At 46.8% G+C, this 248099-nt stretch overlaps 3 protein-coding genes and 1 long non-coding RNA gene across 6 annotated transcripts; 3 read left to right on the forward strand and 1 right to left on the reverse strand.

Moving 5' to 3' along the window:
- Window positions 1-29380: 29380 nt before the first annotated feature.
- On the forward strand, window positions 29381-66646 carry LOC148539154 (uncharacterized). Its single transcript, XM_088451802.1, has 13 exons — window positions 29381-29486; window positions 50575-50710; window positions 51836-51967; window positions 52874-52985; window positions 54551-54669; window positions 55017-55058; window positions 56309-56347; window positions 57075-57176; window positions 58878-58903; window positions 59317-59442; window positions 60338-60493; window positions 61926-61965; window positions 62145-66646. Exons 1-13 carry the CDS (start codon window positions 29442-29444, stop codon window positions 62444-62446), a joined length of 1377 nt encoding a protein of 458 aa, XP_088307928.1. The 5' UTR covers window positions 29381-29441; the 3' UTR covers window positions 62447-66646.
- A 1393-nt stretch (window positions 66647-68039) lies between these two features.
- Window positions 68040-86626, reverse strand: LOC148539155 (uncharacterized). The gene is made up of 3 exons (XR_015871157.1): window positions 86560-86626; window positions 73939-74072; window positions 68040-68402 (listed from the first exon to the last, which is right to left on the reverse strand). It is a non-coding gene; the product is annotated as an uncharacterized LOC148539155 (long non-coding RNA).
- LOC148539156 (tumor necrosis factor receptor superfamily member 10B-like) lies at window positions 84263-133981 on the forward strand. Of its 2 annotated transcripts, XM_088451803.1 has the most exons (11): window positions 84263-84347; window positions 102302-102434; window positions 105058-105192; window positions 109657-109771; window positions 110306-110397; window positions 111277-111363; window positions 115002-115036; window positions 115628-115747; window positions 124292-124456; window positions 125740-125776; window positions 128311-133981. In XM_088451803.1, the coding sequence occupies exons 1-11, from the start codon at window positions 84297-84299 to the stop codon at window positions 128592-128594; spliced, it is 1254 nt and encodes a 417-aa protein (XP_088307929.1). In that variant the 5' UTR covers window positions 84263-84296; the 3' UTR covers window positions 128595-133981. The 2 variants fall into 2 exon arrangements, with proteins under 2 accessions (XP_088307929.1, XP_088307930.1); XM_088451804.1 differs by lacking the exon at window positions 105058-105192.
- Window positions 133982-144472: 10491 nt separating this feature from the next.
- On the forward strand, window positions 144473-211880 carry CARS1 (cysteinyl-tRNA synthetase 1). 2 transcript variants are annotated; one of them, XM_088451805.1, is made up of 23 exons: window positions 144473-144646; window positions 154042-154287; window positions 162503-162594; window positions 165408-165496; window positions 167772-167868; window positions 168594-168692; window positions 176748-176897; window positions 177171-177311; window positions 177593-177681; window positions 177784-177905; window positions 177994-178106; window positions 179886-180014; window positions 180106-180235; window positions 181928-182031; window positions 182124-182221; window positions 183642-183831; window positions 195204-195272; window positions 196825-196906; window positions 197356-197436; window positions 204521-204588; window positions 207559-207618; window positions 209171-209254; window positions 211466-211880. In XM_088451805.1, the coding sequence occupies exons 1-23, from the start codon at window positions 144622-144624 to the stop codon at window positions 211595-211597; spliced, it is 2490 nt and encodes an 829-aa protein (XP_088307931.1). In that variant the 5' UTR covers window positions 144473-144621; the 3' UTR covers window positions 211598-211880. The 2 variants fall into 2 exon arrangements, with proteins under 2 accessions (XP_088307931.1, XP_088307932.1); XM_088451806.1 differs by lacking the exon at window positions 154042-154287 and having other exon boundaries at window positions 144476-144646.
- The last annotated feature ends 36219 nt before the right edge of the window (window positions 211881-248099 follow it).

Raw genomic sequence — 248099 nt, forward strand, 5'->3', positions numbered from 1 at the left:
GTAACTGGACAATAGCAGCGGTACTGTGGAGGACAGCCATACATACAGAATAAGAGCAGGTGCTGGTCATTACATCCAGTATACAGTAACTGGACAATAGCAGTGGTACTGTGCAGGACAGCCATACATACAGAATAAGAGCAGGTACTGGTCATTACATCCAGTATACAGTAAAAATAAGAGCAGGTGCTGGTCATTACATCCAGTATCCAGTAACTGGACAATAGCAGCGGTACTGTGGAGGACAGCCATACATACAGAATAAGAGCAGGTGCTGGTCATTACATCCAGTATACCGTAACTGGACAATAGCAGTGGTACTGTGGAGGACAGCCATACATACAGAATAAGAACAGGTACTGGTCATTACATCCAGTATACAGTAACTGGATAATAGCAGTGGTACTGTGGAGGACAGCCATACATACAGAATAAGAGCAGGTACTGGTCATTACATCCAGTATACAGTAACAGGACAATAGCAGTGGTACTGTGGAGGACAGCCATACATACAGAATAAGAACAGGTACTGGTCATTACATCCAGTATCCAGTAACTGGACAATAGCAGTGGTACTGTGGAGGACAGCCATACATACAGAATAAGAGCAGGTACTGGTCATTACATCCAGTATACAGTAACAGGACAATAGCAGCGGTACTGTGCAGGACAGCCATACATACAGAATAAGAGCAGGTACTGGTCATTAGATCCAGTATACAGTAACTGGACAATAGCAGCGGTACTGTGGAGGACAGCCATACATACAGAATAAGAGCAGGTGCTGGTCATTACATCCAGTATACAGTAACAGGACAATAGCAGCGGTACTGTGCAGGACAGCCATACATACAGAATAAGAGCAGGTGCTGGTCATTACATCCAGTATACAGTAACTGGACAATAGCAGCGGTACTGTGGAGGACAGCCATACATACAGAATAAGAGCAGGTACTGGTCATTACATCCAGTATACAGTAACTGGACAATAGCAGTGGTACTGTGCAGGACAGCCATACATACAGAATAAGAGCAGGTGCATGTCATTACATACAGTATACAGTAACTGGACAATAGCAGTGGTACTGTGGAGGACAGCCATACATACAGAATAAGAGCAGGTACTGGTCATTACATCCAGTATACAGTAACTGGACAATAGCAGTGGTACTGTGCAGGACAGCCATACATACAGAATAAGAGCAGGTGCTGGTCATTACATCCAGTATACAGTAACAGGACAATAGCAGCGGTACTGTGCAGGACAGCCATACATACAGAATAAGAGCAGGTGCTGGTCATTACATCCAGTATACAGTAACTGGACAATAGCAGCGGTACTGTGGAGGACAGCCATACATACAGAATAAGAGCAGGTACTGGTCATTACATCCAGTATACAGTAACTGGACAATAGCAGTGGTACTGTGCAGGACAGCCATACATACAGAATAAGAGCAGGTGCATGTCATTACATACAGTATACAGTAACTGGACAATAGCAGTGGTACTGTGGAGGACAGCCATACATACAGAATAAGAGCAGGTACTGGTCATTACATCCAGTATACAGTAACTGGACAATAGCAGTGGTACTGTGCAGGACAGCCATACATACAGAATAAGAGCAGGTACTGGTCATTACATCCAGTATACAGTAACTGGACAATAGCAGTGGTACTGTGCAGGACAGCCATACATACAGAATAAGAGCAGGTACTGGTCATTACATCTAGTATACAGTAACTCTACAATAGCAGTGGTACTGTGCAGGACAGCCATACATACAGAATAAGAGCAGGTGCTGGTCATTACATCCAGTATACAGTAACTGGACAATAGCAGTGGTACTGTGCAGGACAGCCATACATACAGAATAAGAGCAGGTACTGGTCATTACAATTCTTTGGAATTGAACACAGGGATAAGTTCTCACCTGGCGAAATGACGTCACCGGCGAAAACGTTTCGCCGAAAACGGCTTATCGCGGCTAATTGAATTTGGCCCAAATAATTGAATTTATCTGTTTCTAGATAAAATGTAGCTGCACACACGAATATAATGAAAAAGATTTATAAACTAATCCTATTTTATGTACCAATCTAGAGAAAAAAAAAACATCTGGCATTTTTAAATAGGCTAAAAACTTTTATTATTTTAGCACTCAGGTTTTTTTTTTTTTTTTTTAGGAACCCCTCAAATCAGGTTTATCTCAGAAAACTTTGGTGGGACCACAGGCTGTGAGCTTTTATAGATGCAACCACCACAAATGTATCACATGTTCTCATGTTGTTAACAAGACACAGGATCTCATTCAGACCTGGTCGCAAGCACTGAGCGCTTGCAACCGGGTCGATGTTTAGGCCCTGCGCACGCGCAGCGGGCAGTGGCCACACTGCGCGTGCGCAAGCCCCGAAGCGAGAGAGAAATTCTCTCACTCCGGAGCTCACTACAAAAGGGGCGGCTGTCGATGTTGATCAACAGCTCAACCTGTTTTGTAGGCGTGGAAGGACGCTCCCTGGGGCTTGCGGTTGCCGAGACCCAACCTTAGGGTCTCGTCGCAAGCCCCGATAGTCGCAATGGTCAAGCTTAGCTAGTGACCAGGAGGTCGCACTTGAAAAGTCAAGCGGCCGCCCTCATTCAGCGCTTGCTTCTTGCGACCGCCTCTGAATGAGGGCCACAGTCCGTATTCTCCTCAACTTCAAAAAAATTATTCACCATTGATTCTTTAATTAATTGTAGCTTTCAGTACGTTATATATTTTGTACGTGTTGAGCTGTACATGTAACCTTCACTATATTGGTTGCACCATACATCCACTAAACTTTTATTCACTGCTATATGCAATAGGCTTCTGGGTATACTAGCATATACTGCATATAATGGAGCGTTGATTAAATTTTGTCACCTGCAAGTAATTAACACATTATGTTTTTACTTACTCCCTGTAGCCTATGGAGTCATTTCCGACTCCTGACAAAGCTGCCCTGTGCGGTGAAACGCGTTGAGGTTCGCGGAGGACTCACATACGGGACTGATATACCCAGGCTTCATGCAGATGCAAGTGGCTTTATTTACTCAGCTGGCTACTACCTACATGTGCTCCGGGCTGCGGCTGTGCTACACCATACGGCTGACACTGACTGACTACAGAGCCGCAGCAAGAATTAACATTGGTCCTGGCTGCTCACGTTTCTGTGTGAGCAGGAGCAGCGTTCCCAACCAGGGTTGTTGCTAGATCCAAGTTGGAGAAAGGACCTCTGACATCGCAACCATGTGACCACCACAGCAGGGCCAGTCAGCTACCAGGGTTACTACTCACGTGGGCATAGAGGGGGAATATAAACCTGTGCCCGAAGCGTGACGAGCTGACACTTTTGGTCCCCTGTTCTGAACCTTGCTCCTCCCCATGTTGTCCTGAGTCACATGGTTGTGAGGTCAGAGGTCCTGTAAAGCACTTCGCTTTAGACCTAACCTTCCCACCAGAGCCTTAATTATGTCTCTGAGCGCCCTGTGTCAGCCCCACCCCTTTTCCACGAGACTTCATGACCTCGCTCATAAGGGGGCGGGGACAGGACCACCGGCACCTGGAGCTGCAGCAGTGTGGGCTTCTGTAATTATGGCAGGGTGCCTGCTTACAGCGTCCAGTGGACGCTACAGGAAGCTCTGCCGCAGCGATGCCGTTCCAGACACCCTGCAGCCAGAAGCAAGGGCCGTGGGGTGACGAGTGTGCCGCTCACAGAGCCCTGCGCTAAGTGTGCTCCTAGTTACAGCCTTGGTTCCCAATGCACTGCTGTGCAGGTTTCGGTGTGCTTAGTTATAGGATCGCTCCACACTTCAGCAGTCAGTTGGAATATCCAAAGCACATGTGGGGATAATGTATCCAGTAGTGAATAGAGTGGAGAAGTTGCCCCTAGCAACTACTTAGCATCTGCCTATAATTTTATATGGTGTATCTGGAAAATGCTTCCTCAAAGCTGATTGGTTGGTATAGGCAACTTTTCCACTAGCTCACTTCTCTATTCTTTTCATTGCTTGTGTTACCTATCTTCAGGGCCGAATTAAGGCTTGTGGGGGCCCCAAGGCAACTAAGTTGTAGGGGCCCCCTTCAAGCCACATGGAGCCTCCCCCACAAGCCACACGTAGCCTACCCACCCTTCCCCTCAAGCCTACATACTCGCCTCACCTCCAATTTCTGGCAGAGCTGCTCCCGAGTCCCCTCATCGGCATCACAGACGTCATGTGACACTGAAGAAGGGTCTTGGGAACCGCTCTGCGCTGTATGCAGTAAAACAGAACCGTAGCAGCTGATCCCCCATCCGGGAGCTGCACACCTGCTCTCAGCAGGGTCACATCGACCTTGTGTTGGGACCCGGGGCGGCTGCCCCTGTCACCCCTCCTTAGTTCGTCCCTGCTCACCATCACAGCTACAGGACTGGGGAGGAGAACAGGAGGGTACCCAGCTACACGGGGGAAGTATTCTCCCCCCCATGTATTACACCCATTCTTCCTCCCTGGCTTGTGTGGAGTGTGTCCGTCCTTTGGAATATTGTGCTCTTTGTGGCCATTACATGGCTTTGCAGCATTGCCTGAATACGCTGCCATCGCCCTTATGTGCCTGAATAGGCCGCCATCGCCCTTATGTGCCTGAATAGACCGCCATCGCCCTTATGTGCCTGAATAGGCCGCCATCGTCCTTATGTGCCTGAATAGGCCGCCATCGTCTTTATGTGCCTGAATAGGCCGCCATCGCCCTTATGTGCCTGAATAGCCCGCCATCGCCCTTATGTGCCTGAATACGCTGCCATCGCACTTATGTGCCTGAATATGCTGCCATCGCCCTTATGTGCCTGAATACGCTGCCATCGCCCTTATGTGCCTGATTACGCTGCCATCGCCCTTATGTGCCTGAATAGGCCTCCATCGCCCTAATGTGCCTGAATACGCTGCCATTGCCCTTATGTGCCTGAATACGCTGCCATCACCCTTATGTGCCTGAAAGGCTGCCATCGCCCTTATGTGCCTGAATACGCCGCCATTGCCCTTATGTGCCTGAATAGCCCGCCATCGCCCTTATGTGCCTGAATAGGCCGCCATCGCCCTTATGTGCCTGAATAGGCTGCCATTGCCCTTATGTGCCTGAATACGCTGCCATCACCCTTATGTGCCTGAAAGGCTGCCATCGCCCTTATGTGCCTGAATATGCTGCCATCACCCTTATGTGCCTGAATAGCCCGCCATCGCCCTTATGTGCCTGAATAGGCCGCCATCGCCCTGATACGCCTGAATAGGCTGCCATCGCCCTTATGTGCCTGAATAGGCCGCCATCGCCCTTATGTGCCTGAATAGGCTGCAGTGCCCTTATGTGCCTGAATAGGCCGCCATCGCCCTTATGTGCCTGAATACGCTGCCATCGCCCTTATGTGCCTGAATACGCTGCAGTGCCCTTATGTGCCTGAATAGGCCGCCATGGCCTTATGTGCCTGAATACGCTGCCATCGCCCTTATGTGCCTGAATACGCTGCCATTGCCCTTATGTGCCTGAATAGGCCGCCATCGCCCTTATGTGCCTGAATAGGCCGCCATCGCCCTTATGTGCCTGAATATGCCGCCATCGCCCTTATGTGCCTGAATAGGCCTCCATCGCCCTAATGTGCCTGAATACGCCGCCATCGCCCTTATGTGCCTGAATACACCGCCATCGCCCTTATGTGCCTGAATACGCCGCCATGGCCTTATGTGCCTGAATACGCTGCCATCGCCCGTATGTGCCTGAATAGGCTGCAGTGCCCTTATGTGCCTGAATAGGCCGCCATCGCCCTTATGTGCCTGAATACGCCGCCATCGCCCTTATGTGCCTGAATAGGCCAGGAACATCGATGGTTGCCAAGCTCACTGTGGCCATGCTGTCCTGTTTTGTGGTGGTAGGAGTGGAGCTCGATATTGTCAGCAGCTCCGGTACTCCATCAGTAACCAGGCGCGAGTTGTGGCCCTATCACCACTCTTACACGTTACTGCTAACTGGGTGTAGCCCATATGTTACCCTGCAGACACATGGCCAGCCTACGTTAGCCTCATTCTTACATGGTCTGTTTGCAACCCAACGGCCGCCATTGGTTGACTGGTATTTGGCCTGGGGCCCAATGGCTCTGTACTGTGAGGACCCGGTGAGGTGATACTCGTCCTAGCAAGCCTGGTATGTTACCTTGCTACAGTACACAGAAAGTCCATTACATTTGTCCTCCTGAATGTATATGCAATCCCTTTATACCTTTCTACCCGCTCATTAAATAGTATTCCCAGCACATATGATGTGGTCACTGACTGAGCAGACCATTACCCCCGAATAGTATTCATTAGATTGGTAACTATATATTGTCATACTGCAGTGCTGCTTAATGATTGCCTATATTCCCCATAGGAAGCTCAGGGCAATACAGACCTACTGTAATGATGGGCGGGTTATGTCAGGCCACGCCCCCTGTCAGTCGCCCAATCCTGGAATTGCCATATAAATGTTGCATAATAATAAATTGAGAATAAGTACAGTGGCAATGATTTATATTGTGCAATGTGCCGTGGCCAGAAATCGGAGAGACGTGCTCTTATGTGTATTAGGGGAAACTCCGAAAGCATTTTAGCATTTCAGAATCTTTGGCAGCCGGTGTACGGAAATGTTTCCTAACAACATTCCATGTCACATTTCAATGTATCTCTAATAATTGTCTACTGATATTTACTCCACCCCAGCAGTTCTGGTTTCTCAACATTTTCTTTCTTAAAATTATTTTTGTTTTTTTCCACTTTGTATTATTGACCAGTACCTGCTCTTATTCTGTATGTATGGCTGTCCTGCACAGTCCCACTGCTATTGTCCAGTTACTGTATACTGGATGTAATGACCAGCACCTTCTCTTATTCTGTATGTATGGCTGTCCTGCACAGTACCACTGCTATTGTCCAGTTACTGTATACTGGATGTAATGACCAGCACCTGCTCTTATTCTGTATGTATGGCTGTCCTGCACAGTACCACTGCTATTGTCCAGTTACTGTATACTGGATGTAATGACCAGCACCTGCTCTTATTCTGTATGTATGGCTGTCCTGCACAGTACCACTGCTATTGTCCAGTTACTGTATACTGGATGTAATGACCAGCACCTGCTCTTATTCTGTATGTATGGCTGTCCTGCACAGTACCACTGCTATTGTCCAGTTACTGTATACTGGATGTAATGACCAGCACCTGCTCTTATTCTGTATGTATGGCTGTCCTGCACAGTACCACTGCTATTGTCCAGTTACTGTATACTGGATGTAGTGACCAGCACCTGCCCTTATTCTGTATGTATGGCTGTACTGCACAGTACCACTGCTATTGTCCAGTTACTGTATACTGGATGTAATGACCAGCACCTGCTCTTATTCTGTATGTATGGCTGTCCTGCACAGTACCACTGCTATTGTCCAGTTACTGTATACTGGATGTAGTGACCAGTACCTGCTCTTATTCTATATATATATGGCTGTCCTCCACAGTACCACTGCTATTGTCCAGTTACTGTATACTGGATGTAGTGACCAGCACCTGCTCTTATTCTGTATGTATGGCTGTCCTGCACAGTACCACGGCTATTGTCCAGTTACTGTATACTGGATGCAGTGACCAGCACCTGCTCTTATTCTGTATGTATGGCTGTCCTGCACAGTACCACGGCTATTGTCCAGTTACTGTATACTGGATGTAGTGACCAGCACCTGCTCTTATTTTGTATGTATGGCTGTCCTGCACAGTACCACGGCTATTGTCCAGTTACTGTATACTGGATGTAGTGACCAGCACCTGCTCTTATTCTGTATGTATGGCTGTCCTGCACAGTACCACGGCTATTGTCCAGTTACTGTATACTGGATGTAGTGACCAGCACCTGCTCTTATTCTGTATGTATGACTGTCCTGCACAGTACCACTGCTATTGTCCATTTACTGTATACTGGATGTAATGACCAGCACCTGCTCTTATTCTGTATGTATGGCTGTCCTGCACAGTACCACTGCTATTGTCCAGTTACTGTATACTGGATGTAATGACCAGCACCTGCTCTTATTCTGTATGTATGGCTGTCCTGCACAGTACCACTGCTATTGTCCAGTTACTGTATACTGGATGTAGTGACCAGCACCTGCCCTTATTCTGTATGTATGGCTGTCCTGCACAGTACCACTGCTATTGTCCAGTTACTGTATACTGGATGTAATGACCAGCACCTGCTCTTATTCTGTATGTATGGCTGTATTCTGTATGTATGGCTGTCCTGCACAGTACCACTGCTATTGTCCAGTTACTGTATACTGGATGTAGTGACCAGCACCTGCTCTTATTCTGTATGTATGGCTGTCCTGCACAGTACCACTGCTATTGTCCAGTTACTGTATACTGGATGTAGTGACCAGCACCTGCTCTTATTCTGTATGTATGGCTGTCCTGCACAGTACAACTGCTATTGTCCAGTTACTGTATACTGGATGTAGTGACCAGCACCTGCTCTTATTCTGTATGTATGGCTGTCCTGCACAGTACCACTGCTATTGTCCAGATACTGTATACTGGATGTAATGACCACTACCTGCTCTTATTCTGTATGTATGGCTGTCCTGCACAGTACCACTGCTATTGTCCAGTTACTGTATACTGGATGTAGTGACCAGCACCTGCTCTTATTCTGTATGTATGGCTGTCCTGCACAGTACCACTGCTATTGTCCGGTTACTGTATACTGGACGTAGTGACCAGCACCTGCTCTTATTCTGTATGTATGGCTGTCCTGCACAGTACCACTGCTATTGTCCGGTTACTGTATACTGGACGTAATGACCAGCACCTACTCTTATTCTGTATGTATGGCTGTCCTGCACAGTACCACTGCTATTGTCCGGTTACTGTATACTGGATGTAATGACCAGCACCTGCTCTTACTCTGTATGTATGGCTGTCCTGCACAGTACCACTGCTATTGTCCGGTTACTGTATACTGGATGTAATGACCAGTACCTGCTCTTATTCTGTATGTATGGCTGTCCTGCACAGTACCACTGCTATTGTCCAGTTACTGTATACTGGATGTAACTGGACTGTGGGAGACAGATGGAGAGAGACACTGGGGGGCTGGAGAGAGACACTGGGGGGGCTGGTGAGAGACACTGGGGGGGCTAGTGAGAGACACTGCGGGGGATGGAGAGAGACACTGCGGGGGATGGAGAGAGACACTGCGGGGGGCTGGAGAGAGACACTGCGGGGGGCTGGAGAGAGACACTGCGGGGGGCTGGAGAGAGACACTGCGGGGGGCTGGAGAGAGACACTGCGGGGGATGGAGAGAGACACTGCGGGGGATGGAGAGAGACACTGCGGGGGATGGAGAGAGACACTGTGGGGGATGGAGAGAGACACTGCGGGGGGCTGGAGAGAGACACTGCGGGGGGCTGGAGAGAGACACTGCGGGGGATGGAGAGAGACACTGCGGGGGATAGAGAGAGACACTGCGGGGGATGGAGAGAGACACTGCGGGGGCTGGAGAGAGACACTGCGGGGGCTGGAGAGAGACACTGCGGGGGCTGGAGACACTGCAGGGGCTGAAGAGAATCTTCTGGACCATGTGATCCCTAAAGTGAATACCCACTTAAGACACCATCTACAAAGGGAGGACCAATTCTTTCAGAGGTTTCCCATTGCAGAGAAACCACATATAGGTTAAGAAGACTCTCAAATGACTGGCCTGTACCTGCCAGGGACCCTGGGATGGGGGCTCCTAAAAAAAATAAGTGTACCAGGCCCCATGAATTTCTGTTGCCAGCCCTTTAGAGAAACAGCGGTATTTTATTCTTGCTTCTATTACTTTCATGTTACGTCATGGAACTTTATTATTTTATTATTTGATTGACCACTCCCACTACTTACAGATTCTTAGGACGGTGACTTGCTAAACGTTTTCATAGAGCGTGATTATCCACAAATGATTCTGCATGAAGCAGTTGACTACTCTACAGCATTCGATAGGCACAAAATGTTGAGTAAGACCAAGAAAAAGGATTGAATTTATCTGTTGTTTCTAGATATAGGGCCTAATTTAGACCCTCTCGCAAGCGGGTCGATGGCCGGGCAGTGCGCACACGCGGCGTGCGCGAACCCCGGAGCGAGTGAGAAATTAATTCGCTCCGGGGCTCGCTACAAACGGGGCGGCTGTCGATGTTGATCGACAGCTCACCCCGTTTTGTAGGCGGGGAAGGGGGGTGGCTGGTCAAATGGAGGCCTTCCTGAAGGAACGCCTGCCATTTGAGGGCAGCCCTACTGACATCACGAGTGATGTCAGTAGTGAGCGCTCACTGGTGCTTGCGGCAGACGAGACCCTACCACAAGGGTCTCGTTGCAAGCCCGATGGTCGCGACTATCACCTGGCCGCTCGCAAAAGCTGTGGGTGGTCACCCACAGCTTAGCAAGTGGCCAGAAGGCTGCACCCAAAAAAAAAAAAAAAGCCCGTCAGACCTGCGAGCGGGTCTGAATCAGGATCATAGTGTGGCAGCACACACGAATATAATGAAAAAGAATTATAAACTGTTAATAACAGATCCTATTTTATGTACCAACCTAGAGAAGAATCCATCTGTCATTTCTAAGAAGGCTAAAAACTTTGAAAAATATTTTAGCACCCAGATATTTTTTTAGGAACCCCTCTAGTCAGACTTAGGTCTGGTCAGGTCAGGTTTATTTTGGGCTTTTATAGATGCAACCACACCAAATGTATCACATGTTCTCTTGTTTTTAACAAGACAGTCAGTATTCTCTTCAACCTCTAAAAAATAAATCACCATCGATTCATTAATTGCAACTCTCAGTACGTAATATACGTGTTGTTGAAGTGCCTCAATCACAGTGTTCCCCGAAAGTTTCTAGAATTTCATGCAGGGATCCAACAGGTTAGTTGTGATAAGAGTCAAACACATCCCCGTTAGGAGCACGGGGGGGGGGGGGGGGGTCGGGGGGAGATCGGTACAGAACCTTGTGTAGACAAGAAGGAGCATGGATAAAATGCAATCACTTGGACCATTATGTGTGAATGAAAACATTGACCTTGAATTCGGGTAGCACTTACTGCAAGATATCTACATGTAGGAGATCTAAACAATGTTTATAGTGTCCTTGACATCCTCTGAGGTACAATATAAATGGTTCATCGAGTGCGCTCATGATGATAAGATTTGTATCAATGACCTTTCTTTGCAGTGAAATTACCTTTGTACAGATTTTAGTATAACAGATCATGTTCTGTTTTCTCATTTATATGAAATATTTACATATGTATCTATCAGATTGCAACACTGTTTTATTAGGTGATTTATTATGATACTTTGTACTTGGTTTTCACTACTATATGCAATAGACTTATGGGTGCATGTAATGGAGCGTCCATTGAATTTTGTCCCCTGCAAGTAATTAGCACATGGACTATTTCCGCCTCCTTCACAATGCTGACCTGTGCAGTGAAACGCGTCGTGCATCTCGGAGGAGTCACATACAGGACTTATATACCCAGCTCTGAGTATATTCTCTGACTCTCCGAGAGGGCTGTACTTCTGAAGAATACCCTGTACTGTATGCTGTGGAGTCATTGTTTTTTTTAAAGACTGAGCAATAAACAATAATGAGGTTATAATCTATATCATGTATAATGAGACATGGTATAGAGAGGATTTGTGTGCAAGTATTACTTTAGTAGTTACAGAACAGTAGTTCTTTAGTAGTTTTGAGATGCTGGGGCATAGACACTGAATCCGGTCAATCCCAGTAAATCCAAAACGTATAGCGTCCCTACCCTAATCCTGATCCTAGCACCCCTAACCCCAAACCTCACTATAACCCAAACCGCTAAACCAACCCTAAACTTCTATGTCTATGTCTCTCAGTTCAGCGTGATGTGCCAATAAGGGGTTCCCAGAGTTATTAAATTGCCCCCATCGTGCCAGGAGATGTCGGTCCTATATACTGTATATACATTACACAGTGACCCTCGGATGCTGATACTCTGTGCTGCCAGTGTCATATACTGTATATACATTACACAGTGACCCTCGGATGCTGATACTCTGTGCTGCCAGTGTCATATACTGTATATATATTACACAGTGACCCTAGGGTGCTGATACTCTGTGCTGCTAGTGTCATATACTGTATATATATTACACAGTGACCCTAGGGTGCTGATACTCTGTGCTCCCAGTGTCATACATACTGTATATACATAAGTGTCCCTAGGGTGCTGATACTCTGTGCTGCCAGTGTCATATACTGTATATACATAACACAGTGTCCCTAGGGTGCTGATACTCTGTACTGACAGTGCCATATACTGTATATACATAACACAGTGATCCAAGGGGGCTGATACTCTGTGCTGCCAGTGTCATATACTGTATATACATTACACAGTGACCATAGGGTGCTGATACTCTGTGCTGCCAGTGTCATATACTGTATATATATTACACAGTGACCCTAGGGTGCTGATACTCTGTACCATCAGTGTCATATACTGTATATACAGTACACAGTGACCCTAGGGTGCTGATACTCTGTGCTGCTAGTGTCATATACTGTATATACATTACACAGTGACCCTAGGGTGCTGATACTCTGTGCTGCTAGTGTCATATACTGTACATACATAACACAGTGACCCTAGGGTGCTGATACTCTGTGCTGCCAGTGTCATATACTGTATATATATTATACATTGACCCTAGGGTGCTGATACTCTGTGCTCCCAGTGTCATATACTGTATATACAGTACACAGTGTCCCTAGGGTGCTGATACTCTGTGCCGTCAGTGCCATATAATGTATATACAGTACACAGTGTCCCTAGGGTGCTGATACTCTGTGCTGCTAGTGTCATATACTGTATATACATTACACAGTGACCCTAGGGTCCTGATAGTCTGTGCTGCTAGTATCATACATACTGTATATATATTACACAGTGACCCTAGGGTGCTGATACTCTGTGCTGCCAGTGTCATATACTGTATATATATTACACATTGACCCTAGGGTGCTGATACTCTGTGCTCCCAGTTTCATATACTGTATATATATTACACATTGACCCTAGGGTGCTGATACTCTGTGCTGCCTGTACCATAAACTGTATATACATAATGCAGTCTCCATTTGGTGCTGATACTCTGTGCTGCTAGTGTCATATACTGTATATACCTTACACAGTGTCCCTAGGGTGCTGATACTCTGTGCCGTCAGGGCCATATACTGTATATACAGTACACAGTGTCCCTAGAGTGCTGATACTCTGTGCTGCTGGTGTCATATACTATATATATTACACAGTGACCATAGGGTGCTGATACTCTGTGCTGCCAGTGTCATATACTGTATATATATTACACAGTGACCCTAGGGTGCTGATACTCTGTGCTGCTAGTGTCATATACTGTATATACATAACACAGTGACCCTAGGGTGCTGATACTCTGTGCTCCCTGTACCATAAACTGTATATACATAATGCAGTCTCCATTTGGTGCTGATACTCTGTGCTGCTAGTGTCATATACTGTAAATATATAACACAGTGACCGTAGGGTGCTGATACTCTGTGCTCCCAGTGTCATATACTGTATATATATTACACAGTGACCCTAGGGTGCTGATACTCTGTGCTGCCAGTGTCATATACTGTATAAATATTACACAGTGACCCTAGGGTACTGATACTCTGTGCTGCTAGTGTCATATACTGTATATATATTACACAGTGAACCTAGGGTGCTGATACTCTGTGCTGCCTGTGTCATATACTGTATATACATAACACAGTGACCCACGATACTGATACTCTGTGCTGCCAGTGTCATATACTGTATATATATTACACAGTGACCCTAGGGTGCTGATACTCTGTGCTGCTAGTGTCATATACTGTATATACATTACACAGTGACCCTCGGATGCTGATACTCTGTGCTGCTAGTGTCATATACTGTATATACATTACACAGTGACCCTCGGATGCTGATACTCTGTGCTGCCAGTGTCATATACTGTATATATATTACACAGTGACCATAGGGTGCTGATACTCTGTGCTGCCAGTGTCATATACTGTATATATATTACACAGTGACCCTAGGGTGCTGATACTCTGTGCTGCCAGTGTCATATACTGTATATACATAACACAGTGACCCTCGGATACTGATACTCTGTGCTGCCAGTGTCATATACTGTATATATATTACACAGTGACCCTAGGGTGCTGATACTCTGTGCTGCTAGTGTCATATACTGTATATACATTACACAGTGACCCTCGGATGCTGATACTCTGTGCTGCTAGTGTCATATACTGTATATACATTACACAGTGACCCTCGGATGCTGATACTCTGTGCTGCCAGTGTCATATACTGTATATATATTACACAGTGACCATAGGGTGCTGATACTCTGTGCTGCCAGTGTCATATACTGTATATATATTACACAGTGACCCTAGGGTGCTGATACTCTGTGCTGCTAGTGTCATATACTGTATATACATAACACAGTGACCCTAGGGTGCTGATACTCTGTGCTGCCAGTGTCATATACTGTATATACATTACACAGTGACTCTAGGGTGCTGATACTCTGTGCTGCCAGTGTCATATATATATATATATATTACACAGTGACCCTAGGATGCTGATACTCTGTGCTGCCAGTGTCATATACTGTATATACATAACACAGTGACCCTCGGATGCTGATACTCTGTGCTGCCAGTGTCATATTCTGTATATACATAACACAGTGTCCCTAGGGTGCTGATACTCTGTGCTCCCAGTGTCATATACTGTATATATATTACACAGTGACCCTAGGGTGCTGATACTCTGTGCTGCCAGTGTCATATACTGTATATATATTACACAGTGACCCTAGGGTGCTGATACTCTGTGCTGCCAGTGTCATATACTGTATATACATTACACAGTGTCCCTAGGGTGCTGATACTCTGTACTGACAGTGCCATATACTGTATATACATAACACAGTGACCCTAGGGTGCTGATACTCTGTGCTGCCAGTGTCATATACTGTATATATATATATATATATTACACAGTGACCCTAGGGTGCTGATACTCTGTGCTGCCAGTGTCATATACTGTATATATATTACACAGTGACCATAGGGTGCTGATACTCTGTGCTGCCAGTGTCATATACTGTATATATATTACACAGTGACCCTAGGGTGCTGATACTCTGTGCTGCCAGTGTCATATACTGTATATATATTACACAGTGACCCTAGGGTGCTGATACTCTGTGCTGCCAGTACCATAAACTGTATATACATAACGCAGTCTCCATAGGGTGCTGATACTCTGTTCTGCCTGTACCATATACTGTATATACTGTACATAACGCAGTTTCCATTTGGTGCTGATACTCTGTGCCGTCAGTGCTATATACTGTATATACATTACACAGTGACCCTAGGGTGCTGATACTCTGTTCTGCTAGTATCATACATACTGTATATACATTACACAGTGACCCTAGTGTCCTGATACTCTGGTTGCTAGTGTCATATACTGTATATACATAACACAGTGACCCTAGGATGCTGATACTCTGTGCTGCCAGTGTCATATACTGTATATATATTACACATTGACCCTAGGGTGCTGATACTCTGTGCTCCCAGTGTCATATACTGTATATATATTACACAGTGACCCTAGGGTGCTGATACTCTGTGCTGCCTGTACCATAAACTGTATATACATAATGCAGTCTCCATTTGGTGCTGATACTCTGTGCTGCTAGTGTCATATACTGTAAATATATAACACAGTGACAGTAGGGTGCTGATACTCTGTGCTGCCAGTGTCATATACTGTATATACATTACACAGTGACCCTAGGGTGCTGATACTCTGTGCTGCCAGTGTCATATACTGTATATATATATTACACAGTGACCCTAGGGTGCTGATACTTTGTGCTGCCAGTGTCATATACTGTATATATATTACACAGTGACCCTAGGGTGCTGATACTCTGTACCGTCAGTGTCATATACTGTATATACAGTACACAGTGACCCTAGGGTGCTGATACTCTGTGCTGCTAGTGTCATATACTGTATATACATTACACAGTGACCCTAGGGTGCTGATACTCTGTACCGTCAGTGTCATATACTGTATATACAGTACACAGTGACCCTAGGGTGCTGATACTCTGTGCTGCTAGTGTCATATACTGTATATATATATTACACAGTGACCCTAGGGTGCTGATACTCTGTGCTGCCAGTGTCATATACTGTATAAATATTACACAGTGACCCTAGGGTACTGATACTCTGTGCTGCTAGTGTCATATACTGTATATATATTACACAGTGAACCTAGGGTGCTGATACTCTGTGCTGCCTGTGTCATATACTGTATATACATAACACAGTGACCCTCGGATACTGATACTCTGTGCTGCCAGTGTCATATACTGTATATATATTACACAGTGACCCTAGGGTGCTGATACTCTGTGCTGCTAGTGTCATATACTGTATATACATTACACAGTGACCCTCGGATGCTGATACTCTGTGCTGCTAGTGTCATATACTGTATATACATTACACAGTGACCCTCGGATGCTGATACTCTGTGCTGCCAGTGTCATATACTGTATATATATTACACAGTGACCATAGGGTGCTGATACTCTGTGCTGCCAGTGTCATATACTGTATATATATTACACAGTGACCCTAGGGTGCTGATACTCTGTGCTGCCAGTGTCATATACTGTATATACATAACACAGTGACCCTCGGATACTGATACTCTGTGCTGCCAGTGTCATATACTGTATATATATTACACAGTGACCCTAGGGTGCTGATACTCTGTGCTGCTAGTGTCATATACTGTATATACATTACACAGTGACCCTCGGATGCTGATACTCTGTGCTGCTAGTGTCATATACTGTATATACATTACACAGTGACCCTCGGATGCTGATACTCTGTGCTGCCAGTGTCATATACTGTATATATATTACACAGTGACCATAGGGTGCTGATACTCTGTGCTGCCAGTGTCATATACTGTATATATATTACACAGTGACCCTAGGGTGCTGATACTCTGTGCTGCCAGTGTCATATACTGTATATACATTACACAGTGACTCTAGGGTGCTGATACTCTGTGCTGCCAGTGTCATATATATATATATATTACACAGTGACCCTAGGATGCTGATACTCTGTGCTGCCAGTGTCATATACTGTATATACATAACACAGTGACCCTCGGATGCTGATACTCTGTGCTGCCAGTGTCATATTCTGTATATAGTACATAACACAGTGTCCCTAGGGTGCTGATACTCTGTGCTCCCAGTGTTATATACTGTATATATATTACACAGTGACCCTAGGGTGCTGATACTCTGTGCTGCCAGTGTCATATACTGTATATATATTACACAGTGACCCTAGGGTGCTGATACTCTGTGCTGCCAGTGTCATATACTGTATATACATTACACAGTGTCCCTAGGGTGCTGATACTCTGTACTGACAGTGCCATATACTGTATATACATAACACAGTGACCCTAGGGTGCTGATACTCTGTGCTGCCAGTGTCATATACTGTATATATATATATATATATTACACAGTGACCCTAGGGTGCTGATACTCTGTGCTGCCAGTGTCATATACTGTATATATATTACACAGTGACCATAGGGTGCTGATACTCTGTGCTGCCAGTGTCATATACTGTATATATATTACACAGTGACCCTAGGGTGCTGATACTCTGTGCTGCCAGTGTCATATACTGTATATATATTACACAGTGACCCTAGGGTGCTGATACTCTGTGCTGCCAGTACCATAAACTGTATATACATAACGCAGTCTCCATAGGGTGCTGATACTCTGTTCTGCCTGTACCATATACTGTATATACTGTACATAACGCAGTTTTCATTTGGTGCTGATACTCTGTGCCGTCAGTGCTATATACTGTATATACATTACACAGTGACCCTAGGGTGCTGATACTCTGTTCTGCTAGTATCATACATACTGTATATACATTACACAGTGACCCTAGGGTCCTGATACTCTGGTTGCTAGTGTCATATACTGTATATACATAACACAGTGACCCTAGGATGCTGATACTCTGTGCTGCCAGTGTCATATACTGTATATATATTACACATTGACCCTAGGGTGCTGATACTCTGTGCTCCCAGTGTCATATACTGTATATATATTACACAGTGACCCTAGGGTGCTGATACTCTGTGCTGCCTGTACCATAAACTGTATATACATAATGCAGTCTCCATTTGGTGCTGATACTCTGTGCTGCTAGTGTCATATACTGTAAATATATAACACAGTGACCGTAGGGTGCTGATACTCTGTGCTGCCAGTGTCATATACTGTATATACATTACACAGTGACCCTAGGGTGCTGATACTCTGTGCTGCCAGTGTCATATACTGTATATATATATTACACAGTGACCCTAGGGTGCTGATACTTTGTGCTGCCAGTGTCATATACTGTATATATATTACACAGTGACCCTAGGGTGCCGATACTCTGTACCGTCAGTGTCATATACTGTATATACAGTACACAGTGACCCTAGGGTGCTGATACTCTGTGCTGTTAGTGTCATATACTGTATATACATTACACAGTGACCCTAGGGTGCTGATACTCTGTACCGTCAGTGTCATATACTGTATATACAGTACACAGTGACCCTAGGGTGCTGATACTCTGTGCTGCTAGTGTCATATACTGTATATATATATTACACAGTGACCCTAGGGTGCTGATACTCTGTACCGTCAGTGTCATATACTGTATATACAGTACACAGTGACCCTAGGGTGCTGATACTCTGTGCTGCTAGTGTCATATACTGTATATGCATAACACAGTGACCCTAGGGTGCTGATACTCTGTGCTGCCAGTGTCATATACTGTATATATATTACACATTGACCCTAGGGTGCTGATACTCTGTGCTCCCAGTGTCATATACTGTATATACAGTGCACAGTGTCCCTAGGGTGCTGATACTCTGTGCCGTCAGTGCCATATAATGTATATACAGTACACAGTGTCCCTAGGGTGCTGATACTCTGTGCTGCTTGTGTCATATACTGTATATACATTACACAGTGACCCTAGGGTCCTGATAGTCTGTGCTGCTAGTATCATACATACTGTATATATATTACACATTGACCCTAGGGTGCTGATACTCTGTGCTGCCTGTAACATAAACTGTATATACATAATGCAGTCTCCATTTGGTGCTGATACTCTGTGCTGCTAGTGTCATATACTGTATATATATATTACACAGTGACCCTAGGGTGCTGATACTCTGTACCGTCAGTGTCATATACTGTATATACAGTACACAGTGACCCTAGGGTGCTGATACTCTGTGCTGCTAGTGTCATATACTGTATATGCATAACACAGTGACCCTAGGGTGCTGATACTCTGTGCTGCCAGTGTCATATACTGTATATATATTACACATTGACCCTAGGGTGCTGATACTCTGTGCTCCCAGTGTCATATACTGTATATACAGTGCACAGTGTCCCTAGGGTGCTGATACTCTGTGCCGTCAGTGCCATATAATGTATATACAGTACACAGTGTCCCTAGGGTGCTGATACTCTGTGCTGCTTGTGTCATATACTGTATATACATTACACAGTGACCCTAGGGTCCTGATAGTCTGTGCTGCTAGTATCATACATACTGTATATATATTACACATTGACCCTAGGGTGCTGATACTCTGTGCTGCCTGTACCATAAACTGTATATACATAATGCAGTCTCCATTTGGTGCTGATACTCTGTGCTGCTAGTGTCATATACTGTATATACCTTACACAGTGTCCCTAGGGTGCTGATACTCTGTGCCGTCAGGGCCATATACTGTATATACAGTACACAGTGTCCCTAGGGTGCTGATACTCTGTGCTGCTGGTGTCATATACTGTATATATATTACACAGTGACCATAGGGTGCTGATACTCTGTGCTGCCAGTGTCATATACTGTATATATATTACACAGTGACCCTAGGGTGCTGATACTCTGTGCTGCTAGTGTCATATACTGTATATACATAACACAGTGACCCATGGGTGCTGATACTCTGTGCTGCCAGTGTCATATACTGTATATATATTACACATTGACCCTAGGGTGCTGATACTCTGTGCTCCCAGTGTCATATACTGTATATATATTACACAGTGACCCTAGGGTGCTGATACTCTGTGCTGCCTGTACCATAAACTGTATATACATAATGCAGTCTCCATTTGGTGCTGATACTCTGTGCTGCTAGTGTCATATACTGTAAATATATAACACAGTGACCGTAGGGTGCTGATACTCTGTGCTCCCAGTGTCATATACTGTATATATATTACACAGTGACCCTAGGGTGCTGATACTCTGTGCTGCCAGTGTCATATACTGTATATATATTACACAGTGACCCTAGGGTACTGATACTCTGTGCTGCTAGTGTCATATACTGTATATATATTACACAGTGACCCTAGGGTGCTGATACTCTGTGCTGCTAGTGTCATATACTGTATATACATAACACAGTGACCCTCGGATGCTGATACTCTGTGCTGCCAGTGTCATATACTGTATATATATTACACAGTGACCCTAGGGTGCTGATACTCTGTGCTGCTAGTGTCATATACTGTATATACATTACACAGTGACCCTCGGATGCTGATACTCTGTGCTGCTAGTGTCATATACTGTATATACATTACACAGTGACCCTTGGATGCTGATACTCTGTGCTGCCAGTGTCATATACTATATATATATTACACAGTGACCATAGGGTGCTGATACTCTGTGCTGCCAGTGTCATATACTGTATATATATTACACAGTGACCCTAGGGTGCTTATTCTCTGTGCTGCTAGTGTCATATACTGTATATACATAACACAGTGACCCTAGGGTGCTGATACTCTGTGCTGCTAGTGTCATATACTGTATATATATTACACAGTGACCCTAGGGTGCTGATACTCTGTGCTTCCAGTGTCATATACTGTATATACATTACACAGTGACCCTAGGGTGCTGATACTCTGTGCTGCCAGTGTCATATACTGTATATATATAGATATATATTACACAGTGACCCTAGGGTGCTGATACTCTGTGCTGCCAGTGTCATATACTGTATATATATTACACAGTGACCATAGGGTGCTGATACTCTGTGCTGCCAGTGTCATATACTGTATATATATTACACAGTGACCCTAGGGTGCTGATACTCTGTGCTGCCAGTGTCATATACTGTATGTGCTGCCTGTACCATAAACTGTATATACATAACGCAGTCTCCATAGGGTGCTGATACTCTGTTCTGCCTGTACCATATACTGTATATACTGTACATAACGCAGTTTCCATTTGGTGCTGATACTCTGTGCCGTCAGTGCTATATACTGTATATACATTACACAGTGACCCTAGGGTGCTGATACTCTGTACTGCTAGTATCATACATACTGTATATACATTACACAGTGACCCTAGGGTCCTGATACTCTGTGCTGCTAGTGTCATATACTGTATATACATAACACAGTGTCCCTAGGGTGCAGATATTCTGTGCTCCCAGTGTCATATACTGTATATACATAACAGTGTCCCTAGGGTGCTGATATTCTGTGCTCCCAGTGTCATATACTGTATATACATAACACAGTGCCCCTAGGGTGCTGATACTCTGTGCTGCTAGTGTCATATTCTGTATATACATAACACAGTGACCCTAGGGTGCTGATATTCTGTGCTCCCAGTGTCATATACTGTATATACATAACACAGTGTCCCTAGGGTGCTAATACTCTGTGCTGCTAGTGTCATATTCTGTATATACATAACACAGTGACCCTAGGGTGCTGATATTCTGTGCTCCCAGTGTCATATACTGTATATACATAACACAGTGTCCCTAGGGTGCTAATACTCTGTGCTGCTAGTGTCATATACTGTATATACATTACACAGTGACCCTAGGGTGCTGATACTCTGTGCTGCTAGTGTCATATACTGTATATACATAACACAGTGACCCTAGGGTGCTGATACTCTGTGCTGCTAGTGTTATATACTGTATATACATAACACAGTGTCCCTAGGGTGCGGATACTCTGTGCTCCCAGTGTCATACATACTGTATATACATAACACAGTGTCCCTAGGGTGCTGATATTCTGTGCTCCCAGTGTCATATACTGTATATACATAACACAGTGTCCCTAGGGTGCTAATACTCTGTGCTGCTAGTGTCATATACTGTATATACATTACACAGTGACCCTAGGGTGCTGATACTCTGTGCTGCTAGTGTCATATACTGTATATACATAACACAGTGACCCTAGGGTGCTGATACTCTGTGCTCCCAGTGCCATATACTGTATATACATAACACAGTGTCCCTAGGGTGCAGTGCAGATATTCTGTGCTCCCAGTGTCATATACTGTATATACATAACACAGTGACCCTAGGGTGCAGATATTCTGTGCTCCCAGTGTCATGTACTGTATATACATAACACAGTGTCCCTAGGGTGCAGATACTCTGTGCTCCCAGTGCCATATACTGTATATACATAACACAGTGTCCCTTGGGTGCAGTGCAGATATTCTGTGCTCCCAGTGTCATATACTGTATATACATAACACAGTGTCCCTAGGGTGCTGATATTCTGTGCTCCCAGTGTCATATACTGTATATACATAACACAGTGTCCCTTGGGTGCAGTGCAGATATTCTGTGCTCCCAGTGTCATATACTGTATATACATAACACAGTGACCCTAGGGTGCTGATACGCTGTGCTGGTAGTGTCATATACTGTATATACATAACACAGTGACCCTAGGGTGCTGATACTCTGTGCTGCTAGTGTCATATACTGTATATACATAACACAGTGTCCCTAGGGTGCTGATACTCTGTGCTCCCAGTGTCATACATACTGTATATACATAAGTGTCCCTAGGGTGCTGATATTCTGTTGTCCCAGTATCATATACTGTATATACATAACACAGTGTCCCTAGGGTGCTGATACTCTGTGCTCCCAGTGTCATATACTGTATATTCATAACAGTGTCCCTAGGGTGCTGATACTCTGTACTGCTAGTGTCATATACTGTATATACATAACACAATGTCCCTAGGGTGCTGATACCCTGTGCTCCCAGTGTCATATACTGTATATACATAACACAGTGTCCCTAGGGTGCTGATACTCTGTGCTCCCAGTGTCATATACTGTATATACATAACACAGTGTCCCTAGGGTGCTGATACTCTGTGCTCCCAGTGTCATATACTGTATATACATAACATAGTGTCCCTAGGGTGCTGATACTCTGTGCTCCCAGTGTCATACATACTGTATATACATAAGTGTCCCTAGGGTGCTGATATTCTGTGGTCCCAGTATCATAAACTGTATATACATAACACAGTGTCCCTAGGGTGCTGATACTCTGTGCTCCCAGTGTCATATACTGTATATACATAACAGTGTCCATAGGGTGCTGATACCCTGTGCTCCCAGTGTCATATACTGTATATACATAACACAGTGTCCCTAGGGTGCTGATACTCTGTGCTCCCAGTGTCATATACTGTATATACATAACACAGTGTCCCTTTGGTGCTGATACTCTGTGCTCCCAGTGTCATATACTGTATATACATAACATAGTGTCCCTAGGGTGCTGATACTCTGTGCTCCCAGTGTCATACATACTGTATATACATAAGTGTCCCTAGGGTGCTGATACTCTGTGCTCCCAGTGTCATATACTGTATATACATAACAGTGTCCCTAGGGTGCTGATACTCTGTACTGCTAGTGTCATATACTGTATATACATAACACAATGTCCCTAGGGTGCTGATACCCTGTGCTCCCAGTGTCATATACTGTATATACATAACACAGTGTCCCTAGGGTGCTGATACTCTGTGCTCCCAGTGTCATATACTGTATATACATAACACAGTGTCCCTAGGGTGCTGATACTCTGTGCTCCCAGTGTCATATACTGTATATACATAACACAGTGTCCCTTTGGTGCTGATACTCTGTGCTCCCAGTGTCATATACTGTATATACATAACATAGTGTCCCTAGGGTGCTGATACTCTGTGCTCCCAGTGTCATATACTGTATATACATAACACAGTGTCCCTAGGGTGCTGATACCCTGTGCTCCCAGTGTCATATACTGTATATACATAACACAGTGACCCTAGGGTGCTGATACGCTGTGCTGGTAGTGTCATATACTGTATATACATAACACAGTGACCCTAGGGTGCTGATACTCTGTGCTGCTAGTGTCATATACTGTATATACATAACACAGTGTCCCTAGGGTGCTGATACCCTGTGCTCCCAGTGTCATATACTGTATATACATAACACAGTGTCCCTAGGGTGCTAATACTCTGTGCTGCTAGTGTCATATACTGTATATACATTACACAGTGACCCTAGGGTGCTGATACTCTGTGCTGCTAGTGTCATATACTGTATATACATAACACAGTGACCCTAGGGTGCTGATACTCTGTGCTGCTAGTGTCATATACTGTATATACATAACACAGTGTCCCTAGGGTGCGGATACTCTGTGCTCCCAGTGTCATACATACTGTATATACATAACACAGTGTCCCTAGGGTGCTGATATTCTGTGCTCCCAGTGTCATATACTGTATATACATAACACAGTGTCCCTAGGGTGCTAATATTCTGTGCTGCTAGTGTCATATACTGTATATACATTACACAGTGACCCTAGGGTGCTGATACTCTGTGCTGCTAGTGTCATATACTGTATATACATAACACAGTGACCCTAGGGTGCTGATACTCTGTGCTCCCAGTGCCATATACTGTATATACATAACACAGTGTCCCTAGGGTGCAGTGCAGATATTCTGTGCTCCCAGTGTCATATACTGTATATACATAACACAGTGACCCTAGGGTGCAGATATTCTGTGCTCCCAGTGTCATGTACTGTATATACATAACACAGTGTCCCTAGGGTGCAGATACTCTGTGCTCCCAGTGCCATATACTGTATATACATAACACAGTGTCCCTTGGGTGCAGTGCAGATATTCTGTGCTCCCAGTGTCATATACTGTATATACATAACAGTGTCCATAGGGTGCTGATACCCTGTGCTCCCAGTGTCATATACTGTATATACATAACACAGTGTCCCTAGGGTGCTGATATTCTGTGCTCCCAGTGTCATATACTGTATATACATAACACAGTGTCCCTTGGGTGCAGTGCAGATATTCTGTGCTCCCAGTGTCATATACTGTATATACATAACACAGTGTCCCTAGGGTGCTGATATTCTGTGCTCCCAGTGTCATATACTGTATATACATAACACAGTGACCCTAGGGTGCTGATACGCTGTGCTGGTAGTGTCATATACTGTATATACATAACACAGTGACCCTAGGGTGCTGATACTCTGTGCTGCTAGTGTCATATACTGTATATACATAACACAGTGTCCCTAGGGTGCTGATACTCTGTGCTCCCAGTGTCATACATACTGTATATACATAAGTGTCCCTAGGGTGCTGATATTCTGTTGTCCCAGTATCATATACTGTATATACATAACACAGTGTCCCTAGGGTGCTGATACTCTGTGCTCCCAGTGTCATATACTGTATATTCATAACAGTGTCCCTAGGGTGCTGATACTCTGTACTGCTAGTGTCATATACTGTATATACATAACACAATGTCCCTAGGGTGCTGATACCCTGTGCTCCCAGTGTCATATACTGTATATACATAACACAGTGTCCCTAGGGTGCTGATACTCTGTGCTCCCAGTGTCATATACTGTATATACATAACACAGTGTCCCTAGGGTGCTGATACTCTGTGCTCCCAGTGTCATATACTGTATATACATAACATAGTGTCCCTAGGGTGCTGATACTCTGTGCTCCCAGTGTCATACATACTGTATATACATAAGTGTCCCTAGGGTGCTGATATTCTGTGGTCCCAGTATCATAAACTGTATATACATAACACAGTGTCCCTAGGGTGCTGATACTCTGTGCTCCCAGTGTCATATACTGTATATACATAACAGTGTCCATAGGGTGCTGATACCCTGTGCTCCCAGTGTCATATACTGTATATACATAACACAGTGTCCCTAGGGTGCTGATACTCTGTGCTCCCAGTGTCATATACTGTATATACATAACACAGTGTCCCTTTGGTGCTGATACTCTGTGCTCCCAGTGTCATATACTGTATATACATAACATAGTGTCCCTAGGGTGCTGATACTCTGTGCTCCCAGTGTCATACATACTGTATATACATAAGTGTCCCTAGGGTGCTGATACTCTGTGCTCCCAGTGTCATATACTGTATATACATAACAGTGTCCCTAGGGTGCTGATACTCTGTACTGCTAGTGTCATATACTGTATATACATAACACAATGTCCCTAGGGTGCTGATACCCTGTGCTCCCAGTGTCATATACTGTATATACATAACACAGTGTCCCTAGGGTGCTGATACTCTGTGCTCCCAGTGTCATATACTGTATATACATAACACAGTGTCCCTAGGGTGCTGATACTCTGTGCTCCCAGTGTCATATACTGTATATACATAACACAGTGTCCCTTTGGTGCTGATACTCTGTGCTCCCAGTGTCATATACTGTATATACATAACACAGTGTCCCTTTGGTGCTGATACCCTGTGCTCCCAGTGTCATATACTGTATATACATAACACAGTGTCCCTAGGGTGCTGATACCCTGTGCTCCCAGTGTCATATACTGTATATACATAACACAGTGACCCTAGGGTGCTGATACGCTGTGCTGGTAGTGTCATATACTGTATATACATAACACAGTGACCCTAGGGTGCTGATACTCTGTGCTGCTAGTGTCATATACTGTATATACATAACACAGTGTCCCTAGGGTGCTGATACCCTGTGCTCCCAGTGTCATATACTGTATATACATAACACAGTGACCCTAGGGTGCTGATACGCTGTGCTGGTAGTGTCATATACTGTATATACATAACACAGTGACCCTAGGGTGCTGATACTCTGTGCTGCTAGTGTCATATACTGTATATACATAACACAGTGTCCCTTTGGTGCTGATACTCTGTGCTCCCAGTGTCATATACTGTATATACATAACATAGTGTCCCTAGGGTGCTGATACTCTGTGCTCCCAGTGTCATACATACTGTATATACATAAGTGTCCCTAGGGTGCTGATACTCTGTGCTCCCAGTGTCATATACTGTATATACATAACAGTGTTCCTAGGGTGCTGATACTCTGTACTGCTAGTGTCATATACTGTATATACATAACACAATGTCCCTAGGGTGCTGATACCCTGTGCTCCCAGTGTCATATACTGTATATACATAACACAGTGTCCCTAGGGTGCTGATACTCTGTGCTCCCAGTGTCATATACTGTATATACATAACACAGTGTCCCTAGGGTGCTGATACTCTGTGCTCCCAGTGTCATATACTGTATATACATAACACAGTGTCCCTTTGGTGCTGATACTCTGTGCTCCCAGTGTCATATACTGTATATACATAACACAGTGTCCCTTTGGTGCTGATACCCTGTGCTCCCAGTGTCATATACTGTATATACATAACACAGTGTCCCTAGGGTGCTGATACCCTGTGCTCCCAGTGTCATATACTGTATATACATAACACAGTGACCCTAGGGTGCTGATACGCTGTGCTGGTAGTGTCATATACTGTATATACATAACACAGTGACCCTAGGGTGCTGATACTCTGTGCTGCTAGTGTCATATACTGTATATACATAACACAGTGTCCCTAGGGTGCTGATACCCTGTGCTCCCAGTGTCATATACTGTATATACATAACACAGTGACCCTAGGGTGCTGATACGCTGTGCTGGTAGTGTCATATACTGTATATACATAACACAGTGACCCTAGGGTGCTGATACTCTGTGCTGCTAGTGTCATATACTGTATATACATAACACAGTGTCCCTTTGGTGCTGATACTCTGTGCTCCCAGTGTCATATACTGTATATACATAACATAGTGTCCCTAGGGTGCTGATACTCTGTGCTCCCAGTGTCATACATACTGTATATACATAAGTGTCCATAGGGTGCTGATACTCTGTGCTCCCAGTGATATATATTGTATATACATAACAGTGTTCCTAGGGTGCTGATACTCTGTACTGCTAGTGTCATATACTGTATATACATAACACAGTGTCCCTAGGGTGCTGATACCCTGTGCTCCCAGTGTCATATACTGTATATACATAACACAGTGACCCTAGGGTGCTGATACGCTGTGCTGGTAGTGTCATATACTGTATATACATAACACAGTGACCCTAGGGTGCTGATACTCTGTGCTGCTAGTGTCATATACTGTATATACATAACACAGTGTCCCTAGGGTGCTGATACCCTGTGCTCCCAGTGTCATATACTGTATATACATAACACAGTGACCCTAGGGTGCTGATACGCTGTGCTGGTAGTGTCATATACTGTATATACATAACACAGTGACCCTAGGGTGCTGATACTCTGTGCTGCTAGTGTCATATACTGTATATACATAACACAGTGTCCCTTTGGTGCTGATACTCTGTGCTCCCAGTGTCATATACTGTATATACATAACATAGTGTCCCTAGGGTGCTGATACTCTGTGCTCCCAGTGTCATACATACTGTATATACATAAGTGTCCATAGGGTGCTGATACTCTGTGCTCCCAGTGATATATATTGTATATACATAACAGTGTTCCTAGGGTGCTGATACCCTGTGCTCCCAGTGTCATATACTGTATATACATAACACAGTGTCCCTAGGGTGCTGATAATCAGTGCTCTGAGCTGCTATGACAATGTACCAGCTAGGGGGCGCAGCGCCGGTCACAGTGGTTAGAAGGTGCAGAGTGTAGTATTGGGCTGTACGCCCGGACACCCCGTGATGATGCTCCACCTGCTGCCATCACATGAGGTTCCGCCTCCCGGGGACGAGGGTGTGAGAAGCCGGCGGACATCGCGCATCAGTTCGCTATTATCCCCGGTGCAGAAGCATCGTGCATGGAATATCCCAGAACCTGGTTGTAACACCGAGTATGCAGACTGCGCTGCGGCGGTATGTGTTCGCGCTGGCGGTAACGGTGAGTGATATATAATACTGTATACAATGTAACACCTGTATATAATGTAACACCTGTATAATACTGTATATAATGTAACACCTGTATATAATGTAACACCTGTATAATACTGTATATAATGTAACACATGTACAATACTGTATATAATGTAACACCTGTACAGTACATGTAACACCTGTATAATACTGTATATAATGTAACACCTGTACAGTACTTTATATAACACATGTACAGTACTGTATATAATGTAACACCTGTACAATACTGTATATAATGTAACACCTGTACAGTACTGTATATAATGTAACACCTGTACAGTACATGTAACACCTGTATAATACTGTATATAATGTAACACCTGTATAATACTGTATATAATGTAACACCTGTACAGTACTGTATATAATGTAACACCTGTACAGTACATGTAACACCTGTATAATACTGTATATAATGTAACACCTGTACAGTACTGTATATAATGTAACACCTGTACAGTACTGTATACAGTGTAACAACTAGCCGTACCTGTCATGTGCACACTGCATGTTCTGCGCTGGTAGTGCAAGGACAGGACGCAATAAACTTTCTTAAACTGGTCAGGAGACACAATCTACAGGATACCCAAATGTTTAACCCTCCTCCCATAAGAGCATGTGCGTATCCCAGACAGACTGTAAGCCAGAGTGTCTGGGCAATGGGACAGGGTTAATCCATTCTGCACCCCAGGGGTACATGGAGAGGTACAAGATTTGGGATTGGGATCTAGTGTGACAGAGAAGAGCCAGCATGGAGTGTTTTATGTTTTCAATGGGTTCATATAGATATAGATCATTGGTCATGAACTTGTAACTCTCAATCTATTGTGTAACCACAAGTCCCAGCAGACCTGTAATTCCACGATAACTGTCTAACCATAAAAGATTAAAGTTGCATGAACCATTTGCCTGGTAATGTACATATGAAGGCTGAGTGTTATATGTTACATTCTGTACATGGAGACTGATTGCTATGTGCAGTCCAGAGATGCTGGGAGAGAATCAGGTGGTGCCAGTATGGGGCTATACACCCACATGGGGCTATACTGGTTTATGGTCTGTAGCTCAACTCTTGGAAACAAATTTGTTAGTAAATACGTTTTCTCAAATCTGCCTAGCCAAGGACACATTGTGTTGGTGGAGAGATTGTGTATCTTTAATTATGAAATGTGAGTGTCATAGATGACGTCATATTGCACCATGACGTCCTTATCAGGGTAAGATTACAAAGACACCTTGAATGAAAAATGTTTTACCAGGTGGAGCAGTTTTTGTCCATTCCTATGGTAGGTGTTGGCAGGCACCGGATAGCTGTGTATTGCACCTGCCACCAAAGTGTGCCATGTGTCAGTGAGTTAAGTAACCCGTTCTGCGCTAAGAAGATCCACAATGACTGATTTGGGCACAGCATGAATTAAGGAGGGGGCAATGCAGGTTTATTCTGACATTTAGCGGATTATTTTCCAAGATACGATTCATTGTCCGTTGAGCAAAGGTGAGCAACCTGCGACTGTCAAGTGATTGTGGAACCACAAGTCCCAGCAGCATTGTAGTTTCGCTATATCTTGATAGCCACTGGTCACTTACTCATAAAATGACTGAACTTGCAATAATTCTTCACACGTTATTTGTCTTCTAATGTAAAATATTGGATTATAGTTGGAGAGTTTATTCATTACAGCTACACGACTCCATGCAGAAGATATGTTGTGGGGCGGAGGGGGGGAGGGAGGGGAGGGAGGGGAGCGACTGTGTCCGGAGTTGTGAAATCTGGATGATGTAAGAGACCATACAGAAGACGTGCTGAATGTTACATTTCTAGGTCCCATTTTTTAGATGCCCAGGAGTTGTTGCAGAAGTAAAATGGACGGGCCGCCAGAAAGCCATTGAGCTCATTTTAGTAATAGCTTTTTATTTTGTTTCTAGTTGAGAGGGGTCAGAAATTTATTAAAATATATTTTGTTTATTAAACAAGTTTCTTATTAAATGGACAAGAGATTAAAGAGATTTAAAATGTCAGTCAGAATAGTTTTGCCCTCTAGTCCCAGAACATGTGACATCTGTTGTCTTGCAGCCTCTTATGGGCTAAACCAGTGGTCGGGGAACAGGGGTAATTTATCCCGCATGGGGTAAAAATTAAATTCCTGGGGGTAATGGACGGATAGCCGGGCATGCATATGAATCATTCTATAATATGCATGCCCGGCTGTGCTGCAGGGAGGCTCTAAGCCGGGCACCCGCTGAGATGTTATTACCAGCAGGCGCCCGGCTCCTTCCCTGCAGCGCCGCGTTAGCCGGAGGCTGGAGTTCTCTTCTGAACTCCAGCTTCCGCCTCTCTCCATGTGCACTATGGGAGAGATGTCATGACGTCTCTCCCATAGGTCCCAAGGAGCAGCCGGGCGGACAGGACGGCGGCGGATGCAGGAGCGGGGATTAAGGTAAGTGGTTTTTTTTTACAAGCGGCACTACAGGGGCATTATATGGGGGCACTACTACAGGGGCATAACTATGGGGGCACTACTACAGGGGCATTATATGGGGGCACTACTACAGGGTCATTATATGGGGGCACTGCTACAGGGGCATTACATGGGGGCACTGCTACAGCAGCATAACTATGGGGGCACTACTACAGGGGCATAGCTATGGGGGCACTACTACAGGAGCATTATATGGGGACACTACTACAGGGGCATAACTATGGGGGCACTACTACAAGGGCATTATATGGGGCACTACTACAGGGGCATAACTATGGGGGCACTACTACAGGGGCATTATATGGAGCACTACTACAGGGGCATAACTATGGGGGCACTACTACAGCGGCATTATATGGGGGCACTGCTACAGGGGCATTATATGGGGGCACTGCTACAGGGGCATAGCTATGGGGGCACTACTACAGGGGCATTATATGGGGGCACTACTACAGGGGCATAACTATGGGGGCACTACTACAGGGGCATTATATGGGGCACTACTACAGGGGCATAACTATGGGGGCACTACTACAGGGGCATTATATGGAGCACTACTACAGGGGCATTATATGGGGCACTACTACAGCGGCATAACTATGGGTGCGCTACTACAGGGGCACTATATGGGGGCGCTACTATAGGGGCACTATATGGGGGCACTACTACAGGGGCATAACTATAGGGGCACTACTACAGGGGCATTATATGGGGGCACTACTACAGGGGCACTACTATATGATTTCCTTCCTTTCAAATCAAGGGGGTAACGTCGGCGTATCTAAATATATTTTGGGGTAAAAGGTAAAAAAGTTCCCTGACCCCTGGGCTAAACTAATGCTCAGCCTATCAACTCACTAACTTTTACACCTCAGCAATGAACTAGTTCCTGGTGAAATGATAACAGACAATGCCTTATGCCTCGGTGACGGACTAGTTCCCATTGAATCGATAGGCTAAAAATTGGTCTACTAACCAAAAATGCCTCATGCCTCACTGATGGACTAGTACCCTGTGAATTGATAAGCAGAAAATAGATTGAGCCCAAAGACTATGCCTCATACCTCAGTGATGGACTAATTCCTGGTGAAGTGAAATGCTGAATATTGGTTTAACTACAGACAATGCCTTATGCCTCAGTGATGGACTTGTTCCCTGTAAATTGTTTGGCTGAATATTGTGCTAACAACAGACAATGCCTCATGCTTCGGTGATGGACTAGTTCCTGGTGAATTGATAGGCTGAATATTGGTTCAATCATAGACAGTGGCTCATGCCTCACTGATGGACTAGTTCCTGGTGCATAGATAGGCTGAATATTGGTCCAGTCATAGACAGTGGCTCATGCCTCACTGATGGACTAGTTCCTGGTGAATTGATAGGCTGAATATTGGGCCAGTCATAGTCAGTGGCTCATGCCTCAGTAATGGACTAGTTCCTGGTGAATCGATAGGCTGAATATTGGTTCAGTCATAGTCAGTGGCTCATGCCAGTAATGGACTAGTTCCTGGTGAATCGATAGGCTGAATATTGGTTCAGTCATAGTCAGTGGCTCATGCCTCAGTGATGGACTAGTTCCTGGTGAATCGATAGGCTGAATATTGGGCCAGTCATAGTCAGTGGCTCATGCCTCAGTGATGGACTAGTTCCTGGTGAATCGATAGGCTGAATATTGGTCCAGTCATAGTCAGTGGCTCATGCCAGTGATGGACTAGTTCCTGGTGCATAGATAGGCTGAATATTGGTACAGTCATAGTCAGTGGCTCATGCCTCAGTGATGGACTAGTTCCTGGTGAATCGATAGGCTGAATATTGGGCCAGTCATAGTCAGTGGCTCATGCCTCAGTAATGGACTAGTTCCTGGTGAATCGATAGGCTGAATATTGGGCCAGTCATAGTCAGTGGCTCATGCCTCAGTGATGGACTAGTTCCTGGTGAATCGATAGGCTGAATATTGGTCCAGTCATAGTCAGTGGCTCATGCCAGTGATGGACTAGTTCCTGGTGCATAGATAGGCTGAATATTGGTTCAGTCATAGTCAGTGGCTCATGCCTCAGTGATGGACTAGTTCCTGGTGAATCGATAGGCTGAATATTGGGCCAGTCATAGTCAGTGGCTCATGCCTCAGTAATGGACTAGTTCCTGGTGAATCGATAGGCTGAATATTGGTTCAGTCATAGTCAGTGGCTCATGCCAGTAATGGACTAGTTCCTGGTGAATTGATAGGCTGAATATTGGGCCAGTCATAGTCAGTGGCTCATGCCTCAGTGATGGACTAGTTCCTGGTGAATCGATAGGCTGAATATTGGTCCAGTCATAGTCAGTGGCTCATGCCAGTGATGGACTAGTTCCTGGTGCATAGATAGGCTGAATATTGGTTCAGTCATAGTCAGTGGCTCATGCCTCAGTGATGGACTAGTTCCTGGTGAATCGATAGGCTGAATATTGGGCCAGTCATAGTCAGTGGCTCATGCCTCAGTGATGGACTAGTTCCTGGTGAATCGATAGGCTGAATATTGGTCCAGTCATAGACAGTGGCTCATGCCTCAGTGATGGACTAGTTCCTGGTGAATCGATAGGCTGATGGCGAATTTGTCTTGTTCCACTTCTCTGATAATTACCTACTCCTATTGAATATTATTGCCTTTGTGTTATAAGATAAATATTGTACATGTGATTAAAAAAAAAACAAAAAAAAAAACTGTGAAATATAATTTTTAGAAATTGAGGTGTACAGATAATAGGCCTCCATTGCTGGTCCCTATATACACAATAGCATATTAATGAGTTATGTATGACTGAAAAGCCTGGCTGCCAGATAATAACTAATGTGGCGGTTTTACGTTCCAAGGCCATTGAGCTAATGGATTGGACTGTACCCTTCAGTTCTTTGTGAAGATGCCTGATACTCATAGGCAGAGCCACCTCATTTATTGGACTGTTAATGTCCATTAACGCATTGGAGGCAGCCATTTTAAAGACAGCAGCAATAGTCATGATGTATCCACCTGCCGAAGAAGCCATGATATCACTGAGGCCCCGAAATCTTATACTCTAAACATTTCCCTCACCCTGCTCTCTACCAAATGTACAAAATAAAAGAAATCCCCCTCCTCACAGATACTTTTATTTATTTTTTGCCCATTGAAATGTGGGTGCGTGCTGTTTTTGACAGGCTGTATTGACCTGCTGGCTTTATCTGCTTTGGAATTCTGTGTTGATATACTGCCCACATTTGGGACATCGTACAGTAGTTTTTGGGGATAAGTAAGTTTTTAATCCCTTGTGGGACACGCACACTATTGGGATCTATACCAAGAGGCCACTAATGTCTTCAAACAGGTCCGGGAGACACCCAGGAATCAGGCGACTGATGTTAGTAGAAGAAAACTGCAGCAAGTGCCTTATTGTTGCTGACCTGCAGGAATCTTCTTAGTTTCTGTCTGCAGATATTGGTCATAAAAAAATTCTCAAGTGTTGTTTTTGCAATTTATATTGATCATTAACCATATGACGCCATACTAATCATAGTTCAAGGCACAAAAAGTTATAAAATGTTATAAAAATAGATATTCAAAGACTACGCTTCCCTTGTACCAGTTACCCCACCTCCCTGCTGCGTCACACTAGACAGATTACAGCTCGTCTGTTTCTGCGCCAACTACAGGCACAAACCGCACAGAGTTTAAAGTTAAAACATTGCAAACGTATTTAGAAGCATGTATCTTCTTCTTTACTGGCAAGAGGATCCATGGATTGCAAAGAGGAGGCCTTATTTACAAAGGGTACAACAGCCGAGACACAGCGCACAAATTGTCTGCGTTCACGTTGTGCAAGTAATCAATTCACTTTTAAGTTAGTTTTAGGAACACACTTATCAAAGAACTACTGTATTGGTAACAAACATTTTAGTTGGTAGCTGGGTTGGTTGAAATATTGCAATTGTTTATGTACAGTAAACATGTTACATTTAATTTACATAGCAAGCAAAGCCAATATTACTAAGCCATAACATAAGGTTGTATATACATTGCTATAAATGTCTGCTATGTGCTCTCACTCATTTGGATTCGGGAAGTAGGTGCTCTAGCAGAGTGGACAGGGAGAGACTGACAATCTTGCTATCTTGCTTTGCAGTAGGGATGGCCATCGACCATCGATAGACAACAACCATCAATAGTTAACTAACAACCATCGATAGTTAACTACTAATGGCTTTGCAACATGCTAAGCCCCACCCCCTTCTCTGATTGGGCCGCGTCCCTCTGTGCCCACTAGCAGTGGTGACCAATGATGTGTGCAAGCCATATATGGCTCACTATAGATGGTTTTGTGCCATCGACGATAATCGCCTATGGTAACCATTGAGAGACAGCCCACCGATAGCCATCCCTACTGCAGAAAATACATTGGGTCCGATTCGGAGCTGGGAGTGAAGCAGAGAAGAGCCAGTAACTTTGCACCTGGGTAACACCGGGCTGCGCTGCTGGTGGAACAGATGGGAATGGTGCGTAATGTTCCCCTGTCCTATTTACCCCCTAACCCTCTTTTCCTGCACCCTTATACGAAAACCTACTATGCCTGCGGCTGTGCTTCTAGGAATGCAGCCGCTGGCATTGAGACGCCTGGGACACTGCCATAACGCGCCCATTGAGCGGACCATTGTAGCGTGCACTACTAGCCACGCCGTAGAGACACTCACCGCTCTTCCTCTACCTTTCTGATACCGTCCCGCATGCATCAGCTCCTTAGTGCGCACATTCTGTGTGACGCATTCGCCATAGGAGATTTCACCTGTTTTTTTTTTTTCATGAGCAGTTACAACGAAGCGCTCAACTGCGCGAACATCGGGATTGGGTGCGACTCAGCATCAGGCCGTTGTGCGCGTTGGTGGATAGCGCAGAATATTAATCCAATACTGGACTATAGATTTTACCTCTGCAATCACTTTACTTGTACTGATTGCAGGAACGGGCTCCAATCAGGGCTCTTGACCCAGCAACCCAGTAATAATACATCTAGGTGAATAAGGATTCCTCATTTTTGGGGGGCTGTCTGCAGCTATTAATAAATATGCCCCTTTATGAGATAGAAAAGGTCACAATACAAATACAGAAGGTTTGCAAAGTTTATTATGTCAAACCCAGAAGAAGTTCATCTGGATCCTGTCACGTCACCACCACATTAAAAAGTCACCTCTGTCACCGCCGTAGAGCGTCACTATCATGATGCTGAATGCTGACCACGTAACCACATCTCCCCAAGCCTTGCTCACCCATGTCCCAGGTGACAGCAGCACAGGGTGACGAGGGGTTAATGCAAACCGTAATACACTTCCTGTGACGCAACTAAGTGGATTCTACGTGAACTTTTGCCACCTAAGTGTTGTTAGATTTTTTAAAGGTTTGTAACCTGACAAACCTGTATCACAATGTTCCTCTTTTGATACATCACACAAACGTCCTCAGCAATCAGCCAGCGCGGCTTTAGCGAGCGTTATGCCGGTTAAAAAAATGACAACAAATATTTGATTTATCGCTGTGGCTTATGCACAATTTCCTCAATGTGTACATTACGCTGTTGTTGCTTAATCTAACGTAGCATTTACATTATACAGGCAGAATTGTTCCTTTGCTCTATATAGGGGCTTTCAATCTGATCTTTGTATTTTTAGAAAGTGCTTCTTAAAAAGCAGACAAATCCCTGGAAGTCAGCTACACACCCCTACAGTACTGTATGGCACGCCCCGCCACGCACAAGTACAACATACGTGCAGCGAAGAAAAACAGTTGCGTGTTATACATGGCGCAGGTGGATGGAACAGTGGGCCTAATTCAGACCCGCTCGCGAGCGCTGAGCGCTCGCAAGTGGGTCGATGGTGCCCAAGTGGGTCGATGGTGCCCAAGTGGGTCGATGGTGCCCAAGTGCGCATGCGCTCGACGGAGGGAGCTCAGTCGTGCGCATGCTCGAGACCCGAATAACGACGGCCAAGCCGTCGTTATGGGTCTCGCACCAAAGGGGGCGTGCTGTCGATGGTGAGTGACAGCACGCCCCCTTTGGTGGGCGTGCCGGGGGCGTGGCTGCCCAGACGGAGGCGTTCCCATGGGAACGCCTACCGTCTGGGGTCGGCCCCGCTGACATCACTAGTGATGTCAGTGGGAGTGTTTTTGGTTCTGATAGAGCCAAAAGCACTCCGGGCTTGCGGCAGACGAGACCCTACCGCAAGGGTCTCGTCGCAAGCCCGATGGTCGCGATGGTCTTGACCATCGCGACCATCTTTTTGGCCGCTCGCATAAGCTGTGGGTGGTCACCCACAGCTATGCGAGTGGCCAGGAGGCCGCTCCAATTTTAGCTAGGACGGCCCTGATTCAGAGCGAGCGCTCTTGTCAGAGCGTCCAGCTCTGAATCAGGCCCAGTGTCCAACACTTAATGATAATTTGCGTTCTAATTAGCCAACTGACGTAGCCCTGGGTTCTATCTGATGTACCCCATGGGGTGCAGGAGCCACATGTTGGGAAACTGGGTTCTAACGCCGTATACTCACCAGCGATGTAAATGGGACAGAATTGGGTGAAGGCTTTGTAAGAGAATGCAAGAACCATGAATTGGGTTCTGAAGGGAAGGGGAGCCAGTGTAGGGCTTGTAGGAGAGGGGAGGCAGATGTAGAATGTTTGCAGCAATGAGGGCAGATTGGAGTGGGGAGAACTGGGAGTCAGGGAGGCCAGATAGGAGAAGGTTACAGTAGACCAGTCTGGAGATGACCAGTGAGTGTATGAGGGTCTTAGTAGCATCCTGGGTGAAAAAGGGTCTGATCCTGGAGATACGTCTGAGATGAAATGACAGGACTGGGAGAGGAGCTAAATGTGAGATGTGAAGGAGAGGGAGGAGTCCAGGTTATCTCCAAGACAGCGCACTTGGGGACTAGAGGAGACGGTTGTGCTGCCAATAGATAATGACATTGTGAGGTTATGCGGGAGGTGGGAAGATGATCAGCTGAGTCATAGACATGTTTAGTTTAAGAAAGTTTTATCAAGCTTTATAAAGGGCTCTGTGTAGCCTAAAACGTTGATACAATTTTGGCAACTACGCTGTAAACCTTAGTAAGGGATATATTCATGATCACGTAATGCCTACAAAAGTGGGTGAAAATTAACACTCACCTACTTTTGTAGAAATTAAGTATCGGAGCCATTCATTATAAAGCTAAATGTGGTTGACCGTTCTTGACCATTCCTGTGGTCTAAATAAAAAATATATATTCAAAGGACTGCGCTGTGTAAAATGGCAGAAAGTATATATAGCAGTCAATGCTCCGTTAATTATAAAGCATATTATTATATTTAATCACAAATAGATTATTAAATCATATATATCTCTTACAATGGAGCTCAATCAGACCCGGTCGCAAGCGGCTGCTCGCTCATATGCGGCCGATGTTAAGCGATCGCACATGCGTACTCATCGTACTGCACGTGCGCAAACTACTCAGAATCCGATCGCTCGCCAAGAAAAGACAGCCCAGTGTAATGAGTGACAGGAGAGGCCGTTTGTGGGTGGTAACAGGGGCAGGACACTGATAACAGGGGAGTGGAGGTGCGAACACAGGCGTGCCTGAGTGTTGCAACGCCGTTTCTAAGGCGTGCATAATTAACAGGCAGCGTCATAGTACACGTCACCAGCCTTTTTTTTTTTTTACACAGAAATTCTCGCAGTGCTTGCGGTAAGGTAAGGCAACCACAAGCGCTACGAGCTCTTCCGATGGTCCTCGATGTACCAATGTTTTAATACACTTTCTGGAGATGACGTGTTCTAGTGGGCGTCTCTACATACGGTAATGGGTGTCTGCATACACAAAGTGATCGCTCGCCCAGACAAAGTGGGCGTGCTTATGCCTTTCCGTCTGAGCGCCTGCCATGCCGTCACTTTGCCGAATTTGCATATGCTGGGGGCGAGCGATCGCATCTAGCGAGCGGCTCTGAATCAGGTCCAATGTATGTGAATACACAATCAGTACAAAAATAATCAAAAGTAATAAAATGATGAAAAAGAAAAAAATAATAAATAAAAATCACTAAAAGTTTCTTGTTGCAATATTGAATTGGATATAAGTATTTCCAGAATCGTGATGTTTGATCCGGTTTAAAAGTTCCACAATGATGTCCAAAGTGACAATTATAAGTTGAGAAGCTGAAATGTCACGATGAAATAAATCCAAAGTACCTGCGGTTATCTATTAGCAAGCGTAACCTTTACACTGTTGCAGCGAATGGTAATCTGGCTTCTCGTGTCTCTTAGGCAGCCGCCGAAGCTGGGCTGACGCTGCACCAGCAATTCCTCCGTCTCCCGTGCTCACCAGCTAAGCATGCCGTGATGGTCGGACCAAAACCTATTCACAATCCCGCAGGCTTATTAGGTGCTCGCGTTAGTAATTCCGTTTGGTATTTCAGGTGAATTCCTGCAGGAAAGCTCGTCACTCTTTAAGGTGCTATCAGCCAGGCGGTCCCTCTGATGCGTTTCACCCCTAGAGAACGGGGGCTTTTTCAAGATTTATATTAGCGCAGTCCTTTGAATATATTTTTTTATTTAGCGTGTTTAATGGATATTCACAAATCCTAAGTTATGGGACATGCAGCTGTAATTTAATATATCAATTAATTATATATTGGAATTATAGGGATGTAATTGATGTGCTAGATGAGCGCCGAGATCATAGATTTGTTTAGGGTTTAATTCCTCTAGTCTACCCACATCCTCATTCATTTGTCTTACCCCTCCTGGTGTGTCTACCCTGTTGCATATTTTTGTGTCATCTGCAAAAAGGCATAGTTTCCCTTTAATACCATTTGCAATGTCACCGACAAAGATATTAAAAAGCACTGGTCCAAGTACAGATTCCTGAGGTACGCCCCTGGTCACATTTCCCTCCTGCGAATTTACTACATCCCAGTTTTCTATCCTGCAGCCAAGATCTTATCCATTTAACGGTCTTAGAATCCAATCCCACGATTTCAAGTGCATTTAGCAGTCTGCGATGTGGGACAGAAAGCCTTACTAAAGTCTAGATAAGCTATATCTACGGCCCAGTCAAAAAAGTCAATAAGATTTGTTTGGCATGATCTCCCCCCAGTACATCCATGCTGTTTAGGATCCTGTAAATTGCTGTATTTGAGATTTTCCACTACGCTTTCTTTTAGTAGTGTTTCCATCAGTTTCCCACTACTGATGTAAGGATCACTGGTTGGTAGTTACTCATTACTACATCCCACTACTGATGTAGGATCACTGGTCGGTAGTCACTTGCCTCTTCCTTGCTTCCACTTTTGTGCACAGTGGGACAACATTAGCTCCTTCCCAGTCCTCTGGAATTACTCCTGTAGCCGGGGGCGTAACAAAACCTATGGGGGTCCCATAGGAAAATGTCCAAAGACCCCCCCCCCTGTGCAAATTATTTAGTAATTTATCCATTTTGATAGTGCAAATATTAGATTATTTACAATTTGCCTAGTTAGCTGACATGCATGAATGGTGATTAGCATATAGTAAGTAATATAAATGAAAGAGAATATATATTTTTAAAATATATAGGGGGAGATGTATCATCGGCGACATCGCCGATGCGGTACATCCCCCTTGACTTCGCGTACATACCGCGGTTAATTACCGCGGTATGTACCAAGAATATTGCAAAGAACAGCTCTCTCGATGAGAGCTGTCCTTTGCGATGCTGCCGGGCAGAGGGACTTCCGGGTTTAATGCGCAGAAGGACGCGGGGGCTCATGGGAGGATCCGTTCGGATCCCTCCCAGCCCCAAGCGTCGCGCTAAGAAGCCCATAGGCTTCTAATGGGTAACGCCACCTGAAGGTGGCGTTACCTAGCGACGCGAAGCTGCATTCTGCTGCTTAATACATACGGGGAATGCGGTAAAACCCCCGAAAACTGCATTTTCGGGGGTTTTACCGCATTTTCGCCAATGATACATCTCCCCCATACTCTCCCTAATCCAAATTGTTTATCATATAACATGATATATAAGAAGGCTATGATTCACTAACAAATCAGTCAGTGAGGAGAGAAGTAGGAGGAGCCAGCCGGGCCAGTGACAGCAGATGCCTTACAGCAGCACACAGAGAGAATAGAACAGCCTGGGCTCAGGAGATGGCAGTGTACCTCTTGGTGCAGGAAGAGGTCTGAGCCCCAGAGGAGGCCCTCCCTGCACCTGGTGTAGCTACGCCCTTCCCTGTGAGTGGCAGCTGGTCTGCCAGAGATTGGAAGAGTGTGTACAGTGACACAATCCTTTCAGCAGATTGTTACAGCAGATGCAGATCTGAGATCTGCTGCAAAATTGGACAGGTGTGGGGCATGTACTGGTGTTGAAAAAGTAAATTAAGTTGAATACACATCAAAAGGGGCGCTCGTAAATTAATACAAAACACTATAATATATTATTTAATAACATAAAATAGTTAATAAAACACAAATTAGTATAAAACTAGTTCTCATTCACAGGTAGATCACATCCACTTCAGGGATTGATAGATCTATTATACAGAAAGAAAATATAAACTGAGTATATGAAACATGAATGGTTTTCTGTTATACAGTATATATATATATATGCATGTAATTTAGACAGTCAGTATGCTAATGTCTGTTTTTCATTGGGAACACATACTATTTTTATTGATGATTGGACACGTGTGTTTTTTGTTTAACAATCATTAGGCCAGCCTGGGATAGAAAAGGACTATATAAGGCCTTGTTGAGTGCTAGCTCCTCTATACTCACCTTGTGATGAAACCGTCAGATTACAGTGACGGAGAAACGCGTCGAGGGATTTTCACTTTACGGACCCATCACCCACCACCTCTGCTTATATACGGCAGTGAAGTTCCCTGTAATTAAGCACAGAACCAAGAGACGTGGAGCAAGTGCTGTTTAGTGCTCACCGGTTGGGACAAGTGCAGCTGCTATTAGCGCTGTCTGTGGATCCTGTAGTCGCAGCCGCAGTGTGGAAAGACCGGGCCAGCAATACCCTAAGGAAACGCATGTTGGGAGACAGCGGGGTAACTATACCGGGACTTCTAATGCTCAGTATTCTGCTGCTGGCGGTATACCTGTATCAGGACATGAAATCCTTTGCTACACTAACACGCTCCTGTTTATTACGTCTGGATGTGGGTTTATTACGTCTCCAGCTCAATCGGAGGAGACTTTGCATAATATTGATTTTCACCTGGGAACTTCAAGTAATGGATTAAATCTGTGTATCTACACTGATGGACTAATTCTGATCTTTTATACAAATGTGATAGAACTTGGTATTTATATGCAAGTTGTTTCAATTAAATGTATACTTGTGTTAGATCAAGAATACATATAAGTGGATGTGATCTACCGGTGAATAAGAGCTAGTTTTATACCAATTTGTGTATTATGAACTGTTTTATGGTATTAAATATTCTTAGATTATAGTATGTGTTTTTGGATCAATTTATGAGCGCCCCCTATGATGTGTATTCGGTCACTGAATTATACAAATTGATAGTTGTTTAGATTGTTGCGCCTAGTTCTAACTATTTTTAATATATTGGGTGTTGAATCTGCATCCAGCTCTCCAGTAAGATTGTGTCACCAGTCTGGTCTGGAGTTGGATTCCCGGAGGATTGGACAAGTGTGTACCCATCTTATGTCATGCAGCGTCATATCGGATAAATAATTTGCTTTCTCCATGGTTATTAAATTAAAAACTGCAGATAAAATGGAGGTAGGCATTTGAAGGGGTGAGGGTGACAGGACAAAACTTGTTATATAGTCCTTACCTGAAGATGTTATTCAGATTCTTTTTCTGAAGATGTTGCTGTTCCAAACCTTATTGGAAGATATAATCCAAAGTCCTCATCAGTAGTCATTATCTAAAGTTGATTAAATAAAGCAGGAACTGCTCAGAGAGCATCAATGTAGGCCAAAATGTCACCACAAAATGGCTGCCAGTAGCTGGGCATCCATTATATAGGGCTGTGACCTGCACTGTGACATCACAATACATGCAGGCAGCAGCTAGAGATGTCTATAGCCACAACATGGCTGCCAGTCGCTGGGCATTCTTTATATAGGGCTGTGACCTGCACTGTGACATCACAATACATGCAGGCAGCAGCTAGAGATGTCTATAGCCACAACATGGCTGCCAGTCGCTGGGCATTCTTTATATAGGGCTGTGACCTGCACTGTGACATCACAATACATGCAGGCAGCAGCTAGAGATGGCTGTATTATTATTATTATTATTATTATTATCATCATTTATTTATATGGCGCCGCAAGTGTTCCGCAGCGCCTTACAAAGTACATAGACAAAAAAGTAACCATTGACTTACAATACAATACAATACAATACATGGATAAACATTGCTATATTAGCGACCTTAACGCCCGCATAAGCAGCCAAGTGTTAGTTGCCCTATTGGGCAGTAAGAGATAAATTAAATTACAGTAGGGTGAAGCACAAGAGGGTAGAGGGCCCTGCTCGAAAGAGCTTACATTCTTTAAGGGAGGTGAAGACAAACAGGAGTGACACAGAATGGGGTAGGCTCGGAGAAAGGAAGATGTAGCAGCAAGATAGGATGAGAGCTGGAAGGCTTTGATGAAGTAGTGGGTCTTAAGAGCTCGTTTGAAAGATGGTAGAGAGGTGCAGAGTCTGATAGGGAGAGGGAGGGAGTTCCAAAGGTAGGGAGCAGCACGGGCAAAATCTTGGAGGCGGGAGTGGGAGGAAGTAATCAATTGGCATGAAAGGCGGCGTGTATTAAGTGAACGAAGAGGGCGGACAGAAGAGTGAAGGGAGATGAGATCAGAGATGTAAATGGGAGAGGAATGGGTGAGGGCTTTGTAAGTGAGTGTGAGAGCCTTGAATTGGGTTCTGAAAGGGAAGGGGAGCCAGTGGAGGGCTTGCAAAAGAGGGGAGGTAGATGTAGAGTGTTTGGAGAGGAAGATGAGCAGAGCAGCAGCATTGTAGCCACAAAATGGCTGCCAGTAGCTGGATATCCTTTATATAGGGCTGTGACATCACAATACATGCAGGCAGCTGCTAGAGATGGCTGCAGCTTAGATCAGCTCTGCGCACTACCTGCCGCATTTATATAACATCAGTAAATGTTAGTGAAGGCTGGTGCTTCCTTGGTGAATTTCTGATCTTCACCATTGAACCCTGCATGGGGACTGTGCTTTGCAGATGGGAGGCTGTGGACCTCATTCAGAGTCGGTCGTTGCGGCCACACGGTCGTAGGGCAAAGGGGACGGATATGCAAATGAAGCGATCACAAGTTGCGGTCCTAAGATGAGATCGTTAGCTGAACGACCGAGGGTAAGAAGCGGCCGTAAGACTAAAGCACGCCCCCTTCTCGTTCACAACACACGTCATCTCCTGGGATATAAGGATTAATCGCGAGCATCGGGAACCATCGGAGCTGGTCGTAGAGCTTAAGGTTGACCATACCCTCTCTTAAGCACTACGATCAAGTCAGTGTACAAACCTCCCATGTCACGTGTGCCATGACACTACTTTGTTAATTATGCACTCCCATTAAACGCCGTTCGCATAATTAGGCACGCCTGCGTTCGGATCTCCTCTCCCCCGTTTTCAAGCACCTTCCCCTGTTAACACCCACAAACGGTTCAATCTGTCACTCAAACTAACGACCTGGCTGTGTTCAAGGAGAGAGAAATTTCTGATCATAACAGCTAGTTTGCGCCAACATCGGTGGCGTACGACCGTGCGGCCGCAACGACAGACTCTGAATGAGGTCCAGTATCCCTGTGCCCCGTGCCTCCAGACATGGCGTGCTGGTGCAGGTACAATGGATGATCATCAAGCTGTGACTGGTACACAAATGTATTGCAGAAGGGAAAATCACATACAGATAATACTGGATTCTGTAAGAGATGATTAGTTTCCCATGAGAGGTGGTATAGATTGAAAAAGAGCAGAGTAGCTAGGACTGGGCCTTGTGGTTCTCCGAATGACAGAGGAAGCAGAGAGTTTGTGGATCGAGAGAGCTCTGAGAGAGCGATGTGATAAGTAGAATGAGTATCAGGATAAGACCGTGTACTGGAGACGTAGGGATTGTAGCTTTTGTATACGAAGAGAGTGGTCACCACTCACCAGTTGGTTTGCGTACAACTGTGAATCAGGTCCTAAAGCCTGAAAATCCTGACCGGCCTTTTCCCCATTATTTAATGTGATCTTGCAATCAACAAAATTCAAGTAAAAACCACACGATTTTTTTAGGAAGAAAATAAAAAAAACTACGAATAACTTCTGAGCACTTATGTAGCCAGTGTATTGTAGGTTCGTGTAATTCACTTATTTTTCTTAAATGTCTGTTTTTGTTTCTCTTGAACCGACAGGATTTACTCTTAATTCAGGCTGTAAATCACAAAAACCTACAATGGCAATAAGGGTGTGTAAACAATGTATACATACAACAAACAATAGACGAATTTGCCGGTTGATGAGCACAAAAAGTTAACAGTTCAGTAATATTTTTCTTCTTCATCATCTCCAGTATTTTTTTTTTTTTATTATTATTCTTCAATGTTATTATCGGAGAGCAGAGGAGTTTCATCTCATGGAGGATGACCTTGGGGTTATCAATTATTCTCCCAATTCATCCCTGTGAGCAGGGGCGTAGCAAGACCTACGGGGGCCCCATAGCAAGATTTCCATAGGGCTTCGCCTGTGTAAATTATTTAGCTGTTTATCTATTTTGATTGTAAATGATCTAATATTTGCGCTACTTAGGTGACATGCAGGAATAAATGAATGGTGATTGGCAGATAGTAAGTACACTGTATTATAAATGAAAAAAAAAAAGAAAAAGTTTTTAAAAATTCACACAGTCTCCCTAATCCTAATTGTGTTGTGTGCTATAAGAAGGCTATGATTCACAAAAAAAAAATCAGTCAGTCAGGAGAGACGGAGGCAGCTCGGCCAGTGACAGCACATGCCCCTGGCAGGAAGCCGTCTGGTGCAGGGCTCAGGAGATGGCAGTGTACTCGGTGCAGGGTGAGGCCTGGGCCCCATAGCAGTCGCACTCCCTGCAGCTAGTATAGCTACGCCTTTGCCTGTAGCTAGTGACTGGTTGAATAATAATTCTGTTAATGGTGTTATCAGCATCCCTTTAAGCTCTTTTAAGACTCACAGGCCAAATAAAGAACGAAAAACAAACACCAAAAAGACGCACAACAATAAAGAAGAAGTAGACAAACACACACTAATTCCAGCTGATGTCATTATTATAATATACAACTGTTAATTACTACAGTAACAGCAGAAGCAAACAAACAAAATGAGAGACTTTGGCTTCTGGCTTTTCCACCCGGCCCTTGTAATACTGTAGATCTTATACTGTGTTAAGCTGGGTACACACTGACAGATATATTGGGTGATCAATTGATCGGCCGATATATCTGCTGCCCGACGGCCAGTTTGTACACACGATATGTCTGTGACCTGCGTTGCTCACAGACATATCGCATTGGCTGCGCTGCACAGCCGATGGACAGATATGTCTGCAGACTGCCCGTACACACACAGCGGTAGCCGTGGGGAGGGGGGGGGCGGTACACGCCCCCCGGCCGCCGGGACCACAAGCAGATGATGGCCATTCAGTGTGTATGAACGACCATCATCTGCAGATATATCTGTCAGGTGTGTACCTACCATTGGACTATGAGGCTCCTAGTAGGTTACAGTAGGACTCATCCTAAGCACTGCGGGGGTACAAATGGAGGGGAGCTTAACAAACACATTCCCCCCATCCTTGACAAAGTATGTATGGTACGAAACGCGTTGGACATGGAAACAAAGTTTGCAGGCTGCTCGATTGATCTCTCCACCCCATTAAAAGCAAGACATGGACTGACCGCCGTGCAAGGAGGCACAGCACGCCAAAGTTGAAAGGGACGGAGGGAACATTGCGCACCGCACTGTTAAAGGAATACCGGAGGGACGGCAACCATAGGGTAAGAGTAGGGGCACTGTGCTATTTTTACAAACACCTATGCTCCCGCATTCACCGGACCACCTTTAAGACATTAGGGGGGAAGATGTATTAACGGCAAAATGTGGTAAAACCCCCGAAAATGCAGTTTTCGGGGGCTTTACCGCATTCCCCGTATGTATTAAGCAGCAGAATGCGCTGCATTCTGCTGCTTCGCGTCGCTAGGTAACGCCACCTTCAGGAGGCGTTACCCAATAGAAGCCTATGGGCTTCTTAGCGCGACGCTCGGGGCCGGATCCCTCCCATGAGCCCCCGCGGCCCGCGGCCTTCTGCGCATGCGCAGAAGGACTTCTGGGTGTTCAACCCGGAAGTCCCTCTGCCCGGCCACATCGCAAAGGACAGCTCTCATCGAGAGGGCTGTCCTTTGCAAAATCCTTGGTACATATCGCGGTAATGAACCGCGGTATGTACTCGAAGTCGGGGGGGATGTACCGCAATGGCGATGTCGCCGTTAATACATCTCCCCCTCTACTCCATACCACTCCATCATAGAAAGAGCTATAAACAGCGAGTGCGTATAGGAGGTTTTCTGTATGATTTTTAATTGAATCGTAGTTTATGCATTAAATTATATGTCACTAAATAAATAAACAATACATGTTCAAGCGCTCATTTTTAACAATAAATTTCCCCCATCCTGTTGGATGTTGCTCGGAGCCGGGAGGAGGGGAGACTTGGACGCAATGATGTCATTAGGCTCTGCCCCGCCCCCTTCTAAGCAAAACTGCAGAAGTTTCTAAAAGCTCAGAGATATCCTGGCACAGACTCACCGTTGTTTGTAATGATGTGTCCCACTGAGAAGTTATTCTCCGATGATCATGTGTGATCACCAGGGAACACCCCTACACTGCAGAAATTGTTAAGAAGTCCAGGGATAGGGGTATATACTTCCTCACTCTTTCCGGGGGCAGGAAGGGAGGGGGGAGAGGGGAGGGTTGGTAATGCCGAAAAACAAACGATTTCTTGGTGATGGTTACCAAAAAATAAAATAAAAACTCTCTTCTTACTATCGCTTTTACTTTACTTTTCTTTTAAGTTTAATAAGAAATAAATGTTTGGGCCACTCGTGGGTCTTTGTGTGAGGGGAAATGAGCAAACTAATGTTATTTTCTGGGAATTCAGAGACTTCTAATAAAAAAAAAGAACAACAACAAGGGGCGTGCGTGCGTGCGTGAAAAACATTCCCGATATTGACGTTGGGATGTGACCAGACCACAAAGTGCCAAAATAGACTCAGCAGCCAAGGGGTTAAAGCCCTGAGTAGAAGCCACACCTAGTGCCAGCCTGTGACAAGCCCTGGTCCGACATCTGCGTTTTACCGTCATTCCACGCAGATGAGCCAGGAGGAACGGGAAACGATTGCTGCGTTATAAAGGAACGCGCTCTTTACATACTGTATAATCCTTATCTCAGCACAGCCCAGTGCTGCCAATCCTTATTACTGAAAACTCTGAATCCATAATATTATATATAATAGACTATTAAACACTTAACGTTCAGCAGATCACCCCTAATTTCTGCCACATTCCTGTAATGCCACGGACAAAACCTGTTCATATGGAATCCGGTACCAGTTACAGTTACTAATTCATTACATGGCCCCTCTCCCTCCCTATTACTCTGATTTACTAAACTGACATAGTGGCTGCTGCAGAGTGCGTACTGTGCCTTTGATTGGTGCATCTAGCGCTATTTTGCTCTGCGCACGCTCAGGAAGCGACCACAGGGCCTGGGTAAATTATACACCGATAACTGTTGGACACTAGGCCCATCGCGAATGCTACAGATGTGTACGAGTCTTGAGATGTATAATACGCTATTTCTAAGTGCACTTTTTTTGGGGGGGGAGGGGGTCATTAACACTCCCCACAGGGGTTTTATTATAAAAATGTACAGAAGAACATGCGTGTATTGCACAGAGGACCTGAATGTGTAACTTCATGTGCAATGGTTTTGTTGGAACCCATTAAACGGTTACTACAGAAAATCCCCTGGTCACACAATGGGCGGAATTCAATTGTTTTCGCGGCCCGCATTTCCCGTCTAAAGTGACAGGAGATCGCGGGCCGCTATGCAATTGTTCCAGATTTTCGTGCTGATCGCGCCCAAAGTGGTCGGGTTTAGCCGCGTAAAGCAGCTAAACCCGACCAAAGTGCTGGGCGCGATCGCAAAAAGTGATGTTTGGGCGCCCAACAGGTCACTTTTCACACATTTCAGCTCTCATCCCCCTGGGGCTGCGAGCTGAAATGTAGCGCTGTCAGCTGATCGTGCCCGACAGGAGCAAGAATTGAATAGCTCCGTCGGGCACGATGGGGGCAGGAATCAATTGAATTCCGCCCAATGTGTCCTGACGCCAGCGGTAAGGAGTATAAAGAAGCAGCCAACACTTAAAGTTTTGTATTTATAGAGCCGCGTACATACCGTGGGGTACAGAGGTCACATGGGCGGAGATACAGCCGGGCCTGGCATGTGTTAGCATTCATGTAAATCTCTCTTCTCCGCTCTATCGCAGGTTGCAGTTGGTTATGTACTAGTGAATCCGGAGGAGCCAGATAACGGTATCGCCCACAACCGGACGCTAAGGCATACAGAGTGCTATGAGGACGAGTACCCTTTAACAGGGAAATGCTGCAGGCACTGTCCCGCAGGTGAGCGGTTTACATCGTTTTCTGTTTCTACATTTTGGCTCTGATTCGGAGTCGCCCGTTATGCGGTCGCAATCGCTAGTATCAGCGTTTGCACCCGCCGCGGCCTTGATGCAGGAGATCCGACTGATTCTGACGGAAGTCTGCATACGCCCAGAATAGGACGCAGCTTTGTGTACACACCTACGACACCCCCACAGCAAATGTATTCCATGTCCGTACGCCCCGCCGCCACCCGGTGACGCCTACCCACCTGCAGGTGAGAAGGGACTGAGATCCATCTGCTTTCGGAACCGCGTGCGTCTGAGGAACAGGCCTGGTGACAATTATAGTCCGCTTTCCAGATGTCTATAGATCACACCACATCTTTGTATTTATCTAGTAATCACAGATACGGTTGCTGGCCGCCACCCAATGATCACAGCCGGGAGTCACTGGCAGCCAATCACTAGCAGTTCCCTAGCTTCGCTGCCGCCAAAGGGGTGTCACCCTCTAATCATGTAATGGCGGCCGTTCTGTGTGTGTAAGTAGGTTTCCTACACTATCAGGTAGTATTTAGTCAAAGTAAACTGTTTTTGCATATTAAGGGGTCTAGTTACTAAGCAGTGTTAGGAGACAGAGTGAAAAGTGATAAGAAAGTGATAAGGTACCAGCCAATCAGCTCCCAACTGCAATCTCAAAGGCTGTGTTTGAAAAATGACATTTGGGAGCTGATTGGCTGGCACCTTATCACTTTCTTTTCACTCTGTCTCCTAACACTGCTTAGTAACTAGACCCCCAAATACTCTACTGAATGGGAAAATGTACTTCTTACTCTATACTATAGGGGTATTATAAGTTGAAGAGAATTTCCATGATCATATAAAGGAACGAGGCTGCACGCCAAGTTATTTTTATCGAAGCCAAGGAAATCCATAATATATATTATATATATATATATATATATATATATATACACACACATACATACTGTATATATGTGTGTATATTATATATATCATCATGTTTGTACTATAATATGTTCTATTCAGTTCCCGTAAGAAAATTAACTGAAATAGCCAGAAAGAGTAGCCAGTGACCTTGTGATCAGTTCTTTATTTATTGAATAATTATTGATTCTGTTCCCAGGAACACGCGTGTCTGAACACTGCGCTGTGAACCACGCCCGTGGAACTTGTCAGCCCTGCACTCTGGGGAAGGATTACACCGCTGCACCCAATGGGATGGTGCACTGTCTCACCTGCGACATGTGCAGGAAAGGTACGGTATATCAATTCCTCCAACAGAGCCCAGCGCTGCATAGACTTCTCACAGGACGCCATTTCCAACTCTGACAATTATATTGAACTGAGGTAGCCTGGTGCTTTTTATTTCAGTGTAATAACCAGTGCAACCAACCAGACGCTTTCATAGACCAGCTGCACCAATGAAAGGTTGTTGCCGATTGGCTGCTGTGACTTACTGCAATCTGCACTTAGGAATTTGCCACCATTGTAATGCAGCTAAAATACTCAACACGTATTGCGCTGCGCACTTACGTAGTGAAATCTGATCATTATATCTGGCTGGGAACACATTTAATGCAAGAACTTATCTGGTCTTTCAAATGGCGCGATGGCAGCTTTTCAGGGTTATTTTTCCGCAAACGTTGATGGGTGGGTCACATTTCACTTCTGTCATGTCTGGGGCCCATGCAACAGAAACAGAACACATACAAACATACAAGCACCCAGGGCCTGATTAAGGCTTCCGGATGCCCCAGGTAATTCCCTTGTAGCGTTCCCCGCAAATATAGGTGTAAAATAAAGGGTGGAGGGGGTGCTATGGTAAGCCCAGATACATTAGTGTACTAGGTCCCAACATTTCTGTTGCTGGCCCTGGCCGCCAGAATGCAATTAATTAGGTCTTCATTCTATTCCCCTGCTTGGTGCCCCCCAAGTCCTGGCGCCCTAGGCTGCCGCCTAATCAGCCTAACAGTAGATCAGGCACTGCAGGCGCCATGCGGTCTCTGTCACACTCCTATACATTGCGGACATTATATTGTGCAGGTTGTGTGGTAATATTATCAGTCTTTGCAGCGGGGCATCTCAGGCTCTCATAATAAGAGTTATAGGAAAATGATCGTCTCTCCAACAGTTTTAATCCACCTTATTTTTCATATTACAGACCAAGTCCTAGTAAAAGAATGTACACAGAAAACCAACGCAGAGTGTCAGTGCAGACCTGGCTTTTACTGTCTGCCCGAGGAGCCCTGTGAGGCCTGTAGTCCTTGTTCAAGGTATATAGAGTTTGCTGCGGTCCTTGTACAGTCTATAGACAATCACAGACATAATGATTTAGATTTACTATGTCATACTCAAGAAATGTTCTATTCTCAAAATGATTACAGGTGAAATCCCACACGGAAGCTTTTGTGGCTTTATCTATAACCATCCAGTTTTCTACATCTCCGTCAGGAAGCGGAAAGCGGGGGCTGTTATTCATGAGGATTCTTCTTTTACGGGAGATGTACAAAGCCTTGGAGAGAGATACAGTGGAATCAGCATCTAACTGTCATTTCAAAGACTGTGCTGGATAAATGATAGAAGCTGATTAGTTTTTTTTAGGCAACTTCTTCACTTTATCTCTCTCCAAGGATTGGTTCATCTCCCCCTTTAATTTCATGCTTCCTTTGTGAAATTGAGCTAGCCAGTCAGAAAACTCACCAGTGATCATGTGAGGGCAGAGGAAAGAAAGGCTGGGGTTTTATGAAATTTCTTCTGCTCGCTATGTTTTATGTCATGCGACTGTGGTTGCCATGGCAATTAAGTTCTTCCGCTCACTATGTTTTATGTCATACGACTGTGGTTGCCATGGCAATTTCTTGACACTTAGAAAAAGTGTTATGCTGCGTACACACGGGACGACTTGCTCGATCATCGATATCAAAGAACGATTTTCTCTATTTAAAATTGAACGATATCGTTGAACGATTTCATCAATGATCATGAACAATTTTATGAACGATGAACGATTTCTGACAGTATTTAAATGACGAAGAGTTCATAGATATGGAGCAAGTTGGCCAGCCTGTACGGCCGACCTCAGATATCGTTATCGTCCATACGGCCACGTGCATCGTTGGTCATTCAGTGAAAAAAAAAAAAAGTAAACGATATGAATGATCTAATGATAAACGATATCGTTCTCGTTCATATCATTGAAAAAAGTTGTCCCGTGTGTACGCAGCTTAACTCATTCATAGCGAATTAGGTGGTAAAAAAAAAAAATAAATCCATAAAATCTAATGTTCTGATGTTGTATAACATGATTGGTGGGTGGTAGATGGCTGTGGAACTACACAATATAGAGGGTCCAGGACCTAGACAGAGGTGTTTATTATAAAGTAATGTAATTGTAGAGATATTATAGTGCAACATAAGAGTTGATTTAGTATCATGAACAATCCAAAGACTATAATGAGACTAGAGGCCTTTGTACAAGCATTACAGGAAGGGTTCACCTAACATAATTTACATTTCATACAGCCGTTATATAACAGTATTTCCAATCACCATTACACTGTTGTGTCCGGCAGATTATAGACGCTCTGTAGGTTTTTCCTTGACTGTCCCGTTTTTTCCCCACCAAAAATCTTGTGACTCTCAATACTTAATATCCCATCATTTTTTACCCCCAACAAAAGCTAAATTAATAGGGCAGGTTGGTACAGGTTCAAATAATTCTAAGAAGAAGTACAGGACGGTGTTTATGGCCTGAGCCTTCGTCAGATTCCATGGGGTGACCTCTTTTTCATTCCAAGATGGTGGGAGCCCGATATATCACAGATGTGTTTCTTTTCAGCTGCCCCGAAGGACAACGCATTAGAGAGGACTGTACGGCCATTAAAGACACAGTGTGTGAAGCCGTCCCCAGAACGGAGACGACCTTTGCTAAAGGCTACGAGAGTACTCGGCCGTTAGGTATATAACCTGCATTTTATCTAATGCTTTTTATATTTAGGGCTCTCGTCGCCATAGTAGAGTCACGGGTTTTCATTGAAATCATTTACTCGCAATGTTCCTGTTCCTAGGATCCGGTCTTGTGATTCTCTTAAATAAACTCTTCGTGAGTGTTCTGTGCGGCAGATGTTTCCTGTCTTTGTCTCTCTAAGAGTTTGCGTAAGGGTAGGGGGGAGGGTTCTATGGTCTCTGTAAACGCCATATCACCCTTATGTTTTACTTTACTGCTATAGGAAATGGGAGCTCAGGGCATTAGTAGCCTTTATATGTACCTGCAGCCTGCCTCTAATACCTTTTATTGTCCTTAGCCCCACCAGGCTCCCTGGATCCTGAAGCTGGAACCCAAGCAGGTGAGAGAGGAAGAATGTTGAGGTCGCTGCGAGCATATTAGTGTAACAGGAAATCCATTCTGACACCAGTATACACACTATACAGGGGAAAGGAACGGCCGCTTCCAAAAACAACATACACGCATTTTGTACTTCGCTCTTATTTTATTGTTTTGGCGATACGGCATTGCTTATATCCTATGTAATACACTGTGGAACCCCAGGAACCACATAAAACAGATTAAGGAACTGTAAGAACTGGATTGGTATTTGAACTTCTCAGCCGTGGGCCCCAAATTGATTTTAAATTTAAAACTGCATCCACCAATGTCCGTGAGGTTTTTTTTTTTTTATTGTACTGCCCCTAATTACATGCTGGATACAGGAAACGCAGAACATAAAGACATAGGGGGCCAGATGTACTAAGCCGTGAACAGTGATATAATAAAGTGGTTGGAGAATCAGCCAATCAGCTCCTGTAATTTTCCAAACACAAAGTGTAAAATGACAGTTAGGAGCTGATTGCCTGGTACATTATAATTCCTCAAGGCTTAGTACATCTCCCCCCATGGCCTGATGAAAAGCTTACAGAGCTCTTCTTGTGCGTCATTGCACTGCGCATACAGGTGACGCAGATTCTCACGCATTTCTATCGCACCACCACTTGTACTTGTAACCGGCTGTAACGGGGCATTCTCGCACAGTCAGAGCTCCGTGAGGGCGTGCAGACAGAACTGCGGGCTATGCAGATTTGGGCAGAAGTGTAAATACGCCGGTTTTCTGGATGTATCTTTTGTACATAGCAATATTTTTACTTACAAATACCAGAGACAAATGCTATGCATGGTTGTAGACTTTAGTCCAAATCCATCTTTTAGGGTTCTACTAAACTAAATCCATTCCCTAATTTGCATGTGACAATGAAGCTGGATAAACCTAGGTTACTAAATTGTGTCTGTAATTGGATGAATTCCTAACTTAGGGGCAGGTTAAGTTTGTCTGAGCGACGTGTGTGTGTGTGCGCATTAGCGTTGGGGTAGGTAAAACCGCGCTTATATTTCTTGTCATGGCGCATCGGCTCCTATATTTGGGATGGCCCAAGGGCCCTTCATAACAAAGTATAATGCCAGCCCCTCCTAAAGCAAAACATTCAGCCACTTACATTAAGGGAACATTCAGGACCATATTGCCCCAGAAATCTGTATATAGATCATGTACGTAGCCCGTTTTACCTGACCTGTAATATAATGTATGTCTCTGTTATCCCTTAGATCTTGACACAAGGGATCCTAAGACTGGATCCGGAAGAGGTAAGCTAAAGAACGTGAGAATTATTATTACTGTGTATCAGAGGCACTGAGGCACAGTGACGTGCCAATCAGACGTGTGCTTTCATTCTCTAACTCGCACCAGACTGATCAATGCTAATTCCTTATTGCTTCATTGGGTCGCTGTACATTTCTTCTGTGTTAGTTAATGAGGCTGATTGTGTTATTATTACACCTTTATTTGCTAATACTGAAGCTCTAGTGACACCGGGGATGTATAATAAGTAGACAAATCACTCACAATAATACCCCTTTTACACCAGAGCAAAAACCTGGGTTTTTGCTGGGTCTACCCGGGTCGCAGCTCAGTGTAAAAGGGTCCCTGAAAAATAACCCAGGTCAAGTGACCCAGCAATCCAACCAAGGTAGCTACCAGGGTTGGACCCAGGATGGACCTGGGTAATGGTGCAGTGTAAACGGTTCAACCCGAGTTATCTGACCTGGGTCATGCCTAAAATGAGCTGATTGGTGGTTGTGGGGCATTCACCTCCCACTTTTTATGACCTCACAGGTTTAGCAGGGCAGACCTGAGTTCAGTGTGAACAAGGCTGACCTGGGAGTAACCCAGATCGAAGCTGCAGTGTAAATGGGTCTGACCTGGGTCTGACCAGGGTTGGAACCATGTCCAAAAACCCAGGTCGGACCTGTGTTTTTGGTGGAAAAGAGGTATAAATCTCCAGCCCTATTTGTCTGTATTTTTCACTGACAGATCGTTATTTGGAATTTGAAGTTGGAATTGGAACTGCAGCCATTTGTGTCTTTCTGCTGGTGTTTTTGGCGTTTGTTTTATACCGCAGTCGCTGGTGCCGAGGTAAGAAAATACTACCATGTATTTATACAATAAATCAGTTCTATCCTTGGCAATTTGGCTTAGGTCTATTATATATGTTACAACTTATATTTAGGCTAATGTACAGCCACACTCACCCTGTATTTTCATTTAATATGAAGAGATGAATGTAGAAATATATTCATGTGGTAAGATTTTTTTCTAGCAGTTGTTACTGTGCCTAATGGCAACGGTCAGCGCTCACTAGAGCGCCATTGTCCTGCTCTGACACATGGTCCCCTCAGCTTGTCCCACATCACTTCTGTCAGCCTCATTCCCGTGTTGTAATACAGTCACGGTATAACGGGCTGGGAGCATAAGGTTGGATCGGGGTTTGGTATGTAATTCGGAGGTTTCAGAAAAAGTGTCAGAAATCAGGGGGCGAGATTCATACTAGTAGGGAGCAAGGTTATAATATAATAAAGGAGCAACTTTGTACCTGGAACAAACCATATTGCCATAGGCTATGGTAATGACTGTGGGTACAGGGGTGGGACAATTATTGTTATCCTATGGAGCTCCAGTCTACAGCCCTTTTATTTACACCATTTTGTCTTTAGGTTTAGCTGCCCTTCAAATAAAGTTCCTGAATTAGTAGCGTACGCAATGGCGATTATGCGCGCAGATCGAGAGATGGTTTGCCATCGCGCATGCGGATAAGCTGCACTGCGCTTTCGCATTGATCACACTGCGATTACGGACGCACAGAGGAATCCATTGCAAAGTGAGTGACAGGCTGTCAGCCACTGGTGTCACAAGGGGGCTGCGGGCCGCACCCAGGTGTCACCAGCAGAGGGGTGACACCAAACTGCTGGCTCCCCCTTAGTGACACGAGCCGGATGCTGCATTACGTGCAGCACTCGGCTCCTAGCACAGTGAGGAAGCCGGCACTTCACACAGGCTGGTCCCCGAGGCCAGCCTGCACCTCCCGCACCCACGGTGAGAATAAAAAAAGCGGGTGTTCGGGCCAGGCCGCGTGGCCACACCCCACCCATGTGGCCACACCCCCACCCACATGGCCATGCCCCCACCCACGAGGCCACACTCCCTAATTTATTGCAGCGCGGACAAGCCTGGCGCGCCGAGTGCACAGACAGGTAGGGACGCCACTGCTGTCAGCGTTTGTGGGTGGTGACGGGTTGGTCATAAAAACGCAGGCGTGTCTGTCCGTTTGAACCCCCATTGGCGGGCATAAATTAGCCCCTGTGGTCGTATACGCGGCATGAACGCTCTCTGCGTGCCAGGAGACTTGCAGTGTCTGCTGCTGATCAGAACTGGTGTAAATGCTGCGTTCCTAGCCGACGTGCGTCGATGGTACCGATATTTATTCAGAACAGCGACATTGGACGGATGTGAGAAAGCAGCAGTGGGCGTCTCTATGCCAGCTGAGCTGTGGCAGGCATTAGCATATTCTCACAGCTGCATTCAGCGCGAAAGCGCAGCTGTGATCGCTTTTGCGCTCGTTGCTAAGTCAGGCCCAGAGGTCACAGCATTTAATAGAGGAGTTCGGGATATACATTCATAAACAGCCCTCTGATCCGCTCCTAGCAGATAAACACTAGGAGGTTTTATATTAATGTGATAGACACATGAGCACCAACTGGCCGCTCTCTCTGCACAACTGCACTCAGTACCGCTTTATACTCTGCATTAATTATGATTTTTATGGTTTTCTTTTTGTAGAGAGAAGACTTCACAATGGGAGTAAGGTGAGAAATGTGCTCATTCTTATGTAACAGCTGTAATTTTTGTTCCCCCATTTTAGTCTAGGACACCTCTCATACACCGATTACATAGAGACGGAGGTGCTCAGCCTCCAGGTCAGGGATACAAGTGTTGCTGTAGAATATACTGGGGAAAGTAAACTTGGGGGCCGCCAAACAAATAAATATAAGCTGTGCACCACCGGAGCATAGTATCTCCTGGATTATACACTATGACGATGCTAGAATTCTGCCACCAGTACCGTCACCATGCAAAAGGAATAAGCCAAAGACCAAGGCGTCTCATGTATAGACTTGGGATATCCTTCCAGGATTGCCGCATTGGGTCTTCATAAGGGTTATGGTTTCTGGTTAGGTGGGTGTAACTATATGATGTTTTTGTTTTTATTATAACACAGAGTTCACTCGTTTATCAGAGTGCAGACCCCAGTGCAAACTCTTCTTTACGCTCTACGCCACAACTTGAAAGAAACAGGACGGGAGAGCAAGACCCGGAGGAAGTAGCGCCACTGGCACACGGACATGTAAGATTTCTGTGTAATACATAGGACGGTCCCGATTTTATGACACTGTCCGTTCTCCTGTCTGCCAGGACTGCTGGAGGTCTATCCTGGTCAGTGGCGCACGAGGGTACCTAGCCCACCTGCCACAGGTGCATACAGCAGTGCTGGGGGGTTTTCAGTGTAGGGAAAGACGGTTGGCGTTGGCCCACCACTTCGGAATACCTGGGAACAAACCCCAGGATACGTCCCAGTGTGTCACTGCCACACCCGAAATCAGTGTACAGGCTCTTATGTCACCTATTTATGACAAGCTGGGGACTCTATGGCATCGGGGTCTATAGCTGATATTTATTTTAATTCACTGGATCTGGAACGAATGTTAACTAATTCAAATAGGGAAATGGGAAGTATTAGAACTAGTAGGAAAGGAATACGTATAAATAGGATGTATAGACCAGGATGGTACAGCTTTTACCTTTCATATACAGTGGGGAGGGCAGCCATTTTGTGGATCAATAGTCACAAGATGGCAGGCTATTAAAGGAACAAGCAATATAGTTGAGATACTAATGAATTTATAGGCTACAATTCATTCAGCCCACAAAATACCGGATTCCACTTTGTTTAGGTGAAAGGTCAGGTTTTTAATAGTGTCCCTGATTGGCATATTTTATAATGTCGGAGTGGTGCGGTTTTTAACCCTTAATAGCCCAGCAATAATAATGCTAATATGATGTAGCCTGTAACCAATCAGATATTTTCTTGATTAGTCTACAATACAACTGATGGAAGCTGACCTTTGGTTGGTTGCTATGGGCTGTGCGGCAATGTGCACGCCACTGCACTACACCTGACACGAGCAGCAGTTACCCAGCGTTAAATGTAGATCTGTCATATGGTCGCTCTTCTTCCTCAGGAACCTGTTCAAACAGAAACTGTAACTGCGCAGACGGCAGAATCTACTACACCGGGAACTGCGAGTAATCCTGGGGGTTATAAAGACCCCGAACCAGTCGGGGACCATGTGGATTTTGAAGATGAAAAATGTGAAGAGAGCGAGCAGGGTGTCAGGGTGAGTAACATGGACACCTGTCTGACGGTCTCGCTTATGTCACAGCGGTCATTACTATCCCACCCCTGCGCTCCTGCCTATGTATCATCCCAAGCACTACGTATTACATTTTATTATATAAACTATCTCATTTATAGCCATTCACACCTCATCTCTGACTTTACACTGGTTATTTCATTTGTCTACAGTCTTTGCGTCTTCACTTGTGGCGATTGTGCGACAGCCCCTTTGTACAACTGAAATGGCAAAACTATAGAGAGAAAGGAGAGCAGGTATTCAGGGACATGTGTGGTCAGGAGACCGGGCATGTGGTGGGGACTCGATAGAGGAGTGAGGAGACCCCTGAGAATTATAATTTATAAATATTCCCCACAGTGGCGTAACTTCATCCCAGGTGCCCAGAGGCAAGATAAATGTTCGTGCCCCCCCCCCCCCAGATTAAAATGTACCACCCCCCAGCACCTATGCCAGCCCCAGCTGCCGCCCCCCTATGCAGTTCCCCCAGTAGTGGTCCTCCTCTGCAGTGCCCTCTGTAGAGGTCACCCTGTGCAGTGCCGCCTATGTAGTGCCCCCCAGTAATGGTCCCCCTATGCAGTACCTCCAGTAGTGGTCCACCTTTGCAGTGCCCCAGTAGTAAGGGCCCCTGTAGTGCCCCCAGTAGTAAGCCCCCAGTAGTAAACTCCCTGTAGTGCCCGCAGTAGTAAGCCCCCAGTAATGCCCCCTGTAGATAGCTCCCAGTAATGTCCCCTGTAGAAAGCCCCCAGTAGAAAGCCCCCAGTAATGCCCCCTGTAGAAAGCCCCCTGTAATGTCCGATGTAGTAAGAACCTGTAATGCCCCCTCTAGTGCTCCCAGTAATGCTTCCTGTAGTAAGCCCCCAGCAATACCCCCTGTAGTGAGCCCCCAATATTGAGCCCCTAGTAATGAGCCCCCCCCCTGCGAGCGCACACACATACAAAAAAACAATACTTACCTGAAACCCCGCTCCAGTCCTGCTGCCTTCCGTCCCCGCCGTCACTCCCATAGTGCATTGCGGGAACCGGAACTCAGGAGTGAGCTCCGTTTCTCCGGCTACCACCGGGGGGAAAGAAGGAGCTGGGCGCCCGCTGGTAATACACTCAGCAGGCGCCCGGCAAATAGGGGGTGCAACAGCACCCCCCGTATTGACACCGCTGGAGGTGGAGCCCCGATCAGCGGCGCTCCATATCCGTAGCAGGGCCCGGAACGGCCCAGGGGACAATGGAGCCAGGTGCCCCCTTAAGGGCTGGAGCCCGGCGGCAAATGACTCCATTGTCACCGGGAGTTCCGCCACGGATTCCCCATGTAATTGTATGTTATTAGTAACTATATAATTTATAACTATGTAAATGACAAAAATATTAGATTATTTTTTATGATTCAAGAGATTTATATATGGTTTTGTTTCTTTCACAGCTTTGCAGAGAATGTGGTCAAACCCCTTTCTGTGATTGCCGTAAGTATGAGACTATAAGCTTCGTATATCTGACTGCATGTAAATCATATGGCCTATTGTACATAACCCTAACATCACTGCAAGACAGAAGAGGTTTTACAGACATACTAGGCTTTGCTACACTAATATATATATATAAACAGGATTTGTGAAGCGTGCATTATCGTTGTCTTTTTCAGAATGGACAGATTTCATGTACACGGTCAATGACAACGTGCGTACAGGTGACTTTGTCCGGCTAATGAGACAGCTGCGTTTGAACGAGAACAAGATACAACAAGTAATTATGGACAATCCCAAAAATTCTGCTGAACAGAATTACAAACTGTTAGACTGTTGGAGGATCCAAAATGGCAAACATGCCAACATGGAGACGGTGCTACGTGTCCTAAATAACATGGGGCTGGGGGGTTGCTGCGAAAATATTGTAAATTGCTTAAGTAAAGAGATCCCTATTAGTTCTTCTTGGAAGAATTGCTGATGTATGGGAAAAGGGCCCTAGTCTGCACACCCTGAATATAATATATATATATATATATATATACATATATACATACATACATACACAATGGGAGGTGCTACCTGTCCAGACTGTCATTTCACTTTTCTACTCTATACATGTAGCCACAGCTGCTCTTATCTATCTTACTCTTCACTTCACCTTTCTCATTAGAGCGATGCCCTGGGGTGGGGCGGCTTGGCTGAGCTGGTTTGCTGGCGTCCTGCGCCCTGCATTTCAACCCCTGTATGTTAGGGACCTACCTTTACAGAGGTTACCTGGATATGGTGGGTAGGCCCATAACCTTGGCCATGATTATGCTAAAAACCTCTATTGCAAAATGTGTATAATATATAATTAGTAATTTGGAGTTGTGCATCTGTGATTTGTCTTTTAAGAATTGCTGATGGTCAGTTTTTAAGCAGGTTTTCTAGGGTATGTATTAAAGCCTCGGTGTCTATTTACTAAGCTGTGTTAGGAGATAAAGTGAACGGTTAGAAAGTACCAGCCAATCAGCTCCCAACTGGCTGGTAACTTATAACCGTTCACTAATACAGCATAGTAAATACACCCCTTGAGAGAGAGATAAAGTACTAACCAATCAGCTTCTAACGGTCATTTTTCAAACAGCCCGTAAAATATAAGATAGCAGCTGATTGGCTGGTACTTTATCTCTCACAATATTAGCTCTCTCCAAGCTTTGATAAATACCAGAATGTGATATTCCTGACACATGGCATTTGGTGCAATGAAGGGTTACATTTTATGAGGGCAATACGTTGTCTCAAGTGGCTTATATGCACAGAAACTGATGAAATTATTTGACGCATCTCTTTTTCCGACAATTAGCATGGACGGGATGCATGACGCGTCGTATTCGGGATGCGATACATCCCGCCAATCTTTGCATACATGACTGTTAATTTTGCCGGCATGCATGAAGGAAAACGCAAAAGGACAGCTCTCTCGGTAAGAGCCATCCTTTGCGAATGACCTAGAAGTCCCCCAGACGTCCGCAGAAGGATGCGCGCCAACTGGGGTGCTGGGAGGAATCAGATTGGGGCATCTGCAAATAGAAGCCCATAGCTCGCATTCCGGGGCTTGATGCATAAAGAGAAATGCAGTCAGACTCCTCTCGTCATGCCAGGTCCCGCGTGACACGGTCGCGCTTATCGTCTTTTTCACGCGAAATGTGCATTTTATTTGCATAAAAAAAGCAGCCGCGGTTTTCCTCACAACAAGTTCTGTTGTGTTCACATTGGGACTTTGTATGTGTGCAGGGCCGGATCTTGGGCCGTTCGACCAGTGAGGTCGAACATGGGCGCCACCCCATAGAGGGTGCACCCCTCCCAATATACAGCGTTTTTTAGGCACTGTTCCTCCCATTGGCCAAAGTGTCTTGTGGGTATCCAGGAGGTTGGGGACGCACACCACCGCAGCTCTACCTTGCGGCGATGTCGGTGACCCTGAATGGATACCGCGCACATCCATCCATTCAGTGCAGGGAGATGACTGGGGGCAGCTTAGCTGCTAACGGGACGTCCCCAAGTAACGTCATATAGGGAGTGTGGTCTATGAAATAGGACCCGTCCTTTTCCGGGGGAGGTTAATAGGCGCTGTCCCTGTCTTGCACATGGTGCTGCGCCTCCTGGAGCCGGCCCTATACGTGTGTAAAGCCAATTCCTGTGGGGATAAAGTCAGAGCTGAGAGACTCTGGAACAGTGAGTGGCGTTACACTGCGTCTGCAATGCGAAAAAGGGGGGTATGTACTAAGCATGGCATTAGCGATGAGGTACATCCCCCCTGTCTTCGGGTACATACCCTGGGTCATTACTGCGGTATGTATCAAACATATCGTAAAGGACAGATCTCCCGATAAGAGCGGTCCTTTGCGATGCTGCCAGGCAAAGAGACTTCCGGGTTTAACACCCAGAATTCCCTCTGGTGTCCTTCTGCGCAGGAGGACACAGGCTGCGGGGGCTCATGGGAGGGATCTGATCCAATCCCTCCCAAGGGGGAGCATCCCGAAAAGAAGGCCATAGGCTTCTATTGGGTAACGCCACCTGAAGGCGTTACCCAATAGAAGGTGGCGTTACCCATCAGGACGCATTCCGGTGCTTAGTACATTTGCGGAAAGCAGTTAAGCCCTCGAAAACCTAATTTTTGGGGGATTTTAGGGCTTTTTCACGTTTAGTACATCCCGCCCTAAGATTCACAAATGAAAGAAAAATACGGTACGCTGCTCCAGTCTAGCGTCTCAGACTCGCGCCGAATAGCGTATGGACACATCCGTAGAAAGAACAGAAATATCCAGCTTAGACAGTCAGAGGCTGCTTGAATGTGTTGCTGGCAACCATTTGACATCTGTGTATTATGAGATTTATAATGGAGAAGACTGAATAACAAATCATCTTTTAGTATTTGGGTTTTTTTTGGCCAAGAATGAAATTTGTTTAAAAAGAAAACAAAAAGAAAATGTATATCTGATACAACTGAAGAAATGTCTAAAAATAGTGAGTGCAATGAAAGACAAAATATAAAGCAGCAGAAGTAGTTAATAAATGTACCCATAGAAGACTGGCTGGATATGGTCACGTGTAATATATAAAAATAATATAGCTCCCTTGATTATAAAGAAAAAGGGAAAAAGCTCTTCAATGAGTTACTACTGTATGAAAGTGGAGTTATAAAGAACAAATTCTAGTCAAATATAGCAACACACAAGTGCCAAATTGTGTGTAAATGAACAAAGTGGGTGCGGGGTTTAAAAAAACCAACAACTGATTTTTGTAAATAGGTGCTAGTGCTAACACAAGATATGCAGACACAAAAACTAGCGCAAATGAAGAGAAAATAAATTATGGAGGGGAAATTGATATTACAACATTTTACCTCAGACATTTCTGTGCTAGAATTTGGCCTGTTTGGTGTAATGTGCGGCCATTTATCTCTACTGTCTGTCTGTCAAGGAGTAAAATATGAGGATCTCCTAATCCTCCAGCTGCTGGTAGATGTATATTTGATTATTTATAATATACACACACAAATGCCAAAATTATATATCACACACACACACAGACTAGTGTTAATGTATATAGTATTGAGTGCATGTATTCAGTGCCTTCACTTTTTACTTTTATATAACGGAGCTGCATTTTAGGAGCAATGGAAAACTTGGTGAAAGGGGGTGACGCCATTGGCACAGTACGCACCTCTTCTGATGTTTCTTCAAACCTTGCTGCTTGAAGTACATTCGTTGGACCATCTAGGCGCAAGGCCGTTTAGCATTGCATGATTTGAAAAATCATGTACTTGACGAGGGTGTCCTTTAAAAGTGAAATATAAAATTACATAATGCTGCCACATTGTCAGGCCACAGTGTGGAAATGTGCTGGAGGTATACGCAGTTTATATTTATTATATATCATAATATAAGAATGATGCTGCGTAAACTAAAAATATTTATTTCATTTGTGATACTTAATTCACAAAATGGATTAATGTTCCTACGTGCAGATGATACGAGTTACTTAATGAATCATTCAAATGAAAATGTGAACCATTATTTTTCTTATCAAGCACCGAGTAGGTCACAATTAGAGCCAGAGTGATTTTTTTTACTGTATTTTAAGTGCTTGGTGATCCATGCTAGGATTTTGGACATAGATTTACACAGTGAAGACGGCCATTTTGTGTACAGAACAGATATTTGTGATACAGCTGCATTGTTCACTAGGAACCAGTTATTTTACTAGACTAGAAACTAAAATGAATTGATGATCTGCAGTTCCATAAAATATTGTTTCAGCCCACAAAATGGCTTCTTCGTTCTACAAAATGGCTTCCTCACAAAGTGCCTCAGTAATGTAATAGTAACAAATCCTGCCACGGATATAAATTATTGCATTTCTATTTTTATGGAGTGCTCTTATTTAAAGTTAAGTAACTTATTTATTTATGAGTCTATAGTATTGCGCATCCCACAAGGGCCCGAATATCTGGTGTAATGAAATTTTTTTTATATATATTAAATATATATTTGTGGGTTATTTTTCTTTATGCTCGGCAAGAACAATACCTGTTGTATCTGTCATTGACCAATTCGGTTTGTATTTGTTTCAATGTAATTGTAAGTGTGTTTCTTTGTATTTTTTCTTAAATAAACAATGCTATTTTCATTAATGTTGAATTTTTGTCTTGTTTTCTGTCCCATGATTTAAGTGGGGAGTCACACCCCAGAACATATTCAGCGAGATCACCCGTGTACATGGGTAACACGTGTGCGCTGTATTTGCTGGTTGGACTTTAACATTACACTAAAGTCATGTAGTGCATTTGGCTTTCAGGTAATATATTCGATACCTGGTTTTCAGTGTCCCATCATTGTGAAGGTTCTGCCGCGTCACAAGATTAGGTACACCCCAAAAAAACGAGATAAGGGTCTATTTATCGTGGTCCCTCTGTTTGCAGCGGTAGTTAATATTCAGTGCTGCTGTAATTGGAGGGCATACCGTTTGCTAAGGGGACGACCCCAGTACTGTGGAAGTTTGATCTGCACCAGTGACCCAGGACTTACTGGTTTATCTGACATGCATGTAAAGGTGCATACACACTAGACGATATGCTCCCTGAGCGATATCGTCTAGTGTGTCCCCGGCAGGCTGTGCTCAATGTCGTTCATGACATTGAGCACAGCCACTGAACGATATCATTAGCGATATCGTTCAGCGCCGGGCTCTCTCCCCCATTCCCTGACATGCAGCAACCTGACGAGGTCGTCAGGTTGGCCTGCATGTCAGCCCGATGAACGAGGATGACGAACGACCCACGGGAACGCGCGTCGTCGTCATCGTTTATCTTCCATTTTTAACACAAAAAAGATGAAGTGGACGACTGAACGATAACGATATCGTTATCGTTCAGTCGTCCACTTTAATCGCCCAGTGTGTACGCACCATTAGAGATCTGCAGACTCTGGGGATAGTGCATGATATATTTCCCTATTCCAGACGGTATCAGACTTGTCTAGATCTATGTTATGGCTGAGTGTGTATTATATACAATAGTCTCACGTCCCACTCCAAGAACAAGGCGGCACTCCCAAATGAGTACCGCCTCGTTCTTGGAGTGGGACGTGAGACGATTGCATGTGCTTAGGAAGGCACCCCTCCGTTGGTCTATTCATCCAGACTGCCAGGCTTCCATGGGAAGTGTGTATATATATATATATATATATATATATATTTATTATATTTTTTTTTAATAAATGGAGTCACATTTTTAAGAGAATATGTTGCCAGGTCGGTGTAACGGTCAGTTCTTTTCCATGTGGTATTTTCCATCTATTACCATCAGAGGAAAGAGGCAACAGCAGAGGCTCACCCACCCCATGCTACTGTATTTCTCCAGCATACGGGAACATTGGAGCCAGCTCTGGGGGTAAAGGGACCTCCTGGTCCCTTTACCCCCAGCAACTGAACAGCAACTGAACCTCTTGACCATGCCTGCAGATATTTAATGCATTGAGTTGCAGCCACAGGGTTGTCTGATATGATCATTTTTATTAGCGAGCAGGTGTACCAAATAAAGTGACCTCTAAGGATATACAATTTTTAGCATTCAGGAGCTTTATCGTAGATACATTTATTAGTTTCAGATCTGCAGTGGACCTTATTGTAATTGGATTCACAGGTGGAGCAACGTACACAGCCAGAGTAACAATGGGGCGGATGGGACTATAGCTCCAGGCCTCCACATGAAAATAGGCCCATCGTCATCACAACATGATGGAGGACCAGCCAACCACATTGTTGGCCATAAAGCATAAGTTACAATAAATGCAATATTATAATGGTATTTCCTCACAACATTCTTTTACGATTAGGTCATTAGGGAGTCTTAGGAGCTGGTAAGGTAGTCACACCCAGTGTTGCCAACTCTGAAATGAGAAACAAGCAATGAAGTAAAAAAAAGAAGCCCAAAACAATCCTAAAAAGGCCAATAAAAAAGCCTGGATTTATGGGGACGTCTTTGTCCTCACTCTCTACCTGCCCAACTTCCTTTACTCCCCGTCTTCTCTAATCTAAATACCTTAGTGTGTGCACGGCCTTATTATCTGCCTATATTGCTTTCTCCCTCTACACCAGCCTCCATATTTATACCTCCTCCCTCTTTTCATACCTCATTCCGTTACCAGTCTTCAGCTGGGTACGCAGTAACCGATGTGTGCACCCAGCGTTATATATTGGGTGGTCGATACACATACTGCACGATGCAGTGACCGAACGCACGATATGTCGGGCACCGGCTCCATCCACTATGCCAGCGTCGATATCTGGGTCGTTCAATCTCCCCTACATGCACTCTGAGACCCCGACAAGTGTGCTGGGTCGCGCATAGTGGGTGCTCAGTGGCTGATGTAGACGATATATGTCGGCTCGATCTTCAGGATCGGGCGGCATATCGTCTAGTGTGTACCTACCTTTCCTTTACCTGACTCTACTTTTTTTCTCTCACCCCTCTTCTTTACCTCCTTCATTCCTGTCACCTGTCTAATTCCATTATCCCCGCTCTATAACAGCCTCAGGGGGTCTATTTACTAAGCAGTGTTAGGGGACAGAGTGAAAAGTAGACAGTTGGGAGCTGATTGGCTGGTACCTTATCACTTTTCACTGTCTCCTAAAGCTGGCCACAACACATAGCGATTTTTTTACCCAATTTCGCCGAATCCTGAGGAGGACTAAGGCCAAATCGTGAGTGTCCACTCACGATCACGATGCCAATGCGCGTCCCCGCTCGTCGTACATCGCATCTTCAGATCTGCCGCGCTGTAGGGCAGATTTACCAATCTGGGACACGATGCAATAGATCTTAAGTCAGATTGGACATTTTTTACTCCAAATCGACTGCTCCGACTGCCGGGGGAGAGTTCAGGGGAAATCGTTCACATCGTGGGATTGAGAACACATCGCTATGTGTGTGGGCACCTTAACACTGCTTAGTAAATAGACCCCTCAGTAATTTTAACTTGCCCCCATGTACCTGCCTCATTTCCATCATCTATTCGACCTCTCCCTCTTGCCTGCCCCCTCCAACTTCACCCTGTTCTCCAGCTACTGCTCTCTACTCCCCAGACACGGATTCAGTATGAAACTCCAGCCCTGCGATTCATATCCCGACTCCTGCAGGCTGATGGTTCTAAATCAAGACAGCGCAGGCAAGTCTGCTATCCCTACCCCTCTTCCCCCCCCCCACCCCCTAACCTTCTCTTAGGGATGCCTAACCTCCCCCTCTAGTGCCTAACCCTAACCTCCCCCCACTAGTACCTAACCCCCCCCCCCTCTCCGCACCCTGAACCTAACCCACTCATCTCGGGCAGGGGGGGGTGGGGGGGTAATGCCTAACCCCCCCCCTCTCCGCACCCTGAACCTAACCCTGTCATCTCGGGGGGGGGGGGGGGGGCTAGGGGGGTAAATGCCTAAAAGTGCCAAAACCTAACCCCCCTTTCATCTAGCTTAATCGTCCCCAGGGGGTTGTGCCTAGCCCTAAGACCCCCCACCCCCAGTGGCTCCCTAAACCAACCTAACCCCCTCATCCATGGCTAAGTGTATAATTACCTCGGCTGAGGACAATCGGTCCGGCGCCAGGGATTAATATAGGCGTTGGTATTTCAACGCATATGTTAAATCCCTTGCCGGGATTTCCTTGTCAGGACTGAGACCGGTGGCCGCATCATAACTACATCCCCCCCCCCAGACACAACCTTCCCCCTCCCTCAGTCACTACCAGTGTTACCTCCAGGGGTGCCTCGGCAATGCACACCAAAAAAAAAAAAAAAATTATTAAAAAAAAAGCCCAATTCCGCTTGCTATAAGCCGAATTGCCAACTATGGTCACACCCATACAGTGCTGGTCACAGCTCCACTGCTTCTCCCAATAGCTCGGCTTCATTTCCTGCCCCAGGCCTGCGCTACCCTTGATCTGGCCCTGTCTAGCACTATACACACGACCCAGTCTTACAACTTTCCCTGCAGTACTGCGGTGTCATGGCAACGGAGGTGAAAATAAACACACAACAGTGAATGGGTCCGGGATTTTGCACATTCCTTGTCATGTATGCAGTAAACGCGGAGCTGTGATTGGTTGACAAGATGAGGAGAGAAAACGCCAGAGCTTGTGACTCAGCCCTATATACAGCCTGTGAGAGTTTATTATCGCAGGAGAGAAGCTGAAATTTGTTTCTATTATTGTTAGGATGTTGAATTGTTTGAAGAGTGATTTGGATAAACAACAGTTATGTAATTAGTGGAATAATCAGGACTGACGGTCTGAGAACGCTTTGCTGATAAAGTCCTGTTGCGCCACGGATTGTATAATCAGGGAGGTGAAGTCTGCGGAGCCTGCGCTGGTCCTGTTGTACGTTCACAGGCTGTACTGTAACCACATCCCCTCACCTACTCATTGCTGTACCACATGTGGCCATGGCCTGTGCCATTCCTAGACAGTCACACAGGGCGACACGTGGTTCAGATTAAAGTTGGCATCATCAGCGCACACACCCTGTGCTGTAACAGCTTTAATGAATAAATAACATTTATCTCAGCAGACGGTGTTTTGATGTCCGGATTTATAGCCATTAAGTTTTGTAGCGGTGTCACTGTAATTAGAGTAACACTCGTTCAGATGCTTGTCCACAGAATTTGTGCACAATGTGTTGCGAGCACGTGTAAAATGTACACATCTACTAGCGTGGACAGAGGACTGCACCAATGATCTTCAGCACTCTGTGCGCCCCTCTCTGAGCCCCGGGCTCTGTACATAGTACCGGCTGTAGCCCCTGATGGCGGCCCTGGTGGAAGGACAGCAGGCAGGGAGGGAGGGGTGGACATCAGAAGCCCACCATCATATGATGGCAGTGCTTCCACCATTGAATCTTTTGATGCGATGGTAACTAACCATCACATCAAAAGCATTTAATGGTGAAAATTATTCATATGAATAGTAGAGGGGCGGGGTTAGGGGAGGGGCTCAGACACAAAGTTAAAAAAAAAAAACCCAGGCAAGCAGAGCTGATTTAGGATGAGGAGGAGGAGGAGGAGGAGGAGGAGAACGGGGAACACTTCCATGCTGCTGCTGCTGTGGGCACTTAAACAAGCAACAAGAAAGTGAAGTGTAAAAACATTAATAAAATATACTTATAACACACAGAAAACAAACCTCTTATAGCACCAGGAGAGAAATCACTCCCCATCTCTACTGGTATAAACGTTATTAGCTGTCCCTCTGTGTGTGTCTGTGAGTGACAGCAGCTGCAGGGCCAGGGCTGCACACTGATTGCTAGCTCTTCGAGACAGTGAGAGCCAGAGAGGGGTGGGAGGGCCAGGTCTGAGGCAGTGAGAGCCAATCAGAGCTAGCAGAGAGGGGTGGGAGGGCCAGGTCTGAGACAGTGAGAGACAGCCTCCAAGGATCCCAGCAACATGAGCCAGGAAGGTTATCAGAGGCAGAGACACAGCACACAGCAGTCAGAGCTTTTAGTTTTTAAAGAAAGTAAGCCACCATCGCAACACCATTGAATGATTACTATTCGATGGCAGCAAACATCGGAATGCTGCCATCGAATGGTTAAAACACTACCATCGAAATAAAAACATCGATGGTCGGCAAACATTGTCCATCCCTAGTCTCAGCTTCATTCTGCCAGCTGCTGCTCGCTGGTGTTAGCGGCTGGTAGCTTGGCACTGCATGGCGAAGACACAGCACTGCGCCACACTCCCAGCCTATCACACAGAGGAACAGCTGCTGGCAGCATCACGCCAGTGCCCCTCTCTGACGTTAAGGATAGACCATGCTCAGAAACACAGCCCCTTCCTCATTGTGGGGCCCATTTACCAATAATCAAATCTGCAGTGCGATCTGGGTGCCATATTAGTGCCCAAAATGGCATTGCAGAATGTGATAATACCGCCCGAATGTATCACTGTTCACCGTCCCTGTGATATGTTCGGAGTGAAGAGACCGCATCAGTTTTGCGTGGTAAATCTGACAGCAGCGCATCCCCCATAGACCCCTATGGGGGCTGCGGCTGCCGACAGAAATGGGAGGGACTGCAGCAGGTATCGGAGATTTCTGCGGTGGTCCATCCATCATACAGTGAGGTGATACTTAATATTTGCGGGTGTCCCCCAAAAATGTGTGCTGTCGGGAAATATGCTGCAAATATTTCAACTATAGAATAGGCCCCTGTGAATCATTTCATCCAACTCCCTGGTATGGCCGGTGCTCAGGAGAGGGGGCACTAGTGCGGGTAACATAGAAACTGCCCCTGTCAAACAGATAATACAAGGAATGGTGTAAAATTGCTTTTATCTGCTTAAGCGACTCCTCATGCGCAGGAACACAAGCATCACCTACTTCAGCACCTGACTGCGTCATCCGCGCCGCCATGCTCCCGGTGGTCTGGGATGACCCAGAGGCTCAGTAATGTAACACAGCCAACAATTTAGTCAGTGGTGATGTCACTGTCTGTAGGCCTAACAGAGGCTAACGATCAATCTGCAATTTCAGAGAACCCAGGAGGACATGAGGTGACAGCTGCACAAGCAGACGGTCCATAGGCTCAGCCTGCGCAGTCTCCCTCTCCGTACACACCTGCACTGGGCTCCTGCGCTGTTGCTTACTTCAGCTGCGCCAGAGTGAGACATGATGGGAGAGATGATAGTATGGTGGCGGCTAGATCCCCTTCAGCTACAGTACCCTGACGTCATCAGTTACTATCCATGTGGACATACAGTGGGATTAGCAATCTGTGGCGAGTGTCCCCAGTGTGTCCCCAGTCTGACTCTGTTATTATGAAACATTAGCTTTTATTTGTAGGGTGTCACAAATGGTCCTCAGCGTCATACTGTACATACATGGGTAACAGTGTACAACAATATTGCAGTACGCCTGGCAGGTATTTATAAGATGACACAGTCAGAGTGGTGGACTGGATTAATGAATAGACAAAATGAAAAATACATAATTACACAATACCAAAAAATACAATGAACAGTAAACAACAGATTGACGGAGAATAAACAGAAAATAGAGTTGCAGATCCAGCTACTGACGAGAAAAGAATAATTAGTGATAAGTAGCACCCAGGTGAGGTATGTCAGTGCCCTGGGGCATGGGCTGGAGAAACCACGCTGGGGAGACAGGTGGGTGCAGTGCAAGACTCTAGTGATACTGTAGCTTACGCCACTGGAGGGGCCATGGCCGCAGTTACTGTGGTAGTGCGGCTAGCCTCTTACTGGCGCTATCAAGCACTCTCCTACCCCCTCCCTCCACAGACCCTGTCCAATCTACAGGATGTGATATTTATCCTTGTGCAATAAGCCCCTCAGGGAGGTACAGCAGCGTCAAGGGGTTGTTTTTTTTGCAATACAACGTTATTGACATTATTTTTAAATAATTTATCTGAGAGTCTGACTTACCGAACGTCTCTCGTGATGGGCCGACAAAATAATGAGCAGTTTGTCCACTGTGCGCTGATATAGATCTGGTGGGGGGGTTTACGTCTTCTTCCAAAATGAACTTCAGTATGGGAGTGTATAGAAGCATACGTACTCTGAGTGGGGAAAAACAAAATTCTCATGATCTGTGCTAATGCTCCTAGTGTAAGGCATAACAGGACAATATTACAAGCCAGGGGGACTGCTTATAAAAGCAGCATGGGCAGGGGCGACTGATGGCACATAAGGGATCATGCACAGGGGGGACTGATGGCACATAAGGGGACTTATTTTAGAGGACTATCAGATATGTATGTAATCCCAATTGTTTCTGTACATACAGTATATGACGGTGGGGAGTCTGTGCATGTGCATAACGGGTCCTGCGAACACTGAGCCTTAGCCTGCTGTTTGGGGATGAATAGGGGGTAGCACCTGGCTGCGTTCCTGGAAACAGAGGTGCATCGCCCCGGTTTCCAGCGAGTGCCGGGGCCCAGGGCCTGCGTCGTAGAATGCAGATTTCCTAGCCTGATCGAAGCGGCAACCGATGGACTTGCTGGAGTTCCGAGGCAGTGACTAGAGACGCACTGGGATCGCAGATGCAACAAGGTGGTGTCTATACCCTACAGGAACCTTATGCTGTATCTATTGTCATTTCCACTGCTCCAAACCACCCTATGTAATTTCTTACTAATTGTGAGACTTATACTGTATGACTTTAACCTCTGCTCATACATTACATTTGTGTCTTTTATTGCTGTGATATTAGCTCTACTCCACAGTACCATATATTTTTACTTATTTGGGCTTTTTATCTCCTGCACTTGGCCCCTGCGTATATATTTTGATAGTAAATTGGTACCATATTCTTAATATCCTGATTCCAGTTCTCAGTACACCCTGATAGCACCTTACCCATAATATATATCTATCTCTCTACTATATAAAAATGAAATTTGTCCTACTGTCTTTCTATACAAATCCACAGTTTACAAGCCAAGATCATGAAATTTTACATCCGAGCGTATTAAAACACAGCAGAGGCAACTAAAAAAATAAATAATTTGAATTACTGTTAATTTTTAAATAATGAAAAAACACAATTTTTGCATAGCATTCGCCCTCTACAGGTCAGGTACGGAATTAGAAAAAGGATTTAGGGTCTGATTCAGAGCCGGACGCCATTTGCTCGCTCGTTCAGAAAAAGGGGTTGGCTATTCAAATTAACCGTTTGCTCTTTGCGGTCTGTTGATGCCTCGATGTCTGAACGAGCGAACAAAACTTGCGGTCGTAATTTTGGAAAAAATGCCCCCTGGCCGCTCGCATCATACGTCATGTCCGCTATTAGATTAATCGAGTACATCGAACGGCGTCTGAACTGCTCGCTATTCTTGTGGTTGGTTTTTCCTACCGCAATCTTGCGAGCAGTTCTGACTATAAAATTAGCAAATGACGTGGTCAATGACGTTGCTGTATTAATTATGCACACCCTTAAAACGCCCATTTTGACCTTTAGGCACGCCTGCGTTCTGATCTCCTCTCCCCATTTTCAAGCACCTTCCCCTGTTACCACCCACAAACGCCTCATTCTGTCACTCAAATTAGCAGGCATTCGCCATTTAGCGAGCACACGATTTTCGGCCGCACTGACTGGTTCGCGCATGCGTATTACAATCCGTACGCATGCGCAGATGTGCGAACATCGCTCGGAACGTACGAGCGGCCGCTTACGAGTGGCTCTGAATGAAGCCCATAGCCCACAGTTTACAAGCCAAGATCTCTCATGGTTCTACACCTAAAACACCAAAGAAGAATAAAAGCACTGTCCTGTTTGGATTATTGTTAGATGCAGATTTGGACACCATTCTTCTTGGGCCATCTGCAAGGTCAATAATAAAAATATTAAAATTTTATTTTTGTTTCATTTCATAATTTGATTTTAGAACATGCATTTTGCTACATACTAAGGAATTATGGAATTTTATTCTGTAGCATATAATCGAAGTCTCTGAACATCATTTACTATGGCTCTCGCGTGGAGTTTACAGTACCTTTTAAATGCTGTATGAATTTATTAGGGATGAGCGGGTTCGGTTCTCAGAGAACCGAACCCACCCGAATTTCGGGGATCCGGGGCGATCCAAGCCAAGCTCGGATCTCCCTGCCTGCCCTGGATCACTCGCCTGAGGCAAAACCTTGCGATGCCGCTGTCGGGTCGCGAGGTTTTGTATTGAGCGGGCTTAATGCCAATTGGCTGAGAGAGCTGTCTGTCACGGCTCTCAGCCAATCAGCGTTAAGCCCATTTAATTTGCACACAGGAAGCAAAAGCAGATGGCGCCCGCCATCCCTCGCTGCCCAACACCGCCGGCACCCACCGCTGCCGACACCGCCGGCACCTCCACTGGCAGCATCCCCCGCTGCCGACACTGCCGGCACCCCTGCAATGCTGCCCCACATACTCAGGACATCCTTAGCGACCCCCACACTGCCGACACTCCCACACGGAGGACACCACCAGCACCCCTGCACTGCCGACACTGTCAGCACACATGCCCTGAGGAACCACTATTGATATTAAGCCAGCTTATTAGGAGTCTGAATATGGTAAAAATTTATATCTGCATCCATGAGGAGAGATCCGTCTGATTTATCGTCAGGCCCATAAAGATGGCAACTATACTGGGATGCAAAAACGCAGCTCTGCAGCACAAATTTTTATTTATACTTGCTCATGCATCAGCTTACACAACTAGATGGTGTCAAGAGTGGTGACCAAACTTTTTTTGTCTGCTGGACCACACTATGGAACACACTCTCAGACTGTGTGACAAGGAAGCAGTGAAGCTGCAGGCTGAGGAAGCCAGGGCCTAAATCTGTAGGATAAAGGGAAGGCCACCCAGACTGTATTTGTGTAGCTGTGGCAGCCAAGCCAAGCCAGGCTGGAGCCGGCGATAGACCTGCAAGAAGCAGGCAGAGACTTTGTTGGCAGACTAGCGTCACCATGACAGAGAGGGCTCAAGAAGTGAGTTAGACGCCCTAAACAGGGGCTAGGTTGTTTATTGTTTTCTGTTCCTTTGTGTTATACCTGTTTTTCCCTGCTGGAAGTAAAGCACCATCTCATTTATTTTACTTGAAAGCAGTGTGTGGCCCCTCATTAAACACCTAAACACTGCACCAATCCACCCTCTGCCTAGCTAATTACCCCCAAGAGAAATATATATATATATATATATATATATATATTATATATATATTCATTCTCTCTCTCCCCCTCTCTCTCTCTCTCTCTCTCTCCATATACACACACACTATTATATATACCCCCAAGATATCACATATGGTGGAGAATGCAGGCAGAAGATTCTACGCATAAAAAGGTCTACACAAGACAGCTCAGCAAAAAGAAAAAAAAAGTGGATTACAGCAAGTAAATGGACATGAGTAGGCTAAGTGCACCGGCATGGTGGAATGCTAGTCAAGGTGGTGAGTGAAGAGAAGTCTGTATTCAAGTGTTTTGCAGAAGTGAAAAGTGCAAGTTTATTGTCTGTGAAGAGAAATGTGCACTTCCTCAGCATTGGAAGGGTTAAAAGAAATTGTGTGGTTTATTCTGGTGAATTGAAAAGCTATCGAGACTGTTTGATACATGCTGGTAACTGTAGTGCCACATGAAGAAAAAGGTTTTGCTGTGTTAAAAATACTTTTGAAGAGTGTGATATAGTGAAAACAAAACCAAGGATGTACCTGTGTATATTGTGCAAAGAATCATGGGAAATAAAAAGAAAAAAATTCTAAAGGCAGAATTCTTCCTACAAAGGTTCATTCTCAGTCTAGAGAGATCAAAAACCCAGGATGGAGTTTACAGTCTGAATGTGAAGAAGGTCGGTTACATGGAAGGGATTTAAAGCTGTTTGAAAAGCCTCTGTGGTGAATCCTTTCAAATTGATGGGGTAAACAGTGTTATTACATTGAAAGAGACATTTACAAAGCAGAATAAAGATGTCAGTGTGTGGTCAGTGTATGGTGCAAGGTCCATCCAGAAAGGACTATATCAGCCTGGACAAATTTAACAGTATGCGTAAAGTTTTGAATGAAAGTAATACGTATTATGCTGGGAAGGTTGATGACTTAATGGAACAATTGGCTGATGAGAGAAATGTTCATGAACAAGCTGAAAAGAAATTATAGAGGGAATTGTCCTCTTTGAAAATGGCATTTGAGCTGGAGGAAATAAAAAAAAAAAATGTGAAGTTCTTAAAGAGACAGACCTCAAATTGGCAGCTATGTCTGAACACCTTGAGGAAGCTAAACTTTTCCAATGTGTTACAAAGTATGAGAATGATGTGCTCCTAGCAAAGAATGATTTATTAGAGCAAGATATTGTTGAGTTGCAGCAAAAGTGTGAGGTACTTCAGCAGGAAGTGGAGGAATTGAAAGAAGGGGTTCAGAGGCATCGGAGTGATGCAGAGCGCACACAAATCAAAGTGGCAAATCTAGTTCTGCTGTGAAAAGAAAAATACTCTTTAATTGTGTCCACACAAGTAAAGCTTAAAGCTTGTGAATTGGAAAAAAAAGTTCTTTGGTTGAAAAGTTTTGTGAAGTGAAAGAAAAGTAACTCCAGATGCTGCAAACTCGCGCTCAGTGGGAAACTGACCGTGAAGGAAGAGATGGAGATGGTCCGTCTTAAAGTCAGCTGTAAGGAGGAAGTAGAAACTCTCCAATCCAATTTAGCTGCAGCTAGAGCAGTTTCAGAATGTCTGACACAAACAAATGTATTCCTGGAGGAAAGTCTGCATAAAGCCGCCAAGCAAAGTGAATCTTTGGAGAGAGAGCTTAACCTTGCCCATGGCAGGGCTTGCAAGAACAGAGTGAGGACCTTGAGAGGTGTCTGCTAAGTACAAAGGACCAGTTGCAAAGATTCCAAGTGGAGAGGAATACCAAAGAAATGGAGTTGCAATGTGAATTAAACATGGCAGAGGGGCCTATTCATTAAACCTAAAAATTCTCTAGAGATAATTAGGTTTAGAACTCGCATGGAGTTCTACCTAATTATAGGTGGAATTCATCTCCACCTCTCCATAAGTATCTATTCCAAAAGCTGTCATTTTTTGCAATGACAGCTTTTCGGGAAATAGATACTTTTCCCTGCCTACACTACCTTATCGCATCTGGAAACAGTGCTGCGCATGCGCTGTTACATCTGTAAAACCAGCGCATGCGCAGCACTGCCTACAGATGCGTTGTTTGTGTACCCCCCCCCCCCCGACTTACCAGTCCGCGCAGCAGCCTCCAGCTCCGTTCTGCTAGTCTGTCATGTGGTTTCCCAGCAGACCACATGACAGATTAGAAAAGGAAAAAAAAAAGTTTTTTTTTTTTTTCTAAACTTTCTTGTGCTCTGCTGGGGAGCACACCTGTCCGACCAGCCTCCGGACGGAGCAGAGCGCCGGAGGGACTCGTCGGGGGGACCTGCACATGCGGATACAGGTAAATCAATTCTGCTATTCGCCACCTCACAGTGGCGAATAGTAACTGCATCAAATTCCGAAAATTCATAATTTTCGGAATTTGATCAATACCACAATTTCCACATTAGTATGGGGAGTGTGGAAATTAACGCAGGGGAACTTAGCAAGGAGATATCTGTGATATCTCCTGTGCTAAGTCTGTTCATGAATACCAAAATAACGTTATTTAAGGAAAATGTCCTTAAAAACGTTATTTTAGTGTTGATGAATAGGCCCCAGAGTCTGAAATAGCTGTACAAAAGTTGAGACTTGCTGAATATGAAGTTGTGGAGAGAAAAGTTAAATAACACTCTGAAGTTGGATTCAGGACCTAAAATGGCGTCCAATGTCTTCGATGAACCCAGTGTGGCAGAAGTACATAAACACAAGCAGCAATTGTTACAGGTTAATCCTGAAAAGGCTGGCACGCAGAGTGATATGCTACCGGTGCAGAGTGTCTTGTGTGATGAGCAGCGGACAAACAGTGAATTGCGGGAACTAAGTAAGATGTTCCAGAATGTTGTCTTTCAGCAGCAATGGGACCATAGAGATGTCCTCATTAACGATACCGATGTACAAGGGGGGACAGAAGTATGGGAGTTGGGAAATTCCCTAAAGGTCAGTCTTGGAAAAGTGGATGAGAGTCCTTGCAGTGACTTTCAGCTTACAGTGATAGCTGAGGGTATGGAGTCCTCCCAAAGGGGCACATGTCCAATTGCAAAACTGAGTCTGAAGTTGATAATAAAGAATTGGACGTATACAGATGGTGATCGCATGACCTGTGAAGTAAAGGTGCAGGATGTACAAAATTCTACGAAGATAGTGATGGCTACAAAGGATGAGACTCTTGTTGCGGGGTGTTCAGAGTGATGGGAATGTGACTCAATCACACAGTTTTGCAGGGCAAAGCAGAACCTTGGAGAAAGTTAATTCTGAGAGTCTTGTGAAGAATCATACTCATGTATGTGAAACAACGCCTTCATGCAAGCAGGATGGAATTTACAATGCTGCTGGATTTGTCTATGAGGAAGTGAAGTGGTCTCGAATTACAAAGCTTCAAGCAAAATGTCCAGCTAAAGTGAATTGGAAAATAAAGACCTCTGTGGAAAGTGAACTTCAGCCTGTGCTGGTGGAACATGTGGAAGTTCATTATATTTTCAAGGTTCAAAAATCGGGAGCACAAGAAAATCCAAGAGATCTATGCCTTAATGAAGTGGCAGATAGCCATCAAAGCCGTGAGATAAATTATGTGGATCAATGGAGTAAATATTCAAGTATCCTATGTGGACACGGGAGTCCGGAATCTGAGGGTGACTGTGCCAGTACGTTGTCTGTTGACATAAAGCCAAGGTCCAGAATTTGTGATGCTGATGACTCTCAAAATACTGATGGCCCTTTGAAAGAAGAGGAGCTATCAGAGAAGTATGCCAGTAGCCAAGACAGGGCTTTAAGGCTGAAGATTAAAGATGTGACAAGTAGAAGTTGGCCAAAAGATATGCCTTTAATAGGTTTAAGTGGCAAGAGTAAAGATGAAGTATGTCGCTTTGGGAAAAGTAACTTCAAGTTCTTGATGCCTAACGTGGTACCCCAGGGATGACCCTCAAGTACTGCATAAAGAAAGCAAGAAGTACCATTGCTACCATAAAGTGAGGAAAAAAGTTCAGAGGAAAATAAATTCTGGAATCTGGAGGGTGAGACCCCCCAGAGATCGCAAGAGTCTGTATGACCGTGGATACAGTTGATTTCCCTCATGAGGACAGTGAAGAGGGACATCGTCATGAGAATGCCTCGTCCCATGTCACTGAACCTAGGGGTTTCAAGCTGGGAAGGGGGATATGTGGCAGTATCACCAGAGATGGCACTGGTGAGCAGCAGATTCTGTGTGGGGCAGGGGAGATCCGCCCACACAGAGAAGAAAAGGATTCTGGGAAGATGCCTAAGGGCTGCCTTGTGGAGAGAGCTCAGGTGTGGGCTGATGAGAAGGCAGACCAGGCAGGCCGCTATTGGAAACAGGCTATATGGGACTGTGGCAGCCAGAGAGCCCAGTGAACCTAAGCAAGCCATTGGGGGCCAGGAGGCCTGTGTCTGGAGCTTGCAGGAGGCAAGGGGGGACCACAAACTCTCAGACTGTGTGACAAGGAAGCAGTGAAGCTGCAGGCTGAGGAAGCCAGGGCCTAAATCTGTAGAATACAGGGAAGGCCATCCAGACTGTATTTGTGTAGCTGTGGCAGCCAAGCCAAGCTGGAGTCGGCGATAGACCTGCAAGAAGCAGGCAGAGATTTGTTGGCAGACGAGCTGCACCACGACAGAGAGGGCTCAAGAAGTGAGTTAGACGCCCTAAACAGGGGCTAGGTTGTTATATATATATTACAGTAATAGCAGTGGTGTAATTAGGACAGGGTAATGCGAGTCTCTCGTGCTCTGGGTGCCGTGGGACCGGCGGCGTGAGGGGGGAGCCGCCGGCCATGGTACCGGCCCGTTCTAGTTACCCAGTGTAGTGCAGACCGCAGTGAGTGCGGTCACATTTACACATACATCACTGCCAGTGCAGCGGTGATGTGTGTTTCAGCAGCCAATGAGAGTCAGACAGACTCTCATTGGCTGCTGCTGCGCCCACTGCAAGAGCTGGGCTGGAGCTCACTCATGAGCTCCACCTTCCGGCTCCTGCAGTGGGTGATGGGAGAGACATGAAGTCTCTCCCATAATGCAGAGCGTGCCAGCCAGGGAGGACTGAGGTGCAGACAGCAGCGGGAGCAGAAGCCGGAGCGGGGATTCAGGTAAGTGTTTTTTCCCCCCCCCCTTTCTTTTTTTAAATTGTTTGTCTTTGTCTGCACTATTGGGGGCACTGCATGGAGGGGGGGGGGGGGGGACCTCTATGGTAGCACTGCATCGGGAGGCCACTACTGGGGGCACTGCATAGGGGGGAACCACTACTGGGGGCACTATATTAGGGGCATACTACTGGGGGCACAAGGGGACCATTACTGGGGGCACTGAATAGGGAGGATCACTACAGGGGCCATTGTATAAGAGGCCCTGGGGATAGGGGGATCACTACTGGGGGCAACGCATAGGGGGGACTGTGTGAGGTTCACTGCGTTAAGGTGCATATGGAATGGAAGGGAGTGTTCAGAGTGATGAGAATGTGTCATGTTGTGCGCGCACATAGGGGGGGGGGTTAAATTTTTCAATTTGCCCTGGGCTCCAAATACCCTAGTTACGCCACTGAGTAATAGGGGCCTATTCATAAAACGATAAATAGCCCGGTAACCATGCGGAAACGCATATTTAGGTTACTGGGCTATTCATCATTTGGGGTCCGATAGGACCCCCCCAGTATTCAGTAAAATCCGAAACCGTAAAGTTTTCGGAGTTTGCTGCCGAGAACAAGTGCCATCTTCAGACGCCGCTTGTTCTCGGATGGGAAGGAGTTCCGGGGATGCGCCGCCTCCTCACTCCCTCCCGGCGGCTTTGCGCATGCGTGACCCAAGGTCACGCATGCATAGCCGGGACGACGGGGAGCAGGTAACAGAAGTACAGAAGTAGCGGTGATACTTTCCATGGGGACAACTGCTTTTCAGAGCAATTATAAATTGCTCCGGTGTCACGCTACCCCCGCTGCGAGTTGGATACTTAACGGCCTTCGATGATGAATAGGCCCCACAGCCACACTACGGCTGTACGGTATAGGCCCCACAGCCACACTACGGCTGTACGGTATAGGCCCCACAGCCACACTACGGCTGTACGGTATAGGCCCCACAGCCACAGTATAGGCCATCAGAGCCGTAACTAGACATTTTGGTGCCCTGTGCCAGAAAGAGCATTGGCGCTCCCCTCATTTTTCAAAGGGACATAATGCACCCAAAAAAGGGCCATGGCTTCATGGGGAAGGGCCAGGGAAGAGATAGGAGAGGCCAAGAGATGCTGGGGATAAAAAAAAAAAAAAAAAAAAAAAAGGGAAAGAAAGAAGGGGGAGGAAGCTACAAGCAAGAATGATAAACAGAAATGTGACAGGCCCAAACAGCACCCCCTGACCTGTGGTGCCCTGTGCGATGGCACCGGCCGCACTACCCTAGCTACGGCCCTGTAGGCCCCACAGTCACAGTACGGCTGTACAGTATAGGCCCCACAGTCACAGTACGGCTGTACAGTATAGGCCCCACAGTCACAGTACGGCTGTACAGTATAGGCCCCACAGTCACAGTACGGCTGTACAGTATAGGCCCCACAGTCACAGTACGGCTGTACAGTATAGGCCCCACAGTCACAGTACGGCTGTACAGTATAGGCCCCACAGTCACAGTACGGCTGTACAGAATAGGCCCCACAGTCACAGTACTGCTGTACAGAATAGGCCATACAGTCACAGTACTGCTGTACAGTATAGGCCCCACAGTCACAGTACTGCTGTACAGAATAGGCCCCACAATCACAGTACTGCTGTACAGAATAGGCCCCACAATCACAGTACTGCTGTACAGAATAGGCCTCACAGTCACAGTACTGCTGTACAGAATAGGCCCCACAATCACAGTACGGCTGTACAGAATAGGCCCCACAATCACAGTACGGCTGTACAGTTGGTAAATTTGTGTCTTCAAAGTAAGCAAGACAGACAGATATTTGCGACACTCAGCACTTGCCAGGATGTGGTGCTATAATATAATAAAGACACTACAGGATTCTCCATGTATGGCAGAGATAGGTGTGTCAGGGACATTGGGGGAGAGAAGAAGGGGAGGGTACATTCCCTGCACAGGACTTTCCAACAGGACTTGATCATTCTCACCAGTTACCACAGGAAGAGAAGTCAGACAGACAGTACTACCTGGGGTAATGAACAAACAAGCACTTGCAGTAGTGGTCGTGATGGATGTGTTTGCAACCGTAAGTCCCTGTTATAATATAATATAATATATTACATATATACACTGTACACACACAGACTCAGTAGTAGAAACCTTTGTGTGACTGCACATTGCTATAATGATGAGGCGCAGAGATCAGAGATTAATAAGTAATTATACGGTGGGACATCTTCCAATGCAGTGAGTGCCCCATCCTGGAGAAGTACTAGAGGTGCCAGCATGCCCTGCCATCAGTGCATGCACAGAGGAGAGGGACAATTCATGGTGATTTATCTGATGTGAGTCTCTGGATGGCCGGGCATGCTGGTCTCTGTAGTTACACAAAAGCTGGAGCGTTACTGACCTGTGTATTAGTGGTGTCCGGGCAGCTATGATAGGAGACCCCGTCCAGCCCTCTGTATATGACAGATTACCTGTTCTCACCTGGTCAGGGCAGCTATGATTGGAGACCCCATCCAGACCTCTGTATATGACAGGTTACCTGTTCTCACCTGGTCAGGGCAGCTATGATTGGAGACCCCATCCAGACCTCTGTATATGACAGGTTACCTGTTCTCACCTGGTCAGGGCAGCTATGATTGGAGACCCCATCCAGACCTCTGTATATGACAGGTTACCTGTTCTCACCTGGTCAGGGCAGCTATGATTGGAGACCCCATCCAGACCTCTGTATATGACAGGTTACCTGTTCTCACCTGGTCAGGGCAGCTATGATAGGAGACCCCGTCCAGACCTCTGTATATGACAGATTACCTGTTCTCAGGCAGCTATGATAGGAGACCCTGTCCAGCCCTCTGTATATGACAGGTCACCTGGTCCGGGCAGCTATGATAGAAGACCCCGTCCAGCCCTCTGTATATGACAGATTACCTGTTCTCACCTGGTCAGGGCAGCTATGATAGGAGACCCCGTCCAGCCCTCTGTATATGACAGGTCACCTGTTCTCACCTGGTCCGGGCAGCTATGATAGGAGACCCCATCCAGCCCTCTGTATATGACAGGTCACCTGTTCCGGGCATCTATGATAGAAGACCCCGTCCAGCCCTCTGTATATGACAGGTTACCTGTTCTCACCTGGTCAGGGCAGCTATGATAGGAGACCCCGTCCAGCCCTCTGTATATGACAGGTTACCTGTTCTCACCTGGTCAGGGCAGCTATGATAGGAGACCCCGTCCAGCCCTCTGTATATGACAGGTTACCTGTTCTCACCTGGTCAGGGCAGCTATGATAGGAGACCCCGTCCAGCCCTCTGTATATGACAGATTACCTGTTCTCACCTGGTCAGGGCAGGTGGATAATCACAGCTCTCCCTGAGCTCTCTCATTAACCTCTGAGCTGCTGTGTGGTTGGTGGAAGCTAATAACCCAGCAATTGTAGAAATGGATACATTTGGGTGTCTAATAACAGATGGAAGTTGTGCTGGGGGTAATTTGTTAGCTAAGAGTTTGCTCTCATTTAATGCATACAGTGTGTCCTGTAATGTGGTTATTGAATGGTGAAACACTGGTTATTTCTTGATGTTAATTATATATCAGTAAGTCAACCCAGTCCTCAGGGACCCCTAACAGTGCAGTATTTACAGATATCCTCAGTATCACAAGATAAATAATTAGCTCCACCTGTGGATCAGTAAAGATTATACATGTGTGCCAGCGAGGAGATTTGGAAAACATGAACTGTCTGTTAGGGAGGTTCCCGGGGACTGGAGTTGGAGAGCTCTGCAGTTGGTTAATGAGTAATTTTTTCCTTGTGTGGATTGTTCTGTACAACATAAAAGGGGCAATCTGGATTATTTGCCTATGTGGTTATACTTGTTGTTTTACAGTGTACTTCTTGCTTTGTACTACTGACCCACAAAATGGCTGCCCCCATGGTGTGGGTGTGCGTAGACTGTAATGAAAACAAACATCTCAGGCCAGAAACCTGTTATCGGGTAACCTGCAATAAATGTATTTTTTTTGCTGTAAACTCATTTTTGTGATATTTAGATAGCAAATGAAAAGTTAGTTTTTATAGGACTTTAATGAGTTATATTTCACGTTTCTGGATTACAGCGCTTCTTTTTGTCAGTAATGTTTATCAGAATCTTTTTTTTTTTTTTTTTTCCCCACATGGAAAAAAAAAAAAAAATTACACATGTTCCAATTAAAATAAATTGGGGTTCATGTTTTGCTCCTCTCAGCTACAAATCCAACCCCTATTTATGACTATAATCCTGACTGCTACTTACCTGGGGACTACTGCTCCTATCCCGCAGGTATCCCAACGCTCATCCCCCTCATGAACTTGCATTTTATTCAGTCTGGATGGAATGGAAATCCAGTTCTCCATTTTAAATACACATCCTGAGTGGGCGTTTTCTTTTTGTGTTGTGTGTGTGACTCCTAAAACGAAAGTATTCTCACAGGATTCCTTTTCCGGTGTAAATAAGCTGCAAAGCTCAGACTGCAGTGTCCTTTATTACACCTTATACATTATGGGGGGTATTCAATAAGGCTGCGATAACGTCATTTTCGCCTGTTTCAAAGATCCTCGTATTCAATTTCAAAGACTTTTCGCAGGTGCGAAAAGTCTTTGTTAAAAAACGGGGATAAGTTTTCACCATGGCAAAAAAAAAGTGCAGAATTGGGGTTTAGGGGTGTAGAATAAAATAAAATAGCCTGCAGCCTTTTTAATGTCCCCTAAAAGTAATCTGTGTAAAAAAAAAATAAAAAAAAAAATCCTCTGGACACCCCAAACAATTTACTTTAATTTTGGGGGCAGAAAAAAATATAATGGGAACAAAGTTTTTAACTAGAGAAATTGATTCCAGGTGGGGTCCCCAAGTATGCGGCAGGTGTTTTCTAGAATGCAGCTGGTAACGGCATTTTTGAAGAATTTAAAAATATAACTTTAGGGACTTAAAAATATGCTTGCACTCATTTTCATGTACCCCAAATTTGATGGGACTAGTTATTTAAAAAAAAACAAAAAAAAAAACCTAACTGCTATTCTTCACCACTTCTACCAAAGCCGCATTTATGCACCTGCCGCGGCTATTTAAAAACCCCAACTACCTTCAGCAGGCCAAATCGGAGTTATCTGACATAGTGATCCCCTATGTCAGACCATCTTTAGGGGGGTGCCAGGATGATTTCCCGAAAATTCCCAGGACATTGATATTTACTTTTCCGCCGGATCGCGTTTTCGCCGAATCCTAATTGAATGCAGGTATAAGCGGGCACGCGCCCGATACTTTATCTCCAAAAAACGGCGATGAGGGTGAAAAGTCTGACCTTTGACTTTTCGCCCCATATTGCATATGGCCCTATGTATTATCTATAGAGAAGAGTAAGGGAGCCCATTTTAGGCAGATTTAAAGTGAGTTTTGCGCCTGCATTTTATTTAATATATTAGCACATGTTGGAGTTTGTCCCTGGCAGCTAACGCCATCTGAAGCTGGCGTTAGCCGCTGTATCCTATGGGCTATATCCGGTAATAATGACTGGGAACCCTTCCTGACAGTCGCACATGTGTCGTCTGCGGAGCACACATGCGCAATAGCACTGCGGAGACAAAAAAAGTGACGTGACCGCTAATGCGATCACCTTGCTTCTAACACATTGCATTGTTTCTGTGTGTGTGTGTATTTTGATACATTTGCATATATATTATACATACATAGCCCAGCATCTCCAGGAGAGCCTGACATGCCCCCAGGGTGACAAAACCGCAGAGGGGCATGCTCTTTCCCAGCGAGATGGGGGACAAAGGCGCACTCAGGGACTCGGTTGTGCGCACCAAATGTCACCAACCCATTGCCACTAATGACTGGACTGACAACCCCCCCCCCCCCCCCATTCAGATCATAATAGACACAATACAAATATAATTACTAGCTGAAGTACCCGGCATGGCCCGGGTTTACATTTTCAAGTTATCAATGAGTTGGATGTAACTATCAACATTTTAAAAATAATTAGCGCTCTTCCAAAACACCTTTGATGTCCGACTGGAACCCCAACCGCTCCATTAGGCATCCCAGACCAGTTGCCTCCCCTCTGTGAAGTTTTCATCCAAATGTATCTAGTCGAAGGTCCAGAACAGGCTCTCGGGCTCTAAGTTCTGCCCAGCGTACACCAACCAGTGGCAAACGTAGGATTTTTAGAGGGGGATTTCTAAATCCTTTTTTAACGAACCAATGACAAAACATTTGGGGGCCTATACATCATCACTTATTTATCACAAAAGCATGTGAAATTTAACATTTTCACATACGATACTTTTGTAAAAATAAGTGTCGGGACCATTCATCAAGTTCAGAAAAAGCATTTTTTTTGGAACTTGATGATGTTACTGAACGCCACTTTGAGATGGCGTACAGCCCCCGGTAATCTTCACAGGCTGCTGTTTACTTGGCAGTCTGTGAAGATTTACACGGCAGCCACACAGCACAGGGATCTATTCTGATTCCTCCCTTCTATGTCTGCACTGCCGAGCCCCGAAGCTCAGCTCCGGAGCACTGCAGACATGTGGCCCAGCTCACCGAAAGAAGACAGGTGAGCCAGGCTAAGGAGATGCGGCAGCACGAAGGAGGCATGTCAGGCACCGGGGAGGGAGGGGGGTTGCACACTCTCGTTGGAGAGGGGGCCGGATCATACACCCAATGAGGGGGGGGGATTGTACACCCGCGGGGGGCAGTGAAGTCCGCAGTCCGTCTTCAAACAGCTTGAAGAGTGGCAGCGAAAAAACTGCTTCGTAGAAACAGCAGGAGGCATGAGGAATGAGGCACGATGAATGAGGCATGATGAATGCCTCCCGAACTGTGGCCCTGATTCAGACCCACTCGCGAGCGGCTGTCCACTCGCAAGTGGGTCGATGTTCTGCACTGAGCATGCGCACGACGGAGGGAGCTCCGTCGTGCGCATGCGCCAGACGCGACGAGCGAAGGAAAGTCCTTCGCTTGTTGTGTCTGATCAAAGGGGGCGTGCTGTCGATGTTGATTGACAGCACGCCCCCTTTGGTGGGCGTGCCGGGGGCGTGCCTCCCTGACGGGGGCGTTCCCACGGGAACGCCTCCCGTCAGAAGCCGGCCCACTGACATTACTAGTGATGTCAGTGGGAGTGATTTTGGCTCTGATAGAGCCAAAATCACTCCGGAGCTTGCGGTTGAAAACCTCAACCGCAGACTCCGGCTCGCAGTTTCGATGGTCGCGATGGTCAAGACCATCGCGGCCATCAAACTGCACGCTCGTATAGGCTGTGGGTGGTGACCCACAGCTATACGAGCGTCCAGGAGGACGCTCCATTTTTTAGGAGGGCGGCCCTCATTCAGAGCGTGCGCTCTGCTCAGAGCGTACGGCTCTGAATGAGGGCCTGTGTTTGAACTCGCAGCGAGTTCAAACCATAATTATCACATGTGATCATTTATGTTTTGATGAATAGCCACACAAAAAAAATATATATATCTTTTAGAATGTAAGCTCTTTCGAGCAGGGCCCTCTACCCTCTTGTACTTTTCTTTAGTCTACTTTCATCTACTTCTTACTCCCCGCTAGGGCACCTAACACTTGGTTACTTTGTTCTGTTGCTTATCTGGGTGTTATAGTCGCTAATATAGCAATGTATATTATCCATTGTTCCATTGCCCTGTATTGTACTGTAAGGGGCCCATCCACTTAAAGATTTGAAAACGACTGCACGATTATGACATTGTAATCGTGCAGTCGTTTGTCAGTCTGTGATGAGCCTGCACTGAAGACACAGTCATCTGCAAACATGCTGAACCTGACGTTATCGTCAGGTTGTCCAGCATGTTTGCCCGATGATAGATGTCTAAACAACCAGCGAGAGCGCGCATTACTGGTCGTTTTTTTGCAAACGATTTGCAAGCTATTTGCAAACGATTTATGAACGATATAACGATATCGTTCAATCGCTCACATAAATCATCTAGTGGATGGGCACCTTAAGTCACTGGTCAACCTATTTGTTTATGTACTTTGTAAGGCGCTGCGGAACACTTGTGGTGCCATATAAATAAATTATATATATATATATATATATATATATATAATTTATTTATTTTAGAGTGGGTGAAATATGTATTGAACACATCAACTTTTTTCTCAGTAAATATATTTGTAATGAACTTTTCACCAAATGTCAGCAACAACCCATGCAATCCACACATGCCAAGAAATCAAACCATTGATGTTCATAAACACACCGCCGCCGGGTAGTACAAGTGACCCTAAACCCCCTAAATCCCAGAATGCAGCAAGGCATCGTTAGAGACATCTGACCTCTGGCTGATTCACAGGAAAGCGAATGGAAGCAGAATTAAACATGACAATTATCTTGATGCTAAAGTGAAAGTTACTTTGTTGAAAGAATTAGGTTAAAAATTACAAAATTTGCTAAGACACAGAATACCTATAAATTATCCTCTAAAGTGCACACACCACCTACACAAATCCTAATGGTCACCTGTGCACACACCACCTACACAAATCCTAATGGTCGCCTGTGCACACACCACCTACACAAATCCTAATGGTCGCCTGTGCACACACCACCTACACAAATCCTAATGGTCACCTGTGCACACACCACCTACACAAATCCTAATGGTCGCCTGTGCACACACCACCTACACAAATCCTAATGGTCGCCTGTGCACACACCACCTACACAAATCCTAATGGTCGCCTGTGCACACACCACCTACACAAATCCTAATGGTAGCCTGTGCACACACCACCTACACAAATCCTAATGGTCGCCTGTGCACACACCACCTACACAAATCCTAATGGTCGTCTGTGCACACACCACCTACACAAATCCTAATGGTAGCCTGTGCACACACCACCTACACAAATCCTAATGGTAGCCTGTGCACACACCACCTACACAAATCCTAATGGTCGCCTGTGCACACACCACCTACACAAATCCTAATGGTCGCCTGTGCACACACCACCTACACCAATCTTAATGGTCGCCTGTGCACACACCACCTACATCAATCCTAATGGTCGCCTGTGCACACACCACCTACACCAATCCTAATGGTCGCCTGTGCACACACCACCTACACCAATCCTAATGGTCGCCTGTGCACACACCACCTACACAAATCCTAATGGTAGCCTGTGCACACACCACCTACACAAATCCTAATGTTAGCCTGTGCACACACCACCTACACAAATCCTAATGGTCGCCTGTGCACACACCACCTACACAAATCCTAATGGTCGCCTGTGCACACACCACCTACACAAATCCTAATGGTAGCCTGTGCACACACCACCTACACAAATCCTAATGGTCGCCTGTGCACACACCACCTACACCAATCCTAATGGTCGCCTGTGCACACACCACCTACACAAATCCTAATGGTCGCCTGTGCACACACCACCTACACCAATCCTAATGGTCGCCTGTGCACACACCACCTACACAAATCCTAATGGTAGCCTGTGCACACACCACCTACACAAATCCTAATGGTAGCCTGTGCACACACCACCTACACAAATCCTAATGGTCGCCTGTGCACACACCACCTACACAAATCCTAATGGTAGCCTGTGCACACACCACCTACACCAATCCTAATGGTCGCCTGTGCACACACCACCTACACCAATCCTAATGGTCGCCTGTGCACACACCACCTACACAAATCCTAATGGTCGCCTGTGCACACACCACCTACACAAATCCTAATGGTAGCCTGTGCACACACCACCTACACAAATCCTAATGGTCGCCTGTGCACACACCACCTACACAAATCCTAATGGTCGCCTGTGCACACACCACCTACACCAATCCTAATGGTCGCCTGTGCACACACCACCTACACAAATCCTAATGGTCGCCTGTGCACACACCACCTACACCAATCCTAATGGTCGCCTGTGCACACACCACCTACACAAATCCTAATGGTAGCCTGTGCACACACCACCTACACAAATCCTAATGGTCGCCTGTGCACACACCACCTACACAAATCCTAATGGTCGCCTGTGCACACACCACCTACACCAATCCTAATGGTCGCCTGTGCACACACCACCTACACAAATCCTAATGGTCGCCTGTGCACACACCACCTACACCAATCCTAATGGTCGCCTGTGCACACACCACCTACACAAATCCTAATGGTAGCCTGTGCATACACCACCTACACAAATCCTAATGGTCGCCTGTGCACACACCACCTACACAAATCCTAATGGTCGCCTGTGCACACACCACCTACACAAATCCTAATGGTCGTCTGTGCACACACCACCTACACAAATCCTAATGGTAGCCTGTGCACACACCACCTACACAAATCCTAATGGTCGCCTGTGCACACACCACCTACACAAATCCTAATGGTAGCCTGTGCACACACCACCTACACAAATTCTAATGGTCGCCTGTGCACACACCACCTACACAAATCCTAATGGTCGCCTGTGCACACACCACCTACACAAATCCTAAATGGTCGCCTGTGCACACACCACCTACACAAATCCTAATGGTAGCCTGTGCACACACCACCTACACAAATCCTAATGGTCGTCTGTGCACACACCACCTACACAAATCCTAATGGTCGCCTGTGCACACACCACCTACACCAATCTTAATGGTCGCCTGTGCACACACCACCTACATCAATCCTAATGGTCGCCTGTGCACACACCACCTACACCAATCCTAATGGTCACCTGTGCACACACCACCTACACCAATCCTAATGGTCGCCTGTGCACACACCACCTACACAAATCCTAATGGTAGCCTGTGCACACACCACCTACACAAATCCTAATGGTAGCCTGTGCACACACCACCTACACAAATCCTAATGGTCGCCTGTGCACACACCACCTACACCAATCCTAATGGTCGCCTGTGCACACACCACCTACACAAATCCTAATGGTCGCCTGTGCACACACCACCTACACAAATCCTAATGGTCGCCTGTGCACACACCACCTACACCAATCTTAATGGTCGCCTGTGCACACACCACCTACACCAATCCTAATGGTCGCCTGTGCACACACCACCTACACCAATCCTAATGGTCGCCTGTGCACACACCACCTACACAAATCCTAATGGTCGCCTGTGCACACACCACCTACACAAATCCTAATGGTAGCCTGTGCACACACCACCTACACAAATCCTAATGGTCGCCTGTGCACACACCACCTACACCAATCCTAATGGTCGCCTGTGCACACACCACCTACACCAATCCTAATGGTCGCCTGTGCACACACCACCTACACAAATCCTAATGGTCGCCTGTGCACACACCACCTACACCAATCCTAATGGTCGCCTGTGCACACACCACCTACACCAATCCTAATGGTAGCCTGTGCACACACCACCTACACAAATCCTAATGGTCGCCTGTGCACACACCACCTACACAAATCCTAATGGTCGCCTGTGCACACACCACCTACACCAATCCTAATGGTCGCCTGTGCACACACCACCTACACAAATCCTAATGGTCGCCTGTGCACACACCACCTACACAAATCCTAATGGTCGCCTGTGCACACACCACCTACACAAATCCTAATGGTAGCCTGTGCATACACCACCTACACAAATCCTAATGGTCGCCTGTGCACACACCACCTACACAAATCCTAATGGTCGCCTGTGCACACACCACCTACACAAATCCTAATGGTCGTCTGTGCACACACCACCTACACAAATCCTAATGGTAGCCTGTGCACACACCACCTACACAAATCCTAATGGTCGCCTGTGCACACACCACCTACACAAATCCTAATGGTAGCCTGTGCACACACCACCTACACAAATTCTAATGGTCGCCTGTGCACACACCACCTACACAAATCCTAATGGTCGCCTGTGCACACACCACCTACACAAATCCTAATGGTCGCCTGTGCACACACCACCTACACAAATCCTAATGGTAGCCTGTGCACACACCACCTACACAAATCCTAATGGTCGCCTGTGCACACACCACCTACACAAATCCTAATGGTCGCCTGTGCACACACCACCTACACCAATCTTAATGGTCGCCTGTGCACACACCACCTACATCAATCCTAATGGTCGCCTGTGCACACACCACCTACACCAATCCTAATGGTCGCCTGTGCACACACCACCTACACCAATCCTAATGGTCGCCTGTGCACACACCACCTACACCAATCCTAATGGTCGCCTGTGCACACACCACCTACACAAATCCTAATGGTAGCCTGTGCACACACCACCTACACAAATCCTAATGGTAGCCTGTGCACACACCACCTACACAAATCCTAATGGTCGCCTGTGCACACACCACCTACACCAATCCTAATGGTAGCCTGTGCACACACCACCTACACAAATCCTAATGGTCGCCTGTGCACACACCACCTACACAAATCCTAATGGTCGCCTGTGCACACACCACCTACACCAATCTTAATGGTCGCCTGTGCACACACCACCTACACCAATCCTAATGGTCGCCTGTGCACACACCACCTACACCAATCCTAATGGTCGCCTGTGTACACACCACCTACACAAATCCTAATGGTCGCCTGTGCACACACCACCTACACAATTCCTAATGGTCGCCTGTGCACACACCACCTACACAAATCCTAATGGTCGCCTGTGTACACACCACCTACACAAATCCTAATGGTCGCCTGTGCACACACCACCTACACAAATCCTAATGGTCGCCTGTGCACAGGATGGGAAAGACCCCATCAATATTATTGATAACTTTTTTTATATATTATTTACTTAATAACGTTTTGGTACAATGTTATAAAATGTTATTTTTAGTAAAAGATTAGACTGTAAACATGCTCAGGATACATCCAGGTAATCTCGGGATTTAATAAAAAAGAATAATTAGACAAAATTAAAAGAGGCTGAGCCAACCCCACACCAGCCCAAATAATAAGATTTCGGAGCTCATTCAGACCCACTCGCTAGATGTGTACGCTTGCACCCAGCGTATGTAAATTCGGCTAAGTGACAGCACAGCAGGCGATCGCATGGCAAGACATAAACACGCTCACTATGTCTTGGCGTGCGATCGCTCTGTGTATGCAGACACCCACCAGCCTGTCTTAAGACGACCACCTGCACACGCCATCTCCAGGAAGTGTATGCAACCATCGGTACATCGGGTACCATCGTATCGAACGCAGCATTTGAGGTTGACTATATCCTGCCGCAAGCACTGCGATCACTTCAGTGTGAAATACAACCAGGTGACATGTACAATGACTATGCCTGTTTATTATGCACGCCTCTACGTTGAGACGCTCAAGGCACACCTGCGTTCACACCTCCACTCCCCCGTTTATAGTGGCAGCCCCTGTCACCACCCACAAACGTCTTGTTCTGTCACTCACTCTGCTGGGCAGTCTATGCGCGACGAGCGACCGCTTCCCAATCTCTCGCATTGATACGCGCACTGCGATGCGTATGCATGCGTAGATTGCGACAATCGGCCAGCTACAAGCGAACGCATCCTAGCGAGCCTCCGTTCCTATAGGTATAAGACAATCCCTAGCATCTGATGCCCCACAGGCCTGCCCCCAGCTCCCGAGCATTAACCCTTTCCATTCCTATCCAGTCATTCCGATATACGAACATATTAATTAGTAAAATGTGCAGACTACATGGTTTGTTGCAACCCTTGTCTACATCCTGTAAATCTGTATATTTCTGTTTATCACATGGCACTTGTGATCAGGGAGCTGGGGCACGAGCGTGTGATCGGGGAGCTGGGGCACCAGCGTGTGATCGGGGAGCTGGGGCACCAGCGTGTGATCGGGGAGCTGGGGCACCAGCGTGTGATCGGGGAGCTGGGGCACCAGCGTGTGATCGGGGAGCTGGGGCACCAGCGTGTGATCGGGGAGCTGGGGCACGAGCGTGTGATCGGGGAGCTGGGACACCAACGTGTGATCGGGGAGCTGGGACACCAGCGTGTGATCGGGGAGCTGGGACACCAGCGTGTGATCGGGGAGCTGGGGCACCAGCGTGTGATCGGGGAGCTGGGGCACCAGCGTGTGATCGGGGAGCTGGGGCACCAGCGTGTGATTGGGGAGCTGGGGCACAAGGGTGTTGTCAGTGCAATGTTCATAGCTGTGGACGGAAGTGAAGAATCAGCAAATTCCGGTAATTTACAGTCTGGTTCCCCCTAGAGGACTCCTGATAATGCTCATTATTAATTAGTGATGACAATCAACGGCTCTACCATCAAAGGTCGCTGGTTTACACCATCGTCCATTGACCATCGGAGCCCCGCACATGTGCACAGTGGGGCCTGCAGTCACAATCGAGGGACAGGCACTGCTGTATTATCATAGGTGGCCTCCCATTGATAGTAAAAGCACGCGCTATAAGACCATCGATGGTCGCCCCTATTATTAATACATTTATGTTTGCATGCCCGACTGTTTATGACAGTGGCCTGAACCAGTTTGAGGCGGGTTTGCCATGCAAAGATGCAACTATCATAGCGGCAGGCAGTGCTGGATTAAGCCTTCGAGGGGCCTGCCCCTTTTGTCAGCACTACCCCCAGTGATCGTCGGGCCCGCCCTCACTCGCCTGGCCCTTAGAAAATGCACAGTACCGGGAGGCCCCTGAGAGAGGAGGGCCTGGGGCACCGTTTCCCCCCTGCCTACATAGCTACATTACCAATGTGGGGTGCACTGTGGAATAATGTGAACTGGGGTTTCTATGTGGCATAATGTGAACTGGGGGCACTACAGTGTATATACACATTTGTGGTGTTATTGGTAAATACTCCTAAGACTTTATAATAACCTCTCCAGCATATATGGCCAGTATTATTGGCGGAATCAGTTAAATTTACCGCCGGCTGCATGGATGGCGGTTCAAATCCCGACAGCAGTACCCGGCAGGGGTGAAGATCACGAAGCTAAAAAAGGGAAGTACAACTAATCCTATTTTACCCCCTAACCCTCCCTTAGGGGTGCCTAACTCTAACCTCCCCCCCCCAGTGCCTAAACCTAAACCCCCTTCCCCGCAGCCTAAACCTAAGTCTCCCAGGGGGGTGCCTAACCAGAACCTCCCCCCGGGGGTACCTAACCGACGTAGGTCTAACGACAGGCGTCGGGATTTCGACGCCTGTCATTAGTACCTTGCCGGGATTTGACAGTCGTGAAGCTGGCGGTCGGCATTGCGACCACCGGCTTCCTGGCTGCAACTCATTATTGGCAGGGACTCACAACCCTTAATTCGGCTCCGGACCCGCAGTTGGTGGCTCCACCTCCCATGTCAAAGCCTTTCGTGTGTATGTACTATTCTACCATTGGGCAATACTGTACATAGGGTTACAAATGCCCGATTACTCCCCCGTTGGCCTGTCATCCATAAATAACATGGTGCGTTTTTGGCTGTAAATAACAATCGCCTGCTCTACTTTTTCTATTTTTTTGCGCATATTGCTAGTAAATGCTTTGGAAAGCCGACGGTCATCTTAAACAATCAGGTAAATTGCTGGTGGATATGAAGCCTTACAATATTCCGTGATCACATCATGTTGGCCGCACCCCCTCAACATGGACCTTCATATTGCCACATTATGCCACAAAGGGGCAAGGCCTAATGATGACAAGCCCCTGGCCCCGCCCCCACAATGATCATTCATATTTCTACCAGAGAGGAACATGAATGAATATGGATGAACTAATCTGTGTATACCACCCAGTGATGTACTGAATCTGCCAACTTGTTTGCTCCACCTACCAGTCAGTGCTTCCCTAACTTGCATTAGCTCCACCCACTGTGGCAGGCTCCTCCTGCTGTGACTCAGCCTACCATGTTCATTGGTCTTACCAGTACTGTGACTAGGGCTAATGGGTTGCTAATTCCGCCTACTTTTGTGTTGGGCCCCGCCTACAGTTGGCTTGGTCCCGTCTACATGAGGCAACTTTCTGAATTTTTGCCAGGGCCACTGTAAGAGGGCGATTCAAATGTTCTGCCGGCGGCTTTTTTTTTTTAAGACGCCCGACAGAGCAATTCAATTGTTGCTCTGTCAGGGCGCGATAGACGCCGGCGCCGGCATTTCCGCAAGAGGGTGCGAGCAGAAATGTGTGTGAAACCCCCTGGATAGGGCGCGCTAACAGCAGTTAGCGTGCCCTAACCAGAATTTTAGATGGGTTTAGCCGTTTTACACGGCTAAACCTTGTCTCATCGGCGGCGAAGAGGGCGATAATTAATGAGCGCCCAGAACAATTGAATAGCAAACTGGGCGCTCATTAATTATCACGACCTAAAAAACATTTGAATCGCCCCTTGTTCCCAGTCCGCCCTTGCTGACTGTCTATAAAATTGGTGACCTGTTGCATTCACAGATCTACAGAGGGTCACATTGTAAACCGCATTAAATGAACTGGCAAACACAATTGCACATTGATTTGTCTTGGGTTTAGAGGAAAAAAACAGTATATATTAATGAGGAATATGAAATATTAAGATTGGAGCTTTAATCATGTAGCATTGTGACTGTAATAATAATTCAAAGGCATTGTGCCAGCCTGCTCAGCATCGCCCCCTTGTGTTAGCCTGGAGAATTGTCTCAGCAGTGGACGGACGGCAGCTTGTGTGCAGGCTGGTCACCTCTGCTAGGTGATGATGCACATTGGGCACTAAAAATGTAGAAAATAATCAATCTGTCATTATTTCCAGATATAGGCCCTCATTCAGAGCCGGACGCAATTAGCGCTCGCTCGTTCAGAAAAAGGGGGTGGCTATTCAAATGAACCGTTCGCTCCTTGCGGTCTGTTGCCGCCTCCATGTCTGAACGAGCGAACAAAACATGCGCTCGTTTATTTGATAAAAACGCCCCCTTGCCGCTCGCATCCTACGTCATGTCCGCTATTTATTAGATTAATCGAGTACATCGAACAGCGTATGAACTGCTCGCTATTCTTGTGGTTGGTTTTTCCTACCACTATATTGCGAGCAGTTCTGGCTATAAAACAACCAAGTGACGTGGTCAATGACGCTGCTGTATTAATTATGCACACCCATAAAACGCCCGCTTTGACCTTTAAGCATGCCTGCGTTCTGATCTCCACTCCCCGTTTTCAAGCATCTTCCCCTGTTACCACCCACATACGCCTCATACTGTCACTCAAAATAGCAGGCACTCGCTATATAGCGAACAAATGATTTTCGGCCACACTGACTGGTTCGCGCATGCATACTAAAAACCGTGCGCATGCGCAGATGTGCGAACATCGCTCGGAACGAGCGTACTGCCGCTTACGAGTGGCTCTGAATGAGGGCCATAATCCCTTTATACAGAAAAGTCACTTTAGGGCATCCTAGTGCTCATGGTAAAGTGGTTACATTAGGACTAGTGTGATATCCAGAATGTTTATGGTAGGTGAAAATTTTACTTTTTGTTGACTGCAGAACATTTTGCCAGAGTAAGTGGCGTCGCTGCTAACCAGGGCTGTGCAAGAATGGAAAGTGAGCTACGTGACGTGAGCTGTATTAGCTGTAGACATTGTCCCATCCTGTACATTGCCAAATATAGAGCTATTGTGCTGCTGCCAGGGTCAGTAGTGAATTATCACTACTAACACTCAGGTGAGTCATCACAATAAACAATAAACCCATAGAATATACAGTGTATATAATATTTATTTACAACCTGCACAGAAGATATCTCCTGTACAGGTAATATTGAGCAGTGTGGCTTCCTTGGGTATGGTCGTGTGAATGTTATTATATTAATAAATGTGGTATGAGGGTGCTGGCATGGGTGAGTGGGGCTGTAGGTCACGCACTCTGTCTGGGTGTAATAGGAAAGACATTATTCCTAGCTCCTGTATGTTCCTGTCACCAGAATGATGACTTACTAGGCTGGGGCACACAGTATGGCTGGGGCACGCATTCAAGGTAACCGAGGGTCTGATTCTCACCCGGACGCAAAGTCCATGTTTTATGCAAAATCAGCAATTCTCCGCCATTATGCTTCAGTATAGAGCTTTCATGTACCCTCTGCACTGAGTCACTGAACAGGCATCCCCGGAATCTGGGTGTAGCCACCTGTTAGATGATAAGGAGGAAGTTTACCTGTTCTATTGTATCATGTTTGTTACTTGTAGAGTAAGTGACATATTTATCATTAAATATTTGTGTTTTCCGGGGATACCTGCAAGTATTAAGTATCCCAAGTATGTACCATAGAGGAGCCATTTTTTTTTAATGCAGCCCCCAAAGCTTCTATGTGAGGCTGTCATATTTACTAAGCTTTGCATTTTGGAGTTTGGCTCCTGCAGTTTACACCATATGAAGACCCCTCCCTGTCAATGGCCACCGCTCATGTGTGGTCAGTAGGGATGTAGTGATGAGACAGGCGGGATGCCGTTGTCGGTATTTTGACAGGAGGCATCCCGACAGCTGGCGTTACAGCGTCATTCCGGTCACTTTCCTCCAAGCATTTGCAGGGACATTCCAGCAGTATTACAACACACTGCAGTGCGAATTTGGGGTACCAATATCGCGCCCAAATCGCATTGAGTATGTGATTATTGATAAATGGGCTACAAACAGGAACATATTGAAACAGCGATCAGAGGCCGGAAGGCGCGCTACCCTAACTCATGCACTGTTTTATAATACACAGAGTGCAGTGTACATGAATAAATGGATCTGCTGTAGCAGTGTTTGTCAAGCGTCCTCAAGGCCCACTAACAGGCCAGGTTTTAAGGATATCCATGCTGGCGTACAGATGGTTGCATCAAAATGACTGAGGTGCTAATTAATTCACCTGTGCTCAAGCATGAATATCCTTAAAACCTGGACTATTTGTGTGTCTTGAGGGCCGAGATTGAGAAGCGCTGTCCTATCTGACAGGTGAAACCCCTACATTAGATATTTGGGAAGAGGGTCAGAGATTTGAACTATAATGAGGTGAGAGGCGTTCATCGCTGTATGTAAGAGCGCAGCGCCATTTCCACTCCGCACCAGCTCCAGGAGATCAGGTCTCGCCCCAGACGTCTAATGGGACGCAATTTGTACCTTCCACTTTCACTTCAGCAGAGAATTACCCATTAGGTGCAGTTTGCCCAATAATATAAATAAATAAAAGCTTTGAAGCCGCATGTAATAAATCCTCTCACTCTCATGATTACTGTCAGACATAAATGAGTCTATAAATACCAGTATGTATGAGAAGAGGTGACACTATTTACATAAGGAAATGGCTGTAGATGGGTGGGACGTGAGTCTCTGGTGTAGCTGCACTTTGCCCAGTGAAAGTATTCTCAACATTTTCCACCTTCCTGAAAACTAGTAGTTGCAACTCTGTTCTAGATTAAGCCGGTGTTTCGTAGACTTTAAACTGGGTGCAGCACTGAAGCTTTCTGGTCAGACTTTAGGTGCTCCGGGGCAAACACAGAGCCATGTGTACTGTACTCCCAGCATGCTCAGCAAATGGGGCCCATTGTGTTCCCTGCAGATGTACGGAATCATTACCAGCCTGGCGGCACTAAGATGTATGGAGCAGCACAACAGTTGTTGTCGGCGCTTATCCCCACTGCAAATCTGTGTCTGTCTAGCAGAGTGAAGTATGAGGAATTAATTAATGGGCAGATGTACTAAACTATAGAACGTGATATATTGGAGAGTGATAAACTACCAACCAATCAGCTCCCAACTGTCATTTTTCAAACACAGCCTGTATCATGACAGTTGCGCGCTATGTGGCTGGTAATTTATCACTCTCCCATTTAGCACTTTCCAGGGCTTAGTACATCCCTCATAATAGTGTGATAAAAACATGTAAGCTCGCAGGCCAACGAACTGTGTATACTGTAGGTATAACCGAGCCTGGCATAACCAAGCCTGGCATATCTCTTCTAAGTTTTATTTCCTGACTCTCTGTATCTCTTACAGATGATGGCTGAAAAGACTGAGATGAAGGGACATATTCTTGACAAGATAATGGCCAATAGGACGGCGAGGAGCATTGCCTGTAACAGCAATGAATACCGGTATAAGGGAATGTGCTGCCAGTTCTGCCCAGCAGGTAAGTCATCCTTTTCCTGAGATGTTACTTCCCAAACCTGTATCATAGTGTACGGCTGGGTACACACTTAGCAACACGCCAAAGCCATGCCCAATGGTGCCGATGAACGATATATCGGGCGGTCGGTACACACTGCACGATCCAGTCAAGACCGGCCGATGTATCGTTCGCTGGCACCATTGACCTTGCCGGTGCTTGCAGCTGGTTCGCTCCATCGACCGTGCATGCAGGCCGATGGAACGACCCCAATGAACGTCCCGCGGGGAGCATGCAAAGTGGGAACACACTAGGTGATGTGCCCGATATGTCAGCCCGATTCGCGGGATCGGACGTCATATCGTCTAGTGTGTACCCAGCTTAACTACGCTTCCTTATGGAACCAATGCCGGGTTTCTATGAGTAGTATCAGAGTTATATAAATTGCACTACTCCTGTGAAGCCTTCGCTGCTCCTGACATAGACTCCATGTTGTTTGCTGGACCAGAGGTCGCCTGGCACCAGTTCCAGTAGTGTACTCACAGGAGGTCATTGTAGAAACCGGGTAGGGCTTACAGAGCAGAGCAATTAGCAGAGAGTGTCTTCTCTGCTAATTGCAGTCCTGATTGGCGGTGTCAGCAGGAGAAAGCACCTTCCCCTGGGCTGCCTGCCTGGCTGTGATTATCAAATAGTGCTTCTAATAGGAAGTCACTGCCAGAAGACTCTCTGGGGTCTATTTACTAAGCAATGTTAGGAGACAGAGTGAAAAGTGATAAGGTACCAGCCAATCAGCTCCCAACTGTCATTTTTCAAACACAGCCTGTGAGATGGCAGTTGGGAGCTGATTGGTTGGCACCTTATCACTTTCTTATCACTTTTCACTCTGGGTCTGATTCAGAGCCACTCGTAAGCGGCCGCTCCGAGTGATGTTCGCACATATGCGCATACGTATGGGTCGTAATGCGCATGCTCCAACCAGTCAGTGCGGTCGGAAATCGTGCGCTCGCAAAACAGCGAGTGCCTGCTAATTTGAGTGACAGGATGAGGCATTTGTGGGTGGTAACAGGGGAAGGTGCTTCAAAACGGGGAGTGGAGATCCGAGCGCAGGCGTGCCAAACGGTCAAAACGGGCGTTTTAAGGGTGTGCATAATTAACAAAGCAGCGTCATCGACCACGTCACTTGGTTGTTTCTTAGCCTGAACTGTTCGCATGATTGCGGTAGGAAAATCCAACCACAAGCACTGCGAGCAGTTCAGACGCCTTTTGATGTACTCGATTAATCTAATAAATAGCGGAGATGATGTATGGTGCGAGCGGCCAGGGGGCGTCTTTACAAAATAGCAAGCGCATGTTTCGTTCGCTCGCTCAGACATAGAGGCGTCAACAGACCGCAAAGAGCGAGCGCTCAATTTAAATAGCCGGCCCCTTTTTCTGAACGAGCGAGCGCAAATAGCGTCCGGCTCTGAATCAGGCCCTCTGTCTCCTAAGACTGCTTAGTAAATAGACCCCTCTGTGTCATTGGGGGGAGGGCCGAAACCCCTAGGTAAAATCCACCACTGATATATTTTGAAGGTATTGTTTCAACCATGGGGCCACGTTACAGCCATTTATCTCCCTAAAACCAGATTGGGTCGCTCTCTATACTTACTGCGTCATGCTGGGACATATTATACATACCTGTGGTGCTTTGTCTGCCAGCTGCCCTGTCCCCTTATTGCCAGCAGCATTTACATGAAGTGTGAATGAATTAAAAACAAGCATAACCTGAGGACTACACCATTAGTAGCCTTGAATGATGGGGACCGTGAATGGTGATAGTGGTTGGTAGCCAGTGGTGACGTCATTTGTGGGCTCATTTCAGTTCATGACTCCACAAGTCAGCAGTGATCACACAAATCCGCTGTATAAATAAGTCACTGATATATAAATGAATGTATGTACGGACCTGCAGAGATATACGCATGTGTACCTAAGATCTGCTGGGCCGCATAAATCTTCCCTCATACATGACCCGTGTGTTTTTTGTTTTCTTTTATGCTGTATTAGTTACAGTTTAATTCTATGTATACGCAGACCGGCAGCCTGTGCTCACAGAGCCTGATTCAGACCCGCTCGCGAGCGCTATCCGCTCGCAAGCGGGTCGATGGTGGCCCAGTGCGCATACGCACGACGGAGCATGCTCCGTCGTGCGCATACGTGAGACCCGGATAGCGACGGGCAAACCGTCGCTCCGGGTCTCGTACCAAAGGGGGCGTGCTGTCGATGTTGAGTGACAGCACGCCCCCTTTGGTGGGCGGGCCGGGGGCGTGGCTGCCCAGACAGAGGCGTTCCCATGGGAATGCCTACCGTCTGGGGCCGGCCCCACTGACATCACAAGTGATGTCAGTGGGAGTGCTTTCGGCTCTGTTAGAGCCGAAAGCACTCTTGGGCTTGCGGCAACGAGACCCTACCACAAGGGTCTCGTCGCAAGCCCGATGGTTGCGATGGTCTTGACCATCGCGACCATCTTCCTGGCCGCTCGCTATAGCTGTGGGTGGTCACCCACAGCGAGGCCGCTCTAAAAAAACAGAAGGCCGGCCCTGATTCAGGCCCACAGTCAGCTGCAGGAGAAGATCATTGTATAATACTTGTCCGGTCTCTCTCTCAGGCACACATGTCTCTGAGCATTGCACCAAGAACCACAGACAAGGAACCTGTAACCTTTGTACGCCGGGGATGAAGTTCACCGCTCACCCAAACGGAATGGATGCCTGCTTGAGCTGCCGGACCTGCAGACCGGATGGTACTGATTACACCTGTATTCTGCCTTTTTTTTTTTTCAATTATTCATTTTATTGAAACACTGTATACAACATACAGAGATAAAAAACAAGGGCCCTCATTCAAAGCCGTTCGCTATTTGCGGTCGTTCGTTCAAAAACAAGGGGTGGCTATTCAAATGATCCGTTCGCAAATTGCAGTCTGTTCACACCTCTAAGTCTGAACGAGCGAGCAAAACATACGCTCGTTTATTTGATAAAAACGCCCCCTAGCCGCTCGCACCATACGTCATGTCCGCTATTTATTTGATTAATCGAGTACATCGTACAGCGTATGAACTGCTCGCTATTCTTGTGGTTGGTTTTTTCAACCGCTATTTTGCGAGCAGTTCTGAGTTTAAAATAACCCAGTGACGTGGTCAATGACGCTGCTGGATTAATTATGCACACCCTTAAAACGCCCGTTTTGACCTTTAAGCACGCCTGCGTTCGAATTCCACTCCCCCGTTTTCAAGCACCTTCCCCTGTTACCACCCACATACGCTTCATTCTGTCATTCAAAATAGCAGGCACTCGCTATATAGCGTACAAACGATTTTTGGCCGCACTGACTGGTTCGCGCATGCGTACTAAAAACCGTACGCATGCGCAGATGTGCGAACATCGCTCGGAACGAGCGTACTGCCGCTTACGAGCGGCTCTGAATGAGGGCCAAGGACAATAATTGTTACATGTCAGTTCAATAACTGAGAGCAGAATCTAAAACAAAATAGTTTAAATTCATCACAACAATAGCACATATTCATATCATTGAGCTCAATATAAATGATTGAATCATTCTGACATACTGAGATAATAGCGCACCCCCCCCCAGAATAAAATAATAAATGGATACCAATATATCCTCCTATTCTGATGATGATATATCACAAACACTTATTGAATACAAGAGTGCTTTAATATTTCTCTACTATAACCTGGTATTAGGATTCCCGAGTAATTGGGGGGTCATTGGATATTTCACGGAGATTATACCATTGAGTATTTTTAAATGATGCATAGATGTTTCCGAATACCAATAGGCAGAATTGAGATATAACTTTCCCATATATGAAAAATTTAGAGACCCGATCTTTTCTAATGTTGTTTCTATCCATTCCATGTTAAACACATGGAAAAGTTTTTCCTTAAATAATATTAGAGTAAGAGGGGAAATACTTATCCAGGCCTGTAAGATAGACTCACGCGCTCCCGCACTAATTATCAGTAATAGTTGTTTACAGCCGTTTGTGACCCTCTGACCTTCCGGTAATATCCCAAACAGCGGCCAATCATTGGTAAAAGGCAGATAATTCACCAAATCATCTAAAGCATATTTACGCACCTGTAACCAAAATATTCTAAAAAGAGGCATTTCCCAAAATAGTGATATGAGTCAGCTAATGGAGAATGACAGCAAGGATATGAGGGCGATGCCACCGTTCCTGCCCTAAATTGTCTATGGGGAGAAAAGTATGCCCTGTGAAATAAATTCAAAAACATCTCTCTATTGCACCATGGGAAGTACTTTCCTAGAGGTGGCCAGCATTGTACTTAATGTTTCACAAGAGAGAGAGGGAATATCTATTATCCATTTACTCATGCCAGTACGTATTTGGGCATGATCAATTTGTGTTCTCAAAAAAGAGTAATAGGTTGATAAACCATGTTTAGATGCTTGGGGGGGGGGGGGGGGGGCTGGGGTTTGATGTAGTTCATCTAAAGGGGTTATCCCACATGCATAATAATGTGCAGATGCAGCAGACTATAGTGTACATTCTGCAGTCTACTTGTCCCAGCTACAGTCCAGTTACTGACCTCAGATGCAGGTAGTGCACACATCCCAGCTACAGATTAGGTACTGACCTCAGATGCAGCAGACTATAGTGCAGATGTCCCAGCTACAGACCAGTTACTGACCTCAGATGCAGCAGACTGTAGTGCACATGTCCCAGCTACAGACCAGTTACTGACCTCAGATGCAGCAGACTGTAGTGCAGATGTCCCAGCTACAGACCAGTTACTGACTGCACATGAAGCAGACTGTAGTGCACACATCCCAGCTACAGATCAGGTACTGACCTCAGATGCAGCAGACTATAGTGCAGATGTCCCAGCTACAGACCAGTTACTGACCTCAGATGCAGCAGACTGTAGTGCACATGTCCCAGCTACAGACCAGTTACTGACCTCAGATGCAGCAGACTGTAGTGCACACATCCCAGCTACAGACCAGTTACTGACCTCAGATGCAGCAGACTGTAGTGCACATGTCCTAGCTACAGACCAGTTACTGACCTCAGATGCAGCAGACTGTAGTGCAGATGTCCCAGCTACAGATCAGGTACTGACCTCAGATGCAGCAGACTGTAGTGCACATGTCCCAGCTACAGATCAGGTACTGACCTCAGATGCAGCAGACTGTAGTGCACATGTCCCAGCTACAGACCAGTTACTGACCTCAGATGCAGCAGACTGTAGTGCACACGTCCCAGCTACAGATCAGTTACTGACCTCAGATGCAGCAGACTATAGTGCAGATGTCCCAGCTACAGACCAGTTACTGACCTCAGATGCAGCAGACTGTAGTGCACATGTCCCAGCTACAGACCAGTTACTGACCTCAGATGCAGCAGACTGTAGTGCAGATGTCCCAGCTACAGACCAGTTACTGACTGCACATGAAGCAGACTGTAGTGCACACATCCCAGCTACAGATCAGGTACTGACCTCAGATGCAGCAGACTGTAGTGCACATGTCCCAGCTACAGACCAGTTACTGACCTCAGATGCAGCAGACTGTAGTGCATACTTCCCTGTGTTTAGCTGTCAGTAACCTGTCCCTGAAGCCTCTCACAGACATCATGGTGCCTTTGTTTTATTCATCAAGAAGAGCACTAGGAATCTTACTTAATTAAACGGTGCCAGGAGAATGGATGTGCTGTATCCCATAGCAACCGATGTCCCCATAAGCTCTTCTCAGTCTAACTATTGATGGCTGACTATATCAAGTACGGTGGAGGTGGGGTCATTCTGTGCCATACTGACTCTGTGGTATGGGGGAGGTGGGGTCATTCTTTGCCATACTGACTCTCAGGCATGGTGGAGGTGGGGTCATTCTGTGCCATACTGACTCTAGGCATGGGGGAGGTGGGGTCATTCTGTGCCATACTGACTGTCCGGTATGGGAGAGGTGGGGTCATTCTGTGCCATACTGACTGTCAGGTATGGGAGAGGTGGGGTCATTCTGTGCCAGGTATGGGGCAGGTGGGGTCATTCTGTGCCATACTGACTCTCAGGTATGGGAGAGGTGGGGTCATTCTGTGCCAGGTATGGGGCAGGTGGGGTCATTCTGTGCCATACTGACTCTCAGGTATGGAGGAGGTGGGGTCATTCTGTGCCATACTGACTCTCGGGTATGGGGGAGGTGGGGTCATTCTGTGCCATACTGACTCTCGGGTATGGAGGAGGTGGTGTGGTTATTATGGTTCCATTCTGTGCCATACGGACTGTCAGCGTCAGGTATGGAGAGGTAGGGTCATTCTGTGCCATACTGACTCTCAGGTATGGGGGGTTGGGGTCATTCTGTGCCATACTGACTCTCAGGTATGGGAGAGGTGGGGTCATTCTGTGCCAGGTATGGGGGAGGTGGGGTCATTCTGTGTCAGGTATGGAGGAGGTGGAGTCATTCTGTGCCAGGTATGGGGGAGGTGAGGTCATTCTGTGCCAGGTATGAGGGAGGTGGGGTCATTCTGTGCCATACTGACTGTCGGGTATGGGGGAGGCGGGGTCATTCTGTGCCATACTGACTGCCAGGTATGGGAGAGGTGGGGTCATTCTGTGCCATACTGACTCTCAGGTATGGGGGAGGTGGAGTCATTCTGTGCCATACTGACTCTCAGGTATGGGAGAGGTGGGGTCATTCTGTGCCATACTGACTGTCAGGTATGGGAGAGGTGGGGTCATTCTGTGCCAGGTATGGGGCAGGTGGGGTCATTCTGTGCCATACTGACTCTCATGTATGGGAGAGGTGGGGTCATTCTGTGCCAGGTATGGGGGAGGTGGGGTCATTCTGTGCCATACTGACTGTCAGGTATGGGGAGGTGGGGTCATTCTGTGCCAGGTATGGGGGAGGTGGGGTCATTCTGTGTCAGGTATGGAGGAGGTGGAGTCATTCTGTGCCAGGTATGGGGGAGGTGGGGTCATTCTGTGCCATACTGACTCTCAGGTATGGGAGAGGTGGGGTCATTCTGTGCCATACTGACTGTAAGGTATGGGGGAAGTGGGGTCATTCTGTGCCATACTGACTGTCAGGTATGGGGAAGTGGGGTCATTCTGTGCCATACTGACTATAAGACCAGTTGCAGGCAGTATGTGTATCCAGTAGAAGTGACTGACGTAATAACATCCTATAGCGTTTCTTGACTTTATCTCTCCTTCTGTTTCAGATGAAGTTCAGGTGGCTGCGTGTACACAGACGGCAGATACCAAGTGTCAGTGCAAAGAGGGGACATACTGTATTCCAAATGACACCTGCGACCTCTACTGTACACCGTGCCAGAGGTAACCGTGCCCAGATCATAGAGCTTGTGTAAAGCCCAACAATGCAAATGTGTACAGTAAGTTTATTGCAGCAGTAATTAGGTACTGGACAAATATGCGCTGTGGGAAATGCTATGGCGTGTTTTGGCAAAAGAGATATATATTTCCCTTTTGTATTTGTCTAATGAAGAAATAGGTCTTTACCTGGTTTTTATGATGATTCTGCTGACCAGGAGAGGTGCCATCAGTTACCTTCTCTTCCCCATAGTCCCTTTATCTCCTCCCGGAGGTCTTCAGTCACTGTCACTGAGGTGTGATGCTTTCCTCTCAGTATAACAGCTATTAGCAAGGGATTGAAATAGAACAGGCATAGAGGAAGCACTGACCACCCTAAATTCTGCCATAGACCTCTCCTTGTGCTAGATGCATGTAAGGACATAACGTTTCTGTGGGTACAGTCTGTCTGGTGGGATTTTGTTTTTAGAAGCCCATCTTTCTGAATGTTTTTCTTTTCACCGCACATCATATGATGAAGCTTCTATTGTCTCGTTTTAGCTGCGCTAAGGGTCAACATGTGAAGCACGCGTGCACCGCCACCGCCGACGCTGTATGTGAAGACATTAATCCTGCCGATGCATCCTCCACTGGTGCGTACTCTGTGCCTTATTATTTATACGCTTCGTTCCCCATTGCCATCAATGGGGACCGCATCACTCTCACCATCTAAAGATGGCGAGAACAATACTGTGACAAACAGCGGTAATCTCAGAAAAGATCACATAACCCAATAAGCGAGCACTAAAGGGGTTATGCTTCATTAATAACTGGGGCCCTGAGAATGTTAGCTGTGGTTTTCTCCTGTCCTATAGGATTGTTAGGGGAGGAGTTTGTGGATTCTTAGCTGATGCTTAGCAAATTTAATACCTCTCTGATGTGGTTCACCCTCCCTATATCAATGCTGTGTGTGAATTTACTGTATTGGTTCAGCTAGGCAGATTTAATACCTCTCTAATGTGGTTCACCCACCCTATCTCAATGTTGTGTGTGAATTTACTGTATTGGTTCAGCTCACTCAAATGAAGACCGCAAACATCAATAATGTGGAATAATACCAGGGCGAGTGCCTTATAATACGCTTTTTTAAGAAGTCACGGCGCCGTGTCTGTAGTTACAGCATAAACATTTTTTTTAAATATTTGGTTTAAACCAGCCAGCCCTGCTTAAAATAATAAAACAAAGTGGGGGATTCAATTCTGTTTGATGCCCACGAAGTGCCGTCTTAACATCATGTGGGCGTGTGTTGGGCAACCGCACAATGCAGAGAATTTAATCCGCATCCTCCCCAACTATTTTTTAAATCTAAAATCTTTGTAGTCCGGACATTTGTGTTACAATATCTGGATATATCGGTTCCAGAATTTAATTTATCTACAAGAAGTCAGTCAGAAATAGGTGTAATATTTCTTCTGTATAACATAAAGTGGTAATACATAAGGTCATGCCTTGTAATTGTCATTCCTTTGCAGTGCTGTATGTGGTAGTGCCCTTGTTACTCGTCGCTGTCATCGCTGCCATCGTTATGGGCATTGCACTTTGGAGGAAAAAATCGAAAGGTAAAATTGTCTGTAACAAGGGAAATGTTTCACCTGTACACAGCAGCCATTTTGTGGGATAAGCCAATATTCTTGGCAGGGTCGTTTTAAGAGAGGAGGGGGCCTGTTTTCATGCCCCGTCCGGGGGCCCCCTCCTCACTCCCCGGCGGCCGGCAGCAGACTGACACGTCTGACCGCCGACCGCAGTATCAGTAGATTGTGGGCTTTAGAGGTGGACTGCTGCAGAGATAGTTGTCCTTCTGGAAGGTTCTCCTCTCTCCACAGAGGAATGCTGTAGCTCTGACAGAGTGACCCATCAGGTTCTTGGTCATCTCCCTGACTATGCCCTTCTCCCCCGATCGCTCAGTTTAAGCTGTAGGAACATCTCAAGGATGATCAGTGGAAACAGGATGCACCGGATCTCAATTTTGAGCTTCGTGGCAAAGGCCGTGAATACTTATGTACATGTGATTTCTTAATGTGGTGTTTTTGTTTTTGTTTTTTTTATCAAATTTGCAAAAATCTCAAAAAAACTTTTTACACGTTGTCATTATGGGGTATTGTGTGTAGAATTTTGAGGACAAAAATTAATTTATTCCATTTTGGAATAAGACTGTAACATAACAAAATGTTGAAAAAGTGAAGCGTTGTGAATACTTTCCGGATGCACTGTACATGGTGAAAGCAGCCATTTTGCGAGGTAAATCAGTGTCCATTTTGTCAGATAATTCTAAAGATGAAGGGCCACATTAGGTCGTTTACTGGTGTATAAAGGACCATGTCAGGCTGTTTACTGGTATATAAAGAGCCACATCAGGTTGTTTACTGGTGTATAAAGAGCCATATCGAGTTGTTTACTGGTGTATAAAGAGCCACATCAGGTTTTTTACTGGTGTATAAAGAGCTACATCAGGTTTCTTACTGGTGTATAAAGAGCCATATCTGATTTTTTACTGGTGTATAAAGAGCCATATCGAGTTGTTTACTGGTGTATAAAGAGCCACATCAGGTTTTTTACTGGTGTATAAAGAGCTATATCGAGTTGTTTACTGGTGTATAAAGAGCCACATCTGGTGTTTTACTGGTGTATAAAAAGCCACATCAGGTGTTTTACTGGTGTATAAAGAGCCACATCAGGTGTTTTACTGGTGTATAAAGAGCCATATCAGGTTTTTTACTGGTGTATAAAGGACCACGTCAGGCTGTTTACTGGTATATAAAGAGCCACATCAGGTTTTTTACTGGTGTATAAAGAGCCACATCAGGTTTTTTACTGGTGTCTAAAGAGCCACATCAGGTTTTTTACAGGTGCATAAAGAGCCATATCAGGTTTTTTACTGGTGTATAAAGAGCCACATCAGGTTTTTTACTGGTGTATAAAGAGCCACATCAGGTTTTTTACTGGTGTATAAAGAGACACATCAGGTTTTTTACTGGTGTATAAAGAGACACATCAGGTTTTTTACTGGTGTATAAAGAGCCATATCAGGTTGTTTACTGGTGTATAAAGAGCCATATCGGGTTGTTTACTGGTGTCTAAAGAGCCATATCGGGTTGTTTACTGGTGTCTAAAGAGCCATATCGGGTTGTTTACTGGTGTATAAAGAGCCATATCGGGTTGTTTACTGGTGTATAAAGAGCCACATTGGGATGTTTACTGGATGATAAAGGGCCACATCAGGTTGTTGACTGGAGTTGGGTACGGGATCCCAGCGGTCAGAATCCCAACGCCGGCATCCTGACCAGGGCACCATCCCGATGACTATAAGAAGTATATGAACCTAACCCAACCTCCATCCCCGGTGCCTAAACCTAACATCCCCCTTAGTGCCTAACCCCTAACCCAGGTACTTACCTTCGGGATACTGGCACCGGTATTCCGATAAGTGTCGGGATTCCGGCGTGGGCATTGTGAACGATGGAATACCTGGTGTCGGGACCGTGAACGTATCCCGCTTACTGGTGTATAAAGGGCCACATCGGGTTATATACTGGGTGATACAGGGCCACATCGGGTTATATACTGGATGATAAAGGGCCACATCGGGTTATATACTGGGTGATAAAGGGCCACATCGGGTTATATACTGAGTGATACAGGGCCACATCGGGTTATATACTGGGTGGTACAGGGCCACATCGGGTTATATACTGGGTGATAAAGGGCCACATCGGGTTATATACTGGGTGATAAAGGGCCACATCGGCTTATATACTGGGTGATACAGGGCCACGTCGGGTTATATACTGGGTGATACAGGGCCACATCGGGTTATATACTGGGTGATACAGGGCCACATCGGCTTATATACTGGTTGATAAGGGCCACATCGGGTTATATACTGGGTGATACAGGGCCACATCGGGTTATATACTGGGTGATACAGGGTCACATCGGGTTATTAACTGGGTGATAAAGGGCCACATCGGCTTATATACTGGGTGATAAAGGGCCACATCGGGTTATTAACTGAGTAATACAGGGCCACATCGGGTTATTAACAGTGATACAGGGCCACATCGGGTTATATACTGGGTGATGAAGGGCCACATCGGCTTATATACTGGGTGATACAGGGCCACATCGGGTTATATACTGGGTGATACAGGGCCACATCGGGTTATATACTGGGTGATACAGGGTCACATCGGGTTATTAACTGGGTGATAAAGGGCCACATCGGCTTATATACTGGGTGATAAAGGGCCACATCGGGTTATATACTGGGTGATACAGGGCCACATCGGGTTATATACTGGGTGATACAGGGCCACATCGGGTTATATACTGGGTGATAAAGGGCCACATCGGCTTATATACTGGGTGATACAGGGCCACATCGGGTTATATACTGGGTGATACAGGGCCACATCGGGTTATATACTGGGTGATGAAGGGCCACATCGGCTTATATACTGGGTGATACAGGGCCACATCGGGTTATATACTGGGTGATACAGGGCCACATCGGGTTATATACTGGGTAATACAGGGCCACATCAGGTTATATACTGGGTGATACAGGGCCACATCGGATTATATACTGGGTGATAAAGGGCAACATCGGGTTATTAACTGGGTAATACAGGGCCACATCGTGTTACATACTGGATCATACAGGGCTACATACAGAAGAAACGTTGGGAATGCCCAATCCAGGGGCATCTTAAGAGAGGAGGGGGCCCATGTGCATTCCCCGTGTGGGTCCCACTCCCCTCTCCCTGGCAGCCGACTGACGCGGCTGGCCGGCCACCGCAGAAGCAGTAGACTCTAGGCACTAGAGTGTGCCCAGAGTCTACTACGCACGCGCAGAACGGCGTAAAAGTGGCTGCGGCAACCATTTTCCGGTGTTCTGTTGAGTGCTGATACCCAACACGGGACCACGGACAGGTTAGTTTTAGATAACATGGGTGCACGGTGTGCAGCTCGGGGCCCCCCTGGACCCACACACCCGGCTGCACCCATTATAGATATGCCCCTGGCCCAATCCATATACCTGCACTGGGTTGTATCTTGCCCTCTTTAGCACAGATTGCGGATATTATTGTTATATCGCCACTTGATAACTTCCCAGCTAAACAATACAGTGGTGCTCATAGAATGTGTATGAACATATTATCTATATATTCGTGTACCTGATCGGTTTCCCTGTTTGCAGATACAGAGAAGCAACGTGGAACAGGCGATACAAGGGTAAGAATGAATCCTTTCTGGCTGCATTAGGACTATGAACAATAATGACCCTTCCATTCGCTAATCCTAAACACCAGAAGCCGGCTGCGCGTAAAGCTGATGGGTCATTTTACCTCGGTACATGAATGCATATTAATGTTCATGAATTACCTCCACCATGAAGTTTCTGGTTGAAAATGTGACAGGTCGAGAGTGCACTTCTGTTCATACAAATGTGCCCAGCTGTCAGTCACTCACTGATTTCTCAGTGACAGAAGCCCCTTCATCCTCACATGCCAGCCTGCTGCAGGAGAGGAGAGAGCCTGACGGATGTAGTTACTTAGATATAAACCTAGATTTATTTTATACGTATATTATACAGCTGAGTAATGTGCATTCGCTGTTAGACCATATTATATTGCCCGCAGTGACTTTACATCCTCTTTACACAATTTTCTGTTAATACATAGATAAATAGATAAGAAATGACTGTAAAAAGTGGCACATATATGTTTACATATTTAAATAACTTAAAACGTGGTTCACTATAGATGTTATGTTGCTGCCCTAAAACATTTCTCTTATAATTTAAACTATATTTTTTTTCTGCAGCAACAACTGTTAGGTAACGGGTCAGTAACCAGTAACTCCAACGTTCTACCTCCAGATACTGTGATCAGGATTTTACAAGTTTCCAATCAGCCTGAGCCGGAGGACCTGTATGCTGGGGATGTAAGTTACCTGCATAATGGCGAATACAGGCTTGCTTACTATCTGTGTGCAATGTATGTTTAGCAATGGGGGAGTGTTTCTGTATATCGTATGTATACATAATATTCTAAACTGAAATGCCAATAGTCATGGGATAGATGCCTAGTATCGTGTAGGTCCCCCTCTAGCCCGGCGAAGTGCAGCAACTCAACGTGGCATCGGTTCCACAAGTGGACGAAAGACCTCTGGAGTGATCTGACCTATGCCGGCTGGATAACTTCCCACAGCTCCAAGATATTTGTAGGTGCTGGATCTTGGGTGCAAATAGAGCTCTCCACCACGTCCCATAAATGCTCAATTGGGTGCATGTCAGGCGAACGTGGTGGCCACACCATTCATCGGAGCTCTCCAGAATGCTCCTCAAACCAATTCTCGACAACTTGGGACCGATGACACGATGCATTATCCTCCTGGAATATTCCATTGTTGTGAGGGTACGTGAAGTCTACAAAGGGCTGCAAATGGTCATCAAGCAATGCAACATAGTGGTGACCTTGTTGATAACGGGGATGCATGGCCTCATAGGGTTTGTGCCATACTCGAACCCTACCATCAGCCAAAAACAACTGGAGCTGTGACTCATCGGACCTCGCCACATTTTGCCAGTCCTCCAGGGTCCAATTAGCGGCGTCACGAGTCCGGACGAGGTGCTGTGTTAGGTGATGTTGGGTGAATAGGGGCACTCTGTTGAGTCTTCTGCTCCCATATCCCATGGAAGCTAAAGAACGCTCACTGACCTGCTGGATATGCCTGGTACCTCCTGCATTGAATGTGGGTGTGACTTGAGCCAGTGTTGCTTGTCTGTTACCACGGACAATTCTGGGCAGATGCTGCTGGTCACAATCATTATGCTGTCCACGGTGGGTGGTAATCCCTTCCATGAGGTCAACCAAGTACACACGTGACACCAAGGAATGTTGAATGTCCCATCCGTCGGGCACCCACTATCATGCCCCTTTGAACACCGATAATTCACATCGCCTTGCCCTGAGCAGTCTAGCCGGTGTTCAAACTTACTCAGGAGATGTCAGATTACAACTGATGCAGGTCTGGGCATTTCCAAGACATCACAGTAAGGTCACACCACCTACAGTTACCTTTACATACTGCTATCCCATGACTTATGGCACTTCAGTGTATATATAGCTGGTAGTGGGGGTTTCTCTATAATATATGACTGATAATGGGGGGATGTGCCCTATGTACACATTATTAGAAGATAAATGATCATATACCTAGGCTAGGATGATTATTTTATGTATGCAGAAAGCAATGATACTGGTTGTGTGCTGTGTAGGAGTATGGCGATCATTGGCTGTGTGTGGTAATGGAGGCCACTGTGGTAATTGTAACTATTGGCTACAGTATGTGTGTTATTGATGACCATTAGTTGTGTAGAAGTATGGCGATCATTGGCTGTGTGTGGTTATGGCGACCATCGGTTACATGTAGTGATACTGTAATAGCAACCATTTGGATAATTGTGACCATTGGCTACAGTATGTGTGGTAATGATGACAATTTGTTTTGTAGAAGTATGGTGACCATTGGCTATGTGTTGTAATGGTGACCATTGGCTATGTGTAGTAATGGCGACCATTGGCTATGTGTGATAATGGCGACCATTGATTGTGTAGTAGTGGCGACCATTGGTTATGAGCGTTAATGGCGACCATTGGCTATGTGTGGTAATGGCGACCATTGATTATGTGTAGTAATGGCGACCATTGACTATGTGTGGTAATGGCGACCATTGGCTATGTGTGGTAATGGCGACCATTGACTATGTGTGGTAATGGCGATCATTGGTTATGAGCGTTAATGGCGACCATTGTGGTAATGGTGACCATTGGCTATGTGCAGTAATGGCGCCATTGGCTATGTGTGGTAATGGCGACCATTGATTATGTGTAGTAATGGCGACCATTGGTTATGAGCGTTAATGGCGACCATTGGCTATGTGTGGTAATGGCGACCATTGATTATGTGTAGTAATGGCGACCACTGACTATGTGTGGTAATGGCGACCATTGGCTATGTGTGGTAATGGCGACCATTGACTATGTGTGGTAATGGCGATCATTGGTTATGAGCGTTAATGGCGACCATTGTAGTAATGGTGATCATTGGCTATGTGTGGCAATAGCAACCATTGGCTATGTGTAGTAATGGTGACCATTGGCTACTTGTGGTCATGGTGACTATTGTGGTAATGGCAACTATTGGCTATGTGTCGTAATGCCAACCAATTGCTGTGTAGGAGTATGGCGTACATTGGCTATGTGTGGTAATGGCGACTATTGGCTATGTGAGAACATGGCGGCCATTTTGCTGTGTGATAAGGCGGCCATTACATATATGTATCCTTTGTATTGACAATATAGTGAGTTTGGCTTCATTTGGTACACGGGTGTATACTTATGTTTACGAAATTCTTTACATTTGTACCCCAATTCACTGCTAGACGCTTGTTTTCTGCCTGCTGATAGCAGCCGCCTCCTTTTATTATAAGTCTTATTATTTGTTGTTTTTGGACATGATCCCCAGCATCCATCAGCCGCAGATGGGATTGCCTGAGGTGTGACTGCAGAGTGCCGCAATCGGCACCAGCTTCTGTCGACTGCCCAATCTTGGAGTGGAGCATCCTCTGTTGGGAACCCTGCTACTACCGCCATAGATAGTGACTGGGGGTGGGGGAACATATACAGGTTGAGTCTCCCATATCCAAATATTCCGAAATACGGAATATTCTGAATTACGGAATATTTTTAGGATGACTGAGAAAGTGAAACCTTTGCTTTCTGATGGTTCAATGTACACAAACTTTTAAAGCACAAAATCATTAAAGTACAGTATACAATAACTTTCAGGCTGTGTGTATAAGGTGTATATGAAACATAAATGAATTTCATGTATGTACACAAACTTTTTTGGATGCTCAAAATTATTACAAATATTGTATAAAATGACCTGCAGGCTGTGTGTGTATAAGGTGTATAGAATTACCTGCAGGCTGTGTGTATAAGGTGTATATAATGACCTGCAGGCTGTGTGTGTATAAGGTGTATATAATGACCTGCAGGCTGTGTGTATAAGGTGTATATAATGAGCTGCAGGCTGTGTGTGTATAAGGTGTATAGAATGAGATGCAGGCTGTGTGTATAAGGTGTGTAGAATGACCTGCTGGCTGAGTGTGTGTATAACGTGTATAGAATGAGCTGCAGGCTGTGTGTGTGTATAAGGTGTATAGAATGAGCTGCAGGCTGTGTGTATAAGGTGTATATAATGAGATGCAGGCTGTGTGTATAAGGTGTATAGAATGAGCTGCAGGCTGTGTGTATAAGGTGTATATAATGAGATGCAGGCTGTGTGTATAAGGTGTATAGAATTACCTGCAGGCTGTGTGTGTATAAGGTGTATATAATGAGATGCAGGCTGTGTGTATAAGGTGTATAGAATTACCTGCAGGCTGTGTGTGTATAAGGTGTATAGAATGAGCTGCAGGCTGTGTGAATAAGGTGTATATAATGACCTGCAGGCTGTGTGTGTGTGTGTGTGTGTGTGTGTGTATAAGGTGTATAGAATGACCTGCAGGCTGTGTGTATAAGGTGTATATAATGAGATGCAGGCTGTGTGTATAAGGTGTATAGAATGACCTGCAGGCTGTGTGTGTATAAGGTGTATAGAATTACCTGCAGGCTGTGTGTGTATAAGGTGTATAGAATGACCTGCAGGCTGTGTGTGTGTATAAGGTGTATAGAATGACCTGCAGGCTGTGTGTATAAGGTGTATAGAATGAGCTGCAGGCTGTGTGTGTGTATAAGGTGTATATAATGAGCTGCAGGCTGTGTGTGTGTATAAGGTGTATATAATGATCTGCAGGCTGTGTGTATAAGGTGTATATAATGATCTGCAGGCTGTGTGTGTATAAGGTGTATATAATGACCTGCAGGCTGTTGTGTATAAGGTGTATATAATGACCTGCAGGCTGTGTGTGTGTATAAGGTGTATATAATGACCTGCAGGCTGTGTGTGTGTATAAGGTGTATAGAATGACCTGCAGGCTGTGTGTATAAGGTGTATAGAATGACCTGCAGGCTGTGTGTGTATAAGGTGTATAGAATGACCTGCAGGCTGTGTGTGTGTATAAGGTGTATAGAATGAGCTGCAGGCTGTGTGTGTATAAGGTGTATAGAATGAGCTGCAGGCTGTGTGTGTGTATAAGGTGTATAGAATGAGCTGCAGGCTGTGTGTGTGTATAAGGTGTATAGAATGAGCTGCAGGCTGTGTGTGTATAAGGTGTATAGAATGACCTGCAGGCTGTGTGTATAAGGTGTATAGAATGACCTGCAGGCTGTGTGTGTGTATAAGGTGTATAGAATGACCTGCAGGCTGTGTGTATAAGGTGTATAGAATGACCTGCAGGCTGTGTGTGTGTATAAGGTGTATATAATGACCTGCAGGCTGTGTGTGTGTATAAGGTGTATATAATGACCTGCAGGCTGTGTGTGTGTAAGGTGTATAGAATGAGCTGCAGGCTGTGTGTATAAGGGGTATATACTGACCTGCAGGCTGTGTATGTATAAGGTGTGTATATAATGACCTGCAGGCTGTGTGTATAAGGTGTATATAATGACCTGCAGGCTGTGTGTGTATAAGGTGTATAGAATGACCTGCAGGCTGTGTGTGTATAAGGTGTATAGAATGACCTGCAGGCTGTGTGTATAAGGTGTATAGAATGACCTGCAGGCTGTGTGTATAAGGTGTATAGAATGAGCTGCAGGCTGTGTGTATAAGGTGTATAGAATGAGATGCAGGCTGTGTGTATAAGGTGTATAGAATGACCTGCAGGCTGTGTGTATAAGGTGTATAGAATGACCTGCAGGCTGTGTGTATAAGGTGTATATAATGAGCTGCAGGCTGTGTGTATAAGATGTATATAATGACCTGCAGGCTGTGTGTGTGTATAAGGTGTATATAATGATCTGCAGGCTGTGTGTATAAGGTGTATATAATGACCTGCAGGCTGTGTGTATGTATAAGGTGTATAAAATGACCTGCAGGCTGTGTGTATAAGGTGTATAGAATGACCTGCAGGCTGTGTGTGTATAAGGTGTATATAATGACCTGCAGGCTGTGTGTGTATAAGGTGTATAGAATGACCTGCAGGCTGTGTGTATATAAGGTGTATATAATGACCTGCAGGCTGTGTGTGTATATAAGGTGTATAGAATGAGCTGCAGGCTGTGTGTATAAGGTGTATAGAATGACCTGCAGGCTGTGTATATAAGGTGTATATAATGACCTGCAGGCTGTGTGTGTGTATAAGGTGTATATAATGACCTGCAGGCTGTGTATATAAGGTGTATATAATGACCTGCAGGCTGTGTGTATAAGGTGTATATAATGAGCTGCAGGCTGTGTGTATAAGGTGTATATAATGAGCTGCAGGCTGTGTGTATAAGGTGTATAGAATGACCTGCAGGCTGTGTGTGTGTATAAGGTGTATAGAATGAGCTGCAGGCTGTGTGTGTGTATAAGGTGTATAGAATGACCTGCAGGCTGTGTGTGTATAAGGTGTATATAATGACCTGCAGGCTGTGTGTGTGTATAAGGTGTATATAATGAGCTGCAGGCTGTGTGTGTATAAGGTGTATATAATGACCTGCAGGCTGTGTGTATAAGGTGTATATATTGACCTGCAGGCTGTGTGTGTGTATAAGGTGTATATAATGATCTGCAGGCTGTGTGTATAAGGTGTATATAATGACCTGCAGGCTGTGTGTGTATAAGGTGTATATAATGACCTGCAGGCTGTGTGTATAAGGTGTATAGAATGACCTGCAGGCTGTGTGTGTGTATAAGGTGTATAGAATGAGCTGCAGGCTGTGTGTGTGTATAAGGTGTATAGAATGACCTGCAGGCTGTGTGTGTATAAGGTGTATATAATGAGCTGCAGGCTGTGTGTGTGTATAAGGTGTATAGAATGAGCTGCAGGCTGTGTGTGTGTATAAGGTGTATAGAATGAGCTGCAGGCTGTGTGTGTGTATAAGGTGTATAGAATGATCTGCAGGCTGTGTGTATAAGGTGTATAGAATGACCTGCAGGCTGTGTGTATAAGGTGTATAGAATGACCTGCAGGCTGTGTGTGTGAATAAGGTGTATAGAATGACCTGCAGGCTGTGTGTATAAGGTGTATAGAATGACCTGCAGGCTGTGTGTGTGTATAAGGTGTATAGAATGAGCTGCAGGCTGTGTGTGTGTATAAGGTGTATATAATGACCTGCAGGCTGTGTGTATAAGGTGTATAGAATGAGCTGCAGGCTGTGTGTGTATATAATGACCTGCAGGCTGTGTGTATAAGGTGTATAGAATGAGCTGCAGGCTGTGTGTGTGTATAAGGTGTATAGAATGAGCTGCAGGCTGTGTGTGTATAAGGTGTATAGAATGACCTGCAGGCTGTGTGTGTGTATAAGGTGTATATAATGAGCTGCAGGCTGTGTGTGTGTATAAGGTGTATATAATGAGCTGCAGGCTGTGTGTGTATAAGGTGTATAGAATGATCTGCAGGCTGTGTGTGTATAAGGTGTATAGAATGACCTGCAGGCTGTGTGTGTATAAGGTGTATATAATGACCTGCAGGCTGTGTGTGTATAAGGTGTATAGAATGAGCTGCAGGCTGTGTGTATAAGGTGTATAGAATGACCTGCAGGCTGTGTGTGTATAAGGTGTATAGAATGACCTGCAGGCTGTGTGTATAAGGTGTATATAATGACCTGCAGGCTGTGTGTATAAGGTGTATATAGAACATAAATGCATTCTGTGTTTAGATTTGGGTCCCATACCCAAGATATTTCATTATAGTATGCAAATATTCCAAAATACAGAATATTCCGATATCCAAAATACCCCTGGTCCCAAGCATTTTGGATATGGGAGACTCAACCTGTATCAAGCTTTGTAGTGAAATAAGTGGAGATAAAGTACCAACCAATCAGCTCCTAACTGTCATTTTACAGGCTGTGTTTTAAAAATGACAGAAGCTGATTGGTTGGTACTTTATATCTCTCCAAGACTTAGTACATCTACCCCAAGGATCCTTGTGCCCCTGTGGGCATCAGGCTGGGACTAGCACCAGCATGGTCATGGTTATGTCCCGTGTGCAGAGTCCTGCATGAGGGAGGGAGGTGCATGGGGAGAGGGCAGGTGACAGGCAGCCCATAAGTGTTAGGCCGTCCTTTGTTACTCCTGTGCTGCTCCCTGAGGAGAGCCCCGTGCAGCTAGGCAAACCCACCAGTAGGGGGAACAGCGGCCTTTTCTGGGAGCAGCTCCTTTCCTCTCGTGCTAAGTGTGACTGTTTTGCACCAAGAATCACGTATACACCATGCAGGTACACTAACGTGTGTCCTCATTACACAGCTGTGTTCCGGTGATCAGTCACTGACACGCAGAGCTGGCACACGGCCACCGGTCCTATGACCACGTTACTGGATACAGCCGCAGCTTCTGTTTCCTCTTTTAAGCTAAAGATATATTTAGTTCTTGAGCTTCTTATTACTCCATGTTTTAATAAATCTGGAAGGACCAGCGTTATCTATTCGCCATGTATACAAAACTCACAAACCGCGCCTGAGATTGGGAACATTCGTTACGGTCTCTCATTGGCTAAGTCATCAGCTGAGTAAGGCCAGGGCCAGGTAACACACAATCATCTCGCTAAGTGCAATGATTATATAGTAGTCATTTACATGTAAAGGTAGCTGAAGGCAGCATATGCCTGATGCTACATAAGACTCTGATTATGGGGGTTAGAGAATTTCAGTGGACGTTTTTGTTGTCAATCTGCCTTGTGATTGACAGGTCTAGGCTGGTTTAAACAGCCTATCACAGGTTTTGGTAAGGGAGGGTCCCATACTTAAAGAGAGGAAGCAGGGCTCACTTCCTTTTTTGTGACTTGGAAATTCCCACCCGTCCCTTCCCAATGGTTTGATGTACTGTTTTGTTAATTAACTTCTTTTTCAGTTATATTGTGAGGCGGAAGAGCATTGATTCTCAGCGCCCCAACAGGGCGCAAGTGGTAGTTGCGGGGCGCCTTCCTTTCCCAGGGCAAGTTGTCTCTGCCCGTAAGGGGGGACCTGGGCTTCTTCCTAGAGGTGGGGCTCAGTAGTACTAAGCCAAATAAAGGGGGGTGTAGCCTATCGTAACTCAGGTTGCGTCAGAGGCCTTCAGGTAGCCTCATTAACTAGTTTATCGTGGGCTAGAGCTTGGGAGGCAATGCTTTTTTCTTCGCCACCAAAGAGATTGTAATTTAATAAATCTTTGTTCAAATTTGATTCCACTTCAGTTGTCTGTGTCTTCATTCAAGTTAGCAATCAACATCTGTGTAAGGATCTAACTCATCAGGGCATAGAGGGCTTATGATGGCGTGTTATATGTAATGATGGCGTGTTCTATGTGATGCGTTGCAGATTGCCTAATAGTTTGTTGTTTCTTTCTTTATCTCAGGAGTCCATTCCCCTGAGCCAGGAAGACAAAGGACACGTTGTCACAGATCGCCATCTTTGTGGCGAAAACCTTCCAGAACACGGAGTTGAAGAAGACCACAGGCTGGGCGCTGCAGGCTGTGCTGAGGAAGGGGCTCGTACGGTGGGCGGGTGCAGCTGCGGCAGAGTAAGTCTCTCTGTGTAAGGGTCTTCTGTCTGTGTAAGGGTCCCTCCGTCTGTGCTGAATGTAAATGTAACTACACAATGTTGTTCATTCTATCGTCCCATCTGCCGGATCAGGTGTCCTCCCTTATACGATGTGTACAATATATAGCTCCCACCCGCATCGGAATTATTTATTATATGATGCATCGTAATAGTGTGTACCCAGCTGAAGACCCTCTGTCTGTATAAGGTCCCCTCTGTCTGTATAAGGTCCCCTCTGTCTGTGTAAGGTCCCCTCTATCTGTGTGAGGTCCCCTCTATCTGTGTGAGGTCCCCCTCTGTCTGTGTGAGGTCCCCCTCTGTCTGTGTGAGGTCCCCCTCTGTCTGTGTGAGGTCCCCCTCTGTCTGTGTAAGGTCCCCCTCTGTCTGTGTAAGGTCCCCCTCTGTCTGTGTAAGGTCCCCCTCTGTCTGTGTAAGGTCCCCCTCTGTCTGTGTAAGGTCCCCCTCTGTCTGTGTAAGGTCCCCCTCTGTCTGTGTAAGGTCCCCCTCTGTCTGTGTAAGGTCCCCCTCTGTCTGTGTAAGGTCCCCCTCTGTCTGTGTAAGGTCCCCCTCTGTCTGTGTAAAGTCCCCCTCTGTCTGTGTAAGGTCCCCCTCTGTCTGTGTAAGGTCCCCCTCTGTCTGTGTCAGGCCCCCCTCTGTCTGTGTCAGGCCCCCTCTGTCTGTGTCAGGCCCCCCTCTGTCTGTGTCAGGTCCCCCTCTGTCTGTGTCAGGTCCCCCTCTGTCTGTGTAAGGTCCCCCTCTGTCTGTGTAAGGTCCCCCTCTGTCTGTGTAAGGTCCCCCTCTGTCTGTGTAAGGTCCCCCTCTGTCTGTGTAAGGTCCCCCTCTGTCTGTGTAAGGTCCCCCTCTGTCTGTGTAAGGTCCCCCTCTGTCTGTGTCAGGCCCCCTCTGGCTGTATAAGGCCCCTCTGGCTGTATAAGACCCTCTCTCACTGTACACTGCCCGTACTTGCATACACTCGTCTCTGGAGTAGGCGCAGTGTGAAGACACGCAGGATACGCTCTGTAGACCGCCTTGCGTCAATTCTGCATCAGTCCCTTTTAGGTATGAAAATGGGGACTGCCTGGTTTTTGTTACATAACAGCCGTGGTCATGGAATATCCTCATACGTTGCCAATGTCTAACTGAGAAGAGAGTGTTGGGAATCTGCGGATACAAAATCCTAGTCACCCCCTGATCACTGCCAGATTCAGGGACATCAGGCAAAGACTCAGCTGCTTTATTAATTGTCCTTTTTTCCCATTACAGTCTGATGCCCGATGCAGAGAGGCCCTGACTGACCAGGGTAAGTGCTGCATGTAGTGCCACATACACAATACTCACCATCTTACTACCGCGCCTTCCTTCATAGGCATGAATCCCGGCTACTCACTCAGCAACGTCTAACTGACATCTTTTAGCATAAAGGGCGGGATGTACTAAACGGAAAATGTGTTAAAAACCTAGTTTTCTGGGTTTTAGTTCATTTTCTGTATGTATCATCACCTGGCCGCCGGGTCTCCGATGCGGAGGGTAACAACGCCAGCTTTTGTTGGCATTACCCTATAGAAGCCTGTGGGCTTCTTCCGCATCTCGCTGTTATGAGGGATCCGAGCGGATCCCTCCCAGCATGCCCTGCGGCCGCCGCATCACTCTGCGCATGCGCAGGTGGGCTCCCGGGTCATAAACCCGGAAATCCGCGGCACAGCGCACATCGCAAAAGACAGCGCTTATCAGAAGAGCTGTCCTTTGTGCTACTGATCGCATATGTTAGTACATATGTAATCAGTAGGGTTGCGATGTATGGTGGGATGTACTCCGCAAGGTTAATACAAAAGTCATTAAGCTGAATTCTCCAACACTGCCATCAATGTATAGGATATGATCTGACTGTATAAAAATAATGATTGAGTCCCCATAGGAACCCAAGGAAAGATACTGGATCCAGCACCCATTTACCATCACCATTTGCTTAAAAAACTAAAATACACAGCAACGTGAGAAGTAGTATCCCGGCTGCCCCCCGGGCCCTAGATCAGTGTTTCCCAACCTCGTGCCTCAAAGCACACGAACAGTCCAGTTTTTAGTGTGATCTACGCTTGAGCACAGATGGTTAAATCAAAATTACTGGGGTACTAAGTAAGACACAAAAAGAAGAAATACAAGTGCACAACTCCAAATTAACTGATTTTATATATATATATATACACAATTTTGCAATCAATAGAGGTTTTTAGCATATCATGGCCAAGGTTATGGGCCTACCCACCATATCCAGGTAACCTCTTTAGAGTAGGTCCCTAACACACTAGGGTTCAAATCAAGAGCGCAGGACACCCCCAATCTAGCCCAGCTAAGCCACCCCAGGGCACCGCCGCCATAGTAAGAAAAGTGCAGTGTAAGGAGATAGTTAAGAGCAGCCGCAGCTGCATATAAAGAATAAAAATAAAAAAGTGAAATACATGTATAATAAACAGACAGTGAAGCATTAAAATGTGTTATAAAGGAAAAATATGTTATAATGTGGTGCCATGAAGATCAACCAAAGCAATCCAGGGGGACCCACGCCCCAAAAATTAACTAAAGCTGCCTCTGACTGGTGACGCTTATAACAATGCCAGACTCCATGCTCTAAACCAATGGTTCTCAAACTCGGTCCTCAGAACCCCACACAGTTCACATTTTCCAGACACAGGTGTATTCATTACTCACTGACACATTTGAAAAGTCTACAGGTGGAGATGATTATATCACTTTTAATTCTATGAGGAGACATGGAAAACATGCACTGTTTGGGGTCCTGAGGACCGAGTTTGAGAACCTGTGCTCTAAACCAATGTGGTAGGAGTGCTAGTCTGAGTAGAAAGTGTCTGAAGCTTTCAGGTGTGCAAAGCAATGCACTGATTAGGTTACATAGAAAATGGACCTCAGACTGCACACCCTGAATATATATTTGATATAATATATAAAAATTGGAGGTGCTATCTGTGGAGACCATTGATATATACACAAAAAGAAGAAATACAAGTGCACAACTCCAAATTAACTGATTATATATAAATAAATAAATTTTGCAGTAAATAGAGGTTTTTGGCATAATCTTGGCCAAGGTTATGGGCCTACCCACCACATCCAGGTAACCTATGTAGGGTAGGTCCCTAACATACTAGGGTTCAAATCCAGAGCGCAGGACACCCCCAAACTAGCCCAGCTAAGCCGCCCCAGGAACAATATAGGTAAGTCCTGCAATTATTTAGACTGTGTAGTGCAGCTTTGCTTCATTTTTGGGGCATGGGTCCCCCTGGATTGCTTTGGTTGATCTGGTTCAGGGCACCACATTTTAACACATTTTTCCTTTATAACACATTTTAACGCTTCACTGTCTGTTTTTTATATATGTATTTCCCTTTTTTTTTTTTTATAAAAAACAAACAAAAACCTGCCCTAGACAGTAGCCTTGGATGATCCTTGCTAGCAGTGGGGTGATGTGAGGAGGGGAATGGAGGCAGCAGGAAGCTACAGACTGAGACTTATATAGTGTGAGGAGCAGGGTCCCCAGCAGCACAGAGTGTTTCAGGATATGAGTGATGTGTTAGTGAGGACAGGGCTGCATGTGACAGGGGCAGTGACATGATGTGAGGAGGGGAATGGAGGCAGCAGGAAGCCACAGACTGAGAATTATATAGTGTGAGGAGCAGGGTCCCCAGCAGCACAGAGTATATCAGGAGATGTGATCGGTCAGTTCCTTGCAGGAACATTGTGAGATTAAAGACATTTCTAGATGTAGCAAAATCCGTACATCCAACTATCATGTAATTTTCCGGGTTTCCCTCCTTACAGAATGGCTGCAATGTTACAACTCCCTGAAGGATAATATCCCACCATATAGATGGAAAGAGCTGATGCGATTGATTGGTCTGATGGACATTGATATAGAACACATCGATCTGGATCACAGTGATTCACGAGAAAAACACTATCAGATGTTCCTCATGTGGCGCAATCAAACAGGGCGACGAGCTTCCATGGGTGCCGTGTTCCGTGCGCTGGATGAGATGAAGTTGGGGGGCAGTAGAGAGAATATTGTAAATGACATAATGAGCAAAGGAATACGTATTGTATAAGACCCTCCCTGCACATGAACAACTCCGTCTGCTCATCCTATTGTGCCAGATAGAAACATGGCAGCCGCACGACCAGCTTTTCATCTTTACTTGAATAATACATTTCCGTTTGTACCTATTGCTATTATAGATGTACATTTAATATGTAAAGTATGTTCAGTGAACACCCTATTCTGCATTGTACTGTGAATGTTGGGTGATTAGCGCTGCTGATCCTCTCCGTGTGTGTCAGAAGTGGTAGTGACAATATTTCACTTTAAAGGTGCTGTGCCAGTAACTATGACACGTCTGTGTGTAGTACATATGACTCTAACCCTGCTGCCCCCTAGAGGTCATTTGTGGGCCTGCTCTATGCCGAGCTTAAGATTCAGGACAATCTGCAGTGTGACCCCCAGCAAGCTCTGCAAGGTCCGGAGAATAGCCTCAGAGGATCAGTGTTACAAGATTGTGTTGCACAAAGAAAATACCGTCCAGGGTTTGTAGAGACCCTGGGGGGTGGGAGAGATGTGTCGTACACTTTTTTTTTTTTTGACACGTGGAGCAGGTTGTGCTTAATTAGCAACTCGTTTGATTTTTTTCTTTTAATGCTAAAACTATCATTTGTAAATTATTTTCATACATTTCTGCTTTTTAATTATTGAGTTATTTTTTATTGTGTATGTCTTAAGATATTTATGTAATCTCTGTATGTAAAGTTCAGACATACAGTGAAGTGTGTACATTGGGCCTGATTCAGAGCCGCTCGTAAGCGGCCGCTCGTTTGCTCCAAGCGATGTTCGCACATCTGCGCATGCGTATGGGTTGTAATGCGCATGCGCCAACCAGTTATTGCGGTCGGAAATCGTGTGTTCGCAAAATAACAAGTGCCTGCTAATTTGAGTGACAGGATGAGGCGTTTGTGGGTGGTAACGGGAAGGTGCTTGAAAACGGGGAGTGGAGATCGGAACGCAGGCGTGCCAAACGGTCAAAATGGGCGTTTTAAGGGTGTGCATAATTAACAAAGCAGCGTCATCGACCACGTCACTTGGTTGTCTTTTAGCCTGAACTGCTCGCATGATTGCGGTAGGAAAATGCTACCACAAGAATAGCGAGCAGTTCATACGCCTTTCGATGTACTCGATTAATCAAATAAATAGCGGAGATGACGTATGATGCGAGCGGCCAGGGGGCGTCTTTACAAAATAGCGAGCACATGTTTCGTTCGCTCGCTCAGACATAGAGGCGTCAACAGACCGCAAAGAGCGAGCGCTCAATTTAAATAGCCGGCCCCTTTTTCTGAACGAGTGTCCGCAAATAGCGTCCGGCTCTGAATCAGGCCCATTGTTCCCAACCATGCAGCCCTCCTGTAGTACACACTAACCCTTGTGCTGCTCCACAGATGAGTTCTGGTACTTGCTGAGGTTATGTAGCTGCTGAGATGTCTCAGAGATTGCAGTGGTACAAGGCTGTCACCTCATTCTCTTCACTGATTGGCTGTAAGTTATATGTGGGGCTTTATTTATCAAAGCATTCTAAGCCCTATTTCCTATTTTATTCCTATTTATTAAAGGATTGCAGCGGCTTTCACTGGCCGTACTCATTACGGGGGCACTCGTCTGAATGCCTCCCCATGCTTTGCAAGTCCCTCCACTCTCCTGTGATCATTGTCCCCATCTAAGGAGGGCGGCAAGTGGGGATCAGGACAGGAAAAAATGTTTTGTTACTAAAGTAAAGCATTTTCTCCTATACATAGGATATATAGATATATACATTTTATTTCGAGAAAGTGTGTGTGTGTCTGTTCTTTATTCACAGAGTTTTGTACCTAGCTCCACTAAACTTGGCATGGTGGTGTAGTTTGATCAGGATTTGGGCTATGTTTGAAGTTAGTCAGGGCCATGGAGGTCTATATGGTGCCCACCGAGTAGGCTGTGGAGTCTCTGGTTTGACATTTTTGTTTAAGCAGGTTCGCTCAGGATGTCTCCCAGTGCCTAAACCTGTCCTGATTTGAAGGCCCAGGCTGGTATGTATCAGTGGGGGCTGGCAGGGCTCCAAGCACATTTCCATAGACCATGGTCTCCAGTGTCGGTCTGCAATGTAAAAAATGAAGGCTGCAGATGTACTTTCTTTCCATGCTTTAACCCTGGCAACACCAAGTATCCCAGCTCATACATATATATCAGGACAGGCCGTGGAAGCGGGATGAGCCCCCTTATTACCGCTGTCCGCCATTATTGCCGCCTCATTCAGCTGCGATATTTGCCAGAAGATGTGCGTTAGTGCGTCTCCATGTGCATAAATTATATTGTTAGCTACTAATATTAGAGCAGAACATTAATGCCTGCGTTTGAGCCATACGAAATATCTGTATTGAAAAGGGGACCGGTATGTATTACCGCCGGCCGCATTTCCGGCGGTTCAAATCCCGCCAGCGGTGAAGATCCCGACTGCTGCTAAAGGTAAGTAACCCTAATCTTCCCCCCCCCCCCCGACACTTCGTTATTGGTGCCTAACGCCCTGCCCAGTGCCTAAACCTAACCCCCCCCTTCCCCGCAGCTTAACCCTAAGTCTCCCGGGGGGGTGCCTAACCCTAACCCCCATTTCCCTAGCCTAAACCTAACCCTCCTGGGGGATGCCTAACCCTAAGTCCCCCCAGGATCCCTAAACCTAACACCCCCCCCACGGCTGTCCGCGCCCGGCTTACCTTTAATTGGGATGCCGAGCTCCCAGCGTAGGTAAAATGACAGGCATCCCGACGCCTGTCATTTGTACCTTGCCGCGATTAGATAGTCGGGAATGCGTGCGTCGGCTTCCCTTGAAAAGCAATGCACTATTTTGATACAACTCCTGAACAAACTCCTGACATGAACTATAGGTGCAAATGTAACACGAAATTATGCCCCCCTCCCCCCCGTCCCCAACAATATTCCAAATTGCATTAGCAGGCGGTCATGTCTGCCCCCATCCTCGACGCTATCCCACCTTACTACTACTGTAATGGCGCATACACACGGTCAGATTTGTTGTCAGATAGGAACAATAACGATTATAAAAATCGTTCAATCGTTATATCTGAAAGAAAATCTGACATGTGAGCCTGCAGCGATGAACGATGCGTGTCCCCCCCGCACGTCCGATAACGATATCTGACATCGACTGCGTTTGCAGTCAGAGTTTGGCGATTTCATTCATTTTAATGCTGTCTGAAATCGTTCAAATCGTTGGTAAAATCGTTCATCTGACAGATCTGGCCGTGTGTATGCAGCATTAGGATGAGTTCCTGTAGGTGCCAGTGAATGGTGACAGTATAGCGCGAGAAAACGCAGTCCTGTGTCTTCCAGCCCTATAAACAGCGCTGGACCCGCATTCATGGCGTCCCTATGATCGGAAGGACTATCTGACATTTTGGGATAAATAATTGGGGTAGCAGTAGAATAATCCTGGGAGATGAATGTTTCCTATTTTTTTTTTTTAATTATGATGCCCCTAAATCAGCGGTTTGCAACCGGTGTGCCGCGGCACACTAGTGTGCCGTGGCCAGTTGTGAAGTGTGCCGCGGGGCTGTCCGAGCCACCGGGCACATTTTACTATACTTCAGCATCCCGGGCCGCTGAGCTCCTCTGGGAGACTCAGGAGCGACCGGGTAGTGACCTGCAAAGATGCGGCGGCGTGACATCACAGGTCACACACGCCGCGTTGTCCACTGCCCTCCAGCCTGCTCTGCCAGCCAACGTCCTGCGCCAATCAGCCAGTCCGCGCTCTGTCCAGGCAGGCTCTGCAGCCTGCCTGGAAGCCCGCCCGCACGCGATCCTGCTGCAGTGTGAGTGACAAGGGGGGAAGAAATGTGGGTTTTGTGGGGACCAGACATTTTTTTCTTCTTCGTGGGTACCAGCCATAGTTTATTTTTTCGTAGGAACCAGTCATGTCATTTTTTTTAGTGAGAAACCAGCCATATGTTATCCAGCCATATATTTGCCTATTTAGTGGGGAACAATGGGCCTGATTCAGAGCCGTTCGCTATTTGCAGTCTGTTCACACCTCTAAGTCTGAACGAGCGAGCAAAACATACGCTTGTTTTTTTGTTAAAAACACCCCCTGGCCGCTCACACCATACGTCATGTCCGCTATTTATTAGATTAATCGAGTACATCGACCAGCGTATGAACTGCTCACTATTCTTGTGGTTGGTTTTTGCTACCACAATCTTGCGAGCAGTTCTGGCTATAAAATAACCCAGTGACGTGAACAATGACGCTGCTGTATTAATTATGCACACCCATAAAACGCCCGTTTTGACCTTTAAGCACGCCTGCGTTCGGATCTCCACTCCACATTTTCAAGCACCTTCCCCTGTAACCACCCACATACGCCTCTTTCTGTCACTCAAAATAGCAGGCATTCGCTATATTGCGAGCACATGAATTTCGGCCGCACTGACTGGTTCGCGCATGCGTATAACGATCCGTACGCATGCGCAGATGTGCGAACATCGCTCGGAACGAGCGTACTGCCGCTAGCGAGTGGCTCTGAATGAGGGCCAATGTGTTTTGTTTTGTTTTTTGTTTCTGTGGGGCCAGCCATAGGTTTCTTTTTCTGTGGGGAGCAATTCTGTGGGGCGCAATGTGGTATGGTTGTTTTTTTTGTGGGGAGCAATGTGTTTTTTTTTTTCTGTTAGGCCAGCCAATGGGATTGTTTTATTCTTGTGGGGGCCAATGTAGTGTGTTTTGTTCCTGTGGGAACTAATGTAGTGTATTTTTTCATAGTCCGCGCACACCGCATCGCCGGATAGTGTGCCTTGGCAATTTTAAAATCTTGTGTAGTTTGCCGCGAGTTGAAAAAGGTTGAAAATCACTGCGCTAAATACTGTAACTAGAATAAGATCAATATTCTTAACTATTCTATAGGTAAATTGCCTAAGTGTGAAAATTAGTATGATCATAAAAGAAAAGAAACATGAAGTGGTTAACGCGCCCCTCACATGTATACAGTGGAGGCATTTGTGGGCAGAACCATGTCTGAATGATGGCACTAGTTGCTAGTGAGTTGAAAGACTAAGCCAACAACAAAATGGCTGCCTCCACTCCATGGGTATGCTGAAGTAAAGAATCGAGAATGTGGTGTTTGTCATGCATCATAGCAAATCGGCGTGAGACATTTGGCAACCATGTGCGATGCCAAGCATTGGCGGATTCTGGTGACATAGCGTCACCGCGTTAACTGACGTTAGTTAGTCTGTTTAGTAAAACCGGTTGGGAAATTGTACTAAGCGGTGATAATGATGAAGAGGAGACCGTCATGTACCCAGATATAGCTGCCATTCAGCAGGCACGTGCTATGTTGGTGTAAGACAAATGACCAATATTGCAAGCTGAACCTTAAAACAGCTAATATCTGTAATAAAATTCAAATTTGCCCAAGAAACGTGTCTGTGGTTTTTGTTTTTATTGTTTTGCCCTGTGAACTTCAACTTCCTTATCTGTGGGACGTAAGCTAGCTTGAAGAAGGCAGAACCCCTGCCGAAACGCGTTGGAGACCCCATACGCCCACATTCCAGACCCACGGCCTACTCCCACCGAAGCTCCTCATCCCCATGGGGACCTCCGGTTGGCCTCAGTCGTCCCATTTGCATCGCCCCCGCATTTGCTGCAAGCGCCTCCACCCTAACCATACAGACCACAGATCGTCACACATCAAGCCCGTCCCGGGCAGTCCATCTACCTGCCAGAAGGGTGACTCACACCGCACCCCCGGCTCTCACAGGGGGACCCACCCCAGTGACCCGGCACCAGTGTCAGTTCCCACAAGCAACTTAGCCCCACTGCTGCATTCACAACCACCAGCACCACCCGGTCGCTGACCGCTGCAAAATAGAAGATCCTCTTGAACAACAGCTACTCATCTTTACCACCGCAGCAGCTTCAATCAGTCAACAAGGAACTGCAGCAACGCAACACCCCTACAGCCTACCGACCTCAGGCCTTACCTACCGGTAAGTATAAGACTTCGAGACTTGTCATTCTAACGCGGGACGCCGCCAGGTGTACTACACCCACCACACCATACCCCTCTCGCTCTCCCTCACCCACCGAGACTCCCAAGACTGTCGACCATAGTGTCCAGCAGGGGTAACGTGCCGGTCTATTGAACTGCACGGAAAGGAGCCCCCTGAAAGGGTCGACCCACCTTCCCAGTTTCTCCCCCCCACCTCTCTCACCCACCTTGTTGCCCGGGACTATAAAGGAGAAGCACTGTGACTACTCCAATAAAACCATTTACTCCCACCTTGTGCCCGCCTCTGTCATTCCAGTGGTCCACCCCTCCCCACTCATTCACACCACACACACTAGCAACCACATACACAGTCCAACACTCCCCCATCATCATTGCACCCACAGGGTGAGCGCACCTTCCGTACCCCACTGTCTCCATCAGGCAGAGGGTTTGTCGTCCGGCTTAGAAGCTGGACGTCTGGCCGACCAGGACCTCTTAGTTTGCTGCTTGGTTGTCCTGCGAGAACTAGATGGTCTAGAGGAAGACTGTCCTTTTGCTCCTCCCTGAAGGCGAAAGGACTGAAAAGAAGACTGCCTAGACTTCAACGTAGCATATGATGGCAGACCTGCAGATTTGGAAGCTTCCGGAGTAGCTATTAGCTTATCTAACTCTGCTCCAAAAAAAATGGGATTTTGGTACCTACCGGTAAATCCTTTTCTCTGATTCCACAGGGGACACTGGAGGTGCTTACGCTAGGGTATACAGGCGTCTGAAGCTCCTCCCCCTCTATGCCCCATCAGCCGTCAGTTTAGAAAATGAAGACCGAGAGGAGATGGGAGAACAAGCGGAGTGAAAGGGAGAGAAGAACACACAATAATCAAAACATACAACATACGGAACAAACCGAACAGGCAGGCGAAGAGCGCTGAGGTGGGCGTCCAGTGTCCCCTGTGGAATCAGAGAAAAGGATTTACCGGTAGGTACCAAAATTACATTTTCTCTTTCATCCACTAGGGGACACTGGAGGTGCTTACGCTGGCGATGTCCCAAAGTTTTCCCCACGGGCGGGAGCGCTCTGCGGCATCTGCAGAACTAGGCGGCCAAAATGGGATGCCAAAATAGCGAACGTATCAAATTTGTAAAACTTGACAAACGTGTGAACTGAAGACCAAGTGGCAGCGCGGCACAATTGTGACGTGGAGGCTCCCCTACCGGCCGCCCATGACGCACCCACAGAATGTGTGGAATGAACCAATATGGACGAAGGAGGCCAACGTTCGGCACTAACATAAGCCTGCTGAATAGTCAGCCGGATCCAACGTGCCAAAGTCTGCTTAGACGCTGGCCAACCCCTCTGAACCCCATGACAGAGGACAAAAAGCGACTCAGACTTACGGAGGGAAGCAGTCCTGTCAACATAGATGTGGAGAGCTCTCACCACATCCAAGGTAGAAGAACCACCAGAGTCCTCCACCAAAGACGGTACCACAATAGGCTGATTAACATGAAAAAGCCGACACTACCTTGGGAAGGAAGGCAGCTACCGTCCGGAGTTCCGCCCTATCAGCATGAAACACAAGGTAAGGTGGCTTATAGGACAGAGCACTCAATTCTGAAACTCTATGAGCCGATGCTAGAGCCAGGAGGAGGACCGTCTTCCAAGACAAGTACTTAATATCAACCTCTTCCAAATGTTCAAACATGGTCGACTGAAGAAACAGAAGCACCAAGTTCAAGTCCCAGGGCGCTATCGGAGGTACAAAAGTCGGCTGGACACGCAAGACCCCCTGAAGAAACGTCTGCACCTCAGGAATGAGGGCCAATTTCTGTTGAAAGAAAATGGAAAGGGCAGAAACCTGCACCTTTAAAGTTCCAAGACGAAGGCCAGAATCCAGACCCGTCTCAAGAAAAAGCAGAAACCGGGACAACCGAAAAGTCCTAGAGGGAAGATCCCGACTGGAACACCATAAGATATAAGAACGCCAGATGCGATGATAATGCGCAGCCGAAACTGGTTTCCTGGCGCGTAGCATGGTGGGAATAACAGAGTCTGGGATTCCTCTGTGTCTTAGACACGTATACCGGAAGCTGACGATTCAATCGTGATGCCATGAGGTCCACCTGAGGACATCCCCATCGACGTATCAGCGCAATGAATACGTCTGGATGAAGCTTCCATTCCCCGGGATGGATATCCTGGCGGCTTAGGTAATCCGCTTCCCAGTTGTCCACACCCGGGATGAATACCGCTGACAGGATTACTGACTGGCTCTTGGCCCACCGGAGGATCTGAGTTACTTCTCGCATGGCCATGCGACTCCGAGTCCCTCCTTGGCGGTTGATGTACGCGACGGCCGTCGCGTTGTCAGACTGAACTCTCACGGACGAGTCCTTAGAAACTCTGTTGCTTCTATCAGAGCATTGTAAATCACTCTGAGTTCCAACACATTTATTGGCCACTTTTGTTCTAGAGGGGACCATCGACCCTGAAAGTGATAATCGAGGACTACTGCTCCCCATCCTCGAAGGCTGGCATCCGTTGTTACGATGATCCAGTCCCACACTCCGAATCTTCGGCCCGCTAAAAGATTGCTGGATTGTCTCCACCAGAGAAGGGCCACTCTGGTAGCTGGGCTCAGACGGATCTGTCGATGTAGAAGCAGATGAGACCCTAATCCCTGTGATAGCAGGTCCAGCTGAAACACCCTTGAGTGGAACCGCCCGAACTGTAGTGCCTCGAAAGCAGCTACCATCTTCCCCAGGAGACGCAGACAAAGTAGTATGGACACCTTCCTTGGTCTGAGTACAAGCCGAACTAACAACCGGATATCCCAGGCTTTGTCTATTGGAAGAAAGATCCTCTGTGATGCCGTATCTAAGATCATGTCCAGAAGCAGGCGCTTCTGGGAGGGATTGAGATTTGATTTCTTGAAGTTGATTATCCAACAGTGTTGGATTAGAGTCTGATATGTCAGTAAGGCATGACTTGTTAGAAGAGATACCGATTGCGCCTTGAGTAACAGGTCGTCCAAATAAGGGACTATGGCCCTCATTCAGAGCCGTACGCTCTGAGCAGAGCACACGCTCTGAATGAGGGCCGGCCTCCATGAAAATGGAGCATCCTCCTGGACGCTCGTATAGCTGTGGGTCACCACCCACAGGCTATACGAGTGTGCAGTTTGATGGCCGCGATGGTCTTGACCATCGCGACCATCGAAACTGCGAGCCGGAGCCTGCGGTTGAGGTTTTCAACCGCAAGCTCCGGAGTGATTTTGGCTCTATCAGAGCCAAAATCACTCCCACTGACATCACTAGTGATGTCAGTGGGCCGGCTTCTGACGGGAGGCGTTCCCGTGGGAACGCCCCCGTCAGGGAGGCACGCCCCCGGCATGCCTACCAAAGGGGGCGTGCTGTCAATCAACATCGACAGCACGCCCCCTTTGATCAGACACAACGAGCGAAGGACTTTCCTTCGCTCGTCGCGTCTGGCGCATGCGCACGACGGAGCTCCCTCCGTCGTGCGCATGCTCAGTCCAGAACATCGACCCACTTGCGAGCGGACAGCCGCTCGCGAGTGGGTCTGAATCAGGCCCTATGTTCACTCCCGATGACTGAAGGAGAGCAATCATGAGTGACATGAGTTTGGTGAAGATGCGGGGAGCCGAGGATAACCCGAACGGCAATACCCGAAACTGATAATGATCTTTCAATATGGCGAAACACAGAAAGGCTTGGTGTGGTTCCCAGATGGGAACATGGAGATAGGCATCCTTGATATCCATAGATAATAGGAACTCTCCTGGTTCCAAGCTCGCAATAACAGACTGCAGAGACTCCATTTTGAACCGATACATCTTCAGATACAGGTTCAATGACTTGAAGTTCAAGATGGGCCTCACCGATCCATCCTGTTTGGGTACTACAAATAGATTTGAGTAAAACTCCATACCTCGTTGATGTTCTGGAACCGGAACTAGCACAGATGATATTACTAGAGACTGGATAGCCTCCTGTAGAACCATGGCCTTGTCTGCAGGTATTGGCAGACTTGTAGTAAAGAACCGAGGTGGAGGGGGGACCTCAAAGTCTAATCGGTACCTCAAGGAAATTAGTCTGCGGATCCACGGTTCTGGAGAGGTCTGGTTCCAAACCTGTCGAAATCCTTGCAGGCGGGCACCCACTGTAGGTGGTCCCAGGTGGGACGGAAGACCGTCATGCCACCTGTTTCTCAGTTGGTTTAGACTCCTTTCTACGTGCAACCGTGTGTGGGCGACCTCTACCTCTGCCGCCTCTTGCTTGTGAGTGAGCACCTCTGGCTCTACCACGAAAGGAATTTGGCGCACAAAAGGAATGAAACGAAGGTCCAGTGTTAGATCTTCTGGGAGCCGATGCAGTTGACGGGAGAAAGGAAGACTTACCCCCCGTGGCCTGGGATATCCATTTGTCTAATTCCGGGCCAAACAGCATGTCACCATTGAATGGTAAACCCTCCACCGCACGCTTGGATTCTGTGTCCGCATGCCAGGCGCGTAACCAGAGGGCTCTGCGGCCCGAAATAGCAGAAGCAGATATGCGAGCACTAATCTGATATCTTTTGACGCTTCTCCCAGGTAAACTGCAGACTCACGGATGTGTTCTGCTAGTAGGCGTAACTGCTCTGGAACTACCACAGTCCAAACCTGTAATCAACTGGTCAGCCCAGCAAACCATCGCCTTGTTAACCCAAGCAGTAACAAGGGTTGGCCTAAGCTGAGCACCCACTGCGGTATAAATAGATCTTAGCGTTGTCTAAAATTTACGATCCGAAGGATCTTTTAGTACTGTAGCTCCCGGTACTGGGAGAGCTGTTTTCTTAGAGAGATGGGAGACGGACGCATCTATTGGAGGGGGTGTTTCCCACTTTTCCATCATGGATGATGGAAAAGGGTAGCTAGAAGGAAACCGGCGCGGAATTTGGAACCGTTTATCCGGTTGTTTCCAGGCCACTGAGAGCTGCTGTTGAAGATGCAGTGAGAATGGAAACACCGCCGAGCTCTTTGGTTGTTCACAAAATAATTCACACTCCTGGGATGCAGGAATTACATCCTCAGGTAAGTTAAGGATTTTTCTGACCGCCAAAATTAGAGATCTCCACCCCAGGAGAGGTGGACTCTAACTCTAGAGGGGTATCGTCCTGTAATGCTTCCTCCAATTCCCCTTCCTCAGTATCCTCTGTAGCGAGGAATTCCTCGTCAGACTCTTCTGACTGGAGAACAGTCGATAAAGGACGCTTTTGTGTCGGTCCTTGTAAGGAAGTGGAGGGTGCGGACACAGCTGTACCCATTACCTGTACCAGGGTGTCTAGAGACTTGGTTAGCCCAGCACCACAGGGAGGCTGAGACTTACGTGCCTCAGCTAACTCTGACGTTAAATCTGCCATTACGCCTACCATGTCAGCAGCTCATGTAGGCGCAGGTGAGGCAGTAATAGCCATAGGTGGATCAATTGCTATACAAGCATCACATAACGTGGACCCAGCGGCATGCGGTTTGGTTAGGTTGCTGTTACACCTAGAACAGACAAACATCTCCTGTTTGATATGGATACACACAGTCACCACACACAGAGGGACAGAGTATAAACAGAAGTAATGAAAACAGAAGGCTGGCTTCTGTGCCTAATTTGTATCTGCACACTGTAGCCAGGTTGGGGAGCAAGAGAATCCAGCCTCTGTAGCTCTGCTGCACACTTCCTGAATAAGGGAGAGATGCAGTGTATTAGTTAAAAACGGCAGCCACGCTGTTTAACACAGCCGCTTGCCGCGTATAGAAGAGAGCCCGCGCTGATTAGGCTCCGCCCCCTTCTTCATGCCCAAAGGGCTCCAATTATGGCTGCTATGTAGCCATTACCTCCCCCTCCGCGCTACACCGCGTGTATCAGCGGGGAGAAGCAGGGAGCCGCGTGTAGCGCTGTGTACACGCAGCTTCCCTAACACAGCGCAGGGCAGCGCCTGCAGCGGGACAGGAGCCACGTGTAGCGATTGTTAAACTGCGCTATGTACAGACTAGCACAGCGCAGACATGCTGTGTTAGGGCTGTTGGCAGCGGGGCAGGAGCCGGGGGATGCGCAGCATGTTACTCACTGCGTGTCCCCGGAGGTCTCTCTCGGCAGGTCAGCAGAGTCTTCTCTTCTTGTGTGTGTGTGAAGACTCTGTTGTGGCGATACGGAGCTGTCAGGAGCTCTTTTGGAATGAGCCCTGCGCACTCCTTCCTGATGTTCTAAAACACCAGGGCGCCAGGTACCCGGACCCCACCTTTTAGATAGGTGGCGAAGGGTACCTATAGGAATGTAAGAGATGTATAAAATAAAAAATAAAGAAATAGATAAGTGTATTGCTGGAGCACAGCATAATGTGACCAGCTCCTAGAGGCACATTTTCTAAACTGAGGGCTGATGGGGCATAGAGGGGGAGGAGCTTCACACTTCTAAATTATTTAAAGTGCCGGCTCCAGTTATCCACGCCTCTATAACCCAGCGTAAGCACCTCCAGTGTCCCCTTCTTTGACCCTGTATCTGTTTTCTAGGACCTTAACCAAAGGACTCTACGAGCCACCACTGAGACTGCCGATGCCTTAGAAGCTTGGAGCCCTGCATCTATCGCAGCTTCTCCCAAATAGGTGGCCGCTTCCTGTATGTAGGAGATATATGTCAGCTGTCCTCTGGTAGCATTTGGTAGAGCTTCTTCCAATGCCCCCGTCCATTCTTCAACAGCCTTGAAGGGGTTAAAGGAAGTGCTTAGGGTTACTATAGCAGTTGTTTGTAAAGTATAAAGGGTGATCGATTAAATATTACAATAATTTATTGTATGGTACTCAATATTAGCAATCTACACAGCAAAAATACATAAAAAACAATTCTAAACATTTATAATAATAGATATCAGCTGGTAAAATTAGGGATCTCTTTCATTCAATGCTTTAATTGGGGCTTGTAACAAGCCGATTACATAAAAAGCAACTTTGTTGCTGCTTTAGTTAAAACAATCCTTAATATAGTGGATTAAAGTAGAAATAGTTAATGTAGCTTCAGTGAGAATGACACATTTGTTACAGTGCGCTGTGAAAAGTGCGTATAAGGAATGATCTCACCGCTTGTATGATCTCCGTATACGGTCTGATGTCGATTCGTATAGTCCATATCCCATTGGCAAAAGTGATTAATTTCAGGGATCCTCTGTAACAAGAGTCCCTTTTGCGGAATCTAGGTATGCTGGATGGATTCTGTAGCCAAATATTGTTAGCCAGGTTTATAGCCGGGCTGTAAAAATTAGGGCAGTGTCAGCCAGTTGATCCAGGCGTTAGTAACTGCAGGTAAGGCTTAGTTACATCCATGATGAGCCGTTTGCAGTATTTATCCGCAGGTCTGTTTCCTCCGACATGGGACTTCCTTGCAGCGGATGGCTGTATATATGGCTAGTAACAGTGGCGAGTCGTCGGCAAGGTTTTATCCATATGTCAGGGCCGCTTCCGGCAGGCAGGTTCCTGGCGGCGGACGGATATATGTGTAGCTCGCTGTATGTGTAGCTCACTTTATTGCCGGGCAGCCTGATAATATCCACAGAGAGCCGGGACGTCTTCCGGCAGTCTTTAAAGAAGAGTAATTGGCCGCTAGTTTCTGGGGGGTACCCCCGTATCACTTAGTCACAGTGCCGATGCCTTGACACGTTTCTCTACCTTACAGACCAGCAGTTTCCTCAGAAGGATCAAAGCTAGCATTTGGTAGTCTCTTCCAATGGCCCCGTCCATTCTTCAACAGGCTTGGCTACCCAAGCCCCAGCAATAGCTGGTCGAGTAACAGCTCCAGATGATGAAAACACTGCTGTAAGACATGTTTAAATTTTTCTATCTGTAGAATCTTTAAGAGAAGATGCTGACGGAATAGGCAACGTAGCATTCCTGACTAAATGTGTGACATGAGCATCGCAGTAGGAGGGATTTCCCATTTCTTACATTCAGAAGCTGAGAAAGGATACAACGATGCTAATCTTTGCAGAACATGGAACCGTTTATCTGGGTTACACCATGCCTCTTCCATAAGCTCAGTGAGCTGCTCAGATTTAGGAAACTCAGCTTTTGCCACCTTCTGGTGTTTAAACACTGGAGCCTTATTTCTAGGAGCTGGTTCATCATCCTGTTTATTTAGGATTCATTTGACCGCCGTCACTAAAGAAGTAACATCCACTGTAGAAGGATGGTCCTCCTCTTCCGAACTAGACCCTGGAGAAGAACCTGGTGCATCATCTGATTCTTTTGATGATGCGTCTGAATCTACATGCTGAGCAGACTGATAAAAAGATAACCTCTGCTTAATTGCCTTAGTGACTACCGGTCTGTTAGCAACAGCTGACTGAGCCATACTCTGACTTGAGTGGGCATAAACATCCACCAAGGAAGGATGTATAGGAGGGGCAAGCATAGCATGGGTGTGCTACGTTTCCCAGCATCGCTGCTAGCAAGCTCTGCTGTGACCCACCAAAATCACCAGAGACGTTAGTGGTGTTGTGGCCCGGCGGAGGTAGACGGAATCGCAGTGCATGCATCTTAATACAGACGCTCTGCACTGCTCACTCAAAAACATAGAGATAAAACATAAAATAAAAGCTTAGGACTGCCTGAGCAGTCCCCTGCTGCACCAAACGAACAACTGAAGGCCTGTGGTCTATGTGGAGGTGGACCAGAGGCATCCTGGGAGCTGAACGCTTTTAACTGTTTGGTGCCTCGATCTCTCCAATCACATTATCCCCATGGTATCCCTGTGGATCCCTATGGACCCTGAAGAAGAAATGACAGTTAGGAGCTGATTGGTTGGTACTATCTCCATCCACTTTCTCTCTCCAAGGCTTAGTACATAGACCCCTGTGTCCATCCCTAGATAGCAGTGGCCCCTTGCTGGGATGAGGATGAAAATCACAGTACACCAAGTACATATAACGGTGGGATGGAGGTACTGTATACAGAGAGTACGGTATGTAATGGGGGGGGGTTACTGTATACAGAGTACTGTATGTAATGGGGGGTACTGTATACAGAGAGTACTGTATGTAATGGGGGCACTGTATACAAAGAGTACTGTATGTAATGGGGGGTACTGTATACAGAGAGTACTATATGAAATGGGGGGTACTGTATACAGAGAGTACGGTATGTAATGGGGGGTACTGTATACAGAGAGTACGGTATGTAATGGGGGTACTGTATACAGAGAGTACTGTATGTAATGGGGGGTACTGTATACAGAGTACGGTATGGAATGGGGGGTACTGTATACAGAGAGTACGGTATGGAATGGGGGGTACTGTATACAGAGAGTACTATATGGAATGGGGGGTACTGTATACAGAGAGTACTATATGGAATGGGGGGTACTGTATACAGAGAGTACGGTATGGAATGGGGGGTACTGTATACAGAGAGTACGGTATGTAATGGGGGGTACTGTATACAGAGAGTACTGTATGTAATGGGGGGTACTGTATACAGAGTACGGTATGTAATGGGGGGTACTGTATACAGAGAGTACGGTATGTAATGGGGGGTACTGTATACAGAGAGTACGGTATGTAATGGGGGGTACTGTATACAGAGTACTGTATGTAATGGGGGGTACTGTATACAGAGAGTACTGTATGTAATGGGGGGTACTGTATACAGAGAGTACGGTATGTAATGGGGGGTACTGTATACAGAGAGTACGGTATGTAATGGGGGTACTGTATACAGAGTACGGTATGTAATGGGGGTACTGTATACAGAGAGTACTATATGGAATGAGGGGATTGGGATTACAGACTGCCAGTGCCCCGGGGTGACACTCAGGGAGGAGGCTGTGCTGAGTAAGACGCCACGGGAGGAGCAGAGAGCCGGTCACCGCCTGCCCTGGCCCGCCCTGTACTACCAGGCCGCAGCGTCCCTGTTGCCGGGTAACCGACTCCGCCGGAAGTGGGGCAGACAGCGGCTTCCGGACACGTTATGTTGATAGTTGCATCAGCGGCTGAGGAGCAGCAACATAAAGCAGCAGGATGGCGGCAGCTGCCGGGGAGCAGGGTGAGTGTGTGCCCCATGAGCCGGCTCAGGGCCCAGCTGGCACATCTGTACTGTGTGTGGGTGCATTGGTGCCAGTAATCCAGGGGGAATGCCACCCCACAGATAGTCAGCTCTTCTGCCAAATCCCAATGTCAGATTACAGGTAATGCAGGTGACAGCACAGGAGCTTAGCAAGAGGGGAACCCTTTCTGGAAGAGGCTGTGTATACAGAGTATATAGATACATACAGTATATAGATACATACATATACATACACATATACACACACACACATACATACCTCTTTCCAGAAGGGAGACATCTATCTATATATATATATAGGGTAAGGGGCGATCACCATTTCTCTGGCTGTAGATGGTCTGTTAGCAGAACTCTCCACGAGAATGTACATTTGTAGGGTATGTTAGATACCTTGCTGACAGACGGGATGCCGGCTGTGGAAATCCCGGCATCAGAATCCCGACCTGGCACTAAAGGTAGGCGCCTAAATCCCGACGCCAGTTTAGATACGGACGCCGGAATCCCGACAGCCGGCATCCCGAACGTAGTCGGGGGGGTTAAGGCTAGACACCAATGGGGGTGGGATAGGTTTAGGCACTAACAGGGTGGGGAGGGTAAGGGTGCAAGAAGGGAGGGTTAGAGACAGAAGGGGGGAGGGTTAGTGAGAGAAGGGGGGAGGGTTAGTGAGAGAAGGGGGGAGGGTTAGCATAGTTATGGACCCCTGTCGGGATACTGACCCTTGGGATGTCGCTGTCGGTATTTTGACAGCTGGCATCCCGACTGCTGGGATTTCATTCCCAACGCCATTTGCAGATATAGGATAATATCCTTCTAGAAGTGCTCATTTTCCTTTCGTTGCCATGTACCAGGGTGTGCGCTTCTTCTGTCGTCCGTATGTAACTGAGTTACAAGCGGGTGAGGCTAGAACAGTGTATGCAGGACAAAAATAATATCACCACATACATATTGCCCGTAGTGTCATGGCTGCTAGAGGAGGTCGTCTAAGTACATAATGGCTAAGGCGCAGAAGTATTTTTGTGGTCCGACCGTGCTTCTCCATTTGACGCACATGCACCCAGATTTATGAGAAATGCGCACTGGTTTACGGTACCTGCCCGTGGTTTTTGTGGTGGAGCAGACGTAAGCACAGGGGGAGCGGAGATGATGGACAGAATGAGGCCATCCCCGGCTATTTGGTAGTATGCACTGCGGTGTGCCTCGCATGCGGAGCTGTACAATAAGAACATCTACAAAGTAAATGCATGACAGCAGAGTTTATGCAGCCATTATGCGTTACAGTATAGACAGAAGCCGGTCTGCAGGCACCATATCCTGCACGGAATCTCTGCATCTTGATGTACTAACCAAAGTAGGTTGTGTAGAGGCTGATCCACACAGATGTACTGAATTCATATAAGCGTTCTATCGCCTCTGTTCTCGTGTAAAGAGAACACATTGGGTGGGAAGAATTTGATTGTAGCAGTGTAAAGCTGCATACATACACACGTAACGATTCTGTTAATGAACGATTTTCGTTCAGCTTTTCCCTTGAAAAAGTGAAGATTTTTTGAAGTGTAATGAACCATTTATTGAACGTTTTTTTTCAACGATAAACGAAAAATGTTCCTTCCCTTAATGAAAATTGTTAAGCTGGTCAGTCTGAAATGGACGATGAACTACAAACCAGGAACGCGCATGAACGATTATCGTTCATCGTTATAACGCAGAAAGTGAATGATTTTTTTGAACGATAATGACGTCGTTATAGTTAAATCATTCACAAAATCGTTCCGTGTGTATGCACCTTTAATCATGAGGTTCCTTAATACTCGCTGTGGAGGAAAACATTCAGAATAAACCCACGCGTTTCCTAGGAATGTCGGTGGAACCTTTTTGTGCGCCTCCCTTACACAAGCTGTACTGACAATCCTGCTGGAAATCCCATCTACATGAAAGATGGGGATCAGTGAATCCCTCCCTACCTCACCCCTGTGCGCTCTCCAAGATCCTTCTCATTAGCAACCAAGACGCATTCCGCCATTCATGCTCAGGAGCCAGGCAGCGACTGTCCCAAGTGTACCCATCTGTCACTTTCAGATGCAGTCACAGTTGTCAGTCCGGGTATAAATTAAATGCTAAACTAGCCCCTCGCTTACTCTATCCCATGGGTCTCATTCTCACCATTGCGTCAAAACATTTTAAGGCACATCACATTTCTCATCTGCTAACGCCGGCTAATAATCCAGCAGATTGTATTGGAGAAAGCGTATTCCGTTTAAAGCACGTGGAATGTTATTGACACATCACTAAAAAGTGCCAAAGCGTATGTTTTTTATTTTCTTTCCCCACTTTCCCAGAGTATATGAGACATTAGTGTGACGTTGACCATTACACCTTTCCAAAGTAATGTGACCATCAGGTCTGTGAGCGCATGCAAGTACGGATCCCATCCTTCATGTAATCGCTGTAAACGCCTGTCAGGCCAATGGTGTGTGATCATTATTATTTTACTGTGTGATTAGCAAGAACGCTGACTTGGGGTGGGGGCTTTGTGCTTTCTGCTACTTATACCCCTTTCAGATATACGACCCGGGAAATTTCCTCCTCAGACCCGGGAATTTCTCCTGTGCAAAATCCCAGGTATTTGGTCAAGACCCCCCCTTTCACACTACAGTGTCTACCCGGGAAATTCCCGGGTAGCACCATTCAGACAAGAGCAGGGTTTTTCAGAGTTTTACACAGAAAATCACAGTTTTGTCATTTTAAGTGGACGTTATGCTGGCACACATTAATGAGGTCATGCAAAGGTGGGCGCTTGGTATAAAGGGACTGGGAGGGGCACCCATAAGGCATTGCTGTATTGATTAGAAAGAACCATTTCAATAAACATTAATTTGGTGTTATTGTAATAAATACAAAGACATAATATTTGAATTGTTCAAAAAAATCTTTTATTTTAATAAAGTCCTTTTGTTTAAGTTGCATACAAAGTTTGAAAGCCTTACTTCCATATTTCTTACATAGGAAGTAATGTTGCACAAAATACAACACAATTCAAAACCAAACAATAGTATAAAAATAAATAAAAGTGCACATTTACTTCAGAACCCAAAGTACTCCATATGTATGTATGTATGTATGGATTGATATTGTCGAAGCGTAGACAATGTGAACATTGTTAAGTGCGCATATAGCTGTGAGGCATTAAACAAGCTTTTAAAATGGAACAAATAGGACCAGAATTTTTGGGTTGATCCTTGTTTACACAACTCAATATCCTTAAAAAAATAAAATGACAAAAGCAGTAACCATAACATTTTCAACATCATCCTATGGGATATGCCTAGTTAACATCACTAGATATATATGATTACCACAATTTACATATTTCTGTAAACTGTAAACTTTGGGTTTTTGTCAGGAGTAAGGGCCTGATTCAGACCCGGTCGCGAGTGCTGAGCGCTCGCAACCGGGTCGATGGTGGCCCACTGGGCATGCGCATGACAGAGCTGGCTCCGTCGTGCGCATGCGCGAGACCCGGATAGCGACGGGCACTCCGTCGCTCCGGGTCTTGCAACACAGGGGGCGAGCTGTCGATGGTGAGTGACAGCTCGCCCCCTTTGGTAGGCGGGCCGGGGGCGTGGCCGGCCAAACGGAGGCGTTCCCGAAGGAACGCCTACCGTTTGGGGACGGCCCCACTGACATCACAAGTGATGTCAGTGGGAGAGCTTCCGGCTCAATTTGAGCCGAAAGCTCTCTGGGGCTTGTGGCCACGAGACCCTGCCACAAGGGTCTTGTCGAAAGCCCGATGGTCGTGATGGTCTTGACCATCGCGACCATCTTCCTGGTCACTCGCTTTAGCTGTGGGTGGTCACCCACAGCTATGCGAGCGGCCAGTAGACCGTTCTATAAAAACAAAAGCCGGCCCTGATTCAGGCCTCAGTTCCTGTGACAGAGTATTAGCTGGCAAAGTATCTTTAAATTGACCTTCGGGTACATAATCTAATGTACTATCTGTAAATGTTGGGGATGACTGAGGTGTTTGCGGATGCTTGGATATATGGGATGTAGTTTGGCCAAATGCTGGGGGGGCTTTGCTTGTCGAGCATACTTGTATGTAGTTTGCCCATATGCTGTGGGGAAATTAGCTTGCTGACCATACTGTGATGTATGCTCAAATGAGGTGGGAGACTGAGGTTGCTGCACATACTGGGATGGTTCCCCAAATGAGTTTGGATATTTAGCTTGTTGCCCAAAATGGGTGGTTGGTGGAACATGTGTTTTGTAGTGGATTGTGCTCAAGATTTGAGAAAAAAAATTAGCGGTTATCGCGACTAAGCCTTTCCTGCATAGCCATCATTTCCTTTAGCAAATGACTCTGCATTTCTCTCTCATTGGCCATGAACCGCTGCAGTCTGGCGTCCTCTTGTGTCTGCCATTCCTAATCTAGGTCGCATAGTTGTCCACAAAGAATATTTGTCATGGCTTTGGTAGCAACATCAAGTTTGCTCTTCTTCTTTTTACGTGTTAGCACTGTGAAAACTGAAAGAAAAAGAGAGAAAACATTGAGCAACAGATGTAAAAAAAATTTGAAACACAAAACAATAATGGTCCAAATTCAAAAAGCAGTATGCGGTGCCCGTCCTCCACTACAAGATGAACGCAGAAACAATACGGTTTCTACTATATACTAGACATTGAACTAAAACATTATATAGATTAATGCAGCAGAACATAAGTTATTTGATTTAAACTTACTGTTACCGCGTAGGGTGGGCTTGTCTCCCTGGGTCTGTGGCTCAGACTCAGAATCTCGCCTTTGCGTTGGAGAGATCACATCTGTGCCAGTGTTTGGTTCAATGATGATGGTACTAAGATGAGTCATCATCTGGGTCATGAAATAGGACCTGCGATAATGCTGGGCTCTGCTGGCTGCTCTCAGGAGTTGTTGAAGGCGTGCATGTCGTTGTTGCAGACAGTGTGCCAGCATCACTTGAAGAAGATAGAGCAATGGGGTTGCATAGTGCTGTATGCCCAAAAGCGGAAGTGCATAAATCGTATAAGGGCCACTCCATCCTTCCCACACCACTGCGATTACGATTGTGGTCATGGACCTTTGTGTATTGTTTCTTTAGGCTCTTTAGCTTATTAAGGACTTGCTGCTGTGTCTTCACAATACCCCGGCTGGCCAGGATTTTGGCAATGTTGCAATAGATCATGGCATCCTTAGCAGTGCCTGTGATTTGAGCTTTTATTTCCTCCTCTCCCCTCACATGTAAGAGCTCACGGACCTCCTCGTCCTTCCAATGTGACATGATCTGCAACCACCTGTACACACCTGGCACCACTCTCCAAACACCTGGTACTGCACTCTCCTCTGTCAGCACCAAGTTCACCTCGTAGAGTTGCGGGCCTCTCTGCAGCTGTTTCGGCACCTATATCCGCCTTGTAGCACTGCACTGCCTTTTTAACGCTATGTGTGGCGTCTGCCCTCCACTGTCCGGCTGCTGCTGATGATCTCATCAACAGGCAGCCGCGTCCGGCCAATCAGGAGCTGTTTGGTGAAGCCCGGGAGTAAATTCCCGGGTAGCACCATTCAGACAGAAGCAGGGTAATTTCCCGGGACTTAAGTCCCGGGGAAAAACCCTGGTCGATTGAAGGGGTGGCTACCCGGGAACGTGTTCCCGGGTAGGTACCTTTCAGACAGACGCGGCTACCCGGGAATTTGGCTGAGGCAGGCCAAATTCCCGGGAATCTCGAGATGTCTGAAAGGGGTATAAGTAACCTCTAAGTGATCGGATACATTGTAGCTTTGTGACCATATTAGCTATGTGCCGGTAATGTTAGCTACACAAGAGAACTTTTTCCATTGAACTGGCAAACAGCACAATTTTTCTGCCAGTGGAAGATCCCGATAACGGCGGTACACACTATACAATTTTTTTTTTTTTTTTAAACATGGCGATTTTCATGCAACAATAATTTGCATATTTCTGAGGAGGACGAGATAAACAGAAAAAAATCGTGGGATATTTGGTCTGAATATCGTGAATGCTCACATGTGGTTTTTTAAAAGTTAAAAATGCTTATACTCTTCTGCAGAATGTAAGCTCTTACGAGCAGGGCCCTCTACCCTCTTGTGCTTCTCCTTACTTTACTTTTGTCTATTTCTTACTCCCCATTAGGGCACCTACCACTTGGTGCTTATGCTCTGTTGCTTATCTGGTTGCTATGGTCGCTAATGTAGCAATATATATTATCCATGTCCTCGTCCTGAATTGTATTGTTCTGTAAGTCACTGGTCAACCTATTTGTTTATGTACTGTGTAAGGCGCTGCGGAACACTTGTGACGTCATATAGATGAATGATGATTATGATAATATGTTAATTCAGTATTCTCCCCACGCCTTACTACTTCAGTATTCCTCTGCCGCCCAACCGAAACAAAAGTTGCGCTGCACTGACGTTACTATTCCTAAATCCAAAAATGGCAGGTTTAGGCGTAAGGTGCTGCGCACCACACAGGAGTTCACCCACCATTAGGGACCACGGACCACTATGGCGATTCGCCGTTGTTTCAATTTTCCCAAAGGATGAAGGAGAAACTGCGATTTTCGTTGCTTTGTTCGTAGTGTAACAACAAAGATTGTGGGCAGGTAATAGGGGCCCTGACTGAGGGCAGGAGCCTGCGCTAAATCGGTAGATATGAAAGTTGTACATTTATTTTCATGTAAATGCCCCTCAGATGGTAATACACTTTGTATGGGCAGCAAGTACAGTTTTATTTTTTCAACAGTTGTTTGCTCTAAGTGGGCTATTCAATTGTATTGGGTCCCCATCTAAAGTGATGGGAGCTATTCAATCGTTGTGACGGGTGCGTTCGCACACCCAAAGTGCACGGTATTAGCAGCGTAAAGCGACTTCTCCCATGCGAAGTGTCAGTTAAGGCGTTCAAAGTGGGGCGCGCTGCAGTTAAGGCACCCGATCACCCTACTTTGGGGGATTTCTGCTCGCACCTCAAGTCACTTTAGACTGGAGCTACACTCCCTAAAACTATCACTTTAGTAAATTTACCCCTTATTGTGCTAATCTGCTAAATGAAACAGGTCATCAATATAATGACTGCTCAGTGCTAACCAAACGTATTCTGCGCCTCGCATCCCCACTGCAGAATATGCGCGGTTCCTGTCTTGCTGATTAGCCAGAGGAAATGTGCAGGACGTAGTTTCCTGATGGAGGAAATTCCCTTTGAGTGAAGGTCTATTGTAGAGCCTAGTGCTGGATCTCTCCGCCAGCTGCTATAAGGGTGATCAGGCAGGGGTAGGGGGGTTTGCTGTATGATTATGGCCCATGGTTAGTTAGGCATGTGATAAGCTCATTAGGGAGCAGTTATTTAGCGGAAGGCAGGTAATTGGTCTGCAGGAAGCGGTGATTGCCGTCTGCAGGTGCCCGGAGTCCTTTAACACCTCTGTATAGTTTACAGTTCTTTTATTGTGTGTGACGTCCAGTGACCAGTAAGGGCAGACTCCAGTGCTGGGTGGGTTATTCATATGAAGATAATGACATGTCAGTTGGTACATTTCCTAAATGTGGCTATGTGCCCAATGGCTGGAAGGGGCAACGACAAGATCTCTGGAGTTTAATGTAAAATTGTGACTCTTGCAAACATGCACTCATAGACTTTCCTCTCCGGCTGTACTGTGAGTTCTACATTCCGTAATAAGTGCAAATTTAAATATATCACATACCTTGGATACCAGCGTGGAATGAAGAGCACCTGCGCCTTTGAAATAAGTAATGAATGACTCAACGAGGGGTGTGGGGGAAATATATATATATATTTTTTTGTTTAAATAAAGGACCTTTATATTCAGTGTGTGTACATATAAATATCTTAAAAATTTTTTTTACAGTTGCCAGCGGGCCCTTGATACCAGGGCATGCTGCCACTTGTGGTTCTCCCTACACTTTTTTTTTTTTTTTCTGGAGGCAGAATTATTTGTGGCAGGGTCCGGTGAGTTTAGGTGTATCCGCATTGTATGATATAGGGAAATATGTCGGCTGCGCGCAACCTCTTCACACTCGCACCCTGTTACATTTCATCCATAGCGCATGATTCAGAACCGCACACAATACCGATGTTCACATGCGCAAAAAAGTCAGGAAAACCTCTACGACGCCTGCGTTACACAGAGCGTTCACGCAGAGGTGCTGCTGTGATCAGAAGAGACGGTATCGGACATGGCGCGGCAAAGTGACGGGCATTCCTGGGCGGTGGCCTGAAGTGAACGTATTTAAAGTCCGTCTCAGGGGCGTGTTATGGGAGTGTCGGGGTCGTGTCTTAGAAAGTGGCTGCGTTCTCAGACACGTCGCCACAGAGGCCACAGTCAGACTGAGAAACTGCACCTTCTATAGGCCTCGTGTTCATGTCATTGGTGCGCGCAATAGTGTCATCTGAAGAATAACCGGCGGCGTTACAGCACCGCAGTGATGCAAAAAGTGGGCGTCTCAGTGATTGCGCAGTCAGACGCAGGCTACTACACCAGGGGAAGGATGATACCAGCATGTGCATATTATCCCTGCCTCGATGACGGCAACAGACGCACGAGCGGATGCAGCTGCGTCCACCCTCGGAGTCGCGCATCATGTTCACAGTTCCCGGTGGACCCTCAGGATAAATAATCCTTGCACTGAGGATCTTTCTCCCACTTAGATATTTAATCTCATCAAGTTACAGATCATTGATTCACCAGCAGCAGCTGAATGCCCTGTCATACTGTATATTACGCTGCCCCGTCATACTGTATATTACGCTGCCCCGTCATATTGTATATTACGCTGCCCCGTCGTACTGCATATTACGCTGCCCCGTCGTACTGCATATTACGCTGCCCCGTCGTACTGCATATTACGCTGCCCCGTCGTACTGCATATTACGCTGCCCCGTCGTACTGCATATTACGCTGCTCCTTCATATACTCCACAGCAAATGCATCTGCTTCAGGCAAAGTAGGTGAAAAGCGTTTCAGGATCAAAAATACTTATTGACATCAGAATCACAAGTTTTTATAACTTCCTTTTTTTAAATACAGGTTCCATAGCAAATAACGTTGGGATGTTTTTTATTTTTTGCCCCTCGTTTCTTGTGTTTTAGAAATGGCAGTGACATTTGTGCAATGTGTGGTGTGTCGGTGTAGTTTGCGTCACGCGTAGAATGTGCGAGAGAAGCTCTGTACATTATAGGATGGTCTCTGTAATGTTTTTCCTTGGCTGTCGCACCCAGTCGCAGCCTGGCTCTGTCTGTTTCTTGCCTTTGGGGTTTCGTGTGATGGACCCGCTTGCCCCCCGATGCATCGCTGCCCTGCATACTGAATGTCCTGTACCTCTCTTACAGCTCTCAGCTACCGATCTGTTGTGAGCATTAGTGACGAGAAGGCCCGGCTCTCTGCCTTACACCAGTTCCTCAGCACTCGCAGTTACATCGAGGGCTACACTTTTTCTCAGGCCGATGTAGAGGTGTTCAGGCGGCTGACGGGACCCCCACCTGACCATTACTTCCATGTGGTCCGATGGTACAGGCACATAGCGTCCATATCATCCGACACCGCGGTGCAGAGCGACCCAAGTAGTGCGCAGTCATGTGAGTAATGTGTTTGAGCATATCCGTGATTGTGTGCTGTGATGTCCTTAGCTGTTCGCAGGATAGCAGCTTCAGGAATAAGGTCTACCTTTTATGTATATTTTATTTTGGGTTACAGATGCAGAATAGACTATGGGCCTGATTCAGAGCCGCTTGTAAGCGGCCGCTCGTTCGCTCCAAGCAATGTTTGCCCAACTGCGCATGCGTACGGATCGTTATACGCATGCGCGAACCAGTCTGTGCTTGCAAAATAGCGAATGCCTGATAATTTGAGTGACAGGATGAGGCGTATGTGGGTGGTAACAGGGGAAGGTGCTTGAAAACGGGGAGTGGAGATCCGATCGCAGGCGTGCTTAAAGGTCAAAACGGGCGTTTTATGGGTGTGCATAATTAATACAGCAGCGTCATTGACCACGTCACTGGGTTATTTTATAGCCAGAACTGCTCGCAAAATTGTGGTAGCAAAAACCAACCCCAAGAATAGCGAGCAGCTCATACCCTGGTCGATGTACTCGATTAATCTAATAAATAGCGGACATGACGTAGGATGCGAGCGGCCAGGGGGCATATTTTCCCAAAAAACGACCGCAAGTTTCCCAAAAAACGACCGCTCGTTCAGACCTAGAGGCGTGAACAGACCGCAAAGAGCGAACGGTTCATTTGAATGGCCACCCCTTTTTTTTTGGAACGAACGACTGCAAATAGCGACCGGCTCTGAATCAGGCCCTATATTCCTTAGGCATTATTATATGTAACCAGTGGATGGATATATTTAACTGTATAGAACATTATAAATTTTTTTTGGTAGGCATGTGTGCCTATACATCCCTGAAAATCTGTACTTGTTTGATAGTCTTCTAGAACATGTATCTAATTAAACATTAGCTATAGATTGAGGTTATATTTGTGAAACTGCAGCTTACACAGTGGCGAGATTGTGATAAGGAGTATATGCTTATACACTGACGTGCCAAAAGTCATGGATGCCTAGTATCGTGTAGGACCCCCTATAGCTGGGCGAAGTGCAGCAACTCAACGTGGCATCAATTCCACACGTGGACGGAGGACCTCTGGAGAGATCTGACCCATTCCGGCTAGATAACGTCCCACAGCTCCCTGATTTTTGTAGGTACAGGATCTTAGGTGCCAATGGACCTCTCCACCACATCCCATAAATGCTCAATTGGATGCATGTCGAACGTGGGGGCCACAGCATTCGTCAGAACTGTCCAGAATGCTCCCCGGACCAATTCTGGACAACTTACGACTAATGACACTGTGCATTATCCTGCTTTAATATTCCATCATTGCGGGTGTACATTAAGTGCATGAAGGGCTGCAAATAGTCATCAAGCAATTCAACGTAACGGTTACCAGTCAATGACGTGTTCAGGTGGACCAGCGAAACCAACCCATGCTACGTGTACACACCCCATACCAGCCTGCACGGTGCCTTGTTGACAACTGGGGTCCATGCCAAACTCTACCATCAGCCTGAAACAACTGGAACCATAACTCATTGGACCACGCCACATGTTACCAGTCTTCCAGGCTCTAATTAGCAACGTCACGAGCCCAGGTTGAGGTTCTGTGTCTGGTGTTATAGTATTAACAGGGGCACTCTGTTGGGTCTTCTGCTCCCATATCCCACTGAAGCTATAGAACGCTGCACTGACCTGCTGGATATGCGTCTGGTACCTCCTGCACTGAATGTGGATGGGATTTGAGTCAGTGTCGCTTGTCTGTTACCGCGGACAATTCTGTCTTTATCACTTGGGGACGTATCTTTGTAGCTTGCTGAGTGGTCGGTTGCTGTTGTGCTTTTAGCCATAAGCGTTTTCTTCTGCGTTATGAGATTACTGGCTGCCTGAGGCTGGCTGGTCCTTATTTATTTCCCCTTATGCCTTTACTAGACGAAGTCAGGAATTTTAGGGTAGCAAACGAAAAAAGGTCATTTGCGGAACAGGTAACGAACTTACAATAAATTAAGAAACAAAAGTGTCTTTTCTCAGGCCTGAGTTTAGTTTGTGTGCGATTTTTAACTGTATTAAGAGCTATATCTATTAAGCAATGGTTTCGTCCACTGAATTTACAGAGGCAATTATATTCAAATCAAAACAGGCCTGATTTGCTATTGATTGGTTATTGCCCCTTTAAATCCAGAGTCTGAAACCGCTGAAAACTTTAAAAAGAAGTATTGCTTAATAATTGCTTAATAATTGTACTCCCACGTTCCTTTCATTAGTAGCCCTATGAAAAGTGCAATTTCAGTTGGATTAGTGTGTATTGGCGGTGGCTCACTATTATTTGCGGATGGCAGTTTGTGCCACATGACTTGCACCAGTATTGCCACTAGGGTGTAATAATCCAGAAGAATAATAATACAATTCAATCCAATGCGCTGTCAGCAGCCGGAATGGGGTTGTCGGGCGCAATAAAGCAAAAAGCTACAAATATACAGATAACCGGCCCTTATATTTGTCAGTTCAAAATTATAGTAGTTGGACGGATATAGTATAGAACGTTAATCAAACTTATTAACATGAATTATATGGGGGAAAAAAGGACAATAAATCCTGTATCTGGAACAGAATTTACAATTCGCCACCTGAATGAACCCTGAAGATGAACCTTTCAAACTCAGGACGATGACTCCAGCAACCAAATAGGCAGCAAGGTATTACCCAGATATGGGGGAAAGATGTCCAAAGCAGTCCCTTTATAGCGAGAAGGGGCAGAGGTAGCCGGGCTGTGAAGGTGATCCTCTGGGTGCTGCAGGTGTACGGTGCAGAGGTAGCCACGCTGTGAAGGTGATCCTCTGGGTGCTGCAGGTGTACGGTGCAGAGGTAGCCGGGCTGTGAAGGTGATCCTCTGGGTGCTGCAGGTGTACGGTGCAGAGGTAGCCGGGCTGTGAAGGTGATCCTCTGGGTGCTGCAGGTGTACGGTGCAGAGGTAGCCGGGCTGTGAAGGTGATCCTCTGGGTGCTGCAGGTGTAAGGTGCAGAGCTAGCCGGGCTGTGAAGGTGATCCTCTGGGTGGTGCCGGTGTACGGTGCAGAGGTAGCTGGGCTGTGAAGGTGATCCTCTGGGTGGTGCCGGTGTACGGTGCAGAGGTAGCCGGGCTGTGAAGGTGATCCTCTGGGTGGTGCCGGTGTACGGTGCAGAGGTAGCCGGGCTGTGAAGGTGATCCTCTGGGTGCTGCAGGTGTACGGTGCAGAGGTAGCCGGGCTGTGAAGGTGATCCTCTGGGTGGTGCTGGTGTACGGTGCAGAGGTAGCCGGGCTGTGAAGGTGATCCTCTGGGTGGTGCTGGTGTACGGTACAGAGGTAGCCGGGCTGTGAAGGTGATCCTCTGGGTGGTGCCGGTGTACGGTGCAGAGGTAGCCGGGCTGTGAAGGTGATCCTCTGGGTGGTGTAGGTGTACGGTGCAGAGGTAGCTGGGCTGTGAAGGTGATCCTCTGGGTGCTGCCGGTGTATGGTGCAGAGGTAGCCGGGCTGTGAAGGTGATCCTCTGGGTGCTGCCGGTGTACGGTGCAGAGGTAGCCGGGCTGTGAAGGTGATCCTCTGGGTGCTGCCGGTGTACGGTGCAGAGGTAGCCGGGCTGTGAAGGTGATCCTCTGGGTGCTGCAGGTGTACGGTGCAGAGGTAGCCGGGCTGTGAAGGTGATCCTCTGGGTGGTGCTGGTGTACGGTGCAGAGGTAGCCGGGCTGTGAAGGCGATCCTCTGGGTGGTGCTGGTGTACGGTGCAGAGGTAGCCGGGCTGTGAAGGTGATCCTCTGGGTGGTGCTGGTGTACGGTGGAGAGGTAGCCGGGCTGTGAAGGTGATCCTCTGGGTGGTGCTGGTGTACGGTGGAGAGGTAGCTGGGCTGTGAAGGTGATCCTCTGGGTGGTGCCGGTGTACGGTGCAGAGGTAGCCGGGCTGTGAAGGTGATCCTCTGGGTGGTACCGGTGTACGGTGCAGAGGTAGCCGGGCTGTGAAGGTGATCCTCTGGGTGGTGCCGGTGTACGGTGCAGAGGTAGCCGGGCTGTGAAGGTGATCCTCTGGGTGGTGCCGGTGTACGGTGCAGAGGTAGCTGGGCTGTGAAGGTGATCCTCTGGGTGGTGCCGGTGTACGGTGCAGAGGTAGCTGGGCTGTGAAGGTGATCCTCTGGGTGGTGCCGGTGTACGGTGCAGAGGTAGCCGGGCTGTGAAGGTGATCCTCTGGGTGGTGCTGGTGTACGGTGCAGAGGTAGCCGGGCTGTGAAGGTGATCCTCTGGGTGGTACCGGTGTACGGTGCAGAGGTAGCCGGGCTGTAAAGGTGATCCTCTGGGTTTCCATATGCTGCAGGTGTACGGTGCAGATGGATCGAGAAATCCGTCCAATAGTTTGTAGAAATGGAGCTCAGTCTTTTGCAGGAATCTAAATATTCAGAAGGTGAGCGGCATAAATCCAGATATAATGTGGGACTTGACACCTTCCCTGGGCAAAGTCACCCAGCTTCATCAGACGTAACCACAAACCATTAGACTGATTTCATGTTCCACCTGCACCTTACATCTGTAGCATATGGAAACCTGCCATCCCATCCAGCCTCAGGCAGCCAGTAATCCCTTCTTACTGGGGGCCACAACGTCCTAACGCAGCAGAAGACGCTGCAAGAGATTGCAAGACATTTGCCTAGACCCCCAACCCTGCCACCTATCCTACCAATCCTACCTTCATTACAAGGTACTCCTGCCCTTCATTGCAAGACCTTTGCCTAAACCCCTAACCCTGCCCTCTATCCTACCCATCCTACCTTCATTACAAGGTACTCCTGCCCTTCATTGCAAGACCTTTGCCTAAACCCCAACCCTGCCCCCTATCCTACCAATCCTACCTTCATACCAAGGTACTCCTGCCCTTCATTGCAAGACCTTTGCCTAAACCCCAACCCTGCCCCCTATCCTACCCATCCTACCTTCATTACAAGGTACTCCTGCCCTTCATTGCAAGACCTTTGCCTAAACCCCCAACCCTGCCACCTATCCTACCCATCCTACCTTCATTACAAGGTACTCCTGCCCTTCATTACAAGACCTTTGCCTAAACCCCAACCCTGCCCCCTATCCTACCCATCCTACCTTCATTACAAGGTACTCCTGCCCTTCATTGCAAGACCTTTGCCTAAACCTCAACCCTGCCCCCTATCCTACCTTCATTACAAGGTACTCCTGCCCTTCATTGCAAGACCTTTGCCTAGACCCCCAACCCTGCCACCTATCCTACCAATCCTACCTTCATTACAAGGCACTCCTGCCCTTCATTACAAGACCTTTGCCTAAACCCCCAACCCTGCCCCCTATCCTACCAATCCTACCTTCATTACAAGGTACTCCTGCCCTTCATTGCAAGACCTTTGCCTAAACCCCAACCCTGCCCCCTATCCTACCCATCCTACCTTCATTACAAGGTACTCCTGCCCTTCATTGCAAGACCTTTGCCTAAACCCCCAACCCCGCCACCTATCCTACCCATCCTACCTTCATTACAAGGTACTCCTGCCCTTCATTACAAGACCTTTGCCTAAACCCCAAACCTGCCCCCTATCCTACCCATCCTACCTTCATTACAAGGTACTCCTGCCCTTCATTGCAAGACCTTTGCCTAAACCCCAACCCTGCCCCCTATCCTACCCATCCTACCTTCATTACAAGGTTCTCCTGCCCTTCATTGCAAGACCTTTGCCTAAACCCCAACCCTGCCCCCTATCCTACCGATCCTACCTTCATTACAAGGTACTCCTGCCCTTCATTGCAAGACCTTTGCCTAGACCCCAACCCTGCCCCCTATCCTACCCATCCTACCTTCATTACAAGGTACTCCTGCCCTTCATTGCAAGACCATTGCCTAAACCCCTAACCCTGTCCCCTATCCTACCAATCCTACCTTCATTGCAAGGTACTCCTGCCCTTCATTGCAAGACATTTGCCTAAACCCCTAACCCTGCCCCCTATCCTACCAATCCTACCTTCATTACAAGGTACTCCTGCCCTTCATTGCAAGACATTTGCCTAAACTCCAAACCCAGCCCCCTATCCTACCTTCATTACAAGGTACTCCTGCCCTTCATTGCAAGACATTTGCCTAAACCCCAAACCCAGCCCCCTATCCTACCATCCCAAGCTGAAACATCTTGCCATGCAGGTGGTGGATTCCCCTGTGACACCCAGACGGGGCTAAGAACTGGATGTCGGGTAGAGGCTTAATTTCTAAGGAACGTCTTTATTCACCCATCTGTATATTGTCATAACGAGGAATTCAGTTAGAGGCGAAAAGCCATTTTCACCCTTTTTTTTTTTTTTTTTGCGAAAATTTTGCCTAAAAAAAATTTGCCAAATTCAATTCCAGGACAACTTCGCCTAAGCGGAAACAATTCTCCAAAAAAGATTCTCCAATCAATAGCAGGTGAAAAGAAATGCAAAATCTTTATTTTGGGGTGCAAACGTGGGGAAACGTCCCAGACCCCTTGGGACAGCCCCCCAAAGGACAAATCTGCAAAAAAAAACAGAAACAAAAACCTAAGAACAGCCCAAAAAAGACATGTCATTTTTGGGGTGAAAATTTAAAAAGTGGGGGGATAAACAAACATAAAAAGTAGCAAAATAGACTTTTTGGGGGTCGCCAAGGATGGGTCAGGTGTTTTTGGGATTGCAGGTGCATGCAGCAGGTGGATTTTTCAAGTTTTTTAAAAGTTCACTTTAGAGACAAAATAATATGCTAGCACCCATTTTCTTGTACCCCAAACTTGCCCGGACTACTTATTATCACCAAAAAATACAGCTTTATGCCATTTTTCACCACTTTTACAAAGACGCTAATAGCAAGCAATTTACACAACTTACGTACCCAAAATAGTTTTATTAGGGCTATTAATGCACATCTATATTGATTTCCTATGTTAGTGCATCTTTTTCTGGGGTACAGACTAATTTCCCCACTTCTTTCAGTACTTTTCGCCTGTTCCGCATTCGCCTATTTCCGTTTTCGCCTGTTTTGCAATTGAATTAGGCGAAAAGCGGGGACGCGCACGGAATAACAGACGAATGAAGCGAAAAGTCGGACAGGCGAAAACTTCGCCTCTAATTGAATATGGCCCTTAGTGTGAAAATATCACTTTATAGACACACATATTATATGATTTACTATTGAAATGCACCTAAACATGTGTACACACATGCCCTCTAGTGTCACAACATGGTGGTGCAGAGCAGATTAGGCAGCACAGATGGAGTAATGGTTAGCACTACTGCCTGAGGTCTTGAGTTTGTTTCATAACAAGTCCCTGATTGTATGGAGTTTGTATATTTTCTACAAAAAAACCTACCGGTAGGTTATTTGGCTCCTGACAGTAATGTACCCGTGTGTGTATGTATTTGTGTGTGTGTATGTATTTGTGTGTGAGCATGTGATAGGGAATATAGATTTTAAGCTCCACTGGGGCAGGGTCTGATATGAATGGCCAAACTCAGTCCTTCCAAGTCTCTCTCCCCCTCCCCACGTGTGTCTGTATATATACTACACAGGAATCGCATCTTACTTATGCCCCTAAATATAACCTATTATAGGCAAAGTCATCGCAGAGGAAGTAGTTATATAATGTATCTCTTCACAATGAATGATGCAGAGCCTAACGTGTGCTTGTTTGCAGAGCGTATCTTGTTTGTTTCTGCTCCAGAGCAGAATGTGCGGGCGATGCAGAGCTGTATGCATTTCAGTTGCATGATGGTGTAATGGGGCGTATTGCCATAGCGACGGCGAGTCAGCTGCGTCAGCATACGTACGTCACATTTCTGATGTAACCCTTGTGCCTGGCATAGGGCTGGTGTCAGCGTGTAGTGATAACTAGCGTACGGATAGGGGGCAGGTGCTCCGCAAGGTGCATACAGGCGAATATGCGCATTGTGCTCCCGCGCACGGCTGTATACTGCACTGCAGTGACTATGAATAGCAGAGGATGGTGTAAGTAAATACGTGGGTCAGACCTGCCCATTGCTGTAATGTATGGTCAGCCTGCAGTAATGTGCGTCATGTCTCACAAGTATAAGAGGCTGACTGAGCGCTCTCCGGGCTTACGGTGCTCTCTGATTATCCTCCATACTTAGGGTAGGTTCTATGGAAGTGTCATATAGTACAGTACTTCTCCTCAGTAATCTGCTGTAATATACTCATGCTGTACTGCTCATTTGATATTTTGCAGGCAAGGGGAGACGCACACAGCCTCGGTGGTCCCCCCCAGCGGGAAGAGAACAACCCAAACTGCGCCTGTACAACAGTCTAACTCGCAACAAGGTACTTACAGTGTAAATGTGACAGACACCATCAGACCACCAGGGACCTGCGGTGTGTGTGATGCTGTACAGTAACCATCAGACCACCAGGGACCAGCAGTGTGAGTGATGCTGTACAGTAACAATCAGACCACCAAGGACCTGCAGTGTGTGTGATGCTGTACAGTAACAATCAGACAACCAGGGACCTGCGGTGTGAGTGATGCTGTACAGTAGCCGTTAGACCACCAGGGACCTGCAGTGTGAGTGATGCTATACAGTAGCCATTAGACCGACAGGGACCTGCAGTGTGAGTGATGCTGTACAGTAACAATCAGACCACCAGGGACCTGCAGTGTGTGTGATGCTGTACAATAACAATCAGACCACCAGGGACCTGCAGTGTGAGTGATGCTGTACAGTAGCCGTTAGACCGACAGGGACCTGCAGTGTGTGTGATGCTGTACAGTAACAATCAGACCACCAGGGACCTGCAGTGTGAGTGATGCTGTACAGTAGCCGTTAGACCGACAGGGACCTGCAGTGTGTGTGATGCTGTACAGTAACAATCAGACCACCAGGGACCTGCAGTGTGAGTGATGCTGTACAGTAGCCGTTAGACCGACAGGGACCTCTAGTGTGAGTGATGCTGTACAGTAGCCGTTAGACCGACAGGGACCCGCGGTGTGAGTGATGATGTACAGTAGCCGTTAGACCACCAGGGACCTGCAGTGTGAGTGATGCTGTACAGTAGCCATTAGACCGACAGGGACCTGCAGTGTGAGTGATGCTGTACAGTAACAATCAGACCACCAGGGTCCTGCAGTGTGAGTGATGCTGTACAGTAGCCGTTAGACCAACAGGGACCTGCAGTGTGTGTGATGCTGTACAGTAACAATCAGACAACCAGGGACCTGCGGTGTGAGTGATGCTGTACAGTAGCCGTTAGACCACCAGGGACCTGCAGTGTGAGTGATGCTATACAGTAGCCATTAGACCGACAGGGACCTGCAGTGTGAGTGATGCTGTACAGTAACAATCAGACCACCAGGGACCTGCAGTGTGAGTGATGCTGTACAGTAGCCGTTAGACCGACAGGGACCTGCAGTGTGAGTGATGCTGTACAGTAGCCATTAGACCGACAGGGACCTGCGGTGTGAGTGATGCTGTACAGTAGCCGTTAGACCACCAGGGACCTGCAGTGTGAGTGATGCTGTACAGTAGCCATTAGACCACCAGGGACCTGCAGTGTGAGTGATGCTGTACAGTAGCCATTAGACCGACAGGGACCTGCAGTGTGAGTGATGCTGTACAGTAACAATCAGACCACCAGGGACCAGCAGTGTGAGTGATGCTGTACAGTAACAATCAGACCACCAGGGACCTGCAGTGTGAGTGATGCTGTACAGTAGCCATTAGACCACCAGGGAGGGACCTGCAGTGTGAGTGATGCTGTACAGTAACAATCAGACCACCAGGGACCTGCAGTGTGAGTGATGCTGTACAGTAACAATCAGACCACCAGGGACCTGCAGTGTGAGTGATGCTGTACAGTAGCCAATAGACCACCAGGGACCTGCAGTGTGAGTGATGCTGTACAGTAGCCATTAGACCACCAGGGAGGGACCTGCAGTGTGAGTGATGCTGTACAGTAACTATCAGACCACCAGGGACCTGCAGTGTGAGTGATGCTGTACAGTAACAATCAGACCACCAGGGACCTGCAGTGTGAGTGATGCTGTACAGTAGCCATTAGACCACCTGGGACCTGCAGTGTGAGTGATGCTGTACAGTAGCCGTTAGACCACCAGGGACCTGCAGTGTGAGTGATGCTGTACAGTAGCCGTTAGACCACCAGGGACCTGCAGTGTGAGTGGCGCTGTACAGTAGCCATTAGACCACCAGGGACCTGCGGTGTGAGTGGCGCTGTACAGTAGCCATTAGACCTACAGTGTGAGTGAGGCTGTACAGTAGCCATTAGACCACCAGGGATCTGCAGTGTGAGTGATGCTGTACAGTAACAATCAGACCACCAGGGACCTGCAGTGTGTGTGATGCTGTACAGTAACAATCAGACCACCAGGGACCTGCAGTGTGTGTGGTGCTGTACAGTAACAATCAGACCACCAGGGACCTGCAGTGTGAGTGATGCTGTACAGTAGCCATTAGACCACCAGGGACCTGCAGTGTGAGTGATGCTGTACAGTAGCCATTAGACCACCAGGGATCTGCAGTATGAGTGATGCTGTACAGTAACAATCAGACCACCAGGGACCTGCAGTGTGTGTGATGCTGTACAGTAACAATCAGACCACCAGGGAACTGCAGTGTGTGTGATGCCGTACAGTAACAATCAGACCACCAGGGACCTGCAGTGTGAGTGGCGCTGTACAGTAGCCATTAGACCACCAGGGACCTGCGGTGTGAGTGATGCTGTACAGTAGCCGTTAGACCACCAGGGACCTGCAGTGTGAGTGGCGCTGTACAGTAGCCATTAGACCACCAGGGACCTGCGGTGTGAGTGGCGCTGTACAGTAGCCATTAGAACACCAGGGACCTGCAGGGTGAGTGATGCTGTACAGTAACCATTAGATTACTAATTCTGAGCATGAACATATAGCAATGTGACGGCACGTTCTTTCGTACGCTGATGGCGGCACTATACGGTTACTATACGCCATCTCCTCTTACCTCTGCCTGCAGTGTGCTCGCTACATGAAAGCTTACTATATCTTCCGGTGCCTCGTGTTAGTAAATGTCACTAATTCTCTCTGTAATCTGACCTTTTGGTCCCTTAGGCACAATGCAAAGCGAATATTTGTTTTGTTCCTGTAGGAGGTGTTTGTGCCGCAGGATGGTAATAAAGTCACGTGGTATTGCTGTGGTCCTACCGTCTATGACGCCTCTCACATGGGACACGCCAGGTGCGTATATATATGAGACCTATTGTTATCTGTCAGACATCGTTACAGGATTGCCAAATATTAGCTTTCTAATACCCAGTTATATCTAAGAAGCAGTTTTAGTAATGTTTGGGCTAATTGACCTCAATATGATCTGCTTTTTACCTACATGGATCTGTACATAATGGATGTTAATATCTGTGTAAATAACTATAAATAATATGTATGAGCAGCGAATCTGGTGCCATTGCCTCAGTGTTACTTGTATATGGTAGGAATAACTCAGATAGGAATAATGCACCCACCCATCCATTATACATGTCCTGGATATTATTAGTCACCATCGGTTTCGCTAAGCTGTGTAAAAGATCACAGCCTGCTTCCTTTTATATGGTGACCTCGGATGTCCCTGCCGGTTACCGTAGGGAGAGGGGCGGTGACCTCGGATGTCCCTGTCGGTTACAGTAGGGAGAGGGGCGGTGACCTCGGATGTCCCTGTCGGTTACAGTAGGGAGAGGGGCGGTGACCTCGGATGTCCCTGTCGGTTACAGTAGGGAGAGTGGGGGTGACCTCGGATGTCCCTGCCGGTTACAGTGGGGAGAGGGGCGGTGACCTCGGATGTCCCTGTCGGTTACAGTAGGGAGAGGGGCGGTGACCTCGGATGTCCCTGTCGGTTACAGTAGGGAGAGGGGCGGTGACCTCGGATGTCCCTGTCGGTTACAGTAGGGAGAGGGGCGGTGACCTCGGATGCCCCTGTGGGTTACAGTAGGGAGAGGGGCGGTGACCTCGGATGCCCCTGTGGGTTACAGTAGGGAGAGGGGCGGTGACCTCGGATGCCCCTGTGGGTTACAGTAGGGAGAGGGGCGGTGACCTCGGATGCCCCTGCCGGTCACAGTAGGGAGAGGGGGAGACCTCGGATGTCCAGGTCGGTTACAGTGGGAAGATGGGGAGACCTCGGATGTCCAGGTCGGTTACAGTGGGGAGAGGAGGAGACCTCGGATGTCCAGGTCGGTTACAGTAGGGAGAGGGGGAGACCTCGGATGGCCCTTTCGGTTACAGTGGGGAGAGGGGCGGTGACCTCGGATGTCCTTGTCGGTTACAGTAGGGAGAGGGGGAGACCTCGGATGTCCAGGTCGGTTACAGTGGGAAGAGGGGGAGACCTCGGATGTCCAGGTCGTTTACAGTGGGGAGAGGGGGAGACCTTTGATGTCCAGGTCGGTTACAGTGGGGAGAGGAGGAGACCTCGGATGTCCCTGTCGGTTACAGTAGGGAGAGGGGCGGTGACCTCGGATGCCCCTGTGGGTTACAGTAGGGATAGAGGGGGTGACCGCGGATGTCCCTTTCGGTTACAGTGGGGAGAGGGGCGGTGACCTCGGATGTCCCTGCCGGTTACAGTGGGGAGAGGGGCGTTGACCTCGGATGTTCCTGTCGGTTACAGTAGGGAGAGGGGCGGTGACCTCGAATGTCCCTGTCGGTCACAGTAGGGAGAGGGGGAGACCTCGGATGTCCAGGTCGGTTACAGTGGGAAGATGGGGAGACCTCGGATGTCCAGGTCGGTTACAGTGGGGAGAGGAGGAGACCTCGGATGTACCTGCCGGTTACAGTAGGGAGAGGGGGAGACCTCGGATGGCCCTTTCGGTTACAGTGGGGAGAGGGGCGGTGACCTCGGATGGCCCTGTCGGTTACAGTGGGGAGAGGGGCGGTGACCTCGGATGTCCCTGTCGGTTACAGTGGGGAGAGTGGGGGGTGACCTTGGATGTCCCTGTCGGTTACATTAGGGAGAGGGGCGGTGACCTCGGATGTCCCTGTCGGTTACAGTAGGGAGAGGGGCGGTGACCTCGGATGTCCCTGTCGGTTACAGTGGGGAGGGGGGGGTGACATCGGATGTCCCTGTCGGTTACAGTGGGGAGAGGGGCGGTGACCTCGGATGTCCCTGTCGGTTACAGTAGGGAGAGGAGGTGACCTTGGATGCCCCTGCCGGTTACAGTAGGGATAGAGGGGGTGACCGCGGATGTCCCTTTCGGTTACATCGGGTTTGCGTGCGTCTCTGCCCCCCCACTCACCTAGGTGTCTCTATGAGCACAGAGCGCGCGTGCAGGCTGACGTGTGTAGGGCAAACGATTTAAGTGCGCTGGTGCAGAACCATGATTGGCTGCGCTCTACATCCCGTGCGCTGCGTTAATGATCACCTGCAGTTTTTTTTTTTATTTTATTTTGTTTTATTTAGACCATATGTTTATTAATTTATTCAACATCATTCTCTAATTATAATTGAATTCACCTTCTTCCTCTTTAGGTCCTATATTTCTTTTGATATCCTAAGAAGAGTTTTAAAAGACTATTTTAAATATGATGTTTTTTACTGCATGAATATCACGGATATAGATGACAAGGTGAGCGATTGCGGGTCCTGTTTCTGCGCTGAGGGGGAGGTGTATCGCCAGTTATACAACTTAAGCAGTGATGTCGTATATGGGCTTACGTCTATAAATAGAGACCATATAGTTTTATAGAGTTACTCTGTCTCTAGCATGAGCTGTGTGTTTATAGAGGTCTATTTCTATGTAATAAACTAGTAAATAAATGGAGTTATATTTTTGTTGGGAGCCAATTAACCTACCAGGAGTGTGGGAGGAACACTGAGTACCCGGAGGAAACCCCCACAAGCACAGGGAGAGTATACAAACTCCACACAGTTAGGGCCGTAGTGGCAGTAATGCTAACCATTACACCATCTGTGCAGCCCATATATAGTAATAGATGAAGGAGAGAGGCTTTATACTTTTTTAAAGGTGGTTGTCACTCTAGAATAACCTAACACTGAGCACGTGTCCAGGTTTGTGTATTAGGATATATAAATCTTTAATAAAACCCAGTTAGAACATGTGCTGTAACCCATTGTACCCCATAAGATAACGGACTACATATTACCCAGAATTCCCATTGTCCGTTCACTGGACACCTGGCTGCGGGTGCTGGGAAGAGACGTAATTAAAGTACTTTGTATTACAGTGTATTTTATAGTCGTCTCTTACTATTAAGATTTCTCTTTTTAGGTTTTACAGGTCCGTTTAAATGTTTTTTTCTTTTTTTGTTTTGTTTTTCTCTCAATTATCAGATCATAAAGCGTGCCAGACAGAACTACTTGTTTCAGCAATACAAAGAGAGCCAGCCCCAGGCTGCCTCGGTACTGCGTGACGTGCGCACAGCACTAACGGTATGTATGTATGTACTGTTCACAATCTGGGTGTCCATGGAGGTATTTTTATTTATTATGTGATCTACGTAAACACAGCATTAACCTTTTGCAGTAATGTAACCGCGCCACTCAGTGCTTTCCGAATGGTTACGCGGCATTGCGACACAATAATCGTACAACAAAGCATCATAGGTCAAAACACACAGATACAAATGTGTATAGCTTTGTTGTTTTCCATGTGTTGCCCATGAATGGATATCAGCCAGTGTCCTGTCCTAATAGAAGGTACTGCCTGTGGCCCCCTGCAGATGAGGCCAAACGTCACATTGCGTATGTAGCATAACATAACGCTGGTTATAATGGCGGGTGTCCAGCACGTGTGACGCTGCAACTGTTATAAGGGGTCATTGTTGAGATCTTGTTAATGTTGTTTTTAAAACTGTATGGGCTTATGTATTCACATAGGGCAAGGTGCAATCATTATTAAGCTGCATACACACACAAAGATTTTCTATCCAACCATCCAACTAGTTGATTGGTTGGAATGAGAATCTGGTAACGTATGGGAGTAACTGATGATCAGCAATTTGCTCCCAAACGCCGGAAAATGGACAAAAACTGTTGTATGAACAAATTGTTTAGATCAAACATTTAACAAACTTGTCTGACGCCATTTTCATCTGTTTTCTGGCATTTAGGAGCAAATTGCTGATCATCAGTTACTCCCATACATTACCAGATTTTCATTCCAACCAATCACCTAGTTGGATGGTTGGACAGATGATCTTTATGTGTGTATGCAGCTTTTTCTACTTCAGGGTCCATAGGGTATCCACAGGATACCTTGGGGTATAGGTGTGACGTCAGTCGCAGGGCACCAAAGAGTTAAGCTTTCAGCCTCCCAGGATGCACTAGGTCCCCCTCCTATACCCCGCCCCCGGGCCAAGGCACCTCAGTTTAGTTTGGTGCCCGGCCGGAGTCGGGTGCACCTGTTGGAGTGGGGGCTAGAAGAGCCCCTGAAGCTTATTCTTCATGCAGCTGTGGCTGCACAACTGGATGTACAGCATGGACAGTCAGTCCTGACGTCCATGCTGTCTTCCCTACACCCCGCCGGTACCAGAACGCCGGTACTGATCCGGGGATGCTGGTGGGCGTCTGGGGTCACAGCTAGCGGTGACCCCAGATGCTCCGGACCATGGCCGGATTCAAGGGGGACAGAGGTAAGCAGCGGGGCCCCGCGGTGGGTCCCCGCTGATCACATGGTCCTAAGTCCCCAGGCAGGGGGCTCCCTGGGGACTGGCTGCAGCGTGGAGCCAGGCGACCAACCTGCGCTTCCACTACCCCCTGGGACAGCGGACCGCAGCAGAGCGGTAGCGCTGCGGCGTCCCAGGGGTTAAATGCATGCCAGGGGAGCGCGCCTTCCCTGTCTCACAGCCGGCGCCTCCCCCGCTGCACACAGCCCTCTCTGCATGCTGCCGACTGGTCCTGTGGCAGCGCTCCTCCCCCAGGCCAGCCTCCTCTCTGCTCCTCGGCGGCCATCTTCTCCAGAACGCATGGTGAACGCTGCTGGAAGCGCTGGACGGAAGCATCGTGGTCTGGGTCCCCCCGCATACCTCTCCTCCGCTGTGGTCAGGTCTGTGTATGCAGCGCTGTGTCCTACCAGGCCCTGTGTCTGTGTAGTTGAGTGATCAGCGCTGTTAGTGCAGGAATTGTTATTTCTCTGCATTGTATGTGACTGTGCTAGCGCTGCTGCCTGTAATCTTTTCTTCATCTAAACTGTCAGCTTTATTACTGTCCCTGTTCTTTCTGCTAAAGCCCTTGCGGTGCGGTGCTGCAGGGTGGTCTCTCGCCTATTTAATACTTAATTGGTGAGAGAGGTCACATACGTGGTGCCATCATGTCTGAAAGTGATTTTCCCCTCCGGCTACAGTGTACCACGTGCAAAGTACCGTTAGCGGAGGGGGAGGGTAGCGCGGAGGACCTTTGCCGGCAGTGTTTGTCCATGGCGCGGCCTATTACGGTTACAGCACCGGTACAGGAGCCGCCCTGGGCTTGTTTCGCTCAGGCGTTAACAGCTTTAGTGGGCCAGTTAGCTCCGCAGCCCGCGTTTACTCCGATGGGTTTGTCCCAGCAGTCTGTGGTGTCGTCACCCATGCAGGGGTTCCCACGACAATTGGTGGTACCCCACAGTCTCCCTATTTCCCCGCTCCCGGGTTCTCAGGAGCCAGCGTGGGTTAACTCCCTGACGAGTTCTGTACAGCACTTGTCGGATGTGTTGCAAGGGGAGTCTGTGATGCGGCCTCATAAAAGGCCGGTGGCGTCTCTGTCCGCTCCTTATGAGGATGACGAAGGGACGTCTGATGATGGGGAGATTCTAGATCCTTACGATCAGGAACCTCTCCATACTAAGGACGCTGATGCTAAGTCCAAAGTATATATTCCTGGACTTATTCGGGCGGTCCGCACAGCCTTGGTGATTGAGGACGAAGTTCCCCCAGCGGCTAAATCTAAGTATGCCTTTTTCAAAGATGTGAAGGGCGATGCCACAGTCTTTCCTCTTTCGGGTCAGTTGGTGGACCATTTAGAGGAGGCGTGGAAACAACCTGGCAAAAGATACCAGCCGCAGAGACGCCTGGCGGTGGCTTATCCGTTCGCGGATAATTATTTTGCGAAGTGGGAATCCCCTCCACAGGTGGATTCTCACGTGACCCGTCTTGTCCGTAGTGCCACATTGCCGATGCCATCCATGTCCTCCCTTAAGGATGCTACGGACCGCAAGGTAGAAATCTGCCTGAAGTCCGCTTATTCCCTTGCAGGGGGGGCAGCACGGCCGGCTATGGCCATTTGCTGGGTTGCCAGAGCGATGGAGCGCTGGGCGGACTCATTAGAGGCTTCTTTTGAATCCGACTGTCCGGCCGATCAGGCGGAGTTGATTGGCAATCTCCGTGATTCGGCCACCTACATCAACGAGGCGGCTCTAGACATTAGTACTCTGGTGTCTAGAATTTCTTCAGCAGCGGTAGCTGCTCGTCGCACCTTGTGGCTGCGATCCTGGAAGGCGGACGCAGATTCCAAGAAAGGTCTGGAAGCGTTGCCGTTTACCGGAGAAGTTCTCTTCGGTCCGGATCTGGATAAGATTGTGGCCACGCTGGCAGCAGCCAAATCTGCCTGTCTCCCGTCGGCCGCTGCTCCTTCTGGTTCGGGACCATCGTCCTTTCGGTCATCTAGGGCCCAGGGCAGGCCCAAACCACAGTCGTTTCCTCGACAGGCTGGCCCTAAGAAATCGGTCAAGCCCCGGAAGCAGGCATGGAGTACCAGACGTCCGGCCCCCAAGCCAGATGACAAGCCTGCGGCCTGACGGTCCGGGCCTCCCTTTGGGGGATCCCAAGGTGGGAGGCCGCCTGCTACAGTTCGCCCAGTGTTGGTCGACCACTACGACAGACACTTGGGTTCTGGAGGTGGTTTCTCACGGATACGCCCTCTCCTTCCGGCACAGACCCCCGGCTCGCTTCTTCACCACGGGTCTCCCATCAGACCGGAACAAGGCTACGGAGCTGCGGAAGGTATTGCACACTATGCTCCAGGCTGGAGTTATAGTGGCGGTTCCATTCTCCCAGAGGGGCCAGGGTTTCTATTCAAATCTATTTTTGGTACAGAAACCCAATGGGTCATATCGTCCGATTCTCAACCTCAAAGCACTCAACAAGTCTTTGCGGGTCCCGAAGTTTCGGATGGAGACCCTACGGTCCATCATTCTGGCGCTGGAACCTGGGGACTACTTGGTGTCATTGGACATACAGGACGCTTACCTGCATGTCCCTATTCTTTGGCGCCATCAACAGTTCCTCAGGTTCGCAATCAGCAGCGACCACTTCCAGTTTCGGGCGTTACCTTTTGGCCTGGCAACAGCACCACGTGTTTTCACCAAGGTGATGGCGGTCATGGCGGCTTCTCTGCGGCTGCAGGGAGTCCGCATGTTGCCGTATTTGGACGACCTGTTATTGGTGGCAGGATCTCCAGAGCTCCTGTTACGCCACTTGGACCTGACCATTGCACTGCTGCAACGGCACGGCTGGCTAATCAACTGGCAGAAGTCCACTCTAATCCCGTCTCGGAGGATTCTGCATCTTGGAGCCTTATTGGACTCGGGACAGCAAAGGATCTTCGTGACGGAGGACAAGATCTCTGCTTTACAGTCAAGGGTGCGCAGTTGTCTGCACAGCCGCCGGGTGTCCTTACACTCGGCGATGAGGTTACTGGGCTCCATGGTGTCGGTGTTCGACATGGTGGAATACGCCCAGTTTCACTCCAGACCTCTGCAGCACCTGATCCTGTCCAAGTGGAACGGGCTGACTCAGTCTCTGAAGTCCCAGACGATTGTGCTCACCCAGGAGGTTCGCCTGTCCCTTACGTGGTGGTTACAGACGACCCACCTCAACAAGGGACGTCCGTTCTGGGTTCCAAATTGGGTCCTGTTGACAACGGACGCCAGTCTTCGGGGCTGGGGAGCAGTTTCTGGTCCACACTTGTTCCAGGGCAGGTGGACGCCGACAGAAGCGGAGCTTCCAATAAATATCTTGGAACTCCGTGCGGTCTTCAATGCTCTCCAGCAGGCACAGCGGTTTCTCCAGGGTCGCCCGGTGCAGGTCCAGTCGGACAACGCTACCACCGTGGCCTACATAAACAGGCAAGGAGGAACTCGCAGTCGGGCGGCTCTCGTAGAGGTCTCTCGGATCCTGGTTTGGGCGGAGCACAATCTTCCGGCCATATCAGCGGTCTTCATCCCGGGAGTGCTCAATTGGGAGGCGGACTTTCTAAGTCGCCAGGACGTTCATCCGGGGGAATGGTCCCTGCACCCGGACGTTTTTCAACTACTGGTGGACAGGTGGGGTCTTCCAGAAATCGACCTCATGGCGTCCCGGCACAACAACAAGTTGCCGGTGTACGGGTCTCGCACAAGAGACGAAGGGGCGTCTCTGGTGGATGCTCTGTCCGTCCGGTGGACGTTCCGGTTCGCATACCTGTTCCCTCCGGTCTCCCTTCTTCCACGGGTAATCCGGAAATTCAAACAGGAAGGAGGGACGCTCCTGTTGATAGCTCCCGCGTGGCCCAGACGGCACTGGTTCTCAGACCTTCAGGGTCTGTCCGTGGACATTCCTCTGCGGTTGCCGCTACGACCGGACCTTCTGTCTCAGGGTCCTTGCCTTCACCCGGACCTGACTCGGCTGTCTTTGACGGCGTGGCTGTTGAGACGGCCATGCTGAGGTCCCGGGGGTTTTCCAGCTCTGTGGTGCGTACCATGTTGCGAGCTTGGAAACCGTCTTCCGCGAGGATATACCATCGCGTGTGGCATACGTTCGTCCAGTGGTGTCGACCGAGAGGTTATGCACCGCGGGAGTTTCGTCTGTCTCGGATTCTCGCCTTCCTGCAAGCGGGACTAGATCATGGGCTTCGCCTTGCTTCTTTGAAGGTACAGGTTTCGGCCCTATCTGTCTGGTTTCACCGTAGGATTGCTACAATCCCGGATGTGCGCACCTTTATGCAGGGTGTTCTCCGCATTCAGCCGCCCTTTGTTCCACCTGTGGCGCCTTGGGATTTGGCTGTGGTCCTGAGGGCTCTCCAAGGACCGCCGTTTGAACCACTGGGCTCAGTGGATCTTAAATGGCTAACAGCTAAGACTGTTTTCCTTCTGGCCATTGCTTCGGCCAGACGTGTTTCTGAGTTAGGGGCTCTTTCTTGTAGACCCCCTTTCTTGGTTTTTTATGGGAACAGGGCAGTGCTCCGCACTCGGCCCGAGTTTCTTCCCAAAGTTGTTTCCCAGTTTCATATTAACGAGGAAATAGTTGTTCCGGCCTTTAACTCACCGGGTCTTTCCGTGGGTGAGGCCTCTTTGGATGTTGTGCGGGCCTTAAGGACTTATGTTGACCGCACTTCTTCGTTTAGGAAGTCGGACGCTTTGTTTGTCCTCTTTGGCTTCCGTAAAAAGGGTTGGCCTGCTTCAAAGCAAACTTTGGCAGCCTGGATCCGTATGGCTATTTCTGAAGCTTATCTTCATGAAGGCCTACCGGTCCCTCCTTCTCTGAAGGCTCATTCCACTAGGTCTGTGGGTCCTTCGTGGGCAGCTCGACGTGGTGCCTCGGCAGTTCAGATCTGCAAGGCTGCTACGTGGTCTTCTGTCCATACCTTCGTGAGGTATTACAGGTTTGACACCTTCGCCTCTCAGGATGCTTCCTTCGGGCGGCGGATTCTCCTTTCTGCACAGGAGCGTCCCCACCCTTAAAGGATACTGCTTTGGGACATCCCCAAGGTATCCTGTGGATACCCTATGGACCCTGAAGTAGAAAATATGAGATATGGTAAGAACTTACCCTTGTTATCTCTATTTCTACGAAGTCCATAGGGTTCCACAGGACTCCCGCCCTGTCGCACCTGTGCTGCAGATGGGCTTTGCTCTGGTCACCGGTTTTCCGTCTCCCTCTGGTGAGAATGTGATTCTTGTATGTGTCCAGATCTTTGTTCTCTCTCTTCCTTCTCCTCCTCCGGCCTATGGCTTGGTAACTAACTGAGGTGCCTTGGCCCGGGGGCGGGGTATAGGAGGGGGACCTAGTGCATCCTGGGAGGCTGAAAGCTTAACTCTTTGGTGCCCTGCGACTGACGTCACACCTATACCCCAAGGTATCCTGTGGAACCCTATGGACTTCGTAGAAATAGAGATAACAAGGGTAAGTTCTTACCATATCTCATATTATCTGTTGGCTGACGTTTTCCTGGCTGAGTGTAAAAAATACATGCTAAAGTCTAGTGGAGGCTGCAGAGGTGAGGCTGCAGCGTAGTCCAAAATTCACACAGGGGAGCCACACCAACTGCCAGTGAGTGCCGGCCGGCGATGTTTGGGGTGGCATGTTATTTAAATGAGCTTTTATTGATCTAATTATTTTTCTTTGAATAAATATGTGAGAATTAGATCAGAAGTTATAGCAGGTAATGGAAACATGTTACTATTTGTAATGGTGATTTGGCCACTTGGATGCACAGTTGCATTGTAGCCTATGGGCGATGTAGCCTGCTATAGCCATTTCCTCTTTTTACAACTTGCCAAATTCAATTAGCCGCTAAAAATGCCGTTTGGAGAAAAGTTTTTGCGGTTTTGCACTTTTCGCCCGTTTTCAAAGTATCTCCGTATTCAATTCCCGGGAGTTGTCGCCTAAACGAAAACTCCATAGACAAAAAAGGGCGAAAAAGTTTCTCCAGCAAAAGGCAGGAGAAAAGAAGTGCAAAATCCATATTTTGGGGTACAAATGTGGGGGATTTGGTTCAGAACGCTTTGAACATCCCCCCTAATGACTATTTAGTAAAAAAAAAAATTTTAATCCTCGGGGGCGAAAAGTGTTGTAAAATGGGTAAAAAGTGTTTGTGGAGGGGGAGCGGGGGCTATATGAATGAGAGGTGTTTTTGAGATTATAAGAGGTCGCGGCAAGTATATTTTTGAGATTTTTAAATCTTCATTTAGAGACCTCAAAATATTAGTGCCCATTTTCTTGTACCCCAAACAAAGCTTTTTATGGGGTACAGACTGATTCTCCCCCCCCCCCCCCCCAAAAAAAAAAAAGAGGTCCTTTTCGCTTTGTAAAACATTCGCCTATCCGCATTATCGCCTGTTTTACACACACATCGCGAAATGTGGAGAATACATCGCGTCAAAACAGGCGAATGAGACCAATTCAGTGCACTTTTCGCCAGACGACACTTTTCACGGCTAAATGAATTCGGCCCTTAATGTAGGTTGTAAGCAGTGCCCTGCGTTGGCCAATCCTCCTGCTGCACTATTGGTGTGATGAGCGCTAGAGGCGTGGCCAGCATAGGGCTCAGGCTGCGGCTGACTCCTGCATCGGGATCAGATAGAATCGCCAAGCTCAACAATCCAGATATCAAATCTCCATTATCTCCATAGGGATGGCAATGGGAGTTTAGGGTCTTGCTTTTAAAGTGTGAAGATGGAATTATTTCTTTTAATAATGTTTAAATGCTCCTGTCCCGCACAACTAACACGTCCCCGTTCCTGTTCCCCGCCAGCCGTTTATACAAAAGATCAGTGAGACATTGGACCCGGATAAGAAGCAAATGCTGGAGAAGATTCTGAACGCAGTGACAGCCGCCATCCGTCCCCTTGAAGAAGCGATCGGTAAATCCGCAGGTGGCGCGGATGTCCAGAGATACGCACAGGTGGGTACCGTCGCATTTCCACCTAGTAGCGTCGTCTGCTTCTGTTACTGTAGAGCAGAGATTCCCTAACGCGGTCCTCATGGCTCTCCAACATGTCAGGTTTTAGAGAGATCCGTGGTTGAGCACAGGTGACTTAATTAGTACCTCAGTCAATTTGATTTAACCACCTGTGCTCAACCATGGATATCCCTAACACCTGAACTGTTAGGGTGCCTTGAGGACAGCGTTGGGGGTACCCCTGGTGTAGAGTATAACCCATCACTCTTTATCCAGACGTTACTGGAGGAATCGTCAGATCTGCTCTCAGACTGGCTGGACACCAGGAGGGGGGCAGAAGTGTCGGACAACTCCATCTTCTCCCAGCTCCCCAAGTACTGGGAAGGAGAGTACCACAAAGACATGGACGCACTGAATGTAAGTGGCCACTTGTTCCTAGTGCTCCTTTCGCTATGGATGGCGAGTAACCGTGAATAGCATGCATTAGTATTAACCACTTCGCTGCTGGTCAGCATAGTTTCTATGTACGCTACAGGAGTGGAATGTAAGCTCCTCAGCAATATGAGATGTATAAATGAATTCCGGGCATTATTCAAATTACAGTTATTAATAATAACTTTTCTTCATTTAAATGTGTTTTTTCTTATTCTTCTAATACATGTATTTATTGTTTGAGTGAACGGACGTATTTCTGCTAGGTTCTGCCCCCAGATGTACTCACACGGGTTAGTGAATATGTTCCAGAAATCGTGGAGTTTGTGCAGAGAATTGTGGGTAATGGTTACGGGTAAGGGTTTCATGGTTTTTTTTCCCTTACACCTTACATATATTTCATTTTTGCCGTTTGCCGCCACCAGAAATTAAATGAAGTTCTTCCGTCTTTCTGTAGTTATGTGTCCAACGGGTCTGTGTACTTCAGCACGGCTAAGTTTCATGCCAGTGATAACCATTACTACGCCAAGTTAGTGCCAGAAGCCGTCGGAGATCAGAAAGCTCTTCAGGAGGGAGAAGGTGAGCGGGTTCCATCCTTCTGGGTAAATACTTGTCTGTGGAGCTGACATTTCTTTGTGATGACCGCTAACCATCTCATTGTATATAGGGGACCTCAGCATCTCAGCTGATCGGCTGAGTGAGAAGCAGTCACCCAATGATTTTGCCCTGTGGAAGGCGTCTAAACCAGGGGAGCCATCGTGGGATTCTCCGTGGGGAAAGGTGAGGCTTCATGGGCTTGTTACATAAATAAAATGAAATATAATAATAATATTTGCTTTGTAGGGATTACTGCACAATGTGTAAGACTTTTGAGGTGATTCAATTGTTTTAGCTATTTCTTTTGGGCGCCCGACAGAGCGATCAGTTGTTATGTTCGGGCATGAATAGCACACGTTTCTGCTGGCAGCCTTTCAGGGTGGTGAGCAGAAATGTGCGATTGGTCGGCTGTTTGGGCGCCCAAAGCAGGACTTTAGATGGGGTTAGCAGCTATACGCAGCTAAACCCCGTGCTTTTGGGCGCCTGCACATGGCACAGGCGCCCAAACTGAGCAACAATTGTGTTTGGGTGCCCAAAAAACAATAGGATCACCCCCCCAAGAATGATATATCTGTGTTTACGGAGTAATTGGCACAACGCCTTTGTCTCACTAACTGATTATTCCTCCTCTTTGTGACTAGTTTTCTGCTTCTTTGAAGGGGAGATGAGAGTAATGTGGGGCTAATTCTGTGCTGCCGGCACAGCGCCTGTAGTTGCTGGCAACCTGGGACTCCGATTTATTACCTTGTGGTAAAGCGAGAGTCAGTAGGGCTAATGCTGGAGTATGTGCTTCTGCAAGCGTAAATCAGCGCAGGCCGCCGAAACCGTCTTCATCAGTATTGGTACTTGCATGGGGCCCATTCTAGGCGATCTGGCAGTGATGGGTTCCCCTCCCCGTACACACTACTCGGAATCGCACAGAGCTTAGCAGATCTCCGGTAAGTCACGACAGTTCGGTGCTCGCACTGTTACCGCCCAGATCCTGCCCAGGAACACCCAGTTACACACACAGGCAGATACGGCCAAGTCCGACTAGGACGGCAATGCGCAGAGATGTGTAAATTCACATCTGCACATAAGCTGTATGCAAAAACTCGCCATCTGCGCTCACACACAGAGATTCAGCCAACTCCGCATCAGGGAGGATGGCCCAAATGTGGGGCTGACAGGAGCGTTTACGGCTGCTCCTATAATTCTATATTGTATTTAGGAAAGAGAGAGAGAGTGCAGCTCACCGATCACACCTAGGACCTGATTCAGACCCGCTCGCTAGGCTGCGTTCGCACGTAGAACGCCAATGTTTGCAATGTGCACATGAGTATAAGTCGCAGTGCGCTAACTAGTCCATGCAATTGGGAAGTGTTCGCTCGCTGCGCATAGCCACCTCGCTAGAATGAGTGACAGGACGTGTCGTTTATGGGTGGTGACGGGATGGTCGATGGAAACGGGGGTGTGGTGGTGCAAGCGCAGGCGTGTCTGAGCGTCTTAATGCCGTTTCAGAGGCGTGCATAATTAAGACGCCGCGTCATAGTACACGTCACATGGCTGAATTACACACAGCAGCACTCGCAGTGCTTGCGGTAGGGTATGGTCAGCCACAAGAGCTACGTATGGGTCCGATGTTACCGATTGTTGCATACGCTTCCTGGGGATGACATGGTAAAGTCGGCGTCTTAAGACAGGCTGGTGGGCGTCTAAATACAAACAACGATTGCTCGCCAAGACATAATGGGCGCCAAGACATAATGGGCGTGCTAATGCTTTGTGATCATGGGGTTTGCATACTTTGGCTGCATGCGAACGCATCTAGCAAGCGGGTCTGAATCAGGCCGTTATTTTTCACACACGAGTCCAATAAAAAATTTATTTTATACCTTAAATAATTTTGTGGCTAAGCTTTTGATACATTCACACAGATCATTATACTAGACTGTTACTTTGTATTGTCGTTCTATTTTTAAGGGTCGCCCTGGCTGGCACATTGAGTGTTCGGCAATGGCTGGCTCCATTTTAGGAGAATCCATGGACATTCACGGAGGGGGGTTCGATCTCCGTTTTCCCCACCATGATAATGAGTTGGCGCAGTCTGAGGTACGGGGAAATGAGGAACAATTGTCTAAGATGCACTTGTATCGCTCCTGGCGTATTCCGTAATGCGGCTCCTCTCTCCGTCTCCGTCTAGGCATACTTCGACAATGACCACTGGGTGCGCTACTTCCTGCATACCGGTCACCTGACCATCGCAGGCTGCAAAATGTCTAAATCTTTGAAGAACTTCATCACTATAAAAGATGCTCTGCAGAAAAATACAGGTACTGATACAGGACCTTGCTTTATCTCATTATTGGTTCTCTAAGGATAATGCAGGTGAGACAGGTGTAGATCATGGTAAGGACAGGAGACCAGGTGTAGACAGATGTAGATCATGGTAAGGACAGAAGACCAGGTGAGACAGGTGTAGATCATGGTAAGGACAGGAGACCAGGTGTAGACAGGTGTAGATCATGGTAAGGACAGGAGACCAGGTGAGACAGGTGTAGATCATGGTAAGGATAGGAGACCAGGTGAGACAGGTGTAGATCATGGTAAGGACAGAAGACCAGGTGAGACAGGTGTAGATCATGGTAAGGACAGGAGACCAGGTGTAGATCATGGTAAGGACAGGAGACCAGGTGAGACAGGTGTAGATCATGGTAAGGACAGGAGACCAGGTGAGACAGGTGTAGATCATGGTAAGGACAGGAGACCAGGTGAGACAGATGTAGATCATGGTAAGGACAGGAGACCAGGTGAGACAGGTGTAGATCATGGTAAGGACAGGAGACCAGGTGAGACAGGTGTAGATCATGGTAAGGACAGGAGACCAGGTGAGACAGGTGTAGATCATGGTAAGGACAGGAGACCAGGTGAGACAGGTGTAGATCATGGTAAGGACAGGAGACCAGGTGTAGATCATGGTAAGGACAGGAGACCAGGTGTAGATCATGGTAAGGACAGGAGACCAAGTGTAGATAGGTGTACTGCTATTACAGCTCTGAGTATTCATTTATTAGCATAATCATATAGCGCCAGTGTATTCCATTATCTATCGATCTAATATATATAATAATGATCTGGGGGCGATTCAATTCAGTGCGCTGTTAGTCTGACTGAAGATTTCTCCTCGCACCCTCCTGAGGGTGAGAGGAGAAAGCCGACTAAAGTGGCGGCCGGGCTGCTGTTTCCCGGCTTAGTGCGGCACGAACAGCCTCGCGCCCAGCACATTAGTTGGAGAGTGCTGGTTCTCGCGACTAAATACACTGCTTAAGTCACAAGAACCGGCATTCTACGACTTAACTGCTTTTAGTCGGACTTCATATCGCGGTGAATTGAATAGCTCCGGGAGCGCCCGCAGAATTTAATCGCCCCCAATCGTGTGCGCGCCATAGGTGGGATAAATATAGTCTATGCATGTTTCTTGCTTTCATACTTAGTCTCCTCAGTATATCCGCCTTATAAGTTTATCTGTCCATCATCATATTTCTATCCCTTAGTTCCTTATCTTTTCTCTTTATCTCCTAAACTATTTTACGTTCTTAGCAGCTTCCTCTCCTGTGTTAACGCCAATGCTGTCTTCCATATTCCCTTGTCATTACGTTTCCCAGCCAGGCGCTCAGGCCTAACACCTACTTTCCCTGTGTCCTCACATCTATCACCCCCCATACTTACACACTGTGCCTCATTCTCCGCCTAATCACCCTGCACTGTGCCTCATTCTCTGCCTAATCACCCTGCACTGGGCCTCATTCTCCGCCTACTTACCCTGCCCTGTGCCTCGTTCTCCGCCTACTTACCCTGCCCTGTGCCTCGTTCTCCGCCTACTTACCCTGCCCTGTGTCTCGTTCTCCGCCCTGTCGCCCTCACCTGTGTATTCTCTCCCTTTATCGCATCTGTGCTATCTCTGTATTCCACATGCTATGAAGTGTCATTTCCCAGCAATGTGTCTGATGGGTCTCTCCCCGCAGCGCGGCAGTTGCGCCTGGCGTTCCTCATGCACTCCTGGAAGGACACGCTGGATTATTCTCACAACACCATGGAGTCAGCCGTCCAGTACGAGAAGTTCATGAATGTGAGCATTGCATATTACAGCGTGCTATAATGAGGGTCAGGCGCGTCCTTGTAGAACGCCTCACTAAGCACCTGACCACTTTCTATTATCAGGAATTCTTTTTAAATGTGAAGGATATTCTGAGGGCCCCTACAGACATCACCGGCCGCTTTGTGAGGTGGGAATCTCAGGAGATCGAACTCAATGACAGGTTAGTGCTATATTATCTATTACATTGTACTGAATATGGCCACATTGGTGATCTCCTGCATAACACACCGTAAGCTGTGATCTTCCATGTTGTACCTAAAGCTGTGGGTGGTTCGCTTGTGGCAATTCTACCTCTTTATTCTATTTACTAAAGGGAGAGGTTTTTTTTTAGAAGTGGAGATGTTGCCCATGGCAACCAATCAGATTCTACTTAACATTAACCTAGCACCTTCTAGAAGATAATAGCTAGAATCTGATTGGTTGCTATGGGCAACATCTCCACCTCTAAAAACTCTCACTTTAGTAAATATACCCCCTAGGTGTAAAGGTATGCAGTCGGGAAGCCGGCGGACCTAATCCCGACAGCCGGCTTCCTGACTGCTTAATATCGGCGAGGGTTAAATGACAGGTGTCTAAATCTAGACGCCTGTCATCTTACCGTCGCCGGGAGACAGGCGCCCGGCAGCCCGATCGAAGGGTTGCCGCGCGCGGATAGCCGCGCGCGGGGGGGGGGGGTGGGGTGGGGTGGGGGGGTGTTAGGTTAGGTTTAGGGCTCCCGGGGGGGACTTAGGGTTAGGCACTCCCCCAGGAGGTTAGGCTAGGGGAAGGGCGGCTTAGGGCTAGGCACCCCCCCGGAGGACTTAGGTTTAGGTGGCGGGGAAGGGTGGTTAGGTTTAGGCACTTAGAAGGGGATTAGGGTTAGGAACTGAGGGGAAGGTTAGGGTTAGGCACCCCTAAGGAGGGTTAGGGGAGGGAATTAGGTTGGTCAATACTTAGGGACGATTGGGGTTTTCACCCATGTCGGGCAGCCGCTGTCGGGATTTCGGTATATCATAGCGATTCCGGTGTAAAATATCCTTTATTAATGCCCTCCATTGCTTTGAGTCTTTATTTGCTGTTAGACCCTTCAGCAGAATATATTCTCTATATAAATTGCTGTGGGTTTTGACAGGTTATGCTGGGACTTGTACTCCCACAGTGACTGTAGTACGACTATAAGTTAGTGTCTTAGCGCCACTTGTTGGACACTGGTTCCCTGATTACGGGGGAGATGTATCTAGCAGTAACAAGTGGAGAAGCTGCCCATAGTATCCAATCAGCTTCCATCATTTTATAGAAAGTACCTCATAAATGCTACGTTGAAGCTGATTGGTTGCTATGGGCATCTTGTCCACTTATCCCCTCTTTGTACTTCTTGATACATCTCCCCCTTGGTCTGTAATGAATTGCCCCAGCGAGTAATGACATCGTATCCAACATACTCTACCAACTGCTTTGTAATGTTTGAAGATCCGTTTTTGCCTCGTAGTGATAATTATATGTGCTCCTCCGTGTGTGCCCGCTTATTCTGCTGCTGTACCCCACTAGCTCTCAGTGAGCTGAAGGTTAGTGTGAGTGAGCTCTCCCCTCTGTCGCACTAGTTTCTATAGCAAGAAGGCCGCTGTACACGCAGCTCTGTGCGACAACATGGACACTCGGACCGTCATGGAAGAAATGCGCTCGCTGGTCAGTCAGTCTAACTCCTACATCGCATCCAAGAAGGCAGCTAAGCAGCCCCCTAATAGGATGTTATTGGAGAGCATCAGCACCTACCTGACCAGCATGCTCAGGGTAAGTCCTTGCCACTCCAATGCCAGCTCCTTACACTGCTTCTAGGCAGTATATTCTGTGTGTATTATATGTCAGACAGGCAGAGAGCTGGAGACTGCAGGACAGTGCGTACCCGGGCACAGAATGTGTAATGGGACTTACCGTAACAACCGGCTCCTGTAGTGGTGGTAGGCGCGAGCGCTGAGCAGTCCTTGTAGGACCATTGGGGGAGCCGTAGAGGCAGCCATTGTTCTGTGGGATGAGCCGGTAGCCGGCGTATCCTCTCACTACATGGTGACGGCATAATGTCTCAGTGGTAGAATTCTCTCCTATGGAGCTGATGCTCTCTGAATGCGCAGTACGCCAATTGGCTGCCCGCGCTTTGCGTAGGTGGCTGGTATACTGTGTTCTCTTTCTATGAACACAAGGGGGCTTATTCTGGGTTTGCGGCGGCATCTTTTGTCAGAGTCCTGTCTGCAACTCTTCTGCCAAATACCAGTATAAGCCTTTAGACGCTGCCATTGATCACGGCGTAGAAACTAGGTGCAGAAAGCATGGCTACCAAAGTGGACCTAACCACTGAGGCGTGTCTGACCCCTGACCTGTTATACAGTGAGCAGATGTACCCAGGTGTCACTGCAGGACAGGATGTGATTATTGTGTTGTGTACGTTCCGCTCCAGTATACACCGATGAGCACCTGGACCTATAACCACTGAGGCGTGTCTGACCCCTGACCTGTTATATAGTGAGCAGATGTGCCCAGGTGTCACTGCAGGACAGGGTGTGATATTGTGTTGTGTACGTTCCGCTCCAGTATACACCGATGAGCACCTGGACCTATAACCACTGAGGCGTGTCTGACCCCTGACCTGTTATATAGTGAGCAGATGTGCCCAGGTGTCACTGCAGGACAGGGTGTGATATTGTGTTGTGTACGTTCCGCTCCAGTATACACCGATGAGCACACACACAGCAGCAGGGAAGCAGCACACCAGTCTGGATGCAAGTACAAGCTGGTCGGCGCCAGTCTTTATTGTACAATGTCAGAAATATAAAGAAAACATAAATATAAATCCTAGCCCTGTCGGGGCACTAACTTCACAGGTAGTTCCCTCACTACCAGAACCTGGCAGGGCCTAATGCCCTCGCCAGCAACAAAAGCAGAGCACAACACTCAGTTAGGTTTCCAAGTGTCTCTGAGCAAACTCCCTGCCTGCTCTCCCAGGTGAGACACTCAGCCTTATCCGAACTAGGCTTATATTGGCGACTCTCAGGTGGAAACCCTAACAAGCCTGTTACCAGGCTGCGAGAACCAAAACCTGGAGTGGCCGTGGGTGGAGCCCTCCCTCTCCTCTCACCCACAACCCCCAGGTCCCAAACCGGCTTTTCAAATAGCCGAAACTCAAGCCTGCTATACTGCAGACTTTCTCCTGGGGGTTTAAAACACATAAGACAGGAATCTGGGACAAATGTACCTGCCACAGACCACTTTACCAATGATCCTATCACATATCCCCCCCCTTTGTTTCGACCTGTGGGGCGGAACAACTGAAGCCCCCAAACAATGAACGCGTGACAACGCGTCAGCATTGGCCAGCTGGCTTCCTGGCCTGTGTTCCACTGAAAATTTAAAAGTTTGTAACGCCAAGAACCATCTCGTAATTCTCGCATTACTGTCCTTATTTTCGGACATCCACTTCAAAGGGGCATGGTCAGTGATCAATTTGAACTTTCTTCCGACCAAGTAGTACCTGAGAGCCTCTAACGCCCACTTTATGGCCAACGCCTCCTTCTCCACTGTGGCATAGTTTCTCTCATGTACATTCAACTTTCTACTTAGATAGAAAATAGGGTGTTCCTCACCCTCCTTGTTCTGGGACAGGACCGCTCCTATACCTACTTCTGATGCATCGGTTTGTACTATGAATTCCCTTTCAAAATTAGGAGTCATCAGGACTGGTTGGGAACACAACGCTACTTTCAACTCCTGAAAAGCTTTCTCTGCCTCAGGACTCCATTCTACCATGACTTTTTGTTTGCCTTTGGTCAGGTCAGTCAGTCAGTGGGACTGCCATGGTGGCAAAGTTGGGTATAAACCTCCTGTAGTACCCCGTAATTCCCAAGAAGGCTCTCACCTGCTTCTTATTCAGAGGCTGTGGCCAGTTTTGTATGGCATCAACTTTATTGAGCTGAGGCTTTATCAGGCCTCTGCCAATGGTGTATCCCAGATATTTTACTTCCTCCATGCCTAGACAACACTTTTTTGGGTTGGCTGTCAAACCTGCCTTATAGATGGAGTCCAACACTGCTTGTACCCTGGGTAAGTGAGACTGCCAATCAGGACTATGAATGACCACGTCATCCAGATAAGCAGCCGCATACCGTCTATGGGGCCTTAGAATCCTGTCCATCATTCTTTGGAAGGTAGCAGGTGCCCCATGTAGCCCGAAGGGCAACATCTTGTACTGAAACAAGCCCTCTGGCGCTGAAAAAGCTGTCTTTTGTTTGGCGCTCTCGGTTAACGGTACTTGCCAATACCCTTTGGTTAGGTCAAGAGTGGTTAAATACCTTGCCGTCCCTAGTCTCTCAATCAGTTCATCCACTCTTGGCATCGGGTAGGCATCGAATTTTGAAACACTGTTCAACTTTCGGAAGTCATTGCAGAAACGCACACTCCCGTCGGGCTTTGGAATCAACACAATGGGACTTGACCATTCACTATGTGATTCTTCAATAACCCCCAACTCTAGCATATTTTTAATTTCTTTCGACACCGATTCTCTTTCTGCTTCTGGTAACCTATAGGGCTTTAGATTAACTTTAACCCCTGGGTCAGTGATGATGTCATGTTTAATGACCGAGGTTTTCCCAGGTACGTCAGAGAACAGCACCCTATTTCTGATCAGAAACTCCTTGACCTCTTGTTGTTGAATTGCCGACAGGGTTTTTGCCACTGTCACTTCGGGAACTAAGGGCCCTGGATTTACTGGAGGGGCTCGGACGGCCGACAGTACCGTTCTATCTCTCCAGGGCTTTAATAGATTTATATGGTATATCTGTTCCGGCTTTCTTTTCCCCGGCTGGTAAACTTTGTAATTGACCTGTCCCACTCTTTCTAAGATTTCAAAGGGCCCTTGCCATTTAGCCAAAAGTTTATTTTCCACAGTGGGAACCAACACTAACACTCTGTCCCCAGGAGCAAAGCTGCGTAACCGGGCATTGCGGTTGTATACCCTCTGCTGTGCCTGTTGAGCCTGTTCCAGGTGCTCTCTTACTATCGGCACCACAGCAGCAATTCTCTCCTGCATTTGAGAAACATACTCAATCACCGTTTTGTAAGGACTAGACTGCCCCTCCCATGTCTCTTTGGCAATGTCTAGTAACCCCCTTGGGTGTCTACCATACAACAAGTCGAAGGGTGAAAACCCGGTGGAGGACTGGGGAACCTCTCTTATGGCCAACAATAAATACGGCAACAAGTAATCCCAATCCCTACCATCCTTGTCGACCACTTTCCTAAGCATGTGTTTTAACGTCTTGTTAAACCTCTCGACCAGCCCATCGGTTTGGGGGTGATAAACCGAAGTTCTTAACTGTTCAATTTTGAACAGGTGGCATAACTCTTTCATGACTTTTGACATAAACGGTGTACCCTGGTCAGTTAGTATCTCCTTGGGTATACCCAGCCTGCTAAAGACATGAACTAGCTCTCTGGCAATGGTCTTGGTTGACGTATTGCGCAACGGGATCGCTTCCGGGTACCTGGTAGCGTTAAACATAATGACCAGAATATACTGGTGTCCCCTGGCAGACTTCATTAAGGGTCCCACCAAATCCATCGCTATTATTTCAAACGGCACCTCTATGATAGGCAATGGAACTAGTGGACCCTTAAAATGTGGCCTGGGAGCATGATACTGACACTCAGGGCAGGATGCGCAAAAGTCAGACACCTCTTTATGAAGCCCGGGCCAGAAAAACTGCATTATTCGCTCAGTGGTTTTCTCTACCCCTAGATGGCCTGCCGTTATATGACCATGGGCCAGATCCAACACTGTTCTTCTGTAGGCTTTGGGAACTATTAGTTGTTCCACAATATCTTCCCCCTTCTTAGTCACCTGATATAACAAATCCTGACACATTGCCATGTGGGGATAGGACAAAGTACTATCAGGGTCTACGGGTTTACCATCAACTACTTTTACATTCTCCCTGGCTTTTACCAAAGTAGGGTCATTCAACTGCTCCACGGCAAAGACCTCTCTTCTGACCTCTAAATCAGGCAGACGATCACCTGGCCCAACAACACTTCCCACCTCAATGGGAGGCACATCAGTTGGCGGGCCACCGTCACGTTCTGCATTCTCTAGTTCGCCAACCATAGTAGAAAAAGGGAATAACTCTGACTCAGAAGAAACTCCCTCCTCCACTACATCGACAACCTTCTCAAATGGATCGGGGTTGTTCACCTCTGGAACAAAACGGCTTTCCCACAACTTCCAGAAGTGAGCAAAGTTTCTCCCCAATATTGCATCGTACACCAGACCATGCACCAAACCCACAGAAACTATAGCAGAGCCACATGGTGTCTCGATGTTCACCTCGGCCGTAACAGAATATCGAGTATCCCCATGTATGCAGGTCACACCAACAGTTTTCCCTGTATGCCTCAAGGGGTTCACCAGCTCAGCTTTTATAAGTGTCACCAAGCTACCAGAGTCTAACAGTGCCTCTACTCGGTTGCCATCTACAGTGAGTACACACATGTGCTTATCAGACTCAGCCTGCCGGTCAGCCGTACAGGCTGTCTGTGCAAAGAAAGACCCCCTGCGGTAGACATGAGCAGTATCACATTGCATAGGTTCAGTTGTAAGTGAACAATTAGCGGCAATATGGCCGAAGACACCACATCAGAAACACTGAATCATATTAATGTCTAGTCGTTTACGGGGCAAGAACCTTCCTGGCCTGTCTCCAGGTTCTACACCCTCAGTCTTAGGTACATTCCACCGCCCAGCACCCTTCTCCCCTGGAACAGTCTTACCAGTGTCTGTGGGAGTTCGCCGGTGCGCAATCGGGGCTCGGTGGGGCATACTCATCAGCTCCTCAGCCGCCACGTACCTCTCCACCAGCTCGACCAACTGGTCCGCGGACTTAGGGTCTGCATGGCTCACCCACTTGCGCAGAGTCACAGGTAATGATCGCATGTACCGGTCCATCAAGACCCTTTCCACGATCTGTGGTCCCGTCAGCGTCTCGGGCTGTAGCCATTTTGAGGACAGATGGACGAGGTCATGCATCTGTGAACGTGGAGGCTTGTCCCTATGGAACTCCCAGCGGTGGATCCGTTGGGCACGAACAAAGGTGGTGACTCCCAAGCGAGTTAGGATCTCCTGTTTTAGTTTTTTATAGACCTTGGCATCAGCCAGGCATAAGTCGAAATAGGCCTTTTGTGGCTCCCCAGACAAAAAAGGTGCCACCAGACTTGCCCACTGCTCCTTGGGCCAACTCTCCCTTTCGGCCATTCTTTCAAACGCGGTGAGATAGGCCTCCACATCATCGCCCGAAGTCATCTTTTGGAGGAAGTGACTGGCTCGTACGGAGTAAGTGGGGGTGGAAGGACCAGTAGCAACATCTCTGGGCCGGGCGAGCAGATGCTGTACCACCTCTTTTATGGCCTGGCAGGTTACCTCGATGGCGACCTGTTGTTGCCTCTGGGCTGTCTCCAAGGCCAACAGTTGCACCCTGGTGGATTCCTGCTGAGCTCTGGTAGATTCCTGCTGAAGTTTGTTTGTCTCCTGCTGAGCTGCTGTAGCTTGGAGCAAGGCATTAATAATGTCCTCCATTTTGTCCTGGGGTGTAGGTTGGAAGCTGAACCTTGCCTCTCTGAGCATTGGCTGACGCCTCCTCTATGGGACTCCAAGGACACAGCGTTATTTCCACACTTACAAATTGGGTGTCTGTCCGTTTAATTTTTAAATGGAAAGTTTTCCTCTTGCTGCAACTTCAGTGTGTGTGGTTGCCCGCATTCTCCACCATATTGTGACACAGTTAGGTTAGGGGGTCCCTCTCCTGGGGACTCCTTCCTTACACACACACACACAGCAGCAGGGAAGCAGCACACCAGTCTGGATGCAAGTACAATCTGGTCGGCGCCAGTCTTTATTGTACAATGTCAGAAATATAAAGAAAACATAAATATAAATCCTAGCCCTGTCGGGGCACTAACTTCACAGGTAGTTCCCTCACTACCAGAACCTGGCAGGGCCTAATGCCCTCGCCAGCAACAAAAGCACAGCACAGTACTCACAGATAGGTTTCCAAGTGTCTCTGAGCAAACTCCCTGCCTGCTCTCCCAGGTGAGACACTCAGCCTTATCCAAACTAGGCTTATATTGGCCATTCTCAGGTGGAAACCCTAACAAGCCTGTTACCAGGCTGCGAGAACCAAAACCTGGAGTGGCCGTGGGTGGAGCCCTCCCTCTCCTCTCACCCACAACCCCCAGGTCCCAAACCGGCTTTTCAAATAGCCGAAACTCAAGCCTGCTACACTGCAGACTTTCTCCTGGGGGTTTAAAACACATAAGACAGGAATCTGGGACAAATGTACCTGCCACAGACCACTTTACCAATGATCCTATCACAGTACGTTCCGCTCCAGTATACACCGATGAGCACCTGGACCTATAACCACTGAGGCGTGTCTGACCCCTGACCTGTTATACAGTGAGCAGATGTACCCAGGTGTCACTGCAGGACAGGATGTGATTATTGTGTTGTGTACGTTCCGCTCCAGTATACACCGATGAGCACCTGGACCTAACCACTGAGGCGTGTCTGACCCCTGACCTGTTATACAGTGATCAGATGTACCCAGGTGTCACTGCAGGACAGGATGTGATATTGTGTTGTGTACGTTCCGCTCCAGTATACACCGATGAGCACCTGGACCTATAACCACTGAGGCGTGTCTGACCCCTGACCTGTTATACAGTGAGCAGATGTACCCAGGTGTCACTGCAGGACAGGATGTGATATTGTGTTGTGTACGTTCCGCTCCAGTATACACCGATGAGCACCTGGACCTATAACCACTGAGGCGTGTCTGACCCCTGACCTGTTATACAGTGAGCAGATGTGCCCAGGTGTCACTGCAGGACAGGATGTGATTATTGTGTTGTGTACGTTCCGCTCCAGTATACACCGATGAGCACCTGGACCTATAACCTCTGAGGCGTGTCTGACCCCTGACCTGTTATACAGTGAGCAGATGTGCCCAGGTGTCACTGCAGGACAGGATGTGATATTGTGTTGTGTACGTTCCGCTCCAGTATACACCGATGAGCACCTGGACCTATAACCACTGAGGCGTGTCTGACCCCTGACCTGTTATACAGTGAGCAGATGTACCCAGGTGTCACTGCAGGACAGGATGTGATTATTGTGTTGTGTACGTTCCGCTCCAGTATACACCGATGAGCACCTGGACCTATAACCACTGAGGCGTGTCTGACCCCTGACCTGTTGTACAGTGAGCAGATGTGCCCAGGTGTCACTACAGGACAGGATGTGATATTGTGTTGTGTACGTTCCGCTCCAGTATACACCGATGAGCACCTGGACCTATAACCACTGAGGCGTGTCTGACCCTGACCTGTTATACAGTGAGCAGATGTACCCAGGTGTCACTGCAGGACAGGATGTGATTATTGTGTTGTGTACGTTCCGCTCCAGTATACACCGATGAGCACCTGGACCTATAACCACTGAGGCGTGTCTGACCCCTGACCTGTTGTACAGTGAGCAGATGTGCCCAGGTGTCACTGCAGGACAGGATGTGATATTGTGTTGTGTACGTTCCGCTCCAGTATACACCGATGAGCACCTGGACCTATAACCACTGAGGCGTGTCTGACCCCTGACCTGTTATACAGTGAGCAGATGTACCCAGGTGTCACTGCAGGACAGGATGTGATTATTGTGTTGTGTACGTTCCGCTCCAGTATACACCGATGAGCACCTGGACCTATAACCACTGAGGCGTGTCTGACCCCTGACCTGTTATACAGTGAGCAGATGTGCCCAGGTGTCACTGCAGGACAGGATGTGATTATTGTGTTGTGTACGTTCCGCTCCAGTATACACCGATGAGCACCTGGACCTATAACCACTGAGGCGTGTCTGACCCCTGACCTGTTATACAGTGAGCCGATGTGCCCAGGTGTCACTGCAGGACAGGATGTGATTATTGTGTTGTGTACGTTCTGCTCCAGTATACACCGATGAGCACCTGGACCTATAACCACTGAGGCGTGTCTGACCCCTGACCTGTTATACAGTGAGCCGATGTGCCCAGGTGTCACTGCAGGACAGGATGTGATTATTGTGTTGTGTACGTTCTGCTCCAGTATACACCGATGAGCACCTGGACCTATAACCACTGAGGCGTGTCTGACCCCTGACCTGTTATACACTGAGCAGATGTACCCAGGTGTCACTGCAGGACAGGATTCGATTATTGTGTTGTGTATGTTCCGCTCCAGTATACACCGATGAGCACCTGGACCTATAACCACTGAGGCGTGTCTGACCCCTGACCTGTTATACAGTGAGCCGATGTGCCCAGGTGTCACTGCAGGACAGGATGTGATTATTGTGTTGTGTACGTTCCGCTCCAGTATACACCGATGAGAACCTGGACCTATAACCACTGAGGCGTGTCTGACCCCTGACCTGTTGTACAGTGAGCAGATGTGCCCAGGTGTCACTGCAGGACAGGATGTGATTATTGTGTTGTGTACGTTCCGCTCCAGTATACACCGATGAGCACCTGGACCTATAACCACTGAGGCGTGTCTGACCCCTGACCTGTTATACAGTGAGCAGATGTACCCAGGTGTCACTGCAGGACAGGATGTGATTATTGTGTTGTGTACGTTCCGCTCCAGTATACACCGATGAGCACCTGGACCTATAACCACTGAGGCGTGTCTGACCCCTGACCTGTTATATAGTGAGCAGATGTACCCAAGTGTCACTGCAGGACAGGATGTGATTATTGTGTTGTGTACGTTCCGCTCCAGTATACACCGATGAGCACCTGGACCTATAACCACTGAGGCGTGTCTGACCCCTGACCTGTTATACAGTGAGCAGATGTGCCCAGGTGTCACTACAGGACAGGATGTGATTATTGTGTTGTGTACGTTCCGCTTCAGTATACACCGATGAGCACCTGGACCTATAACCACTGAGGCGTGTCTGACCCTGACCTGTTATACAGTGAGCAGATGTACCCAGGTGTCACTGCAGGACAGGATGTGATTATTGTGTTGTGTACGTTCCGCTTCAGTATACACTGATGAGCACCTGGACCTATAACCTCTGAGGCGTGTCTGACCCCTGACCTGTTATACAGTGAGCAGATGTGCCCAGGTGTCACTGCAGGACAGGATTCGATTATTGTGTTGTGTACGTTCCCCTCCAGTATACACCGATGAGCACCTGGACCTATAACCACTGAGGCGTGTCTGACCCCTGACCTGTTATACAGTGAGCAGATGTGCCCAGGTGTCACTGCAGGACAGGATTCGATTATTGTGTTGTGTACGTTCCGCTCCAGTATACACCGATGAGCACCTGGACCTATAACCACTGAGGCGTGTCTGACCCCTGACCTGTTGTACAGTGAGCAGATGTACCCAGGTGTCACTGCAGGACAGGATGTGATATTGTGTTGTGTATGTTCCGCTCCAGTATACACCGATGAGCACCTGGACCTAACCACTGAGGCGTGTCTGACCCCTGACCTGTTATACAGTGATCAGATGTACCCAGGTGTCACTGCAGGACAGGATGTGATATTGTGTTGTGTACGTTCCGCTCCAGTATACACCGATGAGCACCTGGACCTATAACCACTGAGGCGTGTCTGACCCCTGACCTGTTATACAGTGAGCAGATGTGCCCAGGTGTCACTGCAGGACAGGATGTGATATTGTGTTGTGTACGTTCCGCTCCAGTATACACCGATGAGCACCTGGACCTATAACCACTGAGGCGTGTCTGACCCCTGACCTGTTGTACAGTGAGCAGATGTGCCCAGGTGTCACTGCAGGACAGGATGTGATATTGTGTTGTGTACGTTCCGCTCCAGTATACACCGATGAGCACCTGGACCTATAACCACTGAGGCGTGTCTGACCCTGACCTGTTATACAGTGAGCAGATGTACCCAGGTGTCACTGCAGGACAGGATGTGATTATTGTGTTGTGTACGTTCCGCTTCAGTATACACCGATGAGCACCTGGACCTATAACCACTGAGGCGTGTCTGACCCCTGACCTGTTATACAGTGAGCAGATGTACCCAGGTGTCACTGCAGGACAGGATGTGATATTGTGTTGTGTACGTTCCGCTCCAGTATACACCGATGAGCACCTGGACCTATAACCACTGAGGCGTGTCTGACCCCTGACCTGTTGTACAGTGATCAGATGTACCCAGGTGTCACTGCAGGACAGGATGTGATATTGTGTTGTGTACGTTCCGCTCCAGTATACACCGATGAGCACCTGGACCTATAACCACTGAGGCGTGTCTGACCCCTGACCTGTTATACAGTGAGCAGATGTACCCAGGTGTCACTGCAGGACAGGATGTGATTATTGTGTTGTGTACGTTCCGCTCCAGTATACACCGATGAGCACCTGGACCTATAACCACTGAGGCGTGTCTGACCCCTGACCTGTTATACAGTGATCAGATGTACCCAGGTGTCACTGCAGGACAGGATGTGATATTGTGTTGTGTACGTTCCGCTCCAGTATACACCGATGAGCACCTGGACCTATAACCACTGAGGCGTGTCTGACCCCTGACCTGTTATACAGTGAGCAGATGTACCCAGGTGTCACTGCAGGACAGGATGTGATTATTGTGTTGTGTACGTTCCGCTCCAGTATACACCGATGAGCACCTGGACCTATAACCTCTGAGGCGTGTCTGACCCCTGACCTGTTATACACTGAGCAGATGTACCCAGGTGTCACTGCAGGACAGGATTCGATTATTGTGTTGTGTATGTTCCGCTCCAGTATACACCGATGAGCACCTGGACCTATAACCACTGAGGCGTGTCTGACCCCTGACCTGTTATACAGTGAGCCGATGTGCCCAGGTGTCACTGCAGGACAGGATGTGATTATTGTGTTGTGTACGTTCCGCTCCAGTATACACCGATGAGAACCTGGACCTATAACCACTGAGGCGTGTCTGACCCTGACCTGTTATACAGTGAGCAGATGTACCCAGGTGTCACTGCAGGACAGGATGTGATATTGTGTTGTGTATGTTCTGCTCCAGTATATAAAGCATAATGTTGTCTTCTAGATATTTGGAGCTATAGAAGGAGAAGAACCCATTGGATTTCCTGTTGGGGGAAGCACACAAAATATGAATGTAAGTTTTGGGCTGATTTTAATGTTCGTTTTCTGTTGTCTGCGTTTCCTTGTATGTTCCCTCTGCGGCCGGATGCGCCCGTATTGTTCTCCTGCGCATACTGGGGCTCGCCATGACTTCACTTTGTAGGCTGCCTGTCATCTCGTGTTACCTGCTGCCTCTCTGCCACCCGCTGCTTCCCAAAACTGAGATGGTCATTACCCCCTCCATGTCCTCTGTTCCCCTAGTGCGATGTCTGGGTGTTCTCCCTGCCTCTGCCGTCTCTTCTCCCATTCTCGTCGCGTCCATCTCCCCAATATATCTAGGATTAGCCCCTTTCTCACCCCGGAAGCCAATAAAACCCTCACCCATGCCCCGATCATATATCGCCATGGTTATTGTAATCTACTCCTCACTGGCCTATCAATGTCTGCTTACCCCCTTCCCCCTTCAGTCCATCCTAAATACTGGTGACTTATTCGTTCCCCCTCTGCTGCTCCCTCTGCCGGTCTCTCCACTGACTCCCTGTATCTCACAGAATTATATTCACCTTATAAATCCTCAATCTGTCCTCCACTCCCTCCATCTCCAGCCTCACTGCACCTCACACTTCCTACATCTCCAGCCTCACTGCACCTCACACTCCCTACATCTCCAGCGTCACTGCACCTCACACTCCCTACATCTCCAGCGTCACTGCACCTCACACTCCCTACATCTCCAGCGTCACTGCACCTCACACTCCCTACATCTCCAGCCTCACTGCACCTCACACTCCCTACATCTCCAGCCTCACTGCACCTCACACTCCCTACATCTCCAGCCTCACTGCACCTCACACTCCCTACATCTCCAGCCTCACTGCACCTCACACTCCCTCCATCTCCAGCCTCACTGCACCTCACACTCCCTCCATCTCCAGCCTCACTGCACCTCACACTCCCTCCATCTCCAGCCTCACTGCACCTCACACTCCCTCCATCTCCAGCCTCACTGCACCTCACACTCCCTCCATCTCCAGCCTCACTGCACCTCACACTCCCTCCATCTCCAGCCTCACTGCACCTCACACTCCCTCCATCTCCAGCCTCACTGCACCTCACACTCCCTCCATCTCCAGCCTCACTGCACCTCACACTCCCTCCATCTCCAGCCTCACTGCACCTCACACTCCCTCCATCTCCAGCCTCACTGCACCTCACACTCCCTCCATCTCCAGCCTCACTGCACCTCACACTCCCTCCATCTCCAGCCTCACTGCACCTCACACTCCCTCCAATGATTGCTGCCTCACCCCCTCCCACGCCCGACTCCAGCATTTCTCCCGGGCTGACCCTCTCCTCTGGAATGCCCTCCCGCCCTCCATCAGACACTCACCCACCTTCTCAGCCTTCAGGCATCTAAAAATCCCTTGTACTTTGTAATGTCCCTGCCCGGGCACAGTGCCGCACAACCCTTGCGGTGCCCTGTAAGTGAGAGGTGGTAATCTAGTTTTGTGACTTGCAGCCAGGCTGTGTGATGGAAAGTGTTCATATATTGCATGTCTGAGCCTTCCCTAATTGATTCCCTGCAGCTGGAGTCCACAGTGATCCCGTACCTGCAGGCGCTGTCCCACTTCAGAGAGGACGTTCGTCAGATTGCCAGAGAGCACAAAGGTGAGAGCGGCTGGTATATAACTCTGTCCTGTGCACAGTCACCAGCCTTTACTCGCGCCCTTCATGGCTAATAGGATTGTACCCAGTGTCACTAGAGGGACGATCTGTACCAGCCATGGAGTGGTCAGCCCGGGTTCTGTAGGGGCACCTTTACATGACCCCAGCTAGTAATGGCTTTACGTATAGGCTCTGTAGTATAGTTGCTGCAAGTAATGGATTATAATACAGGATTTGAATCCATATTTTCACCCATCTGATATAGATTTGAATTACACATTTCGTCTTCCATCTCTCCTCTTATAAGTGGATTTCTGTGGGGGTAAATGTCTCACCAGCTACCCGGGCTTGTTGTCTCTCAGTCATTTATTTTTGTGATTTAAGGGCTGGTGTTAGGACACAACGTCCGCACAATACTACACCTTATGTCATTATTAATGTTTCCCCACCAGTGTTAGGAGTGCTGCAGCTGTGCGATGCTCTGCGTGATGACGTCCTCCCAGACCTGGGCGTGCGGCTAGAAGACCATGAAGGTAACCGGCAGGGTATTATGTTTGTATACAAAATCGTGGTCCTAAGATTGACTGAGACCGGCCATAGGCACAAATACAGGCACCAAAGAACACAGCGAGTACAATAAATGTGATCTGTAACCATTATAGGTTCTAGGTTCCTGTATGTTGCAGTGCGCAGAGCTTTGTGCCATTCCCTGTATGGATTATAACACCGCAGTGATGCCACTATGCCATTCCCTGTATGGGTTATAACACTGCAGTGATACCACTATGCCATTCCCTGTATGGGTTATAACACTGCAGTGATACCACTATGCCATTCCCTGTATGGGTTATAACACTGCAGTTATACCACTATGCCATGCCCTGTATGGGTTATAACACTGCAGTGATGCCACTGTGCCATGCCCTGTATGGGTTATAACACTGCAGTGATGCCACTGTGCCATGCCCTGTATGGGTTATAACACTGCAGTGATGCCACTGTGCCCTGCCCTGTATGGGTTATAACACTGCAGTGATACCACTATGCCATTCCCTGTATGGGTTATAACACTGCAGTGATACCACTATGCCATTCCCTGTATGGGTTATAACACTGCAGTGATGCCACTATGCCATTCCCTGTATGGGTTATAACACTGCAGTGATGCCACTATGCCATTCCCTGTATGGGTTATAACACTGCAGTGATACCACTATGCCATTCCCTGTATGGGTTATAACACTGCAGTGATGCCACTGTGCCATGCCCTGTATGGGTTATAACACTGCAGTGATGTCACTGTGCCATGCCCTGTATGGTTTATAACACTGCAGTGATGCCACTATGCCATGCCCTGTATGGGTTATAACACTGCAGTGTATGGGTTATGTATACAAGTAGGACTGTTGCGCACTGGACTGGGTACTAATAGGTCAATAAGCTGGCGGGGTGGGCTACCCTTAAGGAGAAGGGTGTCTGGCCTTCTAATAATATATATATCAGAATCATAAATGCACTCAGAGAATCCCTTTGTGTGTGTTTAAATAAACTGGAGGGATAGTAAATCTAAAAAAAATAGTATTTATATTTGAATATCAAGAACTGAATGGATAAATAGATATAGAAGAATTCGAATGAAAGTCTTTGCACAAGCAGAGAGGTTCAACTCCACTATGTAAAAACAGAAATATGTCCACTGGGATGTTATTAGTCACTATGGGTGTTGGGGTGCTTTCCAGTCTTAGGGCACTGGATTTGCACAGGTTTTCATGAAATCTCCTAGTGTTGGGCACTGGGGATGGGTAATGATGGTATATCAGTCCGATTGTTGATGTGTCATATACTATTGTGGTCACACTCGCTTGCGGCGTCCCGCTCGATTTTGTGTGCCCAGGGTGATGCGAGGTGTAGAATAGTGGTGCCCGGGGAGATCTTCCTGGAGCAGAGAGTACGGCCCTGGAGTGAAGGGGCAGCGTTCTCTTGACTGAGGGACCCGTGCCGGGCGCACACGCCGGCGGCAGCGTGATTGAACAGACTGCCTCCGTCAGAGCGCTTCGGTACAGGTCACTGTAGTCTAGGTGAAGAAGTGCCGGTTAGGGTTTCAGGGGAACCAGGGACCTCGCACCCTATCCCAAGGGAAGCGACTCACCTTACCTTCACTGGCGCAGTACGCCGATTATGCCCCTCACCGGCTTTTGTTGATCGTGGGATTCTTCCTAGTGTAGTGGATGCTTCCGGGTCCCGTGATCAGATGTCAGCTGGTGTCCGGATGTGTAATAGCACGTTGCGGTGGAGAGATGTTACTTCTCCAGGTAGTAAGTAAATAATTTGTGTTGCAATCGTCTCTGATGATGCTTGCTAACGCATTTCAACCCACGTAGGGTCTTCTTCTGAGCAGCGGTAATGAATCGTATATGGTGAGAGCAGCTATAAATGATAGATGTAGATCACGCCTCTCTAATGATCGGTCCTCACTGGTCTCAATGTGGTTGGCTATGTGCCTGCACCGATTTCAGAGTGGATGTGGGATGTGTCAGTCAGAGAATGAGCTCAGCTACTATACCCTGTATGGATTATAACACTGCAGTGATGTCACTGTGCCATGCCCTGTATGGATTATAACACTGCAGTGATGTCACTGTGCCATGCCCTGTATGGATTATAACACTGCAGTGATGTCACTGTGCCATGCCCTGTATGGATTATAACACTGCAGTGATGTCACTGTGCCATGCCCTGTATGGATTATAACACTGCAGTGATGTCACTGTGCCATGCCCTGTATGGATTATAACACTGCAGTGATGTCACTGTGCCATGCCCTGTATGGATTATAACACTGCAGTGATGTCACTGTGCCATGCCCTGTATGGATTATAACACTGCAGTGATGTCACTGTGCCATGCCCTGTATGGATTATAACACTGCAGTGATGTCACTGTGCCATGCCCTGTATGGATTATAACACTGCAGTGATGTCACTGTGCCATGCCCTGTATGGATTATAACACTGCAGTGATGTCACTGTGCCATGCCCTGTATGGATTATAACACTGCAGTGATGTCACTGTGCCATGCCCTGTATGGATTATAACACTGCAGTGATGTCACTGTGCCATGCCCTGTATGGATTATAACACTGCAGTGATGTCACTGTGCCATGCCCTGTATGGATTATAACACTGCAGTGATGTCACTGTGCCATGCCCTGTATGGATTATAACACTGCAGTGATGTCACTGTGCCATGCCCTGTATGGATTATAACACTGCAGTGATGTCACTGTGCCATGCCCTGTATGGATTATAACACTGCAGTGATGTCACTGTGCCATGCCCTGTATGGATTATAACACTGCAGTGATGTCACTGTGCCATGCCCTGTATGGATTATAACACTGCAGTGATGTCACTGTGCCATGCCCTGTATGGATTATAACACTGCAGTGATGTCACTGTGCCATGCCCTGTATGGATTATAACACTGCAGTGATGTCACTGTGCCATGCCCTGTATGGATTATAACACTGCAGTGATGTCACTGTGCCATGCCCTGTATGGATTATAACACTGCAGTGATGTCACTGTGCCATGCCCTGTATGGATTATAACACTGCAGTGATGTCACTGTGCCATGCCCTGTATGGATTATAACACTGCAGTGATGTCACTGTGCCATGCCCTGTATGGATTATAACACTGCAGTGATGTCACTGTGCCATGCCCTGTATGGATTATAACACTGCAGTGATGTCACTGTGCCATGCCCTGTATGGATTATAACACTGCAGTGATGTCACTGTGCCATGCCCTGTATGGATTATAACACTGCAGTGATGTCACTGTGCCATGCCCTGTATGGATTATAACACTGCAGTGATGTCACTGTGCCATGCCCTGTATGGATTATAACACTGCAGTGATGTCACTGTGCCATGCCCTGTATGGATTATAACACTGCAGTGATGTCACTGTGCCATGCCCTGTATGGATTATAACACTGCAGTGATGTCACTGTGCCATGCCCTGTATGGATTATAACACTGCAGTGATGTCACTGTGCCATGCCCTGTATGGATTATAACACTGCAGTGATGTCACTGTGCCATGCCCTGTATGGATTATAACACTGCAGTGATGTCACTGTGCCATGCCCTGTATGGATTATAACACTGCAGTGATGTCACTGTGCCATGCCCTGTATGGATTATAACACTGCAGTGATGTCACTGTGCCATGCCCTGTATGGATTATAACACTGCAGTGATGTCACTGTGCCATGCCCTGTATGGATTATAACACTGCAGTGATGTCACTGTGCCATGCCCTGTATGGATTATAACACTGCAGTGATGTCACTGTGCCATGCCCTGTATGGATTATAACACTGCAGTGATGTCACTGTGCCATGCCCTGTATGGATTATAACACTGCAGTGATGTCACTGTGCCATGCCCTGTATGGATTATAACACTGCAGTGATGTCACTGTGCCATGCCCTGTATGGATTATAACACTGCAGTGATGTCACTGTGCCATGCCCTGTATGGATTATAACACTGCAGTGATGTCACTGTGCCATGCCCTGTATGGATTATAACACTGCAGTGATGTCACTGTGCCATGCCCTGTATGGATTATAACACTGCAGTGATGTCACTGTGCCATGCCCTGTATGGATTATAACACTGCAGTGATGTCACTGTGCCATGCCCTGTATGGATTATAACACTGCAGTGATGTCACTGTGCCATGCCCTGTATGGATTATAACACTGCAGTGATGTCACTGTGCCATGCCCTGTATGGATTATAACACTGCAGTGATGTCACTGTGCCATGCCCTGTATGGATTATAACACTGCAGTGATGTCACTGTGCCATGCCCTGTATGGATTATAACACTGCAGTGATGTCACTGTGCCATGCCCTGTATGGATTATAACACTGCAGTGATGTCACTGTGCCATGCCCTGTATGGATTATAACACTGCAGTGATGTCACTGTGCCATGCCCTGTATGGATTATAACACTGCAGTGATGTCACTGTGCCATGCCCTGTATGGATTATAACACTGCAGTGATGTCACTGTGCCATGCCCTGTATGGATTATAACACTGCAGTGATGTCACTGTGCCATGCCCTGTATGGATTATAACACTGCAGAGAGTACGGCCCTGGAGTGAAGGGGCAGCGTTCTCTTGACTGAGGGACCCGTGCCGGGCGCACACGCCGGCGGCAGCGTGATTGAACAGACTGCCTCCGTCAGAGCGCTTCGGTACAGGTCACTGTAGTCTAGGTGAAGAAGTGCCGGTTAGGGTTTCAGGGGAACCAGGGACCTCGCACCCTATCCCAAGGGAAGCGACTCACCTTACCTTCACTGGCGCAGTACGCCGATTATGCCCCTCACCGGCTTTTGTTGATCGTGGGATTCTTCCTAGTGTAGTGGATGCTTCCGGGTCCCGTGATCAGATGTCAGCTGGTGTCCGGATGTGTAATAGCACGTTGCGGTGGAGAGATGTTACTTCTCCAGGTAGTAAGTAAATAATTTGTGTTGCAATCGTCTCTGATGATGCTTGCTAACGCATTTCAACCCACGTAGGGTCTTCTTCTGAGCAGCGGTAATGAATCGTATATGGTGAGAGCAGCTATAAATGATAGATGTAGATCACGCCTCTCTAATGATCGGTCCTCACTGGTCTCAATGTGGTTGGCTATGTGCCTGCACCGATTTCAGAGTGGATGTGGGATGTGTCAGTCAGAGAATGAGCTCAGCTACTATACCCTGTATGGATTATAACACTGCAGTGATGTCACTGTGCCATGCCCTGTATGGATTATAACACTGCAGTGATGTCACTGTGCCATGCCCTGTATGGATTATAACACTGCAGTGATGTCACTGTGCCATGCCCTGTATGGATTATAACACTGCAGTGATGTCACTGTGCCATGCCCTGTATGGATTATAACACTGCAGTGATGTCACTGTGCCATGCCCTGTATGGATTATAACACTGCAGTGATGTCACTGTGCCATGCCCTGTATGGATTATAACACTGCAGTGATGTCACTGTGCCATGCCCTGTATGGATTATAACACTGCAGTGATGTCACTGTGCCATGCCCTGTATGGATTATAACACTGCAGTGATGTCACTGTGCCATGCCCTGTATGGATTATAACACTGCAGTGATGTCACTGTGCCATGCCCTGTATGGATTATAACACTGCAGTGATGTCACTGTGCCATGCCCTGTATGGATTATAACACTGCAGTGATGTCACTGTGCCATGCCCTGTATGGATTATAACACTGCAGTGATGTCACTGTGCCATGCCCTGTATGGATTATAACACTGCAGTGATGTCACTGTGCCATGCCCTGTATGGATTATAACACTGCAGTGATGTCACTGTGCCATGCCCTGTATGGATTATAACACTGCAGTGATGTCACTGTGCCATGCCCTGTATGGATTATAACACTGCAGTGATGTCACTGTGCCATGCCCTGTATGGATTATAACACTGCAGTGATGTCACTGTGCCATGCCCTGTATGGATTATAACACTGCAGTGATGTCACTGTGCCATGCCCTGTATGGATTATAACACTGCAGTGATGTCACTGTGCCATGCCCTGTATGGATTATAACACTGCAGTGATGTCACTGTGCCATGCCCTGTATGGATTATAACACTGCAGTGATGTCACTGTGCCATGCCCTGTATGGATTATAACACTGCAGTGATGTCACTGTGCCATGCCCTGTATGGATTATAACACTGCAGTGATGTCACTGTGCCATGCCCTGTATGGATTATAACACTGCAGTGATGTCACTGTGCCATGCCCTGTATGGATTATAACACTGCAGTGATGTCACTGTGCCATGCCCTGTATGGATTATAACACTGCAGTGATGTCACTGTGCCATGCCCTGTATGGATTATAACACTGCAGTGATGTCACTGTGCCATGCCCTGTATGGATTATAACACTGCAGTGATGTCACTGTGCCATGCCCTGTATGGATTATAACACTGCAGTGATGTCACTGTGCCATGCCCTGTATGGATTATAACACTGCAGTGATGTCACTGTGCCATGCCCTGTATGGATTATAACACTGCAGTGATGTCACTGTGCCATGCCCTGTATGGATTATAACACTGCAGTGATGTCACTGTGCCATGCCCTGTATGGATTATAACACTGCAGTGATGTCACTGTGCCATGCCCTGTATGGATTATAACACTGCAGTGATGTCACTGTGCCATGCCCTGTATGGATTATAACACTGCAGTGATGTCACTGTGCCATGCCCTGTATGGATTATAACACTGCAGTGATGTCACTGTGCCATGCCCTGTATTGGCTATAACAGATGTACAGCCATTGGTAAGTACCTGACAGTCAGGACAATGCGGAATTCATCAGCAGGATTGTCTCTTTCTGACATAGAAATATAGGTCACATCATGTCTTGCCTAGCTGTTGGGTGTGCTGGGACTTATAGTCCAACAGTAATCAGAGACACAGCTTTTCCTTAGTCAGGGGTAAGCAGCTTTGTGACATCAACAGTTTATGTGAAACATTCTGTGTTTTAGGGCTTCCAACCGTGGTCAAACTTGTGGACAAAGAAACTTTGCTGAAGGAAAAAGAGGAAAAGAAAAAGGTAACAGGTCGGCTCCCCTGTGTCCAATTGTGCTCCTACTTTATAATATATCACTGCAGCGTCCATTTGTGCCCCTACTTCATAATATATCGCTGCAGCGTCCATTTGTGTCCCTACTTCATAATATATCACTGCAGTGTCCATTTGTGTCTTTACTTTATAATATATCACTGCAGCGTCCATTTGTGCTCCTACTTCATAATATATCACTGCAGTGTCCATTTGTGTCTTTACTTCATAATATATCACTGCAGCGTCCATTTGTGCCCCTACTTCATAATATATCACTGCAGTGTCCATTTGTGCCCCTACTTCATAATATATCACTGCAGTGTCCATTTGTGCCCCTACTTCATAATATATCGCTGCAGCGTCCATTTGTGCCCCTACTTCATAATATATCACTGCAGCGTCCATTTGTGTCTTTACTTCATAATATATCACTGCAGCGTCCATTTGCGCCCCTACTTCATAATATATCGCTGCAGCGTCCATTTGTGCCCCAACTTCATAATATATCGCTGCAGTGTCCATTTGTGTCTTTACTTTATAATATATCACTGCAGCATCCATTTGTGCCCCTACTTTATAATATATCACTGCAGTGTCCATTTGTGCCCCTACTTCATAATATATCACTGCAGTGTCCATTTGTGTCCCTACTTCATAATATATCACTGCAGTGTCCATTTGTGCCCCTACTTCATAATATATCACTGCAGTGTCCATTTGTGCCCCTACTTCATAATATATCGCTGCAGTGTCCATTTGTGCCCCTACTTCATAATATATCACTGCAGCGTCCATTTGTGCCCCTACTTCATAATATATCACTGCAGTGTCCATTTGTGTCTTTACTTCATAATATATCACTGCAGCGTCCATTTGTGCCCCTACTTCATAATATATCGCTGCAGCGTCCATTTGTGCCCCTACTTCATAATATATCGCTGCAGCGTCCATTTGTGCCCCTACTTCATAATATATCGCTGCAGCGTCCATTTGTGCCCCTACTTCATAATATATCGCTGCAGCGTCCATTTGTGCCCCTACTTCATAATATATCGCTGCAGCGTCCATTTGTGCCCCTACTTCATAATATATCGCTGCAGCGTCCATTTGTGCCCCTACTTCATAATATATCGCTGCAGCGTCCATTTGTGTCCCTACTTCATAATATATCGCTGCAGCGTCCATTTGTGCCCCTACTTCATAATATATCGCTGCAGCGTCCATTTGTGCCCCTACTTCATATTATATCGCTGCAGTGTCCATTTGTGTCCCTACTTCATAATATATCGCTGCAGTGTCCATTTGTGTCCCTACTTCATAATATATCGCTGCAGTGTCCATTTGTGCCCCTACTTCATAATATATCGCTGCAGCGTCCATTTGTGCCCCTACTTCATAATATATCGCTGCAGCGTCCATTTGTGCCCCTACTTCATAATATATCGCTGCAGCGTCCATTTGTGTCCCTACTTCATAATATATCGCTGCAGCGTCCATTTGTGCCCCTACTTCATAATATATCGCTGCAGCGTCCATTTGTGCCCCTACTTCATATTATATCGCTGCAGTGTCCATTTGTGTCCCTACTTCATAATATATCACTGCAGTGTCCATTTGTGTCCCTACTTCATAATATATCGCTGCAGTGTCCATTTGTGTCCCTACTTCATAATATATCGCTGCAGTGTCCATTTGTGTCCCTACTTCATAATATATCGCTGCAGTGTCCATTTGTGCCCCTACTTCATAATATATCGCTGCAGCGTCCATTTGTTTCCCTACTACATAAATACAAGAGAATGACACCGATAATTAGGGCCCACACTCCACCATCAAATTTATAGCTGCCAAAAATGACGCTGTTCCTCTCCAGCTCCTCCGCCACGCAGCAGCCTGTTACAGACTGAGCCCCCTCACTACAAACGCTGAGACAACGTTCTTTGTTTATCATTTAAACAGGCAGAATTTATTATACCAAATATACAGTAATAAAATGACAATAAAAATACAATTCATCTCCTTTGTTAGAACTACTTATATTTAGGAATAAACAATCCCATACAGGGCAATATACAGAGGAGATCGGAGCCCTGTGCTACTTGTCTCTGCCATGTAATATCCTTCTATTAATCCGTATATCTGTGTGCGGTAAAGTGCTGGAGGCTGACGTCCCAATCTGCTGCCGGTGATGTCTGTACCTTAGCGCGAGCTGTTGGCGTCTCACCAGACCGGTTTATCTAATAAGGCGGAAGCTGTAACTTTGGCATGAAAGTAGTTAGATGCACATTTTATATTGATCACTGAAGTGTAATAAACACGCGGCTAATCTGACTTTAATTGACTTCCACCATTTTACTGCTCGGTTATATGATGTTATTTCTAGGCAGCGCTACCTACAGAGAGCAATGTACTATTTACTCCATATTGTACGATGGATCCAGACTCTGCCCACTTTTATCATTAGCGAAATGTATGACTGTCAGAGACTCGTACTAGCAACTTAATGGGGGCTGTTATGAACTGCTGTAACCCATAGCAACCACTTTCTAACTGATCCTGCAAGCAGAAATCTGAAAGAAAGCAAATGTCGGGTTTCCGTGGGTAACAGCATCTTTCTGAGCACCAGTGCACCCCCCCCCCCCCCCGATTTTCATAAATGACCTATTCTTAAATGTGTTTTGTGTTTAAACTGTATAAACAAACTCCCAATAATGTAATGACTGTTACTACATAAAACGATTTTCTGCTATAAGCGATAATCCACACTGACTTACCAAATAAACCTTTACCAACCGTGCACTGTCTTATTTGTTGTATCAGTTGTTTTTAACCCGCTAGATGAGTGTTATGGTGTGTCTCCCCAGCTACGTTACACTAAATTGCTGAACCTATAACTAAAAGATAATAATAACCTAATGGACGACCTTATACCTGTTTGTGTATTTTTCCTCTTTCCAGGCTGAGGAAGAGAAGAGAAGGAAAAAAGAAGAAGCTGCAAGAAAAAAACAGGAACAGGAGGTAAACCTGTCCTGTGTGGTGGAGACGCTGTAAGTCTTGTATGGTGCAACTTGCCGAAAAGGATGTTGCAAGAGCTGGAGAAGATTTGCTGCGCACCGGGCTAATAAACCGCCAGTTTAGGGGCTGCACCACTGCGTATAAGAATGCAACGTAGTGACCGGCATCCGCACTCAGGCCATGATTCAGAGCCGGACGCTCTAACACAGCGCTCGCTCTGAATCAGGGCCGTGGCCTCCTGGCCGCTCGCATAGCTGTGGGTCACCACCCACAGCTATAGCGAGCGGCCAAAAAGATGGTCGCGATGGTCAAGACCATCGCGACCATCGGGCTTGCGACAAGACCCTTGTGGTAGGGTCTCGTTGCCGCAAGCCATGGAGTGCTTTCGGCTCTATCAGCCGAGAGCACTCCCACTGACATCACTTGTGATGTCAGTGGGGCCGGCCCCAGACGGTAGGTGTTCCCATGGGAACGCCTCCGTCTGGGCAGCCAAGCCCCTGGCACACCCACCAAAGGGGGCATGCTGTCACTCACCATCGACAGCACGCCCCCTTTGTAGCGAGACCCGGAGCGACGGCTTGGCCGTCGCTATCCGGGTCTCGCGCATTCGCACGACGGAGCCAGCTCCCTCGTGCGCATGAGCACTGGGCCAACATCGACCCGCTTGCGAGCGCTCAGCGCTCGCGAGCGGGTCTGAATCAGGCCCTCAGTCTGTCATTATTCAGTTCTAGCGCTGCTCCTGGTGAATTTATAGCTGCAGTTTTAGGCATCTGTTGCCCAGTGGTAAGATGATCACAAGACGTCTGTACCCCCACGTGTTAGGGTTACAGTATAATAATACAGGGCCATCAGTTTGTACATCACATAAAGCTTATGGTGAGGCAGCAGCTCTTACAGACAATGGGAGGAAGTTCCGTTTCCTTTCTGCTTCTATTTTCTCCACCAATAATCTGATCAACGTGACACTGATCTCTCATGACGGAAGGGACACTTCCCAAAGCTTCAGGATCACATGCAGCCACGAGTGCTCTGAGCCCTGCACAAGTCTGTACAGACAGCGGTTACTATAGCGCTATATGTATTTTCTACACGTCGGATATAGAGCAGAATAACAAAATACAGAATGTTTGTGAGGATAAATCGGTGAATACAAATCTTATCCTGTATCTGGAAGGACAATGCAGCCACCTATTTTTCCTCCCTTCTTTTAAATATTGCGCTAGTGAAAGCGCTGATGACATTTTGCGAGGAAAGACCTAAAATAATGAGAAGGAACGTGCTGCTTTTTAGTACTGGATGGATCATGAAGGGGTCTCTAAAAACTAAAATTTGGATCAGTCATTGTCCATTAACATTTTCTAATTAAATAACCCATTACTATTAATTTGCCGCACTGTAAAGCTGTGTGCGCCCTGCGTTCGGAGATATTTTCAGTGTAACGCGTAATTGCTGCCTGATAGAAGCTGAGGCGTAAAGCACATGACTGTCTGCAGATATGTCCTGATTATCTTACGCTGCGCTATTGTCAGACTGTCCTCTGGTTTTGTTCCCGCAGGCCGCAAAACTGGCGAAGATGAAGATCTGTCCAAGTGAAATGTATAAGACGGAAAGTGACCGATACTCCAAGTTTGATGATACAGTGAGTGTCCCGCTGGTTGTAGAGTTTTATGTGGACTCCTAGAAAAGAGGATGAAATTAAACAAAAAAAAGGTGCATTACGTTGAGTTTACAATGCACCTCATTACCCAGAAATAGGGGGAGGGGGTAGTGTAATACACAATCGTGGCCTTAAAATGCAGCAGTGAGCTGTAATAAGCAGATAATGGATAACCTGGCTGTGCCCGTCTGCTGTGACCACCATCTGGGGCTACAGGGTATGTGTGTGTATTGGGCTGGAAATAGCCAGGGGGCACAATTCCCACAGGAGAGCCCGGGCCTTCCATTAGGGCACACCCATTCCCATAAAATGGTGTGGGCATGCCCCTTGCAGCATGTAAAGAGAGAGCTGGTATTCGCAGCTGGGCATGGCCACGAACCGCCACAGTTGATCACACTTCGCGGTATTGAGCCCCGACAGACCTCTCGGCGGCCCTGGCTGTGCCGAAATAATAACCAGAATGATTTCATCCTCCTGCTCGTTGCTACAGCTGTCACCTAATCATGCAGCATACGGACCACTTGGTGAGCTGGGAGGGGGGAAATGACATGGGGTCTGCAATGTGAATCATCCTGGTGGGTGTGGTCGGAATGGGTATGTAATACCGGCAGTTAAAATACCGACAGTGGCATCCTGATGACCCCCCTTCAAACCTAACCCCGCTATGCTGCCTAAACCTAACACCCCCCCCCCCCCCAGGGATAACAGCTAAGATGCCCCCGACTTACCGCGTTCGGGCTGGCCTCTGTCTGTATTTCGACACACATCTTGAATCCCATGTCAGGCTCCCTCCGTTGGGATTCAGACCGTCGGCTTGCCGTCCGCCGGTCTGCTAACTACATCCCGGTGTGGGCATTCTGGATGTGCCTATGGGTATTAATAACCCCTGCATTGTGGTTGCCCATGTTATAGCCCCCGGCACTAGGAGATTATATTCATAGTGCAGTGTAATTATAGATGTTGACTTGGTTGGGGGCTAAGTGTAAATCTAAGGGTGCCCACAGGTAATCTTGTGTTCTAGGCTAGAATGTCTCCCAATGCTGTGCCAAGGAGGGCTGGGAAGCCAGTATCACCAGGGGCAGGCAACCTTTAGCACTAGTGCCACATGGTGGCATCTGAGGATGTTTTGAGTGGCACCTTTGGTGTCAGTCCATCTCCCACTAGGCCACATCACTGTCCTACTCCACCACCGTCCCTCAGAGAGGAGACCGTTTTGGAGGGTTAGACCCTCTCCAAACAGAAGAGCCAAAGCGTGGCCTACATACCCAGCGAAGCCGGGGCCATTACTAGTTCCCATCTATTATATTTATATATGTTTGTGTGTGTTATATGGGTGGCGACACTCCGGAAACTTTTTTTGGTACGTATTGTTGTATGTCTGGCACCCAAAGAGAACAGCGGTGCCCACCCCTGACCAACCCTCGCATTGCACGGTTTGTGGGCTGGGTACTATTAATGCACAGGGCAGGACACCGCTCCCCAGTGGTCCAAGGACTGATATCAGATCGGAAACCTGGCGAATCCGTAGAACAAAGGTGCCCTGAGGGGGATCCCCGCAAATTCATATTAATCCCTTCTAGTCGTCATTAGACAAAGGGGAAAATTAAAATAGACTGTAATGGCAACAATGGAAGAACCTTGCTAGATAATAAGCTGCATTGCTCTCTGATCTATATAGTGAACTGCGGGGCACAGAGAATGCAGCCTGTTCAAGCGTCATGGAAGTTTTATTCTAATGAAAAGTTATATATCGCTGACTCGTTTACTAACATAGCTGATAACAGATCTTAGTAAGTTACAAGCGAGTTGTCCACTTCTAGATGACGTTGTTGTATTGGCGTTTTTATGTTTATCTTCTGTGCTGTACAGTCATGTTTCTATATAATCATACATTATTTTTTTGCGTGACTCGGACTGGGGACACAACTGCTTTCTGAGCACAGTTCTTTTATTGTGGAGAACACCGTACAGATCTGTAGCTGCAATGGGACGTGAGAATAAATAACACTGCCTGATTATGAGGATGCATGGCTGAAAAGCATAGAAGGAAGTCTGAGCGCTTAAAGCAGGTCGTTAGTAGAAGTTGCTGGAAAGTATGAGCAAGCCAATGACTGAGAGGCAGCTGACAGGATAAAGATTATTTTGTTATCTCGATGATTTGCCTCTTACAGCTTTGTCTGTGTTCTTCACCAGGGGTTTCCCACACACGATGCAGAGGGCAAGGAACTCAGTAAGGGCCAAACCAAAAAACTCAGGAAACTGTTCGAAGCTCAAGAAAAACTTTACCAAGAATATCTGCAAATGGTTCAGAATGGAAATGCCTAAATGTAACGCGGAGAAGGAAGTGCGCGATCAAATATTGTATGAGGCTGCAGCGGTATTTATTCATGCGCATTACCCGCTGGTGCGTATGCCATAATGGCAGGATGCAGGCAACAAGATGGCTTCCGGTGTCCATGATGTACCTCCAGGTTATCACCACTAGGTTATGGCACACTGTGGGTACTTCAGTTCCTATGCCATCCTGACTGTTATAATCACCAGCAAGGTGGATTTATCAGGCAGCTATAAACTGCCACTGAGGAGTAATAAACCCTGTATTACACCGCTTTGTGCCAGGCTGGGTTTTTCCTATAGTAAATATTTCACTTTAGGCAGCACATACAAAGTGGTAACTGTCACACTCATCCTCTCTTTGTGATGTCTTATATGTATAGATCAGTAACAGATGGGGGAGGGGTAATCAAAATATGAGTGTTAGGGGATGGGTTCGGGATTCTGGCAGTCAGTCAGTTAGGATACCGCCCTAGTGCCTAACGCTAACCCTCGCCCTAGTGCCTAACGCTAACCCTCGCCCTAGTGCCTAACGCTAACCCTCGCCCTAGTGCCTAACGCTAACCCTCGCCCTAGTGCCTAACGCTAACCCTCGCCCTAGTGCCTAACGCTAACCCTCCCCCTAGTGCCTAACGCTAACCCTCCCCCTAGTGCCTAACGCTAACCCTCCCCCTAGTGCCTAACGCTAACCCTCCCCCTAGTGCCTAACGCTAACCCTCCCCCTAGTGCCTAACGCTAACCCTCCCCCTAGTGCCTAACGCTAACCCTCCCCCTAGTGCCTAACGCTAACCCTCCCCCTAGTGCCTAACGCTAACCCTCCCCCTAGTGCCTAACGCTAACCCTCCCCCTAGTGCCTAACGCTAACCCTCCCCCTAGTGCCTAACGCTAACCCTCCCCCTAGTGCCTAACCCTAACCCTCCCCCTAACCCCGCTATTTACCTTCAGGATTCCTGTGGTTGGGATGCTGGCGCTGGGATTTTAACAGGTGTCGGGATTCCGGCGCCAGAATCCCCACGGTCCAGATATTGACCGCATCCCGATTGTTAGATATGCTGTGCAAGGTGAAAGTTAGTTAAGAATAATGCATGATCATTATATTCGTGCTTACTCAGCGTTGCCTGGGGTTTTATCTCCTCCTGTGTCTCTTATATCATTTTTCTCGGTTTTGTAGTAGTTACTGCTCTATCCCATCTACCCAACACCCACACATACTCTTCGTTCCATCTGTTTGCCTCTTGTTATCTGGGTGCCTCTCCCACTCTTTCTGTGCCCATCGCTCTACCTTCCCCTCCCTGTCTCTCATACTCTCCCTCTATGGGGTCAATCATCCATTAGGTGCGAGTTGGGTTCTGCGAGCCGCCCTCACGGCAGTCTTGCATTGTACAGTATATTAGCAATCCATGGAAATTCACTTATTTTGTGCAAATCCCCCTGAACAGGTGAAAAGGTAGGGACACAGGGCAGAACGTATGGTACAGCCCTCCCAATGAATAATCACACACGTGGAGGGGTTTATATAGCATAATTTGTCTTAATAAAGACGTCAGCTTTCAAGTGAATTTTCTCTAAACAGCTCAATAATGGGTAAAATGATGTGGGTCAGGTATGTGGAGGTGTAAATGATGTGGGACAGGTATGTGGAGGTGTAAATGATGTGGGACAGGTATGTGGGGGTGTAAATGATGTGGGACAGGTATGTGGAGGTGTAAATGATGTGGGACAGGTACGTGGAGGTGTAAATGATGTGGGACAGGTATGTGGCGGTGTAAATGATGTGGGACAGGTATGTGGAGGTGTAAATGATGGGGGACATGTATGGTGAAGTGTAAATGATGTGGGACAGTTATGTAGAGGTGTAACTGATGTGGGACAGGTATGTGGAGGTGTAAATGATGTGGGACAGTTATACAGAGGTGTAAATGATGTGGGACAGTTATACAGAGGTGTAAATGATGTGGGACAGGTATGTGGAGGTGTAAATTATGTAGGACAGGTATGTGGAGGTGTAAATTATATAGGACAGGTATGCAGAGGTGTAAATGATGTGGGACAGGTATGCGGAGGTTTAAATAATGTGGGGCAGGTTTGGTGAGGTGTAAATTATGTGGGACAGGCACACTGGGGTGTAAATGATGTGGGACAGACACGCGGAGGTGTAAATGATGTGGGGCAGGTTTGGTGAGGTGTAAATGATGTAGGACAGATGGGTGTTGTATTGATGGGAGAGGGATTTTTTAACGTGCAGATGAGATGTAAAAGTGTTTATTCCAAATTTTAACAACAAACGTGTATAAAAACACTGAAGGATTACTATAAATTTTTCTGTACCCTAAATTGCTGGAAAGACTTTAAATTGATGAAAACACTTGCTGGCTATCATTTTTTAACCATCATGCATTTTGCACCTTTTAAAAACCTCCAGGTCTTTCCTTCTGGCAACTAACAGCCTTTTATATGTCAGTTGTCACTAACAGCCTTCTATATGGCCCTGCTATCTCAGCTGTCACTAACAGCCTTCTATATGGCCCTGCTATCTCAGTTATCACTAACAGCCTTCTATATGGCCCTGCTATCTCAGTTATCACTAACAGCCTTCTATATGGCCCTGCTATCTCAGCTGTCACTAACATGCTTCTATATGGCTCTGCTATCTCAGCTGTCACTAACAGCCTCCTATATGGCCCTGCTATCTCAGCTGTCACTAACAGCCTTCTATATGGCCCTGCTATCTCAGTTATCACTAACAGCCTTCTATATGGCCCTGCTATCTCAGTTATCACTAACAGCCTTCTATATGGCCCTGCTATCTCAGGCTGTCACTAACATGCTTCTCTATGGCTCTGCTATCTCAGCTGTCACTAACAGCCTTCTATATGGCCCGGCTATCTCAGGCTGTCACTAACATGCTTCTCTATGGCCCTGCTATCTCAGCTGTCACTAACAGCCTTCTATATGGTCCGGCTATCTCAGGCTGTCACTAACATGCTTCTATATGGCCCTGCTATCTCAGCTGTCACTAACAGCCTTCTATATGGCCCTGCTATCTCAGCTGTCACTAACAGCCTTCTATATGGCCCTGCTATCTCAGTTGTCACTAACAGCCTTCTATATGGCCCTGCTATCTCCGTTGTCACTAACAGCCTTCTATATGGCCCTGCTATCTCCGTTGTCACTAACAGCCTACTATATGGCCCTGCTATCTCAGTTGTCACTAACAGCCTTCTATATGGCCCTGCTATCTCAGCTGTCACTAACAGCCTCTATATGGCCCTGCTATCTTAGCAGTCACTAACAGCCTTTTATAAGGCCCTGCTATATCAGCTGTCATTAACAGTCTTCTATATGGCCCTGCTATCTCAGTTGTCACAGCCTTCTACAAGGCCCTGCTATCTCAGTTATCACTAACAGCCTTCTATATGGCCCTGCTATCTCAGTTGTCACTAACGGCCTTCTATATGGCCCTGCTATCTCAGTTGTCACTAACGGCATTCTATATGGCCCTGCTATCTCAGTTGTCACTAACAGCCTACTATATGGCCCTGCTATCTCAGTTGTCACTAACAGCCTTCTATATGGCCCGGCTATCTCAGTTGTCACTAACAGCCTTCTATATGGCCCTGCTATCTCAGCTGTCACTAACAGCCTTCTATATGGCCCTGCTATCTCAGCTGTCACTAACAGCCTTCTATATGGCCCTGCTATCTCAGCTGTCACTAACAGCCTTTTATATGGCCCTGCTATCTCAGCAGTCACTAACAGCCTTTTATATGGCCCTGCTATCTCAGCAGTCACTAACAGTCTTCTATATGGCCCTGCTATCTCAGTTGTCACTAACAGCCTTCTATATGACTATCTGTTATCACTAACAGCCTTCTACATGGCTCTTATATCCCAGTTGTCATTAACAGCCTTCTATATGGCCCTGCTATCACTAACAGCCTCCTATATGGTCCTGCTGTCACATTTGTCACTTTTTTTGCGGTCCGGGGTGGTTTCCCCACTTTTTCATGCACTTTCCCCAGCTTGCACTTTGTAGAAAAATTTGGCACCCCCTTCGAGTCCTACAAAATGGCATTTCTAATTGGATCTTGCATTTCTCGGGTGAGCGCATTTGTTTAATGTGTAAGAGTTTCATGAAGTAAACTGCCGCTGTCATTATGGTAGATAATAGGGGGTGGAGCAGCTGTAGCCCACAGACTCACAATTACCTTTTCTTTGTCATTGGGGAAGGGGAGTTGTGGGGTAGTCTATTGTTGCCCCAGTCAGTATCTGTGTGACTAGTGTGTCAGCTCCTCCTGTTTGTGTCACCCAGGTCATGTCTGTGTGTGATTCTAGCGTGACTGTGTTTATGACTCTGTCTGTGTGTCCTTCCTTGTTTTAAGTGCCTTGTGTCCACCAAACCCTTAATCTAGCGCTGGGAGACTGTAGATGAGTATTGTGACATAGGTGGGAGGGGGCATAGGTCAGACCGTCTCATTACATTCCAAGTGATGACATCATTTTTATCAGCAGTTGATTTTATTTTCTCTTTCCTCAATGCTGGAGGGGACACTGGACCATGGGGTTGTAGCCAGGACCGCAGGAGCTGACACTTAAACTAAATCTGTAGCTTTAACCCAAAGCTCCTCCCCTCTGCAACACCGTGATGCCAGTGTAAATTAAGTGTCTGAGGAGTTCAGCACAGGTTGCCCAAGGTAGCTAAATTTTTTTTCTTTGTTTTTTTTTCCTTTCATGTTTTTGCCTCCAGCGACGCCCACTTTGGGCGTACAGTTGTCCGTTCAGACAGCCTGAGCCTTCCCTCCCCTAGGGGCGGGTGTTGAACGCCCCATGGTCCAGTGTCCCCCAGCATTGAGGAAAGAGGATTTTGGAGTATATACCGTTGAATCCTTTTCTCTGAATCATGCGTTCCCTCCCTCACGCTCAGTGGTGTTGCGTTGTGTTATTTGACCGGTTGGTCTCTGAGGTTCTGTTTTTATTTTTGGTTATAACTGTTCCCATGGGATTCTGCTTCCCCCTTACCAGGAACTTTTGAAGTTGTACTGATATCATGGGGTTGCAGAGGGGAGGAGTTTAGGGTTAAAGCTACAGATTTAGTGGGTTTTTTTTTTTGTTTTTTTTTAAATCTTATAATTTTTTTATTGCGTTTTGAGACGCACCCAAACAAAAATTGCAATATAATAGTAGTGTCAGCAGACATAAAATATAAATCGCATAATGATAAACAAATCAAGTGATATATATAAAAAACATAAATCATGATAAATAACAAAAATATAGACCACAGCTGTCTCAAACCATAAGGATAATGCAATGCGGAACCATAGGCGCCATCTGGGCCCACATAATCTAAAACTATAGGTGAGAGGCTATATAAATAGACATACTATCCAAACAGTATATAGTCTTCAAAAATATCACATTAGAATAAAATAAGTACAGTAACATTTTTAAAAAGAAAAGATAAACACAATTCCATGCCTGCCAACATATAAATGTAAACAAAATTTAAATAATACATAAACCCTCCCACCCTGTATGACCTAACCCCAATCTAGGTATACTTGGATCCCCTAGCCCTCTATTAACTAATCTGACCTATCTGAATACCTAAATTCCCCCCACTCCCCTCAATACCAATGAAAATATAACAGGGGTAATAGACTAGATGGCCTTAAGCTAGTGCAAACTAACTCCAGCTCGCAGCAGGCCTCCAAAATTAATTAAATCAAAAACCCTTTCCCCCTCAGCAAAGAAACAAAAGCAAAAATATAAAAAAAAGCACTTATATATCAGAAATAAAACCCCTACCACCCCCCAGCCCAAATAGAAAAAAATAAAATAATAATAATATTTGCACAGGATAATTGACAGAGGCAATAGGCTAAGTGCCCATAAGTCAGACATAACCCGGCTCCCAGGCATAAAAAGGAATAAAATTCCTCCCACAGTAAAAATAAGGTACATTTGTGGCATGAGAAATATAGACTTTTGAAAAATCTGGATATACACTTATATATCAGTGCGGAAAAATAAAAACATACAGAAAAGGCATAAAAAGTGCTACAAACACATTGGACTGCGGAGTACTAATCGGGCCAATAATCAGGTTCCCGCAAAAGAAAAGGAGTGCACGTAAAGGAATAAAGGTCCTCCTGCAGTGAAACAAAATACAGTACAATACAATGGTAACGTGAGAAATAGGAACATTTGAAAAATCAGGATGTGTGTGTGTATACATAATATACATACATACATACATACACTCTCTCTGCATGTCAGCTAGAGATCACATTACTCACCAGTTGTCTATGGGCCTGATCCAGACCCGCACAGCGCTCGCAAGAGGGTCGATGGTGGCCCAGTGCGCATGCGCACGACGGCAAACCTTCGCTCCGGGTCTTGTACCAAAGGGGGCGTGCTGTCGATGTTGAGTGACAGCACACCCCCTTTGGTGGGCGGGCCGGGGGAGTGGCTGCCCAGACTGAGGTGTTCCCATGGGAACGCCTGCTGTCTGGGGCCGGCCCCACTGACATCACAAGTGATGTCAGTGGGAGTGTTTTCGGCTCTGGTAGAGCTGAAAGCACTCTAGGGCTTGCGGCAACGAGACCCTACCACAAGGGTCTCGTCGCAAGCCCGATGGTCGCGATGGTCTTGACCATCGCGACCATCTTCCTGGCCGCTCGCTATAGCTGTGGGTGGTTACCCACAGCTATGCGAGCAGCCAGGAGGCCGCTCTGAAAACCAAGAAGGACGGCCCTGATTCAGAGCAAGCGCTCTGTCAGAGCGTCTGGCTCTGAATCAGGGCCTATGTACGATCCCCTGGTTGAACTACATTATTACCACCAACCAAGCTCTAATCCAAACAAATTCTGTTTCATATGAATAGCCTGTTAGAGCTTGCTATACCCCTGATGAAGTCCTATGGACGAAACGCGGAGGGTGATTTTATAGGGGGCCGCCATATTGGTCTGCCAACAACCAAGAACCTTTATCCCAATAATAGGGCTAGACAAAAGATTAGTGTTGCCAATATACCATTGGTGGTGGTCTATTTTTAATTGAAGGTCTCATTATAGGACCTGACTGTATAAAGACTTAGCATCTACTCATTGAAGATACCATCCCCTCCTTTCCACTACCCCAACGGGAGAACTCCAAAGTGTGGGGATCAATGATATATAAAAGAAGTACCGGCAAACGTGTAACAAACACAATGAACTCCAGAGTAGTAATCAGGCCAAGCCTCAGCCTCTTGCAAAATAATAAAGATTAAAAAAAGTCTTTGACTAGCCCATCCAAAAATAAATAAGTATTTTGGAATATTTGCATATCATAATGAAATATCTTGGGAATAGGACCGCAATACACACACAGAATGCATTTATGTATTATATACGTCTTATACACACACCTGCAGGTAATTTTTTACAATGTTTTCAATAATTTAGTGGCTCAAACAAAGTTTATGTACATACATAAAATGAATTTATGTTTCATATACACCTTATACACGCAGTCTGAAGGTAATTTATACAATATTTTTTAATAATTTGTTCCTTAGACAAAGTTTGTGTACATTGAACCATCAAAAATCAAAGGTTTCATTATCTCAGTCATGCCAAAATAATTCCATGTTTCGGAATGTTCCGTATTTCGGGAATATTTGGATATGGGAAACTCAACGTGTACATATAATATAGAAATTATAAATTACGAATCTACGTCACACCTTGTAGAGAAAAAAAATGGGTTTTTTGGAGAGGCATCACAGAATCTAAGTACCCATAGACTGAGGAATCTTCACCACCGGATATAATCGCAACATTTCTAGAGGATAAAACCACATATTGATCCTTTGTAGAGAAAAATAGGCCCTCAGACTCAAAGAACAGGGAGGGATGTACAATATTAACGTATCAATCAGTAATGGCGTCGGATAGTATTGGATAGATCATTCTCCGCAATTTAAAAACGGTCGGATTATCAATAACAGGAGTATCACCACCCTCCAGAGTGGGAATGCATGTCTCCATATCAGCGAGCCCAGTCCCACCATGCGGTAAGTCAGAACATGGAGGAGACAAGACGACATGGAGGTTCTCCAGTCGAGCCACAAGCCTCCTTTCGGACTCCGCAATAGCGTCAATGAGACGATCCATAATATCATTGAAGGTAAAACCATTTCAGCCCAGAAGTTGTTACTGTCAAGGAGCAGCACTCCAAGATGGCAGCCGGGGCCGGTATTTGTGGGACTGCAAGAACCCACAGATAGCTGTGACTCGACAGCGACAGGAATTAGCACCTATCCACCCACCTAGGACATGGACCGGGAGGCAGAAGCAGCCAGCGCTGGAGTCAGAAGCTGCAGCAACCGTCAAAGCCGGATCGAAGATGGCGCCCGCGGCAAGAGACACAGCAAGATAAACTATCAGCGCCTGTATCACCGCAACCAAAGGAGACAAACAGGCCAAGGGACTCCCGGAGCGGTAAGTCACCAACAGTACGCCAGTGCGAGGGTCCAGGCAGATGATCCAGGATAGGTGCGTCGGATATTAGGGCCTGGGAGCTACGGATTCAGGTTCTTTGCACTAGCTCGTCCAGGCCAAGCCCCCTATAGATTTGGTTTAAGTGCCAGAGCAGTCCCAGCTACAACCCCATGGTCTAGTGTCCCCCAGCATGACTCGGAGAAAAGGATTCAACGGTAAGTACCCCAAAATCCTCTTTTATAAATCATTTTGCTCCTTTCCAATACTTTGTGAGGGAGTGCAGAACCTTACTTCATCCTGCAGGTGGCAGTGTTGCAGCTGTGCTTTATAGACAGCAATTGCCTGATGGAGACGTAAATTCTAAGACGCCCACCTGCTGTAAAATACAGACTTATGCCATATTGCAAGGTGCAGTGCATCCATGGTAGAATTCTTTTATTTATCGTTTTTTATTTATTGGTAGTTCCTGCACAACCCACGTATCACTGTTGCAGTCTCTGTAAGATCACTTTGCTTTGCACAATTCTATGATACAAATTGGTCTTAGAAGTGATAAAAAAAAATAACTGGCTTTAATGTGGACTTATACCTGAAATGCAAAGTTCACCCAACCACTTCCCAATAGCCCGCCTTGCATTTTGTATCATCTGTACTACATGAGCACGGTTATCAGTAATGTAAGCTTTTATGCTTACCAATATTTGGATTTGTCTAGTATGGCGCGTCAAGATTTTAATCCCAGAACAGCTGAACTAGTGATCGTGAGACTTATACACTGGTGCCTAAGGGCTCCTGGGTTTTCTCCGTTAGCCCTGTCCTATGAGCTACTTTCTAAGCCTCTATGGAGATGTAAGTGTAACCAGACCTTTGCACATAGCTGTTTAATAAAAAGTTTTTATTTTTAGTTTTTTTTTTATTGAATTTTCCAGAAAAAAAAAATGTTTTATGGGGTATACAGAAAACAAAAACAGGAACACATTTCGCATTACATATAAAATATATATTCAGACAAAAAAAAATACTAATACATCAGATCAAAGCTCTATACCAGTGGTGCGCCGCGGTACCCTGGGGTGCCTCAGGTTTGTTATCCAGCACCAAATCAAATTATTTATGGTCAATGTGATGTAAATATGTTGACAAACAGAAGCGCAAACCTGTCACCCGCTACATAAATAACCTTTGATGAAGCTGTTACATTTAGACAGCGAAACGCGTCAGGTGACCCAGCCTACCCACAAGTGATTTTGCCAAATTGTCATCTTTTTTTCTGCAAAAGCCTCAACCAGCTTACAGGATACACCATAAAGACCTACACGAGGCGTGGTCAAAAACTACAATTCCCAGCATGCCCTGTCACAGTTTTGCTATTAGGGAATGTTAAAACTCTGGCAAGGCATGCTGGGACTTGTAGTTTTACAACAGCTGGAGAGCCACAGGTTGGCCGGGCCTGACCTACACCGTTTTTGGGACTTTCTTCATCTGCCCTATATTGGAGACACACACCGTACACTCTGAGGACTCCAAATGTTGCATATGGACTTTATGCTTATAGGAATATTCCTCTATCGGTGAAGGAACTTAACTGTACATCCATTGGACAGTCCCTGTGTTTCTCCAAATGAGAGTGGTGTCTGTTGTCATTTGAATGGTGTTCATTATATATCCGGAGGTGTTTATAGGAACAGGCACATTTGTGCAGACAATATGAGGGTTAGGCCTATGCTCGTTTCTATATTGTAATAATGCTATTGTTTTTAAGTGGATTACTCATATATTAAATTAATTTGATATTGTTTCTATTGAATATTGTGTAGCATCATCCGTTATAGCGCTATTTAAGTATCATTATTTTATACACTACATAAATGAACCTAAGGATGACGGGTAAACACAATTTACTTCACTTTACTACTTCACTACATTTTTTTTTCTGAATTTCTCAATAACAAACTTTTGGCTTAGGGGCGCCGTGAAAACAATTCTGATGCACTAGGGCGCCGCGATTCAAAAAATTTGGGAACCACTGCTCCATACATTATCTAATTCCCTAATAACTGATATCACATTCACAGGATTAATCGTAGTACCCTCACAGTTCCGAATCACCATAGATATCATCTTAGTCATTTTTTCATTGCTACACAGGCAGCTATAGCCTAATTTTGGAACCTAGACATTTCACCTTCATTAGCATTAAACACAATTCAATACAGTTTTGAAAGGCAGACATGAAATGGGTCTTATATTGCTGCGATGAATCCTGTTTAATAACCAGTTTAATACTTAGTGACATAGGCGTGATATTAATATAGTTGTTGATCGGTAAGGTTTCAGATTGCTCTGCAGAGCTATATAGTGGGGGTAAACAGGGCATACGTAAATCACATACGTATATGGCAGACAAAATACATTCATGTAGGTAGTCTAGGTGGATGTAGTGTACTTGTGAGGGGATGGGTACGGGATCACGGCGGTGGTCAAAATCCCAACACCTGTTGGTCGGTATCCTCTCCCTAAAGGTCCATACACATGTAATGATTTTTTTAATGATTTAACTATAACGACGTCGTTTTCGTTCAAAAAATCGTTCAGTTTCTGAGTTATAACGATGAACGAAAATCGTTCAAGCGCGCTCCCCATTTGAAGTAGTTCATTTCAGACTGTCCAACATAACGATTTTCATTAAGGGAAGGAACATTTTTCGTTCATTGTAGTAAAAATCGTTTATTACACTTCAAAAAATCCTTCACTTTTCAAGGGAAAATTTGACAGATAATCGTTGGCTACAAAATCATTACGTGTGTATACACCTTAACTAACTCCCCCCCCCCTCGTGCCTAAACCTAACCCCACTACTCACCTTCGGGATATTGGTGCTGAGATTCTGACCACCAGAATCCCCTTTGTTGGGATACTGAACATGTACCCTTGTGAGGGTGCATTAGTGTGAGTAGTAAATATGGAGTAGTATGACAGTGTACCAGTGTGAGTAGTAAATATGGAGTAGTATAGGTAGGTGTGAGGGTGTACCGGTGGGAGTAGGGTAGGTGTGAGGGTGTACCAGTGTGAGTAGTATAGGTGGGAGTAGGGTAGGTGTGAGAGTGTACCAGTGTGAGTAGTATAGGTGGGAGTAGGGGAGGTGTGAGGGTAAATCAGTGTGAGTGGTATAGGTGGGAGTAGGGGAGGTGTGAGGGTGTACCAGTGTGAGTAGTATAGGTGGGAGTGTGTACAGTGTGAGCAGTATAGGTGGGAGTAGGGTAGGTGTGAGGGTGTACCAGTGTTAGTATAGGTGGGAGTAGGGTAGGTGTGAGAGTGTACCAGTGTGTGTAGTATAGGTGGGAGTAGGGGAGGTGTGAGGGTGTACCAGTGTGAGTAGTATAGGTGGGAGTAGGGTAGGTGGGAGGGTGTACAGTGTGAGCAGTATAGGTGGGAGTAGGGTAGGTGTGAGGGTGTACCAGTGTTAGTATAGGTGGGAGTAGGGGAGGTGTGAGGGTGTACCAGTGTGAGTAGTATAGGTGTGATTAGGGTAGGTGTGAGGGTGTACCAGTGTGAGTAGTATAGGTGTGATTAGGGTAGGTGTACCAGTGTAAGTAGTATAGGTGGGAGTAGGGTAGGTGTGAGGGTGTAACAGTGTGAGTAGTATAGGTGGGAGTAGGGTAGGTGTGAGGGTGTACCAGTGTGAGTAGTATAGGTGGGAGTAGGGTAGGTGTGAGGGTGTACCAGTGTGAGTAGTATAGGTGGGAGTAGGGTAGGTGTGAGGGTGTACCAGTGTGAGTAGTATACTGTAGGTGGGAGTAGGGTAGGTGTGAGGGTGTACCAGTGTGTGTAGTATAGGTGTGAGGGTGTACCAGTGTGTGTAGTATAGGTGGGAGTAGGGGAGGTGTGAGGGTGTACCAGTGTGAGTAGTATAGGTGGGAGTAGGGTAGGTGTGAGGGTGTACCAGTGTGAGTAGTACAGGTGGGAGTAGGGTAGGTGTGAGGGTGTACCAGTGTGAGTAGTACAGGTGGGAGTAGGGTAGGTGTGAGGGTGTACCAGTGTGTGTAGTATAGGTGGGAGTAGGGTAGGTGTGAGGGTGTACCAGTGTGTGTAGTATAGGTGGGAGTAGGGTAGGTGTGAGGGTGTACCAGTGTGAGTAGTATAGGTGGGAGTAGGGTAGGTGTGAAGGTGTACCATGGATGCCTTGGAGTACAGTTGGAGCAAATCCTTAGATAGGTATGGGGACTATGTGGAAAAATAATCTGTATCAATATTTTGGGGCTGGCAGTAGTATATATACCCATCGGCCATAGCAATTAAACCACCTGCCTAATATTGTGTTGATCCCCCTCATGCCGCCAGAACAGCTCTGACCTATTGAGGTATGGACTCCACAAAATCTCTGTAGGTGTCCTGTTGTAACTGGTACAAAGTCCTGTAAGTTGCAGATTGGGCCTCGGTGGTTTGGACTTGATTTTCCAGCAACTCCAAAGATGCTTGATTGGGCGGAGATCTGGGGAATTTGGAGGTCAAGTCAACACCTTGAACTCCTTCTCATGTTACTCAAACTATTCCTGGAATTTTTTTGCAGCAGGGCAGGGCACATTATCTTGCTGAAAGAGCCTACTGCCATGAAGGGGTTTAGCTGGTCTGCATCAATGTTTAGGTAGGTGGTGCGTGCCAAAGTAACAGCCACATAAATGGCAGGACCCAAGAGTTCCCAGCAGAACATTGCCCAGAGCATTACACTTTCACTGCCTGATTCCCAAAGTACATCCTGGTGCCATCTCTTCCCCGGGTACACACATCCAGCTTTCCACATGATGTAAAAGTAAACCTTTTTCATCAGACCAGGTCACCTTCTAATGCCCCATGGTACAGTTCTGATGCTCATGTGCCCAGTGTAGGCGCTTTCAGTGGTGAATAGGGGTCAGCATGGATACTCTGACCGGTCTGTGGATACGCAGCAAGCTGTGATGCACTGTATTTTGGAAAACAATATACATCTGCGCTATAGGATGTTACTATTTTAGCAGCTCTACATAAAATAATGATCAATAAAACAAACTATATGGAGAGCTTGTGCAATAAAATGTTAATATCAATGTGCAAAAACGCAATACCTGTGAAAATAAAATGATATTAATGGTTGGCAATGTTTATAGCTCTTTTAAATATATTATAGTGTTCGTACATATAGAAGAAATAGGGTTCCGATATCATGCTGTGCGGTGTTAAATGGAGACCGATCGGTTGTTCTATCTGACTTTCCCTATTACTGCCTACCTTCTGTCTTCTGCTCCGTCCGTCTGGTTCCCTGTGATGGCGTCCGTCTGGTTCGTCCATATCAACGGCGCAATGCTGTGCCGTCACTGTCAGTACGGTGTGTGCTAAACCAACGCGTTTCAGGCTCCTGGCCCTTTGTCAAGGATAGAGCTCCTTGCTTGTGATATTCGTTTTATTGAAAACTTTAATTGATTCAATTAAAAACACTAATTGCTAAATAGGACTTTTTATTTCTTTGTAAAATTGAATGGCATTGTCATTTTTTTTATGTTAAAATATGTAAAATAAAAATATGTGATTAATGAAATGATTGATATTAAAAACAAGGTTTGTATCAAGAAAATCCACTTAGTTTCTTTTTTTTCTCAATTCCTTTGAGATATCTCCTCCTCTCCAGTTGGAAAAAAACCTTTTGAATCCCCATGAATGAGAGTTTGGCAGGGTTTTTTTCATGACAGTCCATAAAGTGTTTAGACACTCTGTGGGTCTGTAAACCTTTTTTCATATTAAAAATGTGCTCTGCAATTCTTGTTTTAAGTTTCCTCTTTGTCTGTCAAATATATTGGAATCCACAGGGGCATTCCAATATATATATTACTCCCTCTGTTTCACATGTAATTGTTTCCATGATTTTGTATCATTTTATATTCACAGGTATTGCGTTTTTGCACATTGATATTAACATTTTATTGCACAAGCTCTCCGTATTGTTTTATGCACTGTGGGCCTAATTCAGACCCGCTCGCGAGCGCTGAGCGCTCGCAAGCGGGTCGATGTTGGCCCAGTGCGCATTCGCACGAGGGACCCGGCTCCGTCGCGCGCATGCCTGAGACCGGGATAGCGACGGACGAACCGTCGCAATGGGTCTCGTACCAAAGGGGGCATGCTGTCGATGGTGAGTGACAGCAGGCCCCCTTTGGTGGGCGTACCAGGGGCGTGGCTGCCCAGACAGAGGCGTTCCCATGGGAACGCCTACCGTCTGGGGCCGGCCCCACTGACATCACAAGTGATGTCAGTGGGAGTGCCTTCGGCTCTGATAGACCCTACCACAAGGGTCTGGTCGCAAGCCCGATGGTCTTGACCATCGCGACCATCTGTTTGGCCGCTCGCTATAGCTGTGGATGGTCACCCACAGCTATGCGAGCGGCCAGGAGGCCGCTCTACAAAAGAGAAGGACGGCCCTGATTTAGAGCGAGCGCTCTGCCAGAGCATCCGGCTCTGAATCGGGGCCTGTGTTCTGACACCCTTCTATCATTGGGCCTAATTCATTACGGCTCGCAACTGCGATTACGCACGCAGTCTCACTGGGATAGTATGCTAATCCTCGGTGATTGCTATGCCGTCACAGCACAACATAAGGACGCCCATCGGTACCATCGCAGCCTCACTTGTACAAGCTCTGACCTTACTCAGAAATTGCCAACGACCACGCACGCTATGAGTACTCAGGCTGCGTAGGGCATCGCAGTGGATAATTTATACACGCCCATGCAATAGCGTTCAAACGCACTGGCACGCCTGCATTTCCCCGACTACAAACGGCACTTCCTGTCAATCACTCTGCGATGGGTCTGCGTAGTCACTGCGATCGCAGTCCTGTTCGCAGTGGCTGGTTCACGCATGCGCAGTACGCATCAATCGGTCGGTTGCGTGCGTATTAGCAGTTGCGATCTTTGCCCGTAGTCAGCACTAACTTGTTCAGCAATGTGTGCTACAGTAGCTCTTCTATGGGATCAGGCCACTCCGTATGCGCTTCAGCAAGCCTTGGGCACCCATGACCCTGTTGCCGGTTGTCCTTCTTTGAAGCACTTTTGGGAAGGTACTAGCCCCTGCATACCTGGTACACCACACAGGACCTGCCGTTTTGTAGATGGTCTGACCCAGTCGTCTAACCATTACAATGTGGCCCCTGTCACAGTAGCTGAGATCCTTACAGAGCCGCACACAGTGTGTTTTCCTATTTTATACGAGAAGATTTTGACAGAACCAAGATGGCAAAGTGCAACCTCACCTGTTAGCAGTTCTTATGGCAGTTTCAGTGTATATGATATAGGGACTGGCAACAGTACAGTATATATGACATGGGGGCTGACAATAGTATATACAGTATATATAGATGATAGAGGGACTGGCAACAGTACAGTATATATGACATGGGGACTGACAATAGTATATACAGTATATATAGATGATAGAGGGACTGGCAACAGTACAGTATATATGACATGGGGACTGACAATAGTATATACAGTATATATAGATGATATAGGGACTGGCAACAGTACAGTATATATGACATGGGGGCTGACAATAGTATATACAGTATATATAGATGATAGAGGGACTGGCAACAGTACAGTATATATGACATGGGGACTGACAATAGTATATACAGTATATATAGATGATAGAGGGACTGGCAACAGTACAGTATATATGACATGGGGACTGACAATAGTATATACAGTATATATAGATGATAGAGGGACTGGCAACAGTACAGTATATATGACATGGGGACTGACAATAGTATATACAGTATATATAGATGATAGAGGGACTGGCAACAGTACAGTATATATGACATGGGGACTGACAATAGTATATACAGTATATATAGATGATATAGGGACTGGCAACAGTACAGTATATATGACATGGGGGCTGACAATAGTATATACAGTATATATAGATGATAGAGGGACTGGCAACAGTACAGTATATATGACATGGGGGCTGACAATAGTATATACAGTATATATAGATGATAGAGGGACTGGCAACAGTACAGTATATATGACATGGGGACTGACAATAGTATATACAGTATATATAGATGATATAGGGACTGGCAACAGTACAGTATATATGACATGGGGACTGACAATAGTATATACAGTATATATAGATGATATAGGGACTGGCAGCAGTATATACAGCATATATATGACATGGGGACAGACAATAGTATATACAGTATATATAGATGATAGAGGGACTGGCAACAGTACAGTATATATGACATGGGGACTGACAATAGTATATACAGTATATATAGATGATATAGGGACTGGCAACAGTACAGTATATATGACATGGGGACTGACAATAGTATATACAGTATATATAGATGATATAGGGACTGGCAACAGTACAGTATATATGACATGGGGGCTGACAATAGTATATACAGTATATATAGATGATAGAGGGACTGGCAACAGTACAGTATATATGACATGGGGGCTGACAATAGTATATACAGTATATATAGATGATAGAGGGACTGGCAACAGTACAGTATATATGACATGGGGACTGACAATAGTATATACAGTATATATAGATGATAGAGGGACTGGCAACAGTACAGTATATATGACATGGGGACTGACAATAGTATATACAGTATATATAGATGATATAGGGACTGGCAGCAGTATATACAGCATATATATGACATGGGGACAGACAATAGTATATACAGTATATATAGATGATATAGGTACTGGCAACAGTACAGTATATATGACATGGGGACTGACAATAGTATATACAGTATATATAGATGATATAGGAACTGGCAACAGTACAGTATATATGACATGGGGACTGACAATAGTATATACAGTATATATAGATGATATAGGGACTGGCAGCAGTATATACAGCATATATATGACATGGGGACAGACAATAGTATATACAGTATATATAGATGATAGAGGGACTGGCAACAGTACAGTATATATGACATGGGGACTGACGATAGTATATATAGATGATATAGGGACTGGCAGCAGTATATACAGCATATATATGACATGGGGACAGACAGTATATACAGTATATATAGATGATATAGGGACTGGCAACAGTACAGTATATATGACATGGGGACTGGCAATAGTATATACAGCATATATAGATGATATAGGGACTGGCAACAGTACAGTATATATGACATGGGGACTGGCAATAGTATATACAGTATATATAGATGATATAGTGACTGGCAACACTACAGTATATATGACATGGGGACTGGCAATAGTATAGATGATATAGGGACTGGCAGCAGTATATAGATGACATGGGGACAGACAATAGTATATACAGTATTTATAGATGATATAGGGACTGGCAACAGTACAATATATATGACATGGGGACTGACGAAAGTATATATAGATGATATAGGGACTGGCAGCAGTATATACAGCATATATATGACATGGGGACAGACAGTATATACAGTATATATAGATGATAGAGGGACTGGCAACAGTACAGTATATATGACATGGGGACTGGCAATAGTATATACAGTATATATAGATGATAGAGGGACTGGCAACAGTACAGTATATATGACATGGGGACTGACAATAGTATATACAGTATATATAGATGATATAGGGACTGGCAACAGTACAGTATATATGACATGAGGACAGACAATAGTATATACAGTATATATAGATGATATAGGGACTGGCAGCAGTATATACAGCATATATATGACATGGGGACAGACAATAGTATATACAGTATATATAGATGATATAGGTACTGGCAACAGTACAGTATATATGACATGGGGGCTGACAATAGTATATACAGTATATATAGATGATATAGGAACTGGCAACAGTACAGTATATATGACATGGGGACTGACAACAGTATATACAGTATATATAGATGATATAGGGACTGGCAGCAGTATATACAGCATATATATGACATGGGGACAGACAATAGTATATACAGTATATATAGATGATAGAGGGACTGGCAACAGTACAGTATATATGACAAGGGGACTGACGATAGTATATATAGATGATAGAGGGACTGGCAGCAGTATATACAGCATATATATGACATGGGGACAGACAGTATATACAGTATATATAGATGATATAGGGACTGGCAACAGTACAGTATATATGACATGGGGACTGGCAATAGTATATACAGTATATATAGATGATATAGTGACTGGCAACAGTACAGTATATATGACATGGGGACTGGCAATAGTATATACAATATATAGAGATGATATAGGGACTGGCAGCAGTATATACAGCATATATATGACATGGGGACAGACAGTATATACAGTATATATAGATGATATAGGGACTGGCAACAGTACAGTATATATGACATGGGGACTGGCAATAGTATATACAGTATATAGAGATGATATAGGGACTGGCAGCAGTATATACAGCATATATATGACATGGGGACAGACAGTATATACAGTATATATAGATGATATAGTGACTGGCAACACTACAGTATATATGACATGGGGACTGGCAATAGTATAGATGATATAGGGACTGGCAGCAGTACATAGATGACATGGGGACAGACAATAGTATATACAGTATATATAGATGATATAGGGACTGGCAGCAGTATATACAGCATATATATGACATGGGGACAGACAGTATATACAGTATATATAGATGATATAGTGACTGGCAACACTACAGTATATATGACATGGGGACTGGCAATAGTATAGATGATATAGGGACTGGCAGCAGTACATAGATGACATGGGGACAGACAATAGTATATACAGTATATATAGATGATATAGGGACTGGCAGCAGTATATACAGCATATATATGACATGGGGACTGGCAATAAACTTTCTATCGTCAGATGATAGATGTGACCCATAAACTTAAACTAAACTTAACTAAAATAAACACAGGAGACCAAGTTATGCCGTTTAAATTAATTGGTCAGCTTTATTTGGTTACAAAGGTAGACATGGTGGCAGGAGAAAGAACGGCAACTAACCCGCGTCCGCTTGTCTTAGGCCGGAAGTAAATCACAACTTGTGAGGGCCAACTATCCCAGACAAGTGTAGGGCTGATCGTAAAACTTGCAAAGGGCCAACTATCCCTTTCAGAGCAAGTGATGCGGCCCCAACACCCATGCCAATGCACCATTCATCCTGCTCGGTCGAGAGGTGCCGCTGACCCCAATAGGGTGAAATCAGCCTATCAGTGCATTGAAGGGGTGCGCACCGCTATTACTGCTGCAAGATGGACACTTCAATATTGCCGGTCTTTCCCTGCTAATGAAATAAAGCCGACACAAGACACAAGAGGGTAGGGAGGGAGGGAGATCAATTCAAAAGAGGCAGATTTTACCACAGTAGATTCTCTACACCCTCTCACTAACTCCGCCCCTAACCCAACGTCCTATCGCATCTGCCTATAATTGTAAACAAACATTTTTAACTTTATTAACCCCTCTATCCCTGACTAGAAGTTTATGTGCCGTCGGCTCTATTCCTAACCTCCGTTATATTAAACTTTCTATCGTCAGATGATAGATGTGACCCATAAACTTAAACTAAACTTAACTAAAATAAACACAGGAGACCAAGTTATGCCGTTTAAATTAATTGGTCAGCTTTATTTGGTTACAAAGGTAGACATGGTGGCAGGAGAAAGAACGGCAACTAACCCGCGTCCGCTTGTCTTAGGCCGGAAGTAAATCACAACTTGTGAGGGCCAACTATCCCAGACAAGGGTAGGGTGATCTTAAAAACTTGCAAAGGGCCAACTATCCCTTTCAGAGCAAGTGATGCGGCCCCAACACCCATGCCAATGCACCATTCATCCTGCTCGGTCGAGAGGTGCCGCTGACCCCAATAGGGTGAAATCAGCCTATCAGTGCATTGAAGGGGTGCGCACCGCTATTACTGCTGCAAGATGGACACTTCAATATTGCCGGTCTTTCCCGCCACAGCGGCTCTCAGGAGAAGCAGCCCGCCACCATGCTAACCAACCAAACCCTTAAAAACTGCAAAAATATCTTCTAGAAACAAAAAATTACCCTCCTCAGTAAGATGAACTCCATCCCTGCGGAAAAGGTGGGCATCCTGAATCCGAATTAAAGGATGGTGCACCACTAGCCCTCCCATTTCCAGCACGTGCCTAGCCACCCATTTGTTAACCTTCCTCCTGGACCTGTCCAAAGCCACACTATTATAGCAATAGCGCCAGGAAAGCCTGGCGATGATAGGGGACCACACCAAAAGGCAGTTAGGCAATAACCGAACCACCTCTCTCAAGTCACGAACAATCGCATGGCGCAACTCTAAGGACGTTTGCTGACCCAAATCGTTGCCCCCGAGATGGATAATTAACACTAAAGGGGGACCAAATTCAGCTACTGCCCTGTGCAAGTTGCGCAACAAAGCTTCCCACAGCATGCCCCTCTGCCCCAACCACCTAACACTCTCCCAACGTGGGAACACGGAGGCATCTTCAGCAAAGCGCGACTGCCCGGCCCAAAAAATAAAAGAGTGACCAATCAACCAAATGGGCCTAGCGTCCTGGAAACCTGCAAATATACAGAAATATAATAGATAAGTATATATGCAACATGTAAATCACGAAGGAGGAGTGGGAGGGTGGGAGGGGGGGAGGAAGACTTGACCCGAGGTGAAAACCTACAAAAAACCTGCTGGATCTTTTCTATATTTCATTCGTTCACATTAATATTATTTTAAGCTAAACGATCAATGTCCAAAGCAGGGCAAAAAACAGGGCAAAATCTCTCGGGACCCCCACCGGAAAGGCAGCGAGTTGGCCAAGGCACTCAAGTCCAAACGAGTAAAGTATAACAATTTATGATTCCAGACGAACATAACTTCTGTAAGCATTGGACTTCCATCTTCCGAGAGCCTGGATCTCCTGTGAAGAAAGACCCGAGGAGGCCGCAAAAGTGGCGGCACCTATTCTAAAAGAATGGGTGCCGTAATCCGAAGGGGAAAGCCCGAGGTGCCGTATGCAGCGATGGAAGACCGATCTAAATTGGAATTTAGTCAAAGGACTTCCGTCCTCGTGCATAAGCCAAGCCCCCGGCCGCATTGGCCTGCAAAGAGTATATTGGGAGGCTAAGTGAACCGGACAAATCCCGTCATCAGGACAGGACTTCAGGGACACCCAGCGACCTCTACCCATCTGATCGGTCTTGGAACGCCGAATACGGCACAGCAGCGTATCACGCAGCAAAATGTGACAACGAAGCAGAGGGGGCTGAGCGCGGCGCGAAGACGCTACCAGCTCGCTGATGCGAAACGCCCCATGAAAGGCCATCGCAAAAGCGAGTCGGAATAACAGAACCTCGAATTGCGAAGAACAAATGCCCGTCAAACATTCACCTAGACGCGCTAACAAATCAGGACCAATAGGACGACGTCGGTCATCCGCGGCAGGCCTGACGCGAGACCAACCCCTAAGGGCCCTTTGTATTAAAAAACCCTTAGTTATGTCCCTCCGCCCCGCTAGGCGCAAAAAGAACGAAATCCCAGCAAGCCTCTGGGCAACATAAGCCCGCGACCTGCCGGAATCGAACAAGAAACAAACAAAAGCAACCATATTAGTATCACGAGATTTACCTGACGAACTCCGCCCTTGCAAAAACTTCTCCCACTGTTGCCAAGATGTCTGGTAGGCCGTCAACGTCCGTGGGGCCACGGACCGACGTGCGAGATCTTCCATTCTGGTTTGATGATCTGCCAACAATGAAATGGACAAAGCTCACCTTTTAATGCCGCGTACGGGGCCAATTCGCGGAACCGTCGCCAATCCTGTCTGGAGAGCGCATCAGCAATGGAATTATCAGTACCCGGCACATGACGAGCTGTGAACAATATGTTAAACTGCAAAGCGCGCAGAACCAGCCAAGCAAGAAGCCGCAACACTGGCAGCGACGACGATCTTTGGTTATTGATCGCATGTACTACCCCCAGGTTATCGCACCAAAAAACTATGGAACGGTCGCGCAACCGCTGACACCATAGCTCTAATGCCACCACTATGGGAAACAGCTCCAGTAGGAGCAAGTTCTTGGTCAATCTTGCCTGCACCCATTCCGCCGGCCAAACTGAAAAACACCAATCTCCTCCCAAAAAAGATCCGAAACCTGATGATCCAGCAGCATCCGTGAAGAGCTGCAGGCAAGCATTAGGCTGAGGATCCGCAGGCCAGACGCGCACTCCATTAAAATCGACCAAAAAAAAACGTCCCAAACCGCCAGGTCCAGCTTTAGCTCAGACGACAGTCGCAGAAAATGGTGCGGGTGACGCAGCCCTACCAAAGCCCTCTGTAGCTTCCGATAGAAAATCTTCCCCATCGGGATAACTCGACACGCGAAGTTAAACAGCCCGAGCAGGGATTGACCTTGACGAAGAGTTACCTTTCCTCCTGCCAACGCTAGGAGGATAGTATCCTGCAAGCGACGAATCTTGTCCGGCGGCAGCCGGCAAAGACCCTCCAAGGTATCAATTTCAATACCCAAGAAAACCAGCTTAGTGGCTGGGCCCTCAGTTTTATCTTGCGCAATAGGTACTCCAAATTCCGAGAAGAGTGCTTGCAATGAAAAAAGGAGACGATTGCAGCGACGCGAGCCAGCTGGACCTACGCACAAGAAGTCATCCAAGTAATGGGCTATGCTCGTCTCCCCAGACCCCACCGCGACACACCAATGGAGAAAGGAACTGAAACGCTCGAAGAACGCGCAGGAAATAGAACAACCCATCGGAAGACATTTGTCCAGGTAATAGCCATCCGTCAACCGAAACCCCATGAAACTAAATGATTCAGGATGCAGGGGCAACAATCTGAAGGCGGACTCAATGTCCACTTTCGCCATGAAAGAACCCGGACCCGCTGCGCGAACCAAGGCTAACGCAGATTCGAATGACTGGTACTGTACGCGGCAGACCTCAACATCTATGGCGTCGTTAACCGACGTGCCTGACGGATGTGACAGGTGCTGAATTAAACGGTAACTCCCGGGGGCCTTCTTGGGGACAACACCCACAGGGGAAAGGACCAGATCGGGTATCGGAGGCTGCGGGAAAGGTCCAATCATGCGACCCAGCCCTACCTCCTTCATAACCTTATCCTTTAGTACGTGAGGTAAATCGCAGGCCGAGCGTAAATTCCTAGGGGACCCGGAACTGACAGGCCGTATTATTGGAAGCGAAAATCCTTCTGCAAAAACCCTTACGCAAAAAGGCGGCGGCTTCCCGCACAGGATACCAGTCTAACCATTTTGCCATGGCATCCAGATGAATGGGGGTCAACGCTTTACTTTGAAGTCCCGGCCCCTGACCGTTTGGCAGAGGGTACTGCAGAGGAGGCCTGAGCTCCTCCTGGACCGCGGGAGCAGTCCTTACTGGGGTGTGCCGCGCCGCAGCGAAGGCACTGGTGTCGAAAGCGACACCTGTTACCAAGGGTACAATTCCCATTGTTGTATGCGTTACACTTCCGCTTGTTTTGCCCTCCATTGGCTGTCCTTGGTGCCGAGGGGGACGAGGGTTGAACTGGCCACCCAGGGGACTGATCAACAAGGACGCGTGTAGGCTGGGTCACCTCCATCCACACTTCAACATCTTTACAACCCAATTCCATGACCTTAACCCGATCTTGTTTTCGACGAAACTCTTCGTCGTATTGACGCCAAGCCGTACTGCGTGAGGCCTTGAATAGGCCATGTATCAGGTGTAAGTATCGTATTACGTTAAGGTACTCGGAAGGCCTGGTTTTGAGATAGCAAGTTGAGATCACGCAGAACCCAGATATCCAATTCGTGTAAGACTTAAAGGCCTCCAGACCAATACCCCCTTTTGCCTTTGCGGTCGCAGCAGCTTTCTTCGCCGTAGCTGTAAGGGTGAACATATCTACGTAGCGCCCTTTTTTGATCCGCTGCTTAACCCTGGTACGCATACCTCGAGTGACAGCTGTATTAGCGCAGTGTACAACATCCTCCGGACCCACTCCGCGATCTACACTGGTACTACTGCCAGAGGACCGTTCGCTAGAATGCCTGTGACGACGTGAGCGACGTCTGCGAGACCTCCTTGCCCTTTTACGCCTAGCCTTCCGCGAACTATCGCTTGAAGAGGAAGAGGAAATGGAAGTAGACCCGCAGTCAGACGTACTGTCACACTCACCAGAAGCGCTGGCGAGGGCATTGGAAACTCCAGCGCCCGCGTTAGCTCCGACTTCCGCCGTCGCACTTCTGGTCGGGGCTGCGACCACTGTTAACTCCTCCAGACTGTCGTCTGTAAAAGAAGAGACTGAGGCGGCATTGTGCGCATTGTCTGTGTCCGTAGCCTGATTGGGCTGAGGAAGGGAGATGGCAGAGGGAGAGAAAGAAACGGAAGGAGCTGCGGGCATGGGAGCGAGGGAAAGACCGCAAATCCTGCCTAATTGCTGCACCAGAGGGCCAAGCTGCGTCTGCACAGCGGACGCCGCTGACGCAGAAGGGCCTCCAGTGTCAGCGTTTCCAGGCTGCTGGGTCAAAAGCGGTGTCAGTGCACCCACCACAGACACCAGCAGTCCGGCTATGGCACCAGCATCCAGCAACGGAGCACTCCCTGGTGCCGCAGGCCCTGCGGGCATAGCAGACGCCGGAGCAGCTGCCACCCCCGCAGGCCTGGAGGAGCTGGCTACTGCAGACATGGGGGACCCCATGTCGGCATCATTATGAACAGAGGGCAGCAGAAGAGGGGGCGAATTAACCTGCCTGTCACTATGCAGGCGTTGGCTCCGCCCCCTTCGTCTCCGCCCCCCGCCTGTATTAATGTGGGCCTGCGTGCAAGCCGGCGCCATGACAGGCATCCGGCCTGCACGCTTATGTGGCTGCTTCCGCCGCCCTTCCCCCTGGACTTCAGCCGGCTCCCTCTGAGCGGCCACCGGGGAAGAAGGGACGGGCGGTGTGACTGCCCGCTGCTGGCCGCAAGAGCGGCCGGAGCGCGCACCCGCGACTCGTGCAGGCACTATAGTATGCCTGGCCGCCCCCGATCCCCGCCTGCCCTGGTCCCCAGTCGCACTAGTACTGGCGACCCGCGGGGAACCAGGTGCAGGCGGAGGCAGCACCTGTGGCGTCTCGCGGGACCGCCGCGGCCGCGTGCACGTGACCGCAGCGTTGTCCGCTAAGGGGCCCGCTGTACCTGACCCTCCCGAACGCCGGGAGGGCAGTACCTGAGGGAAATAAAGTGCGCCGGGCCCGCCACCGTCTGACAGACGGGCGGGTACCGAGCGCGCGCGCTGGGGGCGGCTCATAGTGCAGGGAAGCAAGATAGGTAGGTAAAGTAAGAGAAAGAAAAGTTAGATAAGAAAAAAGAGTGTATATATAGGGAAAGTATAGAGAATAGAGTAGGGAAAGATATAAAGTAGGGAAAGAGAAAGTAGGGATGAATAAAAACGATTATCCCAACAGACAGATCTGCTAATAAGGAACTGTACTTCCCTGGTCGCAGATCAATTCAAAAGAGGCAGATTTTACCACAGTAGATTCTCTACACCCTCTCACTAACTCCGCCCCTAACCCAACGTCCTATCACTACACCCTCTCACTAACTCCGCCCCTAACCCAACGTCCTATCGCATCTGCCTATAACTGTAAACAAACATTTTTAACTTTATTAACCCCTCTATCCCTGACTAGAAGTTTATGTGCCGTCGGCTCTATTCCTAACCTCCGTTATATTAGTATATACAGCATATATATGACATGGGGACTGGCAACAGTACAGTATATATAGATGATATAGTGACTGGCAACAGTACAGTATATATGACATGGGGGCTGGCAATAGTATATACAGTATATAGAGATGATAGAGGGACTGGCAGTAGTATATACTGCATATATATGACATAGGGATAGACAGTATATACAGTATATATAGATGATAGAGGGACTGGCAGCAGTACAGTATATATGACATGGGGACAGCCAATAGTATATACAGTATATATAGATGATATAGGGACTGGCAACAGTAAAGTATATATGACATGGGGACAGACAATAGTATATACAGTATATATAGATGATATAGGGACTGGCAGTAGTATATACAGCATATATATGACATGGGGACTGGCAATAGTATATACAGTATATATAGATGATATAGGGACTGGCAACAGTACAGTATATATGACATGGGGACTGGCAATAGTATATCCAGTATATAGAGACGATAGAGGGACTGGCAGCAGTATATACAGCATATATATGACACGGGGACAGACAATAGTATATACAGTATATATAGATGATATAGGGACTGGCAATAGTATATACAGCATATATATGACATGGGGACAGACAATAGTATATACAGTATATAGAGATGATAGAGGGACTGGCAGCAGTATATACAGCATATATGACACGGGGACAGACAATAGTATATACAGTATATAGAGATGATAGAGGGACTGGCAGCAGTATATACTGCATATATGACACGGGGACAGACAATAGTATATACAGCATATGTGACACGGGGACAGACAATAGTATATACAGTATATATAGATGATATAGGGACTGGCAGTAGTATATACAGCATATATATGACATAGGGACTGGCAATAGTATATACAGTATATATAGATGATATAGGGACTGGCAACAGTACAGTATATATGACATGGGGACAGACAATAGTATATACAGTATATATAGATGATATAGGGACTGGCAGTAGTATATACAGCATATATATGACATGGGGACTGGCAATAGTATATACAGTATATATAGATGATATGGGGACTGGCAATAGTATATCCAGTATATATAGATGATATAGGGACTGGCAGCAGTATATACAACATATATGACACGGGGACAGACAATAGTATATACAGTATATATAGATGATATAGTGACTGGCAGCAGTATATACAGCATATATATAACATGGGAACAGACAGTATATACAGTATATATAGATGATATCAGGACTGGCAACAGTACAGTTTATATGACATGGGGACAGACAATAATATATACAGTATATATAGATGATATAGGGACTGGCAGTAGTATATACAGCATATATATGACATGGGGACTGGCAATAGTATATCCAGTATATAGAGATGATAGAGGGACTGGCAACAGTACAGTATATATGACATGGGGACAGACAATAGTATATACAGTATATATAGATGATATAGGGACAGGCAGTAGTACTATATACAGTATATATATGACATGGGGACAGACAATAGTATATACAGTATATAGAGATGATAGAGCGACCATCAGCAGTATATACAACATATATGACAAGGGGACAGACAATAGTATATACAGTATATATAGGTGATATAGGGACTGGCAGCAGCCGTGGCGTAACTAGGGTATTTGGAGCCCAGGGCAAATTTGAAAGGGAGCCCCCCCCACAATGTGTTCGTGGCGAAGGCGCGCGCATCAAAAAATGGGCGTGGTCACTTAAAAATGGGGCGTGTCAACATGACACCCCCCTTTATTTTCACACTGAACATTCCTATCCATATGCACCTTAACCCCAGTAGTACCCCTTATACAGTACCCCCAGTATGCAGTTGTGGTCTCTCTTATGCAGGCCCATAGTAGTGCCCCTTATACAGTATCCCCAGTAGTGGTCCCCCTTATACAGCCCCCAATTAGTTCCCCTTACTCAGTACCCCCAGTAGTGCCCCCCCCAATGCAGTGCCCCATGTAGTGTTCCCCCTTATGCAGTGCCCCCAGTAGCAGTCCCCACAATGCAGTGCGCCCTGTAGCGGTATCCCCTTATGCAGTTCCCTTTATATGGAGCCCCCAGTAGTAGTCCCCCCCCTATGCAGTGCCCTTTATATAGTGCCCCCAGCAGTAGTCCCCCCCATGCAGTTTTCCCAGTAGTGGTCCCCTTATGCAGGCACCCAGTAGTGATCCCCCCTATCCAGTGCCCCCTGTAGTGGCCCTTCCTATTATTGCCCCCAGTAGTGGTCCCCCGAGTGCAGTGCCTCTAGTAGTAGGTCCCTTTTATAATGCCCCCAGTGGTAGTTACCCCCCCCCAAGTAGTAGTCCCCAGTAGAGGTTCCCCCTCCCGATTAAGTGCCCCCAGTAGTAGCCCCCCCAGTAGAGGTCCTCCCAATAATGGTGCCCCCAGTAGTAGCAACCCCTCCCCCGTTGTGCCCCCACCCCCAGTAGAGGTCCCCCCAGTAGTAGCCACCCCCCTCCCCCGTTGTGCCCCCAGTAGTGCAGATAGGTTAAAAAAAAATATATATAAAAATATACTTACCTGAATCAACTCTGCTGCTGCTCTGGTCCGCGCCGCCGCTGCCCGCCAGTCCTCCCGGGCTGGCGCGCTCAGCATTATGGGACAGACGTCATGATGTCTGTCCCATTACCCATTGCAGGAGCCGGACGGAAGCCCGGCTCTTGCAGTGGGTGCTGCAGCAGTCAATGAGAGTCTATCTGAGTCTCATTGGCTGCTGTTTAACACACGCATTTCCGCCAGCGCTGGCGGCGATGCGTTTGTTATGCACAGCCTGAGCCTGCCTCCTAGCGCTATTGGGCAAGCGCTCAGGGGGAGGGAAGGGCTCAGGCGTGCAGCACAGGACCGGCGCTGGAAGCCTAGCGCCGGTCCTGTGTAAATGTGTAGCGCTGACTGGGGTGGGCCGGAACCGTGGCCGGCGGCGCCCCCCCCCCCCGCGCCGCCGGTCCAACGGCGCCCAGGGCACGCACCCCGCTCGCCCTGCCCTAGTTGCGCCACTGGGCAGCAGTATATACACCATATATATGACATGGGGACAGACAATAGTATATACAGTATATAGAGATGATAGAGGGATTGGCAGCAGTATATACAGCATATATATGACATGGGGACAGACAATAGTATATACAGTATATATAGATGATATAGGGACTGGCAACAGTAAAGTATATATGACATGGGGACTGACAATAGTATATACAGTATATATATGACATGGGGACTGACAATAGTATATACAGTATATATAGATGATATAGGGACTGGCAGCAGTATATATATGACATGGGGACAGACAATAGTATATACAGTATATAGAGATGTTAGAGGGACTGGCAGCAGTATATACAGCATATATATGACATGGGGACAGACAATAGTATATACAGTATATATAGGTGATATAGGGACTGGCAGCAGTATATACAGCATATATATGACATGGGGACAGACAATAGTATATATAGTATATATAGGTGATATAGGGACTGGCAGCAGTATATACAGCATGTATATGACATGGGGACAGACAATAGTATATACAGTATATATAGATGATAGAGGGACTGGCAACAGTACAGTATATATGACATGGGGACTGGTAGCAGTATATACAGAATATATATGACATGGGGCCTGGCAATAGTATATACAGTATATATAGATGATAGAGGGACTGGCAACAGTACAGTATACATGACATGGGGACTGGCAATAGTATATACAGTATATATAGATGATATAGGGACTGGCAGCAGTATATACAGCATGTATATGACATGGGGACAGACAATAGTATATACAGTATATAGAGATGATATAGGGACTGGCAGCACTATATACTGCATATATATGACATGGGGCCTGGCAATAGTATATACAGTATATATAGGTGATATAGGGACTGGCAGCAGTATATACAGCATATATATAACATGGGGATAGACAGTATATACAGTATATGTAGATGATATAGGGACTGGCAACAGTACAGTATATATGACATGGGGACTGGCAATAATATATACAGTATATATAGATGATATAGGGACTGGCAGCAGTATATACAGCATATATGACACAGGGACAGACAATAGTATATACAGTATATAGAGATGATAGAGGGATTGGCAGCAGTATATACAGCATATATATGACATGAGGACAGACAATAGTATATACAGTATATATAGATGATATAGGGACTGGCATAAGTATATACAGCATATATATGACATGGGGACAGACAATAGTATATACAGTATATATAGATGATATAGGGACTGGCATAAGTATATACAGCATATATATGACATGGGGACAGACAATAGTATATACAGTATATATAGATGATATAGGGACTGGCAGCAGTATATACAGCATATATATGACAAGGGGACAGACAATAGTATATACAGTATATATAGATGATATAGGGACTGGCAATAGTATATACAGTATATATAGATGATATAGGGACTGGCAGCAGTATATACAGTATATATATGACATGGGGACAGACAATAGTATATACAGTATATATAGGTGATATAGGGACTGGCAGCAGTATATACAGCATATATATGACATGGGGACTGGCAATAGTATATATAGATGATATAGGGACTGACAGCAGTATATACAGTATATATATTACATTGGGACTGGCAACAGTACAGTATATACAGTATATATAGATTATATAGGGACTGGCAACAGTACAGTATATATGACATGGGGACTGACAATAGTATATACAGTATATATAGGTGATATAGGGACTGGCAGCAGTATATACAGCATGTATATGACATGGGGACAGACAATAGTATATATAGTATATATAGGTGATATAGGGACTGGTAGCAGTATATACAGCATATATATGACATGGGGACAGACAATAGTATATACAGTATATATAGATGATATAGGGACTGGCATAAGTATATACAGCATATATATGACATGGGGACAGACAATAGTATATACAGTATATATAGATGATATAGGGACTGGCAGCAGTATATACAGCATATATATGACAAGGGGACAGACAATAGTATATACAGTATATATAGATGATATAGGGACTGGCAATAGTATATACAGTATATATAGATGATATAGGGACTGGCAGCAGTATATACAGTATATATATGACATGGGGACAGACAATAGTATATACAGTATATATAGGTGATATAGGGACTGGCAGCAGTATATACAGCATATATATGACATGGGGACTGGCAATAGTATATATAGATGATATAGGGACTGACAGCAGTATATACAGTATATATATTACATTGGGACTGGCAACAGTACAGTATATACAGTATATATAGATTATATAGGGACTGGCAACAGTACAGTATATATGACATGGGGACTGACAATAGTATATACAGTATATATAGGTGATATAGGGACTGGCAGCAGTATATACAGCATGTATATGACATGGGGACAGACAATAGTATATATAGTATATATAGGTGATATAGGGACTGGTAGCAGTATATACAGAATATATATGACATGGGGCCTGGCAATAGTATATACAGTATATATAGATGATAGAGGGACTGGCAACAGTACAGTATATATGACATGGGGACAGACAATAGTATATACAGTATATATAGGTGATATAGGGACTGGCAGCACTATATACTGCATATATATGACATGGGGCCTGGCAATAGTATATACAGTATATATAGGTGATATAGGGACTGGCAGCAGTATATACAGCATATATATAACATGGGGATAGACAGTATATACAGTATATGTAGATGATAAAGGGACTGGCAACAGTACAGTATATATGACATGGGGACTGGCAATAGTATATACAGTATATATAGATGATATAGGGACTGGCAGCAGTATATACAGCATATATGACACAGGGACAGACAATAGTATATACAGTATATAGAGATGATATAGGGATTGGCAGCAGTATATACAGCATATATATGACATGAGGACAGACAATAGTATATACAGTATATATAGATGATATAGGGACTGGCATAAGTATATACAGCATATATATGACATGGGGACAGACAATAGTATATACAGTATATATAGATGATATAGGGACTGGCAACAGTATATACAGCATATATATGACATGGCGACAGACAATAGTATATGCAGTATATATAGATGATATAGGGACTGGCAGCAGTATATACAGCATATATATGACATGGCGACAGACAATAGTATATACAGTATATATAGATGATATAGGGACTGGCAATAGTATATACATTATATATAGATGATATAGGGACTGGCTGCAGTATATACAGAATATATATGACATGGCGACAGACAATAGTATATACAGTATATATAGATTATATAGGGACTGACAATAGTATATACAGTATATATATGACATGGGGACAGACAATAGTATATACAGTATATATAGATGATATAGGGACTGGCAGCAGTATATACAGCATATATATGACATGGGGACAGACAATAGTATATACAGTATATATAGGTGATATAGGGACTGGCAGCAGTATATACAGCATATATATGACATGGGGACTGGCAATAGTATATACAGTATATATAGATGATATAGGGACTGGCAGCAGTATATACAGCATTTTTATAACATTGGGACTGGCAACAGTACAGTATATACAGTATATATAGATGATATAGGGACTGACAGCAGTATATACAGCATATATATTACATTGGGACTGGCAACAGTACAGTATATACAGTATATATAGATTATATAGGGACTGGCAACAGTATATAGAGAATAAATATAACATGAGGACTGGCAATAATATATACATATGTACATTATATAGGGACTGGAAGCAGTATATATATATATATATATATATATATTAGTATTTAGAAACAAAGGCACTCAAAAATCACTTTAAAATAAAACTGATCTCATACTGCTGCCAGGGCCGTTTTATAAGATAGATAATCCACTCTTGGGTGTGCGGTCACGCTCTGATATACAGTACATCCGCCTTGGGTGGTTGAATACACAAGGCCAAGGCACACACCAAGACGTGCGTGTATCAGAGCACGACCGCGTGCCATATAGTGTTATATTTATTACGAATGGTTGTAGTAGTAATATATGGAATCAGTATGATTTACCGCCGGCCGCGTGGCCGGCAGTTCAAATCCCGACAACGGTAGCCCAGCAGTGAAGATCCCGACAGGTGAATATTATTTCTATTTGCTAACCTAACCTCCCCCCCCAACCCTCCCTTAGGGGTGCCTATCTCTAACCCCCCCTTCCCTGCAACTTAACCCTACTAAGTCTCCCGGGGGGTGCCTATTCCTAACCTCCCCCTGGGGGTGCCTAACCCTAATCCCTTCCCCTAGCCTAACCCTAACCTCCCGGGGGGATGCCTAACCCTAATTCCCCCCCCAGGAGCCCCTAACTTAACCCCCCCCCTCCCACGGCTGTCCGCGCCCGGCTTACCTTCGATAGATAAGCCGGGTGTCAGGCTCCTGGCGTATGTCTAATGACAGGTGTCGGGATTTCGACGCCTGTCATTAGACACTTGCCAGAATTAGACAGTCGGGAATGCCGACGTTCAGCATTTAGACCATCGGCATCCCGGGTGCATACCGTAATATATATATATATATATATATATATATATATATATAAAGAGAGAGTAAGTATTGGGGTTGGGGAAGGGTGAGGGATTAGGGTTAAGCAATAGGAGGGAGGTGAAGTTTAGGCACTTGGGGGGAGTGGTAGGGTTATTGACTGACAGGTGTCGATAGCCTAACCCTGTTGGGATGTCGGCATCTGGACTCTGTCTGCCGGCATCCTGTACCTAACCCGTGTATATAGACAGCCGTAACTAGACTTTTTGGCGCCCGGAGCATAACACATCATTGGGGCGGGGCATAGGGCGTGACAGCGCGATCACGTGACACCGGATGGACAAACAAAAACCCACAGATTCTGACAAACTCCAAGCATTGATTAGGCAAGAATGGGCGGCCATCAGTCAGTATGTGGCCCAGAAGGTGAGTGACAGCATGCCAGGGCGAATTGCAGAGGTCTTGAAAAAGAAGGGTCAACACTGCAAATATTCACTCTTTACATAAACTTAATGTAATTGTCAATAAAAGCCTTTGACACTTATGTAATCCTGTAATGTTACCTCAGTATACCATAGTAACATCTGACACTTATGTAATGCTGTAATGCTACCTCAGTATACCATAGTAACCAGGGCAGTTTCTAGGGTCTGAGGCTCCCAGTGCGAGCAGTCAAAATGCGCCCACCCCCCCTCGAAGCAGTAATATTGTGGAGTGGGCGTGGTGTCATCGTGAGGGGGTGTGGTATCACAGTAAGGGAGCGTGATCTAGAAAGACCACAGAATGACAGCCACCGTGACTACTGAGTACAGGGGTATCTAACCTGTCAGAGGCAAAGTGCTGAAAAATATATGTAGCTAAACAAAAGACAGACAGCATGCGCGCGCTCAAAAAATGGGGTGTGGCCTAGCTGTCACAAGCCCACGTCGCATTTCTGTGTGCATGCCTCTGGTGTGACATTTGCAGAAGTATGACCTTGCATCACACCCGGTTTTAGTCGCGTTGGGAGCGAGCCCAGCCAGATCCACATAAAATACACTGCAACAAACCACTTCCACATATAATATATTGGAAAAGCCAGAGGCACATAAACTACGTTTTAAAACCACATCCACCTCAAATACATTATTAAATCCAGAACCACATAAAACACATTGAAAAAACATGATTCACATAATACACACTTCATTCCAGCCCCCTCCCTTACCATTCCAGCCCCCTCCCTTACCATCCCAGTCCCCTCCCTTACCATCCCAGCCCCCTCCCTTACCATTCCATCCCGACAGGTCTTAGGCTTCCCCCCCACTGGCTCTCAGGTAAAAGTGCCCATTATGCAGTGCCCCCTGTAGTTGTCCCCATATGCAGTGTCCCCTGTATTTATGCCCCTTATGCAGTGCCCACAGTGGTAGTGTAACTTATGCAGAGCCCCCATTAGTAGTGCCCCCTGTAGTCATGCCCCCAATAGTAATGGTCCCTGTTGTAGTGCCCCAGTAGTAGTGTCCCCAGTTGTATTGCCCCCAATAGTAATGCCCCCTGTAGTAGTGTCCCGTTTATAAATTCCCCAGTATTAATGCCCCTGTATTAGTGCCCCCAATAGTAATGCTCCCTTTGTAGTAGTGCCCCAAGTAGAAAAGCCCCAAGTAGTAGTGCCCCCAGTAGAAGTGCCCCTGGCCCCTGAGTAATGCACCCAGTAGTGGTGCCTCCTAAGCAATAACCCCAGTAGAAGTGCCCCCCGAGTAATGTCCCCAGTAGTAGTGCCCGGGTGCCCCCAGTAGTGGTGTCTCCCCCAGTAGCAGTGCCCCCAGAGTAATGTCCCTAGTAGCTGTGCCCAGGTGCCCCCAGTAGTGGTGGCTCCCCCAGCAGAAGTGCCCCCAGTAGTAGTGCCTCCCCCCAAGTATTGTCCAGGCTGCCTGCACAAAAAAAACAAAAACAGTAACACTTACCTTCAGCCCCGCTCTGGCGTCCGCTCCGCTCGGCTGCTCCTCTCTCTGCACTATGGGAAAGACGTCATGACGTCCTCCCATAGTGCACATTGTGGGAGCCGGAAGCAGGAGCCTCCGTCTCCGTCTCCGGCTGCTCTGCCGGGCGCCCGCTGGTAACTGAATCTCAGCGGGCGCCCGGCAGTTAACATGCTGTTTCTACAGCAGGGGTAGGAGGCAGCGCGCCCCGTGCGATTGCACGGGTCGCCTGCCCCTAGAAACGGCCCTGATAGTAACATCCGACACTTATGTAATGTTACCTCAGTATACCATAGTAACATCTGACACTTATGTAATGTTACCTCAGTATACCATAGTAACATCTGACACTTATGTAATGCTGTAATGTTACCTCAGTATACCATAGTAACATCTGACACTTATGTAATGCTGTAATGTTACCTCAGTATACCATAGTAACATCTGACACTTATGTAATGCTGTAATGTTACTTCAGTATACCATAGTAACATCTGACACTTACGTAATGCTGTAATGTTACCTCAGTATACCATAG

Source organism: Taudactylus pleione, unplaced genomic scaffold (genome assembly GCF_031769625.1).
Source record: "Taudactylus pleione unplaced genomic scaffold, aTauple2 ptg000027l, whole genome shotgun sequence".
NCBI classification, from domain to species: domain Eukaryota; kingdom Metazoa; phylum Chordata; class Amphibia; order Anura; family Myobatrachidae; genus Taudactylus; species Taudactylus pleione.

Coding starts and splice junctions, on each gene's coding strand:
- LOC148539156 (XM_088451803.1), top strand. CDS start 84,297: ATGAACAAACAAGCACTTGCAGTAGTGGTCGTGATGGATGTGTTTGCA. Junction 110,398..111,276: donor TGCCGATGCATCCTCCACTG/GTGCGTACTCTG, acceptor ATTCCTTTGCAG/TGCTGTATGTGGTAGTGCCC. Junction 111,364..115,001: donor TTGGAGGAAAAAATCGAAAG/GTAAAATTGTCT, acceptor CCCTGTTTGCAG/ATACAGAGAAGCAACGTGGA.
- LOC148539154 (XM_088451802.1), top strand. CDS start 29,442: ATGCAGACTGCGCTGCGGCGGTATGTGTTCGCGCTGGCGGTAACG. Junction 58,904..59,316: donor GACTTCACAATGGGAGTAAG/GTGAGAAATGTG, acceptor ATTATAACACAG/AGTTCACTCGTTTATCAGAG. Junction 60,494..61,925: donor AGAGCGAGCAGGGTGTCAGG/GTGAGTAACATG, acceptor TTTCTTTCACAG/CTTTGCAGAGAATGTGGTCA.
- CARS1 (XM_088451805.1), top strand. CDS start 144,622: ATGGCGGCAGCTGCCGGGGAGCAGG. Junction 177,906..177,993: donor AGCTCTTCAGGAGGGAGAAG/GTGAGCGGGTTC, acceptor CATTGTATATAG/GGGACCTCAGCATCTCAGCT. Junction 178,107..179,885: donor GGGATTCTCCGTGGGGAAAG/GTGAGGCTTCAT, acceptor TCTATTTTTAAG/GGTCGCCCTGGCTGGCACAT.